The following is a 255,473-nucleotide window of genomic DNA, read 5'->3' on the forward strand; positions in this document are numbered from 1 at the left end:
TTTTGCTTAACGACAAATGAGACTTATAGTACCATTTCCTGACTAAAGAAGATTAAGTATTAATGCCCATCGAACAAAACAAGAGCTATTGATCCCAAATTGGACAAATGTATTTCTTTTATTAAGCCTAACTGAATTTTGCCAGTTCATAATGGTAAAGTCAGCACCATGAGAAGAGTAGTTAATGATAAGACTCTGGAGATCTTAATGATGCTTGGCTTGTCGTGAGCATTACCTGAAACACATTTAAGTACTTGGATAAATTAATCTTCATCGCTAAATTCCGTGCAAGCAAAATAAACCAAGAAAATTACTCCAATATGCACAGTTAGGGAATCCTAAATATAGACTGCAAGACTTGAATATTTCCCCTATGCTTAAATATACTCTGAATATTCCATCAAATCTGAATCTGCCATGTATTTCTCAACAGGTAAAATTCAGTACAGATTGTTGTTGTCTGCCATGAGAATATCCTGAGTTGAAATAAGGGTGAACAATATCAAGTGGCAAATGACTCTGAATTTTGGTTGAGTCAAGGTTCACAAACTCTTTCTCATAATTTATTTTAGAAGTGTACCCAGAACAAATCTGAGCTTCTTCAACTAAACCATGCAGCATTCCTGAATAAGCCTTCAGAATTCTTCCTTGGGACTATTTGTTTTGAAGCACACAAATGACAAAGCCCAAACCAGTAAGACATTAGTATGAGAATCAGGAGAGTAACAACAGTACAGAATCAGGAAGACTGGTTGCAAATGAGAAACAGGGAATGCATTCTGGATGTTAAATTTCAAATTTGAAGCTATTCATTAATTCATGAATAATTCATAATTCACACTTCATAACTATGATGAATAATAATTACACATAAAATGGAAAGTACAGGAAAAGAGATAACAATTGATATTGAAGATATAACAATTGATATTGAGTTGATGAGAGATGAGAAATATTCAACATCTCCTTCCTCACTGAGCAGCTAATCTCTAAATTAAAACTTTCTGATGGCATTCTCAAAAACAAAGCTCGTTCTCTACTTACACCTCAATGTTTTAATGAGGAGACATAGACTCCATACCTGCCTTCATGGACCAGTTGTGGTTAAAAGAAGGTGGCGTTTGTGTGTGAAATCAAAGCCAGAAGAGAAATCATTTACATTTACAGCAGAATAAAAGACATTATTCTGGTAGAAGCTGTATTGTCAGATGAAAGAAAGATGACAGGACAGTGTAGGAGAGAAAAACCTTGTGCAGCTGTATTTATAGAGAGACAGAGATGTGGAATGATATTGGGGTAAAGATACTTAGAAGATCTGTACAATGGGATTCTACAAAGAAATCTGCATGAGACTTCAATAACTGAAGAAAAAATTGTCATATTCCTTTATAGAGTAAGAGAACATAAGAGGGGATTTCTTAGACCCCTACCAGGGTAAAGCTAGACTGAAGCCCATGCCTAAGTAGCCTAACTTATTTTAAAAGTCTGCAGTAATGCAGGTTTTACCACCTCAGCCAATTCCAGTGCTTAGCCATACTTAACATAAACCTAACTAAAGACTTACTCTGTACTGAAATTTATACCAGCAGATTTGTATTTGTCTGTCATAAACACAGAGAACAGTTCAGAGTGATATTATGAGATTGTTTCTAAAGGAGACTTTATAGGAAGTCTAGCTGAGATGGAATAATTATGCTTGGAGAAAAAAAAATTACTGAGTTAGGAAAAGTATTCAAAAATAAAAACTGATAACTCCAGGGAATTAATTTAGTAATGAGGAATTCTGTCAGGCTCAGGCATATGTTTGCATGCTTTTTTGGGTTAAAGATGGGGTCTTCAGAGCTACCAGAATCTCTTTAATGTCTTCAGGTAGAGTTTTTAGCTTCAGAGAGCAGATTTGGGCATGAGGGCATTCCATACGAATGCTGAGCAATTGTTCCCAGTACTTTCTGCATGCATCACAAGCACCAGAAGGGAACACGACACAGAACTATAGCATTAAATATTTAAAGATGCTAATTTAAATGGCACTAGCTTCAGAGCAATATGCAAAGTGCCGAGAGAAACTGAATGGGAGAGAGAGGTGGAGATGAAGAAGGCAGAACCTAAGTGGTAATTTAATTTACCCCAGCAGGAATACATGTCCTCTCAGAAAAAAAGAGTAAGTAATGTCTTAGGTGTAACACCCCCAAAAGATTACATACAGAGTTAAAAGAGCAGCCAGTCTGGATGACTAAGGGCATGCAGGAGGTAATCTTGGGAAAGCAGCATATTTTGACAATGCTATCCCTCCTATCAATTGCAATTATGTTTGTGGCCCCTTTGTTTTTCCCTGTAACAATTCATTTAAAAATAAAGACATAGTTCTTGATTTGCATTTCTGAATGGCCTTATTTCTATCTGAAATTCCCTGGCAGTTTTGATTACATGCATTTAGCAGTTCACCCCTTGCATCCAACCGGTTTGCTTGCTCTTTCTTTTTTCTTCCTTTTTTCCCCTTAGCTTTTACTGCTCTACAAAACAAGCAAACAGATACAGTAAGTAATGTGAAGTGAGGTAAAGTTATACCAACGCTGACTTGAAGGACAAAAATCCTATTCCGTCATTTTTGTAATGTTGTGGAAATGTGTGTTTCAGTAATCAGAGACAGAGATGAGGTACTTAATGCATTCAGTGTCTGAATCTGTTACTGATCCACTTGTGACTGTGGAGCAGCTACTTATAGCCACCTGTGAAATAGGAGAATAATGTTCCTTAGCATATCTCGAGGCTTAATAAAAGTATGTCTAGCATTTTGATACCCTTGGATGAAGGATGCCACATTAAGGTGATGAATGACTGTTGAATATCATCACCGCTTGCAAGACTCAAGGCATCTCTCTATTCGCACCAGTCATATTCAGCAATGGGATTTTAATGTGTCCACTTCATTGTTAACTCCAAGGAGAAGTGTACTTGGCACTACCTCTGCCACTCTGTCGAAGACATTTAACAGAGTCCCTTCATCACTTGTGACAGCTGGACTGGCAAGGTTGTGACTCCTGTGGCCAACCCTGCTCACGCTACTAAATGAAGTACCACTGTGAACCTCTCAGACTTTCTCCCATTGCATCACAGAGAGCCCAGCTGTCAAATTTTGTCATTTATGGAGCTATCCAATTTTTTTGCTGGACAAGAGACACAGAAGGCAACTAAAGAGAAAAAGAATCACTTCCTTGGCTCTCCTCCCAATTTATATCCTGTTAGGTTGTACCTTGAGGTGAAGAAAGCAGCCATGTCTTTCCTTCCACTTGTACACTAGGCTGCATGACTCCTATTTAATTGAGTTTATCAAGGAATTCTTTATTCCTTCCCTTCCCTATGGGCTGGTTCCTATGTAAATATGTTTGGTTTTACATGGAACTGGCCTTAAGTGTAGTCCAAACTGCATTTTAATCCATGAGATATGCGCATGGCTTAGTGATGAAAACACTATACATATTCATTGCTACCAATACCAAAGATGTCTTCACAGTGGTTTGCTTATAACTAAGAGCATTCTTTTCAATAGCCATTTGTGTTGCACAGGTGCAAATTCTTAATATCTATATGCTCCATCTCAAGATTTTTCCAGAGTGATGTCAGCTTGTGGCCTTCCTTGAACATCAAAGGTTTTTAAATGGCTGCTCAGAGAGAAGTGTCAGTGAGGAGAAAGGTATTCAGGGAGCAGGGTTTGGGTGGCTTTGCAGGCCAGATTCTTAACTGAGGGTTTTACAGATATTTCCATGATTGTTTCATTGTTTAACTAATAATGACATCTTGCAAAACAATTCAGCAGTCATGTCCAAGTGGCACAAGCAGTTACTTTCTGTTTTACCATTCAATAAACAAAATGTTATTGATTTCTGTATTAGTAAGTAACTGAAAGCTAATAACAATCAAATATATACATGGGCATGAAGAGGCATTTTATTTAGACATGAGAAGTTTTTCTTTCATTTTTTCTAGTTAGATTTCAGTGTATCTGTGAATATGTCAAGATGACAGAATCTCATTTAAAAGCTGTGAAGACAGCTGACAGAAAGTGCATTAAAAATTAGATTTTTAATTCAAAGAATGAAAGCTTTAAATCACTACAGGCATGTCTGTAGGACAAGATTGATACCAGATGCTATTTAGTACATGTTATTAACAAACCATTCAAGCCTTGAAGGGACCTTGTCACTACATAACTTCTGTCTATGTAAATAAGATTGAAGCAAGGATTTATATTGCTGGCAATATTGAGCATCCAGTACATCAAAAAAAAAACCAACAAACCCAGGACACAAAGTACCACTCAAGTCAAAGAAAGTACTAGAGAATACTAAAATCTGTGACTTTCTCCTGACTTTGCTTACACACATAAATCACTCTGCAATGCCAGACAAAATCTATCTCACGAAAGCACAGGCTTGCAGAACAAGAGTAAACCTCCGATTGTGCCTTCATGCTGAGAAAACAAAGTATTGTGTTCACCAAATATTGTTGTCTTTTTACAGAGCTGCACACATGGATGCAGGTAAGTTAAATTTCAAGCTAAAACAAAATTATACACTGCAAGACCCTGCAAAAATCTGTTCTTCTCTCTTTTTCAATGGTCTTCCTGTCCATGTTAAGCTACTCAGTAATAAGCAGCAGCATTGTGGTCTCAAATACTAAGTGCTTTGGGGAATATTGTGATAGCAGGCTAAGCAGCTAGATTCTGGTCTTTCTTGAACTTCTGGTCCATAACCTCCACTGACATATTCATTCAATGTTAATTTCACACTCCTGCCTTCTCCTGTGGTCTCTCTAATCTATCAGAACCAATCCTCCCCTGCTTTCCACCTCGGCCATTACACACACACTTATATCACTTCAAAGGGGTTGCCTGTGTTACCAAAGGACAATCATGTTTTCTACCAACCCTACAAATATTTTTTTCAGATGCATACTTTTTAAGACTAATAAAACCAGATCAGTCTGACCTTCTGCCTCAGCACTCCATGATGAACTAAAAAAAAGAGGTTTTCAGAATCATCCAATGTGTACCTTAAGGCTTAGTGAAGGAGAACACACCATGTGTCTATATAGATTTCTGAATACATAGTTATGCAAAGCCTGGCTGGGTTTAAATTTGTTTTCTTGGCTTGATTGCTCTGACATAAAATTTTAAGCACTAAATAAATACCTATTTGCTATAAAACATTGAGGAATCCTGGTCATTGGAAGATTCAAAAGCAGAATTTGAATGGGTTGGAATTTGATCTTTAAGGCCCTCAGTGATTTTTATTATTATTATTTTTTACTTTGCCTGAGATTTTGCTTTCATATAGAATCATAGAATTAGTTGGGTTGGAAGGGACCTCCAAAGGTCATCTAGTCCAAACTCCCTGCAGTCAGCAGGAACAACCTCCATTGGATCAGGGTGCCCAGGGCTCTGTTGAGCCTCACTTTGAGTGTCTCCAGGGATGGGGCCCCAGACACCTCCCTGGGAAGCCTATTCCATTGTTCTACTACCCTCATGGTAAAGAACTTCCTTCTAACCTAAGTCTCCTCTTCTCTAGTTTCAAACCATTGCCCCTCATCCTGTCACTGCAAGCCTTTGGAAACAGTCCTTCTGCAGCCTTCTTGTACTGGCAGGCTGCTATTAGGTCTCCTTGGGGCCTTCTCTTTCCAGGTGGAACCACCCCAGCTCCCTCAGTCTGTCCTCGCAGCAGAGCTGCTCCAACCTCTGACCATTTTCGTGGCCACCTCTGGACCTGCCCCATCAGGGCTAGGTCCTTCTGGTTGCTCTACAGCCACAGTAATTACACTAAAATGCCTGAGCTGAAATCCTGCTTTTGCATTATAAAATGGCAGCTGGGCAGGTCATTCTCTCTATGAGAAAACTTTGGGAATTACCTGTCTAGAAAAACCCTGATGTTTATCTTCATTCATTACCAGGATACCTTTCTGAGGATGTTTGTTCCATAAGTAGCATTGCATCAGGAAAATTATGCGTTTTGGAGCTCATGACATGGATGGAAATCTTTGAAAATAGGATTTGTGACTCTAGCCTGTGCTGCCTTTTCACCTTGGCAATTGCCTGTAGTCAAGACGAGGCACACTGGAGTAATCTGGACTGAATGAGTGGGAGTCTGTTTGGGCAAGAACAGCAACTGAAAGAAAGAGATCATCTGCAGGATGTTTTCATCTCATGCTGGTGCGCAAAGGTCCAATCTTGACTTCTAATGGGAGTCTATAAATGGATGCTCATTGAGGTTTACTCCTCCAAGCTCCTTATGCTTTTAATGAGGTTATCTTCCCGATGTTAATTATTTCTGGAAATATTCAGCATTTATCCACCTCTCCACATGACAAATAAGGTTGTTGATCTTTCATTGAAATGCAAAACTGCTAGAAACTCTGCTAGCTCTCTCTTTTATGAATCCAGCCCAGAGACTTTAACTTAACCTCACCTATAATCTGGATTTGATGCAATTTCACAATGTCTCCCTTTTAAAAGTATTATTATTTTATTTTAGCCTCCTATTGAACTGTCAGCTTGGAATTACAATGATACTGGATGTGCACATCATTGAAGTATGAGGATTTATTCAGTGTTGTGTTAGAAAGGGGTGTCAAAACACAGGAAGATAACCTTCAGTTGTAGATGTGTGTATATACATACACACATCTACACACACACACATATATATATATATGCACACATATCTATCTTTATATCACAGTATCACAGTATCACCAAGGTTGGAAGACACCTCACAGATCATCAAGTCCAACCCTTTACCACAGAGCTCAAGGCCAGACCATGGCACCAAGTGCCACGTCCAATCCTGCCTTGAACAGCCCCAGGGACGGCTACTCCACCACCTCCCCGGGCAGCCCATTCCAGTGTCCAATGACTCTCTCAGTGAAGAACTTTCTCCTCACCTCCAGCCTAAATTTCCCCCGGCATAGTTTGAGGCTGTGTCCTCTCATTCTGGTGCTGGCCACCTGAGAGAAGAGAGCAACCTCCTCCTGACCACAACCACCCCTCAGGTAGTTGTAGACAGCAATAAGCTCACCCCTGAGCCTCCTCTTCTCCAGGCTAACCAATCCCAGCTCCCTCAGCCTCTCCTCGTAGGGCTGTGCTCAAGGCCTCTCCCCAGCCTCGTCGCCCTTCTCTGGACATGCTCAAGCATCTCAATGTCCCTCATAAATTGAGGGGACCAGAACTGGACACAGTACTCAAGGTGTAGTCTAACCAGTGCAGAGTACAAGGGCAGAATATATACAGATATACAGAATATATACATATATATACACATCTGTATCTATACATACACATACATAGATACACATATATATGATACACACACATATGATTTGTCTTTCTATGGTTGCTTTTTAGATGAATCACCTTCTCTATGTATGCCTACTTGCTGTAACATCTCCAAATGTGAATATTAGTGTGTCATCCCAGGCTTTACTGAAACCTACAGAAATGTCCTTGATTTGAATGACATAGAGCAGATTTAAATTCTGCAATAAATTTCAAATGACAAAATTGGCATTTCAAATTCTCCTGAATTACTGAGATGGCAAAGTGCAGCTGTATTTGATCCAGTCAGCCCATGGGCCATTTTATTAGAAACTTACTAACTGCATTGAGGGAGAGAGGATATTCCTGCTTTATTTTTTTCCCAAGCACTGGAAATAGTTTAGCCTTACTTTATGACAGAAAGAGAGTTTGGGGTTGACTTTTAGGACTGCCATAAAGGATGACCTTTTTGGGAGCACTGTTTTCCATAAAACCTTAACATCTGTGTTCATACAGAAGTGCTCACTCCACCCTGCTCTGGTTAGGAAATGGCTACATGGTTGTATGGCTGGTACAGAAAATGCTGAGAGTGCTCTCCAGCGTTTTCAAGTTGCTAGCAGGACCAAGGGGCTAAAACTGCAGCCAGGTGTGGTTAGATTGCAGATTCATTCCTGTCTCATTGACATTCCTTACATGGCTGGCTGGAGACAACACAACAGCCTTAACTCTTTCTGTTTGTTGCAAGAGGTGAGGCTTGTCCTGGGTGATTCACACACTGCTTTTTAATGGTGGAGCATAAGGTGACTTCTGTGCATCACAGGCTTAATAAAAACCTGACAATCTGTAGCACTTCCTGAACTTTTGATCAGTACACAGATGTCCTGCCTCGTGGAGTTACTGCTGCCACAAACAATGAATTTAAAGCATCAAGTTAAAGCTTATGAGCTTAAGTCATCTCACTTGACTCATGAAAGAATTAGAATCAGTGAAATGAAAATATATAAACCCAGATCTCCTCCCTTCAGTGCTGTTATTATGCAGAGATTTACAACCAAAGCCCAATCACGTTAAGGTTGGATGCACTTTCAGCTAACAAATATTTCATCCACTAAATTATGTATTTTACAATGCATTGAAAGATGGCTCTAATATGCTGGCAATATATATTTCACTGAAGAAGAATAAATTCCTTTTGGACAGAAGTAAATTCTAAGCAGCTGAAATGAAAGTTAGAACCTTGAATATTGTGGTCTTGTGCTTAGGGCTGACAGCCTCTTTGCTAAAATAGTGTGGTTATCATCATTTTCTGTAAACCAATCAGAATCTCATTGCTTCTGAAACTTTGAGAACAAAGTTGAATCTAAATTATGTTACATCAACTTGAAATTGGCACACAGCCTTTTCTATATGATAGGGGACAATTAAATCAGAGATAATGGAAGGAATAAACTAATCCAAGCACAAATCACTAGAGAAATTACTGAAGAAATGTAGCATACCAAAACAGGTGAGAATGAGCAAATAAATATTATAACTTCAATTAAAAAATAGAGTATTTAATGGACTGGAAAGGGATGTGGGAATTAATGTTGGCTGATACATTTCAAACCACTGAATTAAATCCATAATATCTGTTTGTGTTGCTGTGTTTTAATGTTTGTGGTTGCCTGGAAGTCATTTTTTAGGAAACAACAACATATATATCTGTATAGAGAGATAAATTTCTATATATGTATATCTTTGTATGTCAGTATGACTAAAAGAGAGCTCTTTACTGCCACCAGAATCTAATTAGATCCATTCTGTGCAGCCACACACATCAGAAGAACACTTATACTTCTAGAACAATAATATTGGTTAAAAATCCTGTTGATCATAGAATCATAGAATCTTAGAATCAAGCAGGTTGGAAGAGACCTCCAAGATCAGCTAGTCCAACCTAGCACCCAGCCCTATCCAGTCAGGTAGACCATGGCACTGAGTGCCTCATCCAGTCTTTTCTTGAGCACCTCCAGGGATGGTGACTCCACCACCTCCCTGGGCAGCCCATTCCAATGGCAAAGCAGTTACACTATGGACTTTGCACACAGGGATGAATAAGCAGCCTCAGAAAAATTCTCATGTTACTTCAGCAGACCACAGAATCACAGAATATTAGAGATTGGAAGGGACCTCCAGAGATCATCAAGTCCAACCCCTCTGTCAAGGCAGGATCCCCTAGGGTACTTGGCACAGGAGGTTTTGAAAGTCTCCAGAGAAGGAAACCCTACAACCTCCCTGGGCAGCCTGTTCTAGTGCTCTGTCACCTTCACTGTAATGAAGTTTCTCCTCATGTTGAGATGAAACCTTCTATGTTCCAATTTCTTACTACCATGGACCACCAAAAAGAGATTGGCCCCATCCACTTAACACCCACCCCTCAGATTTTGTCAATGCAGATGTTGCAGGTCAAAATGGAGGTGTTGGTCAGAGCTGCTAAAGAACCCAGCTGAATTTGTGAGCACTCTTTGTTAACATGAAGGGACTGTGCAGGACTGCTCAGTGTGCATTAGAGTGGACTGGCTTCCTGAGCTGCATTTTTTTTTCCTTGCAATTATTTCAACACCAAAATCTCTTTTCATCTAAACAAAAACATCTGCAGAAACATTTGACTAGCAAAGAGATTGGACTCTCTGTCAAACTGATGGAAAATGTTCACTGTTGAGTCAGACACTGGCACGCTGCCTCACAGGTGGAGAAGCAATGACAGTATTTATTTTGTATCATTTATTCAGATTGTTAAAATATTCCCTAGGAGCACATCCTCTGCTCTGGGTGCCTTTGCCACTGCTTAAAGTGAAAACACACAGCAATACAAAATAAATTGCTGTGGCTCCAGTTTTTAGAGTATCACTGAACAATGTTAATTTCCTCTCCTCCTGAGAATATAGTGCTGAGTCTAGTGGAGAAAAATAACAAACACTGTGAATTGTTGAATTCCATGGCGTGAACCCAGACTTCATATTTCAGCTGCATTGGGTAGCTTTCTAGTGAGCTGATATTTGATAGCCACAAGTACTGCTTTTGTTTAAAATAGCCAAATTTATCTTCTTTCTGAAGGTTACATAAACTGATGGGATAGCCATAAAACTATTTTTCAGTGCCTCTATACTTCCTGCACTACTGATAACCTGAAGCTTTCTTTTACTCATTCTCGAGTGTCTCCTAGACCAAACTGACTGTTCATGAATGTTCAGGATGCAAAACCATTCAGCACTCCTTTAACATGATGTAATTCACTCTATGGGTAATGAGGAATTTAGGTATTATTCAAATACCACTACCTCTTCATTAAGGCACCTGATACATATAGGGAGAACAAATCTACTAAACAAGAAACAAACTCATTCAAGAAGAGGTCATTTGGAGCCTCATTTGCTCTGGTTGTCTTCTTTAGTAAAAAAAGAAATAAAAAATCACCCTCTCTCATCAAGGAAGCATTTCGTGGCACACAAGTTTTTATAGAATCACAGAGGTTGGAAGGGACCTCAAAGATCATCCAGGCCAATCCTACTGCCAGAGTAGCATCACCTGGGGCAAGTCACACAAAAATGTATGCAGACAGGTTTTGAATGTCTCCAGAGAAAGAGATTCCACAACCTCTCTGTGCAGCCTGTTCCAGGGCTGTCACCCTCACTGTTTTTCCTTCTTATTATGTAGAACCTATGGTCTGCACCCATTGTCCCTTGTCCTGTTTCTGGACATCACTTAGAAGAGCCTGGCTCCCTAGTCTGATAAGCAAGTCAGGGAAACATAATTCACCTTCACATTTTACTAGTAAGTACCTTTCCCCCCTTCTTTTTATTGTTTTGCTAAGACTTGCTTTCTGAACACAATGAATGTACTCTTGTGCTGCTATTTTGAGTTGCAGTGGAATTTAAAGTTGTCTTGAAAAAAAAAAAGGCAGTTGAGTATTCCCTTCCAAAAGCTTGACCAAATTGCATTGCACATTCAATTTCTTCTACCTTCCAGAATAGCAAATAGGTTGTGATGTGTTCTAAGAGGAATAGGTTCAGCATTTCTATAAACTTCAATATCTCTCTGTAACCAACCACCAACTTGTTAATTAGAGAATGACTGAACCTTATGGACTGGAGCAGCATAGGAAAACTCAGCTACTTGTGTATGACCCAGCCTGGAATTAAAACTGCAGCATCAAGAAAAGGAGCTACAGGGAACGAGCATAGCTCATCATTGTTTGGTTTTTTTTTCCCCTTGGAAACACTAAGTTTTGGTTGGATTTTGGAGGAACAAGATTATTGAGTTCCATTTTTTTAATTCATTGCTGATAGCAAAGCTGCAGAATGTTTCTAGGGCCATCATGCGTGGGGGTCCTGACACCTCTGAGTGAACAGCATGACACTGGCATCCAGATGGAATTCCAGCTTATGTGACTGGAATACAACTGCTCAAGCAACCACCTGAAATTTCACCACCTGTCCATAAATGCTACCTAGTTAAAAAAAGAAAACACATTAAAAGAGTATTCTGCTCTAGATGAACCTACTTACCTTAGGCACTTATTTGACCCTTATTACTGTACTATCAAAGCACCTCACCATCTTACTGGCTTTATCCTGACAAAACCCTGTGAGGGTTTGCCATTATCTCTGCACTCACACTGACACTTTATGTTTCAAGGAAGTACAAAATCAAACTGATTCAAATGTAATACTTTCCCTTTGGCCTTGGAGGCCCAAGGCAGCTCTTTCTAAACATGGTTTCAATCATGTTTCACAGATTAAATGAATTATTCAGGTTTGTAAATCTACATTTTGCAGAAGATTTTGCTCAGCTTTTAGATCAAGTCATCACTTCTCTAAAGTGCCTCTTAATGGTACGGTTTTGATAGAGAAAGTATCCATCTTTTTAAATACAAGGTTTTACAAGAAGTGGTAAAACTTATGTTCTTTAGGAAAAAATAAATCAGATCTTTCATGTAGACCTTGGTAAACTTGACAAAATGCAGTATTCTAGGGCAGAAAAAAAGAGCATAGCAGAGGAGAGAACTGATTAAAAGTTTCATTTCCAGTAAATTTGTTTTCCAAATATACCATTGTTTATAGTTTTCCTTTTCTTCGTGCTAGATGAAAAGGGAAGAAAGTATGGAGAATTGATTGTAGTATCAGAGATTGAATGTTTGGATGCAGCAGCTCTTCCAAAAGGCACTAGAATGAGCAAAGGAGATGGGATTTCTTTTTTCATCAGAGTAAGCCACTTTCTGCCATATAAATATCAGGAGTGAACCAATAATCTAGGTGTAAAATGACAGACAAGTTGAGTAACACATCAGCTGGAGAAGCTTTAGATTTAAACTCTTCAATATTAACCATAGTTGCTGTATTGCCCTTTTCAGCTGAAGGCTGATGAGCGTTTCTGTCAGGGGAAGCGCTGACTTTGGTTGTCCCCGGCCTCCCCTCTGCTCCTACCCATTGATTCCTGGTCCCATGTTGTGCCCTCAGCTGAGCTAGGACAACTCTTTGCAGGCTAAATGGACAATTGGATGAGGGAGGTGACAAGGTCAATAACAGCAATAATATTTTTTATTATTACTATCCCTCATTTCACTTTATTACTTGCCCTCAAACTCCTTGTGTGTACTCAAAAAAAAGGGGGGGTTTAGTTAGCAAAGGGAGAAAAGACAACGAAATGGGTGGCTGGATTTGCTTGGAGAGGGCCCTCAGAGCAGCTGTAGCATAAGGAGGGACAAGCTTTGACCGTGTCAGCCTGTCCAGGCTCAAGGCTTGTGTCACATCTAATTGTACGCTGCAGCCTTTCTTGTGCTGAACGCTTCCAATGAGTGGCTCAGTCCCCAGGAATCAGGGGCTGGTGGTTTCAGGAGTCATTCTAAACAGCTACTTGCAAGTATCTTTCAGTGACAACTGAGCACCAAAACCTGTCAGCTCACAATTTTACTGTGGGAATCTTACATCTGCCTTCCAATACCTGAAGGGACCCTACAGGAAAGCTCAAGAAGGACTTTTCATAAGGGTGTCTAGCACTAGGACAAGGGGGAATGGTTTGAAGCTGAGGGAGAGCAGGGTTAGACTGGATCTAACCCTGTTCCTCAGTATAAGGTAGGTGAGACTCTGCAATAGGCTGCCCAGGGAGGTTGTGGATGCCTGCTCCCTGAGAGTGTTCAAGGCCAGGTCAGATGAGGCTTTGACCACACAAGTCTGATTGAGAGGCATCCCTGTGCACGGTAGGGAGATTGGAGTAGATGATATCTGCAGTCCCTTCCAACCAAAGCCATTCTATGACCCTGTGATCAAACAGAGACCAGTGGGCTCATTCTATACCTACAGAATGTGTAATGGAGAGCACACCAAGCAGGAACAGGGAAGCACTCCTATTATTTCTTGCTAGAAAGGAAGAATAAGAACTGCTTGTTAGCCTGTGTATCTGCTCTCACCACTCAGATTGTCACCTATTTGTCTGTGTTTTACCTACAAAATGCCCCCAGACACATTTTTTCTGTGAGCAGGTGTAGGTTGAATACAGTGGTAGGAAAAAACACTGTATCTGCAATCTCGAGTAACCTGTTTCATACTTGACATGTTTCTTCCAGCTGTTTACTTTCACTGTTGTTACCATTTTCTCTAAGAGGCAATTAAAATATTTGGTCCAAATTACAGTCACAAATGTCATTTCTTTCCAGGTAGTGACTTCACTGTTAGCCTGTCGGTCCTGATTGCTACTAAGCAAACCACTCTTTACATCTTTTGATTGCTGCCCGTGTACTCAATCACTGACCACAAGGAACTGGGCTACCACTGCTGCTTTCTGAGTGGAGACCTGGAAGTTCTCAAATGTAAGACCATCAAAAACTGGATGCAAATTGTCAAATGAACTCTACTGGACATCCCACAAACATATTAGGATTCAGGGACATTTTGATAAACATGAAGGAGTAATCTAAGCACTCCTGAGTCACAAAGGCATGGTAATTACAGTAGGCTAAACACTGCATTTGATTCACTCAATGACTCCAGTCTGTCATCTGACACTTTGTTAATTCTGTGTCTTCAAAAATCTAAACATCTCTACTCTGTTGGTGCTTTTTTAATTGAAACTCTCCTACTATAGTCTGATGGACATCACATTTAGGATTCTGTTCATTCTTGCACTGCAAGGCAATCACACAGTATATCTGAGTTGCTTCCTTTTCAATTTCTTCATCTTAGCTTTTAATTCTTTTCTCTAGCAGTAGTGATGAAGGCAATATTAAAAGCAATTAAAACCAAATGAATGGATAAAATAACAAGTATGATTAAAAAATAAATAGGCCAAAACCTGAAAATTGGAACTGTTTCCTCATTTTTAGAGAACTTTGCTACGCTGTTCCACCCGTGGCTGTAACACAAGGTTAGGAACAACTGCTTATTCAGAGGAGGTATTTTGCATCCAACTGCCTACAGTCAGTTAGTTGACTATGAAACTGCCCAATTTCTGTGTGTAATCAAAGTAACTGTGTACACATTTGGCATGTAATTACGTCTCTAAATTGATTAAAATCCAGCCCTGAAACGATTGCTAGCGAAGGCTTGGCTCCAATGATTAGTTCTTAAAACTTCTTTCACAAGCTTGAGCAAATAACACATTTGCCAAAAAATGCTGCCAACTGTGAAAGTTAATTATGATAAATGTAACACAGTTCTCTCATCACCAGTGTACAGAGAAAAGCTTTTTGCCTCTCCTAACTTTATTGTCCATCAAGACAAAGATGGCGCTTCAGGTTTTTTTCCCTTTAACAAGGACAGATATGCTCATGAGTGACAGTTAAATTTGTTGGAGGTATTAAATTGCTAATGCTAATGCATTTTACAATCTTCTGAACTGATTTAATATATTAGACTGTCACTCAAAATCCTAATAAACAATTCTGCACTCTCAGTTTAAAATCATCCTGTCAGATCTGGAGGTTTTCTCATTTGGCCTCCATTGTTAATGTGATGGTAGTTTACAAACAAAAGACTTTTCTTCTCTTGATGGGTTGCATGATATGAGACTTTAGTGGGTGTTTCTCTTGTTTCTCTTTTTTATTTATTATGACTCAGCTGTGCCAGAGCTTAATGGTGGGGATTTGTGCTTTTAAAGCACCTGTGCTTGTAGCTAAACTTCTCCCTCTCTTGCAAATAATCTTTCATTTATTCATATTTGAATAGATCTTTCTTCTCATTTTGGGGTATTGCAAAGTCAGCCTTGTGCAACTTAATACACTTTTGAAGAATGATTTCATTATGTTTATTCTAATATAGAGTAATTCCTCCATGGAGTGCTGTTTTTGCTTTAGAGACCCATCAGAAGCTCAACAAGTATTGAAGTTTCATGTTTGCAGATGCAAAAAAAACAGAGGCATTCATTCTGGCTGATAGACTTTGACAGGGAAGCCATTAAAAACAAAATGTTTTCCAGAATTTTATAGGGAAAAAAAGGAGAGAAATTAGGAAGTCATTTTTCTGATGTGCATTTGTGGGGGAAACAACCTGGATATTTTGATTTTGAGGCTCTCAAATATAAAAGTAGCACTAGCACCAAAGGGTTTAGATGATTGTTTGGATAAGTACCTGGATTTTGCTACTTTAGCTGTCTGAGTGTTAAATCAATATATCACATTGCTGCCAAAGAAAAACTCATCTAGAATTCTATCTTAAAGTGCTATTAATAAAACCTCCTTATGTTTTGTTTGGTTTCCCTTATCTGTGTGATGATGCTAGATTTCTTCTGTGAAGGGATGCATAAATTATTTGTAGTAGGGTCTCGAATCACTGCAACAGACTACATTTTTTTCTGACAGCTCCTTCCAGAATGTGCTGCTACTCATTTAAGAGAGCTTCGTCTCTGACTCACAGTTTTCATTACAGACTTTCTTAACTTATTTGTAGAGTTAAACAAGTATTTCTCAAAGCAGATATCTCTTTCTTCGCAGCTAGCTTTCAGGTTTAGTCTAGGCTGCCTTTTTTTTTGTAAGTGGAGCAGAGTCATTTTGTGACAACTTTTCCAACGTTCTGATTCTTCTAAATTAATGAATTGCCCAAGAGCATCCTTGTGAAGATTTTCCCAAAGGAATTAGAGCCCAAGTTTAACTAGTTTGTGTATAGTTTATGGTTGGGGCTTTTCAGAAATAAAAGAATTACATATTTTATAATTCCTGCCTTGTTAATTGCCCCAACTAATTCACTATCTGTCAATCATCTATCTATCTATCTTGGGGTTCTACACACAACGAACTGGAAACTTACATCCAATCTCTAAGAGATTCTGAGAGAATATCAGTGTGACACAGCTGGCCCTTTTCATAACAGTGTCATAGAATCATAGAATCAGTCAGGGTTGGAAGGGACCACAAGGATCATCTAGTTCCAGCCCCCCTGCCATGGGCAAGAACACCTCACACTAGATCAGGCTGTCTAGAGCCGCATCCAGCCTGGCCTTAAACATCTCCAGGGATGAGGCTTCCACCGCCTCCCTGGACAACTCATTCCAGAGTCTCACCACCCTTATGGTGAAGAACCTCTTCCTAACATCCAGTCTGAATATATCCATTTCTTGCTTTTTTCCATTCCCCCTAGTCCTATCACTACCTGACATCCTAAAAAAGTCCCTCTCCAGCTTTCTTGTAGGAACCCTTAAGATACTGAAAGGTCACAATAAGGTCACCTTGGAGCCTCCTCCTCTCCAAACTGAACAGCCCCAACTCCCTCAGTCTCTCCTCATAGGAGAGTTGTTCTGCCTGCAGGTCTATTCATATAAATAGTATATTGCATTTAAAAGTGCTTAATTAAACTGCTAATTAAGAAAAATAGTTATTCTCCCTGGCAACAGAGGAAGATAGTGGCTGGGTCAACATTTTTTGCTATATTTACTGTTTTCCAATTCAGAAAACCAGGGGTTTTGACTGAAGTAGAATCTTAGCAGTACTGAATTGTTGGGGTTTTATTTTAAATGCAACATATTTTAATCACAAAATCATTCTTTTGTTACCCTTATCTTATTTTCCTTGCATGTTGCTATTTAGTTAGTTTTTTAAATATGAAATTAATTTTGAAGCATGGAATAATTCTTTGCTGCCCCCATCTTATTTCCTTGCATTATCTAATTCATTTATTTCAAGGAATAAAACAAGCCTTTTCAAAATCATGTCACTGAAAAATGTAAAGCAGTACTAGGGGTATTTCAGATTTGCTGGGGTTTGTTTCCTTCTTCTGAAGTTTCATTTGTTTGGGGTCCACACTTAATCTATGTTTGGGGTCCACACCTAATATATATTTGTTTCTTCTGAAATGTCTTTTGTTTGGGGTCCACACCTAATAATATGTTTGGGGTCCACACTTAATATATGTTTTAAAGACACCATTGTGCTTTTTGTTTCCTAGTTTAACATTTCTAAACATGTCATGACAAATGTTGAGTTGTCACATCTGTTTGAATCAGTCACATCATTTCCTTCTATCACCTCATAAAGAAAAGCAGCATTTCTAATGATACTAGACAAGATGTTTTTGTCATTGTGGTTTTGGAGGGTAGTGAGCATTTTGGGAAGGGTGCTGCTTTATAGTTGTCTGACCTCTTTTAATTGTCTGAACTTCCTTTTTTTTCCTGACGACAGTATAGATTCTGCCAGTTGGCATGTGGCAAATCATATGGTCCTGGATGAAGAAATGTCTGGTTTGAAGAGCAGATCAGCTGCTGCCATTTGTTGACCACCTAAACATATACAGGACTCGTTTTTATATGACTGGCTAGCTACATTTCAGCCTGTTTGCTTCAGATGAGGATTTAAGGGCTTTGTTTCTTCTTGAAAAAGCATACTTAGATCCCTACCTTTCCAGGGGTCAGTAAGGTTCTCTTTGAAAGATTGACTTGGTTTTGTCAGGATTGATTTTTGCCTTTACCATCACAGACTCAGTTTCAGAGATCTGAGAAGCTACGAGTGAGTTTTAAGCACTGTCTGTCATCAGTGTGATTCGATTCAGTGTGCCTGGTGTGACCAAAGATCGATTCTTACTAGTAACCCGATCCATTGCGGGCTGATGATTCTTAAGTCTTGGTAGAAAGTGTGGGAGATCTCACATGCTTTAGAGATCAAGATAATCATATGTTAAAAGATGCAGTGCCATAACAGTACTTTAGAACTAAACTTAGGAACTCAATAGTGAGAATGTGTCTTTGATGCAATAGGCATTTGTCTAATGGATATTTTCAAAGAGCAGCTACAGAAAAGATAGCAGGAGGGCACACACAGATGAAAGAAACAGGAAAACACCAGCTGAGGCAGGACAGAAGAATTCTATCAAGATACCACCTTTCTAGTTCTTTATTGCTGGTCTCCATTGTCCTGGTTCCCCCTTTCTACATTTCAGCCTTACAAATAGACTGCATTTTTATTTTCCAAAGTGGATAGCAAGTATTTCTCCCGTTAGATTTGCAATTCTATGAACTCCACGCAGCATCACTAGTAATGAAAGATAATAATTATGAGCTGGTATAATTTTCATTACAGAGTTGATCTTGCATAAATTTCAAGCTGTAACAGCAGTGGTCTGCCATTAGTGCGGGACGTGGGAGGAGCTGCTGAAAATGAACTCCCCAAACAATAGGTTTGTTGGGACAGGAGCTGTAACAGCTTTCTTAGTTGCCACATTCCTTGAGGGAACCATTCTACAGCCGTGCTACATGCAGAACTCCCACAAAAGTCCTTGAGCAAGTGCATAATTGGGCCCTAGTGCACACTTGAGCATATTTGTTTTCATTACCATGTTTACTGACTGGGTTTTGGAGGTGTCAGTTACGCTACGCTCTGTGGCTCTGAAACCACAGTGCAACAGCAATGAGTTATATTTCTTTTTGAAACAATAATTTAGCAATTATATTTCCCCTTTTATGCATGTTTTAGGAAAGTACCTCTGCATGTTCCAGAGCAGTATGCAATGTCAGCACTTTCCTACGGCTTTCTGAACCTCTCTTACTTGCAAACCTTATCAAGTGGGCAATACTAGACTCTTCCTTGAAGCTAGATGAAGTTTAACAAAATACAAGGACAGGTGTAGAGTCTTGCTTCTGGGAAAGAACAACCTCATGTACCAGTATAGGTAGGGAGCTGATCTGTTGGAAAGCAGCTCTGAGGAAAAGGACCCGAGAGCTCTGGCGGACAACAGGATGACCATGAGTCAGCAATGTGCCCTTGTAGCCAAAAAGGCCAACAGCTTCCTGAGGTGTATGAGAAGGGCTGCATTTAGTAGGCTGAGAGAGGTTCTCCTTCCCCTTTACTCTGCCCTGGTGAGGCCACATCTGGATTTTTGTGTCCAGTCCTGGGCCCTTCAGTTCAAGAAGGACCTCAGGAAACTGCATGAAACAGTCCAGCACAGAGCCACAAAGATGATGAAGGGAATGGAACATGTCACTTATGAGGAAAAGTTGAGGGAGCTGGGGCTCCTTAGCTTGAAGATAAGACAGAGGGTTGACCTCATTCAGGTTTATAAAAATATGAAGGGTGAGTGTCAGGGGGATGGAGCCAGGCTCTGCCCAGAGATGTCCAGAGATAGGACAAGGGACAATGGGTGCAAGCCGGAGCAGAGGAGGTTCCACATGAATATAAGGAAAAGGTTTTTCATTATGATGGTGACAGAGCCCTGGAGCAGGCTGCCCACAGAAACTGTGGAGTCTCCTCCTCTGGAGATGTTCAAAACCCACCTGGATATGTTCCTGTGTGACCTGCCCAAGGTGATCCTGCTCTGGCAGGGGGATTGGACTGAATGATCATTTGAGGTCCCTTCCAACCCCTAACATTCTGTGATTCCATGAAAACAAGGAGCACTCCTTTTCACACAGAAGTCTTTTTGTACACAAAATCTGTTGCTAAATTTACTGGAATTTATGGTTGGTATTTCAGTAGGATTCTATGGTTTTAAACATGACAACGTTTCTCTTGTTTTCCCCCTTAAAGAAAGGGACTACTAAAAATTACTTATTGCCATAGTTTCTGTGCATTCTGTGTGCAGTCTTAAAATGCAGTCTTTGAAAATCTCACTGCTGGGTGTTAGAGGGAAGGGATTTATCCCCTATCTTTCTTTCACTGGAGAATAACTATTTTTTTTTCTTTTATTGAATCAGTGGTTAATGAGAAATATTTGCAGACGGCACACAGCAAATCAATATCTTTGTTTCTCCTGCTAATCTTCACTCTACAGATAATAAGCCTTTAGAGAAGCAGAGAATTTGGGACTATTAGAAGATAAGGATGAAGCACTGACAGCTCAGTCATTTCCTCGTGCAGGAGTATGTTAGGCCACTTCTTGCATGTGAAATACGATAGGGATATATCATCCCCATTTGATAAATAGAGAGGTTTTTAAAACCTGCATCTGAAATACTTGACATTCAGCACAGTTTTTGAAAATGATAAAATCATAATTGTAAAAAAGACCTGCAGTATTGCCAATCAGATGCTTGCTGTTCTGTGCACCCTGGCACATATATCTTACTGTCCCCCTGCAGAAGAGGGAACGGGTATAAAGAAAAGAGCAATTTTCCTGCCGTAAATTGGAAAGTCTGCCAACCAGCTAAGTGATCTACCATCAATCAGTGTTAAATTCTCCTTAGCTGCAGAAAATTCAAGAACTAACTATTACTGAGAGATTTCACACAGTGACTAATGGCATATGACAAACACATTTAAAATCTGCATAGACCAGCATCACTTTAAAATATAACATGAATAATAAACAATTCTAAAGATATCCTGGTGTGCAAAATAAGATATAATCTCCTCAGACACATATTGTACATAGGAGATTACCATTCTAGAAATGCATTCAATACCAATACAGAACAATGTCAAGTGTGCAATATGACTTTATTTGGAACAGCATCTCTCATACAACTGCAGTGTTGCAGGTATCCAAGCAAGGCTGCAGCGCAAGAAGGCTAAGTTATAGGAGAAAGCAAAGGTGACAGCTGAAAAACACTGGGCTGGATATACAATTGCTTTACACACATGAGGAGCCCCATTAAGTAATATTGAAGTCTTGAGGTGAGGAAGGTCTTCTCCTCCACCATGTCATTACTGAAGCCACAACTAATGCATCTGTTCCAGATGGCAAGCATTCAAATGAATGTGAGACAGCATTGTTGCTTGCATACTAAGCTGCCCATTTCTCAGTGCAAAAGCTCCACTCACGTGTGCTTAGCTGTCTATTAAAAACATATTCTTCAGTTGCCTGATATGGGAAAACATTTATAAGAAGGGAATATATTTGCTAATAAAAGCTGCCTGTACTTCTAGCTGGAGAACCACTGTTCATGTTCAACCATTTAGACCATTTCATTTAGATCTATTCATTTTCCAGGCCTCTATTTTTGATTAAGAATATAAAGTCTGTCATTTTGACAGTGGCCTTTCTGGTCACGAGAGTTTTTTTGCCTTCTTCTGCCTTTCTGACAAAAGTATTGTCACAGAAGTCAAGGTTTGGTTTTAAAGTTTGTTGGGAATAGAAACTGTCATTTGGGGCTTTGTCAGGCTAGGAAGGAGCTATAACAACTCAGGGCAAAGGTTTCTTTACTTTGAATGGCCTCATATTCTGAAAGAAATAGAAATTTGTAAGTCAAAGCACCCCAGGCAAAGCATGCTATGCTGAGACTATAAGCAGTTCTAATAATCACCAAAGTGAGATGGAAAACCCTGAATAAACATATTTGTGCCAAACAGCTTCAGGCTGAAGCACAGCTTTCCTCATTCCCAGCAGAAATAAGAGAACCAAGAGGGAAGTATAACCAAATAGTTGAAATGTGTTTAGGTACAATGTTTGTAAGTTACAGTTTGATCTCTCAAATATTAGTCTGACAGTATGTCTCCTCATCCATCTTGCTGCTTCCCAAAATTTGAACATTCACAGTCAGTGTGCTTAAAAATGTGAAACACTAGGACTGCTCACCTCTGAATTGTGACTTTCTGAACTACTCAGGGATCACTTTATCTAGTTTTGTCTTGTCTGAGCTCAGATACCTCACATATGAATGGGATAAAATGCTATATACATTAAAGACAGCACAGTGCAGACACAAGCTGGGGAGTCTGCTTCAATAAAACTCACAGGTAACACAATAGGCAGTCATACTTTGTGCTGAAGATGTTTCTACATCAACAGAATATACTGGTCCTTGACCTTCAATCTACAAGAGCAAACAGTCCCTATGCAGTACTCAGAAAGCCGAGACTAGGTCAGTCATAACAGAGAAGAACACTTAAACAGACATCCCATTAGAATCAGAGAATTAACCAGGTTGGAACAGACCTCCAAGATCAGCCAGGCCAACCTAGCACCCAGCCCTAGCCAGTCAACTAGACCATGGCACCAAATGCCTCATCCAGGCTTTTCTTGAACACCTCCAGGGACGGTGACTCCACCACCTTCCTGGGCAGCCCATTCCAATGCCAATCACTCTCTCTGGCAACAACTTCCTCCTGACATCCAGCCTATACTTCCCCCAGCACAACTTGAGACTGTGTCCCCTTGTTCTGTTGCTGGTTGTCTGGGAGAAGAGATCAACCTCCACCTGGCTAGAACCTCCCTTCAGGTAGCTGTAGACAACAATGAGGTCACCCCTGAGCCTGAATTATAGTAATGACTCAGTGATTTGACTCTACTACATGGCATCATTTGCGCTTAAGGAATTGTTACCAAGAAATCAGAAAGAGGACCAAACAAAAGAATTTGCAATCTGTCATGATTTGGTGCCATCCTAACTCTATGCAAGCACGTGCCCATTTGGGATGGAGAGAAGATATAAGGAAAGTAGTTTGAAAATGTTATGCAGTAGAAAAGGTTCTTTCATCCAAAGGAAGAGGAGGCAAAAAACAACAAAAAAAAAATTTAAGACAAAATTAAAGTAAAAATGAGAGTATATAGCAAGAGAAATGACTAGCAGAGGGACAGTTGCCACTTCTCCTTTGTGCTGTCTTGTGCTGTTGGCAAAAGCCTCTGATGTATTAGCATCATCTTATCTTCCATTGTTTTTACTAGGGTTTTTTTATGAGTAAGAAATTTATGGCTGTATGCAAATATTCTGTGAAGATAACAGCAAAAGAAAGTGCTATTTACACTGAAATTCATGTACTAACAAAAAAACATTAACAACAGCTATTAAAAACACTGGAGATTGTGCTGTTTCCATCTGTATTTTGCAATATACAGCAAATGATAGTCACTCAGAAATACATTAATGTTCAGTAAAAATATAGAAGAGGTTCTATTTCTTTTAAAGCACTTTGTTATCATAGTCCAAATTCCCACATCCTGTCTGCTAAATAATTACAAATCATTGAGGTTGTGAGAATTCACTCCCAGACCCAAGCAAAGTATTATTTCCCTAGAAGGAGTTCCAAAACGAACTCAGATGATACCCTTTGGATTTTCTGTTATTCCAGGTGGGGTAGAAGAAAAGAAGAATCTTTTAGATCAAGTCAGTCAGCAGATTCAGGTTTTCCTCTCTCATGCTGCTAGATGTATGAATGGGACCCAATGCCTGCCTACCACTTATTTTGTGGGACAGAGAAAGGTAGAGAAAGAAAAGGGTGGGGGGAGTGGGCATGAGGGTGGGAAGAGAGATACAGAGCTAGAGAGAGAAACTTAATATCTCATCCTCCCTTCCCCATAAACACAAGACAGAGATGTGTGGAGGAAGGTATAATATGTCTTTTTTCTCTGGCTCAAACAAATGCACTCACAAGCTAAACACATTTTTTAGAACCAGCACTCTACCCTCTAGAATTTCTAGCATTCATCATACTGCATAAAAATGTGTTGCTTGTTTTCAAGTCCTTAATTCTAAGGAAAATATCCTCCAGATCTAAAGAACAATCAAACTCATCTATAAATATGCGAGAATTGTGACAGGTATCTCTCCAACAGTTCATGTTCCTGCTTCATCTCTACCTATGGAGCAGCATCCGTGTGGATAATAGTGTCTTCGTATCCTCCCCAAGTGACCTTGCAGATCCCATTAACCTAAATGAGATTAGTCACTGGAGCTGTGCACAGTGGCTTTTAGCAGATGCAGCCACAGCAGCAGCACTTATCAATAAAAGAAGCTAGTTGAAGAGAGAGAGCCTAGATTTGGAAGTTTTGAAGATGATCATAAGGACATATGGTATCTGAATTTCTGAATATGCCAGAGACAGGCTGGCATAAGGACACATATCAAAACCCAGAAGAAGCCTCTCTGAAGAATGCACATTTTCATGTTCATTTTTATAATGCACTGCAAGTGTTTACACAGAAGCCTCTCATTCACCAAAGTGAAGTTTATTACTATCAATCACAGAAACAGCAAACAAAAACGCTGAGATTTTATGTACAGTGCTTCAGCCTGAGGGTTTTAACACTTCTGTAGGCAGCAGTAGTTATTCTACAGGCAAATGGTGTCATTGGGAATATGTTGATCATCTGGCTAAGTTGTAACATCCATAAAATATCAGCATCCCAGCTGAAAAACAGGCATACAACACAGTGGGGCAGGTTGTCCTTTGCACATATTGAAACATTTATGCCTAGGGACTAATTGCCACTGTGCAGAGCATCTTTTCTGTGGAACAGGAGAATCACCCGTGTATGAAGTCCCAAGCTTACTGTGAATGCAAAATCAAACTGCAAGTAAGAAGACATTTTATTTCCCTTGCAACTTGCCCAGGTCGAGCAAGTATGCTGGACACAGATGTATTTTGTGCAGTGCCAATGGACTTAAGAATAAAAGCTCTATTCCTATCACATTGAAATAAATTGCCAAGTGCAGTGGTTACCCAAACCTCATGTTGTCCATGAATACAGAAAGCAATGGAAGTACTTAAGACCTTAATTATGCTTTGAAATGTCTGTCTTGTTCTTTTGCACACAAGACTTTCTGAAAGCTATTGTCCTTCCTGGGAAACCTGAGATAGTTATGAAAGGTTGGGATTAATCTAGAATTTTGTTCTTGAAATAGCTTCTTCTCAAAAGATCCCAGGATGTGACATAATAACAGGTAGCACTGCGTTCATCTAGGGTGTAAAGCATCACTTGGAGTTGAAAATGCTGGGTTAAAGCCCCTCCTTAAACAGAACAGTAGGCACAAGTAGCTGTGATGACAGCTTATATCAGAATGCACTAATCACTGGGCTGCAGGGTAATATTCACTCCTTTTTTCTGTGCCTTACCAAGTATTTAATTATTCCATGTAAAGTGCAATAGCTTCAGCAGAGTGGAGAGTAAGAGGAAAATCAATCCTGTAAGTCCTTGATGGTAGGGTAGGTTCAAATGTTGTCAGGCAAAGGAGGAAAAGGAAATGAGAACTTCTAGAAGTGGATCATTTATCCAATCAGTTATATTAAGTGGAGGAGTATGTAATGTGCACTTCCCTTTCTAAAAACACCTATGGGATCACTTCAAAGCCAGGGAGATATTTTTTCTTTGTGAACCCCACATAGGTTTTGGGTTTCCTTTTAACTATGGAAAACTGTGTTTAGTAATATCTTTTAAGATTCATACAAGTTTGCAAATGCAAAAAAAAAATAAAAGTACCAGATGAGTGTCAGCCTCCAAATAATGTAAATCTAAAATAGAGTGGCTGGAGAGCAGCCAGGGAGAAAGAGACCTGGGGGTACTGGTAGAGAATATCCTGAAGATGAGCCAGCAGTGTGCCCAAGTGGCCAAGAGAGCCAATGGCATCCTGGCCTGTATCAGGAGCAGTGTGGGCAGTAGGACAAGGGAGGTTCTTCTGCCCCTGTGCTTAGCACTGCTCAGGCCACACCTTGAGTACTGTGTCCAGCTCTGGGTCCCTCAATTCAAGAGAGATGTTGAGGTGCTGGAAGGTTTCCAGAGAAAGGCAACAAAGCTGGTGAGGGGCCTGGAACACAAACCCTATGAGGAGAGGCTGAGGGAGCTGGGGGTGTGCAGCCTGCAGAAGAGGAGGCTCAGGGGTGACCTCATTGCTGTCTACAACTACCTGAACGGAGGCTGTAGCCAGGTGGGGTTGGTCTCTTTGCCCAGGCAACCAGCAATAGAACAAGGGGACACAGTCTCAAGCTGTGCCAAGGGAAGTACAGGCTGGATGTTAGGAGGAAGTTGTCAGAGAGAGTGATTGGCATTGGAATGGGCTGCCCAGGGAGGTGGTGGAGTCACCATCCCTAGAAGTGTTCAAGAAAAGCCTGGATGGGGCACTTGGTGCCATGGTCTGGTTGACTGGCTAGGGCTGGGTGCTAGGTTGGACTGGATGATCTTGGAGGTCTATTCCAACCCAGTTGATTCTATGATTGTATGATTCTATGATCTCTGAGGGCAATGCTTGGGCTGCCAAACGTTTAATAAACACCAACAAGTTTCTGGTTTGTGCTTTAGAACTATTCATGTCAGTATTTGACACTGCAGGTGATGACCTCTCTGCCAAGAGGAAGTTCAGTTTTGTGTTTACCACAAGCAAGCAAGGGCTGTTTGGGGATGTACCTCCCAAAATCAGCAACAGCATGTTCAATCCTTTCTTAATCAGCAAGTATTACCACACAGGTCTAACTAGACAAGAGGACAGACATCTCTCAGCTGCCAGCAGGAGAGCTAGCTGGGATGTCTGTTCTTTTGGTCCTGTCTCATGGCTCTGAAAGGTGCCTGCTGGCACTGCTGCGGAGGCATCTACCTCCCAATTTATCTGACAGGTGGTAAGCTATTAACATAAAGAAAAGTTGTGACCTGTCTAACTCAAGTGCTTTATCTCCAATCTGTCATGTCCTTGGCAGCCCTTTTGTTTATTAGTAAATGCATTATGCATTAGGAATATTTGTTAGGAAAATGTGCCTTTAAGTTTCATCATTTTAACTCACACTCCACTACTATGACTTAGTAGCACTTTTTCTTGAGGCTTTTCAGCTGTCTCAAGAACTAGATGGTGACCTGGCTAATATATATGTACAAGTTTGAAGCTAATTAGAATATTTTAATGAGAGAAAATAGATTATAGGCTGTGAAAAGAAAACAATGGTGATGTCTACTGCACTCATAGGTTTGCTGAGATGTGCAAAACCAAGGACACAAACATAGATAAGGCAGTCTGTGTTTCTTCCTGGCTTCTGCCATAGTAACAGCTTCTAGCTGGATCTGTGTAACCCAACTAATCACTCTGCTTCTAACCCCCCTTGCTGATCCTTCCAGTTCACCTTACATGTAAGACAGAATCTGGGATAAGAGTGAGGGGTCCACAAGTGCCACATCCACACATTTAGAATCATAGAATCCAACCAGGTTGGAAGAGACCTCCAAGCTCATCCAGTCCAACCTAGCACCCAGCCCTAGCCAATCAACTACACCGTTTCTTGAGTACCTCCAAGGATGATAACTCCACCACCTTCCTGGAGTCTTTTATGCAGGTGAAGCCTACACTGTGCCTTTTTCGCTCCTGTGTTGTCCATTTGTTGGCTCCCATTTTGCTAGCTAAGTGTGGATTTGCAAAGAAAATGTCAGAGACTAATGTCAAAAGTGCTCACTAATTGCTATTAAAATTCCCACGGCACACAAAACTTGCAGGACATGAGTCAAATTAACAGGCAAATTAAAGGCCAAATCTTTATTGAGGGGATTTTTTTTTCCCCTGCAGGCTTTTCTGTGTCTTTAGCTGAATTCTGGAGGACAGAATTTCCAGTTGCTGTGCAAACTGTCACACTGAGAAAGATCATCTGTTGCACTGCAGTCTTCTGCTCCACAAAATAGCTGCCTATTTTTCATGATTGCAGCTTTGTGTTAGCTGCACCAGTGAGATGTTTTTCTGGCACATTATTCAAGAAGACATTGCTGGACAGGTGCTTAAGGAATTTTGAGGTTAAATTCAGACTTAAAGGCGAAAGGAGTGGTAGAAACTTTCTTTTACCAGTTGCATAAAGAAACCAAAGTCTTGGCATTAGAGGGATGTTAGAAAAAGAAGGTTAAAAGGATGTAGAATAGAAATGTAATTTTCAAGTATTGTTCCTGCTCAGCTTAAGGACTGTAAATGCAAGTCAATTGTCAATTAACCCTGCCTGTTTAAACACAGAGATGGGCAAATGACTCTTTTCTTAACTTCTGCTTTTTTTCTAGCTCAATTTCAGAAGTTGATTTGCAATGTATGAACATAATAGGAACTACACTGGGGCAAACCAAAGGTCTTTCTAACCCGTTGTCCCATCCCTAAAAGCAGCTGACACAGAGCACATAGCAATACTTCCCCAGATAGTTTTCAGCCTCAAATTATTTCAGCTCTAAAGTGTCCTGAGACAGGGTTCCACTGCATCATTTTTTATTCCATGTTCATGAAAATCAGAGCATTAGCTCTCCTCTGAATACTGCAATCTCCCACCCAGTTAAAGTGACTAAGTCTCCAGGCAGGGAGAAAGCAAGAGCATAGCTTGAACCACACCTCTTTGGTTAGAACAGAGTCTGCTTGAGTTCTTGCAGCTTTAACAGTTCTCTGGCATGTGAGAAGAGCTACAGAAGGGTATTTATCCATGGGGGAGCCACTTCCACCTTTTCCCCAGCTCAGATTAGGATACATTGTAAGAAACTAACCCGTAATAGAATGACAGGAGAAAACGACAAGCAGTGGAAAAGATGGCAATATTCTCTCTGAGACTGAAGATTGTATAAAGTAAACAAAGAATTATTAAGCAACAGAAACATGTGAGGAAAATTGCCTCTGAAGTTACCGGATGGCAATAGCTGTAACTTACTTCTCCTCAGTCCTGCCAAGAAGTGAAGTGAATGCAACACAGTACAACAGCTTTTGTAGGAAAACACAAGAGCAGAGAATTCCTGCCATAATTGTTCCATGATTCAGCAATTCACCCAGCTAACTGCTCCCAGTCACACATAAACTCCAATCAATTCCAGAAGAGTCTCACATATGTGCCATATGTTAGGAAGAACGCAAAGCCCCAAGGATATCTTTGGAATGCTCCTAACGCCTATGCAGAATTCGAGTAGGAACAGAGTGAATACAGATTTGCAGTACCTGTTTTTAAGAGGAAGGGCATAGGGAATAGGTTTTTCCAGTTCACAATTAACTTGCAGCAAGCAAATATATAGCTACTCTTCCCCAGGATTACCATAAAGTCAGTGGAGCAGCTGCCTAATCCACGGGCAGACACAAAACAAGAAACTTTGAAAACAAGACAGATTAATGCTGCAGATTTGCATAACCAAATACCTGGGGGCTAGCTCTGCCACAGACACTCAGGGGCAACACTTTCTTCCTCAACACGTAATACTTCAGCAGTCATTCCTGATGTAACTTGTAGAACCTAAGGCCAAATTAAAATCTGAGTTACACTTTGTGAAATTAGGATTCACCACTTTCAGTTCCTTTGAATCACTCTTAATTTGCAGTGGCATAACAGGTGAGAATATTGCCCCTTGAGTTTTAATAGCTGCTTAGATTTAGACACTATAAGAGCTTTAGCTTAAGACAAGAGCTATTATTTCACTTGTTTTCATTCACATGTAAAGGCTGATATGTGTCTTTAGGCATTTATGTACAAGATAACACAGCTAAAAAGTATTTGGAATGCACATAAGACTGCAGGAAGGAACAGCAGATGATTTTAAATTCCTTTTTAATAATTAGAATTAAGTACACAACTATATTATGATCTACAGTGCATTATTTCCCTGGTTTTCTCTTCCCTCACTTTTGTACAGAAGCTTAAGGGGATAATTGTTCTTCTGGTGCATGTATTAAATGTTGCCAGCAGTTTGGTTTTGAGACTTTTCATTCCCTGCAGAGCCTTCAACACCAGATTTTTTTTTAAGCAATATAAAATAATTATGAATTCTCCCTCTGATTAAGTCATAGAATCATAGAATCAACCGGGTTGGAACAGACCTCCAAGATCAGCCAGTCCAACCTAGCACCCAGCCCTAGCCAATCAACTAGACCATGGCACTAAGTGCCTCATCCAGGCGTTTCTTCAACACCTCCAGGGATGGTGATTCCACCACCTCCCTGGGTAGCCCATTCCAATGCCAATCACTCTCTCTGTGAAGAACTTCCTCCTAACAGCCAGCCTAGACTTCCCCTGGCACAACTTGAGACTGTGTCCCCTTGTTGTTTTGCTGGTTGCCTGGGCAAGGAGACCAACCCCACCTGGCTACAGCCTCTCTTCAGGTAGTTGCAGACAGCAATGAGGTCACCCCTGAGCCTCCTCTTCTGCAGGCTGCACACCCCCAGCTCCCTCAGCCTCTCCTCATAGGGTTTGTGTTCCATTGCAGTCACACACATCTCTGATTCCATCCATTGATATCCATCTTGCTTTTCACATATTAAGGTCTGCATTTTGTTTACATTCATTTTCTGAGAAAGGGCAGGGAGTTGCTCTCAGACTACAGCATAGAACAGAAGATGAAGAAACCATAGCCATGGTTAGCTACTAGTTTCTGAGGAAGCCTTTATAACTGCAGCCCTCTGGCAGAAATTTACATCTTCATATAGTAAACACAAGACCTCCTAAAATCTAGTTTTGTTTTGTTGCTGGGTTTTGGTTTGGTTTAGCATTTTAATTCTCCTTTTCTCTTCTCTTTGGCAGTGGTTCTGAGACTCGCAGAGGATGTTTGAAAATCCCTGCTAACCCAGCCTTGTTCTTTTGGACTTGTCACTATTATGCCTATTTTCTTTCAGTTGCATCCCTGACTTCACTGACAAAGGGGAGTCCTCACTACTGCATTTGGAGTAAATAATATTTTTAAAGCTCTGCTGGAAATGTAACAAGCTTTTTGTTAATAACTAAACTCAGCTACCAAGTAGATACAAGGAAGGATGTTCTGACTTTAAAAAAATGCTAACCATGCAAGTCTCTCAGCAGGAATTTCAGCAAAGACACAGAGAGGAAAGTGAGAGGTGCTATTTAATGAGACCATTCTCACTGGCCTTTGCATTGCAAGGTAAGACATTGAACTCTTAGCTATTTAGAAGTGATTAACCTTTTTATGAATGATGCAGTTGGTCCAACCCTATCCTTCACGTGTTGCATACAGCTCTGAGGAGCAGAGAAGACTGGGCACTGACCTGTCATTAGCAGGATGTGGTCTAAAATAAAACCTCTTAAAATACTGTGCCTTCCCCTTTGGTTGTGTTTTCTTGTGCCAGAATTAGTGATGTGAAAAGACATGAGACAGGGTTTCCAACCATTGCAAGAGTGCTTTGTTTGTGAGAAACAGCAAGAGGTCAGAAAAGGGAGTTAACCTGCTAGGGCCAGCCCTCTGATCCATTTAAATAAAGCAGCTGATCCCTAATGCTGCTATGACCTGATGCTACCCAGTATCTGTCAAAACAAAAGAAAGGAAAACAACCCAAGGTGAAAATAATACTGGATACAGTCATACACTGTTATTCTTAGTTTTACCAAAACTCAACTTTTATATGATGCTCTAGACCTGAATGCCACTCATCAATTTGCATTTTTCCGTGGTTTTAGTTATCTACAAAAATAAACTCATGTAAACTGGAAAGAAAATGGAACATAGAAAAATAAAGAAAAGAAAAAGGGTTTGGGCTATCATGCAGAGCTGCAGATAGGCAAGCCACTGGCCAAAAACACAGTTTAATTCTGACATTGTCATCCTGCCAGAAAGAAAGAGAAGCAGGAGGGCATAGGATGGAGACAGAGATTACAGTAAACTGATATTTTCTTCATCAACAAAAATGGATTCATTGTTTAAGCAGAAAAACTACTTATTACAGTAGGACTGATAGAAAAGGGCTTCCAGAATTATGGGACTGCTTGACCCAAATTTCAAGTGCAGTATTGAAACTGTACTTGTAGAAAGGTAAAGCATTTATAAAACCATTAGGTGATATTTTGATACCATCATTTGTTACATCTAGCAACTGCTACCTTGTCACCCTCTTCACTTTCAATCATGGGTTGGGTACTTGTCAAGAATAGAAACATTATCTGTGTCTCTGAAAACAAAAGAAACTAAGAGAATATTTATACTTCTAAAGACTCCAAGAGACAAGGCAAATTATCTTTCACTGGCATTTATGGGCATCATTAAGCACAAGCATTTTGCTATCAATACTGAACAGGCCATCACTAAGAAGACAGTACCAGTCTGTCTTTCCACCTGTTAAAGAACATTGTCATAATTACCAGGCCACAAATGAATTCCCTTTATCTGTATGCTCAGAAAGTGGCCCAGGGGCAAGTTTTATGATAAATGCAGCCCATATTGTTCCACGAATACAGAGTAGTGTTCCAGTATGTGACAGGCTGAATGACTGTTAGTAGAGGCAGTGTGCAGAGTCTTGCATTCTTCAAAATGAAAGCTCTCCTTGACAATATATATCCATCCCATTGGCTTGCTTTCAAGAAGGAAAGAAAAGGATGAAAGAAAGCCATTACATGATTCCATACAAGCTTCTGACAGATATTCTGTTCCTTGGCCTAAGAGGGTAGCATGAGCTCTCAGAAGTCATGAGACTGATTGATAAGCCTGAGCAATCAAAACATGGAGCTGAGGTGACCAGAAAGAAGAATCTGCCAGATGTAGGAGTAAACTGTGATGTGAAATAAAAGGATACTTTAAATTAAAAGCCTTCAACCCTTTTCCAAAGTCAAATCCAATCCAACTGGAATCACAATTATAATTAAACAACCATATGGATACAAGTAGTAATATCTGAGTAGCATTCACCTGCATGAGTTTTAATCTGTTCACCTGAGTTTTTGTACACAAAGGAAAAGGAAAAAAAGGCTGCTGCTAGTGACATCTGCAGACATCATTCCAATACATCAGAAATATTAATTCAGGGGTATTTAAAAACAGCATCCAGTTTAATCACTTTATATCAGTTTGTATTATGTCTAGTTTCATTCCCTAAAGCTGAATGTGCTTCTTGTGTACTACTTAAAGTCACCAGAAACACATCATATTTAGCAATCTTAAAGTGTCCCAGAGCACATCTCTATCTGAATATGCTTCCTGATATTGATGAATGATTAATGGTAGGTCCCTAGCCACTTACTAGACTTTTAGAAGGAAAAAGAGGTGGTGTTATCACTATTTGTAAGATCAAGCTTTGTGTGGTAATCAAACTTTTCTTTAAGAAACAGTCATTCATAGATTCAGAGAATGGTTTAGGTTGGAAAGGACCTTGAAGATCATCTAGACAGGGACACCTCCCATTAGCCCAGGTTGCTCAAGGCCTCATCCAACCTAGCCTTGAACACCTCCAGAGAGGTGTTTTCCTCTACTAATGAATTAATGAGGCTATCTATGTAAATGTTTATATTATTACTGTGTTATGCTCCTCAGAAGTTTCCTGAAGGCATGGAAAAGAGTTACTGGTCACAAACATCATAAAATGGAAGGGGAGGGGAAGAGAATTTTGGCAAAGCTCAGTCTTAAGAGACTTCATGAGGTTATGCCCTGACAGTAAGTACCACTCAAGCCTCACATTAAGCAATATTGAGCTACGCAATTGACCACAATGTATTTTCAAACATTTATAGCCATCTGTATTTAGTTTGCATAAATATCTCAGAATCAACAGTTTTGTTTTGCTGTGAACTGAAATATATATTAAAAAAAACCAACACTTTTTCAGTTTTGGGTTTTGGTTTTGTTTTGGTTTGGTTTTTTTGCTAGATTCTGATACTTTCCATTCTCTACAAGTCCAAATACAGGCTGACATTGTTTGCAGCTGCGTGGTAAGTGATGCTTTTTGATGACAGTTTCAATGACAGGACCTTTTCAGGTATGTAACTTTTAAATTCTCTAGTAAAATACTGATTTTAAAATCGACCAACCCAGGGAAACCATTTGGAGCTGACAGGAAATTCCCAGAAATGTGGTGGATTAAGTCCACTCCTTGTAATACAAACCCAAACATGCTTACTGCATTCCAAATAATTCTACAAGAGATCTTGTTATTTTTAAGCCTGGAAGTATTTAATCAAATGTAGTTTAAATAATATTAGATGTTTGTGGTAAATAGTAGATGTAGGTGGTAGCAAATTCAGAAAGTATCTTCTCAAGACCCATTCTGCTGAGGCAGTGGTTTAAAGATGTCAGATTAAAATGGGGTTTGCTACAGTAGTTGAAAATCCTGTTTTCATTTAGATGTCAATTTGTGCCATTTTCCTCCTTTTGGTCTGGGCTAGAATTGTCATGTAAATACAATAAAATCTGTATCTCATCTTGTTATGATCAGGAAATGTGTGTGTGTGAGTCAAGAGAGACACAGAGAGAATGGTCTTGATCTCCTTAGGCTAAAGTACATACTGCGGCCCTAGCATTTATTAGGCCTTTATAATGTACTTTGCAGGATTTATTATCTCCACCTCCATCTACTTCTGCTTGAAGAGAACAGTCCTAAAATTGCCCTTAAAAGAAGACAATCATGATTCTTAAAATAGAGCATCCTTTCACAGCAAATCAAAAGTGGAGAACAATAGTGAGGGGGCTGTCTTTCCAACCTTACTCTGTGAAGTTTTCCTGCTGGAAGCTTTAAATGAAATAAAAATCAGCCTTTACAATGAGCCTTTGCAGATAATAGCATTGGACAAGGACTTTGTTGGGTTGCCTCCTTTTAACTTCTCTCTTACTAGGCTAAATGAAGAAATAGACTGATTGAGGGAGAACTAACTTTATCGAGGTTACAAGACAGAATCAGATCTAACAGTCATAGTGACATATAGCCTGAATTATTTTCTTAGCTCTCCATGTGGTCTCTTCTGGCTGATGTGAATGCATCTCTTTCTTGCACCCCTGTATAACTGAGATGGCTAGCAGGGAAAAGAAGCATGAGAGACTTTGTAAGTTATTTATTCTCCTCTCTTTTTTTTCTTCTCCTCAAAGGCTTAGCTGAAGATTCTCAAGTTCAGTAATGAAGTGGTGAACAAGAGGTCTGAGACTCTTTGAAGGAAGAAAACAATAAACTAATCAGATGCAGTTGTAGTGTTTACATCTCTAGAAATGTCAGACCTAACAAGAGCTCTCCTCTGGGAAGAGATGTGAGAAATATTATTCAAATTAATGTTGTTTTTCTTTTAGATCAGTAAGATTGTAATTCACAGGAAATGATGGATTCCTTTAGAGGCTCACCCTATCTCACTCTCACGCTTTCTGGTGCTGAAAGAATTAAAGAAACTAAGCTTCCACGTTTGGAAATAGTGGATTTGAAACAGTTTGCCCTAGAGCTTCTGAAAACTTACACATGTATTCTGTAAAACAGAAAATGCTCCTCTCAGTGACATGAGTCAGAAATACCTATGCTGACATCAGTGGGCCAGTATACTACTAACTAATCATGTACTATTTTCACATTGCTCTCTTAATTTGATTTCTCTTGAATGTATGAAGCAGGAGACTAGAATGTATGAAACAGGAGACTAGCAATACAGGCAAACCCCAAAAGATTGATTTTATCTCTTTGCTGTGCTTTCGCCATATGCAGCCGCGCACACAAACAAACGTTAGCCAGTTTTCTGAAGGACAGGTATACACAGGTCAGAACCTAACAGCATGTAAAGATTCTTAGGGCCTGGTTTTATCTTTGAAATTTGCCTTTCCATAGCCCAGTGGATTGGCCAAGTCATCCTGTCCTACGTGATCACCATTTGCCCTTTGTACTGACTCAGCTGCACAGTTATCGATCACCACTTAGTAGTACCATAGTATCATCAGGGTTGGAAGAGACCTCACAGATCATCAAGTCCAACCCTTTACCACAGAGCTCAAGGCTAGACCATGGCACCAAGTGCCACGTCCAACCTTGCCTTGAACTGCCCCAGGGACGGCGACTCCACCACCTCCCCGGGCAGCCCATTCCAGTGTCCAATGACCCTCTCAGTGAAGAACTTTCTCCTTGTATGGTCCAAAAAAGGGCAACAAGGCTGGTGAAGGGCCTGGAACACAAAACCTGTGAGGAGAGGCTGAGGGAGCTGAGGTTGTTTAGCCTGCAGAAGAGGAAGCTCAGGGGTGACCTCATTGCTGTCTACAACTACCTGAAGGGAGGTTGTAGCCAGGTGGGGGTTGGTCTTTTCTCCCAGACAATCAGCAATAGAACAAGGGGACACAGCCTCAAGTTGTGCTGGGGGAAGTCTAGGCTGGCTGTTAGGAGGAAGTTCTTCACAGAGAGAGTCACCATCGCTGTGGGTGTTCAAGAAAAGCCTGGATGAGGCACTTGGTGCCATGGTCTAGTTGACTGGATAGGGCTGGGTACTAGGTTAGACTGGCTGATCTTGGAGGTCTCTTCCAACCTGGTTGATTCTATGATATTCTATGATATCAGATGAAGTCCTCATGTTTACCTGTGCATAGTGTTACTGTTGGTGCATACAGAAACAGCACATTTAGAGCTCAGACACAGAAAGAACTTCCTAGCATGTCAGCTTTTTGCTCTCACAGGCAAGTACCATCTTCAAATTAGTTTGGAGATCTCCACTTGTAGACTACCTCTGACCTTGCCTCTTCTAACAGGAGCTTTCTTTTGAACTCCAGCTCAGATTTATTCGTGGCCAGTGTACAACATGCTAAAATATCTAGGAGTTAGGCAGCTCTTTTTATGCTGCTCATCCTTCCCACAGTCAGATGATGAACTTAGAGAGAATGTTATAGAACATCTTTTGCTTTAAATAAAATAAGCTAATGTCCTTAAGCATCAGGGGAGTGCAGGGGCCAGGACTGCCTCAGCATTTTCACCTCCCAAAGCTCATCAGAAAAATCATGTGCTCAACAGTTATTAAATCTGGTTTTTAACTAGGTTTAGCAAAAGATTCAAGAAATTGACACATCATTCCAAGTTAAGGCCTGCCTCTCTTTCCCTGAGCTGAGCAACTAACTAGATGACAAAGAACAAGAGGAAAGGCACAATGAGATCAGGGAAGGAGCAGATGTGCCATATGCCACATAGAGTAACTCACCGATCCTTTCTATAAGGCAGAGTTACCCAGCTCCAGCAGTAACATACTGGAGAGATTACAGACAAGCAGCCCAGCAGTTACACACTGTTATTCAGGAAAATTGATGTATTTTTAGGCAGAAACACATTTGGAATGGGTAACTGCCATTGAGCCTTGACTAGCATATTGAAAACTTACTAGGGTGCTCTTGAGAGTTTTGAGAGTTCTGCACAGTTAGGTTAAATGATGTCTAGAGTCCCAACAAGCTGGTTCCTAGTGATTGAAATGCTGCAAACTGTTCCCCCTAGAATTAGCTGCAGAAGCTCCAGAATTTCTAGTAATTTTCCTTTCAGGCTACAGATAAATTGAAAATCTGAAAAGTGTTTCCTTATCTCAAGATTCCTCCACTGAAATTTAAATGTCTTTGAATGGATGGGAAGCTCACTTCTGAGTGACATTCCTGGTGCCAAATTCAGAGACAGGTAAGCACAAGTTAACAGCAGAGAGTGGCATTCATACATCTAGGGGATGAGTACAAGGACAGAAGTCCTGGCTGTGTACAGGACCAAATAGAAATGTAATCATCAGTTGCAAAGGACATGGCTTTTATCCAATGTCTGTACCCCACCTAATTCCCAGATAAACACTCAAAGTGAATTAAATGCTTCATAAACTTCATAGTCTGTCTCAGAACAGGAAATTAATTTGGAAAGAAGCATGTCTTGGTGCCTGGTGGCAGATGTGGCAGAGGACTGTTTTGTTAGCACAGGAAATTTCTAGAGCTTTACTACTTTCCCTCTCTGCAGCTCATACCTTTTGGTTCACTATAATGACCAAATTTGCATCCAAACAGGTTTGAATATTCTTGAATTTTCCATTCCATCTTCAGAGTTACTGTAATCCACTGAGGGCTCATCTTGCACTATGACACATTTATTACCAGATGATAATTGAAAAATAGAAGAAATGGCTTGGAGAGTAAATGGAAGAGAGGCAGATAATTTCAGGATTCAATTTTCTCTGCATTTTTTACTGGTAGGCACAGCATAATACTGCAATAGAATCCAATCAGAAGTTCTCTTCTGTACTTGTCACATTTCAGTGAGCTAACAGCGGCATGTCAAAACAGCTACAAATCTGGAAGACTTGTTTTTGCTGAAATTAACAATAGGACAACCAAAACTATGAAGAAAAAATCACAAAGAAAATTAAAAAAAGAGAAAAAAAGGAAGTTGTTAACCAAGGAAAATATTTCAGTTATGCTTCTTGCCACCTTAATTTGCTTTTCTTCCTACGAAGCGCAATCTTCAATATCATATTATACACAATTAATTCAACTGCTATAATGAAATTAAATACATTTGTATCATTGGTATGTTGTCACAGAACAGCAGCATTAATATTGCCTATCATTTGGCAAATGGATACTAAAGCCCAAATCTAGTTAAGGAAACTCAATAGAACCTTTAGATGGTAACACTGAACTATGAAAGTAAGAGGTTGTTTGCCTGGACCAGAGAGAACTAAGTGGAGCAGGGTGCAAACAAATGGAAGACGAAAAATGGGTATGTAAGGGTTATGTTATAGCTCTCCAAAGAGAACTTGTAAGAAAATCCACTGGTTTGTTTCTATCACAGTGAATTTCACAACAAATTTCATTTTGCTACCTTTCTTCTAGGTTTTTTAATTACTTTCCCTTAACTTTTCATGCTAGACTAGCACAATCTGTGCTTAGAGTGAGATCTGCAGCTTTGTAGAAAGGAGACTTTAAGTCAGAATTTATCTGGGTGAGCCTGAGCTGCTTTGTGAGCTGAAGAACACTCTGAATAAGTCAGATATTATGTGAAGATTCTCTGTAAAACCCTTTGTAGCACACTGCTGCCCAAAATCATCACTGTGGGATAGGACCCTAAGCCTGTCCTCCTCATTCTCAGCTTTACTCTCAGCATATCCTCACCCTGCTCTAGCACCATGCCTGTCGTGTCTCTACTAGCTAAAACATGGCAAGAGATTAGGCTTTTAGGACTTTCCATACATCTGCTATCCTTACAAATCACAGCAAAGGCACTGAAAAATCCTATCTGTTTTCATTATAGATTTTATGTATTTCCCTATACATATCCTCTCCATACACAGAATCAAGATACAGGAGCTTTGATCATGGGATCCTGCAGCCTGGAAATGCAAAAACATTAGGATTTCATGAAAGAAAAATGTCATCATCTAAAAATCCAGCTTAGGATGCTTGCCAACCATGTCTTATCCCAGTATTCCCTAGGCTCATCTATTCTTCATTTTCCTTCCCTATAATTCTACCTATGATCTCTCTTGTAAACATTTATGAGCAGACATTTCAGAAGCCTCATATTTTCTTTAACAAACGGTTTAGATCATCTTTGTGAAGAGTGCTACATAACGATGCAACATCAGACATTAATATTTAACACTGAATGAAAAAACATCTCAACAAGGCTAATTTTTTCTCAGTTTGCTAGCTGTCTTCAGTTCATTTGTGAAATGAATTACAAGGAAACCACAGAGATAAAGTCTCCTCGCATTTTTATGAATAGGCAGCAAATTCATCTTTAGAAGGAATATCTGCATAAATGTCTCTTTTCTTCCTTCTGAAAGGGCACCTCTTCTCCCAAATTGCAACTCTGAAGTTCATTAGATGATCAGATGTTCTGGAAAGATGATTTCTAGGCAAGATCTCCCAAGCAAGAAGGAAAAAAAGAACTAGGGTAAGTATATTCCTGAGCAAAATTCAGCCAAATCATTAAACACAGACTTGGAATATTCCAAAACTGCTACTGCAAACAAACACCACGATCAAAGGCAGCATTTCCAACCTGGTTGATTCTATGATTCTGTGGCACAAGTACACCACAAGAAGCCATGAACAAATACATGACTCAACAACTGGCATGAAATGCAAGCCAAGAATGAAAAGCGATTTGGAGCTGAAATCCTGCATCGGGCTCTGGAAAGCTGTATATCACACAGCCTTTCTTAGCATGGTGCTGGAATTGCCTTACCTTGGATCCTCCTCTGGAGCCATAGGGATTATGCATAGTAAGGGATGATACTATCCATCAGGAATTCTAGATCTCATAGCCTGCCAAGCCAAAACAATACCTTGACTCATAGGCTTGGCTGCACTTCCGCATTGCTCCTGCTGAGCGGGCAGAAGCTCGTAAGTTTGTAAAGTGCTCAGACCTGTGTTTGCATTTGTTCTGTGCCCAGGAGGAGAGGCATGCTCACGCTTTGCATTCTCTTGCCATCGCATCCAGGGGTTTTTTCCACCGTGTCAGGACCTTTTCCAGGAAAGGTCTGAGATGTCTTGCAGAGATGCTGAGAATGCTTATGCTGATAGACATACATTTTCAGAATGTAGGCTTTCCAGAAATTACTTGTCACCTTGCCACCCTTAACCCAACCCTCTCAACTATTTCTGCTTTTTTTCTTTCTGATTATTTTTAAGGACAAATTTCCTTTTCATTTCCCTAGCTTCCAGCAGGATCACGAAACCACAATTTACAGTTTCTGCAAAGCCAAGACGCTTTCTTCTAGTCTCACTTAGCTGCTTTGGGATTTGCAACTTACTGCTTGCTGGTTTATTTTCTTACAAAAAGCAATGTATCCTTCAGATGATGGCCTACATAAAACATTTTTTTATAGACCTGGGGTCGGCATACAGCTTTTTAGGAGGTGTTAAAACTTGGGACTGGAAACTGAAATACTTAGAACATGTACTTGGTTTCTAAAAAAAGGAAAAGATCATCAGGCCTCATTTTGAAATGAAAATCAGCTCAAATCAAGATAGCAGAGTCTTGGAAGTTCAGACAGCTTTGTGGCAAAAAATAAATAAATAAAAGAAAGAAAGAATAAAAACTCTCATAACTTTCTTACTTTTGAAGAACTGAGCAAAGATCCTGCATAGAAGTTGACAAGATTTGTATGGATTAGAGAGTATCAAAGCCTGTATATATACTTTTAAACATTGCTTGTTCTTATCTGTACAATAGCATATCCCAGAAGTCTCAGCTAGAGCTCTTGCCACTGCAGAAACCCAGGGGAAAGTCCCTGTCCCTTTGAAGCTACAATATGACTGGACAGAACAAATAAATTTGAGATAGGTACATACAACATCAAAGGGACGAAACAGTATCTACAATATCACGCAGCATGGCAATGGGATAATCAAGAAGAAGACTGAATGCCAGCTGGGTCATTGGTGGACATGCCTATCCTCAGACTATCCAGCCTCACTACTTCATACACAGTTGTAATAAAGTAGGAGAGTGCAACTTCCATGGTCACCCCCTCCTCACAATACGACTGAAAAGGAAGGAGATACTCTTACCTTAGCATCACTTTATTGAGTTACAGTTTAAGAGGTCTGATATTATGTGCCAAATGACAGCAATAAGATGTAACAAATATATTTTGAGTCTAAGGTACAGGACTGTTCTATATGTCATATGCATTACTGCTGCACATAAGGATGTAAATAGTTGCTGACAGCAGGTAACACATGGCTGATACTTAGTAAAATCGTGTCAAGGTAAATTTGATTAAGTGAGGCTGACATGACTTGATTTATGGATTCCATTGACACACTATTTCTTTCCTGGCAGTGGAAATTTTCTTTCTTTCTTTCACAATCTGACTCCTATATTAAGCAGGCTCGATTACATTATCATTTATATGACGTTAGAGTCTAGAAGGTCCAGTTAGGTCCTCTCTGTGACATGCGAAGTAAAATACCTCTGCTGAGAAGTGTTTGTTGCTAAAATACTCAAGTGAGGCAAAGGGAGGTTAAATCAAATGGATTTTCATGTTCCACAGTCAAAGACAGACTGACATCTTCATGCATGATTTCTTCATCTGCTCAAATAGCTCTGGAAGACTTTTTCATCATGACTGACATGCAAGGTTCAATCTGTATCTAGTCTTCCTCTCTTTATTTTCCCACCATTTGTATCAGCACAGATTTATTTCTCTTACAGCCTCAAGATGTTTCCTCTATACAGCACAGCACAGCTAGGAACTAAAGCATGCCTTAGCCTAGGGTATGCTTTCTTATTAGCCAATAAACCTGCTCCCATATTCCATTCCATGTACAATTTTTAATGAGACCAAGCCAAGTTGCAGTGTATTTTGTGTTTCAAATTAAAATTACAGGAAATAAATAATTAACATTGAAGAAGATTATTGAACACAGATATAGAAGATTTTAATTTGAAAGGGCCTCTGGAGGTCTCTAATCTAACCTCAAAGCAGGGCCAACTATGTCATGATGTTCAGGTCATTGTACAGACAAGTTCTGAATACCTCCAAGAAAAAATTTACCTCTCTGCATCCTTGCTCTGACAGAATGAGCTTATGACAGAGATCATGGGTTTGATCCCTATCTGACTAGCCTCATGACAGTAACATTTTATCCTGTATAATTGGGGTAATCTGTACTGCAGCTTGTGTCTGCTGCTTGTTAATCAATGGAAGAAGACAGTGAAACTGAATTGGCAGCTTTCTAAGGACACTGTAGCACATAACATAACCTGGAAAACACTGAGAAATAGAACTAAAGAACATTGTGCAGCTTTCCAGCCACTCAGTCCCAAGTCTGTATTATTGCACAGGATTGTCTTGACCCATGTGCAAGGCTGGGCACTTGGCTTTGTTAAACATCATACCAATGACCTCAGCCCATTGATCCAGCCTGTCCAGATCCTTCTCTAGAGCCTGGTAAGATGATGCAGCCTTCAAGTAGGTTGGTTCATTTCAGGATGTTAAAACAAATGCCTGGCACCTTGAGGAAGAGTGCTCTGACTTGAATGGAAGTTGACAGTAGAGAACGAGCTAGAACTTTCAGATGCCCTTTCCCTCCAGACCACATACAAAAGAGTGACATGCCAAAAAGGAGTAATTATAGCATACTTTAGCAACTCCCTCTGCTTGCTTTCCAAATGTGCAGGAGGACTTTGGTAATAATCATCAGCAAGAACCAACAGGAAAAAGAATAACCTACGCCTTGTGTTCCCAGAACACCCTGTGAGTGAAACATGCAGAGCAAAGAGGAGCAGCAAATCTGTCCCATCAGATTTGTTGTAGATCTTCGACCTTTTAAAAATAATAGATTTGGCAGAAAAAGCAGAGCACTGCTGCAGTGTTAGCTATCAATATAATCTTAATAGAGATGACTAAAAAGGCAGCTGAGCCCATCCCTGCTACCTCAAAGAACCGTGCAACACACTAGCAACAAAAACCTAGTGTCTTTTTGGCGATAAATACTGGAAATAAGAGGTTTGGTGGCAGCTGTCAGATTACTTCTCTTGTAAAGTTACTCCTTTAAATTTACATCACCAAAATCAGGGGAAAAAAAAACAGTAATTAAAAGCTTTGTAAATTACTGTTTCCATTTCTAATGCACCAGCAATTTTAAAATGATATATCAATATGGAGCAACCAAGAAATTTGCTGTTCTCAAAACTCTGGAGATGAGATTTTATTCTATGATACATGTGTGTTTCCCAGCATGATTTTTCTTTTAATGATGCCTCATAGCAAAATAGTCCACTCTACTTACTGATCATGTTAAGCTGTTGCCATGGAAATATGAAGACCCTACTATACTCAGATGTTAACTCTTAAAGCACAGCTTTACACTTCTTTAATAAGTGTATTAAAGAAGCCAAGAGCAGAATTCTTGGCAAAGCAGAATTCAGTTACTCTTTCAGCTGTCTACCACAGTAGCTTCATAAGGAAGAGGATGATTAGAGTTTGTTTCACGGGGTTTGCAAAGACCAGAGCAGGCAGCTACATGAAAATATCACAGCCATACATCATTTCCCTATGAATGGAGAATTATGAGAAATTTGACAAACAGCTCCACAGACAATGTAAGTAGTACTTAATTAGCCAAGTTCATTAAGAAAGAGGGGAAATTAAGAGATCACTACATACTGCTACAGCTTTTCCTAGAACCAAAATCTTAGGGGCAGATGAAATGAAGATATTTGCTCCTTTCTCCTCCACTTCTATAGTTTCTTTTAGAAACAAAGATCAAAGTTCTTAAGAGACAGACGTGTTTAAAACACCTCTTGTACTTTGTTTTCCCTTTATTTAAAGAGGATTATGGGCATCAAGGCATTGATGCAAAAAGCAGTGAATTTGAAAAATGGCTATGGATCACCTGTAAATGGATGTCTTCAGGCTAGGGAAGTGAAAGACAAGCAGGCTGTGATTCTAGCCACATCATCTTCTGCCATACTGTTGGCTACAGGGGTTGGCATCTCTGGTCCAGCTGACAGCTGCATGTTTGATCTAAAGAAATGCCACGATTTCAGTGACCAAGACACATAGTCATTTCCTCTTTTGCTGTAGCTCTTGTTTATATCTAGGAAAGTATTCCTGAAGAAATAATTCTCATGCATGTAAAGGCAACTACAATAAGTTGTGAGGAAATTCATACCAGACATGCAGTTACAGTCATCTAGAGAACCAGCTGATTCTCAAGCACAGTCTTGACAGAGGTAGAGCAAGTGTATTCAGTTCTTGGTAAGAAATTCTGATCTGTGTAGGTAATATCATTATTATGAGCAATGCTTCAGTGGACAGATGTTTGCTTTCTAGGCACTGACAACCTAAGAAAAATGGCCTTGTTTTCCTGCTACTTCTAATCATTTTTAGCACATTTCTTTGCCTGTGGTTCTTTCTTGCCTTAAAAATGTAAACACATCCTCATATTATTTCATTTAAGCCTGCACTAAGCAAATACCCAGATAATTCTGAAAATAAGCATCAGCATTGTGATTTATAAGTGAATTACACAGTTCCTGTATGTAGCAGGTATTAAATCAACATGGTAGGTCTCCTGATGCTCAGATAATTTGTTTTAAAATCTTTATCTTCCTAAAGCTAAAGAATTTGATTTAGGTGGCTCTAAAAGTTTAAATGAAATACAGCCTAGGCAAGTAGTTTCTAATAACACACATCAACACTTTATATATGCTAAGAAGCCTTAATCTTACATCTCCTTTTTTTTTTCCCCTGTAATAAATGCATTGCATTTTACTTCATCAGCGACAGAAGGCAGGCTAGACCTCTTCCTTCCTGCAAAGAAGCTCTAGTACTTGTGACTTGGTGCTGACTGTCTTTAAAAACCAGCAGTACATAGTGGGGTTGACAAGTGCACTGTACCTTCACTATGATTGATGTCATCAATAGTCTAAACACAGCACTGGGGGCCAGGCATTCTCCTGTGGACTGTAAACCTGGATTTGCCACTAATTCTCTCTGAGGCCAGGGGCAAGTGCTGTGTATGTCTCTACAGCCCCCTGAGTAAGATAAGGGTCTATTACCTTGCTAAAGTATGGAGATGTTTTGATTACTAAATAATTGTCTCAATAAATGTCAAGTATCCTTATAATATATTGCTACTTAGTGCATATCAGTTGAAGGTGACAAGCTGTAAAGTCACTCCCTGAAGTCTAAATATGTCAGTGTTGGTGGCATGCAAAGCCAATTCAAAATCTGGTGACTGATTTTTATTATTATGTATTTTTATTAGATATTTATATTACCTGGTTTATTCCTTTACTACTACTACCTTTCAGATACATCCTCGCTCCCCTTTCCAAGAAAGAAGGAAGCTATTGCTTCCTTTAAAGCTGAGTGACAAACTCAGAAAGGCTGAATTAGCTGTGCAAAGCCATTATGAAGCCTGCCAAATCAAGGGCAGAGACTCAGATATTAAAAATTAAAAAATTAGCCCAATTTCTCAGCTAGTTGTTAAATGTCACTCCTCTCTGGTGCTGCCATCTCTTGAAATCCACCATGGATTTGATAAATAGAGGAAGGCTACCAGAGGACAGATGAGAGAAGGCAGTTTTAACAGCCATATTTACATACAACTGATATCTACTGGAGCTAAATATCAGAGCAATATTAAGAAATGAGAGATGCAGTTCAGTTTCTCAGCTGTTCTACCACACTATCAAAATGCACAGAAGTGGCTTTTAAGATGTGCCTCTGAATAAAAACTCTGGATTCTGCACTGTGAGTCTTTCTGATCACTTAAATCCAAATCACCCAACTGATCACTAAGTAGAACTTATATTTCTCTGAAAAACTCATCCCACATGATTAGATTTTAGCATTCAGCCCGAGGATGCCCAGCCCAGCTCTTCAGTGAATGACCGGGTGTTTGGCTGCATGTCTGCAATTATTACTTGACCCAGGAGAGCTCTTTCCCTTCCCTCTCCCTGGGACAAATGCCAAAAGTCAAGATGCAGCTGAGCAAAGACACACACTCTATCAGCTGCCACCTTTTTCAAAGGCACAGATGCAGCCAGTCATCACACAGATCAGCTACATCAGACACATGCAGCTCCAACCATGGGAGGTTAGCCATAGCTCTCCACCTGGACTGTGGAAGGGGCCAGAAGAAGCAGCAAGAGACAATGACCATGCAATTATAACAAGAAGATGCAATGACATTAAGAATACTCCTCAATGAAACCTGGATCATTTTTATTCAAATATTCTAGTAAAAGTGGAAGTTAATTGTGTAACAAAGAGCAAAATTCAGGACCTAAACTAAAAACTGTGGTTGTGTGGTGTCCTTAAAATATCATCAGAGCAAGAGGATGACAAAGGATACTCAAAGTATTTGATTGAATCTGGGAGAAGTCATGCAAAACCAAGGATTTCTCAGGCCCCTCTATAATCTTACAAGAAGGGTTATTCACAGCAGAGGGTCCCCTAACATTTTAGAAGTCATTGAAAATGCAGCTTATATGAACAAAAAGATAACATAAATCCTTTTAAATATATTTAATTAACAAAAAAAAAGAATCTACCCCAAAATCTCATTTTGAAAATAAACCCTGCAGCAACTTTAGCATACAAATCAATTACTCCATATATTCCTTAAGATTTAGTCTAGATGCCAAGTGAAAATCAATGTGATTATGTGACTTTATTACAGGACACCAGCTTTATGAAAGTGCATAATCAAACGTGTTCTGCTGAAGTTTTGATATTACCTGCACTTTCAGACCCAAAATAGACAAAACCAATATATTTGAATAGGATTCCATTATCAAAGAGGGAAAAAACCTCTTAAAAATCAATGCAAGTAAGTGAAATCAAAGACACAGAGTGTCACATAATCCTGGAATAATGAGGGGACCTCAGGTAAATGCAAATGAAAGTTCACTGCATCATTTTCTCCCTGCATGACTGAAACCTGAACAAACTCTAGATGGGAAAGTGTGAGGAGTACCAGAATGAATAAATGGTACACATCCAAATTGTACCTCCTCATGTACAGCTGTCACTCAACTGTGGTGTTTCTTTTAACTGAAGTGTGGAAAGTCTCTTTGGGTCAAATTATTTTTCAGCAGCAGAAAATACAGCTATCATGATATATCAAAGAATCACAGAATATTAGGGGTTGCAAGGGACCTCCAGAGATCACTGAGTCCAACTGCCCTGCCAAAGCAGGATGACTTAGGGAAGGTCACACAGCAACACATCCAGATGGGTTTTGAATCTCTCCAGAGAAGGAGACTCCACAACCTCTCTGGCCAGCCTGCTCCAATGCTCCACTGCCCTCACCATAAAGAAGTGTCTCCTGGTGTTGAGGTGGAACCTTCTGTGTTCCAGCTGGTACCTGTTGTTCCTTGCCCTGTCACTGGGCACCACCTAAAAGAGCCTGGCACCTTCATCTTGACACCCCTTCCCTTAGGTATTTATAGACATTGATAAGATCCCCTCTCAGCCTTCTCCTCTCCAGGCTTGTGCTAGTTTGAAGTTAGCTAGAATGCTTTGGTGAGAAGAACTAGATTACAGGCTGTGAAAGGGAAACAATGGTCATGTCTACTTCACTCATAGGCTTGCTGAGAGGTATAAGAGCAAGAATCCAAACAGAGATAAGGGAAGTCTGTCCAGTCTGTGGGCTGTATCTTTTTTTTCTCTCTCTAACCTAACCTGATTAACCCACTTGCTTCCTAACCCCCTGGCTGACCCTCCATTCTTCCTTGGGTACAAGGCAACGTCTGGGGCACAGTAGAGAGAGGGGTGGAAGGGTGGTTGGGAGCCCCTCCTGGGGACTCAGGTTTCTGGGAGGGCTGTTGTGTTTCTGTATTACCTTTTACCTTGTATATTTCTGTCTATAACTGTATATACTGTAAATATCTGCTTGTATATTCTGCTAAGCTGTAAATTATAAGCTTCATTCAATTTCCAGAGCTGGCTGAGTCTAGTCTGGGTGATTTCTAAAGTGGGGGGTGGGGGGGTGGGGGGGTGGGTAATGCCCAAACCATCACAAGACTAAACAGCCCCAGGGCTCTCAGTCTTTCTTCATGGGAGAGATGTTCAACTTCCAGAATCATCCTCATATCTCTCCGTTGAATTGTCTCCAGCAGATCCCTGTCTCTCTTGAACTGCAGAGCCCAAAACTGGATGCAGTACACATGGACAAGGATTTGCATAACCTTTGGATCTAGGAGTGTTTCCATAAAGAGAAAATGAAATCTAAAATAGGCACGTTTAGTATAAACACAGGTCTCCAGAGCTGGAAGCCTGAAGAGGTATTTAGAATATTTTATTTTAGGGAGAAGTGGTAGAATATTTTTCCAAATAATATGGAAACAGAAGATTTTGTGGAAAGGATATAATTAAGCATGTTAACAGTAAAATCAGGTGGCTAGGAAAGCAGAAGAGTGCATTTATCTGTAGGATTTCCCAACACAGGGAAATATATTCAGAATGTAATGAAAGTGAATGATGCAGACATGGCTTTATCCTCACCTGCACTTAGCAGCTGCCAGCATTTCAAACTGCTCTGCTCTTACTGGAGTCAAACTTCCCCTGTTCTTATACTGACTGAAGCTTATCTACAACAGGGCGACACAATGGGTGTACTTGAAAGATGCACATCCTCCTTTAACGTCTCTTAATTCTGTTGGATTTAAGTCAAACCCTTAGGGTATCTTAAACTCCTGGGGTGAGCAATTGTTTTTAACAGGCTCATCAAGGATAAAATACTCCCCTTTAGCATCAGTAGCCTGATATATGAACTGCACAAGAAGCTGATATTGTTGCAGTGTGTTTAAGCAAAGAGCTTGAGTTTCCAGACAGCTTTTAGGGAGAATTGACCATGGGCAGCTAGCTTCTGAATGTAGGCTGAATGTGCTCTGCACATTAACAGAACTTAGTGCAATCTGTAGGCTACCAACACCTCAGTCAAAAGCTAAGGGAAATTAGCTGAAGAAGTGTATGAGCAGCCTTGTTTTCAGCAGGAGACCCACTCCAAAGCCCTCTCCCATTAAACATCTTCCTGGATCAGAAGAGCAAAGAGGAGGTTAAGAACCAAGCCCCTGTTGCCTGACCTGTACTTTACCGAGATTCTGCTTTTAGAGTTTTCCATGCTGTGATTAGAGAGGCAGCCTGAGATGGCAATGCTTCTGCTTAAAAATCTAGGCATATTTTTGTCATGTCCACACTACATCCTGCAGGCAGGGCCACAAGGGATATAAGCTGCAGAAGCACTCATCATGTTGCAAAGAGGCAAGTACCAACGTGGATAACCCCAGGAAAGGCATCAGATACTGTCTGTCATCTGTACTTGGAAGCAGAGAAAGCAGCTTGAGTATGCAGCTTGGGCTCAGGACTTCTCAGCCAGTTTACATAGAGCTTTTAAAGTGCAGCAAAGTTCGCTCAGCCTCATGCCTTTAGAATCTGGGAAATGCAAACACAGGTGATGTACCTCTTTGACACTGACCACTGGGTGCCAGTTTAAGTGCACCTGAGGTAGATTTCCAGGAGCTGATACCATATTACTGCAGTATTACTGTGTAGCTGCTTCATAGAGAGTGAAAAACCCAGCTAGCTGTTTGCAAAGCACTTCAACGCACTAGATAAAAGAACTTCCATAATTACAAACCAGGAATACTTAAAGATATAAAACATGACAGATTTTACTGGCTGCTGTTTTAATTCAAGCACACAGCCTTTTCTCTGCAGCACACCAGCTAGAATTGTGTACTACTGGATCTGAGTGCAGTAGCTCAGCACAGGAAGGCATCAAAAATGTCTCAAGCAAGAGTAATTGTCTGTTTTGGATAGCAAACTAATAATTGCCTGCTCCACTCCCTCCTTTTAACTTAGACAAGAACTGTATCTGCAGAACTAACTGGAAATTCATGTATTTGCCTTTTTGCCCTGTTAATCTGATTGATGTAATGCATCCTTCTCTTTCCCTCTGTTAGTGAAAAATATTGCAAGCATACATCAAGACAAATGCACTCCCAGTCAATCAGAGCAGATTTCTGCACATAACCTTGCTGACAACACCCTGTTTGTAGTCTTTGCAAACTTGTAAGGTTGGAAATGTAGGCACAGGCAATTAAAATTTAATTATTCACTCAGCTATTAGGATGAAACTCAGTTTAGTGCAGAGGATCTGCACAAGAGTGCCTGTGCCATTTCAGCACCAGAGTGAGGCTTTACATGTAGAAGTGGATTTGACCAGACAAAACTAACATGTCCAGAGACTTTTGCACTATAGAAGCCACAACTGCTTTCTCCACATCTCTGATGGCTAAGAACTATGTCATACTAGTGGTCCAATGCACAGAACAGAGCATGGATGATCATAAGGTCTATGTCTGAAGTCCCCACGTAAGCCTAGTAGTCAAAAGCTCACACTGCTGATTAAAATAGCATGCTGCACATTCCTTCTTCCTGCCCTCAAATATATTTTACTCTCTTCTACAGACTCTTAAAAGCAACTTCCATAACCTTTTCCTCAAGCCCAAGCACCAGTCAGATTTGATTTTGCAGCACTAATGGGAATATCCTGATTTCAACAACAATAGTAAAAAGCCTTCGAGGTATTGACAAAGATAAACATGTTTCTTCTCCTGAGATTTCCACCAATCTCTAGCTGCTCCTTTGAGACCTCCTCTTTCCTTCTATTTGATTTTTAACAACTTATTCTGTTATAGCTCTCAGCTTCAGGATGGTGCTGCTGATGCAGATTTCCCAAGTGGTGATGCTGTCCAGAATGGCTAACAGATAATAAAACAGTGGATTAAGCACTATATGTATGACTTGAGCCCAATGGCCATTTTATTTCATGAGTCTTAAACTGCTGCATGTCTGTGAAAGGCAGTGGAATTATACTGGCATCAAACTGGTGCAATGGAGTGGAGAATTGGGTCCTTAGAGTTAAATTCAATATGGAAGAACTAAGTGAAGCTTCATTAAGAGATGGAGAGTGACTATGACAACTCTTAACACTCTTGCAAGACTATCTGAACATCAACATTCATTATTTCTCAGACTTTGTCATCTCCCCTCAGATACATTTGCCACGATATTCCCTAAAGCTATTGACCAAATGTTGCAGTATTAGATTCTATAGAAAGCCTGCAGTAAGAATAGAGGAAGTCTCTGTGTGATCAGCTAGATCAGCTGCTACAGCTTCTTGGATGGAGCAAGCAGATGGTTCTAACATGATGCACAGAGGTTTAATCTCAGTATTTCATGAATCTACACTTGTCCACACAAATCTGGTGGGTTTCACACTTCAGTGGCAAAGCACTTTTGTTAGCACAAAGCTGACTATGCATCAATAAAACATACAAGATGTGTTTTAATTAGAAATGATCAGCACTAACCCTCAGTAATCTTGAACTGTAGCTTCACAGAATGGAATGACTGCAGCGTAAGGGCAATGAGAAAGGCAGTAAAAATGATACTGTAGATTTCAAAGGGCATGTGGTGCAGGTAAAATCTTGGATCATTATAGCTGCAAAAATGTTTTGAAATGAAATATATTTCATGATTGACCTTTTCTTCTTTGAATTGGCTTTGTTTTGATTCTGTTTTGTGTAAGTATTTCACATGTCATTGGTCTTTTTCATGCAGTATTCTGTAGATTTTTGTTTCATTACGGAGTATTCATGTGTGGCTGTGTACAATAACAGTTATTTTGTGGCAAAGCCAGCATTGAAGAGCATAACTAGGAATTGGCCTAGTGCTGTCTCCAACAATTCCACAATAATTCTTGGAGATTGACAAAAGAGCAGTCATGTCATTTGCTGAAGTCTAAGGAAGATATAGCAGAAATAATTTCTGGTCTTGATGTTGTTTGGCCACATCAGAGTGACTTTCGAGTTAACGTGTTAGAAAGGAGGAATGTGATATGTTCTGCACTAAAATATGCACACACAGTATCTGTTCCTGGAGTGCCTGGTATCTGGTTAGCCTGTCCTTATCTTTGGGAAGTTGTGACAATTATTAAAAACCAAATCTGAGAAAATATCCCCTAAATCTTGTTCGCTGCCTTGGAGATTTGAATCATTCAACACAGTGACAGCCTGGGTTATGTGCTCCTGAAAATTAAAAGTCTCAGGTTCAGCACTCGAAAATAACAATCCTCAGCCTGAAGCAGGCACTTGAAAACATACCTGTTGGCCTCCTGGATTCATTAGGTCTCCAAGTCATGGATATGAAAATTACATTAAGGTTTCATACATAAGTCTTCAGAACATGCTAGGACACCTCCAGTTGTAAGCAATAAACTTGTACCATGTAATCTTAGTGGCACAGCAGGGTGCCTTGCATCCTCCTCCTGCTAATATTACTCCTTTCTTTTAAAAATAAATAGAAAACAAACATGAAAGTGTTGAATAAACATTAAAACAAAGATTAATTTTAGGATTCTCTGACTTTCTGTCAAAACCATATTCATATGTATTCAAATATCATCTGATAAATAACTTAACTGGAAATTAACAACAACCAAAAACAAAAGGAATGAGGAAAATAAAGATACCTGGAAAGATTTCAGCAAAGATCTAACTCCTGGAGTATTTCCAAGCAGCAGCCTTGATTTTGATTAATATTATAATACAGCCTGCTAAAACAGCACCTCATAAATATCCATGAAGAGGTTTATTAGAGATGGTTGTAAATACTTAAAATCTTGTCTTGCAACCCATCAGATTTCAGGGGAAAAAAGGCAGCTAAGAACATCAAAAGGTGAAAGTAAGAAGAATTCTTAGAAGATGTTTTTCTTACTTCTAAATATTGCAATATATTGGTCTGAAAAACATTATCACAGAGAGTGAAAACACTGTTGCAGAATGTGTAGGTTACTTCACTAGCACAACTAGCAGAGATTTTGAGAGAGAGCCTGCTGGGGTGAGGGGGGGAAATGAGATGGGGAAGAGATGAAAATTACTCTTTCTAGAACAAGGGAAGGGCATGGACCTGATGGAGAGGGTCTAGAGGAGGGCCACAAAAATAATCAGAGGGCTGGAGCACCTCTCTTACAAAAACAGGCTGAGGGAGTTGGGGTTGATCAGCCTGGAGAAGAAAAGGGTCTGGGAAGATCTTATAGCAGCCTTCCAGCAAAGGTTGAAAGGGGTCTACAAGAATTCTGGTGAGGGACTGTTAGCAGGAGCTTGTAGCACTGGGGCAGTGGTTTTAAACTAGAGAAGGGTGCATTTAAGATGGACATTAGGAAGAAGTTATTTACTGTGAGGGTAATGGAACATTGGAACAGGTTGCCAGGGGATGTGGTGGAGTCTACTTCTCTGAAGAGTTTCAAAATGCACCTGGATGCATTCCTGTGCACCCTGATCTTCAGGAACCTGCTCTAGCAGGGCAGTTGGACTAGATGAAACTAGATGATCCCCAGAGGTCCCTTTTAACTCCTACACTTCTGTAATTTATGTGTTCACAGACAAAGCCATTCTGGGTAGCACTTTTGATGGTTTTTTACATTTTCCTTCCCTTACAATGGGTTCTATTGCATGAAATCTGTAAGACAGAAAGCTGAAATCATGCATTCACCAAGTGTCAGTGAACAACAGGGAGTAAAGCAACATTATTAACTAGGGCACCAATGTGGCGCCACAGATCTGACTAAGCCACTGGCCTCTAATGGTAGAAGTTGCCACTGGGCCCATCTTCTCTGGGAAGGCTCACAGTGGGGACACTCATGATAGAGCTATCCTCCAGGAAACAAGCTATGTGCACAGACTGAAACCTCTGTCTTGATGGAATTGTTATAAATGGGAAATGGTACAAGCCATGACTGACCACAAGCTACCTATAGGTAAAGCCAAGCTGTAACTGCTATTCAAGGTCAGCTCCTGCTGGAGTTGCTCCCTGTGCACAGATTGAAGGCACAGTGCAGATTCAGTAGAGAGTGTCAGCCCAACAGTTTACTCTCAATTCCCACTCCCTTTGCTGTGATAAGAATTCCACATGCAACCAGCCCAGTGCTGCAAGTTCGCTCTTTTCCTGACTACATGTGGCAGATACAGGCCCCCAGACAGTGCATGGCTCGCCCTGCCTACAGCCCTGAGATATGGAAACATGATGTGACACGATGGGGTGTGTTCATCCTGCTGAAAAGGAACTGGGGCTGCATATGCCCCTGGGAAGGAGTGAAATAAAAGAATACTAAAGGAAAATAATAGCGTGCTTACTCTGCCTTCCTGCTCACTTTCTAGCTTAGCAAGTCCCTATGAAACCATTTGTCATACATTACCCAGCTCTCAGTGTTGCCAAGGTAGAGCTGTTGTCATGCAGCAAAGATTACACAAAGAAAGATACTTTCTCCTCACACAAAGTTTTGACTTGGAAACAATGTCAATTTTGATCATTGTGTTGCAGCTCAGAAGCCAGATGCTATCATTCTTCACTGTCAAGCACACTCTTTTTGCTGTGTATTGCACAACACACTTCCATCTCCCTTCCACTCTGGGAACCTGTAACACTTCGGAAGACATTTTTCTACTTGGTTGTCATTTGAAATACGTTAGTTTTTTAGCTTTAAAGGCAAAATGTTTGTAAGATGCTCGTCAGCAAAGTGAGAATTTTGGTGCCACTAGCAGGCAGGTCAGTCATAGAAAGCAAATGGCTAGATACAAACAACAGACAGCAGGAAGAACAAAGAAAGATGCAAAGGTAAATAATGGAAAAGGAAATAGCACTGCTATTAGCATTCTCATTGCTGGGTTAACACAGGAATCAGTGATGCACCTGGAAGTCACTTAATGCTCACTCAAGGCTTAGGCACAGGCTTTGTGTGAAAGCGCTAACGAGTCATACCAGAGTTGGTTGGAAGTTATTTTTGTACCTCAGCTTCCTGCACCCAGTACATCCAATTACAAGCTTCATCTTTGACTTCTAGGGCCCTTAGTCTTCAGGCCCATAGGTATATACCCAGCTTCTTGGAAAGCCAGATCTCCTCATGTCTAGTCTCAGGGTATCACCTTGGCAATGCCAATGCTCATAGGATGCATGGTTATCAACTGAATAAGCATTATTTACTTGCTTTCAGATTTCATGGGTGCAAATATATTAATGGACTACTTATGGTATGATTCCCCACATGAGAATAATAAATACCTCTGTAATTAACTAATTAATTAGGTGTCATAATTACACTGTTTTCTATAAAGGGCAGAGTAACCTTTTAAGTCTGTTCAAATGTTTTGCTTCCCACCTTGTTCTTTTTTTTTAATGCTACACTTTTTCACTCAGATAAAAATGTAAGTATTTGTCCAACTTGTCAAATTGCAAGCTGCTCCTTTTTCAGGTGAAGTTCTCCTTTATTACTAATAAAAATCCCTCAGGGAGATGAACAGTAGCAGAACACACTAGCTAAAGAGGAATTACGAACTACAAAAATACACTTGCTCAGTGTAGATGTGGAAGGAAATCTTATGCTGTTTTCCTGCTTCCATACAACCTGATACAGCTCTTCTCTTACCCTACATTTTCCCCCCAAGAGCAATCATTCATTTTCAGCAGTTCAACTATTTTGATTAAGGTATTTTTTTTTCCCTCCTCCTCACTGAATATTCCTCATACGAGCTGTTAACATTTATTCTCCCTTAAAAAGGGAAAACAGGGCAGAGGTAATTTTTTATCTGGTTATCTGACACACTTCTAACCAAATATTTAATATAGAAATACAACCTGAAGTGTCTTTTATTACCAAATAAAACCCCGAAAGAATAAATCCTATGCAATCACAGTAATCCTTATCTGAAGTGAAAAGACCAAAGCTAGGGAACTGATTCTGCAAACTCATCTTCATGGGCCAAATCCTACACGTGCTACCAAGCCCCAGAAAGTGCCATTTCACTGAAGTTACAAGGCTAAATCTTCAGTGTTACCAGGGAAGGCATAACCTGTATTTTGGCAATCTCAGAAGCTCTGCTATTCTGAGCATTTCTTTGCAGAATTATTTTGAAGCTATTGGGCTTGTAAATAGCCAGCATCTCTAAAACTCTGGCCACATATTCAGCTTTAAAACAAAAACATTGTTAACTGAATGCACATTGGTAACTGGAAGCACTAAAGCTTGACAGTTCTGTCCTGGGAAACAGAAGCCCATTACAGCTTGTCCTTAAGGGCCAGAAATTCAGAATTTAAGGCAGCAAGCTGGGAAATGGGTTCTAAAGCTACAAGTCCCCTTGGGGCAGTGTTCTGGTACCAGTTACTTCCTGCTAAACTCTGATTGCAAATTCCAGCCCTTTCATTCATACAGCTGCAATACAATTACACCAAAAAAGAGTCACATTTTCTGCAGTAGCCCCTATGAGTAAGAAACACATTGTTTTAAAGAGAGTGAACACTAAGATAATGGATACAACATAAAATAGGGATGAGCAGTCTTAAGATGCACATCACATAAGTACATTTCAGTCTTAGAAGCTACAGTTTAGATCTTGGTTCATGGCTCAACAGGCATTCATTCATGGCTCTACACCAGGAAACCCTGAATAATGTGGAGATGGTTCTCTTAGCTCTGTCTCTTAAAATAGGGACTGCAAAGGTAAGGAGGTCTTATTCCAATGGTACACAGCCAAATTTGCTTCCCAGCAGCAAACAGCATTCCTTCAGCACAGGTAGGAAGCCCAAATATTCTCACAAATCCTCATTTAGGTACACAAATCCTAAGAGCAAGTGGAAACCCTTGCCCTTGGCTGGACTTCCTGTAGAACTTGCAAAGCACAATGGATTTAGGAGCCAATTTTCATCACAGCAGTCTATTACTCAGTTGTTGTATTAAGAAGTAGCTAAATAAATCTTCCATAACCTAGTAATTCTATTAATGAGGCATATTTGTGGATGATGACTGTTTTATGAGGTGGAATTGCTAGAGTAGCTTTTAGCTAGATAAACCTTTGATAATCATGCCCACAGGAAGTCTAAGTATCCAGCACTTACACCACATCATTCTACTTTGCAGCAATCACAAAGTTTCTATGTTTTAATTTCTCCTAAACTAAAAAGCTGGGTTTTTAGATCCATTAAAGTGAAAATGTTTGCAAGTTGACATACTCGTTTAAAATAAAATCCCATACAAGAGATTATGTCAGAAATCTGTGCCAAGTATAGGAAGACTGTGAACCTGCAAGGTTTATTACATAGATGAGAAGTCCTAACATTGTGCAGGATCATTTTGATCTCTCTGTGCAGCAATATTGCCTGGCCTTCATAGCATACGACTCCATCTGTTCTGACACTTTTGCAGTACTTATAAAAACCAACATCCTTTCCCTTACTTTATCAAGGCAAACTATAACTGCTCACTGTGCCTTGGAGAACAGAGAAGGGCATGTAGGACAGTTTACTAGAAACAGGATTAAAACCCTTTAATCAGGTTTAAATTGATCCCAAGCTGCTTAGGCCTATTAGATCTATGATGAGAGTACCTTCGGTGGAGAATCAGTTAAGGAACATGGTTAAATTATCAGCACAGTTGCTGTATGTCCTGGGGATAAGGCAAGAACTTCTGTTTTACACATGGGCACTCATTATTTGTTTTAAGGAACTAAATCAGAACTGGCATAATAGTTGAAACAATGTCCTCTTTTTCAAAGAAACAACATTCAAGGGAAGAGTTTCATAAATGGCAGCTTGGTTCTCAGGATATGAGGGAAGATTTCAGCAATGCATCTTTACTGGAGGACAGCAACGTCTCAGAAACATATGGTATAGGAAGAGTTAAGGCATGCTTTTAGAGCATTGTAATCTAACAGACTGTTAAACAGTGAGAGAGAATTAAGTGACCTGAAAATGGCATAACTAATTGCAGAGCCTTGAAAAAAATAACGGCAACGTGGAGGTTCATGAAAAGTGTATGAACTGTATCACATATTCATGCCCTATTACTGTGAATTCTGAAGTGTCTTACTGTTCAAGATAATAGACCTTGATTCAATTCAGTCTGATGTAGGATGAATTTCATGTGCTAATTAGTAAAGCATTTCTTAGTGATTAAGAAAAAGTAGATAACATATGATTGAAAACCTAACTGTCAGAGATAAAACAACGATACAACTCAGGGTGGAAGGAACGCCAGTCAGAATGAATTCAGGTGTCTTAATTATGATAATTAATGATTGTATTCCCTATATAAATGAACTCAACCAACATGAAAAGCATATTGTAATTAGAGTGCTTTTGAACAGCAACATTTAAACAAATGCCATTGGTATTATTAATTACCTTTCTCATTTTCCATTTCACATTTGATTGCATTGGTTCACTAAGGAGCTAATATGGAAAGACTGAGCTACTGCAGTTCCTGCTGAAATGAGAACTTAGCACTGCACAGAAAGATGCAGAGCCTGCACCTTTATCACTGCACACAATCAATGCTTTTTCTCACATAGAATGAAAATCTCCTCTCCCATTAGCAAATTGCTGCATCGGGTCCTCCATCTCCAGTACGCTGTATTAATGGATTTCCTCCTGGTCAAAAGCCAAACTACAAGTGGGTGTGTGGCATTGGAGAGACCAGAAGAAACAACAGCTGAAAGAAAGTGCTTTTTGGGAACGAGCCCATTCAGGAAACAGATTTTGTTTCCTAAAAGAGATTAAATTTTTGGGGTTTTGTTTTGTTTTGTTTTGTTAGCTGTTTACTCACTCACATGGAAAGGCATGAGTTCATCAGTGGTTTGGTTTAGTTTTACTTGGCTGTTTCTTTTTTCTGAAGAAGAATACCCTTCCAGAGAAAGCATGATATTGTTTAGAATATGGAAGTCTTTTTAAAAACCAAACAATGTAATAACAAAAGAAAAATAATTAGTCATTTATGTTTCAGCTGTCCCCTGCTTACTTGTAGTCAGCGCCTTGAAAACAGCTACTTGTCTACAAGGTTCTTGTTGCTCCAAAATACATGGTGTATTTAGACAGTCTTATTTTACATTTATACTGATCTCATAATGCAAGTGACCCTGACAAATCTGCAGGTGATAACATATATGCACACATAAAAATTCTTTTCTAACATAAGTAAGAGATACATCAACATTATCTTGTCACCTGCATTTGCTGTGCTGCAAAAAATGCTTAGTGACAGGACTTCTCAAAGTAGTGTAAAGTCAGCATATTAAGGGTAATTTAGTCTGATAATAATATGGTGAGTACAGAACAGCTCCCCTGGAAGCCAATCCTGTACTGATTACAATTCTACATGGGAGATAAAACATAAGTTAGCAAAAGTTTCACAGCTGCAGACCAAAGTGACAAAATAGAAGAACAAAGGAATCAGTGATAATGGGTAAAATTCTGTCCCCAGTGAGGTCAAGAGCAAACTCCCACTGATTTTAATGATGCTTGATATTTCTAATTCATCACCTCTGAAGTGACAAATACACAAACATCAGTCAGTACAAGACAAGTGGCCTACTAAACCACACCTCCACAAATGTGTTTTTTCTGCTGTGTGTAGTCAGCCACCTGAGAAATTTGCCAGCAGGCTTTGAACATAGACTTTGAGTGGTTTGATTCTATTAAAGTGTAGCTTGCTCATTTCATATTTTTGAGCTTCTTTTAAAAAGTTCTCTGCAGTTATTCTTCCAGTCAGAATAACCATTTTAAGTAGGAAAATTAATTACCTAGAAAAAATGTGGATAAATACTATGGATTCCTTCTTATTCTCTCTAGTGCTCTTCATTATTCTCTTCTATATTCATCTGCATCACCATTAGTACCCACAGTACTGTCTCTAACTCACTCCCCACTATTTTTCTACCATAATGAATGAAAATTCAATTTCATTAAAAGCAAGGCTAGCATTTCTCTCAACTTCCACATGGCTTAACAGGTACAAGCAGAGTATGACTCTTTCCTGGAACTAATTATGCTGTGAGATTCAAGCAACTCCATGGACTCATTTGCCTCCTGGTCACAAGCCAAAACTACAAACTGGAGTAACACACCATCGTGTGTGATAGGATGGCCACTACACTGCATGCTCACCTGGTGTTAGAGGCATCTGAGACTGTGACTCCACATGACCATGTCGTTGTCACAAGTCAGATCCTCTTTTCCGTGTTTCTCCCTCCCACAAATCCTGCTTACTGGAGCAGATGAAAAGAATCAAACCAACCCAAACCACACCTGGGATAAAAGTAACTCGTTTCAGAAACATCAACTTTCTAGGTAGGATTTTTCACTTTCATTTCTGAGAAGAGTTATATAAAGATTTAAATGTAGACAACTGGGGCCAAACTAAACAGTTACAGACACATGGAGCAGGTTGTGAACTCTTAAGTCAGAACTTCCATCAGTGGTACAGAAACTTGGAGCCATGATCTGAGGCCACAACATTGCCCCAGCTGCTTTTTCTTCGGTGACCAGGTTTCCTCACCTCGGTTTTCTGGACCTAATGTGATCTCTTTTATATTTACCATAAACAACAGAACTTTTACATGAGAACACTACACAGCTCACAGCAAAGGGGCAGGAAAGAGATCATATTTCTCAACAATAAAGATTCGTTTTTACCTTTGTATCAGCAAAGTCATCTTTTTCCTTTCCTCTAAACAGGCTGCTTTGCCCTTTAATTTTGTTAGCACTCATTCTTTACAGCCTGTGTCCCATTTCTATTGAACAAAGCATTGTAAGTCTATCTCCAAAGACTACCAGTTAAATACCACCCAAGACTCAAAATGTAATCAACTTCTACCTTTTTTTTTCCCCCATAAATCCTAGAAAATAATTAAAGGGAATTGATGATGTACATTTCAGAAGTGCTTCAGTGCCTGCAAAGGCACAAACATCATTATTACTGTTCACACCAACTTCCAGGGTTCAAAATCAGTTGAAAAGAAAATCTTGTTTGATGCATTTGAAAAATAACTAATTAAAATAATTAGAGGAGTTCTTGCAGCTTATTAGATTTTGTGTTTTCTTTTCCAAAATCTGTAGATTTACAGATTTTGTGTTCTCTGTTTCCAAAGGTGAGGTGTTCTCTGCCTGCTTCCTCTACACTTGCCCAAGGTGAATAATTTTGAGAAGGGACCAGGTTCAAAAAGAGGAAAAAGGAGAGAGGAGAAAAAAAGAACCCCTGAGTTCTGGTCTGCAGTTCAGACTACCTTTGTATACCTCTTCTTTCCTGTTACTACAAACAGAGATCCTACCTTTGTATATCTTTTCTTTCCTGCTATTACAAACAGAGATCCTACCTTTGTATATCTCTTCTTTCCTGCTATTACAAACAGAGATAAATCACCTGAAGTTTTTTACCTGTAAAATAAACTACAAGGGGGTACTTGCATGAGTTAAACACCCAAATAGCAGCTTGTAGGTAGCTTCTGAAAGGTGGTGCTCCCCACTGAAGGCACTGTGTTGTGCAGTGCTTAGCTCTTGCCATGGTTATGTGCAATTTATAAAATACTAACTCCTCCAAAATGTTGACACTTGGAAGTGATCACTTTCATCTCCGTTTAAGCATCCATTTTACGTGATGCAACACTCCGTGCACTCTGCTCCAGGTGCACCTGGAACCCCACACTGTGTCTTTGTAACCCTGTGAGCAGCTTCCTGACCCAGAATGGCACATCCTTATTTCTGCCAACAGAAGGCTTTTAACTCAGCCGCTCTTGTCCACACTATTCAAAGCACAATCGAGAGCCTTAGTCTGCAGTCCCATCTGTTATTGTGGCAGCTGAAGTCTGGGCTCTTTCAGAGAGGGCCACAAAGGTGGCTTGTCACCGATAGGAGGGTGCCATGATAACAGACTGTTCTAGCACCCACATGGTCAGATACAAATTTGGGTCCATGCAGACAGTTGGGGTGGACACAAGTTCCTTCCTACGCTTCAGACACAACTAACTTTCAGTTCTGTTGAAGGTCATATTTCAACACAGTTTTTCGTCTGTGTGAGAAAGCTGCACAGTGAGGATGCATCCATAGACTTAGCAGTGAAGAGTAACATCCTCCCTTTGTACTTTGCAGCCGAGTACTCTCTGAGAAAAAGCTGATTGAAGGATTACTTCATCAGTTTCAATTACTTGCCTATAGAAAGGTTTTTTTACGCTACAGTGTTAAAAGACAATTTGTGTATTTAGCAAATGTATGCATTCATTAAAAGCCATTTCAGGCAAAGAGGAGAGCTGACTGAAATGAATTAACACACTGAGTATTCCCATTTTAAAAAGCCCATATTTGTGGCAAAATGAATTTAGATTTTTTTTTTTGTTGTTGCATAATTCACTCTATAAAGAGTCAAAGAGCATCTAAACAGGCATGTAACTTCAAATAGGAGCCTGGAAGGATTGTAGAATACAGGTTCCTAAGGAGATGTTCTTTGTTTTTAATACCTTATTTTCCAGCACCAATATAAAATTAGTTACAGGGCTAAATGTCACGTCATTTCTTGGATGGTATCTTCATTGGAACAAAGACCTTGCTTTAAAGTAATCATGGCAGTATGACTCGTACATGCTAGAAGATCTAAGCAGCCTTTCAGATGCTAGGTTAAAAGAAAAAATAAAACCAAAAACTCTACTCCTAAGTTACTGTGAATGTCTCAAAGATACAGCATTCAATTGCCCAGCAAATGTTATCAAGATGGTATTTAGTGTGTCAAAAGATGCACTCGGAAAGATAACTAAGATTTAACAAGCACTATCAATCAGCTCCTAACAGCTGAGAATCCAGCTGATATTACATAGTTATCAAGGAGATGCTAACAAAGATATGGATTTAATTTAGCTTGCAAGGCCTTTTCTTTTTCTTTCATTAATTTAACAGAAGTCTTTGTGTTCAAAAATGTTTTTTTTTGCCAGCAAACTTCAATGTGATCTGAGACTAGGTTATATTGTCTCTTTAGAAATCCCATCAGCAGCAATTTAATGACCACGACTTCTCTGATCCTCAGAGTCTCCCCTTCATCTTTAGACAGTGGGTTTATATATATATATATTAACATGGTGTTTTTACTTGCTACAGAAATGTTTTCAACTACTATGTTTTATAATTAAAAAAAGTGTTTATGTACCCCTATGCTCCCACTATAGCCCTGGATAATAGAACGTAGGAGTTGCAAACGGCCCATCCACTATTTCAATTGCACTGAATGGGAGAGCAGGGCTACACAGCACAGCAAGAGGGAAATTACTTTGGTGTTTATGTTTGCAATCCAAGGCCCTGATCCTGCAGCTGAGCAATTTTACACAAGTGAATAATCTGATTTAGTTCAAAGGGAGCACTCAGATATGTTAAACGTCTTACCTGACTACATGTTTATAAGCTGGAGGCCTACATTACAACTGTGCTGTCACTTTTGGTGTAGGCAGCTTTGCTGGATGAAAACATTGGTTTTTTTCATTTTCTCTTAATTGTTGCCAAAGGAACACTACTGCATTCCCTGATCTACTTTTATGAAATCCAAAAGAAGAGTTTGCATTGCTAGAATGCACACGAAGCTAAATTGAACGTGGTTGCTGGGTTTAAACTTCAGCAGAAGGAAACAGAACCTTGAAGCAAGTTAAAATAGTTGGGATACAGTGAAATATTTCTTGTTACTCAATGCATACATCCTGCTCACATTGACTTTGTTAGTATCTAAGGTACTATAGGAGTGGGAGGTGGTTTGTATTTCCTTCAGAAGTTACAGTTAAAAAGCAGGCTTCAGCAGCCAAATCTTTCCCTGTTACTTACTATATTTGTTATCTATTAACATAACAGATATGCTGTCACAGCACTGTGATTCCATGTGGAGAACTTGCATAGCAACAATACCATAAGCAGATATGATAACAGACAAAAATCGTTGCCCTAATCAGCAAATATTAAGGGAAAGCATAAGACCTGACTTCATTAAAATGATAAACATTTACTTTCTAGAGCTTACCTCTGAAATCTCAATACTAACATTTTTTTTCAGGCAGTTAAATACTTCAGTGCTTGTGCTGCATAAATACAGACACAAATCCATTGTCTTCTAATATTAATCAAACCCAGCAATATTGTCTTTGATATTTTAGCATGCTGCTGTTACATTACTTCAACAAGACTCAGTTTTTTATCTTCAGGCAGCATCACGCTAAGGTCCTCTGATATGCCCAAGACTAAAACATCATCATTTAAGTGTTATCCTTTTTAAAACACAACAGGGAGGATTTTATTCCCTTATGCTACAATTTACATTCTCTGTGCTGTAGAAACAACTTCACTTATTAACTGCAGTCTCTTAGACACAGTGAACCCATTTTAATGCCATCAACATCTTAACAAAAGAGAAGCAGCATTTGTGCTCTGGCCAGACATCACTGAGAACGCTGCTGGTCAAAAGGAACTGCATCAAGAAACCTTGTGTCTCCTTGTAGTTCTAGTGACAGCAAACCATGAGTAAGCCTCGTACATTAAATGGAGGTATCACTGTCTGAGAAGGGTTTAAGCAAAGAAAACACATATACTAAAAGAAGGAATAATTAAATTTGGCTAAGGATATTGAAAGGAACACAATAGGAAATAAAAGACTATTAAAAATCTTACTGCTTACTAAAATAAGAAATACCTTGCAAACATTTAGGTAGTTTCTTTTGTATTAATTCTAACTGATATATAAAACCCAGAGCTATTCTGGATGAAATGTATTGCTCCCAACAGTACAACAATAGCATTGGCTAGAGGGCTACTATTCTGTCCTCTTATCCCAGCCCATAATACTTTCACACATGGAGTATTTTTGGATAACTTACTGAAAGGAAACATATGAGCAGAGTAAGGGCCTGTATAGAGGACATTAATGATCTGGCCTTCAGTGTGGTAGAATCAGCTTCTTTTACAACCTATTGGTGCAAGCTACCCTTGTTCAAATAGAGAACTGTTGTATCTGTGGGAACTTGGGAGTGATCTGCTGTCATCAGTATGTCAGCTCTAATTACTATGTGAAGCTGTTGTTTGAGAACTGCTTCCTACCCCCACAATGTGGGTTAGTTTTCACCCAGGCTATGGGAAACATGGGATGGGAGAGTCCAACTGGCCAGGAGATCAGGATTGCTCTTTTCACTAACAGCCCTCCAGACAGATCAGCTCAAACAGACCGTGAAAGTGGACCCTGAGGTAGGTAGTTTTGAATTCTGCCAAGGGAAAGTATAATATGTTTTCTGCCAGATAATAGAGACATTCTGCATTTAAAATAAATATTCCTAAAAGCCAAAATTTCTTAAGATTCAAAGTTGAAGCATGCATGCTTGTAAAGAAGCAGTTGACTCAGACCGTTAGGCTTGCAACACAATCTGAATCTTAATCGAAAGACTAAGTGAAAAGTGAAAGGTCATAATCTTGCCCTCAGAGAGGCCACTTACTATGATTCTTTCCCTGGAACACAATTCATTCTTCACAAGTTTGGAAATTCTTTGCATCTGCTATTTTGTAGCAGTTTACATTAAGCCAGCATAGCACCTTCAAAATTGCTAGTGGTAAAATACACATAGGTGTAGCATATTAAAAACAACAAACCAAAAAGCACTATATTAATCATTTTGGCTTTGAGTAAGTAACACAGAAAGAAAGAGCTCCATATACTCCTTCCTTCCTAGAAAGGGCAAAATCTTCCTCGTTTCCATCCCTCCTCCTTTACTTCAGCATTTCCCAGGCATTACTGGCAAAGCAGAAGTTCAGTTCAGAGAGTTCTCCCCAGTCCTTAAAAAATTCAGATTGGGATCCAAATCCAAATATGACCTGAGCTGGCAGCCTACTATCAGTTTCATTTTGTTACCTGAGAGGTATCTTCAAAAGGAAGTCTGAAATGTATGAAAGTATTTTTGCACTTTTTCTCCCCTTTCATCCTCATAAAAAAGAATTTTCTACCTGTCAATAGGTTTCCTAATGGAGAATCACAGCTACGGCAGATTCCACTACGTATTATATGTGCACCCTATAACATTCTTTAGGGGACACAGTCTCAAGTTGTGCCGGGGAAAGTATAGGCTGGATGTTAGGAGAAAGTTCTTGCCAGAGAGAGTGATTGGCATTGGAATGGGCTGCCCAGGGAGGTGGTGGAGGCACTGTCCCTGGAGGTGTTCAAGAAAAGCCTGGATGAGGCACTTAGTGCCATGGTCTAGTTGACTGGCTAGGGCTGGGTGCTAGGTTGGACTGGATGATCTTCCAACCTGGTTGATTCTATGATTCTACGATTCTCTGATTCTTTCTCTGATTATACATCCAATCAATGGATTATAATAATGATCTTCTCAAAGCTACTAATCTTTCTTTTTTTTTCTTTAAAAGAAAGTTTTCTCCTTCTGTAGGCTTTTTTTTAAAGAAAAAAATATATATGAAACAAAAAAAATCATTTCTCCTAAGTTTTTAAATGCAGCTACTACATTTCCAATTAACAATCTGAGATGTTCAGCAGAGGCATCTGAAACATATAAAGAAAGAGGCCTCCATTCACATTCAGTTGTGCAGCTGCTTCACTTAGCTGACCTCTTCCTTCTAGATGATATGGAGGTCAGAGTTCTAATGTGAACACCTGAATTTTTGACTTATCAAATAGAATTTCAGTTTAAATATAAAGCCTTTTCCCATTACAATTTCAAACACTATGAAGAACTAAACAAATGAAAAGGATTGCCCCTCCCACATTGGATGAAGAAGAATCCTCAGCATCATCTTATCCTATGCTGCTACTGGGAAATCAAGGAAAATGGATGGGTACATACTAAAATTGTTTTTTAAAGGGATCATGAAACTTCAGGGACTAAATTAATGTGGTTGATTACTGATTCAGATCTAAACACAGTCAGACACAGTTTTGGATGCCTATCTGAAACAGAAGTAGTAGAGGTAGAGGATCTTCTCATTTTTGCTCATTCCATGTGTAAAGTATATGATTATTGGCGGTAGGAGGGACTGCACTTAATTTTGCATTTTCTTTGTTCCTGCATTTTTATCAGTAGCAGACAAACACACACTTCAACATCCCTGAAAATTCAAGGGCTGATTCACTATTCAATCTCAGAAGTATCTATGATTACAAATAAGTCATATTTGTTCTTAAACCGAGCCAGAGCTGAGCAGAGAATGCAATTATGCTTTATAGGAAAAGCACAGAAGTAAATTTCACCTGCACAGGGTGAATGAATAGAAACAGAATATGACTCCTTCTATATTCTACTAATTCAGTAGATACAGCTTCAGTTTAAAAAAGTAATATTATGATAAGTCACACTTAGGAAGATATAACCACTATACTTCATTACCATACTACAGGTAAGGAGCTGCTGTACTCCTTTTGCACACAGAGAGGATTAAAAGAACAGACACGGTAATAAAAAGCCCACACAAATGGGGGTTTTGTTGGCTGACGCTTTGTGAGTCTGGTTTGTCTCTAAGAACAGTCTGTATTGTGCATGTCAGAAGAATTTCAGTTTCTATCATAGCCCTTATAATCAGGTCTGATCTAGCTGAGAATTCCTCACCCATGACCTCTTCTGTCTGACAGAAAGGCTCATTGCTCTGAGGCTAACAGAAAACTCAAACTCACTCCCTAAAAGCCTCGGCTTCAGGCTTCTCCCTATTCTGGAGTTCATTAGTTCTTAGGAGTTTTTTGCCTCCAGGACCATCACTTCATATTATACTGAAGACAGAAAACCAGGAAGCTCATGCCCATTTCCTCCTGCCACAAAGAGAGTTAACCACTATAGTCTACCATGGCATAGCATACTGTCCCTGCCTATTCTTCCCTGCTTCCTTAGATTCTCTTGTAATGACTCCATATGCACTTTTCCTATTTACCATTCTTTGAGCACAATGCTGCAAAGGTACAACCTGTAACTGCTGTTCTGGCCATGCCCCAGTCCTTTATAACACTTGTTTTTAAATGGCTCCTCCATCACACATGGGGGAGGAAAGGAAGTGCTTAATAACACTCTAATTTCCATTATGATCTTTATTTTTACCAAATAGGGTCTATAGCTACATAGCATTTTAAAGGGCTTCAGACCTGAGCTATGGTGCTCTACTTTAGAATGGTAAGGGCAAAAGCTACAAGTTACAACTTGACTGTCATGGTAGAGCTAGCAGGTAACGTTATCAGATCATGTTGGGGAGTAGTGTCTGTCTTGCTTTTCCCCCTACATCTTAGCTTACTTGAGCCAGACGATGCCATCAAAGATTGAAATGTTAGGAGAAAAAAAAATCCTAATAACCTGGGAAATAGAAATGTTAAAAAGGATACAGACAAGTATGCAAATTCTTCCTCAAAACAGGGATAGCAAAGCCTTGCATCTGGGTCTTCTGTGTTTCCTAAGAGAATCCTTAACTCTGATCTGAGTGTTTTTAATTGTATTTCTAATTAACTCTTTAAATGCCCTGGCTTTTATCTTCAAGCAGAATAGGAACAGGCTTGAATTTTCAAATGCATTTTTTCCCTTGGAAAGCCTAGAGGTATAATGGTCTACTCATTGACCTTGTACCTTGTTTCTACATCTGGTTGAGACACTCACCACTGTAAGAGAATCCTGGAACCAGAGGTATCTGCCTTAACTATTGAAAATACTTTTCTCCTTTAAATTCAGGGAGATTCCTTGTTCCAAATCAAATTTAAACTTTCAACTTTTAATATGAGAACTGTGTCAAACAAGGAAGAATTTTTGGAAACTTGGTGATTGACAAAAGTTGTCTCTTTTTAGAAAGTTTATCTGTCTACTGGAGATGACATTTAGAGGGGGAAACTCCTTTGACAATGCTAGAGAATGGTTGAAAATAAAAATAATCAGAAGTAGGCAAAACCTGTGATTTTATTTATTCTGATCTATTGCTTTGTGTATGAAAACATTCCAATTTAAGGGGGGGAAAAAAATCCCAGAAGCCACTTCAACAAACCCAAGTTAAAAAATCACCTGCAGCTACATCAGATTAAGACTGTGCACATAATATATTTCCTGTTTAACAGCATGCCTTGCTTCCAGAATCGTTGGTATTCATATTTACAGTCCATGACTGAGGTTTTACCAGAGTCCAGTGGAACTTCAGTCTCTCGCTGTTTCCAACACTGCTCTCTGCTTGGATTACACATTTCCAAGCAGGTTCCAAATGAGATCTCATCTTCCTGCAGCTACATGAAATAAGAACTACTTCTTAAGTGGATGTCACATGCTCAACTCAAAGAGAGAATCCTCTTTGTCAAAAATAAACCACAGCAGAGGAAGACTGGCAGTAATTTATCAAAGGAGAAATGCAAAGAAAATTCAAAGGAGAGGCCTTTTGTCATAAAGAAACTGCTGCATGTGTGCTAAGAGAATGATCAAAACATCCCAACCTGGAATACAGACTCTGTTTTCAGTACATATTGGCACACTGGAAATAGCAGGATTGTATGCAAACTTAGTGGGCTGGCATCACAGGATAGAAATGCTGCTGAGATTCTTGCTTTCACTTGTGTTTACATGCCATGGCACAGCATAGCTGGCAGTGGTGCTAGTGCAAGCAGTGCAACACACAACCACTAGTGCAAAGGGTGCTTTTCCTGAAGTTCAGAATGTGCCTCCTGGGCCTTAGTAAGCTATGGACCGCGGTGCAATTACACTTGCTAAGCCTGCCCTGCTCACGTATCTCCTCTGATCTTTATATAAACAGTCCCCAGGTATCTGTTCACGTTGAGCAGTACTTTGAACCATGAATAAAATCACTCAAAAGTACTAGAGCAGCAAGGTAGAGCTCAACATTTACAGAAGTACAATCTTGACATAAACTGTTTGCACAAACTCACATTCCTTTGGGACAACAGTCGTGGCTTTTTTGCTGTTTTTTCTGACAAGCTGTTTTGAGTTAGAATAAAATTGGAATGCTAATTGCAATGGAAGAAAAAAAAGAAGTGAAGATGTTGCATTTGTTCAGAAGTTATTTTGTTACTAGTGAGCTAGCCACAGGAGGCATCAGTTTTGGGTGCTTATTTCAATTCATACTGGGACGCTGTGTGTAAGGTTTTGTGTTTGCTCCAAAATGGCTCTTGTCAAACAAACTTTGCAAGTTGAAGATGACCAGAAGTAGCTGTCATGTACTTTCTGTACTCAGACAAGCTCTTGAATTTTATCAGATGAATTAGTTACTGATTCTCCTTTTCCTCCCCGTCATTTGATGATGCTTCTACTTATCATTTGACAAACTTCCTTTAAGTGAAATTAATGCAACTGGAAGTGTTGTGAAGAGCCTTCCTTTAACCACTTGAAATAAACTTTTAGTAATATAATGAGTAAGTCTAGCTTGGAGGGAATGCTTTAAGGAGTAAGAAATCCCATCCACTTCCTTATATACAACATATCTGGGCCATTTGCTCACATAGAATAATAGAATCATAGAATCAACCAGGTTGGAAGAGACCTCCAAGATCATCTAGTCCAACCTATCACCCAGCCCTAACCAATCAACTAGACTATGGCACTAAGTGCCTCATCCAGGCTTTTCTTGAACACCTCCAGGGACAGTGCCCCCACCACCTCCCTGGGCAGCCCATTCCAATGACAATCACTCTCTCTGGGAAGAACTTCTTCCTAACATCCAGCCTATACCTACCCTGGCACAACTTGAGACTGTGTCCCCTTGTTCTATTGCTGGTTACCTGGGAGAAGAGGCCACCCCCCACCTGGCTACAATGCCCCTTCAGGTAGTTGTAGACAGTAATAAGATCACCCCTGATCCTGTTATGTATTGGCAGGGACTGGCTACATGCCTACATACATTTGCAGTAAAAATTTGGGTTGTAAACTAAGATATTTCTTGCTATAGATCTCACATATATTTTCCATATTCTGTCCAGCATCTACTTACACTTCCAAGCATTTCTATAATTTGAAAATCAGGACAGATAGTAGGCTGAAGATGAGCCAGCAGTGTGCCCAGGTGGCCAAGAAAGCCAGTGGCATCTTGGCCTGGATCAGGAACAGTGTGGCCAGTAGGATAAGGGAGATTATTCTTCCCCTGTACTCAACACTGCTCAGGCCACACCTTGAGTACTGTGTCCAGTTCTGGGCCCCTCAATCCAGAGAAGGGCGACAAGGCTGGTGAGGGGCCTGGAACACAGACCCTATGAGGAGAGGCTGAGGGAGCTGGGGTTGTTTAGCCTGGAGAAGAGGACTCTCAGGGCTGACCTCAGTGCTGTTTACAACTACCTGAAGGGAGGTTGTAGCCAGGTGGGGGTTGGTCTCTTCTCCCAGGCAACCAGCAATAGAACAAGGGGACACAGTCTCAAGTTGTGCTGGGGGAAGTATAGGCTGACTGTTAGGAGGAAGTTCTTCACAGAGAGAGTGATTGGCATTGGAATGGGCTGCCGAAGGAAGTGGTGGGGGCACTGTCCCTGGAGGTGTTGAAGAAAAGCCTGGATGAGGCACTTAGTGCCATGGTCTAGATGATTGGAGGGGGCTGGGGGATAGGTTGGACTGGCTGATCTTGGAGGTCTCTTCCAACCTGGTTGATTCTATGATTAAGCATCTTTGTAACAGATACATTTTCCCCATCAAACTGGGGAATGTGCATATGTCACGTAGAAAGCCTTGATTTGAGGTGGGACTAATGATCACCATCATCTCCTCAGGCCTTGAAATCTAGGAACTGGTGAGAGGTGTGACACAGGTTAATTTTTTGTCTGCTTTGGAATTTAAATCTCACTTACTCATTTCTAAAGCTCTCTTTGGTCTCTCACATTCAACATTTTATCCACCTTAAGCTATGAACAGATTTTCCTTAATGGAAAATTATTTAAAAAAATAAATTCAAAATTCAATCTTATTTCTACCTACTCAGTAAGTTATGACAGGCAGATAACTATCCTCAAAGCTCATGGCAAATGCCATGTTATTTCATCTCCAAGCTCAAACAAGTAAATTGCATGGAGGTATTACAAGCAGTCCCGCAACGCAGGAAAATATTAACAGATTTCATTAAACATAAAGAAGTAGCAGAGTGTTTGAGCCTTCTGAGTTCTGTGCCATTTTCAAAATGTCTTGCTCCATGTTAAAGTTATATAGGAATTTAGGTGCAGTCAAATGTATTTTAACCATATCAGTCAAATGACAATTTGATGAAATTACTACTTGGCACAAAGAAATGTTTTCTATTAATGACATGAAAATGGTTTGCTGAAGGAGTATATGAAGGGGCTGCCACTTGAACCATAGCAGAACTGAAAGTTTGAGAATCAAATTGCTAAGAATAACACTGCTCCATTTTCAACATACTAAAAGCTTTTTACTCAGTGGGAAACTATGTTATTAGAAAGGGCAGTCTAAAAATGTACTGCTAGGAGATTTGGGAGTAGTAGTCCTTGAAGTGAAGGTTTAGTATTGTAGATTTTACAATTTATCCATTTTTGGTGGTTGTGATGCATGAGTCACAGGGGTAATAAACTTCAAATAGGTTGAAGTAAAGTTAAGTACTTCCCAGTATCTACTATTAATTATCTGTGGAATAGAAGAAAAGAAATTGATGCAGAGACATAAGCTCATCTTGGAACAAAAGAGGAACACATTCTTATTGTGATGATTTCACAGAGGCTTTTATAGAGGAGGCTGAGCGATGGAGAAATATTTAATGCCTGTAGATCTTTAAAAATAGTTCATATTTTATCAGTTTTTAATTAAAATGAGGAATGTAATAAAAAATGAAGGATGACAGCCTAAGCATACTGTAAACAGAATTATTGAAAGCCTTGTGTTCTTCCCTGTGCAAAAGCTGTAGGTCAATCCTAGCCAGCAGGCTAACCCACTGGAGTTGTTTCAAGACTATTTCATGCTTTTTGTTCTTTTAACCATGGATTTCTTTTGAGAAGACTGCAGAGTGAGAGAAAATTTGTCACGTATATGATGGCTGTGTGATTTAGCAGGCAGCTGATATGCCATTGCTCAAGGGCATCTCTAAGCCTTTCTCTTGGCTATTCGAAGGCTAGCTGGCCAAGATTATCTGTGTTTATAGCTTGATATAGAAAGAAAGGGTATGAAACAAACTTCAGTCCCTTTTACTATGTGCATGGTACACACAACAGATTACAAACTTGAGGAACTAACTACTGATTTCAGGTGACTTTGATGGACGGAATCTAGACTGTATTCCATTTTATAGCCCTTTAATGCCTTCATGTGCAACATCCACATTTAGGTTAATAGAAAAACCCTAGAAAAAGCATTTAATTTTCATGAAAAATATATGGTGTTTCTTTACGGAAGCGTTGCCTGCGAGTATTTAAGGTCAGCTCAAAGTTTGGCTTTGCAACTTCTTATTCTTCAACTCATCAGCACATCTAAAACCTTCAGACCCATGTCCCTTTGATCATTTCATACTTGGCCACCCTCCAACACATTAACTTTCATCTAAAGCTTACAGCTTCTTGGCAGCAGTAACACTATTTACTTTAACCTTGCAAAGGCTTCAAGAACTGATGATAAACCAGTATGTGTTCATATCTTCTTTCCTTGGAAATGGAAAAAATCCATTTGTCTTTACTCAGTGTACAAAAGTCCTATATTAGGATCCTCATGTTGCTATCTTTTATTTCATATCAGAAATCAGTGCATTTGGTAAGCACACATACTGATGATGGCTGACATCATCAGTCTTTCCCTGCTTCTAAGAGAAGTGGTTTTGTAACTAGAAAATGTCTGTGATTAATAGCAATTATCAGACAGAAAGAATCAATTCATGATTTCAGGTTCCATGTGTGCACTATGTATTTCAAGCCAAGTAGTGTCCACACTTGTCATAAAATGAATAAGACAACCTATTTCAATTAATTTCTTTAACTACATCCTACCATGAATGCTAAATTGACTCATTAAAGTAAAAATGTCCAGTTATAAGAATTGCAAAAAATGTTGCTCATGCTTTGTTCCCCATCAACCCCCACCTGAAAGTCTGAAGCCTCAGGTGCGTAGCAAGAATTTAGCATGATCTATACTTTCATACAGGGCTGAGTCTCAAGTAGGTGCTCAGTCTACTTTGCACTTGTTACATTCTCTAGATCAGTCTTCCAGATTCCTAGCTAATTATCATAGAATTATAGAATCAACCAGGTTGGAAGAGATCTTCAAGCTCATCCAGTCCAACCTAGCACCCAGCCCTGGCCAGTCAACTAAGCCATGGCACTAAGTGCCCCATCCAGTCTTTTCTCAAACACCTCCAGGGACAGCAACTCCACCACCTCCCTGAGCAGTCCATTCCAATGCCAATCACTTTCTCTGTCAAAAACTTCCTCTAACATCCAGCCTAGACCTCCCCTGGCATGACTTGAGACTGTGTCCCCTTGTTCTGTTGCTGCTTGCCTGAGAGAAGAGACCAATCCCACCTAGCTACAACCTCCCATGAAGTAGTTGTAGACAATAATGCGGTCATCTCTGAGCCTCCTGTTCTGCAGGCTAAACAACCCCAGCTCCCTTAGGCTCTCCTCACAGGGCTGTTCTCCAGGCCTTCATCACCCTTCTCTGGGCACATTCCAGCACCTCAACATCTCTCTTCATTTAAGAAGCCCAGAACTGGACACTGTACTCTTTAGGTGTGGCCTGAGCAATGCTGAGTACAGGGGAAGAATAAGCTCCCTTGTCATATTGACCATACTGTTCCTGATCCAGGCCAGGATGCCATTTGCTCTCCTGGCCACCTGGGCACATTGCTGGTCCCTTTCTGCCTGGTTGCTCTCCAGCCACTATCCCCAGCCTGTAGCACTGCTTTGGGTTGTTGTGGCCAAAGTGTAGAACCCTGCACTTAGCCTTGATAAATCTCATCCCATTGGCCTCTGCCCACCCATCCAGCCTGGCCAGGTGCCTCCGCAGGGCTTTCTTACCCTCCAATAAATTGACACCTGCTCCTAGCTTGGTGTCATCTTTACAGATAATCTTGTCAAATGATAACTGTGTCAGAAAATAATCTTTAGAGGGGATAACTCTTACCACAGGAACATCTTGCCTCAAGATAATTACATTTCAAGACTCAGAGTAGGAGTTCCTCCAAAGAATATGGTACCTTTTCAAAAAAACAATATGTAGTCTGAAGTTTAAAAGACACAGTAATCCATCTGATGTTAGCCAACATGGCAGTGGAAATCAACAGAGCACACTTCTGTTCACGACTCTGCAAAATATCCTATCCAAATTTGTTTATGAAAAAGGATTCTACTGAAGAACACTTTTGATAGTACAGTGTATTAGAGAGAAATAATCTTTAGTGCTCCCATTATAGATTTTAATGCTTTGCATTAAAAGCTTCTCCTGCATCAGAATCCACAGGCATTACCTTGCATTAACAGTTTTTATTAGTCAATATTGCACAAGACTATAATAAATTGTAAGTCTCACGGCATTGTTCACAGGTAAGATGAGAGAATCCTCCGTTTTTAGGGCTGGATTAAGACTTGATGCATCACAAATCACTCAGAGTAAAAAATGCCCACAAACCCTACAGCCTTTTCAGTTGTTAGCAAACATCTAGAAATTTTCAGTGGCTTTGTCAGTCTGTCAAATTGTCACAGATAATGGAATAGTAGTAGTGAATTAGAATTTAGGAATTCTGATTGTAAGGTCTCATCCATTTTGATACCATCTGAAGTGTGGAGCCAATAACATCACACCTGGAACTTTTCTCTTTTCCAGACAAAGACATACTCATTTAGCATTCTCTCCTGTCTCTGGAAATGTCACTGGTCTTCTTACTACACATTCCATAAGCATGTATGCATTTAGTTATCAATCATTACTTCAAAAACACTGGAGACAGCTTTTTAGCCCCATACTTTGACAATGATTATGTTTCTGGAACAACAAAGTTAGAAATGGCAGTATTCATTTATAGCAAACCAAATACTACTCAAAAGCTACTTCCTCAGACTACACAGTGTAATTTTTGTAAGTATCCACTGAAATCAGTTAGGATTCTGGAGCCACTCAGATAATCCAACACATACTGGCTGAGATACTACCATTCTGGCTGTTTGGTCAGTAGTAACTCCTTCATACTGTGCAAAAATGTCAGATGTTAACCACTGATGCACCTTCACATCACCTGAGTCCAGCTTTGAATTTTTCTTCTGATTTTATAGTTTTATTTAGCAACACTTTATATCAACTGCACTCTTTTTACATTTCTTTTTCATGGCTGTTTAGAAAAACAGCCTTATCCTTCTTTGCTTTAACCAATTTCTGCTACTCCCTATTTCCTCTTATTTCAATTAGCCATCAGTATAGATGTCATGCTGGGCCTTTACTCATTGATGCTCTCCATTTTCTACCACAGCCTTCACCTATTCTATGACAGCTGCCTACTTTCAATTTATTTGGAGCTATTCTTTTTCCCTGTGACCTTAATGACCCTATTTGTGCTACTGCAAAAAAAGGAGAAAGATTGTCCAACACCCATGGATCATCTCAACTTGGTATTTTCAGGCAGTACACTGAAACCTCAGGTGGCAATACTGAGCCTTTGCAAATCACTACATGTGGCTTCTGTCTTTCCCCTGTCATATAGAAAGTACCATTTTCCTACATTATCAGTTTTCCTAACTGATGTAATTTATTATCTTGTAGTACTATGGGAAGATGAATTTGTCTGGGAGGATATATAGTGCTGTCTGAATCTTATACAGCTGTAGTCACAAACCTTAAAGGTACTAACGAATCCCTGAAAAACAGAAGGTTGAAATATCATTTGCACTTATTTGGGAAACCACTGCTTTCAAAGCAAGGTTAGCTTGGTTTAGTTATAAAAGAATCCCTAACAAGATTACCTTCTTGGTTTAGAAATAAATCTTGAAGAAGAAAATGTGGAATTCCCATCTTCAAGGGATATAAAAATAAGATTGGGATGCATGTGTTAGAAATGTTCCAATGTAGGCAGTGTCTGAAGAGGTGGTCTTGTTCCTCTTCCACTCCTAATCAAGCATCCTGCCTTCCCCTTGGAGTCACTCCTAGCAACTATTCAAGTGCAGGCTAATTCCTAAAGCTGTTTCTACTAGAAACAGAAGATGATATCAGAGGAGTCTTTATAGGCCAATAGCAAAGAATAATTTCATAGAATCAAAGAATGGTCTGAGTTGGAAGTAACTTCCAAAGGACATCTAGTCCAAACCCCTCTGCAATCAGCAGGGGAATCCTCAACTAGATCAGGTTGTCCAGAGCCCTGTTGAGCCTCACCTTGAATATCTCCAGAGATGAGGCCTCAGCAACTTATTCCAGTGCTCCACTACCCTCATGGTGCAGAACTTGTTTCTAACACCCAAACTAAACCTACTCTTCTCTAGTTTGAAGCCATTGCCCCCTGTTCTATCACTACACGCCTTTGTAAACAGTCTTTCTCCATCCTTCTTGTAGCTCCCCCCAGATAATGGTTCACACAAACCAAAACATGCTCTGAATTTCACTTCAGCCTTTTGAATGTTGTTCATCTGTGTATAGAGTTCAAAACACCTTTGGTGAGAAAATACGTTTTTAAAGGCAAGAAAAAAAACACCAGCAGCATTTTTGTGGGTGTTTTTATGTATGACCTGAGTACTTTCAAATTGTCTCTCTTCAGCATGAAAACAGAAGCTCAGTGTTTCTTCACTAGAAAATATCATGCTCATTGATTTCCTGTGGCTTTGCTGTCTTTTCCAAAGGATGCACAGCTCATTCAGCATGCTTTACCAGCTTTATGTATGTTAACCAATGTAAATGGAGGTTGGGAAATGTAAACCAGGAAAGAGTAGAAGTCTTTGTTTTGACAATTGCTAAATGTTGAACACTTGTAGAATAAAAGAGTTAAAAGGCAGAGGGCTTGGAAATGTTTAGCAAAACTTTTAAGATCCACGGGTCTGCTTTATAAAATCTTGAAGTGTTCATTATTTAAGTAGGTTTTACCAAATTTCTTTGCTCACATTTTTTCCACCAAAGCTTTTTGCAGAGCACGCATCTTAATTGTTTATTTACACAATATTAATATTCAGGCAGAAGGATCATGGAGGCGCAGTTAATTAAATATAAATTAATGTGGTGGAATATTTAATTATCTATTCTACACCTCACAACTAATGATTATGTAAATGCCTTGCATTTAATCATGTTCCCAGGAAATTAACTTAATGGCCTTCAACAAATGAACATTTTGTATGCGTTGCAGGACACTTTATCTAAATTTTAGCAGCGTGGTATTAGTTTCAGATAATAACACGATTACACAATTTGAAATGTAAATGTATACAATACTTTTGTTTTCTTTGGTTTCCTTAGCATTTTAAAGTGGAGTAGAAGGCTATTTAGAATCATAGAATCAACCAAATTGGAAGGGAACTTCAAGATCATCCAAGCCAACCTAGCACCCAGCCCCATCCAATCAATTAGATCATGGCACTAAGTGCCTCATCCAGGCTTTTCTTGAACACCCCCAGGGATGGTGACTCCACCATCTCCCCGTGCAGCCCATTTCAATGCAAATCACTCTCTCTGGCAGGAACTTCCTCCTAACATCCAGCCTATATTTTCCCCTGGCACAACTTGAGACTGTGTCCCCTTGTTCTATTGCTAGTTGCCTGAGAGAAGAGACCAACCCCCTCCTGGCTACAACCTCCCCTCAGGTAGTTGTAGACAGCAATGAGGTCACCCCTAAGCCTCCTCTTCTCCAGGCTAAACAACCCCAGCTCCCTCAGCCTCTCCTCACAGGGTTGCAATTTATACAATTGCAATTCTGAAGTTCTATGTTGTAGGTTTTGGCCATCATCTATTTTTCCAGTTTGTCTTTCAGCTCATTGTCAACGCTCTCTTTCACTCAAACACACAGAGACTTCTCCTGGAGAGAAGAACTGGCAACAAGAGGAATACAAAAGATAGAAGAAAATGCCTTACTGTAACACAGAACTCGTGCTAAAGTGCCCAAATTCAGGTCTACTACCAAATACCTAAAGCTATCCATAGCAATAAATTTTCATCTGTTGATTGGAAAAGCAGCCTGTACCCTTCTGTAAGGACGGCCTGTATATGCATGCCTCTGTTTGACAGCTAAAGCAGTATTTTTGTAGAAAATCTTCAATAAAAGAAACCAATTCAATAGTTACACACGGAAATTATAATAGTGCAAAAGAGCCTTTTCATCTTTCATTTTCTTTTTCACTTTTAGAGATGTTAGGCACCCCTGCTTTAGCCCTGGAACCCGGAATACTTTTGACTGGGTTATGTAAATGAATCTCTTTAACCATGACTAAGGTACATACCAGGTATAGATGTAATATGCCTGGAAACAGAAGGTTTATTGCTACTAATCAGTACAATTAATATGCACTCCAATTTAGGATTAAAGAGCCCTCTCAACAAAGACAGGGTTGTTTGGGGCTTATGCAGAATTAAAAAATGGGACTGATGCTTATTAGACAGTTGTCTGTAGGCCTAGGAGTGCCTGTGCAAACTGTCAAATACAGCTTGTTCCTTGCTTTTGCAGAATAATTATAGGCAGTTAAAAGCTGGGGTCCTATTCAAAGCCAGTGGAAGTCAGTGGGAAATGCTCTGAAATCCAAACAAAGCAGTAACAATCAGATGTCAGGTTACATTTTATAGCTTCAGAGCATTTTACATACTCTACAAAAGCAACACACCACCAAATGTGGTGGGGAAATGTGACCAAGTAGTGGTAAATGGAGTTTAGGAGAAAAATCAGACACTATTCAAATAAAAGTTTCATCCAAAAATAGAAAATGAAAGTTTTCAAAACTAATTATGTCATTTTGATATAATTTAAACTGTTTTATCTATGAAATGAGGAAGAGCAAGAAGGCTTAAGATAGAATCTCTGTTCAATTTACAAAGAATGAGAGAAAAAGTAATCCCTAGCTCTGACCAGGTACATCCATACAAGTCATAGATTTGCTCATACATAGTGATGTATTTGTTAATCATCACTGTAATTTCTCTCAGGATAAAGGGCATGGGAAAATGAAAAGAAAAATCTTTGAGCAATTTACCCATCCTGAACTCAATGAGAATAAATTTTAGTTTTAAGAGATTCAGCTTTAAAAGAAAAAAAAAATAATAATATATGATTCAATTTTAAAGAAGAAAATCTACCCAAAAGGCTGGGCTGCTCTGGATTTCTAACCTGGGATTTTTATGTAGAGTAAGACTTTGAGATTGCCTTCATGATTTGTCTGAGAACACTAATATGGAGAGGCCCTAACTGGATTTCACAATGGGGTATCAGATCAGGAGTAGCAGAATCAATGTCTGATACATGAAAGGGTAACTGCTCTTCTCACTTGACCCTGGTGGTAGTTGCCTTCACTATCATGTAAGAGACAAAGGACAGCCATTGTAATACCACCGAACACCACGAAATAAGTGAAATCCAGCAGTATTTGGAGTGAAATATACCACAGAGTTTCAGCTAGACAGCCAATTCATGTACTGAAGATGTGCTCATTGCCCTTCTAGAACCTGCTACTATATTTCACATGTTCATGTACATAACTTTCAAGTCTCTTGAGAATAAGAAAGTAAGCAAAGGATAAAAAGGAAAAGGCAAACCCAGCAATTATCTACAAGTATTATAGCTATGTAATATACATAAAACTAGATAAACTCTGCACAAAAGAAGTTTTTGGAACTCTATGACACATTTTACCCAAATTCTTGGATGCTCAAGATCTCTTTCCCATTATTAAACACAGTACATGTTAAGATGTTTTGTGCCTTAGATTCCTAAGAGATACGTATTAATTATGATTCACTCATCATAGCTGTCATCCAAAAACTAGTTGAATAATCACAGTGAAGTGCACCCATAAAAGTAAGTTGATCAAATTAAAATTAATTACTTGACACTGTGTTCTTTGTTTGGCATGATCATTTACAGTCCTTGTCTGCAGGGTTATATTCCTGTCTCTCAAATAGGGTTTTTTTTTGCCTCTGCAAAGGGAATGAGTGATGTTGTACTTGGTCCATAAAGTTCAGAATATGAGATGAGGTTTTTTGTATCTCTGTTAATCTTGCTGTTTACCACTAATTCATCAACCTTCTACTGTATAAAAATCTTATGGTTTATGTTTCTTTTCTTGTTTCTTGTTGCTTTAATTGATCATAGAATCATAGAATCAACCAGGTTGGAAGAGACCTCCAAGATCATCCAGGCCAACCTAGCACCCAGCCGTATCCAGTCAACTAAGTGCCTCATCGAGTCTCCTCTTGAACACCTCCAGGGATGGTGACTCCACCACCACCCTGGGAAGCCCATTCCAATGGCAAATCACTCTCTCTGTGAAGTTATTGTGATAATTATTAACATTTCCTTTCATCCTTTTTCAGGGGGAGAAATAGGTAAACCAGGGCTGTAATCCTCCAAGGAGACAGAAGAGTCTTGGAGGAACTTATCACTTCAGTAGATGATTGCACTCAATAATTACACAGAACACTCAATACTTTCTAGGATCAGTTGTCAGTTGAAATAAAGTGGATAATAGAGTGGAAATGGGGGGGGTGGGGGGGGTGTTGCATATTATTTCAAAAGGCCTAATTAAACTCTCATTTAAGAAGATTTTCTACCGAATTTAATGGAAGACAGGGAAAACTCTTAACATTTTACACCCTTAAGAATTATTCCTGTTCAATATGTGCCTATCTAAAACTACAAGAAACAGAGCCAAATGACAACTCCAAAAACTCCCCAGTAGTCTAACCACCATACAGCACCCAAATCCACCAGGGATTATATTAATAGCAGACCGTACTGAGTGAGGAGTTCAAATATGGGACCAAATGAGATGATTTGTAACTGAAAGCAGTGTGTTTTAATACACTTCTGCATACAACAGTAAGATTCTGTATCAGTATATTTTATATCAGAAACCTTTACCATGTGCAGAAACCAAAACCACAGTGAAAGGCTATTCCTCCATGCTCTATAAAACACTCGTTAAACTGTAACTGAAGCATAATTCATGACTTGAATCAGGCTTTATAAACTCTCTAAGTATTAGACTAATATATTCTTCAGAAGACGACCCACTTACGTTGAACATTCCACTTCTTTTTTCTTCATCTCTGCTGTCTTCCCCTTAAAACTCTTACTGATCTCCTTTCCCAGGCTTTCACCCTGCCCTTCTTTTTATAGTTATCCAGTGGGGAGAACTGAGAACTAACAAAGTAGAAGCAGCGATAAAGTTTGTTAGCAAGGTATGTAGAGAGGGAGTTCTCGGGGTAGAGTGCTGAGGAGGGACACTAAGGGAAGTTAATTAGGGTGCTGTAGCCCCTTGCCTGCTGCCAGGCTCCTTCTGAATCAAGATAACTGTTTGCATTAACACATTTAGGAGAAATTAATTTCTGCTATCTAAGAGGACACAGGAGAGTGATCCAGTTACCAACATATGTGGTTATCTTTGACATCTTAGACTAAATGATCTGGCTATTTTCAGCTAAGTCAGCTAAGGGCAGATTTCAGCAGCAGATCAGAACTCACACTGTGACATCCATACTGAGACACATTAACAACTCTAGCTTTAGGTCGAGTGCACTTTTCTTTCTTTGAATGACATAGGTGTATATTCTGCTGTCTCTCCTGCTTACCATTCTTACAGCCTGGGCTTTCTTTTTCTGGCACCAAGCATCTTTAGAAAACAGATTAAATAGTATTTAGCCTAGAATCACCAGCATCACTTCTTCAAATAGTTAGGCTTCACAGCCATAAAATAGCAACTACTCCTTGGATTATGGCAGCACATTCTTGAGCCCATGTAATCTTACCACATACATTGCAGAGCTCTAATTTTCACTGACTGCCAGGCACCTGTTTATATTTATGTAGTCTGTTGACATTTCAGATGTCCTGCAAAGACTTTCATATTGATTTGGACAGAACAGCTCACAATTTAAAAAACTAAGTTATGTGAAGTCTCCACTGTGATTTTCAGAAAGGAGGTGAACATAATTCTGTATTATCCATAGCTTTTTACATTTTTGTGAATAAGATGAAGGCCAGACTTCTCAAAATGTTCAGCTTTTGTGTGATTCCAGTCCTCTTGAAGACATTGGTAAATACCAAGAGATTTTAAAAGCAGCAGAATTAGGTCAGTGCTGAGCACCTTTGAAAATCTCTATTAAAGCAGTAGCTCAGCCCCTATTCAGTTAAAGAGCCTCAGTATCAGATTTCAAAGCTGAAGTCCTTTCTATCCTTTATGGCTTTTTTACTGTTTAGGAAAGAGTTTCATAAAAAAATGACTGCTGAAGTGGAAAAAAATCAGTGGAATATTTGTTTCGCTTTTTGTGCTAATAGGTTTTCCCCTTTACATTTCTTTATTAGTGGAGAAATAATTGTAATGCTTGAGCAGTCAGTGAATTCACTTTATTAACAGTTCAAACATAACGTGGAGCCAATACATTTAATGTTAGTTATTAACCTTCTGTAAATTCAAGTTGCATTTTGCTCACTTAATTAGGTAAACTACATTGTTTTTCTCTTACTGGTTCTTCTCTTTAATATGAGAGCAATAAAAGCACCATAGGGTGCTTTGTATTTAAAAAAATGCATTAGATTATATATTTTTCTATGAATTTTAAATTGTTTGTAATTTTTTTCACCTTCCCTGTTCTCACTCAAGATTTCTTCACTGTAAAATAGGTGATCCTTAATTCAACCTTTTAAAGAAGTGACAGCACCCAGTCTGTAACTAATTAATTATCAACATAATCTGTTCTAGTGACAGTTATTATTTAAGAAAGCTTTATAATGCAAATCATGGCATTACATTTCTATTCAAGTGATGTCTACATTTAAAATCTTACATAGGATATTGCCTTAGAATCTATTCATGAGGACTTTCTCTTTTTTCCCCCACCTTTTACTCTTTCCCTTTCAGTTCTCGTTCTCTTTTGAAATAGAACAAAACGTTGCTAATTTGGCTCAAGCCACTCTCCACTTCATGGCATTTTCCTCTGCTAGTCTCAGTGCAGCCTAACTAGATCAAGCTATTGAATGTAAAGCTAGAGGCATTTCACTATACATGAAATGAAGGAAGATCATGCTGGGACAGTCACCTTCAACATCATGCATTCAGTCTAAATTTACAGTAATAGACTCATACTTGGAGAATGCTTGCTGTGTTTGTTTGCAAACTAGTATGCAGTACTTACAAGTCTGTGGTTTTATTGACATATTCCTTTCCTTTCCTGTGGTTTTTAATTGAAACCCCCACTGCTCAGCCTAGCTCCTGGAAGTCAAAGAACAGAAGTTTTGCGTTTAGTTTAGCATTTAGACAAGATGAACACATACAGTAGAGTTCTGCTGGTTGATTATGAAATCCATAGTTCAGGCTTGTTGGCGTTTTTGTTTTGATTAAGTAAGACTGATGAGATGTGTGAGGAATTAGCACTATGAAATTATATGAATGATGAAGAAAATATCTTAATGTGAAGATCAGCGTGTGATTAAAACAGCCATTTTAATATCACTGGGTTAGTTAGAAAAAATATTTACTAGAATTTGCTTCCTGCTGCTGCACACACACTGCTGACTGCATTTCTGACCCAAGTATTCAATTCACAGACCATGAGCTGTGATGTATTAGTAAGCTTGGCCAGCCAAGGCTAGTTTTTCATTCTGGCCACTATCTGGATGAGCTAAGAGTGAGATAGGAGTAGTTCTGCATGTCATAAGGAAGTTATGACTTAGTTAAAAAGCATACAGTCTTCTTTATCAAGACTGAAATAAAAATACTTTAGGTATTAACAGAGGAACAAAATGCATATGCAGAACTAAGGTGAACTGATAAACAAAAGTCATGTGAAACTAAAATCAGGCTCACACATATCATCTGATTTATACCTTTGCTTTCTGATGGGAGTTAAAATGCATTGAAAGCATTGGTTAGAGGTACAGCTTTCATTTGAAGAAATCCACGAGGCAATGTAAGTATCACACAGCTATGACCAAAAATGGCAACTCATGTCTCCCAGTCAAGATTTAATGCCACCTGTGACTCCAAAGGCTTTCTAAGTATGGGGTGCATTTTTAAAGTAGTTCCACTGCAAAACCTGGATGTGATGGAGAAAGGCTGCCAGCTACAGTTACATATCTATTGCCAATGGCAAAATAAGCATACATTATTGTCATATTGCAGAAGCAGTTAATTCCTTCAGTTGTTATTGTACATACAGGCTGTGCCTTATTTGTGATTCTAACAAGGTCAACCTGGATAAATTCTTCATTGAATTACTTACTCCTCTGAATAATGAAACCATCTCCCTGGGCCTTATAGGGTGACAAAGACCACCTCTTGCCATCCAGATAATACATACTTTTGTAGACTATATGATCCTAGCCTACAACATATCTCACATCTCATTTCCTCCTGTGATAAAATGTAGAGACTCACTTGTATTCAAATCTGGATTGAATCAGCTTGCCTTGGATGCAGATGGGAAATAGATTCTCTCAAGTATTAACACCCTTCATCCAAGTAGCCAGCAGAGTCTTTGCAGCACAGAAGTTCTGCATGAAAAAAAAACAACAGCCACCAGCATTTGTCAGATAAATGCCTGTTAATGAATAACATAAAAGAGCCCATGTTCCTCAGTTGTAAATAAGAGAGAACACAGAAGTGTGAAAAGAACTCTGCTAAAGCAACAATGAAATATTAATAAACTTGTGTAGGAAGCTTTGCTAGGTGAGGAATTAGACAAACACATTCCTTGCTTTCTTTATCCTCTTACAGAACCATGCTTACATGATATGGTATTCACCTATGGAAGAAACACACACCCATGGTAAACAACCCACAGCTTTGGAGTCTTCTTCAGGCCACAGACCACTGCACAATTAAAGACTTTACAAGCATAGTAACACAACAGTGAAACACTTCCTATTTGATCAGTATCTAGACTAGAAATCACATACACTCCATACTGATAAACCTTAAGTTTCTTCCTTTCTTTTGTTCTCATAGTTTTAATCATAACTAAAGAACTGACATGACCAGAAATACATGATAACATTAAAATTATCAAAAGATCCTCCAAACACCTGGACTTCTTAACAAGTTTATTGGCAAATTACTATTTTTTTCCATATGAAGCACATGACCAAATAAGTATTTACTGCATATGTGCTGCACAGGCAGTCTGAATCCTTTTCTGAGCCACATCACTTACTGAGATAGATGAAAAGCAATTATTGACTATTTAGGTAAAAGTCATCCTCCTTAAGAAAACTGGTCATTAAAGCTTGAAGCATCCCTGTTCACTTGCTACTATTAAGTTAACTACTTCTTGACATCTAGAAGGAGATCCTAATGATAACCAGGATTTCTACATACCAAAACTGGAAGGTATGAAGTTACTACTTTGTTTGAAGCTCTTTCAAACTGAAATGGAAATCTACTGGTTTTACCAGTGGGACACCAGGATACTTAAGAATTTGCAAATATCCCTAATATCCCTGTTGATGTTGCTCATTGTGCGAGACATAAACCATAACAAAATGACACTGTAACACAGTGTGCTGCTCTTTTGAAGGAAAAGTGGGAAACAGTTGCCAGGAATCCATTGAATTTCCAGTTTGTGAAGGACTGCCAGCTGGCTGTCCATGAGAGAGTAAGACAAAAAAATGGCATTTCCTGAACAATCTGAAAGGAATTTGCACAGCTCCTGACTAAAAGTTTATATCACTAAAGGAAAGCTATCACAGTGGAACCACTAGCTACATAGGGGAAATAGCCAGGGAACCACATCTGTTAGGCAGCTCCATTGCTTCTCCTTCCTACCAGCTAGGCAGAGTATTCTTCTTGCTTTTCTACTTCTTTCTTCCCTCTTTTAATTTTCTCCACAGGTGATTTTCACTTTTGGAGTAAATGTATGGCATTAGCTGCAGCCCATTCCAATTAGTGCTTTTCACCTTGTCTCAATATCCTTTCTACAAGACTCTGAGGTGGAACAGCTGGCTCACACTGGGAGACAACCTTGGATTCAAGACATTGTAGAAAAAAGGAGGCCACGGTCAAGGCAGGGGGGAAAAAAGTCAGCTCTTTGTTGTCCTCCCACTCTGCTTCTGTACAGAGGGCAGGAACTTTTACTCACATGCTTGAAAATACATCACTGCCAAGGAAAGACACCAGCTTGCTTTGAGCTTCGTCTGGAGGTGAGGCTCTAACTTCTGAGCTGCAGGTTATACATTCCTAGTCCTAGGGAAATCTCACCTGTAAATTATTTCACCTTTAATTACACCACTGATACAGCATTTGGGGATGGTACTACTCTGAGGAAATGGACACAATACAAGCTAAGTGCTGGTCATAATCCAGACATGCTGCCTTTACAGGTGGCAGAAAACTATAGCAGGAAAGAATTTTACAAGCACAGGAAGATGATTTGCTGTAGAAAAGTAGGAAATGCAGCCCTGGATGAAGGTGTTTACATTTTAACAAAGTTTGAGCAAATAAATTTAATCCTTACTCTTGTGTTTTGGCATTAGCTCCAATTACTTTGAAAATAAGTAACAGCTCAATACTGATGATAAACTGCATGTAGGCTTGCATTTGTTCTCATTTGTTTGTAGTGATGGTTTGATCCTTCCCATTTTTTCATGATAATTGAAATGTTCTACCTGCCTGCTCTGTAATGCAGAGTTAGGGTTAGGTTGAGGGTTAGCATTAGGATTGAAGGTTAAGGTTATGGAGAGGATTCATTAGAGTTAGGTTCCACTAGGTTTAGACTTAGGGTTAGAGTTGAGGTTAGGGTTACATTAGGGTTAGGTTTGGGGTTAGAGTCCATTAGTTTTAGGGTTAGAGTTAGGGTTAGGGTTATCACAAGGTATTATTATGGATGAAACTGATTTTGGATGCCTTTCCACGAGAAGGAAATGTGTGGCACCACATTCCAGATATATTCAGTATTACACAGCTACAGTGATTTTTACTCATGATTCCTTGGATCACTGTCTCAAAATCTGTCTTCACAACAGAAAAACCTGTTTTATTTTTGCTTCATAGTGTTTATAAACAGCACAGATTGTTCCTAGCCCTTCCATGGCCACTACAATGTATTATAGCATCTGTTCAGATTGAGTTTCCAGCTCTAGGAAGATTCTGAGTGAAAGCACAGAGTATTTATTTATCCACTGCTATCTGGAAGTGTTTTCAGCTGTTGAGTCTGAAAAAATGCAGAGAGAACACAAAACATGAGAAGTCCATGTTCTGCTGTCCTTTACCATCAACTAGACTAAGCATATGGGAGGGCAGTGATGCTGTCAGAAAAATGGGTTATGTGAAGAAAAGAGGTGATATGAGTCTGAGAATCATCTGTTCCAGAGTTCATCCATAGCTATGCACTAGATCTCACCTTGGGGCTGGGGGGGAGGAAGTTCTCATTGTGGAGTGTCCTCTCACAGAGTCAATAAAAATACACATACATAAGGTATGAATGTGTCCTGGTTTGAGCTAGAACAGAACTTGTTCTGTTCAACCTTTCTACTTTTCAGCTGAGTCTCCTCTAAGTAACTTCACTTTCTGCAGTAAAGTATTTTCACAGAGACTACCTGCTTCTGGAAGTGACAGTGCTGGAAGGTTACAGCTATTACTAGGAAATGGTGTGCAGAAAGGCTCTTGCTTATACTTGCTCCTGAGGAGCCCAAGTTCACTGCTAAATCTTGTCTATCACATTGGGATGGGGGGTGGGTGAAGTACGGGATGGCACTTGCAGGGAAGAGCTTACAGTTCAGGTGATCCTATGCTAACCAACAAAGGATTCCATTCCGTATGCGTCATACTCAGCATAAAGCTGAGGGATCACAAGGGCCAAGCCTTTTCTTCAGTGGCTGGTGTCTGAGGAGGATGTGGTGGTGTGTTCCTGAATCCAGTTACACAATCCAGCTCTGGAATCTGGTTCCCATTTGTCACCAAGTCACAGTTGGCCCACCCTTAAACTTTCACAGCATGTGTTCAAGGAAGCCAATGTATGCCAATTTTAGAACAATATAAATCTGTTTTACAGCTGGAGGAATAGACTGAGATTGATAAATTAAACTGTAGCTCTTGCATACAATAGCTGTGAAAAAGAGACAGAGGCTATTATCCTCTCCAGAGATGTCCCTTTTATCTGAGCCATGCTTGTCATTCTTCTGTTCACCATCACTGTAAGAATCTTCACAGCAAAAGTAGTATTGGCAACTGATTTCTTATTTTTCTAATTTTTTTAATCTCTGATAGTCATAGTCAACTGCAAACATGCTCCTGGCATGTGAGAGTTAAATCACAAGTGTTCTTAATTTAAAAATTATTAGCATACTATATAATTAATTAGACTTTTACACTTCAGTGTGTTTTAGCTCCCCAAAGAAAATCGAGCATAGAGAATATAATTTGATTTAACTTTTTGTCAAGGTTTAATCTACCTGAAACATTGCTATATTTCATGGCAAGTATAAACTGCTTAGACCCTGTCAGACTTTCCTTAGTGGGAACAGATATTTATTTTAATGTTAAAATAAAGTAATTTTAAAAGAATGCTTTAACCCTTCCCAATTAAAATAAATGAAACAAACAATAAAACATAAAATATAGATATAATTTAATATTATATATTCAGGACATACTCAAGTTGTCAGTAGGTGAAAGCTTGTGACAGAAGCAGTAATTCTAGCAGAAATTATTAAACACTTAAAATACAACACGACAAAGAATAGGTGAGAAGAGTAAAGAAAATAGATATCTTGAAACTGCCTACGACCTGCTAAGGGTATTTAATAGTCTGGATTGTTCACTTAACACTGGGCATTCGAGCAGTCTGTGCAGCTGAAAAAAAGATGTTTTCTATTTAAAGCAATGGTAAGAAGAGCTAACAGCGAAAATCTCCTTCAGCCTTTGGCATTCCTATATTGATCTCTCTTCTAACCATAACCAGAGACTGCAATTTCAGATGATTCAAAAGTTCTTATCCTATTCCACTTCTAGATTTTTCATGCCACTAAAATGTTCCTTTGAATAGTGCTCAGCCCCACATACTCTCACTTTCAAATGCTATTATGTAGACAACACCACAGAGATGCACAGGAATATTTCCAAACTCAAAGCCATCTATGCATATTCATCTTATGCTGAGCCAAATCTCTTCAAGTTCTCTCCATCCTAGATGGAGAAGACAAAGCAGTTCAGAACATTTAAAAGCCATCTGGGGCTGTGAGAGTGAATGCTGAGGATGACCTGACAAGGCACACTCCTGCTCAGTGCAGAACTGGTTTGGGTGTCCTTGCAATGCTCTTTTACCATCAGGAACACTGAATATCCTAGTCTGGCCATCTGCAGAATGTTGTTAAGCCATTAACTGTTTGACACCCTATTTTGTACAATTGGGGCTTAACACTTGCTCTTCTCTAAAAGGTTTTACAGCAAAAAGCATCAGGTAAAAGAAAGCCTCATTGTGTAGTGTTCCATGAGTCACCACACCTAATAGGCTGTTCAGCTACATAAAACAGGATTAAAAATTTCCTATCATGTACACAGAATATCAGGAGAGATGTGATGAATCACTGGAATAGATTGATCAGAGAAACAGTAGATGCTTCATTCCTGTAAACACTCAAGGCTCCTAGACCTTAGGAGTCAGCAGCAGAGTAAGAAAGCTTGTTCTGAGGAAGGCACCTAAGCTGAGCTCAGAGCTCATATTCCAAGTTGTCCTTCAATTGTCAGGAAATACATTTTCTCTAATAAAATCAGCTCAGCCCCAGCATTGCTATTGCCCTATTCTTTGACAAGCCAGTCAAAAAGTTGTTAAAGAACAATCATGCACTTGAACAGAAAGCAAGATAGGACTTAATTTGGCCTATTTGCAGTGACATGCTGCTGCAAAGACTTTAGTAGTATTACAATGGTATTTCAGGTCATGATAGCCTCAAAATCATTTATTGTTAATAAAAGCATTATGAAAAGTTGCCACAGTGTGTGCTTAGTAGCTCTTTTATAAAGTTAACATCTTCAGTCTGTCAAAGTCACTTACAAAATACAATAATGTCTATATGGCTAACTTAATACTAAAAAAAAAGTACTCTTTTCAAATTAGGTGAAGCTAGTATAAAATCAGTGAGACAGTGTATCTGCTTTGTCTTTATTGTAGTCAATAGTTTAAGGGTTTAGCCCAATTTGAAAATAAAATGAGTTTTCACTTGGCATATCAAGCAGCATACAGAACATGAGCAGTACTTATTAAGGAATTATTAAACATACAATGTGTATGTTTAGCTTGGTAAGCCTGATGTCAGATGACATTTGCTCAAATCAGGATGCCATTGCATCCAGAATACCAGGCCTGAAGCCAATTCATGGGAAGGAAATGAAGAAAAATTTTGCACACACACGTATTTACTTTGCACTGGGTATCATTTCTTCACTAGCTTAAACACACTTCAGAGGAGCTACTCTAAAGATCATAGGAATTCTGAAAGTGTGGCTTCCATATGCATCAGCAATCTGACAGGGATTTTTTAAATCATGGGAGTTTGGTACCAGACTTCTGTGAACCAGCTGAGTTTTGTCCTCTCCACATTTTTCTCCACTGATGTGTGAGGTTCCATATTCAGAAGCAACAAGGAAACAGAAATGGAAGTCTCTTGAATACAAGATTCCAAGAGATGCCTTATCCATAGACAGAGAAATGACAACCTGACTTTTCTTCAGAGGTCTCTAGATCTCAAGACTTGGGGAGCTGTTTGTGTTGGCAGAATACAAAAAAGAACATGGCAGGAAAATCTAGCCCAGGGTATCACGATGCTATTGAAAGCAATGGTGCAGTGCTGGCAGTGAATCACTGGAGAAGGTAATGATTCTGTGAGACATACTGCCATGGCAGATCTGGTGAGGCAACTCTGCAAGTTACATTCAATCAAAGAAGTTGATACTTAAAAGCATTGCTCCACAGGAAACTACAAATTTCATTCTGGCTATTGCTGCTTGCTCTTGAATGAAGTTGAATTTTAAGTACTAACAGAAATGTCTAAACCATGTGATGCTAAGTTGTACTGGGTCCTACTCTAGACATGAGATGTCCTTCCTTGGAAGGAAGGAAGAAGGATGTCCTTCCTTAGAAAGACATCTCATGAAATGATATCTTGAATATCACTTACAATTGTAAAGTTTACTCCAGAGAGAAAGAAAAACAGCTCCTTTGTGTGTTTGAAAAAATAATCTCTAGCTTATGAAAGGCTGACTCACTAATGCACATCCTGTAAGATATCTTATCAGGAAACAGTTTGAAGATCAGCAGCTTAATTGCAGATCTATTGAAGAATCTCAATAATTAGGTGTGGAAAAGGCTTAGTATACCACCCAAGTCTGCTAATGCAGGAATTTCTCTGGAGCATATTTATTCTTCATCTGCTTCTCAGGTCCATTTTAAAATGTGCATAGATGGGTTCTGCTAATGTAGCAGCTTCCCTGCAGCACATTTATTCCTTATTTGTTTCTCAGGTCCATCTTAAAATGGATACAGATGATTAATGCCTTAGCTTTGATGGTGCAGAAACATGCATTGCAGGGGACCCTCTTTCCCTCTCTTGAAATATGTTTTCAGGTTTAGGTTATTTTGCTACAGAGGTTGTATTTATTCACCCTCAATGTACTTCCTTTCACTTTGCACCACTACTCAGAGAATAAAGCCTTTACATACTACTGTTAGTAACGTCTCTCCTTTAATTCTTTAGCAACCTTCAGGTGTTTGTAGATGATTACAACATCTTTCTCATTGAACCAATTGTGTATTAATTAATAAGAATAGATTACAATATTTATTCAAAACTCTTCAGAGTGCAAGCAAGCAGAGATGTACAAAAGAAAAAGAGTAGAGGAGCTGATATGCACTAAGGTATCATTCAAAACAAATAAGATTGGCTGAACACTGCCTAAATGTCTCTTTTATTGATTATTTCAGAAACATTAGTATGTTCAATGATTTGATAATGGCAAATTATATCAAAGATGGCCTAATAAAGATATAAGTGCTAAACCAGCATGGAATAGGAAAGCAGTTTGTGAGCTAATTTTCATAGTTTGGGTTACTTCTTTTCTTTCACTTGCAAGGTTGTTCTACCAAAATGATTTTCCATGAGGCTAGTGACAGTCTCATTTTTCACTATCAAGTAAGTCTGCATTATCAATTACATTGTCTCTTATTATAAAGCTGTCTGTTCCAACACTCCACTGTGATTTTGTTAGGGGGAAATAGCAGCATGGAATACTTTCAGCAATGAAATAATAACATTTCTATAAATAAGCTTTCCCAATGCAGTATGTCAAAGGCAAATAATTTTGAATAATAATAGCTGATATACCAGACAGCAGAGGGGACAGATAAAATACAGATATAATCGTTCAGTCTTCAGCTCTTCTCCAGACACATGGGCTCCAGCACCCAGAAAAAAGATGCAGTCTGGGATGTAGATGACTCCTGTGGAGCACAGGACATCTGATTTCTGGCAGTCTCCAAATAGCAAAATAAACCTTGAGGTTGCTCCAGTTTACATCAATGTTTAGCCACTGTCAGACCTTGACTTATCCCAAGGTTGAGATGTGATATCAGTCTGAGAGACTAAATATGACATGTTTATAAAATGAATATAATGTTTCTGACCTTCACTGTTCTTAATTTAAATGTGTATATAAATCACATCTACAATACTGCCTGAACCATACCAAATCACTTCCCCATGCTATGACTCTCATGTTTATACAAAAGAAATGAAATTAACTCTTTAAAAAGAAGAGGAACCATTGTCCCTCACACATCCATCTGTGTTTGGAAGTTGACTCCCTTCTACAAATGCTGATTTTTCAGCTCACTCTGAGGATTATAGTTTCCATCTGCAATTGTCTGGCAGTAGTTTTAGCTGGCAAACAGCCAGAATTATAATGTGAATCACAGCTGATTCAGAGGGCCAAGAGTAGGAGTTCATAAAGGAAAATTCATAGCTGTTAAAGAGTTGTTCATAAATATGTCTGGTCTTTCACCTCAGAGAAAATTGTGGTTTTCTTTTTTAAAGTATTAGCCCCAAATGTCAATTCAAACAGTCTCCTTTTTTAAAACAAAGTACATTGCAAGCATCATTAGACCTGCTGCCTTCCCTAGGTATATTGGCTCAGCCAGCCAGTAGAGTCTGGCTCATGCAAGATAGTGAGAATAGCAGGCACCTATGAAATTCTTTCTATGAAATTCCTTAGTGCCATAACAAATCACTTCAGATTTTGTTCTTTGACTGAAACACGTGGCTTCATTTTTTATATTATTGACATATTCTGAAGAAACAACCATTTTTGGGACTAATTTTATTTCTCCAGACATATGAACCAGTCCCAAGATTGTCTAAAAACACTTTCAAAGAAAAGCCATGTTAGAGAATTGGAAGATTTAACAGATTTATCAGCATGCTCTTTTCAGAAAGACTCTCATTTCTCTAAGCATTATTGCATTGTGCTAAGGGACTATGTTTACTGTCCTGTGGCCAGGTTTGAAATAAATTAGAGAGGTACTCCTTTAAAATTACTGATAGCATCAACAAAGGAATGTGAATTTTGTAAGGCACTGAATGCTTTCATAAGGGTCAGGCTGCTAGCCCTGACCCTTAAATAAGGCTCTCACACCTTTTGGTGCTCCTGATTATGTATCCTATACACCATATGAGATGACATTAATGAGGCCCATGCAAACATCATAAATGGACAGAGGAAACATGACTTATATCAGACCTATATAAAATGCATTGCTAAATATACAGTGCAGGACTTATAAAGCATGAAAACAGAGGCGTGTTATATTAATGCTTCTGAAAGGATGATAGGGGTCAAAATAAGCTCTTGCCAAAAGTCTGTAACTGATACATTTATCATTATAAATGTTGTGTTAACTTGACAGTTCCAATGGTGAGGTAATAAAGTTACATTTTAACTTAAAATGCAAACAGCAAGAATGCAAGGCAACAATTTGTATTTCTTTGCTAAAACATTGTATTTAAATTAGCTCAGTATTGGCTGTCAACACAAATAAAACAGCACAAGTTTGATAGGACGACTCTCTTATAGGTGATGGATCCAGCTTGAGCAAGCTGGTTGCATTATTATATCAACTGTGCATTTCGTGACACAACTTGGTGAAAACCACTTGAGAAATAAAACCAGAGGCTTTTTACTAACCCTGGTAAATACTTAAAGCTAGCATGAAATGTACCTTACTTCATCCTGAGATCCAGTCCAAACCTACTCTCCCTCAGCTTCAAACCATTCCCCCTTGTAGAATCATAGAAGAATCATAGAATCAAACCAGGCTGGAAGAGACCTCCGAGATCATCCAGCCCAACCTAGCACCCAGCCCTATCCAGTCATCTAGACCATGGCACTAAATGCCTCATCCATAGAATCATAGAATAAACCAGGTTGGAAGAGACCTCCAAGATCATCCAGTCCAACCTAGCACTCAGCCCTAGCCAGTCAACTAGACCATGGCACTAAGTGCCTCACCCAGGCTTTTCTTGAACACCTCCAGGGACAGTGACTCCACCACCTCCCTGGGCAGCCCATTCCAATGCCAATCACTCTCTCTGTCAAGAACTTCCTCCTAACATCCAGCCTATGCTTCCCTCAGCACAACTTGAGACTGTGTCCCCTTGTTCTATTGCTGGTTGTCTGGGAGAAGAGACCTGTTGCTAGGTTGCTAGACACCTTTATGAAAAGTCCCTTATGAAAAGTCCCTCTCCAGCCTTCCTGTAGGATCTGTTCAGGTGTTGGAATGCAGCTCTAAGTGACCCCCACCCGGGTTTGTTTGAGGACATTTTAAAAAAGGTCTGTTCTAACCACTGATCTTTCCTACCCCAAACTCACTGGAGTTTTTCTAGTAGTGTTACTCTAAGAAGAATCCTCAGCCAAACCAAGTTTTATATGACAAACAATTCCATTGACTGTAAGGAGCTTCTCCTCAGAAAGATGGAGGACTTATGTCCTCAAAAAGTCTTCACTTATTTTAGAGGAAATGTTACTGCCTAGAAAAATGCCCAATTTTAAAAAGAAGAAGAAGAAAGGAAAACCACAAATATTCCCCTGTGTGTGATCCTCAAAAGTAGAATAAAATCTATTTCTGGAGTTCTCAGGAATGCTTTTTGATACAGAGACTTTAACAAAATTAGCATTCCTCCTTTTGGAGATGAGAATATGCCTGCTGAACAGCAGTTTGTCTTCTACATTACTGATGCCAGTCTTGCCAGTTCCTCAATTAGCACCAAGCTTGGAACTCAGTTCTATTCTTCTTCATCCAGTTTCTGATTTTGTGAACTATAACAGCCCAATCTCCAGTGTCATTGACACAGGAACTGGGAAAAGATTTTTTTTTTCTATTTAAATTTTGAGTTTGACCATTCAAATAGATATATTTTAAGTCCTACCTTGCATTCAATACCTTTCCATTTTTATATTTAAAACATGACTATATGTAAGAAAGATTTTCATATTCTCACTGTTCTGGGATAATTCCACTGGAATTCTATGCAGTGTAACTGCCTTTCTTTCTCTTTTTTCACTCTTGCAATACTAGATTCTCTGTACCTCAGCACACAAAAGGACTTAGTACAAAATATTTTCTGTTTAAGTTAGTGGTCACCACTGATTTTAATCAGACAATTACACTATGGTAAGAGTTGGAAGTGTCCTTTGGAGATCACCTAGTCCAAACCCCTGCTAAAGCAGGTTCACCTAGATCAACTTGCTCAAGAATGTGTTCAATCAGGTTTTCAAAGTTTCCAAGGAAGGAGACTCCACAAACTCCCCAGGCAGCCTGCTCCAGTGCTCCATCACCCTCACAGAAGTTTCTACTTATGTTTAGGTGGAACTTCCTATGTTCTAGATTGTGCATGTTGTCCCATGTCCTATCACTGGTCACCACTGAAACAAGCCCATCCCTATTCTCTTGACTCCTGCCCTTTAGATACTTATAAGTATTAGCAGGATCCCCTCTCAGTCTTTGTTTTTCAATTCATCTAAGAGCTAACTTCCTCTCTTTACAGTGACAGGTTGACACCAATACTGAAAATTCAATGCTTTCCTGTTTGGACTGCCACTATCATTAGCCACCAGAGCTGCTGGATAGTGTTTTCTTTATTCAAATGGTAGAATCCTCAATTTCAACTTTACTTAGGTCTCAGAAGTGTTAGACCCCTTATATCTGTGAAGTATCAGAGAAGTGAATTGCTAAAATAGAAAAAATGTAGGAGCCTTTGAAGAAAGGAGGGGGAAAAAAGAGACAGAGAGATTCACGTACAACTTACATTTTCTTTATATTAAATAACACTTATATATTCATTTTCCCAGAGCTTTACTGTGCTTTGATTAGTCCCTGAAGCTTCAAAAAGATATGAAGAGTATTGGTCCCAGAACACAAAGTTATACCAAACATCATCATCATCATAAAAAAATCCATAGCAGACTGGGGACTGTTAGAATTATCAGAGACAACTTTAAATTATTAATTCTATAATAAACCATTAATAATGAATGCAGGAAGTATTACAAAAGCTTTCACAGCATGATAACGTCCAAATTTTACTTACCAGATGTGTTTTATTGATTTCCAGAATTGATAACTCAACTGTTCTATGGGAGGTATGCTGGGGAACCCATGCATACATAAATAAATAATTGCATGTGGAATCAACAATGCTGCTGAGGACAGCTCTGTGCACCACAGTCATTTTAATTCCTCTTTCGAGCCATGTAGACTTCAGGAGGAGTCATGAAGAAATAGAGAGGTTTTATTTCGTTTGTGGTTTGTGTAGACACTGGGTTCTATTTCAGGCATCCACCTCAGGAGGAATACCTTACATAGATATTTCAAGTGGCTCAATTTACCTTTCAGTAGTTTTATTAACTATTAAGGCTACTGTACTCATCTAAATCCATTAAGGGATTTATCTAAGCAACCTAATTTTCAAGCTACCAGTTTGCTTATAGATCTTGTTAGACTCAAAGTTAGCTTAGTTGAACAAGATTTCTACAGCTGTAATGCTGCAAGTAGAAATATGGTCCAGCTTTTACTACAGTTAACCTAAAACACATCTTGTGCCACTGTAACAAGCTAGTCACACATAGCTCAACCCTGTAAGCTCTTTTGGTCTGAAGACACAGCAACTATATCAATTGAGGGTATTTGATAGTTCCTTAGGCAGAGGACATCACATCTCCTCTGATATTTTGTACAAACAGCTTAGATAATGAAAAGAAAGATAAGACCTACCAGCAGAGGAAAACACATTTTCCTTTTACTTTTTCCTCCTCACATTCCCAAATAACAGTAAAATGCAGTTCCTCAGCCTAAGATGCCTGAAACTATTCAAAATGCTGTGTGTCATATAGTGAGGGCTCCCAAAGAATGATCACAACAGAACTATGGTTGCATCAGTACTCAATAATGCTGTTTTGTCATAAAGAAGACTAAAATTAGAACCAAACGAGAAGAGTAAGCAAGTAGAGACAAACATTAAGATTTTTTTAGCTCAGAATTCATTTGATATCTCTGTGACTATTGAATTCTCTCCCTAGACAAGAAACTGTTATACAATTCCTTCTTGAAGTTGAATCATAATTGTTACATGTGGCGCATGAGAAAAGCTGGTGCTTGAGAGCCAAGCAGCTAGCAGCCATACTCACCATATATACAAGTACATTTTAGAAAGAAAGTCGGGTGTCCCTCAAACAGTGAGTGATGTGTAGACCTCCCCTGGCAGCAGCAATTGGAATGCTCCTTCATAACTAAGCGATCTGCTCACAATGCTCTTTTGTTTCTCCCTCTCAAGTGCCAAATTCTGTGTTTGTATTTTTCTTCACTGACGGCAAGAAGATTGTTTAGAGCTGAAGAGTGCTGGAAAGAGCAGCAATATGTGCCATGATGATCACTATTATTATTCTAAAGTTCTACAGGAGCCTTCTGTACTTAGTTCATTAAATCATGCAGGAATAAAGAGCTACAGATACTCATCCTGTTCAGAAGAGGGGAGAGGTAGGCAGGTAGAGAAGTGAAGCAGAAATACAGGGGCATTGGAATAAACTGCTTCAAAGAGATTCAGGTTCATGCCTCAAGTTCACACTCATACTTCTTGAGCACTGGGAGGCTGAATGTTTTTGACGGAAAACTGAAAGGTGTTTCCTCTGAATTTCCTTTTTATAGACTGCCAGGGAACCATGAGCCATCTTCTTTCAAATTATAAGTCTTTAGGCGCGAATAAAAAGAGCCACAATGAGATTCCTAGACCTTTCCCAGCACCAGTCCACCCTGAACAAAATGAAGAAAGTGGGAAAAAGAAATATTTATTATCTAAAATGCATATTTCATATTTTCTTTCTCTTTGTGTTAGGTGATGAGCCACTTGATAATCAACTGCCAAGAGCCTGGAGGACATTATTTGTCTCATGAAAAATCTATTAGTTAATTAGTTAATTTTACTGAATGATCTTAAGGGTCTTTTCCAACCTAAATGAATCCATGACTATGCTGAAGTCGATATAAACCTCCCTTTTTCTGTTGACAGTAATTCAATAACCCTATAACAAGGGTATCCAAATATATCTGATCTATATTGTTAAGTGTATCTTAAGTAAGACACTCAAGCATATCATAAGATAAGATCTTAAATAAGCTACAAGATGGCTTACTTTGCCTAGTTATTAGTTCATTAGCAGAGTGGAGTATTAGCCATGGGTTGTGAAGGAAGTAATACATTAGTTTTTCCCCTTTTTCACAGGGATTTGCTCTTTCAGAGACTCTGGAGAGTAAAAGCATAGATATTCCCCTCTGTCACACTCATATGTAAAGAAGGTAAGGGAAGATAATCAATAGCCCTCCTCAAACACATGAGATACAAGGACCAGTGATGGAAGGAATTCAGCTGCAGTAACCCAAAAGGGGGTGTAGGGGTGGAGATGTCTACAAACTAGCTACAGAACATATGTGTCAGTATCAGTAATATTTACAGTTGAAGCTTCATGAACAGCAAGAAAGGGCACAGATACACACATTCCTACAGATTGTGTTGAAGTGGCTTAAAGAGATGCTTTCAGTGTAGGCTAACATGTTCTAATTTGTATTGAAAGAGACTGGAAGTGTCAACAAGGTCATTTACCACATTGAGCAATTGAGAAGGGAAGCTCTACTTTATAGAAGGATTTTTACAGTCACAGTCATAAATTCTTGATCTTTTCCTATGCAGTTTGCAAGAAGTTGTCTTTGTCCGGAGTGCACAGTACTAACATCTATCATCATCATCATCACATTTCTGGAGCTTTTACCAATGTCAATGATTCCCTGCTTCTATCAGCATCTTCAAAACAAGCTAAACGACAGGCTTGCAAAGAACTGCATGCTCGTGGATTTATCTGAGGTTTAACAGAAAGGGGGGGAAACACTTTGCCAAAGGGACACAGGCTTAATGCAGATTCTTCATGCCTCTCTACTGCATGACAGTTGAGACTGTAAGTTCTGAAGCGGTCTCCAAAGCTACGCACTTTTCACTAAGGACAAGTAGCTTAGGTAGCCCCTTCTCACTGATCCTGGAGGCCTCTGATGCCACTGGATTGGTAATAATTAATTCTTTCTCACAGGACCAAAGCCATTGCAAACCTTGCAAATTTCTTGCAAATTCTTTGAAGCTGAGGAGGCACTGCTGAAGTGACCTTCCTGTGCTGGCTGAAATTATCTAGGGACTGTTTTATTCAAGCTAATGCAGACAGCTTTGGGAGACAACTGTAGAAATGCATCTGCCTTGGCTTTCTAGGCAAAGCCAGAAATGGAGAGAAGTGGACTAAGCTCAACTGCAGACACTTTCATTTCTATTTAGATGCATGTCAGGTCCTGTCATGTGCTTGTTGTGTAGAAACAGAAAGCACACACAAAGGACCAGAACAGGATGAAAACCAGACAAATAGCCTATCTTTTTCTATCTGCCTTTTATTGGTCAGCACTGTTTCAGTCCTTTGAGGAAGGACATTGTCCTTTTTGATAACCTGTTTTCTTTAAAGTAAATAACAGAGTTTGAAGAACCACTTTTAAGGCAGAGGAAAACAGCTACTGCTGAGGGTAGAAAAATCTAGATAGTAAACTCACTAAACTGTTACTGAACAATCTTCACACCTAGTCATAGAATCACAGGATGGGAGCGGTTGGAATGGACCTCTGGAGATGATCTATTCCAGGCCCAATACTAACATGGCTATGCCTAGATCAGGTTGCACAGGATGATGTCAAGCAGGTTTTGAACATCTACAGAGAAAAAGAATCTGCAACCTCAGCATCTTCATGGCCTTTTGTTGGACTCTTTTCAGTAGTTCCCTGTCCCTCTTGAACTGTGGAGCCTAGAAATGGGCTTAATACTCCAGATACTGTCTCACCAGGGCAGACTAAAGGGGAAAAAGTCCCTCAAGCTGCTGGCCACACTCTTCTTAAGGCACCCCTGAACATCATTGACCTTCTTGGCCATGAGGGTATATTGCTGGCTGAAATTCCAACAAGCCATCCCAATGTTTGGTCACGATTAAGAAGCCTTATGGCTTTGACAGTTGAAATTTGATTATTATTTTTGTTGTGGCTGACAAAACAAGAGAAAAAGAATTACTGACAGATAAATGTATACAGATTGATGTTTGGCTATGTATTTTTTTCCATTATCACCTCAGTTGCAAAAGGCTAGGGTGGAATGAGCTTTAAAAAATATCCTTCAGTTGCAGATTGTTCGCTTGTATTTTACCATAAATATCTTAACAATTACATCAAGAGACATTATTCTTCCATTCTGTGTGTGAATGATGCTATCTATAAAAGCAATAAAATCAGTGACAGCAGTAAAGTGTAGTTAGAGTATTTTTTGGTGACAGAATTGATTTTGAGTAGGCACGTTAAACTCCTTCATAACAAACAGATTCCAAAGTTGCACAATTAATGTTTTTACAAGATTAAATTTGTCAATACAGATTTCTCTGCACTTAGAGAACTTCTTGAAGATCATAACAAGACATTTTGGAGTCAATGACTATCAGGCTAAAGTGAGGGGAATATGGTTGCTTTTTTCATGGTTGGAGAGAGAAGAAGGAGGCAAAGATTTTAGGCTGCCCATCATCAGTCAGCATTAATCTCCCATCATGGCCATGAATCTCTCTCAACCAAGGATGGCGAGCAACAGTAGAGATGGATGAGTCAAGACCTGTACTTATAAGTTTAGTCTCCTACTTTGCAACTTCATTTGATGTACAAGGCCATGTATGGATCATCACTTACTTTACATTGTGGCATGCAACTAATGGCTGTGTTTCAGTGCCTTTTTTGACAGTGTAACGTCATTCTAAAGCTGTGTTAAAGTCTGCTTCTGAGGGAACACAGGCAGTTTGTGTAGCATAGGCTATCATCGCCTTTTCAAACGAGTCCACAAGAGGAGGTCTTCAATTACACTGCATCTATAATTGCAGCAGGTTGTCAAAAAAGATTTGCTTCTACTTAAGAGCATAAACAAGTAACTGATAGTAAAAAATACTTCTGCATTTCCAGTCTTTATTTAAAATAAACACAATGAAAATATACTGAAATATGCCTACTGATACACTTCAAAACTAAAAAAAAACCCCAAACCAAACCAACAAAACACAGAAAGCCCCAAAAACAAGAAGAAAAACCCAATTAAACAAAAAAAGAACACCACAATATAGGACTGCAATGATTTAAAAAGATTTTTTTTTCTTTCCCTGAAAAATAATGATTTAATGAGAAGAAACAAATGGTTTGGCTGAAGGTCAAAACCAGCTGACTAAATTCTTTAAACATCCAAAGTTTTTTCAAGAACTACTATCAAATGATCGAGTTACCTTGTATTTTCTACAGCAGACACAACAGCACTTTCAGCACTTAATTAGAGAAGAAAATACAAACTATTTTCTCTTAACTTCTTCAACACTAACCTGTTATTTTATTTCCTGCATAGGATAGTTGTGTCAGAGATTCCCCCAGTGCCATTTCCCCAAATACACCTATTCTATTCTGTTTCGTACAGATTTTCAAACTGTGTCAATTCTTGTTGTATGCATCATCCAGTAGCACATTTAGCAATGTGAATAATGTGTTGATGTGTTATTTACTGTTATGTTCCTTCTCTAGGGAGAGAGGAGTGTGCAGGTCTATTTATTTTTATGATAGTTTCTTTGTTTTGCTTTCTTTGGTACATTTTTTAAGGAAATACTTTGGTATTTCCAGCTTAGAGAAGGCAAGGTCAGCAAAACATTCCCAGTACACCTAGAGCTTCAGGTGGAGAATTGTGATGATGTTCTGTTTCTGAGGGCAGTTATTTTACACTGTCTCCTGCATAGGTAAGATTCAGCCCTGTAGATATTGTCATGGCAAAGGTGGATGACATTTCCTACCACAGAGTGCTAGTTTGAGCCTAGCTAGAATATTTTGGTGAGAAGAATTCGATTATAGGCTGTGAAAAGGAAACAATGGTGATGTCTACTTCACTCATAAGCTTGCTGAGATGTATAAGAACAAGAACATAAATATAGATAACAAAGTCACTCTCTGGGCTTTATGGGCTGCACTTCTCTCTCTAACCTAACGTGTCATCTGTATGACTAACCAATCCATCTGCTTCGTAACCCCCCTGGCAGACCCTCCATTCTTTCTTGGGCGTAAGGCAAGGTCTTGGGTAAGGTAGAGAGAGGGGTGGGAGGAAGGTGGAAGGGTGGTTGAGAGCCCATCCTGGGGACTCAGGTTTCTGGGAGGGATGTTGTGTTTCTCTATTACTTTTTACCTTGTATATTTCTGTATACAACTATATATACTGTAAATATCTGCTTGTATATTGTGCTAAGTTGTAAATATAAAGCTTCATTCAATTTCCAGAGCTGCTGAATCTAGTCTGGGTGATTTTCCAAAGTGTGAGGGGGTGGGTAACACCCAAACCATCACACACATACTTTATCTTTTAAAATCTGGGATGAACATCATAGCACAAAAAAAAAAAATACTGGGATACAGAACTTGATTGAACCTTGTGAGTGTGTGGGCAACCAGAACAGAGAAAAGGGAGAGATTTAAAGTGCTGAAGGTAGGTATTTCAGCTTATTTTTAATTAGTTGATAATTTCCTAAGAAGAGTAATATTCACACCCTATTATGTCTCACTGAATAACCTAGGCAAGCAATGATAAATGCATAGGTTTCCAAGTCATGCTATCATTCTTCTGGTATATAGATGTTATGAAGGGTAAATTAATTAATGTGATATTATATTTTTACAAAATTAATATTATTTATTAATTTTGATATTCAGAACACTCACCACCTCTAACCACTCATTTTAATAATAATAATAATAATAATTGGTTCTTTGCATGGTCATGGAAACATTTTACAGATAATAACTAGATCTATTAACAACCAGCAAAATATATAAGCATTAATTGAACTGGAAGAGAAGATTCCTGTAGTCAAATGCTGCTTTTGGTCAACATACCTCTTGCTCATTAGATGGACTCAAGGAGCCCTCTTCCACTTTTTGCAGAAGGCAATGGAAAATTACAAAGAGGCTTCTAAGTATTTACCCACAAGATTATTATTACCTCTCTCGTCGGGCCAGCCACAGTCCCAGACTGTACCCAAATGCTTTCAGGGAATTCTGTCTTGTCAGCTGCTGAGACTTGATTCTTCCCAGGCTTCTGGGGAAGTGCATCCATCTAAATTCTTGCATGTTATTTCTGAGCATAAAAGCTGTACTTTTACCATTAACATGGGAGAGAAACCCAAAGCAAGGACCTAGTCACAAAGCAGCTGACATCAATAGGATTCTTGCCCTCAATTTTAGCATAAATTCAGGACTGATTATTATATATTGACTCCACTACCTCATAAGTTATCATTAATAAAGCTGGAAATTTTTCAATCACTGGTAGAGCAGCCCATAACCAATTCCAGACTCTGCCACTGCCCATGGTTGTAACCAATAGGCTGAACCAGGAAAACTTACCAGAACTGCTGAGAGTTAGCAGTGGGGAAAAAAAAAAAAAAAAAAAAGTTAAGACAAACTTCAACTTTTTGAAAGTGGCACAAAATTTGTCCACTGTTGTAAAATCAACAACTCTCTAAACTTTTGCCAATGAATAGCATTTACAACCTGAATAACCAGCACAGCTAAAAGTAATAATCATCCCACTGAGAACAGTTGCTGCAGAAAAGACAGGAAACCAGTCAAGACCAAAAGGTCATTTCAAACTGAAATGGCTGGACATGCTACCCAACACATCCTGTGCTGCAGTTTAACTAGTAAAGGATGGTGTTTGAAGGCATTTTTCTGGGTCAGACAAATGATTTAGGAATGGAAGCTAGGTAACATCTACTTAAAAAAGTGAGTCATTATACTATAGCTCAATAGCCATTATGAGAGATGCTGATCCTGACATTCTTTACAAAGAGAGACATCTACAATGCATCCTTCTGATAAGTGCATTATTCCTCTACTACAACTGCTATGTTCAGAAGAGCAAAACTTCCACTGTATTTATCTTATGTAAGTTCATTTCTTCTGCTTGCAAAAATATAAGGGGAAAGTGCATATTCCTCAGTTACATTTATTTATAAAACGTGTTTCATTTTCTCTTAATAGTTCATGGTCTCATCTACTAAAATAATATAACATATATTTAGAGTTTTAGCAACAGCTCCAGTTTGTAAGGAGCTTGGTGTCTATAAAACCTCAAAAAATAATATCCATCCACACAGTAAATCACACTTGTTCAGACAAAAGCTCCATTCACTGTTTGTGAATAAACAGAGACAACTGCACATGTGGCAAACTGTTAACATGACAAAATACAAACACAGTGACAGAGGTATTTAAAACTTACTTGTTTGTTGTGGTGCTGTTTTTATTTTTTATAACTGATAGACAATATGCTGGTGATAGAGAACAGGAAAATGATTACAGCACACATCAAGCTGGATAGAAAAGCATAAGAGAGGCAGAGTATTTAATGATCATTATAGGGGTATAGAAGATGAAAACACACTTCAAGGCAGTTTGCATAGGTAGGAATGGATTAGATTAAGAGTTTGCAGAAAGATTTTGACACATGCTGAATTAGCCCTGAGAAACAGAAATAACATTCTTCTAACCCTAATCCTAATGACCCTAACTTCCTAACTCTAACAAAATGTATTCAATCTGTGTTATGACTTCAGAACAGTATTTGGTATTCTGCTCATTATAGCTTGTTTAGTAATGACACAGCCCCTCTTCATGTTAGGTTTTAGACAGCTATTGGTCTTTGTCCATATTCAGCAGCCTAAGAAAATACTTGGTATTTATTACAGTGAAGCTCTTTTTCTCCTCAGCCAGGACCTTCATAATCCACACTGTATTGTTTCAGTTACCTTTTCAGCACTAGTACTACCAGTGCTCACTGAAATGTTTCCCACAAACTTTTCATGGAGGCTAGCACAGCTTGAGCATAAAAAAGTCATAAACAGAAGTCACATCTGGCAAAATAGAGCAAAGCCTGCAGTGTGAAAGTGGCCAGTCCCACCTCACAGCATCAAACCTAATACTGCTTTTCAGCACAACTGAATCACACTGTTCAAAATCACTCACACTGTTAAAGATGATACCAGAATCTAAACTACTCCATATCTGAGAATCTTTCCCCTGCTTTTACTTGCTGGGAATTTAGGGAATTCTAAATGCACTTAAGCATCAAATCACAGGAAAGCAATATTTCCAACAGAAGGGCACCAAGCTGGTGTGATATATATGTGTGCCAAGGTGCTGACTTCTTGAACCATAGAGTTCCAAAGCTAAAGAATTAGTATTTCAGGATGAGCTCAATACTTCAGCAGAAGCTGGAGTTCAAATTCACTTCAGCTGTTAACTATTTCAGTGAAGGAAATACATGCTGAAGTAACTGGGAAGCACATATATAATTAAAGCAGACCACTCAAAGGAAAAGTGGGTAGTTAGACAGCATGGCTTCTGTAGCAGATGACCATTTAAGGGAACACAGAGATGCCTTGGAAGTTTGAGAAGTTTGTGAGATTTAGGCCTGTAAGTCAGAAGGAGAATACCAAAGGCGGAAAGTTGGAATAAGTTGTTTGGTCTAAAGAGAAGCAGAAGGCAAACTAGGGTAAAACAGTGTCTGAAACAAGACATGATAAACTCTACCATTAGCATTCTTTGTTTCATAAGCTGAAGTGCTGTCCCATATGCCATACAAGGAATTAAACTCTAACAACCCTCAGCTCTGTGTTTTTGCACTCTTCCTAACCAAAGTCAAGAAGGAGTACTTCAGTTAGTCAATAACACATTATAGCAAATGCTAATGTGTGAAGGGCATTCAGGCTAACCCATCCAATGTGGGTGAAAAGGTAAAAGCATGTGGAAGCAAAGAAAGCAAGCTCCTGAGAGATTAAGCATAGGCTTGCTAAATACATGCCAGAGGAGGGAAAAAGATGTGACCTTTTCATAATGTACTTGGGCTAAATGCAGTGCAGGAGGGAAAGGGTAAGGCACTTAGTAGAACACTTGTGAGGTCAGATAGCATTGCTGCAAAAGCTAGAGTGAGTTACTGTAATCAGGTCTCTGGATAGCACATCTTCCCTTGACTCAAATCTTTGCAGATGTCTCAAAGAAATCTTGATGGAAAGGAATGGGCTAATAGAGGTTAGTCGTGTTCTTCCATACAACATGCTCAGACACTTGAGGGGAGTGTTAGGAGAACAGGCATACATTCTTATAGAAAACAAATGCAGTTATATGCCTGTGCATCTATCTGCTTCTCTTCTGTGTGCTTCCCTTATCCAAATGTCCTCCTTGCCACATCACAGAATTGTAGTGATTGGAAGGCACCTCTAGAGATAACCTAGTCCAATCCTCTGTTAACACAGGTACACCTAAATAAGGTTGCACAGAAACATGTCTAAATGGCTTCTGAAATTCTCCAGAGGACAAGATTCTACAGCCTCTCTGGCAGCCTGTTCCAGCACTCCAGCATCCTCACAGTTTAAAAGTTTCTCTACAATTTCAAGTGAAATTTCCTGTGTTCTACTTTGTACCCATTTGTTCCTTGTTCTATCACTGACCACAACTGAAAAGAACCCAGCCCTACCATTATGACCTCCATCCTTTAGATATTTATATCCATTTATAAGATCCCTTCTCAGTCTTTTCTTTTCCAGGCTAAAGAGCCTCTCCTCATAAGAGAGATGCTTGAGTCCCCTCAGCATCTTTGTGGCCTCTGCTGGCCTCTCTCCAGTAGTTCCCTGCTCCTCTTGAACTGGAGAGCCCAGAACTGGACACAGTACTTTAGATGTGGTCTCACTGAGGAGAATAGAGAGGGAGGAGAATCTCAACCTGTTGTTGACATCCTTTTTAATGCATCACAGAATATCATTTGCCTTCTCGGCCACGAGGGCACATTGCTGGCTCGTGTTGAAATTATTGTCCACCAGCATTTCCATTTGTTGGTCTTAATCATTAGGCTAAACACAAGAGCAGTCTTGCCTGGGATTTTGCACTAGTGAAATACTTTAATGCTGAGTATCTGGAACTAGCTGGAAGCTGCTCAGCAAAACTAGCTAGTCTGCACGAGGATAACTGAATTGCAATTAAAGTACTTTTCAAACCACCATAGTTAAGTTGCAAATTATTATGGTGGCTGGTTTGCACCACCAAAATTTTGATTTAAACTAATCTCAAAGCATCAGCTTTCAGAATTCTAGAGAGCTAAGAAACTGAGCATTGACTCAGATAGTTGTTGTAGTACACCATGAACTTTAATATTTTGTATGACTTTCAATGCAAAATTGTTTTAAATGTGTTTGGTTCTTCTTCCTCTTGTTGGGAAGACTTTTGGATGGTCTAAATGTGCAGTTACTGTGATTCTAGATAGCTGTGTGACAAGTTATCATACGTTGTCATTTCAACATTTACTACCCAGCTGGCACACAAAGAGTAATTGTAGTCACAAATTAGTCACACAATCACATGCTTAAAATCTGGTTCTGACTCTCCAAGTGTGCTGCCTTGTTTCTAAGGAAACAACACCATCAAATAAAACACAGTTAAAATATTCACTTAAACTTACAGGTAGGATCTGACCACTTTGTAGAACACTAGTAGTGGAAAGAGGCCTTAAAACTGAGTAGTTGACAGTTTCTCTCATCACAAGAGCAAGAGAGAAAAACTGCAGATTGGTATCTGACCTGTTACAATTAGGAGTTTGCTGCCATGTCTCACGGTACTGGTATTATTCACATGAAACACTAAGGACCTGATTCTTCACTCAGGAGGAGGGTATTGAGTAAGTTTGTGGACAACTCCAAGTTTGGAGCATGTCTTGATCTGTTAGAGGGCAGAAGGGCTCTGCAGAGGGACCCAGACAGGCTGGAGGAGACGGGCACATTCCAACCCCATAAGTTTTAACAAGTCCAAGTGCCAGGTTCTGCACTTTGACCACAACAACCCCATGCAGCACTATAAGCTGGGGACAGAGTGGCTGGAGAGCAGCCAAGAAGAAAGGGACCTGAAGGTACTGCTCGACAGGTGACTGAACATAAGCCAGCAGTGTGGGCCAAGAAAGCCAATGGCATCCTGGCTTGTATCAGGAATAGTGTGGCCAGCAGGACCAGGGAAGTCATTCTGCTCCTGTACTCAGTACTGGTCAGGCCACACCTTGGGTACTGTGTCCAGTTCTGGGCCCCTCAGTTTAATAAAGATGTTGAGGTGCTTGAACACGTCCAGAGAAGGGCACCAAGGCTGGTGAGGGGGCTGGAGCACAGCTCTACAAGATGCAGCTGAGGAAGTTGAGGCTGTTCATCCTGGAGAAGAAGAGGCTCAGGGGGGACCTCAGTGCTGTCTACAACTACCTGAAAGGAGGTTGTAGCCAGGCAGGGGTTGGTCTCTTCTGTCAGGCACCCAGTGACAGAGCAAGAGGTCCCAGTCTCAAACTGCACCAGGGCATGCTTAGACTGAATGTTAGGAAGAAGTTCTTCATGGAAAGAGTGATTGGCCATAGGAATGGGCTGCCCAGGGAGGTGGTGGAGTCCCCATCCCTGGAGGTATTTAAAAGGAGGCTGGGCAAGGCATTTAGTGCCATGGTTTAGTTAATTAGAAGGGTTAGGTGATAGATTGGATGCCAAGATCTTAGAAGTCTTTTCCCAACCTGATTAATTCTGTGATTCTGTGAAATTGCTGTGGTTTAAAATCAGTGCAATTTTGTGCAAGAGAATTGAATTGAGCTCTTAGAGCATCACCCAGCACCATAGAGTGATGAATTATATAACATTAACAAATCTTATAACTCCTCAGTAAATGAGAATTTAATGACAAAGCCTCAATAGGCTCAGCAACTCAGGTAAGTGCCACAAAGTCAGCTTGTTTATCCACAGATTATCTGAATTATTCAGGCCTCCTGGGTTTTCAAAACTGAGCTGGAAGTCTTGTGCAGATAGACTTTGTGAATTGTGTGTACAGTAACAAAAAAAATATACTCCCAAAGAAACTTCTCATGATAAAATATCCCTGGTAACAACAACAACAACTGTTTTTCACTACATGAAGTGATCTTGCCAATCAACTAAGACTACGGTGAAAATGCTCCTGAAATACCTTCTTGTAGTCCAGGAGGCAATCATTGGTCTTTCCTCACAAGTGAGAAACACATTCTTACAATTAGGAAAAAAGATATTGAAGAGGATATCTATTTTTCACAATACAGATTTAAATGAAACCTTCTTGGCATGGAAAGGACTAGCACTGGAAGCACAAAGCTATCAAAGAGCTGACACCCTCTCCACAGGCATTCTTACAGCCTGAAATGGAGCCCCCTGATGCTATTGACAGCCTATTTTTTTCCATTTAACCTTACTGGTCTTTGAACTTGGTTCTAATTAGGACACCAGGTAGTTGATACCTAAATATTCTACTGTATCCTGCTTACAGCAGAATGAGTTATGACAGCTAAGGCATTTGGATGACTAAAATGAAAAGTTTCAACTCCAAGATTTCCAGAATATAAAGACAATTGTGGTCAATGAAGGACATTACTTGTAGTCTTTCACCTGTTCTAGCCTTTCCTCCTTTAAATTCTGTTTAACAGTGAGTCTGAAAAAAAGATTTCAAAGGCTAGGGTAAAGAAAATGTAGAGTTGATGCATAAATGGAAATTATCAGTTGTTCAATTTGCTTTACCTAAAATCAGTAATCTAACTTCCCTTGGAACATTTCCTGCAAAGATGCTAACTCAGATTCTTAACAAGGACTCTAGAAGTGATGATGAAGTGGACTGCAAACAGGGAATAAAACTTCCAAATTAACACCTTGCAAGAGAAGAGAAGAGAATTTGAGGTGATGGAATTCTAAGTGATTTGGATAAAAGCTTACCTGAATAGCTGAAGCCTGATAATAACATATACTGATAATAGACTTTCCACTATAGATTAATCATCAAAAATAATTTGCTAGTTAAAGAAAAAAATGTTATTGTTGATTAAGAATCATAAATATTTTAAGTCTCCTGCTTTCAGTCATAAATCACTCAGCTCTGAGTTAGGTTTTGGTTCACATGACCTGTAATAGTCACTTATTTGATTTGAGGGGTTCTTGGATTTTAGCATCTATTGTGCTTCACTTTAAAATAAAAAATAAGGACAATAATGGAGGCTGAATGCAGAAAACAGTGAAAGGAGTAAATAACTGTCACTCTTTTTTCAAGGAGGTAAATCTTAGTGGTAATAAACAATTCTAGAAAGCTCTTACTTATGTTCAGCAAACTAAATTTAAATTTTACATATTGCTTAGAGCGGTAAATTTATTTAACTTTGAAATACTTATGAGAAAAGGAAACTAGGAATTGAATTCTTAATGTTGTATGGATGTTCCATCATTGACCTCCATGTATACAGAAGCAAGCTTGAGTAACTGATGGATCATCCTGCATTTCAATTTTCAATAAAATCATAAAAGTAGGTCACTAAAGTACAAGGTCACAAGAATTTTTAGACATATTAAAGAGAAGAATGATTGTTTTCATAAAAGAGGAGTTTCTCAAGCAATAAGACTTGAAACAAAAAAAAATTAATACTAATCAATGTGTTGTATCCAAAGAGGTCCAATAATGAATTTCAGTTACATTTATACTACAACATTTCTTGTTTATTGGTCAGCATGAACTACACCTTATGAACCTACTGATTCAGTAGAAATAATCAAGTGTCTTCAATAAAAGATGAATGGGATTTTCCAAGGCTTTATGAAACCACATAGATGCAACACAAAAACTTATTTTCTGACAGTAGATTCACATTATTGCTGACTTTAAAATACCTTCCTGTAGTACAAAGGCCAATTACAGAAGAATTAACATGCTTTCCATTACTTAAAAACTCCGGAGTGAGGAATTTATCACAAATACTTTTCCACTTTAAAAGAGTTTGGGAATGGTATTTATATGCAAAATCATTGAATGGTACTTGTATGCAAAATCCTTCCAATTCTACTGCACTATGTTTACCACATCTGCAAGTGTTGCTAAAACAAATATATTTAGATTTACTCTGTTTAAAAACAAACAAACAAACAACAAAAAAAATTATATCAGGCATTAGTCTGATACTTGATACACTGATTCATAGGAAATTTATTTGTAGATTTATTTTGTTGCTGTCTACAACTACCTGAAGGGAGGTTGTAGCCAGGTGAGGGTTGGTCTCTTCTCCCAGGCAACCAGCAACAGAACAAGGGGACACAGTCTCAAGTTGTGCTGGGGGAAGTGTAGGTGGGGTGTTAGGAGGAAGTTCTTCAGAGAGAGGGTGATTTGCCATTGGAATGAGCTGCCCAGGGAGGTAATGGAGTCACCGTCCCTGGAGGTGTTCAAGAAAAGACTGGATGAGGCATTTAGTGCCATGGTCTAGTTCACTGGCTAGAGCTGGGTGCTAGGTTGGACTGGATGATCTTAGAGGTCTTTTCCAACCTGGCTAATGCTATGAATACTATGAATAAAAATTCATAGTTATTTAGCAGGGGGGGGGGGGTGGGGGTGGGTTTGTTTTGTTTTGATTGGTTGTTGTTGATTTGTTGTTGCTGATTTGGTTTGGGGTTTGTTTGTTTATTAATTAAAATGACAAATTCCTAATCTTGCTCAAATACATAGGAACATTTCTGTTGGTGGTAATAGCATAGAACAGATCCTGTCAGTGCTGTCACCAATACTGAGAATTTGCTCCTAACTGCAGTAGCAGGTGGGTCAGCTACTTGTCAGAAACGTGCAAGCAACTGATTACTATTGACTCACTTACCCACTGATGCTCCACACAGTATGAACAGCATGCTATTGGCAAAACCTTCATGTGAATGGCAACTCATGTAGCTGGGTAGTAGGGAGCAGTCTGAACATGGTAATATATATTACTGAAGAGTCAATAGAGCTTCCAAGAATATCCTAACAGGTAAGTCACAGAACTAATGAGCTGTGCTATTAAGCTTAGACATTTCTGAAAACATGATTTAGCAAATGCTTTTTATTTTTACTTCACTCCTTTAGGGACATCCCCCAACACTGGAATGTTGATATGAAGAATTTATATTGTAATGAATCATCTCCTAAAAATATTTATATGCTAGCTCAGGTTTCAAAAAAAATATTGTAAGTTGTAAAACACATCCGACATGATGTCTTTTTGCTAATGGGATCAACAGAATACATTAAGTGCATCACAAAACTGTAATGGAAAAAGCATGTGATTATTTGTAGTCCACACTAATATTTTCAATAATGCATGGGAGATATATTATATAACATTCATTATTCATACACTTTTCTCCTACATGCACCTGAAAATGAAACGGTTCACTTTGCCTTAGGAATTTTTTGATATGAAGTGTTACTCTGTCATTAACTTTCATGCTAATTGTTAAGACAGTCAATTGCATGGCAATTTCTCCTGGTGGATAATTAATTTTCTTTAGCCATGTCTTTTTTTTCTTTCTCTTTTTTCTGTATACTTGAACAGAAAATAGAGATTTCTAGTACTCCTACCATGCACTGTTTCTCTGCAGATTAATTTTTCAGATGAAGTCTGCAGAAGTAACCTGTTAGACATGCCTCTGTCAATAGTTTCATGACTGAAGGAAGTCTGACATTCAATGAATGGTGGCACATACATCTGATGACATAGCCAGCTTTGGTATAATATTACCTCTGCTGCTTAAGCCTAGTATGCATTGTGAAATGGCAAGAAGGAGGGAAAGTTCAGGTGTAAAATGCACACTTACATTACTAGCATTACATACTTATCTTCATGATTAGAACTGAAACTGAGAGTCATCATTAACTCAAGTTCTGCACTCTTACAAATATTATTTGGTTTGCTTTGAATGATTGTTTAGAAACGTGGCATTGAATTATTCCTACTTCTGCATCAAATAGCATTATCATAGAAATAAAACTCTAGTCCATTTTTTATTCATTAATAGATGAGGTTAAGTACATTTTAAGTTCCTGGACAATTTGGGGAAAAAATGCCACCCTGACCAGCAGCTACTTTTAAGTAGAGTCTGAATCATGCAAATAATTATAAGCTGCTTTTAAAGAAAACCAAATTACTTTGTTTGCTTTTAATTGTAGAAAATCTGTTGTTTTTACAGCCTTAACAATGATCCTTGACAGTTCTCACTGTCCCAAGTAAGATCCACACAGGATTTTATACTTATATAGCCTTTACATGTGATACAGTGTGCAGGATTTGGCTACAGAAGAGCTAGTGGAGCTTTCACATGGCTACTCATACAGCAAAAAGAATACATTGTGAAAAGGCAATCAGGTCAGTAATGTTGTCAGGATATTTTGACACATCTTTTGATGAATCACATAATCTAAAACGGTCATCTTTTTGAAGCAACATTTGTCAGACATTCTTTATTGTACTATTACAACTAAAAGCTTTCAGTTTTCTCTTCCACAAAAGTAAAGACACATGTTACGGAGGGTTACCAGAAAAGAGGCTTTTAAAAACACACACATCTGTTCAACCACCTCCCTACCCAGCCTCCAACACTCAAATCAGGGAACAGTTCATACTAAAACAAAGAAAACACCTAAAGATATGTAACAGGTTTTCCAATGAACCATTTAGTTAGCATCCATAGCATTGTAATCCCAACCACTGCAAGGATTTGTTCTTGAAAGACAGGATAGTTGTCACAGCTCTCATATACTTTAATTTAAAAGAGCAACTGCAACAAAATGCACTGCTTGAGCACTGTCAAGGTATAGTAAATGGGAGTGAATCAGAAGAGACTGGTGTCAGATGTACGAGTCTGATGTGGGAACAGAGCTTTTAAAGGCTGCAGACCTGCCTTCCTGTTGTCCTTGTAGTCGTTGTGTGCAGTTGTCTATCAAAATCAGAGCTGGAAAACAGTGAGTTACACTGTAGGGACACAAATGGCTACATAGACTATGAAGCAGAAGAGAAACTGTTGCAAGCAACAACATGGAGCAGAAAACAGAGTTACTAGAGGTTTCTCATACTGCATTTTGTGGGTTAGACTTCCTGCACAGTTCTTCAGAAAAGATATTTTCATTAAATCTTATGGCATCACCTCAGCTTTTCTCATCTTTTTATAACCATTAGCCTTATCAAAGCATAAAATTCTTTCCACCACCCACTTCTCATTCAGTGTGGAGCAACACAGAACAAAGAAATGTCAGGTACCAAGTGCTGATGAGAAAAGGTCTACAAAAGGACTACCTTAACAGAAAATCACATGCATACCTATATATAACTTCTTAATTATATAGCTAACATGAGTTCTGATAGCAGCTTTAGAAAACATTGGAACAAATCTATGCTGTGCCCTAAGAATATCACCTATTCCACTCTTGGATTTGCCTACATCTCACATTTGCAACAGGCCAGCTCTGTCTTCTACGATGACTTGTTGAGCATTTGCGCTAGGTTAGAACTGTGTCACCCGCTGGTTTAGATCTTGCTTTTTGGAAAACACAAGAAAGTTTCGTCAGAACAAATCTACTAACTGTTAGTCCTCACCCAGAATTTTCAGGCTGCTGTGTATCAAAAATACTCTGCTCAGAATAAACTGCCATCTCTTATAACCTGGTTGATTCTATGATTCTATGTTTTACAATAAAACAGACAAAGATCTTGCTGGCCTTAAGCTTCCAAAACCACATGCATGCCCTCATTTGAATCAAGCCTGCATAAGAAATTAAAAACCACTTTGTGTGTGTGTGTGTGTGTGTGTGTGTGTGTGTGCAAAGCAGGTGAAACTCTCCAAGACAAGTAACATTCCAATAGAATGAAAGATAAGTGTAAAAAAATTTTTTTTTACTAGAAAGTTTCCTATCCTGTGAAGTTATTGATCAGTTTTCATCACCCCTATGAAAATGACAAGTTTGTTTAAGCTAAAAAAAAAAAAAATCTTCTTAATAAGCTGAATTACTTTCTTACTTAGGTGACAGTCCTTGTATGTGACCTTGTAGCCTTACCAAGCGAGACAAGACAATCTGCTTTATATGAGTGGCTTTTTCTTTCTGCTAACTCCCCTCTGTTTCCACATGCATACTTTATATATATATATAAACACAAGAAAATAATTTCCATTTTTAAATTATCATACTGGCTTTTCACAGAACCCATTTTCCACATGTTAAAGTTTCTAAATCAGAACCACAGCTCTCTACATCTCAGAAAATAAGTTACTTTCTTCTTTCTCTCAGGTAAGACTCTGATTCCTTTTTTCCTTCCGTCACACATTATTTAACCATTTTGCTGGCTCTATGCTGGTTTCTTCAGTAATTCAACATCATTACTCTAGCTCCTTCCAGTGGTAAATCATAATGTTCAACAAGGAAAGAATAGAGCTTTAAATATGCCTTTAATCATTTTGCTCTAGAGAAGCCAAATGATTGCCTTTTAAAGCAAGTCTTTCTGCTCGTCCTAGTTGTGTCAAAGGTAAAGGGTGAATGAAGTTCAAAGGTATAGCTCAGCTTCATTCACAATCCCACCACATGGTGGTTAAATAGCTAATGCTGCCATTTCATTTCTATAGCAATATAATCTGTAATTTTTTCCCCCTCTCTCTACTATAGCACTGTGAGAGTAAAAGCATGAACAGAATAACAGGAGATCTGTGTTTCAGGCTAATTACAGTTTGCCTAACTCAAAAGAGGGGAAGTAACTTGAGATAAATACACGGCCTATGATTCTGAGAATTATGTGCTTTTTTAGTTACCAAATAAAGGAATAGATAAACAATCAACATTTAAGCATGAAAAAAACCCCCACCAAACCACACTTGATGATTACTTCATTTTAGATTCATATATATTTGAGAAACTCTGATGAACAGAAAGACAAAATCCAAACTAATCTGTGACAATCCAGAATTAAAACAAAAAAGTCCCAATCCAACACAAGAATAAACACTAAAAATAAGCTTCAAGCTTATCAAGGTACCTCTGAGAAAACATTATAAGAGAAATTTGAAGTATTGTTGATTACATTTGTGAAAAACATTAAAGTAAAATAAACTTTTAAGGAGGATAAATCAGGACCTGAAGAAACAATTCATTACAGAACTGCAAGCACATTAACAATATTCAGCAGTTCTGCAATCACAGCCATAAACTGTCAGCAGAGAATATATGTGATCATTTATTTGATTATAAAGTACCTGAGAGTGTTCAGCAGGTCAGATTTTTCAGCTGGCTGAGTTTTCTAATAGCTCTTCTCAATCAAGGGATTGTGCTGCACAGTGGAACACTAAGCACAAATACGAGGATGATGGAGGTCACTGACCCATCTATTTAAATGAAAAAGGACTGTCCACAGCACCTCTACAGATGCTACTTCCTACAGGTTTCCGTTCAGTATCTTTACTTTTGCTGCTAGCATATAAATGTAGACCCCTGTCATTAGATGCAATGGCACAGCAAACTGGAGTCAAAAACAGTCTGCACTGGTTAGACCACACCTTGAGTACTGTGTTCAGTTCTGGGCCCCCCAGTTTAGGAGGGACATTGAGATGCTTGAGCTTGTCCAGAGAAGGGCGACAAGGCTGATGAGAGGCCTTGAGCACAGCCCTATGAGGAGAGGCTGAGGGAGCCGGGATTGTTTAGCCTGGAGAAGAGGAGGCTCAGGGGTGACCTTATTGCTGTCTACAACTACCTGAGGGGTGGTTGTGGACAGGGGGACGTTGCTCTCTTCTCTCAGGTGGCCAGCGCCAGAACAAGAGGACACAGCCTCAAGCTACACCAGTGGAGATTTAGGCTCGAGGTGAGGAGAAAGTTCTTCACTGAGAGAGTCATTGGACACTGGAATGGGCTGCCCGGGGAGGTGGTGGAGTCGCCGTCCCTGGAGCTGTTCAAGGCAGGATTGGACGTGGAACTTGGTGCCATGGTCTAGCCTTGAGCTCTGTGGTAAAGGGTTGGACTTGATGATCTATGAGGTCTCTTCCAACCTTGGTGATACTGTGATACATAGGGAATCTTTGGGCTGAAGAGGAATTTGACCTCTGTATGATTTAGACTCCAATTCTTTATAAGATTATGCCTAAATGCTGCTACAATTAATCACTATGAGCAAGTAAGTCAAGGGATCTGGTGAAAGAACTTTTACTTCATGTCTTACAAATCACTTGAATCTGTTTCTTAGTGATCAAACCCTACTTAGCCCTTCTGTATTAGCTATGCTTAAATTAAAAAGCTGTCTGTATGTTTTGCTTCACAGGTCACATTTATCATTCATCAGGAAAATTAGTCAGTTGACTCATCAAAATGAACCACGCCACCCAAAGAACTGTAAGTCTCTTCTACTAGAGGGCCTTAGGGGCAGATTCAAGGAAAAGATGTAGACTTTTAAAAGGCATTCAAACACCTCAACTCCTTCTGAGCTCAAAATCAGGATCTTGAAATTTTTTTCAGCTGATTCTAGAGAAGAACGGACTCCAAAATTCCTGTTTCTTTAATTTAAACTTGAAGTTAGACCAAGTTTGACCAGGACTGAGTAAGACATAGAATCATAGAATGGTTTAGGTTGGAAGGGACCTTGAAGATCATCCAGTTCCAACCCCTTGCCATAGGCAGGGACACCTCCCACTAAAACAGGTCACCCAAGGCCTCATCCAACCTGGCCTTGACCAACTCCAGGGAGACAGCATCACACAAATCAGGAGCAGGAAGATCATGAGCATCTAAAGTATATTTTTTGTGGTGTGTTATAGTATGGAGTCTACTCAAACCTACAAATGGCCATCTCTGAGGACAGGAAGCTACTTCTGATACACTTTTCCTGCTTGCCCCCTCAGAGATGAGTAATTCGGCTGAAAATAATTCAGCATGTGGTGAGGGAAAAAACAGGGCCCCAGACACTTCAAAAAGGAGCCCGGCTGCTCGTTTAAGCATAGTAACTGCTAGAGTAGTCGCAAACCCCTCACAGGTGTGACTCCCTCAGCCCTCCGCTTACCTTTCCCCCCGCCGGATCTCCGCTTCCCGCTGCTCGCAGCTGCCCGTGAGGGGGCGGCCGCGAGGAGCCACCGCGCGCGAGCGGGCGCAGCGCGAGCGCTCCTGCGCCCCTGTGAGGCGGCGCCATGCCGGGAGAGGGCCGGAGGAGAAAGCCTTGGCCCGGCGGGTTTCTGCCTTTCCTTCTCCAGGGAGCACTGGGCTTTTCCTTCCCAATAGGAAGAGATTGTTGAGTAAGGTGAGATTTGTGGTTGTGGCAGCTGCCTGAATTGTTTAAATGCTTGTTTGTTGTAAAATGCCTGTGTTCTCGTGGTTTGCTGAGGAGGACAGCGCAGCTGGTGGAAGGGAATGCAGCTGTAGCTTGACTGGTCCTGCAATGGGTAATGGGTGCCTCTTTGCAGGCCGTTACCAAGCAGGACACTTCGTGCTGCTTTTGGGATCAAGGAGCAGCCTCAGAGGCAAGTTTTGGAGGGAGGTTGGTGCTGCCTGTGCCTTCAGAGCACTGTGCCCTGCTCAGAGCATTGCTCTGAAGTATGGCTGCAGGAACAGACCTCTGCACAGGCATGCAGGCAGAGGTTGCTTTTCAGAGCTCTTTATTTAATGGTTCAGTTAGGAGCTCTGAAAGTTTTTTTTTGTGTCTTGGTTGTTTCCCTGAGTTTATTTCTCAGGTTTTAACTGGATTTAACTGCAGATGATGGAAGTCTGGTACACCCGTTTGAGGAAAGGCACAGCTTTGGTTGCCTCAGGGTAGAGTTTGGCGTTAGGGGTTAATGTTGGCACTAGCACTAGGGTTAGGATTGGTTTAGGGTTAGAGTGCCCATAGGGTTAGGTTAGGTTTGGAGGTTAGGATTAGTGTTAAGATTATGAGTTAGGTTTAGGTTTTAGGGTCAGGTTTAGGGGTTACACTTAGGAGTTTGGGTTAGTGCTTAGGGTTTAAGTGAGCTACACATATCTTGGGAAAGTACTGTGGTAATACCAAGGCTCCTTTGAAAAGCTGCTTTTGAATTCATGTTTTACGGTTACCAAAGGTTGATCTTGTGTGTTCTCTTCTAGAAATAGCTTAGTCTGAAAGTGAAATAATTTCTCCTTTCCTTATCTACTGTCTGCCCCAGCCAGGCTATATTGGGACTTTGAGGAATACTCTGTTCATTTGACTGCTAAAGCTGACATAGCAGACCAAATCTTCCCTTTTAGTGCTCTTATTCTTTATCATCAAAGCAAATATTAAAGCATGTATTGTATTCTGCATTTGTGTCATAACACAGCAAGTGTAAAGACAGTGACATTCTTCCCCTGGCTTAAAGTCAGTGTAATCCTTATATTAAAAAAAAAAAAAAAAAAAAAAAAAGGATGTATTCCAAGATCAGTCTTCTAGACTTGTTTTAACCTGCTGGTACGTTCTTTAAAACTCTTCTTTTTCACAGAAATCCACAGCAAGTGTGTCTTGCAGTGCAAATTAAGAAAAACAGGCATTGCTCAAAATGGATTTTTTTTTTTTTTTTAATTTCCAGCTCCTATGTTATGTTCTTGTTAAGGAAACAGGAGGAGAAAAATGGATGGATGTTTTTTTCCCCCTGTAAATTTCACTCTAATAACATAGCTCAAAGAATCAACAACAGTGTGGCTGGTAGTGGTAAGCTTGAATATTCAGCTCAGGCAGTGACCCAGGAGCCAGAGCGAGTGATGCTCAAAAGAGCTCTGAGACCAGCTTAGTCTATGGTGATTTCTGTTTTTTGTTGTGTTTGACATTTTTGAGACTGAAGTTTGATACAGTCTAGAAGTTTACAGCACAGGGATGGAGAAAGGAAATCTTATGACAGTATAAAGAAAGATTTTTTTTGAAGGAAATGAGTGAGGAATTGAAACAGCCAGGTTTGGAAGCTTTTTGTTAGGTAGTTGCAATAAATTATTCTTTTGTGATACAGTCAAATGAAATATGTACACAGAATCCTTAGAACTTCAAAATATAAACAAATAATTATACTTTAACTTAGTATGAAAAAGCTGTCAGGATAGCTTTTGATGTGTACAATTGCACAATGCAACTACCAGATACTACTGAAGTTTCATATACATTTTTACCTTATTTTACTAATTTGAAGTTTTGACATCTCTGTCACTTGATGACAAATGGAAGTATTAAAAATAGGCTATGGCTTTCTTGTAGCTTTTTGTTTTATTATTCTGAAAAGGAACTGTACTATCTTTGTGAATAACCTTTCTAGTATTCCCAGTGTTCAGAGGTAACAAAAAGAGTGTCATTCTAATAATTACATGCTGTTTGCTACAATTATAGCCCTCAAAATACAATTCAGTCTGTGGGAAGATCATATGTCCATGTGAAACTCCCATGACTTAATGTTTTTTACATTGGTATAAAGATCAATTTGCATGTCTTAGATTATGAAGTCAAGCTAATGTGCATGTCCCATAAACATTTAAAAAGGAATAGTAAGTCTGTGTTTATCAAGTGTACATTTGCTCAGCAGTACTGAAATTGTGGAACTCGTTGCCTCAAGTTGCAGAGGCAGAGAGTATAAATTAGAGTTATGCAATTTCACATTGGAAAAGACCATAGGGAATTAGAGCCTCTGAGTAAGTCTTTTTATGGATGCCGCCAACTGCTGATATTTGGAGTATATAAGGATATCTGGCCATGATTACGTTGTGTTTGTCCTCTTCTTGAAATTCACTGTGGACCTTTTTGGATACTACCAAGATTTAATAGTTGTGAAAGGAAAATTTTCAGCCTTGTGGAAGAAGACAGGGATAAAGAAACTGGATACAACTTGCCTAGGGAAGAAGAGGAAGATCTGATGAAAGGAAAATGGATGAAGTTAAAATAAACTAAAATTTTAAATGAAAAAATAAATGAAAGTGCATTAGACATAATGGGGAGGGACTGTTTGCGAGGTCTTGTAATGACAGGACAAGGGATAAAGGGTTTAAACTTGAAGAGGAGAGATTTAAAGTAGATGTTAGGAAGAAGTTCTTTACAGTGAGGGTGGTGAAACATTGGAACAGGTTGCCCAGGGAGGTTGTGGATGCTCCCTCCCTGGAAGTGCTCAAGGCCAGGTTGGATGAGGCCTTGAGCAACCTGTTCTAGTGGGAGGTGTCCCTGCCTATGGCAGGGGCTTGGAACTGGATGCTCCTTGAAGTCCCTTCCAACCTAAACTATTGTATGATTGTATACAGTATTGGACTTGGTCACAACATTTTCTTGAAGTAGTGTTAGGAGCTTGTCACCTGATAGAAAATAAGAGGCTATAACTTAGTATGCAACTCAGTTGTGTTTTCAAGCATCTATTTGAAATCAAAGGAGATGTTGTGTATTTTTTGCAGTAGTATTTGTATTTATACCATCTGCTTGGAAGTATTACTCATGAGTATGTGGTAGATAACAGTGTTTATGCATACTTACATTGTATATCCCAAAACACCAAGGTACATCTGGAATAATGGAAAAAAATGTTTATTGTTTAAAGTGCAAAGAAGGAGTTCCTAACATATTTAGTCTTTTATTTGTTCTTGTGTAATAATGTGTTCTAAAGTAAAATCAGAATGCCATCAGCCAAAATAGTTATTACAAAGAATATAGGCACAGTTCTGAGCAGTGAGGGGATTGAATATACCCATCAACAGCTCACTGGAGGCTGACTGCAGAGTCTATAATTACCTGAGGCTGAAATTCTGAATCTATCATTCTTTATCATTTGCTACCACACAGAAGAGGTGACTTGTACATTACTTGTTTAAATAACTGAGTCACTGTTACTACAGTAGTTCTGTATATCTCTGGGTCAGTCTAACAAATTGAATGTGGCAGTGTATTGCAGTGTATAACTGCATCCCAATCCCATGTCACTGCTCGTGTTTTCTGTTCTAAGGTGCTTTGCAGGTTGACAGAGTTTGCATTATTTTTTAAGAAAGAAAAATTAAGCACAGAAATCTGTGTTTGAAAATGCAGAGCTGGAAACAGAATTTTAGAGCTCTGATTTAAAGTCAGGCCTTGTGAAGACTTGAAGGTACTTTGATCCAAAGCAACGCCCAAGACAAAGCTGGAATTAAAAAGGTTTTCCATTGGTTTCATAAGTTAGAGTTTAAATATATTTAATTTTTAATAAATCTTTTTCTCCTGTGTGGGTTTGGTTTTTGTTTTGTTTTTTCTTTTATCTGTTCAGACTTTTCTGGAAAATAGAAAAAAATGCAAAGAAATCTGCAAGTTTTTTTACCTCATATTGTGTTTTTAACAAAAATAAGGAGTGACCCAATTTCTGCCTTTCTGGATTAATAACTACCTTCTTTTGTGTACATTTGAAGTATTATCTCTGACACCTCATGAAATACTAGACATGAAGCAAAAGATAGGTATGGAATGATTGAGATCAGATGCTTCCACTTCTTGCCACTCACTGTTGATGCTGATGTTAATGTTTTTTGGAAGCAACAAAAGAGGAAATACTTATGCTGGCATGAGAAGTAAGAAAAGCACAATATTCTTTGCAAACCTAAGAATCAGTTCTTAAGGAGCAGATTTTTGCCAGTCTCGCACTAATTAATTTTGTTAAGATATTAAAAACACTTATTCCTCTGCATGGTATCACAAAACTGCTTGATTTCCTTTTACTAATTTTTAATGTCACTTTAAGAAAATAGGTTAGCTGTGGGATGCCTATTGTGAAGTGCATAAGTGATCTTCTTTAGTCAGGCAAATCTATTTTTGTGTTGAAACTGCTAGTAAGTAACTTAAACTGTACCATAAAAATATTATAAACTATTTTTACATGTTTATTTAGTCTGCTTTTCAGATTCTTAGTTTATCATGCAGAGGGGCCTGTTTTCTGCAGCTCGTTAAGACCTTTACACATCCCCTAAACCCTCTCATATTCAATGTAATCATCTCAGTAGAATGTGAGCACTTTTCATGTCAGTGTTTGGCCTCTGAGGTGCAAAAAAATGTACTAATTTACTTTAATTTTACAGAGTACATAAGACCCTTTAAAATGAAATGGGTCAATAAACTAGATTGGTGCAAACCATAAGGAGCCCTGATAAAATATATGAATCTCAGCTATGGAGAAGAGCAGAAAAAAATGCAGTTCCATGAATATTTGAAAGTAACATCCAGATTGCAGTACTAATGCATCACTTTCAGCCATCATAATGGTGCAGCATGCACAGCTTAATTCTGAATCCAGCAAACATGTGACCAGCCTGAAGCTGAAGCAGTGTACTGGCAGAGACAATCATATAGGGTGCTTGTGTAAGCAGGCTAATGTATTATGTATCCAAGATGGGATACCATAGTATTTGGGAACCAAAATGTAAGAGTTATTCTTAATTTCATCATGATATATACACCTTATAATAACAGTACCTGCTGTCAGACTCATTCATTTTTAGAAAAAAATCAAGTAAAACATGCAAAAGTGTGAATCAACTTAGTTTCTTGCCTAAAAAAGTTGATGGTCTAAAACAGGACTAGGCTTAAAATCACAGGATGGAGTGGTTTCCTCAAACCACTCAACAGAGAGTAGCACAGGTAGAACCCAGGTTCCTTGGCCTTCACTTGACTTAACAGACTTTTAAGCAGTCCTTTGCTAGCAAGCCCAAGCAAGACTGATGAAAGAGAATGCTAATGAGAAAGCACATTTCATAGTTATTTATTTAAAGGAGGTAAAAAAAACACCCCAAAACCAGAGGATTGTACACTTATATCTATCTCTCAGCAGCTGATTTCAAGTTCCACTGAGGCTAAAGAAATGATAAAGTCATTTCAAACAGCTGCTTTTCAAACAACTAAAATAATTTCCTGACCAGAGCTGAATTTTAAAGCTCTTAAAACATCAACTTCCATCTGAAAATGAGAGTAGGAGCAGCCAAGAAATTAAATGATTTACAACCAGACCATTTTTATTAGCACTATGCCTCCCCACTGGCAATGCAACTTGCTAGCCTGGAGCAATTCACTTTTGTTCTATAATGGGTTCCTTCTATGGCCTTCACTCAGAACAGCCAAGAGCAACAGAAGGAGCTTGTGCCTGACCTTTACTCCTAATAGGAAAGAGATAAAGCTATAGCAGTGGTTTCTTGCAGCGGTTTTACAATATACTGCAACAGCTCATTACATATGGCAGGCTGACCTATATATTGAATAGGTCAGCATTTCAGGCAACCTGTCTTCAGCCTTCCGAAATGTCCCATCAGCCTCTCTTTGTTTGTCATCTCTGGTTCTGCTTTGTTTTGTATGTTGTTGCTGTATGTTTTGCTGCAGACATACTGTGATATTCTCTTGTGTATGACTTTCTGTGTCTTTTAGGTCTTCTGTGCAGTGTTGTCACCCCAAATTCTTTTATGGTATCACTTTCACCAATTAGGGAAGATATTCTTCCCTGCTTTTGGAGATGCAAGGCCACTCCTATGAAAATACTGACACTGTCATAGCTGCAGTTCTGTTCTAGAGGGAAAGGTCAGGACTCATGGATGAAATAAAGATCATACATTCACCTGGCTGGTTCATTTGTGGCACTAGGCACAAGGAGATGAAGCAGGGAAGAGGAGGGAGGTGTCATTCTTCAGTATCAGATTGAAACCATTTTTTGTTTTTTCAATGTTACACTATGACTTGGTGATACTCTTACTTCATCAAGCAGAAATGTGGTGAAATGACACACTTGTTTCCACTGAAGTCCAATACTTGCTGGACAAGCACGACAAAAGAAAGACAGAGCTGGGAATTTTACAATAGAGACAGAAAGTAGAATATGAGATATATCACATCAGGGTGAGGGATATATTACATCAGTGTGACTGAAACTTTTGAGATATCAGTTATTGAAGTTACATTTGCACACATGCTGGCAGAGAACTATCATGATACACTGCTTTCTTTTTAAACAGGCCTAGTAGAAAATTGTCTCCAGCCAGCAAATATAAGTTAAGCACAGATGGGAACTTGGCCTGCAGCCATTTTATTGACCTGAAAGGAAGGTGCTTTTCAGAGCTAGAACTGTTTAAATAGTAACACTGTAAACACCAAGTAACCTTCTTTCTCTCCACCCTCCCCTTCTCCCTCCCACCCTTAAACATCAAGGCAGTCATATGTCCAAAGCTGTTAATGTTAAGGTAAGAGGCAAAGCAGGAAAGTCATGAGCTTTAAGAGTGTGTTGCATTCACATTTATAGCATTTCCCATCTTTGTTTTCCTGATCAAATATAAAAATATAAACACAGAGCTGACCAAAGTCAGATCCTTAGCAAATCTGTCATGTATGCATTTCACTCAAAGTGAAAATAGATGTACATCAAAGTGTAAATAGATGTACAGCTACTTGGCATAGCTTTTCTATGCTTCTCCATGATGGAGATGAGCAGAAAAGCAGCAACTAAGATGATCAACGGAAGCTAAAAGAAATGAATGAGTCTAGCAGGACAGATGGCTCCAAGGCACAGTCTTCTCCACCCCAATTTCTCATTCAGCTGCCTTCATTTTATGTCACTTTTGACCAGGATCTCTAGATATCTCTCATTCAGGCTGTCACTTACTCTTCTTCAAGACAGATCACTCACAGATGTTTCAAGTTCATCTATACTTTACACAGATTTTCATTGCAGAAAATATACCTGCAATACAGAATCCTGATGCTGAGCTGACACCAAATGTGTTAACATTTTACATTTTTACATTGTTAATACTGTATTTCTTGCTTCTGTTTTGGTTTTCCTTTTGGCTAAATGTTGTATGACATTTTTAGGCTTTCACAATTTGAGAGAGTTGCTCAAGGGTTGCTTAGTGATTTCCCACAAATGGGAATACCAGTCAATTCTCCAAAAACATTTCCAAGATATACTAAAGTATTCTTATTTAACTCACTCAGGCTTTGGGAACCTATGCAGCTTTATATCCAGTCCTGAATGCATAGCATTGAACATAGCAGATAGGGGCTATTTGCATACTGGTAAGGCCTTTGTGCTGCCTAAACAATGACGTTTCTGTAGAGATGACAAATCTATTTTATCTATCCAGGAAGATAAGACAAAAGGACTAAAATATAAGATCTTAGGACTAGAAATGCAACAACTCACTTGACTCTGAGTGTGAACAGGGAGATAAAATGTTGCTTAACTGTTCCTACAGTAGGATAATGGGTGATAAATAAAGTGACAGTGCTTACATTTAGTACATCCCTCATCCGTATATATAATGTAACATATATGAAATGCAGGATGATTCAGTAGAGTGTATTTTTCATCTACTCTCTGGTAACCCAGCTAAGAACACTCTGCAGAAGATGTACAGATGCACAAGAAAGAGGTAACAGTTACACCTGAAGCACCGTAAACTGCATATAGTCAGGCTACAGCATCTTTTTTTTCTTTACAGAGCCATTTAAAATTGAAGTACTAACAGTGCTTGGCTTTTACAAATTTTTATGTAGCTATAAATCTATTTCTAATAACTACAGGGAGGATGATGAGCAAGGTGGCTGATTCATATAAATAAAGAAGATAGCTTGGCCCAATGATTCAATGCTAGACTGTATGCATGAAAACAAAGAGCTATTTGGCTTTAGGAGATTGTAAGGCAGGGGCCTGCAGACCCATCTGTTGAAAGGTCATAACAAGATGAGATTACTGGTGGCTGGAAAGAGGAAGGAGTTAAGCTAGGGCAGACTTTAGGGGGAGTTAAAGAAGGCAGTCTTGATTATTCATACAGATTTGGGGGATTGATATACTGAATATAGATTTGGTAGTCTGAATCTCATCAGCCCTGTAAATTACATGTGAAAAACCTGTGATTGTTTGAATGCATCCATTTTTCACTGCCCGCTGCAGGATGCCTCTGGGAACTGAGTAGTCTCTGAAAGCAAGAGCCATCAAAGAGATCTGGGGAGATCTCAGTTTAGATGCTCAGAAACCTGGTTGCTCTGTAGAAGTCTTTAGCATTCTTTTGCAAACTTACTTTTTGTATGATATATTTCTAAGTAATTTTAAAGCTTTTACATGACCTGTCCTTAAATAAAAGCATGGTCTTATGGCCACTACAATATTACAATGCAATTAGACTCTGTAGTCTGTAAATAAACTCTGATTTTAAATGCACTATTACTGGTAAGATATTTACTCAGCAGATGTTGTTAAGGTATCTGCTGCTTTTCCATTTTGTCATCTAACCTTACTCTGACAGTTTGTAGATATACAGGTGTAAATTCTCCCTAAGTTATTTACAGTGCTAACAGCAAAAATATAAATTGAAGGTAATGCAAGAGGATGTATCTGAAATAATCAGGCATTTTCTAAAAATATTGCCTTTTTCTTCTCATTTAAACAGATCCTTCCTGTTTTCACCTCCTCCAATCACCAGCCAAAATTGTGCTTGACTCTATGGGTTTATTTGGCTCAGGAGTAGTAATCAAGTGTTTCAGTTATACTTAGTGAATAGGGTAAATAGTCCCTGTAGTTGTTCATTAAAACCTCCATGATGTATGCATCAATTACAAAACAGCTTGAACAAAACAGAGGTAAATTAACTTTCTGAAACTCACTGTCATAGCCAAAAGGAGTGTAAAGCATTAAAAGTGATTTCATGGCTTAAAGTTCATCCAAAGTACTCTTAGCTTTAAGTCCAATTTTCAGCTGTCAAGAGGAATATTTACAATAGTAATTTCAGATCATTATCTTAACATTTCAATGCAAATAGCCACAATTTAATTCATTATTACTCACATTACATCTTTATTTTGCTACCAACTGGTGGCTGACATTTCCCAAGCTACTAGGAAGAAATGCTAATTAGACTGGGGTGCACTCTTACCCTTTCTTAATTTCATCATGTTTGTTCTTCAGTGACATGAAACATTTCTCTCCTTTTGGTCAAGCATTGCCTTTTATCCTTTGCATCTCCTCAGTGGTCCAGTTGGAAAATCGAAATAGACATAGGGCAAGCAAAATAATTGCCTGCTCTTGGTGAAGTATCTAAGAATATTTGTGCTAGTATGACAAAAATGACCCTTTTTTTCTCAGCCCACCCACCCAACTTAATTTAGAAAATCTGAAGTGATCTCTGGAGTAGAATACTATGTGCATTAATATGCAAATGAACTGCCAAGAAAGTTCAGATTTGCATTTAGACTGGACAAAAGGGAAGGAAATGACTTTCTCATGCTGTTCTCCTGCATCACCACAATTTCACAAATTACTAATCCCAGAAATGATGCCAGAAGGGACTTTCTCACTACAATTCATTCATGCTCAGATGAGTTTGATTCATCTCAATGTGCCTGGCATTTTACAGTAAACCTGCAGATTTAAAGTGCAAGGAGAACCTCAGTGGCTTTGCTAAAAATCAGATACGTTTGAAATAAACACAATTAGTAAACATCAAACAAAATATGCCCTCCTGCTAGGGGCTAGAAGAGTAATAAGCAGGGAGGAAGGTAATCTGGCAAAAGTTTCTCTAAGAATTAGCAATTATGCTACTGAGAACATCTTATGTCCATTAAGATAATATAATTCCAGCCGGCATATGTACCACAAATAAAAGATTTAGCCACTGAATGCCAAAATAATTGAGGGGAAAGGAAAACAAGGAACATTTAAGGCAGAACAGTAATCTTACTTGCAGATGGATGGAGTTTAATCCTTCTCCTACTGATTTGCACTCTGCAGGTTAGACGGTTTACAAAACAAGGATTCATTGCCAGGGTAAAAATTCAGGTCTTCTTAAATACATTCCCTTTCCTTCACTTTCATTTTAAATACTTCCAAATGAAGTAATATTTTTTCAATGGATGTTTTCCTGAAGATTTTCTGTATGTGTAATACCTGCTTTAATCAGAGGTACATTGATTATTATTTATTTATTTATTTTTACCAAGCAAATCAGTGTCTGTATCTGAAGCCAGACCAACTTTCAGCAGCATAGGTGCCCCAAAAGGCAGATTCTTTTCAAAACTAGGTATAATGCTGAAAAAGTACCTGCCCTAGGGCATCAACAAATAGGAATTTCAAGATCAGTTTTATGTTTGCTTCTTAATCTTTCTAGGGGATTTTTTTTTCTCCTTCCAGCGATTGTGGCAAAGAAAATACTGTATGTCATCACATTTCTGTTTGCCAACATTTATTTGCCCTTTGGTTTAAATGTGTACAGTGGGAGGGTAATAGGGCAGTGCTTTTTACTGCTGGGGATACATTTTGCTGTGTCTGGTTTTTGGATGGCTAGAAATGAAGTATTAGCATTTGTTCATTGGAGGAGCACAACAAAGTTTTTCTGTGTCAAAGATTTTCTTCTCCCACCTCATCCTGCCATTCTCCTATGAACTTTCCCATGCGGTTGTCTTCTGAGCCATCCAAGGGACGTTTTATTACAAGAGTAATCTGTCTATTGTAAAACATCCTCCCTGTCTCCACCTAAGGAGAAGAGAGACAATTACAGCCTTCATATGTTTTTTTTAACATAATGAGCATTACAGCTGGTTAAACTTTTACTGCTATGCTTTCTTGTGCACACAAGTCCCCGTTGCAGCTTCCTGCTTATATCCAGCACAAAATATGGACTTAGTTTTAGGACTGCTCAAGTCCTATTGTTGTCTGATGCCTAAACTGAAGAATTTTCATAAATATTTTCTAAAATGCACATAGACCAAGCAATCTGGTTAAATACTTCAATGAAATGAGGCTAGAGCAGCACCCCAGGGTGAGAAGGTGAGTGTTGGGATTTGATGGCTGTGGCACTGTGCAGCAAAACCCAGTCTGACACATGTACTCACACTGAATTAGACGGCAGAAAAAGCCATGTGTGAGAACCAATCATCCAAGTCAGGCTCTCAGTCCTTCCTCAAATCAGCAGCATTAACTTAGTATTCCAGGTTTAACTTAACAAATATTCAGAGGTAGCAGACCAAGAACACCCTGAATCTGAATTGCCATCTACTTATCCCTTGTTGTTAAGCTAAAGCCATACTTAACACAGTGCCAAATTTTCACTACTGTAATTTTTTACTTTCTTTTTCCCTAGACATACAGTGCAAAGGAAGAAGAGTCCAGCTGCCCTATCTACTTTGGGATTTGTTTCTGTGAGTTTTACAGTACCATGTGATTTTTTCCCATGCTAATATTTCATCTCTTAGTATCGTTCTGCTTTCCCTTGTATTTGATTTGTGATCCTCTGTAGATTGCTTACTGTGACTCACTGTCTTTGTGTACAATTCTTAATGTTGTCAAGTATCCTTTTTCCTTATTCTTAGAGCAAGCAATGCTTTTATTCAGAATTTTGTCTGTTATGTTATTTTTGTTGGTTTTCTTTTTGCTTTCTGATGAAATGTGAAGCTGGTTTAGTGTTTACAGTGCTGAGCACAGAAGACAGCTGAACCACAAGACATCCACTGGTTTCTTTGTAGTTGTTTATTCTGCTTAAAAACTTTTCAGGGTCATTGAGGTGATGCTGAAGAAGCTGTTGTAGGTACACATTTTCAACAATCCAAGTAGAGCAAGTGACATAGAAAATCTGACCTGAGCACTTTCACGGATGTATCTTGTTAGCATCCCACCAGTATTAACCTGTTTAATGAACCTCATTGATGACCCTTTTCTGTTCTCATTTGGAATGGGCTTTGGCAGCTTCTGGGTTATAAGCTTGTTCACACTTAATTAAGGGCAATTAAGTAAAAGTGCAAATGTTAAGCATGTTAATCAAAGTACATTTATAAAAGTATGCTCTTCAGCAATGGCAGAGACATTTGTGGGATTGGGTCTTAAAATGTTGCAACAGTCTGCACCTGCCAGACTTGTGACTTGTGAGACAGAATCACAGAACTAACCATGTTGGAAAAAGACCTCTAAGATCATCGAGTCCAACCTATCACCTAACCCTTCTAATTAACTAAACCATGGCACTAAGTGTCTCGTTGAGCCTCCTCTTAAACACCTCCAGGGATGGTGGCTCTACCACTGCCTCCCTGGCCAGCCCATTCCAATGGCCAGTCACTCTTTCCATGAAGAACTTCTTTCTAACATTCAGCCTAAACCTGTCCTGGCACAGTTTGAGACTGGGTCCTCTCGTTCTGTCACTGGGTGCCTGGCAGAAGAGACCAACCCCTGCCTGGATACGACCTCCTTTCAGGTAGTTGTAGACAGCAATGAGTTCTCTTCTGAGCCTCCTCCAATATGAACAGCCCCAGCTCCCTCATCCACTGCTTGTAGGTCTGTGCTCCAGCCCCCTCACCAGCCTTGGTGCCCTTCTCTGGACACATTCAAGCACTTCAACATCTTTCTTTAATTAAGGGCTCAGAACTGGACACAGTACTCAAGGTGTGGCCTAACCAGTGCTGAGTACAGGGACAGAATGACTTCCCTGGTACTGCTGGCCACACTATTCCTGATACAGGCCAGGATGCCATTTGCTTTCTTGGCCACCTGGGCACACTGCTGGTTCATGTCACCTGTTGACCAGTACCCCCAGGTCCCTCTCTGCCTGGCTGCTCTCCATCCACTCTGTCCCTGGCCTGTAGCACTGCATGGGAACAATTCACTGTAACAGTATGGGCAAAAAGTTTTAAAATTTACACAGTTTCCAAACTTTTTGTCCTTCACTTCCTTTGCTGTGTAGATTCGGTCATTCCTTGCACTGTCTTCCCAACCACAATTAACATTCACACCAACCCTCTCTTTTTTTTCTTCCCTACCAACCCAGCGGGGTCCACCCATTCCTTTTAGAAAGACTATGTTGATACTAAAAATAAAATTCACATCTGCTTGAGGCTTTAAGTCTAGGTGAAATAGATCAATGACAGGAAGGCAAGGTCTCTGAATAAGCATGGTACCATCCTGTGCAGTAATTAAAGACAATGAACAAAATACACCTCTCTCACAGCCTTAATGTGAGCAACCACCTCAGAAAACTCTTTGGCACTCTCTGATTGGAATGCAAAGCATAAATCTTTATGCTTTAAATCTTTGTTCATAAATCATAAACCTTACCCATATATCTGGCAGCTGTCTGTGTCAAGGTTAGTTCTGTGGCTTTGGTTGCCTTTCCCTTTCCTAACTGACTCTGAACCTTTAAAGAAAAGAGTAATTCATGTTTTCATTTGTTGTTATCCATGCCTGTCACCTCTTTTTGTAATTCCTCTCCCACAGTGTTATTGTGTGTCTTCTTCTGCTCTTTTGGTGTTCCCTTACGCAAAGCACATGCCCCACTGCAACAGCCCCTACACAGAATGCTCTTTCTGGGAGACACCATCTGATGTGGTCCTCAGGACTGTCAGCCATATTTACAGTGTAGATTTGTTCTTCAATTCTGGTGCAGCTAGGAAACTGCAGTAGTCCTTTCATCTCAGAAAGCCTCTCTCATGGATGGAGTAATGCACTGCAATTGTAAGAGGGAAGTAGCACTGTGTTGTTTGGTATAAATAAATGGATTAACAAAGTTTGATAGCAAATGCAACAGTGGTTAATAAGATTTAATGGCAACGTGTACTTGATTATATATTGAGGACAAGATTGGAAGGGAAGACCCTCCTATTGAGTCATGAGTTTCAGAGAGGGCCTCCTTGCTTTCTGAGCTCCTTCTCCTAGTCCCAGGTTTGGTCAGCCATTTATATCTAAAGGATTATATATCTTTTGTAGCACTTAGCTAGGATATCAAAGTTTGGCATGCTGGCAGTCACCAAAAATCTGTTGCAGCAAGGACTCTTCTCCAGGAGTAACCTTGAGAGGCCTCCCTACTTCAGGCATGTGTGCAGCCTGCTGTAGTGCAGGAGAGCTCAACAGTCCCTGGGCTGCCCACTATGTATGGAGTAAGATCATTGACTTAGTCATATTTACATACCAGCTAGAGAAGGTTTTCTCTTCCAGATTCAGCTTGAGTTGGACATTGGCCAGCACTGTGGTTAGGTGGGCACACTGCTCACCATAGCCCTTGGCTATTGTAGTGCTAGTCTCCCCCAAAGGCAGTTTGAGTTGTGTGCAGCCTTCACAACTAGATGCATCTATTACAACTACCAAGGGGGTCATCATCTGGTTGAAGTTATGGTAATGTTGGAGAGGAGCACAGCACCATAGCCACCACTGTCAGAATTAAGAGATCTAGTAAACAATCAGTGATAGTGTTAAATGCATTGTCATGCTCTGATAGAAGGCTTCTGTGAAACTGTAAAAGTGAAGAAAGAGAAAGAGCATCAAGTGTGATCACATTTCTGAAACCACTCATTGTTAGTAAAAGGGGAGAAAGGAAATGAAAGTGAGAAAAATGTTGTATTCTTTTTCAAGTCTTCATGCAGAGAGCCTGAATTTTAAAAGCCCCAACCTTTTTAGATAAAAAAATGTTGGGTTTTTTTCTTTTGCAAGCCCTGCCCTTCTACAGCAATGCCCAATACATATACAGAAACTGTCCTATCTGCAAGGCCACATGAATACTAGGGCAAACTCCATCGAGTCATCAGGAGTTCATAGAATCATGGAAAGGTTTGGATTGGAAGGAACCTTAGAGATCAAGTTACTTCCAGTTGGTTTCTTTTCATCTGCTATGGGCATTTTAGACTTCTTTTTCTCTCTAATATTCTGCATATTTTAAACTAAAAATAATTTGTATCCTGTAATACTCTTCTGTGATAACTTTGCTTCTGAAAGCTCTTCTTTAAAAATTAGAAGGATGTTCTTATGCTGCAATTTGAGTACCCTTTTCTTAATCCACTTTGCAAATAGATGAAATGGTTTTCTTTCTGAAGAAAAAAATCAAAGGTTTCGACCCACAATTAACCACAGCCAAAAATGGTGACAGTGTCACTAAGCTCAGTTCTCTGTGACAGACTTGGCTCCATTGCTACCATGCCACAGCATGACCTAGAGTGATTTTGAAGAACTTAACCAATCTTGCTGCTAAGTCTCTTAGTAACATGCCAGCCTGCAGCAAGTAAGGAGCTGTTGTGTGGGCTGTTATACTGGTTTAACTTCACTGGTTTTAACAAGCTCTTTGGAGAGGCCTGTAGCGAACATTAGGAGAGGATAACTTCCTTAGCACTGCTGTTGTACTCTGTGAACTGTGTTAAGTCAAACCCTTAATATTCTTAGCAAATTAGTTAGGAATTCCTAGTGTATGTTATGCTCATGTCACAACTTGTGCTCACTAATTTCCTTGTCTAGCCAAGCTCTTAAGATTTAGACTATCTCTGTATGCTTTCTCAAAAAGCTTTATTTAAGCTTTTTGGTTTGCTGCATAATCAGTCTGATTTTTAAGCTTACGACTTTCCTTTTGGCCTAAGCTTTTCTTAGGCTTTCAGTTTGAAGAAAACAATCCTGATGAGCAGCAGATTAGCATTAAACAGCTTTCCTAAAAGAATGGCTGTTAAATCATCACAATTTTGTTGTGATTAGTTCCTGCAAATAGTGAATGTCTCTGGGCTAAGCAATTCTCTTTCCCAGTATGAGAAGTCATTGGCATCCTCTTTTTGATTATGTCAGCCTGAATTATCTTAGTCTGTCCTTAGGTGATGCTGTGATTTTTTTCTTCCAAGTGCACAAAACCATGTGCACAGTGAAGTGACAAAGTCTCCTCTATCAGTTCTGAGTGGAGGAGAGTCACATCCAGGCTTATAAAATGTCCCTCTGTGTTTTGATCTCTTGGGTAAGGCTGGGACTTTCCAAGTTTTCTGGTACTGTAGCTACTGGAACAACTTCTGTTGCCTTCCAGGTAAGGATACTGGATCTGTTCTGGCATCTCTCCAGTGTTGGTACCATATTAAAGGAACAGTTGTTTCATGTGGAAAAAGTTGTGGAGGATTGCTTTTGTATACCTACCTACTCTGCCAGTACTCTTACAGACTTACTTTGGCATTTACTTGTATTGACAAATGGAAAAGGTTGCTCTTTAACCAAATACTTCTGAGTCTCTGCATCTATATTCTGTTTGTGGTTTGGTTTTGTTTTTTTTCCCTTTAATTCTGTCTAAACTATCATAATTACTTCTTTGTATAGGGAAAAGGTACAGTGTCCCAGAACTCATCAGTTTTGGATTGTCTCCAGTGCCTGCCCTACTGTAATTGTGTTGTTAGAGAGGTTTTGTTTGTTGTTTCCTTGGGGTTATTTTGAGAGATTTGGGGTTGTGTGGTTGAGTTTGATTTTTTGTGTTTGTTTTTAATTTTCTGAGGCTACAGGTTATCTGAAAAACCAGCTTTACTTGATTGGTTTCAGGAAGTCTGACTTTCAACCAGCTATTGTAACAGTGTCTGTACTCATGCTCTAGTCATGGTACATTATTTTTTTTCTCAATGGACTTATTTTGACTGTGATGGTGAAATGTGATTCCGTGACCTTTAGTTATGTAAGAAAAATCATCTGCTCTAAGAGAGCTGCTGAAGAAACTGGTGAAGTTCTCCATAGCCTTTATGGGCTGCTTTAACAGGCACAGCAGGGAATTAGAGGGCCTCTAGACATCAGTGAGGCAAGAAATGTATTTATTACTGCTTAGGAGAGAAGATATACTCCAAAACTTTGAATTCTAAGATAACTTTCTGTGAAGAGAGTACTCCTTTGCAGAACATCAGAGTGCCCCTCTGCAAGCACTGATTACTCAGTTTTCCTTAAAACCTACTGGAACGGAGAAACATTCAGCACAGAAAGTAACAGAAGTCGTTTCATTTCTCTATTAGAAAAAGGACCCGTTGGCAACTACACTGTAAAGTATCCTTGCAATAGTCATTTTAATATTAATAAAGGTAGCATACAAGTGCACTTTTTATCTCAATACTGCCAATTAGAGAATGATACTCCTACACAGTCTTCCTGCACTCTGCTTTTTTGCAGTGCTTTCACCTATGCCGTCTGTGATGTTTGTAATTCTTGATGACCTTTTCAGCAGTTTGTTGTTCTCATTCTTCTGTCCATGTGAGAGAGATGGAATTCTCCAAGGAAAGCTACTTGAACATATGGCAAGATGCAATATTACAGCATGTAAACCGGCATTCATTACTGCCTCTCTGTACTGTTGACTTTTATTCTTTTTTCCTAGGGATTTTTTGGCAAAAGGCTTTATTAGTAATAGCAGTTCAAACTAGGGGAAGGAGCCTCACTGCGTGAAAACTGGATTAAAGTGTTCAACTGAGGTGCTGGGCTAGGCTGTGGATGAAGTCTTTAGACATGCAATAAGTTGATTGTGGGCAAAAGTTAATTTTTAACAAAATAAAGTAGACACAGTGAAGATCTTAACCTCCCTATGGAACTCTTTTCTTACCAAGAAACATATTTGAATACTGTGGCAAAAGCATTTGTCGGTCAGTGATTTGCTACTTAGGACTGTTAGGACCAAACTGAATGGAAAAAGAAGAGTCATGAGGTGAGAAGGCTGTTAGAGAGTAAGAGTGTAAATGTCAGGCAGTTTCTCACAAGGAACGAGTGTTACAGTGTAGGCAGGAAAAGCTATGCATATTGCAAATGTAGTAAAAATGTTGTCTTGATGAAATGTGCCACAGGTGTAGTGAAGTGGCTGGAAGCTAGACCCAGCATGGGTTAAATGATGAGAATATTTTTGCAGCTTGTATTTCCTGATGACCTTTTCAACAGCTGCCTGCTTTCATTCTTCTGGCCATATGAGAGAGAGTTAGAATTCTCCCAGGGAGGCTACTTGAATGCCTGCCATATCCATCCATTTGTGTAAATTAAAAGGGTATTGTGTGGACATCATAAAAATCAGAGAAGAGATGGAGGCTACCGAAGTAAGATGGGAAACAAGTGATGTGCTATCAAGTAGTTTTGTTAGAGTGAAAAAGAAGTGCTGGATAATTTATAGATCTGTGGATGACAAAATGGCAAAAGTTCCTAACACTTTACATATGTTGGGAGAATGATGAATTCACAGTGTTCTGATTGGTGGGAAGAATAGTGCTAAATCTCCAAGGTAATGGAAAAACAAAGCAAACTAATGGTTTGGTTTGTTTTTTTTTTTTTGCTTTCATGGAAAGAAAGTAATCTGAAATTTGAATCAAGATGTGAAACTGAAGGAAATGTTGGTGAATTGTAAACAGAAATGTGGAATAAGATGTGAGAGGATTAACCAGAAGCAATGAACTAGCAGCATAGGCAGTTGTTAGGTGAAGGCAGCCTTTAGAGAGAAAAGTGCGTAAGATGGGATGAGGAAGAGACTTAAAAAGGCTGCTGAAAATAGCTAGAGAGGATGTTGCTATTTACAGCTTACAGCTCCTGCAAGGTCAAGAGACATCCACAGATGCTGTTTAGTGAGTTTTAGTCAAGAAAGTATGTATTAGCAGGGATATTTATGTTAACACATCAAGAGTAATTGACGCTTTCGAATTTGGAGCCCATATTTGAGTTATTGAAAGTCAGTGCAACAGGAAAACAACCTCATTGTTTTTTGCATCGCTTTCTCCATTTATTTTGTGTATTTTACCACTCAAAGAAATTTCCAGGCTGACAGTTAAAGATGCAGCTTTGCTGTTTAACCCACACAAGTGGTTCTACAAGTCAGTGGTGATAAAATAGAATACAGCACACTCCTGAGTCATAGAAGCTGTGGGTTACACTGTGAAGCATCTACTAATCAGTGACACTGTATTTGGTGGTGTTGCAGATGTCCTTAGTAAGATTGCCAACAGCTTTGATACTGTACTGTTTGCTTATACCAACAACAGAGAAGCTCCACTGGCAGAGGTGTGGGAAGAGGCTCAGCTGAGTGCTGCAGTGACAAATAATTCACTGCTCATAAAAATACTTGGGTCTCTGCCTAAGTTTACTGCTCAGGAAGCCATCTTCAAGGTTTAATCTTTCAAAGGAAGTCCATTTTCCTTACTACATTCAAAAATAGCACATTTTTTAATCAAGTACTGTGAACAGCATATCAAATGAAGCGGTTGACCCTCAGATCAATGCAGCAGATAATCTAATCCATTTATTATGTTTGAGAGAATAAGTGCTTCTATCAACTTTGATAAAGAACAAAACCACTAATCTCTGAAAAGATCTTCAGCACTTTTCAAATCTTTCATTCCTGTTGGTTCATCAGAGCTGCTGGCACTTCTGTAATACCAAATTCCAAATATTGCAGTGAGTGGGGAGTGTGTGCCTGAGGAAAGCACGCACAAAACCAATTCTTTTATTCTTTGTTTACTTACTCTGTGGAGTTGTCTTAGAGCACCAACTACAATCTGCAAAAACAAGATTGCTTCCCCCTGGACCAAACTTGCATAAATATTTCAGTGGATAGATACATTTTTTTTTAAGTGTTGTGGTAAATAGAAAAGAGGAAAAAGGCAAATCTAAGACAGATTGATTTGTGAACCAATAAATATTACATCATCTTTACACGAGGACATTAGATTATCAAAGTTATGAGAAACACTTCCTAGCTATGCAAAACAACAACTTTCAGGGCCCTAAACAACTTGTAACTTGATTATTGATTTTATTAGGTGGTTGCCTTTTGATAGCCAGCTATCTGGCATTGGCTGTTTGATACTTTATATAGAATCATAGAATTAACCAGGTTGGAAGAGCCCTCCAAGATCATCCAGTCCAACTTATCACCCAGCCCTAGCCAGTCAACTAGACCATGGCACTAAGTGCCTCATCCAGTCTTTTCTTGAACACCTCCAGGGACAGCAACTCTACCACTTCCCTGGGCAGCCCATTCCAATGGCAAATAATTCTCTCTGTGAAGAACTTCCTCCTAACATCCAGCCTAGATCTCCTCCAGCACAATTTCAGACTGTGTCTCCTCGTTCTGTTGCTGGGTGCCTGGGAGAAGAGACCAACCCCCACCTGGCTACAGCATCCCTTGAGGTAGTTGTAGACAGCAATATCTTGATTTTCTATTATATCCTCTTTATCTCTGTCATAATCATCCCTAAGTTGGGGTTGTCAGGAACTGGCATGGGATGCCCTGGCAGATGGTTGAATCGCCATCTCTGGACGTGTCTAAAAGCCATGTGGATATGGTGCTTGGGGACATGGTGTAGTGACAGACTTGGTGGAGTGGGCAAATTGGCTGGACTTGATGATCTCTGAGGTCCTTTCTAGCCAGGATGATTCTATGATAAGTAATTATTTAACTTAGAGAGATTCTGCACTAAGCATTGTAATGTCCTGTGATTTCTTTGCCCATCTGAGCTGTCATATGGTGCTCTTTCCAAAGCCACATTTGTAAAGCACAGCTTTGGAACTGTTTAATTTTCTGGGGAAGAGTTTATTATTAAACACTAGACTGTCATCAAAACAATTCAATATGCATGACCTACATCTATTTGTGGTTAAATAGTAAGGTCTGGAGGTTAATAAAAAGAACTGCAGCAAGCTGCTCACAAGATAATTCAAGAAACTTAGAAAGGATCACAGAACTGCAGCCACTTTCCCATTAGGATTAAGATAGAAAGGAAATTTAAAAGGGAAGGGATACTTGTGTATTACTCCATCCTTAGCAGTATTGAGAGAGATTCCATTGTTTCAAAGGTTAGACAGGAGAAAGAGGAACTCTGTGCAGTTGCTAAAAAGCTATTTTCCTCCCCCTAACTTTAGCAGAATGGCTTTTTTCTTACCACTTTGTTTTTTTTTCTAACAGTCCCTAGTGTTGTAAGTGTGAATTGCTGGAATGGGAAGGAGAAGAGACCTAAATCAGCTTCCAGTTCAGCATTTAAGCAAGCGCAGTCACTTCTCAAGTGCTGCTGAGTGTCACAGCAAGACAGGGAAGGGAAGTGGCACTAAACGACTCCTGAAAAGTCAGTAGGCTTATTAAGTCTTACTTAAAAAGTTGATTGGGGAGCTAATTTAGAGCTCCCCTGTTCTGCCTTTTAAGTATGATGAAAACCCTTAAAAGACTCTCGCTGGTGCTGACAGATTCAGAGTGGCATTGAGTGTAGATGTGAAGTGGGAATAGGGAAACACGAAGTTAGAAGAGTTGGTTCATGCCTGTGCATTTTTCCTAAAGGAAAACTGGAGATGAAGGATATTTTGCTATCTGCTGCTGTCATTAATTTCCTTACTGTACAGTGGGCCAGGGTCCTGATGTTAGAAGCCTCTTTTCATCCATTTTGTCAGTGTATAGAAGCCTTATGTGGATTTAACTGTTACACATGCACATTCTGTTTTCCTAAGCATGCATTGTGGGGTAAATAACAAACTCTGAGCGCACATGATTTTTGTTGGTGATAATGTTATTCCCTTATTGTTCATGTGGCTACTGCGATATCCTGTGAAGACCCAAACAAGCAATGAAAAGATGGTGTTGGAAGCTGTGCTTCATGCTCTAAATTGCTCCTAAGCTGAGCCTTTAAAGCAGAATGCCATTTCATAGCAAACTGCCTGCCCTTTTTAATGGAAATGTCAGTCCTTTAGAAAGTTCTTGTTTAGAGGAACCATGTGATAGACAATACTCCTAATGAAGATCTTCTTCCTTTGTCTCTGCACTTGCCCTCTCTTTTATTTCATTGAATAGAGATACCAGCCAGGACTCTTCAATTATGGAAAAAGCTTTTAATTTTAACAACTGTTTTGTAGACATCCTTGCTAATGCATTTTGTCCGCCTTTGTTTTCCAGCCTCCCATTCCTATTGTCATTTAAAATGACAGCAGACAGAGCGTTTTCATTAGGATGAGACAGTACAGTTCAGGCTATGTTTGGAAGAAAGAACAAAAGCTCAACTGTTTAATTTAAAGCTCACTCAGGTGCATATTCAACAAGATATTACTGTCTTATAGCCAATTGTGTGCCAATTGTGTCTTATGTGCCAATTGGAAATATTTTGAGAGAATGTGAATTTTTAACGTATGTCACCATTAATAGAACCCCCAAAGCATCTAAAAGTATTTCATCATCCGTGAAGCATCTACTTTTGCTTTTGTCCTCTCCCAGTTAAGAGTTAAAATACATTACTAGTTAAAACTTCAGGAAAAGAAGATTTAAGATTAAATCAAAGTGTGTTTCAGCCGCCAAGTGGAGCAAACTGAACAGTGCATGTACAGATAGTTGTGTTACCCTTTGACTTCTGAAACACACAGGTACTGTGCATCCTATTGTTTTTTCCCATCAGTATGCCAACGGGAGTGTTGATATGGAAGCTGACTCTGCTATATTTCATTTATGCTAATATTTCATTTATGCTAAACATTCACTTTTGGGCCTTGGAACGATGGCAGGGATTTTACCCACACACTGTCACAGAGTTTCCTCTGTTTGTGAGTTCAGATTTCTAAGATCAATTGTATCTAATCTGGAGATTTGTAATATTCTTGTAGTTTCTTCCTCCCATGTACCACACTTCTTGCATCAGAAAGTTCTGGGATCTCTTTCAGGATACTGAAAGAATTGTCTTGGCTGCTGCCATAAATGGATAAGATAATCAGTCTTTGGACTCTCCCACTGCAAGTTTAAATGCATACCTTCCATCTATCAAAGAATGTAAAGTGTTTGTACACATGCCTGTGTTTAGCCAGTAACATCTCTGGTTACTGCTAAAACAGGGAAAACATAGTAGGGTATTTCCAAGTCTGATTGAAATCACTATTCTCTGTTATTAAACAATGTGTTAGCTGTCCAAAAGCTTACTTAGATATTATTCCTATCTCTGTCTTGCTGAGATGAAAAAAAAAAACACCATTAAATTGTCTGTCCATGAGATTCAGTGCTATGTAACACTGCATATACTTCCATGGGCAAATACATATAGAAATGTTTAACTAAATGTTTTAAACTGAAGATAAGGCATAAATCAAGTGTGGCACTATGCCTGAATATCTTAGTCTTTCATTCAAAAATGCAAACTATTTTAACTATGTATAGATAGTAAATGAGGTATTTAATCTCTGGGGTGCCAGTAGGGGAAATAGTAGATGGACCCCTCATCTCAAAACACAGATCCTTCACAAATAAGCATACTATTAACATTGCCACTGTGTTACCAGAGTCTTTCAGCGTTCCAAATTGCATGTTGAATGCACTTTCTGCATGTCATTCCTGTTCTAATCTTATTATTATAATCAGGAAGTGGAATTGACTTAATTGCTCCAGTTAGACCTTACTCTAAATGTGCAATATTACTGAACCTGCCGTAAAAGAGAGGCAAACAAATTTTATTATTAATGATAGGCTGAAATAGATAAAAGAAGCATTATTCTTGCTGTATTTCTAGTTAAATGCTCAGAAAACTATGCTAGATATGCAAGACAATCCTCTAACGTTGAAAGAGTGGCTTCCAGCTGAGGCCAGTTTAGCATACACTTAACACCTGCTGGCTTACCCAGGGGGAGGCTCCCTTTTGGCTTCTCAGGCAGAGTTGCTGCCAGGGCACCACGTGAATCCCATTTTGAGTGTCAGATGCAGTAGTGCGTAGGACAAACACACAGCATGACACCCTGCCAGATGAGGACTCTACTAATTGGTCAGTCTCCCCTAGTTTCTGACCACCCGTTGACAGACACAATAACAACATCCCAAAAGGAGGAGTGGTTGTGCCAGGATGAAACAAACTCTGATGGCTTACCCCAGTGATTTTCTGGCATTGTGTTTCATGTTTGTGCAAAATAATAATGATTTGTGGGCCTGAGCCTATAAAGAGCTGTTTGAGCACTCTGTGTTGCTGATAATTCTATCCTGAATCCAGGTTCTGGCGTCCATCTGAAATAAGTTAGTCCTTCTGTGTTGCTTCCTTTCCAAAAGCAGCATTGTGTTTTGTTATCTGGCATAATTTAAGAACACTTACTGTGTTACAAATGCCTGGCAGACCATGGCAATATATGATAGAAGTGTGTTAGATGAAATGTACAGGATGTTTCTTCCCACAAAACTTCAGAATGGTATTTTCTCCAATGCCTGGCTCGTCTCAGTGTCCCTCAACTCAAGTTTGGTCACTGTGCAAACAAACAAAAACCCAGCATCAGAAAACAACAGAATGGAAAGGTGAGGATCAACTAGACAGAGGCGGAAATGAGTGCAAGAGCACTTACGTGAGAGATCAAGCATGGCAGGATGGTGATGCCAATCAAGAAAACACAGATGTGTAGGGTTAAAGGGACCTAGATATGAGGGAACTTAGAGGAGGGCAGGAAGAGAACTGGAGACTCAAAGTCAAAGAGAGTAAAGAGTAACTGGAGAATTTAACTCTAGATTATCCTAAAATAACAGTAAGGGTGGATTAGTCAGCAAAAATATTTCTCCCCTGTGAACTTTTTCATCTAAGTGATGTCTGTGGTTCCTGGCCTGTACCTGTGTGACAGAGTAAGGTTTGGAGACAGCCTGAGCCCAGGCCTGCAATTGGAGTGGCTCAGCAAAAGAGCGCCAAGGAAGAGTGTAGATTGCATAAAGAATTCCCCTCTGAGACTGTTTTCGTCCTTTTACATCCTGATATCCTACTGTTGCCTTCTACGCTGGAATGCAGCTGTGGGAATTATCTGACAACATCAGATCATCTAAAGCTAAAAATAAGTGAGATAAATAAAGGAATTGAAAATGCCCACGTGAAACCAAAACCATTTGCAAGTAAAATACTTTATTATATTTCCTGGTCTGTACAGTGGTGGGCACTGACACTTTACTGCAGAGATAGAAACTGGGAAATCCAAGCAGATTCTGTTCTCTGGTCACCTGAGTATACAAAATACATATTCAGTTGCATGTATATAGGAACCAAGAAGCTTGCAAACAGTGGATTTTTCTTACTCATTTGAACTTGAGGGCAGACAGCAGTGAGAAATGACAGCAGAGCAATCATCTTTCTGGAGGGGCAATTTTCAAAGCGAGTAAACAAGGTGGCAGCAAATCTTGTATTAAACCTTTTTCAGCCTTTGTTGCAGATCCCTAGAGCATTAGCAAAATATTGGCCTGGTTACCACAAGATAGGATGAGAATCCTTTAATATATATAATGAGAATGAAGCAGCAAAGGCAAGAAATGTTTAATATTCAGGGTATTCACCAAAAGCTGTTTTATCACTGAACATCTGTTGCACAAGTAAAGTGACTGTGTGCGAGCACTTAGCATGAGGGTACAGTTGCTTGTTTCTGAGGTGGATTGGAATCATATGGGTAACTGACTCTCAGCTCAGTGCTGAGCTGTTTTGAATGTCCTCTGGTGGGTAGCCAAAGGAAATTTTCTTGTTGAAATGACAGGAATTCTTTGACATAACACGTTCTGTTAGAGCATATGTTGAAATGTCTATATCATTTCAATGATGAGCTTCCTTTCTGGCACCAATCAATGTATGTTCATGGTAATCACAAGCAATATCTTTTCAACAGCTATCTACAATAAGTGATCCTAATCCACTTTGCAATCATTTTCAAAGCCTCTTCATTTCCACTGAAAGGATTGTTTTGTTTAGAAGAATTCTAACTAATGTGCAAAATTGCCCTTAGTTAAATCCATTGTAGGAGTTGAAAAGGAATACAAGTATAAACCTTCACAGCTGGAGTACAGATAGCTACTGTGGATGTGGCTTACACTCCTCATTTTTCACATGCAGCATATGCTTGGAGAGTGATGAACAGATGCAGCTTGTTTAATGGGGCAAATCACATGCATTTTATCTTCATGAGTCCACATTTGGAGAGTTCACTCCCTCTTTACCTGTGCTTAATATGACTCCAGATACACACAAATAAGCTGTGGCAGAATATTGACATAGCTTAGTTTAAGCTAGAAAAACCCAGCTACATGGCCTTCCTGTTTCCTTCATTAAAGTAGGCAATATGTGGTGTACAGGTGGCAGCAAAAATGTAGCCTTTAGTGTTTTGACTGGGCTCAGACTGCTGATGCAGAGGGAGAGCTTGGCATCTGAAAGTGCTCCCTGTGGTTATCAAATAGGGCTGAAGGCCATGGCTTTACCTGCTGATCTGGTCCCATGCCAAACCCTGTCTGGCACCAGTGGAAGTACTTTTCCATGCTTCTTCCTCTGTTGGCTCTCTGGCTTCATTGCTGGGGGAAGATAAAGGCAATCCTGTCACACTACTTGCAGAATTTTACCAGTCTAGAGATGGAACAAGCAGCTGTGCTGGACATGACTTCTGCTGTTTTCAGCATCCCGCATGTGAAATACTCTCCATACATGCTGACAGGTGCCCACTGTCACTGAAGTGCTGGCCTCATTTTTGTTTTGTTCTTTTTGAGTGCTGGAAAACAAGCAGATATCTTTGTTTAATGTTGCTGTTCTTCCTGCAGTCTAGACACCATGTAGTGTTTCTGTTGGTGGAAACCCAGAGTATCAGCCCTTTCCTAGCCCTGTTTGGGATGTAGAGCAGCCATGCAAGTCCATATTTTAAGTTTAAATGCTAACTGGGATTAACATCAAAAATTATTTATATGAGACACTGTAGGGCACGGTCACTGTCCCCTTCCTGTGGGGTCAGGGTCTGATTTTACTGGTGCTTCCCTAGGTTCTTTTTAATTGTGGCTGAGAACTGAAGCTGATCACAGCTGCCTCCTCCTAAATCATCATCTATACTTTCATACAGGGAGTAATGGATATGGATACATACTGAAAGCCACAGGTGAGTGATGCTGAGTCCTAGGGAATTTTAGAAATACAGATAATCAGAGTAATTTGTAGCAAATTATTGGTCATCTTAGTCACCTTTTTCAGAAGCATTTTGTTTCTAGGTTTGGGGGGATTTTTTTGGTCTTGATTAGGAGCTGGTAACAGTAGAATACTTGAATGCAAAAATATTTTCTTGGCAGAAGCCCAAACATACATCTCTAAAAAGTTATATTTTCTCTCTCTCATTTTGTCTTCTTTGCCTCCCCTGTTATTGATGCACATAATAAAACACTAGAAAAAAAGACAAATCCACCCAAAAGGTCAAAATCAATGATCCTTTTACAGATGGCACCTTTGGGAATCCTGGGTACTTTACCATCAGCTTGTGTTTGAGACTGTTACTTGAATACTTGTTTTTTGATGACAAAAATCAATGACTTCTTTAAAGAAGACACCCTTGGGGCTAGAGGGATGCAGACTTTGAAATGTTTACTAGTCTGTGCCTGTCTCTGAAAGACTAATAAACATATTTATAAGTTTATGAGCTTCTATTTAATTTTATGGGTTGGAAATGGTGTATGGTTTTGACAAGAATATTTAAGCTAATGTACCCATATGAGACACATTCCATATCACTTTGCAAATTTGCATAGAAGTTCTGATCCAAAACTGATTGAAATCAACAGATATATTTACATTGGATTTAAATTTATCCCTGTGAAGAAGCCACTGAAGTTATTGGAGTCATTTTGTTAATGAATTTGATCCATTGGCCAAATACTAAATCAATTCTCAAAACAGAGATAGAAAACCCACTTGCATGAAGATTAGGAATCTACTTCTCCCAGTAAAGATGATGTCCTTTAAGCACATATTTGTATGTAAGAATATTGTTACTCTGAGCTGCAGAAGGCATTTGCTTCTTCAAAAAAGCAGGCAATTTTTAAGCCTTATTTCTTTGCTGCTAATTTGTCATTATGTTTATTTATGGCACCATAATGTACTTTGACAGTAGGACAGATATTCCTTGGTTTCCCTAAATGAATGGGGTTATAACAGGCTCTTGTAATTTAACAGGACGCTTGATTTGGGACATCCTATAAGTGGTGATGTTGAGGTTTTGATGCTGGAGTCTGGACCATCAGTTTTCTCACCAGCTGCACAGATACAGGCTTTGCCAGGATTGCCTCTTCTTCTTTTTTGATTCTAAGACAGAGATTTAGAGTTTTCAGTCTTGTGTTTTGCAAGATGGTTTCCAGGGAATCAACCACAGAAATTATTTTTGAAGTAGACTGGCAATGTAGAGTAGCCTTGCAGTAATTAGAAAAACTAATTTGTTTTCATTTTCCTTTGACTCTAGATGTAGTAAGTACATACAGTGATATAAAATTTCAACCCTAGCCAAACAAGGGCATTGAAATGATAGTAGAGATAATGTCATTTATGAATTAAAACACAGGGACATTCATGACATTAAAGGCTTGCTGTGTTAGATATTCCTTTCCCTCATTTACTGGTCTTGATACAAGTTTACTGATTTCAGCTTCATAAGTCAGTATTATTCTGGGATGTGGAATGTCTCCCCATGTGGCCAGGGGGAGGTTGCTCTCTTCTCTCAGGTGGCCAGCGCCAGAACGAGAGGACACAGCCTCAGGCTGCGCCAGGGGAAGTTTAGGCTCGAGGTGAGGAGAAAGTTCTTCACTGAGAGAGTCATTGGACACTGGAATGGGCTGCCTGGGGAGGTGGTGGAGTCGCCGTCCCTGGGGCTGTTCAAGGCAGGATTGGACGTGGCACTTGGTGCCGTGGTCTAGCCTTGAGCTCTGTGGTAAAGGGTTGGACTTGATGATCTATGAGGTCTCTTCCAACCTTGGTGATACTGTGATACTGTGACTGCAGGGAGAACTGCTGGGTAATCACTTCCATGTCACAGAGACAGATCAAAACTTGAAATGCCTCTGGCAAAACTGAACCTCAGTAGAGATGACTGGTGCATGGGATCTTATTGACTCTGTGCAAAGCTGTGCAACGTAAAGCAGCCTAGACCCAAAGCTCCAGACTCCTCTTAGCAGAGTGGTCTGTGCGTTCCTGAATCACAACTGTAGGTGTGGCCATTTCTTTTGCATTGTCTATTTATCTTGTGCAGGCTAGGTTCCCCAATCTCATTTTGCTTCATTTTCCCAAATATTCACTGAAAATGGTAAAAGTTTATTCTCTCAGACTTTGGCTATTTAGTGGGTATCTTTTTTCATTCTTACACTTCCACTGGCTGGAGATCACATGTATAATTTTGGCAAAGCAGACCATGGAAGTGGTTAAAAAAGCCCTTTTCAGTGGAGCTGAACGGCTTCATCTGTTTGCAGGATGGCACAAGCCAAAAGGCTGCCTGTGATAGCTGTAGTAACTCTTGCCCAAGTATCTGGCATTGGTCACAGTCAGTAATTTGACTCAGTGTTGGAGCTGAAATTTCAGAAGGTTTTATTAATTACCTCTACAGCTTCAAGCAGTTGAAAACAAGGCTGGGGCAAATATACTTTTGTACTTCTAATACATGCCCCACAGCCTTTGGGTGATGGGGGTGAAGGGCAGTAACTGCTGATATCAAGTTACTGTTTAATGCAAAGAAACAAGTAAGAACCTGTCTTTAAACTCTTGCCTAAGTTGAAGGCCATTCCTGTAGTTTTATTTTCACACTTATATTAAGATGTGAAAGTCTTAGACTTTGCTGAAAGTCTTTATTTTAAGGCTTCTAGAACTGAGGCAGCATTGTGTCGTTCTTTGGTTTGGTTTAATTTACTATAATGAAGAAAAAAATATACTGACACTACTTGAACAGTTGGCAAATCTGATGCTGTTTCACTTTAAGATGAACAATTGGTTGAACTTGTTTAATGTTGGCAAGAGAGTCATGAATTCCAATAAGACCATGAATACATTTATTATTAATTTTCTCTTCATTCATTTTTAATTTTCTGTCAGACAGAATCAAAGGCTGAATTGGTGACTTCAGTGTTTTCTACCTTGCTCTATTGGCTTCAGAAGTCCTTTAATAAGGCAATTATTTATTCTGGACATCACTGGGAAATCAAAGGTGAAGAAATCAGGGATATCTAAACCCTGTAGTGAATTAATTCAAACAGCACTAACATTGTTGGATAGCATTCGTGCCTCTGGTTCTTTAATGTTGCCTAGTTTGGTACTTGTTTCATTTTAAAATTAGCTGGAATGTGTAGAATGGAGAGTGAAGGGAAACCACAAAAGGATTTAGCTTATAGAAGCAAGAATTACTGGAATCAGCAGGGGTTCTGGCCTCTGCGCTGAGAGCAGACTGGTTTATTGTACTGAGAGAAGGCAAGTAGAGGATCTTTGAGGAGGATTTAATGTGTGCCCACAAGGCTTTCATTAGGACATTGTGTTATTGTAATGGCTATGTATGCCTGAAAACTAGGAGTAGATCTGACTTCACTACAATTCTCTTCTCTATGGCATGGTACATCACCAAAGTCAGTGAAAAAGCTTGCATACATTTTACTACCTTAGGTTTTCAAATAGAAAATGAAATGTTTATCTAACTGTAGTACGTAGTTGATATTTCTGTCTCTGCTTTTCCAGTGACCAGATGGTAGGGAAATCAAGGCATTAGTAAAGAGATGTACGTGTGTATGGCTGAGGAGGAGAAATTACCCATGCAGAGGCAGCCACAAGGTAGAAAGGCTGAATTTCTTTTCATTCAACAGACTTCAAATTAGTCCATACAGACTTCTAAGTCTAGTGCATGTGTGAAACACTTCTGCAGCTCCATGTATTTTGTATTCTGTACAGTATTGATAGGATCCCACTACAAGAAGGAGGTAGTGGTTATTCCTTTTTCAGGAAGTCTATAAAACTGTTATTCACACTGCTTTGCTATGAAGATGTTACTGCAGTCTCTTGCGTATTCTTCAGAATTTAGCCTTCTGTGAAGTTGATGAACAAGAACTGAAAAGGAGACAACATCTCAAACCTGACATTTAAAGCTTCGAAACTTTAATGTGCTGAGCACATAGTCTAAAGAAAGCAGTTATGGAATTTCTTTGTCTTGTATCCTGAATTCTTCCAACAGACCTCTGTGGCATTAAGCTGCCTTATTCATAGAATCATAGAATCAACCAGGTTGGAAGAGACCTCCAAGATCATCCAGTCCAACCTATCACCCAGCCCTATCTGGTCAACTAGACCATGGCACCAAGTGCCTCATCCAGTCTTTTCTTGAACACCTCCAGGGATGGTGACTCCACCTCCCTGGGCAGCCCATTCCAATGGCAAATCACTCTCTCTGTGAAGAACTTCCTCCTAACACCCAGCCTATACTTCCCCCAGCACAACTTGAGACTGTGTCCCCCTATTCTATTGCTGGTTGTCTGGGAGAAGAGACCAACCCCACCTGGCTACAACATAGTTTAAATGTGATTTAATATCACATACAAAGCAGGTAACACTTTTCTCTAGTGCCTTGTGTTGAGCAAAGCAACAAGAGGCTATTTGAAAACATTTAGTCGTGTGCTGCTTAAAAACCCCATAAATCTCTATTCCCCTCTGACTAATCATCCTGCTGATCAGAATGCTAGCTTAAGAAAAAGGACTATTGTACAATTCGCCATAAAGTTTTATGAGCCAATTATTACAGATATAATTGTCCAAGGTTATAGAGGTCTATAGATGTCTTATTTTCCATAGGCCAGTGCCCTTTTATGCACTTCTTTTATAGTTAATGCAATGCCTCATTTAATAATTTTAAAATAATTTATTGCAGTTAAATTGCTTTTTTAGAAGGCGTAATCTTATCATTCTCATTTTTATAAGAAACTCATTTTAATTTGTTTGCTGTGCCATTCTCACATGAATTTGGGAATTTAATGGAGTGAAAATTGAAGGCTGATGGCATCAATGAAATTATTAATTTGGTAACTGAAAGATTTATTTGGTTGATTTAGATGGAATTTTCAATACTCAATTGCCTTTGGACTCTATTAAAGAATGAAGCCTCACCAAATAACAGCTCTCACTCAGGTTCCCCAGCATGAATTGAAAAGTACATCTTCATTATTGCTATTGATGTTAATGTGTAAATCACTTGCTGTCAATAATCCTGAAGGACAGATAAAGACTTATTTTTACCTTAAAAAAGGTAAGTTCCAAATCCTAAAAATGTTATCTTAGTGAAGGATTATCACCTGCACATAGCAGACTTAGCCATGCAGAATATTTTCACAGGGTGGGTGCTTTTTATCTTTACCAAATGCCATTAAAATATCTTAGTAGAAGGAAAATGTCTTTTGGTCATGCACATAAGTTTGTCTGTTGGTTTGTTTTGTTTTTTTTTTTTTTAAATGAAGATGGCAATATAAATATAGCAAGAGACTATCAGTGGACATAGATATGACCAGACAAAAGAAATACTTGTTTCCTAGCCTTCACCTTTAAGTTTTTGATTAACTCCTCCATTAAAAAGTCAGTATTTCTCAGATTGGGGCTTTTTAAGGAATTATTTTTTAGCATCTTTTGTCACTATAAACATTTATGTATTGACGTGTTGTTTTCTAAAGAGAGGGAAACACCAATATGACAACACACCTCAGTGAAACTGTCATCATTGGGTTTTGTTGTTGGAAACTGTCCCAGCTGACACAGCTGTAATCTAGAGGAGTTTATTTCTCAGCAGTTCTACAGATGATAACAGAATCATAGAATCAGTCAGGGTTGGAAGGAACTACAAGGATCATCTAGTTCCAACCCCCCTCCCATGCCCAGGGACAATTTACCCTAGATCAGGCTGCCCAGAGCCTTATGCAGCCTGGCCTTAAACACCTCCAGGGATGGAGCCTCAACCACCTACCTTGGCAACCCATTCCAGGGTCTCACCACTCTCATGGTGAAGAACTTCCTCCACACGTTCAGTCTGAATCTCCCCACCTCCAGCTTTGCTCCATTCCCCCTAGTCCTATCACTACCTCATATCCTAAAAAGTCTGCAGGAGAAAGAACTGCAAATGAAGCATTAACTGCCTTAAAGCTGGTATCAGATGTTAAAGAGACTCTTAGTGATTTTAGAAGTCAAAGAGCAATTTATTCTCACACATGCTAAAAATGCAGAGTATGAAACTAATTGTACAACAAAAGACAGTCAAATATTAATACCAAGAACTAGCCTGGATTGATTATTGCCAATTCCTAGACCTATTACAACTGGAAGTTGGGTATTAGATTATTCTTAGCAGTGTAAGAATGGAAACTTATTTGCTCTCAAGTTGTTGGTTTTTTAGTGAAAAATTAGAAAGTTTGGGGAAGAAAGTCAGTTCTGTAGGGAAGTTAAATACCCAAAATGCCAGAAGTTAATTGCTTGAGACTTTCACTTTTGATCCTCACAGTGTATGTACTTTTACTCAGGTAATATCAATCATATATGTCAGTTATGTGATTTTCTATATTCAGATTTGGGTTTTAGATGAGATTATGAGAGATTTAATAATTTAAAATAGACTTGAAAATAGTTAAATAACTCTTGAAAAAGGACATAAATATTTAAAGGCAAACACAATGAATCAAGGTCTCTGCATTGACTTCAGATTTGGCAATGTTCAAGTGTAGCAAACAGTAAGCAATGCAGTGCATGGGGTACCCACAGAGTCATTCTGGAGCCTTCAATCTCAGTGCCTATTTACTTCCAACTCAGTCACTAGCAAAAAATGGTTATCCTGTGATTCTGTGTCTCTCTCTCCAGTGCTCTTATTTCCCCAATCCTCTTTTCATTCAATGGAGGATCTTTACTATGCACTCAGGATTTGTCTTCATACTGTTCTGTAAGTTGTCTTAAGCAAGTTATATCTATACTCAGAAATTGCATTGGCAATTTATGCCTAGATTGGTCCACGTATCATTGATATCAATATGCATGTTCCAATCAATATGAATAGACTTATTTGAGCCTTATAGACAGACAATATAAGCTGTATGGATGTGATCAGGACACCGTGCGATAATGTATCTATTAAAAGAAATCTCCCTCTTTCCACGACAGTGGTAATGCCAGCTAGGATGGCTGAAGTAAAAGTGTTTCCCTCAGCCTAAAGCAGAACTAAACTTCCAGCATTTGCTGTTGGGTCCCAGCTCAGAGAGTAGCTTTATGTGAAAGCTTCATGTCATGTTGCAGCTCTCACTGAATTTAGTGGTTATTACTTAATCCCTGTTGCAGAGACCTCTACCTTTCTGTGCTATATGTGATTTGTACAACTGGATGCAGGTGATATTGCCTGGTCAGGTGACAGTTGGAGCAGAGCTAGCATGAAGACTGAAACTTGTTTTTATTCTAGCAGACAATATCTCCCAGATCAAAGAGGACATCATTTCCAGAGTAAGGAGAAGAAGTCACACTGTCTGCAGCATGACTGACCCTTGTCTAAAAGCCTCTAGATTCTTGTAGTTCTGTCAGTAATACACAGGTGACTTGATGAGTGAAGTCAAAGACACACAAACTTTTTTTAAAATACAGATTTTTAAAAAATAAGTCTTAATCATGTGATAGCTGTAAAAGGAATTCATATAACATTTTCCTCCCTGAATATCATGTGGTTTTGATGGATTCTCTAACTCTAGAAAGATTATTAAAGCTGTTCCACTTCCTTTTTCTTTATTCTCACCCTTAGTAATTTAAATCAATTTACAAATCCTTTTACAAAACAGTTGAAAAGCTGCCTCCATTCTGTCATCAACAAAACATCACTTGTAATTATTTTTACCACTTTATACTACATAGAAGAAAGAAAAAAATGCCTAGAACTTTATCCCAGACCAAAATTCATGCTCAATTCATTTAATTATCAGAACCAGAAAGTGATTCTTGCTTCTCAAAGAGCTCTGATGTAGGCATAATTAGTTATTTAACCTCAAAGAAATGATTAGCTAACATGAGAGGACAGGAAAAGAAGTTAAAATGCCACAGCAGTATATTAGTCCCTTTTTCCTAACAAAACTATTATTGCATGGAAAGTAGTGCTGTGTCATACTGACTTTCCAAGGATTTTAACATAATAAACTACTACTGAGGTACAAAAAGAAGTAGGAAAGCTCCTCGGTTCCATCAGCTGTCTGAAGAGCAGTAGATTCATTCAGACACTTTGCAGTTCTGAGATGATCTTCTCTGCAGGAGACAACCACACAAAACAACAAAAATATCCAAGTGATGTAAAGTTCATTTTCTAATCCTATGTATGATTAACGATTCTAGCAGAAACAGCTTTAAAGCTGAAGTATCTCTGATCATACCTGAGACTGGTTATTTTCACTGTAATGAAAATTCTAACAGATTTTACTGTTGACTCTTGACAAGTTAAAACTGATGCTTGTCTCAAATATCAGGTTTTGAAGGGATTCAAAATGGTCTTAAGGTCTTTAACCTACTCCTCTCATTGCTGGGAGATCTCAAGATACAGACATAAGGTTTACCTGAGGAACCATTAAGACAGAGTGAGCTTCTGTGTCAAGTTTCAGGCAAGCAGGATGTTTTCCAGTCATAGTCAAAACAAATTAATAATGAAAGTGCTGACAAAACCTCAGCTGCAAGTATCATGAACTTGCCTGTCGTAAAACCTCCAGGATTAAGTAGAGGTGTGTGGATAATAAAATCTCCAAAGAAACAAATTGTCTGTGAATGTATAATAATGGCTTTCTCAAGGATTTTAAACCACGTGCATATTTCTTGTTTATATTTCACTCAAGCAGCCAAAGGGCCATGGGCAGGATATTGTCAGTGTTTAAAACTACAAAATCTTTAAAACAACAGCCTGAGGCTTTTTGTGTAGTAGGCACTCCTTTTATTATTCAGTGGATATCGCTTCCACATGATGCAAACAATGTCAAAAATCAAGGGGAACAAATATTGACTAGAGAGGAACAACAGTCTTAACAGAACTGCCATTCTCAGGGCTTGGTGCAAGCTCACCCAGACTTGCGGGAGTTGACTCACTTGGAGAAGTACTCTTAAGACAAATCAGGTGTTGTCTTTGCCTCATTCCCTATACTGAATATTTTAAAGTGGAAAACATTTGATAAGGGTTGGTTTTATCAAATGTAAAAGCATCAGCATTTGTCATCAGCCTTGCAAAACATAACCACTGTGGAGTGCAGCTGTTTACCCGTGCAAAACCCTACATTCACAAATGCAAATCGACTGAGTGGGACATTCACATGAGCAGCGCAAGTGTGAAGTGAAGCCTGCAAGTGTGAAATAGATTCTTCAAGAGCTGCAGGCCTTTGCGTGTGCAATTAAAGGAAGACTGATAATTTATGCCACAATACAGCAACCTTGATTTCATTATGTGTACTGTACAGCCAGGTTCACATATGATGCCATTTGCCTACCAGAGAGCAGATTTTTCATGTGCTTAGTACTGAAGAAATGTGACTGCCTAGTGAGCTTTATGGAAGCACTCAGATATTTCTTAATACCTAACACTCCATCTAGCTGTAGGTACCTAAATGCCTTGGCAGCTTTGACTCTAGGTCAGTTCATGTATAAAGGTACTTCTGTAACTAACCTTACCTTAAGGCATTCATTTTTTTTTTAAGTTCTGACTGTCAGGTGTGACATTTTCATTAGCTAGTTGACAAAGAGGCTATGCTTATAACAGAAGTGTGGTCAAATGTTGCTTCTACTTGAGAAGGGCATGTATTTCACAAATGACCATGTGTTTGTGGCCTTTTTATTGCTGCTGATTGTTCTTTAGGGCATGCTTGTGAAATGGTGGAGTGTTAGCTTCATGCTTATTTTGATCTTCTGTACCACAAGAGAGGGGAAGGGTAAAGAGTGAAGGCAAGAACAGGCTATAAACTAGCAGAAAAGCCATCTCTGATGGAACAACAGGTTCCTCAAGAGGATGTGCTGCCCTTTAGAGTGTAATGAGAAATGTTAATGTTAGTATTTCAACAATTACAAACTAAAGATTGAAACATAGGGATTGTATTTCAGCAATTGTCAAAGAACAGTAAGGCAGCAGAATTTCCTTATGGTGTAACTGGTGGTTTTGTGTGATTGACCACAGAGAATGCAGTGGTCAGTACAATATTTTTGTGCTGTTACAGAACTGTTGGTGAGGTTTGCCAGTATAAACCAACACTACTACCAAGGTGCAGATGCATGTTGATTGGTGTTGGAAAGGAAGCTCTTTTTTACCAGTGGGTACAAAGATATATGGATGAGATCTGGTTGTACCATTACTGATACTGTCACTATATAAATTATAATATCTTAAGAACAGTGTGATAACAAATTATAATATCTTAAGAACAGTGTGATAACAAAATCTGAGGACATTGATTGAGATTTTCAGACCTTGCAAACATTTTGATGTGACAGTTGAAAGAAGGGTTCATTTATTGCAGCACAGAAAGTGGCCATGATAAATGCCCATCTTGCTAGTTTGAAAAACTGCCTTCAACAAAATAGGTGTGTGGGAAAGAAGATTCCTAAGATGTTGTGTGTTCCTAACACAGGTTTATCATAAGTTAAGACTAATGCTAAGTATTTGGTAGCTTTGATTCAACTATTTAGCACTATTTTGTTCCCTCTATACACCCTTTCCCAATTTCTCTCTTTAATACAACCACTGCTACTATATCTGATACTTTTGAAGAGATTGTCTTTCTGGGGATAGTGTTCCAGAGCCTTTAAATCATCATTTCAATCAGTGAAACTTACATGCCCTCTATATCAAGTAATCTTCAGGAGTGAACCCTAGGAAGCAGCACGTGAATGCAAACACTAATAACAGTTATTGCAGCTCTTCATCTTCCATGCTATTTCAGTTTTGTGTTATTGGAAAAGAAGGAGAACCTTCATGTCATTACAGTTCTCCACTGAGGATCCTTGCCGTTTCTGTGAGCTTGGATTTGGATACTGACATTCACCAAGATAGGGCATTGAAATTGCATGGATCCAGCATGGCAATTCCCCTGATCCAAAAATTCGGGATACTACAAATATAATTTGGGGGGTTTCATATCCATTTTGCACATGGCTGAACAGATTGAGTGGCTAATGCTGGGGCAATCTTCTATAGCATTTCTGGTCTAACATAAGTGTGAGCAAAAGCCTCCTGTAACTCAATACAGTCAGATAAAATGTGTGTTGGCTATGTCCTTGAAAAGACAAGCCTTGTGTTCCCTTAAAACCTGAACAATGGATTTAATAACACCCCTTAAAGATTTTTCTTATTGCTATAATTTCAAGCACCAAGACATTTAAGAGATAACAATATTTTGTTTCTTTCTCTTGTTACATTTCTTATCTTGACTCAGAAAGTGATTTTTAGTTCAACCGAGGCCAAAGACAAAGCAAAATAGATGCACTGAAACATATGAATACCAGGAATGTGATTTCTTTGGCAATGATAATCCTGTCACAGCTGTCAAAATTTACTCCCTTATCCATATGACATTTTAACAGGATGGAAATGCCATGTTAGAATAAGCAGCTATAAAGGACTCGGTCCAAAATTACTAACAACAGCAGGCTCTCCCAGGCAATATATTGTTTACAAATTTCAAACCAATTGCTTTACCAATATTACATTTGATTTTGATGCTCCAAAGCTTAGCCATAACATTTTCTCTTTTATTATAGCAAAGTTAAAATAGGCAGTTAAAAATGTTAATTTAATTTCCAGAGGGAACCAGAGGAAAAGATAAATGTAAAATTATTGCACACACACACACACAAAATAAAACCCAAACCCAAAGATACTACAGGAAAAGTAATTCTTCAGGCTTCAAGAGTGGGTTTGAGTTTTGTCAGTTTGTTGTTGAGAGAGAAATCAGAAACATAACAGTGGTGTGATACTAACCTTAAATGGTAAACACCCAGTGGCAGTTAAGAAGTTGTGCTGGTTTGAGGCTAATTGGAATATTTTACTGAGAGAAATTAAATCATTAGCTGTGAAAAGAAAGAAAAAAACACAACAGTAACCTATATCACTCATACTTCTGCTGAGAAGCACAACTAGTCAAAATGCAGATAAGACACTTGTCAGTTCTCAGTTCTGCTCCTTCTCTCTGGCAGTCTGTCTGTGGTTGCATCTGCCTTAACTCTAATCTGACCTAAGCCTTTATTGCCCCTAACTTTCTTCTTGTCTTTTTGACATCTCACCTCAGATCTCTCCAGATTTATCACATGAGATATACAGGGATTGATCTGGTTATTTCTGAAGGGAGGAAAAGAGGGAGAAGTAGAGAGGAGGTTTAGGTTGGTAGCCTCCTGGCAGTCAGATTGTTTTGGGGAAGGATTTTGTGTTTCTGTAGTACTTTTAACTTGTATTTAACTGTAAATATTTATGTATATTGTGTGTATATATGCTTGTAAATTATGCTAAGCTGTAGATATAGCTTCATTCCCTAACTTCCAGCCACCTGAGTCTAGTTTGGATAAGTTCACTGTGGGGGTAGGGGAAGGGGGAGTGCAGGTAACTCCCAAACCATCACAGAAGCATAGGTAAGGACAGAAAGAGGCACTTCTTCAGACTCTTTATCACTTTGTAAAAAAAATGTTCCTTCCTGAAGTTTCTAGATATGCTAATTTAATAACCTAGATTGCTTAGAACTTCCTTGGTGATTCCATTCCCTGACAGGTCTGTAAACTTAATGTGTATAATGTGTCCTATACAAAGGTGAGGACAAGATCCAGGTATAGATGTCCTCTATCATCTAGTTTATACTTGAATGGAGTTGTAAATATAAAGCAACCAAGCAGTTTTCTGAAAGGTATAAAGAGGAAACCAATTATTGTCTCTTCACCATCTTTCTTTCTTGGCTACCCTTGAAACTGTATGCTGTTTGTTGTGTTCCCCAGGAAGGTCTTTGTTCATTGTTTTATGCAGAGCATTTTTAATGCATGGATTAAGTACAGAACAAAGTTATAATATTATCATCAGAGATGTTTCTTCAGGATATGAATGAGCATACTGTCTTGGAGGTAAACCAAAAGTCCTGTTCATGGACTTGTCACCTCCAGCATACTGTAGTAGAAAGGTTTCACTGGGGTCATCGCCAAGCTACCAGAAGGACTTTATATTTAGATATCTTTATCATTTCATCACATTAAACTCTATTCACCTTAAAAAGACACCTCTCTACACAGGTCTCCAAACAAAACAAATGTGAAACTGTAGGACAAAACGTAGTTAAAAGAAAAGAATGCAATAGAAGACCTATTGAAACTAAATATCAATTTTTAATGTTTTAAATTCGTTTTTCTAACTGTGACTCAGTTAAACTGAGCGATGTCTCAGGTGAACTCTTTGTCCTAACAAGTTTTAGTGCCAATTTCAATGTGGCAAAAAAATGTTTCCAGCAAATAGTAATTCAGAAAGTCCTCTTGACAGAGACAGAATCTAACTGTATATATCCCAGTGTTGCTGTTCTCTCCAGGGGTGACAAGTACTGGGTGACAAAACACTGGAATGGGCTTCCCAGAGAGATTGTGGAGTCTTCTTCTCTGGAGACATTCAAAATCCACCTGGATGCATTCCTGTGTGACCTCTCCCTAGTCCTACCCCCTAATGTTCTGTGATTCTGTGAAGCATCCAAGACTTAAGAGATTTGCAACTCTTTTTTTGTCCCACATGATCTTTACAGAGAGAGTGATTTGCCACTGGAACAGGCTGCCCAGGGAGGTGGTAGAGTGTTCCTGGAGGTGTTCAAGAAAAGACTGGGTGAGGCACTTAGTGCCATGGTCTAGTTGATTGGATAGGGCTGGGTGCTAGGTTGGACTGGATGATCTTGGAGGTCTCTTCCAACCTGGTTGGTTCTATGATCTCTGAAGCTATGGTATAAGTAAGGCATGAGAATGATACAATTGAATAAATTGCTGTTCAGGTGCCCAATCCATCATGGTAATCCTGCAGGGCTTCGATAAGAATGAATGTGGGTTTTTTCCTGTCCTTTAAGCCATGATCTGTGTTACAGTTAATTAGTTCTGAAGAGTTTTCTGTCTATTATATTTCTTGTCACAGATGCAGGAAGGGTGCTGTACAAAACTAATCTGACATTAATCAATATATTCCAGTGCACACTTACAAAAATCCAACTCTGAGTCTTTAAACACCTTTCTAATTTTACTTGCCCAGTGCTGCTTGTATTAGAGCATTCAGTCTTTCTTTAAAAGTGTCTGCCTGATGCTGTGTTTTTCAGCATTGCTCTAAAAAATAGTGCTAGTTCATGATGATAACATTACTTAATCTTTATATTTAATATAAAGCAGCAATGCTGTAATATTTGAAAAAATGGTTTGAAATTGAAAATGATGAAATGAGATAAATTATTCTTAAACTATTAAAAATCAACTTCCTTTTAAATAATATATACAAAGCATAGACTTTTCACTTAATGAAGTGAGCATTATTGTATTGTTAGAATAGCTCCAGAATTTCATCTCTTCTTGTTCTGTAACAAGAAATAGAAGTTCATGGACTCACAGCTTCACAGATTGCATCAGATCGGAAAACAACCTCAAAGGTCATCTTGTCCAGCCCCCTTGCAGTCAGCAGGGACACCTTCAACTAGATCAGGCTGCCCAAGGCCACGTCAAGTCTGATCCTGAATGTCTTCAGGGGGCTCACCCACATTCCTGGGCAACCTGTTCCAGTATTTTACTACTCTTGTAAAGAACTTCCTCCTGATGTCCAAATTAAATCTCTCCTGCTCCAGTTTCAAACCATTGCCCTCACCCTATCACTACAAGCCCTTCTAAACAGCCCTTCCCCAGCCTTCCTGTAGGTTCCCTTCAGATACTGAAATGTAGCTCTAAGGTCTCCCCAGAGCCTTCTCCTCTCCACCGTTAAACAGCCCCAGTTATCCCAGCCTGTCTTCATAGGAGAGGTGTTCCAGCTCTCTGATCATCCTTCTGTCTTGACAAAAAGTATCTCACCTATATCACTCACCTATAGCTTTGAGAAAAGAGAAAATTTCCAGCAGAAATTGGAGGGAGCCAGTGAGAGAGACATCTGAATGCAGTGAATTCAGAATATGGGAACCAAACCAAAAGTGGAGTGTATGGCATGTAGGAAAATGCTCCCTAACTCTTCCTTCTTCCAGTGGTGGGAAAATCCATTTGTAACAGATTCAGAAGTCTTTCATTTAACATGTCATTGTATATTTAGCTACCCTGAACAACATTTTGGCAGTCTGTGCATCATCAAAATTACTTTGAACTCCAGGAGGATTTCATCCTGGGTTAATACTATGTGAACTAGGCCCTTGATTGTGGGGCAGATGTAATCACAAAGAAGCACAAGACAGGGACTCTTAATCTGTATATGGAACTCTCACTCACTTAGTGATCTCTCTGTCAATGTGACTGATTGTAAAGCTGGAAGCCTCCTGACTGTCTTCAAAGAATCAGCACATAAGTTAATAATGTTTATGATTTTGTATAAAATAACACATTGGGTTTTTTTAGTTATGATGGTGTAGCATCAGGAAAAAGAAGCAAACGAACTGTACTCTGCTCAGTGGGTATGCATGCATTCAGGCACTCTGGTGTCATCAGAACAGTAATGATTTCTATGGCATATGTCTAAAGAACAAGTGAAGCTCAGTGGTGCCTTCCAGGATAGCCGCAGGATACTCTGCACCTCTTCTGCTATAACGCCCTGCCAAACATTATTGGAAGAGATGGGTGGCCTGCCATTTAGGAGACTATTTCGTTTGTACTTTCACAGACATAATGTGGCTGTAAGCTTAGCTTTTTAGCATACACTTTAGAGATAAAGGAGATGCAAGGAGGGATGGAAGAAAGACACAGAGGGGGAAAAAAAATCTCCTTGGGGTTCTTAGGTGTCATTATAAAGGGACTAATTGCCTCTGGGCATATTCAGAAGGTCCAGAGTTGCTAAAGAGTCTATAAAATTTCCCCAAAGAATTGTGATTATCCTCAGCAAATACAGAGCTCAAATGGCTGCCAAGCCATCCATGATGACAGCAGTCACTAAGGATAGAGACCAGAATCCCAAATTACTCAATTTTGCTGCATACTGTTCTGAATACTTTTGAAATGTTATTTGTAACAGGTATTTAACAAAGTTAATTGTGAGCATTGAAAACCAGAAGCACTGAGATGCAGCAAAAGGGATCTAACATATTATGGTTAGCAGTGAAGTCACACAGAATCACTGAATTTTAGGGCATGGAAAGGACCTCCAGAGACCATTGAGTTCAACCCCTTTGCCAGAGCAGGATCTACTAGAGTGGGTCACAGAGGAACTCATCCAGGCAGGTTTTGGATGTCTCCAGAGAAGGAGGCTCCACAACCTCTCTGGGCAGTAGCTTTTCAGAAGACTTAAATTTTTTTAGTAAAAGGACTGGTGTTAAAACTGTGCTGATTTAGTGTTTCATAGATCTGTCTGTACCTGTTGGGTTTTGTTGTTTTTTCTTTCTCACAATGCCAAGCTGTTCCATTTTTGTCAGTCACTATTGCCTACCACCCTGGAGTCTGGTGAGACACAAGTCTCTGCACAGAACTGAAGCACATCTGTGCCTAAATTATCAGTGAAGCTTGGTCCCTCAGCAGAGTGTTCTGTAAAGGGTCAGGCTTCTGGAAGTTGAGCAGTGATGGAACATGTGGCAGCTACCCACAAACCTATTAGAAGTGGTGCTGAACTTGTCTGATATTCCTGTGATTTATGGCTCTCTGTCATGCTAGAAGATAAAACTTTCAATCAAAAAGCCTCTAAGTCACCATTAAAATAATGTAAAGAACTAGTTAGCAGTGGATGAGTACTCATTTTAAATAACTTGCTATTGATTTTGCAAAAATGGATGCCATCAGCATAATTGGCAGTAAGTCAGCACTGTTCTAAATGCAGCATATACTCCTGATGTAAACAAGCCCACAATGAAGAGGGTAAAAATCAGTATTAATTTGCAGTGGGAGGAATCATAGCTGCAACCAAGTTTCAGGGAGATCATGGATGATTTTTGGAGACATCATACTGATTGATGTAATTGCCTTGAAGATAAACTTCATGTTTCTTAAGACTGATTACTGCAAGTGTTATTATTCATCTAAAATTCCTCAGAAAAGGGCAAAAACTCTTTCGTATTGAACTTGCTAACTCCAGAGCCTTGAAGATGGTTAAACACATTTTCAGTACACACAGTTCACAAACTGAATATTTGAGTGCTTTAAATATTGATCCAATTGTTTTTCAGTGAGGTCTTGTAATGACAGGATGAGGAGCAATGGCTTTAAACTGGAAGAGAGGAGATTCAAACTAGATGTTAGGAAAGGGTTCTTTACAGCAAGGGTGGTGAGACACTGGCACAGGTTGCCCAGGGAGGTTGCAGATGCTCTCTCCCTGGAGGTATTCAAGGCCAGGTTCGATGAGGTCTTGAGTGACCTGTTCTAGTGGGGAGGTGCCTCTGCCTGTAGCAGGGGGTTGGAACTGGATGATCCTTGAGGTCCCTTCCAACCTAAACCGTTCTGTGATTTTATGTACAGGATGAAAAATCAGTTAATTTGCTTATAATTTCAAAAATTGCTAAGGAGATGGAAGCTTAAGAGAAGTTTGTACATAATACATCATAAAATTGCAAAAGAAATTGCACTGAACAGTGCCTTTTCCTAGTAGAAAGTGTTCTCTAGAATGACATAAATCCACATGTGAATCTTAGAAAATAATCTTGTGGCACTGCAGTGTGATTCTAAATCTTTCCTCGTGGCTAATAATTTGTAATCTAGAATTCTCCAACAAATTCTCATATTGCTATGAGTGGAAACAATGCACATTGCATTGGAGAACTGCCTTTCTGTACTGTTATATTTAGTAGCATGAAATCTATACACTGGTTTACAAGTTGGACACAATAATAAGAAGCCCTTCTGACTAGAAAGAGCTGCAGATGTAAAATTCTTTTCTACACACTGATTATCCACAATGATAGACACTCAGAGAATAAGATCATACTTAGCTAAGGTTTATGAGTCCATTTTCCTATGTAAATGAGAAAGCCTTTCCATCTGAAGGCAAGGGGTTGTTGGTGTGGACTCTCATACTGGTTTTCCTATTTGTTATGGTAGGCACTCATTCTTTCAGCTAATGCTTTCAATGCATTCACTTACAAATGCAGGTCAGATTTTCAAAACATCAAAGCCATAATGACACTATCTTTTTGAAGTCTTTTATCAAACTCCTGAAGTTGACCTATTTAATTGTGCAGCCTAAGATGATTGACTAGAAGAACAAGTCAATGCTTTTAGGGCTTTTACTGGTGTACTGTAACAGTTTACATAAGGTCAGATCCTCAGCAGGTGTATTGCTCAGTTAGATTAGACACAGTTGTCATGGTTGCAGTAGTTTCTCAAGAAAAGACAAACATATTAATTGCATATGATTTTCCTTCCTGCTTTATTTTGTTCTAGTTATATGCAAAAGCAACAGTCTAGTTCAGAAGTGATATTTATGCCCATGATGGGTACTTAGAAAGCTGGTATTAGAAGGTGATGGTCTCTGGCATAAAAGTGCTATTGTCCATTATTCTGTAAAATGAAAGTTTCATATGATTTTGCTTTGATGCAGTTTATTTACTCATATGCAGCAGTTTATTGGATGATCAAAGCATGAACAGGATTTGTATCTGAAACCCATTCACCACCCCAAAGGGCTATAGTCACGCTCAAGTCTTATGGTCTACAGTTTGTCATTTCAAATCAAACTTAACTTGAATGTCTGCCAGAGCTTTGATCTCAGTCAAATTGTGCTTCTTTGAAATCCTTTGGGGATATTTCACATAGATGAAGCATATCAGCATTCACAGCATTAGAGCAGATTTTATCAGAATTAATAAACTTAGTGCTGAATTCTGTGAATGGAAGTGAGTGCAGGAGAATCACCTACTTGAGCAGCTGACACATAAAATTGATATCAGTCTGTCTTTACAGTTGAGAACAGAAATGAATGTCTGACAGATTGGGTGCATTGGCAACATACATCATTACTCAACTGATTTTTTTTTAATTCAATTAGTATAATGCTCAAGGAAAGTGCAGGGATTTGTAGCTTTTATTTAACATTTCAGATTTTAACTAAGTTCAGCACAGAAGGAAGGATAATCACAGCCATCCAATGGCTACTGAAGCTATGTGAAATGAATTGCTGCTGGTCCTACAATTCCCACTGCCCAAAAAAACTCATTAAAAGAATTTGGACAGATATTCACAGGTTCATAACAGTGGAGCTGTTCAGCAGTCCAAAGATACAAAAGTGTTTTGCTGATTTGTCAGATGTAATTGTCTGTAGTGAATTTTTGTGCCTTTTTCAGAAGATATTAAACAGTTCAGCTAACTCAGAAAAGATAAAACCTAGGTGAGAATGAGGGCTGCTTTAGAGGGACATAACAAACTGGATAATAAAAAAATAAGCTTTGACAATTCCTTAAACTTTTGGTTATTGTGAATAGCAGGAAAGAATTAAAAACTTTCCCCATAACAAAGTATGAAATAGCTTGGAGTTGTGGTCTGACTTTGTAATTCCAAACATAGGGCTTCAACCTTAGCACTACATTTCTTGATCTATAACTTCACAAGTCTAAATAATCTGCTAAGCTTCTGGAGACCACTTGTGCAAATGAAGTTCAACACACATACAGTTAACATAGGTATTGACCATTTTTCTTGCTTTTGTTCTGCCTGTGTGTATATGTTTGCTTCTAATTTTAACTAGAATATATTCAGCATGGTATCGCAGTATTTTATTTCACAGCACATTTTTCTGACATTGGTATTTTAAGGTCTGAATGTGAATTGAAGGATACAGTATGTTGCCTCTATGAATTGGTTCAAGTAGTGTTTGCCAAAGGCATGTTCTCTTATAAGCAAAGGGAAATCACAGGAAAACAGTTATTTGACTTCTAGGAACAGAAGCTGACCCAACTAGGAACAGTGCAGGACCCAAATGAGGTTTATATTGATCTGGAAGAACATGAAATGAAACACAGGGACAAAAAATGAAGTGAGGAAGGTGGCTGTCCTGAACTTTGTAGACCATGATTAAATTGTTACTGAGCACTGGAACAGGTTGCCCAGAGAGGTTGTGGAATCCTTGGAGGTACTCATAATGCAAGCAGACACGCTCCTGAGCAACTTGGTTTAGTTGTTGCTGCTATGAGCAGTAAGAGTTGGACTAAGTTGCTGCTTGATGTCTCTTCCAACCTCTTCTCTTCTATGATTTTATAGATTGCAGTAAATGCAATTGAACTAAAATTTCCAGCATTAGTGTTCTTGGCACTTTAAAGTGATCAGTTACAGTTTTTGTCACTCAGCCTTAGAAGGCTCCATGTTGCACATAACCCTTCAGCATGTGTCCATTGTTTATACAAACATCTTTCCTACAGCTTAGATTTTTCACAATGAAGATCAGTTTTAACAGGTGGTATATTCAGAGACAGATATCAGCAGCTCCCACTGTTGCATCCTGGAGATGATAAACACTATGTCCTACTAGAGAGTACCCTGTGGGCAAGCTAGAACTCTTGCAGCAACAGATAAAATGCATTTGGTTGTATCTATTTATGAGTATATTCAGATAACACATGTTAAAAAGTATGTGCAGTCTGACTTCCTGTCCCACACCCCAGCTCTGAGTAGTATTTCTCAACAGGGAAATAGTGAAGGCCAAATTCCACTACATATCTGTTGTGACACTCTGCAAGTGAGTATTATGCCATATTCCTCATGATCCACAAATGTGACAGGACCTCCAGCCTATATCTGACCTAGCAGTCTGTGGTCTGAGGTCAGACTATCTCAGACTATAAACTGCCTTTCTGTATGAGTTGATTTGTCTTGACAGTCATGCTCTTTAGTCAAAAAGAGCACTTGACAGATAGAAATACTCTCCATAAAGTGGGCTGTGTCCTTTTTGCTGCATGTCTCCTGGGGCTGCGTGTCTCCTGGGGCATTAGCCAGAGTGGAGTCTGTAACAGTAAGGAAGATATTTACTTTGCAATACTTTATTTTAGTCTTCTCTTCTTCCCAGTGATCTTACTGTAACAATCTAAACAGTGAGGGGTGTAACTGAGAGAAGATCAAAGGTCTGAGTACCTGTGTTTTTGTCTAGTTAGTGAGGTACATAACTAACAAGGCAAGGACAGCAACACCCAAGAGAAAAGGGAAGCACTGCAGCTAAAACAGAATCAGTAACAAGTTCACAGGCAGTCTGACTGATTCGGTTCTTTGTCATTTAAAGAAAAAACAGAAATGGCAAAAGTCAAGACTCCTCTGAGGTCTTTAGTGAGCCAGTGGGGAGAAGTGCTGCAATATTTTAGGGGGCAGAAATGTCATAGAATGGTTTGGGTTGGAAGGGTCCTTGAAGATCATCTAGTTCCAACCCCCTGCTGTGGGCAGAGACACTTGCCACTAGATCAGGTCACTCAAGGCCATGTCCAACTCGGTCCTGAGCACTTGCAGGGTTAGAGCCTTCACAATCCTGTGTCCTTGCACAATTTAGAAGCAGATGCACTCAGTGGTCTTACTAGAGTTTCTTGCCTTTTTGTAATTTCAGTCAGAACATCAAGGCATTTATCTCTTATCTTATTCATCTGTGTGCAAGCAACTTCCGTCAAGAGGAACTGTGAGTAATTCTGAGGGCACAGGACAAAATGCAGCCCTTGATTCTGCCATTTTTGGCTTAGCCATAGCTTGATGCTCTGTTTTTCCACTACAAAAATTCCAAAGCTGCAGCATTCTGGCCTCATGCTTTGTCTCTCCAAGGAATCTCAGTTTGACTGGTGGCTTGATGTTTCTGAGTTCTGTTTGAAGCAGACAGAGTTATGAGAGGTTTGTTAAGAAAGCACACTTTTTCATCAGGACCCAGAGAACCCAAAGAACAGACTGAATTTCTTAACTTACTCTTTCTTCCAGATCCAGTGAGTGAACAGGATTTAATTTCTTGCAAGTATATTGATTCCTAAATCTTAAATATTGCAGTTGAGAAGCTTTTTTTGCAGTTTTCTATGTTGACAGCTAGCTTCTGAGGACCTCCAGCTTGTGCAATGGAAAAAGTTTCATATTCATATTGTGTTGCATGACTGTGGCTTGTGATAGCTCATGTCCAGTTGGATCCATCATACAGTGCCTTATCACTCAAGGTACAGCAGCTTGAGACCTGTCAGCTCAGTTGTATACTAGATGCTCTGTCCAGTCCAGTTTCAGCAGGGCATCTCAGTGGTGGCTTTCTTTGGAGAAGCAGAATTTAGACATAGTTTGGTTGCTTGGTAAATAATTTAATTCAAGATACCATTAATAATAGCTAATGTAATTGTGTTTTCCATTCAATGTCTGTTAGAGATAAAAGCTTAAAGCAAGGTATAGAGAATGTTTTCATTTTGAAAGGGAGTGAATTAAGCAGGTTATCAGCAGTCCTTTTCCCTTTCTTTCTCCCTATCTTTACGTTTTTCAAGTGCACAGATGGGCAGCGTAGGAAGTCAGAGATAGTGTTTTAGTATTCTGCGTGGTTTATTCTATTTGGGAATTTTTGTGAAGAGTTTTTGTTTACTTCTTCCCAACCACAGGAGTCTGAGCTGAATAGACAGTTCATTAAATTACTCTGAGAGAGGAAAGTTTTGTGTTCAGTTCCCAGATGGCTGCAACTGTCCCGTGTGACAAGCATTCAGGATGGGTTTTTTGTTGTTGTTGTTGTTGTTGCTATGTTTGTATTCTTTTGGCTTTTTTATAAGCCAGCTCAGTAGCCACTCATCAATGATGGGTTTTTCTTGCAATAGCCAAATAAAGCACAGATGTGTTCTAATCCTATTTGTACTGATAGGAACTGGAAAGTTTAATCAACATGCAGATCACAAGGGAAATCACTACCAAATCCTGAAAGGTAACCTAGACTTCAGTCTAAAATTCCAAGCACAGGATCTCTTCACTTCAGTCTCACTTTTCAGTAAATAGGAGGGGAGGAAATCCCAGAAGGACACCAATTTTTTTCTTGGAAGATTTATAAAAAGTAAACCCTATTCCAAATAATTTTACTTAAGCAAATATAAGAATCTGGAGGGGTTGCTAAGTCATCATCTCTTAGTGGATCACTTTGCATATCTCTAAATCTCTACAACAAATTGTTGAGCGAGAGCTTTCCTAAATTATTTGCATGAAATCCTATAGAAGCCATTACAGTTTTTCATCCTGTCCCTAGCAGAACGAATTCAAAGTATTGTTATACATAAAAACAATGATGAATTTTTTATCTTCTTCACCCATTTCAGTCTGATTCTAATTTTGGCTTCCTGAGTGAGAGAATGTGACTGGTGGCTCCAGACAGTGATGATACATTTATTTTAAGTCACAAGAGCCAAGGAACCATAGGTCCAAAACCCCAGTGGGATGTTCTTTCATCCTAACTACATGTGCAGTGTCTCTCTTCAGCTACCAGTGACCTTGGATCTCCCATTGGGGCCTTTCTAGCTGACAGCAGCAAGCCACATAGTTTATAAAAAACTGTAAGCAAAGGTGGGGAAAAAAAGAGAGAGAGGGTGGAGGGTGAAAAGAAATCTGTTTCCTTGATCAAAACTCAAGGACCTTAAAATGTCTGCAAACCATGCCACAGTTGAAAAGGTTTGCTAAAGAATGCAATTGTTTTTGTATTGAGACACGAGCAACATACTAGTGAAACTTTTGGATAAGACAAAAGCAAATTAGTGCCCATGACATGAGCACTTCGATTGAGCACAGTGCTTCATGAGTCAGATAACAGCTCTGCCACATTTTAGCCTTGGCAATTTAAAAGCCAAAAGTTTTGATTTAACCAAGATTTTAAATCTAAGGGGAAATTAGAGTAAGGACAAAAAATGGTTCAAATTCACTTTAAGTACTGTGAGCTGTGTGCTGATTTTTCTGGTTTATATAAAGCTAGCAAAAATTCAATCAAAAACTTTTCCCCTCATAAAAAAAAAATAAAAAAGAAGGAGAAAAAAAAGGCAGATTGTTTCCTAGCAGAGCATAAAAGAAGGATTGCTGTGTTTTCTATTAGAGCCACCAAAACAGTTTGCACAGAGGACAGTAAATTTTGTTCATGCTGTGCAGACATTTTGAACCAGATGACAAGTCCAACAGCTTGGATTCTCTGGAAGGTGAGATTTCAGTGGCTCCAAATGAAAATGAAAAAGCAAGATTGAGGGACACCAAAATGAAAGCCACTTGGATGAGTGACAAACACAAATCAATCAACTTTATTATGCCCTGCTTCTCCTGTAGCGTTCTGGGGCCAGGAAGGCAAAGTCCATGTCAGGTATATCCAAAAATGTCAACAAATCTATTGCCTTCAGCTCTTCTGTGTGTTACCACCCAACACAAATATTGCCAACAAAGGAATGGCATGTCTGCATCATTGGTGGCATATTCTGGGAAAGCAAAGGCATTACCCTGGCACATTTTACTTAATTTTGACCTGATTGGGCCATATGGTGTCTTTTTAATTTTGTATTTAAATGCAACACTTGTTGTCTGTGCTGCCATCATCCAGACTCCTTTGTGAAATACATGGTTGGTGAAGAGGAGATTGGAAATAGAAAGAAAGTGGAGGTGACTAGCAGTGGTATCAGTTGTGCAGTGAATGAAATGCCTTGGCAGTTATATGGGATGAACAACTGGAATAAGATAGCTTGGGTGAAAGGAAAGCAGAAAATGGTAGAATTTTTGCTAGGGAAGAGATGGAGATAAGTAGAGTGGAGAAAGGTGGAGTAGAAGAAGGCTGGATTAGTGGAACATCAGAAAAGACTAAAGACAGAAAAGCAGGAGGATGCATTTTGCCAGTGGCTGGCAGTGCAGTGGCAATGCAGAATGTAAACTGGCACAGGAAAAAGAAGGAACAGAGACTACAGCCAGGCATCACCTTGAAGGTTAGACCACCTATGGATACTTTGGAGTTTAGCAAAACTTTTGATTTAGAGGAAAGAATCATTATAGAGGCTCTTCAAAGCCAACTAAATATTTGAAAAGCCATGCATAGTTTTATTTGTAAAGAGAGATGTTATAGCTACAAGTGGAGAACATTATGGTAGCATCTGATACATAAACATCAGCTAGTCTCTACCATATGAGTATTCTGTTCCATCAGAAACGTGGACAGAAAAGGAGTCATGGCTCAAGGGATCATGCAAGGGGCAGGTTCCTCACCTATCTTCATGAATCTTTGCTCAGTGAATAAATTACTGAGTGCTCAACGAGCTCTTTCTCCTTCAACTTTCAACACCTTTTTCATTACAGAGCCACATAAAACCAGAGAGATTAGTACTCCTACTGCTTCAATAAGTGGGAGAGACTCCAGATTGTACTTCATTTGTTTCATAAGCTTTTCACTGATCTATGCAAATGTTTTTGAATTTTTCTTATATGGAGTATAAATTAGTTGTGATTCTGGATCAGATTGTTTCTCACATTTTTGTTGGAGCAAGGAATAATTCTTTAGAGGGACACATGTTTTTTTCTCACTGTCTTTTTTCTTTCACCCTTTGCACATCTCCTTAGTGTTTCATTTCAGCCACTAGTACAAAGGAGCCATAACTCCTCTGAGTTTCAGCCAGGTGAATTTCACTGCATAGTACAGGACTGTCAATGCATAGTTGCAACACAGTCTAGCATTCCGTAAAATCAAGCAGTCTGTTGCCTGCTAGAAATGAAAAAGACAGAGCTTTTGTTTTCTTCATTCTCTGGTTTTCCCCACTTTGTATTAAGTGATAATACAAATCACATTTTGTACTTATTTTAGGAATGCATGCTTGTTCTTCTATGATGCAAAATCAATCTCTGAATTTAAACTGTCCCTGGAATATTTTGGGCTTTTTTCTTCTCCTTAGCATATAGACTCAGACAGTGCTATGGTGGGCAAATAATCTTTTTGTTATGTGATGAATCTGCAGGCCCTTCACAACAAAAGATCTCCTAAAGCAGCAGGACCAATCCTTTAAGTAGAGAAACAGTATATCAATAAAGGTCAGTGTGACAGTGTGATTTATTGAAATACTCTGCTACTCCTAGCAGTTAGTATTTCATATAATACGATACACGGCAGGTATTTTTATTCATATTTGAGTTTCCCACTGCAACCTTGTTCTACCTGTTTTATTATTTATTGTTGCCTTTTAGAGATGAAAGAAACCAATTTATTCAGCTTTCATAACTATTCCTAACAGGTACAAAGAGGTTAAAGACTAACAGGAAAAATCAATTGGTTAATAAAATAGTTAATTGACTAAACGTTTCTTCCAAGAGGCCATGATTGCAGACTGTGCAGAACCAAAGGAGATTGGTTTAATTATAATGAGATCTCACTGCATAAAAGCCTTCTAAGCAGATAAGATTTTTGAACTTGAGTGTGCCTGTTCCTATTTTTTATAGTTTGCACATGCAGGAAATGCAGGGACCATAATTAAATCCTTTCACAATTTTTAATATCTACTTTTTCCTTTTATGGTCACGGCCGATGGCAAATTTACAATGAAAGCATATCTAAGCATCGAAAGGTCAGTCAACATGGGCCTTAGAGAGCTGGAAAGATTCTTAGATAAGTCTATAAAGCACTGATGAACAAATAACCTCCCACTTCTGCCTCCTTCTGCTGGACTCTCTGGCAGGGATTTTTAATTGGTTTTCTCTACAGCTACCTGATGGGAGGTTGGGGTGAGGAGAGGGCAGCCTCTTCTCCTTGATGACAAGCAACAGGACTAGAGGAAATGGTTGCAAGCTGCACCAGGGGAAGTTCAGGCTGGACAGTAGGAAATTCTTCATTGAAAGAGTTCTCAAATGCTGGAATGGTTTGCCCAGGGCAGTAGTGAAGTCACCACCTCTGGGGCTGTTCAAGTAGCTCTGGATGGGGTTTAGTGTTGACCTGTCAGTGATGGGTCGAGGGTTGGACTGGATGATCTTGGAGATCTGTGATTCTGTGATTCTATGGTGCTGTTTGGGTCGAGGGTTGGACTGGATGACCTTGGAAGTCTGTGATTCTGTGATACTATGGTGCTGTTTGGGTCGAGGGTTGGACTGGATGATCTTGGAGATCTGTGATTCTGTGATTCTATGGTGCTGTTTGGGTCGAGGGTTGGACTGGATGACCTTGGAAGTCTGTGATTCTGTGATACTATGGTGCTGTTTGGGTCGAGGGTTGGACTGGATGATCTTGGAGGTCTGTGATTCTGTGATTCTATGGTGCTGTTTGGGTCGAGGGTTGGACTGGATGACCTTGGAAGTCTGTGATTCTGTGATACTATGGTGCTGTTTGGGTCGAGGGTTGGACTGGATGATCTTGGAGGTCTGTGATTCTGTGATACTACGGTGCTGTTTGGGTCGAGGGTTGGACTGTATGACCTTGGAGGTCTGTGATTCTGTGATTCTATGGTGCTGTTTGGGTCGAGGGTTGGACTGGATGATCTTGGAAGTCTGTGATTCTGTGATTCTATGGTGCTGTTTGGGTCGAGGGTTGGACTGGATGACCTTGGAGGTCTGTGATTCTGTGATTCTATGGTGCTGTTACACATGAAATTCACTTTTTTTAAATGACACAGGGAAGTGAAGAACGATTCTGTGCCTCTATTTGATGAGCAGTTTCCAATTATTGACATTATTCTCTCTTTATCAATATCCTTTTTGCCATCCCCAAAACAGTGTCAGTTATCCAGCTCAGCTGCACATAATGGCATTTCACAGATCCCCACCTCCCTGCTGTGCTTACAAAGGCATCTCTAGTTCATGGAGTCTGTCAGCAAGCTGCACATTTAACTGAAATATATTTTAAAAGCCCAAACTCTTGTGATTTCAAGAATGTAAGTTCTGCTGATGTCATTTAGTGTTTCATTTGCCTAAGTCCCAACAAGTACAGCATGTTGATAAAGGACACGGAGTGAATGGCAAGGCACTTTCATTGACCTTCAGTGTTGCTTCATATTGACATTCAGGCAGGAGAGATATTCAAACAGTTAAGGTCAAAAGAAAGGGGACTTTGATTAACAGCAAAGTAATGCATCGCAATCCAAATTATGTAGGAGTCTGTTCAGGCTACAATTTGTCTTGTTTGCTTTTAATTTTAGATTCAATGTCAATGCAAGATTTTAACTCTCTGGTTACAGTTCTTTATCCACATGATTCTCTAATGTAATTGTGATATAACCCTCAATTGTATGAAGAGCCAAGTTGAAAAACGTCAGTGTGTTATTCCAATATTGCCTTGACTGGTAGGTCAGGATGGTATAGTGGACTGGGAACAACTTTTCCGAGGACAAAGTAGATACCTGTTTCTGCTGTAGGATGCACCTTTTGTATTAAAAGGTACAGTAAAAACTAGTGTTGAAGCATCACCAAAGCTCTTTGGTCAAAACACTGCATTTGTTCATTAGAAGTGTATTTGTGTTCATATGTCAGGCCTCGCATTGGAATAGCTGAAGGCTGAACATTTCCTTTTGCTGTGGGAGTGGTAGAGGAGCAGAGGAGGCAGCTAGGGAAGCAGCTTCTAAATGCATGATAACAGGATTTGTGAGAGCTTGAATGTCCAACCATTCAGCTCTGCAATGTCCACCATTGTAGTTCCTAATGCTTTTGTGGGTTGTGGTTCTGTAACAATGACAAGAAATCGATACTAATTTTCATTCTACTGGTCTAAAAAGGCAGAGCGAAAAATAGCTGATAAAAGATTTTCTAAAAGGAACTGTTCACATCTTCGTTATGAAAATGGAAATTGTGACAGGCTCTGTTGGACATGGTGCTTTGTTGCAGTTAAGCTACCCTGGCCCAAAGCTGAAAACAGTGCTAGCTTGAGATGTTAAACGCTAAAACCTTTCTCTTTTCCCAGTGGCCTCCTTGTCCACAAAATACATACACTGACATTCCAGCACAGTTGCTAAGCGGGCTGCTTCTCCCACATTCAGTTTTGATCCCAAACAAACAGCTTGAGATTTCACGTTGGATAATTGGGTTTTACCTGCATTTTAAACAAAAATCCTTGTCCTTTTATAAACTGCTTGAGTTAGAGGACGTGCAGAGCTTTTGCTGAAAGAAATGCATTAATCCTTTTAAGTTTGATAAAAGGTTTTTCTATACTATGCTGCATAGTTTCCTGCTGAGGGATCACATTTGTGTAGAATCTCTATTTGTGGGGAAAGAAAGACACAGACTCCTTCTAATGGCTTGAAGGGAAGATTGATAAGGGAAAATAATACACCTCTGGATTTAGAATTGAACAAAATTCAGGGGAGGTTTATTACATTAATTGGACTTAATGGATATGTTCTGTCTATTTTCTTTGTCCTCCCCCAGTGTGCTCTCAGGAACTGCAGGTGATCACCCTTTTTTTGAGGCCGACCCTGTAGCAAGACCAAAATTCATCTCTCTTCAAGGATATGGAAGGCCCTGCCATACTCTTGTTTTCTTTGTTGTACTGCTGCATCCAGGAGGTGAGTCCTGTGTCTGACAACGACAGTATAAGTTATTTCAGTAATCCACTGCCAAGCAAGCAAAACAAATGCCCATTTTCTCTTGTTTCAAACTCCAGCTGGCTTGGATTTATTTTGACACCTCTGATATTTTGTTATTATGACCAGAGTAGTGCTGGTCATTGCTGGGCAACATGACATTCAATACTTTTGACTTGCTGTATCCCACATATCAATTGTGACTCGTGTCAAGCCATTTAGACTACTACTGTTTATTGATCAGCTATTACTAGGGTTTATTTCTCTGTCTTCTTTTTTATTTAGAACATTTCACTTTTACCAACCCACTGGAGTAAATTATTTTGCCTTTCTGTTTGGACAAGGTATTATGTGTAGAACAGCTAAGCTACAGTAAAGCATGGTACAGATCTTCCAGGAAATGTTCTCCCTGGAAGCTTTTGTACTATGTGTTGAGCTTGTGTCTTAGTCCCAACTCAGTCCAATTAAGCCTAGTTCCAAATAATCAATGTAAGCAAAACTTTTGTGGGTGAGTTCACATTTTATGATATAAATTTATCTAGCATAAATATCAAAGTCTTCATTGTTGCACAACCAGGAAATGAGATCCTGCTTCCACTGTTGCTTTCCTTCTGTGCTGTAGAACATTAGGCAGTGCATAAAAATGTTTAGGAAAAAGTCAGACAGACAAATTGTTGAGAAACAATCCTGCCACAAGGTCCACTCCATCAAACAAAAGCAGACATCTGCTTTACCTTGTAAGGAGACTGTTCTCCATCCTCCTTTTAGCAAATGGGAGTCTTGACAGAGAGATTCCTGTGCATCTAATTAATCATATTGGTCCTGGGCTGACGTTGCTGTGTGCAAGGTCATAAACCAAGCACTATCCAATTTTGTTATTTTTTTCTGCTGCTTATAGCTAGTACAATTAGCCAGGGGCTCTCTCTGAAGGTTTGGGTTTAAAACACATCATCTCTTCTGGGTGTATCCCTGTGCCATCTGCATTATAAAATCTTAGCGCACACACAGAGATGTGAAGTCACATCACATAGAATTACCACTTATAATTCTGCATGGCCAAAGTGAGACCAGACTTAAACAAATCCTCAGGATTGAAGCTTACTTAAGAACTGAAGTCAGTGGTTTAGTACCTTATGAGTCTATAGTTTTTCACAGTAGCAAACCTATAAGGATAAAAATGCATGATGGCATTCTTTTAGGACATCAGTGGATGCATTAATGACTGAAAATATGCTTGCAAGAAAGTCAGCAAAAGGCAGTTCACATGCAAGAGGACTAAAGTCTGTTGACCCAGAAAACTAGAGCATGTGTAAATTGTCGTTCCTATTGACATTAGTCCTCTTGTGTTGTGTCTTGGGTAGGACACAATGGCCACAAAGTTTTTCTTTACAAAGATACTAAATTTGGTTTATTAGAGACAACTATGACATAATTTGCACATTCTCTCTAGCGGGTTAAATGGCTCCATAGAATTATTTCTACTGAAGGGAAAGCTTCACTAGAAAAACAGATTAATAGCAAGACACAATTTCTTACATATTGATTAGGGGGATGGCTGGCACATTAATGAACCAAAAAAAAAAAAAAAAGAGAATCAAAACTGCTCCATTTGGGGAGCAGTTTCCAGAACACTCCAGAAACTTCAGCTGCCTCCTCCATGTATAAGTGCAAGTTGGGGGCTGACTTGCTGGAAAGCAGCTCTGTGAAAAAAAAGACCAGGCAGTCCTGGTGGACAGCACAAAGACCATAAGCCAGCAATGTGTCCTTGTGGTTAAGAAAGTCAGTAGTATCCTAGGATGCATCAAGAAGAGTTTGGTCAGCAGGTCAAGGGAGGTTCTCATCCCCCTATGCTCTGCCCTGGTGAGGCCTCATCTGGAGTACTGTATCCAGTTCTGGGCTCCTCAATTCAATAGAGAGGTTAAGATACTGGAACGTGTCCAGAGAAGGATGAAGAAGCTGGTGCGGGGCCTGGAACACAAACCCTATGAGGGGAGGCTGAGGGAGCTGGGGTTCTTTAACCCGGAGAAGAGAAGCTCAGGGGTGACCTCATTGCTGCAACTACCTGAAGGGAGATTGTAGCCAGGTGGGGGTTGGTCTCTTCTCCCTGGCAACCAGCAACAGAATGAGGGGACACAGTCTCAAGTTGTGCTGGGGGAGGTATAGGCTGGATGTTAGGAGGAAGTTCTTCACAAAGAGACTGATTTGCCATTGGAATGGGCTGCCCAGGGAGGTGGTGGAGTCACTGTCCCTGGATGAGGCACTTAGTGCCATGATCTAGTTGTTTGGATAGGGCTGGACGATAGGTTGGACTGGATGATCTTGGAGGTCTCTTCCAACCTGGTTGATTCTATGATTCTGAGACTGGGGGGGAATCTTACCAATGTTTATGAATGCTTAAAGAGCAGGTGTCAGGAGGATGAGGCCAGTCTTTTCTCAGTGGTGGCCAGCAACAGGACAAGAGGTAGTGGGTACAAACTTGAACATGGGAAGTTCTATCTAAACACAAGGAGGAACTTCTTTATTTTTTGGGTGGTAGAGCACTGGAACAGACTGCCCAGAGAGATGGTGGAGTCTCTGTCTCTGGAGTCATTCAGAGCCCACTTGGACACCATCCTGTGCAACCTGCTGTATGTGCTCCTGCTCTGGCAGGGAGGTTGGACTAGGTGATCTCCAGAGGTCTCTTCCAACCGCTATCACTCTGTGACTGTGTTTTGGAATCTCTTCCTTCTTTTGAAGTCTGTGGTAGTACAGAAAAATTTGATTTGTATTTTGAAATGTAGGTGTTAATAAATTCATGAGAGCCACTTCCTGTTGGGAAATAGGGAGAAGCAGTACGTAAAAAACTAAGAGTTTGAGGGAGACGAGAGAAACATTAATGTCAAGAATTTAAAGTTTTAAAGACCTTGCAACTGGATCTTGCAAAGTCTGCATTTCAGATGTCTTTAGATATCCTCTGATGATCTGGGAGTATATAGAAGATGTCATTTCATTTATAAGGTGAAACTGTGTGGAAATATTTCTGAGGTATCTCATCATACATTAAAAACAAATGAAGCAGGAATATTCATAGAGACTATTTTATAAACACCAGCAGCACCTGAGAACTCCACAAGATCAACCTAACACAGGCATGGCCTTTTGCCTTTATGAAAAATGTCCTTTCCCCACAGATATTAATCATTCAGACTTACATTTCTGGAGTATTAAATTCAGGCTGCCTTAACATCACAAATAAATTTAATCCTTGAAGGTGATGCTAACAGATGGTTGGCCTTATCGTTTAGATCCCAGTGTTCTAGCTGGGGTTAGTTTGAACATTTTACCTGGTTTTTTAATGTCTTCAGTTGAAAGTGTGACTTTGGCACAATAGAATTTAAAAAAATGCATGGAAAAGTCCATTTTGTCAAAATGTGATCCATGAGGGAACCTGAATGAATTTCAAAGGCAGTAAGCTAGCTTGATATTTAAAGAGGGTTTTAATTATTAAAACCTTGAGGGATATACATTTTGCACCATTCATCGAACTGTGAGCGCCATTTATTTAATAGGCACACATTTTACTGGGCAACTTATGCCACCAGAAAAGGATTTCAAACCTCAGCCAAGTGGAAAATATATCCCAAGGTATCTGCATTGCCTAGTAAAAGTAGGAGATTTAAACAGTCAAGATACAAGCTGACTGTGAAAGCACCTACCACTAATATAAAGCTACACAGTGCTAAAATGATGCTGACAACCCTCACAAACCTTTAAATAGCCATTTCCAAGCTGGCAGATCTAAATTGCAAGAAAACAAAGCAATCACTCAAGGAATTCTTTGCAAATTAAACCAGTTCCTTGCTGATGCTTGGTGTTCTGGAGTTTCATGAACAATACAGTCTCAGAAGCCATTTTCCTTTTTCCCTTAGTATCAAGTGTTTTTTCTCTAAAGATATTTACTTTGTTGGCAGTGAAAAACAAGTGGTGGAAGATAATTATGAGCACAAACAAGAATCATACATTTGAAAGCTGATTTAAGAAACACATCATATACTTGTGTTTATCTTATTTTTTCTATCAAATAAGAAGTTACTTGTTCCTGTATCATGTCTGGCCCACTGTAGCTGAGTGAATGACACCTTCGCTAGATTTGTATTTGTGCAAAAGCTAGTTCAAGGCTAGGAACCCATGTGAGATATTGTGTATGCTTATAAAGGACCCAATGTTTGTGCTGCCTCCCCAAGAAAGGTGATACACAGAAAGCCTCTTCAGAATGGAAATAGGAAAGTCCTATGAATGAAAATACCTTGGCAGATGCTAGTTCAAACTGGCATTTGTGGCAATTATAAAAATGAACCCAAACTGGTACTTGTCTGTAAGAATTCATTATATGAATTAGGAGTTTGGGAAATGGCACAACGCAGCATGAAATTAGATTGCAGAGGGAGTGAAAAATACAAGTCTGAAAAACCCAAGAGCTCTTCAGATATTCATCTGGCAAAGAGGCTGAGCCCTGGCTCAGGGCATCATGGCAACTGCCTATGCCTGAAACTAGAGGCCATCTCCATATGATATATCAGCGCTTCTTGGGCCTCAGTAGTGACATTTCCTTGGCGAAGCCATTGGTTATAAGATGAAGACTGAGCACTATTGGTGATAGTCTTAGTGCTGGCAAGTTACTCCTACACCCACACGACTATAGACCTGCTGATGTCTTCCTACAGGTCAGGATTTCACTCCTGATACAAAGGAGTAAAAATGTGTTGGAGTATTTGAACATCAGGAAAAAGTTTGTCATGGATAGAGTGGTCAGGCACTGGAATGAGCTGCCCAGGGATATGGTGGAGCCACCCACCCTGGAAGTGTTTAAGAGTCATTTGGATGTGGTGCTTAGGGATATGGTTTAAGGTGAATCTTGTAGAGTAGGATTATAGGTTGGACTTGGTGATCCTGAGGGCCTTTTCCAACCTGGATGTTTCTGTCATTATGTGGTAGCTTTCTCTGAGCTGCCTTTTGAGAACATCAATACAATGTTTGTACTAAGAAAAGAGAAAATACTCTGGGAGGCTGCATTATTAAACACTGTGTGTGGTTGGGCATCTACCCAGTACAACTGTGTCAGCTGGTAACAGTAATGTCATGATGACTCTGCTTTACTTCTGCCCTTTTGCAACCCTCGTTGTACTCAAAAGATTTTTTGGTGAGAAAGCTCACCTTGCCAGGAAGATGAAAAACACAGAAGAGGAAATAGGAAAGGCATTTTATGGCATGGTCTTCATTCTTAATTTTTGAAGGGATTTCTCCCACAATTTCTCTTGGTTTGAGCTAGAAATGTTTTAATTCTGCCCTTGAGATGTGGTACAAGTACTAATAATAGCAGATATTCATCTCTGCAAACATTTGACTGAAATGAGGGACTGACAATTCATTAAAACTAATTTCCAAAGTCACATCCAAATCTCCTCCTTCATTCAGCAAAATATGTAGTGGTTTAAGACAAGTACTGATACATAACACCTTTTAGCATTATTGCTCTTTTCACTATGGGGGCACCAGAATGAAACAAATGGACTTGTAAAGATGTGCATTACAAAGTGTACATTAGTGTCAGTGGGGGTAGCCTAAAAAGAAATGCTTATTGGTTGGCAAATCACAGTTCTGTCAAAGATTAAGAGTTGAGGGACAGTTTATTAAATTAGTAATACCAGCTAGTTGCGTCAGCTGTTCTCTCTTGGTTAACTTAAGTGATACAACAAGATTTAGTAATGGGGCTCAAGGCAACATTTTCTGTTCATCTTGAGTTTAGTGTATTTGTGCTGCAGATGTTGCAGTAGGTATCCAGCTTGTTTATCTTTGAGCTAGGATCTCTGCATCTGACCTGAGGGGCAACACAGAGCTCAGGACAGGAAAACTGTTCTAAGTATGTACCTAAAGTCTCACTCGGGTTTCACAATGCACACCAGATTCTCTGCTGCTGCTGCTGCTGCTTAACTGTGATTGACCCCCAGACTCTAGAGTTTAAACTGATCGTTTCAGGTATGTATAATTACGATACAGTACATTTCACTCTGAATTATGATGCAGGAATGACTGTAAAACATTAGAGAAACTGTATGCTTGGAAGACTTCTTCAGTGGAGATCATGTGCTGGAATGAAATTTGTTTTATTGCTGCCAGTAGTTAAAAATCTGTCAGCAGTTTGGAAGGGACAGAAATATGCTTCTGGGAGAATATAGTTCTTCAGATGATGCCAAAAGAATCATATTAAAGCTTTCTGATAAAGACACTTGCAGAAACCTGGGCAGATGATAGGAACAGTGTTGATAAACTGGCATGAGAATTGTTTTTCTTGTACTGTGACATATTGCATTTTTATATATATGGGGATGCAATTTGACATGATCTATTTGGCCATCTTCGTTAACAACCTAGTGTGCCAATGGAAAAATGAAGCACTGAAAATGTGTAATGAAAGACAAAACAGGAGGTATCTTCTGATAAGCATATTATAGCTCATCCATCTTGGGCAAACCTCAGTTTATGAACTTTTCTCCGGCAAGCAGGAGCATAAGTGCCCTGACTAATAATAACAGAAGATGTACTGTGTACAGTTCTGGAGCCCCCAGCACAAGAAGGACATTGAACTGTTGGAGCGAGTCCATAGGAGGCCACAAAGATGGTCAGAGGGCTGGAGCAACTCTTTTATGAGGACAGGCTACAAGCCTGGAGAAGAGAAGGCTTCAAGGAGACCTTATAGTAGCGTTCCGGTATCTGAAGGGGGCCTGCAGAAAGGCTGGGGAGGGACTATTTGCAAGGTCTTGTGATGACAGGATGAGGGGTAATGGGTTTCAACTGGAAGAGGGGAGATTTAAACTAGATCTTAGGAAAGGGTTCTTTACAGTGAGGGTGGTGAGACACTGGCACAGGTTGCCCAGGGAGGTTGTGGATGCTCCCTCTCTGGAGGTGTTCAAGGCCAGGTTGGATGAGGCCTTGACTGACCTGTTCTAGTGGGAGGTGTCCCTGCCTATGGCAGGGCTTTTGGAACCAGATGATCTTTGAGGTTCCTTCCAACCTAAACCATTCTCTGATTGTCTGAGCCCAATTGCTTCCTCCACGGCAGACACGTAATTAAAAATTATTTGAACCATGATGCATTCATTTTCAAAACTCCTCTTTGAAAAGCCACATCCTTAACCTGAATATTGTCATCTTCAGCCACTAATCTCCATTTAAAAATCTTGAAGCTACTGAACAGCATGAGACTATCAATATATTACTAGATATGTATTTCTATTGACACTTTACAGACCCCTTTTAGCAAGTGGGTTTAAGCTGAATGTATATTGTCAAGGTTGTTGCCTCTTCTGGCTACTTAGAGGTGTGTAATTGCTATCTTCAAATCAGAGCAAAAGAACAGTCTCCTTAGTCTCTTGTCCTTCTAAAAGGATACATATAACCTACATACTTTTTTTTTAAGTGGATGTTCTTGCTGGAGATATAATTAACATGTCACTGAACTGTCCTTGGTGTGTCCCTTGAACTTACTGTGCACTGCATGAGATAAACTTGGAGTGTCACCTGAATGATTGTGAAGCTGTATTGTGTGACATTTTAAATTGAGAAGGCTGGATATGCGTGGCTGATTTTTTCCCCCCCCTTTGGAAGAAGAAACAAAAATCAATGTACAAGCAGCAAATATTTTCCCTCATAGTGAGGACACCTCTGGCCTTAATTTGGGCAGCTGGCCAGACAGCAGCTACTAGCTGAGATTTATAGCTGCACTTTAATTTCCTTGAGAGGCATGCACACAGATTTTCCTGTATGAGCACAGATTCTCTTCCTATGGGGAACTATGGTTTAGTTAATTGAGCATGGCATTTGGAGGCAGGAGAGCTGGTCTTAGTTCTGATTCTAAGACTAACTGTCACTTTGGGAAGGGCACTTTTGCTTTGAGTGTCTGAACTAGAGGCAGTAATATCACAGAACTGTGGAATTGTAGAATGATAGGGGTTGGGAGGGACCTCTGGAGATCTAGTCTAACCTCCCTGACAAAGCAGGGACAGGCCACAGAGGAACACGTCCGGGTGGGTTTTAAAGTCTCCAGAGAAGGAGACTCCACAATATCAATGTGCTTTACTTATAAATGAGCAATTAAAAACTATTAGCATCAAATAACTGTGGCCAGTAATTTCAGTGTAGATGTAGCACTCTGTGGATACAGTTAATTATTACCCCAGTGTCAGACTCTGCCTCATCTCCTTTTTGTTTTGATTGGCTTTGTCATTTTCTAGCTGTATTTGGAGGTTCTGTCTCAGCTTCTATTAAATTCAATTTTCAAGTAGATCTGTACAGTAAACCTTCTAACACTTTGAAAACCTTCTGGCTGTGATTTGGACAGCAAGGCAGATGCATTTTCTGCTAGGGTAGACCATAATAGAGGATCAGGGCCATACTCTGAGCTGCACAGGCAGTGCCCTGGAAAGCGATGATACCTCTAACAATGAGACAGTGGTGGTGCAAGAGAGGCTTTGTAGGGTTTTATTGGCTGTTAACTGCACAGATTAATGTGTTCAAAAACTGGCAGTCTTTTTTATGGCTAGATGCAGAAAAAAAACCCCCACATGATTAGAACAGGAATAAATGTATTCGGTGGGAATTTTACTTAGAAGAAAGATTTTAATTAGTTAAATTTTTGATGCCAGAATAAAGGACAAAGTGTAAACTGAAGATAGGAGGAAAATTCCATCTCCCTGTGGCTTATGTTTTTAAGAATATTCTGTGTGTTTAAATCCTATTTTGTTTTCCTCTATCTTATGAACAAGATTCTGCCATAGGTCAAAGCCATGAATAGTGCTTACAGCTTGAGAAACAAGAAAATCAAAGCCATAATCATTTATTAGACTCTTTTAGTGGCATTTCTCACTTGCCTATTTGGTCTACTTGCATGCACTATTGTTGTGAGCTTAGTCTTTGTTTGGGGAAGGACTCATGTGCTTCCTCAGGATTTCTTCATGCCTTTCTAGTACTCTGAATTCCTTTACAGTGGAAAAAAAATCCTGTTGACCACACTATGTAGGCTGTGTCTTTTAAAGAAACTGTGATTTTAACAGGTACTGAATATGTTCACTTTATCCCTTACTTTGCTGTAAACCAGGAGCATCTCAAAATGCCATCTTTGCAAAGCTATTCCAAATGACAATATTTGGCTTAAACTGACTGTGTTTCACCACTTGTTGTGTATCAGTCACCTTCTGGATACTGCTATAAGAATCCAATAAAAAGCAGTTTTGCAAGATGATTCTCAGAATCTCTGTTAGTGTTTGCCTAGAGACAATAAAAATTGGCTGATTTGATTCTCCTGCCTTGATGTTACTCCAAAACATGGGTTTTACTAATGAGTACATTCTCTTTACTAATGAGGGGTGGTTAAATGTTTTCCTCAAAGTATTTGTAACAAGTTTCATTTTCTGATACCAATTTATGTCTGAAAGCTGCCTACCTTCATAAGATGAATTATTTTCCATGGGTAAAGAAGACTAACTAGTCATCCAGATTCACTTTTCAAAGTAGTATTTTCAACTGAATTATGAAATACTGCTTTTATTTAATTGGGAGTAATAAAAGTAAACAATTATCATTGAAACTCAATACTAATGAAACCTTTTAAGCATAATGGAACTGACTTTATGTCATATGGTTTACATGAGAGGAGATCTGGGTTATCAGTTATTTTGCTAAGATAGATACTGTGCTTTAAGAGCTATGACAAATGTGGGACATAACCAATAATACTGGAATAATAATAGGGATATTTCAGGGAAGAAAAAAAATGGGTTTATGAGAATCTCAGGGGGTAATGTGAGAAATATTAATAACAAGTCTTAATAGAAACCTTGACTCTCATTCACTTGGTTGTTGCTGTATTTACAAAGTTTAAAGTTTTGTGGTGAACTCTGATAAACTCCTATTAACTCAATGAGGTTTTCACCCATGGTTTATTGGGCAAAATGAGAGAAAAAAGCGAACAAGACTGATGTAGGAGAGCTGTCACATAAGTTGCCTATTTTTTTCCTACAGTCTTATCACTGAAGTCACAAAGAAGTGATCCAATATCAACATTAAGACAGCAAAGGCTAATTCCCTTAGTCGTGCAATGTTCTTTGCAGAGGTTTAGCATATCCTTCCATGACCCAAGTCTTCCCTGATCTGTGCACTGCAAAACATTTCTATATGTAATGCTTTGTGCTGATGTAACATCTCCTGCCATCCAGTATTTTCATTAGACTTGTCATGTTTTTCTAAGCTCATATGCCTCATTGAAAATTAAGTGAAACTGGAATAAATGGCTTTGTCAACTCCACAATCCTTAAGTAAGTTGAATGCTCACTACCACCATTGGTATTCAATATCAGTGGATATTTTACCTTGAATAATCGCTGATGGACATTGATTTTGTCTTTGCTCTTCACAGCACAGCAAAATTAATGTGAAAGTCAGAGTTAAATGAGTCTCAGTGGTGTCCTGCACTCTGCAGAGAGTACATTTCAGATACTGGAGAACTGGCAACCAGCTCAAACCTACAGTATCTTGTAATGCAGCATTAATGGATATGGATAGTCCTCATAGGGGGGATTCAGGTTACCTTGGTATCAACTTTAGAGGTTAGACTCCTGTAGCAGACAACGAGGTTAATGTATGGTACTTTATGAACTTTATGTTTTTTAGATTATTTAAATTCAGCTTTAAACTTTCTTTTATCTTCCTTTCTGAGAATTATCCAGAGTCAGTTGCAAAGTGTTAAGAGTGGGAATTCAAGTTAATACAAAGTTAAGGGACAGAAAACTATTATGTGCTAGCTAGTCTGGTTTTCTAATAGTAGCAGAGAGGTTGGCAGAGTAGTACTTGCTCCTCTATTTTTAACTCCAGAATATGTTTCTAGGCTTCATTTAGGTCATGGTCACATCATAGAGCACAGAAGCCATGGGGGCTGTGAGGTTGAGGTTAGGCATGTGGATATGGCAGCCCAATGAATTGTGAGAAACAAACATGTGCCTGAGGAAAGCATCTGGCTAACAGCTTTGAAGTGCAAGTGGTAGTACACTTATGCACTCTATGGGACAAACTTCTACTTTGTTTTATCTGCTGTAGCAGTGGATGGATTGGTGTTCGATCAGCTGCAGGAGGTTTCCTGAGAACAGATCAATTTGCTTTAGGGGAACTAGAGAGCAGCATCCTTGTAGTACCATTTATAGCCATTTTGTAAAGAACACATGTTGTCAGGTGCTGATTAATATTTAGGGATAGGTATACAGGGGTGCATGTCTGTAAAGCAGCCATTCTGTCTCATTTCTACACAGATACTCATGGGAGTGGCGGAAAGACTAGGCAGGCTGGTCAGGACTGATTCTCAGTATTGCCAGACAGAGCAGGTCCAAAGTTAGAAATCAGCTCCCCAAAGATAGTAAGACTGAAACAAGAAAGACAGAATGTTTTTAGATTTTCAGACTCCTCTCTACTTTGTCAGCACATCAAAATAGGTGACAATTTCAACCCAAACTGATTTTTAGGGTGTACAAAAGTGTATAGAAAAATGCATTCTAGAGACAGACAAGCTTTCTGAGTTCACAGTTCACACAGCAAAACCTGCACTGGGAAGAGGAGTTACTTGGACCTAGGAAGAAAAAATTAGAAATTGAAAAAAAGAAAAAAACAACTGGGGAAAAAAGGTTACAGAGTTTGGTACTGCAGCTCTTGCAGCAGGCAGTCTCTGATACTTCCCTCCTGGCTTTGTGGTGCTCAGGGATTTTCTTTGCTACTGTCAAAGGATCAGTCCTTATACAAAAGCAGTGGCTCAGGATGGAGCAAGAATTCTTGCAAGGACTTTTATCCAGCACAGGAGGCAGCCTTAGTTCTGAGAGGGAAACCTCTTTTGCAGGAAAAAAATTCAATTCAGTGAAAGAATCTGGAGATGTTTTCAGGTTCAGACACATTTTTGTAGCTTTGATTAAAAAGTTTATTGAAATCCTGGTCCTAAGAGATTAGTGCATTTCAGTGTGAGATCACCAAGACATGCCACTGCAGAAAACATCCTGCCTGCAGGAAGCACAGTGAGCAGTAACAAAAATGCACGGGGTATGAACTCCACTTTCAAACTTCAGTTGTTGTTCTGAACAGCCTCCTACTTTGGCAGAAACTAATATGAGGTGACAGGATATTTCTGTCACTGATTTCTGCCTGCTGCCTGCACCAAGGAGGCAGAACTCAGCAGAGCACCATACTCAGCTTTCAAAGTTCTGCTGAATCTCTCTCTTTTTTTACCTTTCTTTTTTTTTTCCCCCATCTAGTTTTCAGACTTCTCTACAAGTAAATGATTGGAAAGTTAGTGGTATGTGCAAAGAACATTTTTTCAATTAGCAATGCCCATTAGCTGAATGAGTATGAAGGGCTGATATTTTTCCCCCTGAATTAGCAGGTACACATATGGAATTTGGGCTATAAATCATTACTTAATAATTCACTAGAAAATAAATATGACATAAAAGATAATTAGAGATTTGTACCACTTGCCTTCACCTTAATTATGAATGAAGGATATTTGGCATTGTCTACAAGAGTGTTAAATTTTGTTATATTGAGATGGGTCTGGAAAAGGAAGATATAGCAAAGTCATTTTATGAAAGAATATAGCTTCTGGCAGAGTGGGTTTTGTACATCATTGCAGGAGAGATATCCAACAGTTATGATCTTAAAATCTAAATGCAGTGTGCTGGAACAGGAATGGTGAACAGGTTTGTTTTGCTATTTCTGTAATGACCTGTTGCCTGGCTCACAGAAACACATATGCCAGCCAATTTCATTGGAACAAAATTAATATTATGTCTCTGTGCTGTAATAATAGTTAACCTTGGCAGAGCAGAAGCAGTTGGATATACTTCCCTGTTCTAGGATTTGCTGGAGATACCTGGATGTGGTCTATATTAAGCATTTCAATTCCCAATGTATTGAATATGCTGTTGCAACATAAACAACTGCACTTTGGAATGTAGCTCTTTTCCTTGCCTAAGCTTTGCTAACTTTAAAAAATGGGACAGAGTTTCAGCCCTAATCTGTTCTTGTTGCTACTATTCATCAGCCAGCTAAGAATTTCCCTTGTAGAGTCAAGGCTGTATGAAAAGGCATTGCCTGTGTGCTACAGTTTTCCTGTTGCTGATCATTTCCTCTCCCACCTTAGGAGATGTGCAGCACACATATTAATAAGCCAAACAAGCATATTGTACCTTCAACAGGCACTGGTGATGGAATCGCTTCACTGATGACTTATTGCCTGAAGAAATTAGAGCAGCCTTCAAACTGCTTTCTGTTGCAAAACTCAAAGCAACCCTACTGACTCCAAGGATCAGAGATTAGAATGGAATATAGGTGTCAAGAAGCTACCTGGGGTACAGCAAGACCTCTAGGTGTGGTTGTCCAGTTTATGTAACCTAATGTGAATGTGCCCTTTCAGTCCAGAATTCAACACTAAATCTTATCCAGGATGAACAGATTCATCTGCATTTGTCTCTATATTTCTTGTAAATAGCAGCTGTGAGGTGCAGGGAAACAATGTTCTTTCTGCTGTAGGTCTGTGTTCAGTAATGCTTTGCCTGCTTTCCTTGGGTTTATGAGACCTAGCACTCAGGGGGCTGTTCCTTTAGTTCTGCATATGTATGGCCATGCTTTCCCAATTGCACAGCTCCTGACAAACATAACTTCTGAAAAGTACCAATCTTTCCAATTAATGCCTGCTTCAGTAAAGGGAGAGAACTTTGAAGTGAGCTGGTGAATGAGGAGACCTTGGCAGATGGGAAGATCTGGAATGTTATACTAGCTTTCTCTCTTGCTGCATCAGAAATAGCCAGCTGAACTCTGATTTATCTGCAGTTTTCCTAAGAACTTTGGATAAGACCCAAACAGACTGAATTAGAGTGTATCAGCCTGGAACAAAGACAAGCCAGGCCATCATCTGAAAAGATTAAGAAGAGCTTTTCTGCTGGCTAAAGATGAAGAATTTTCTTCTGATGATTTTGACACTACAAAGGCAGTGTGATGCCCAGCATGAACCGGTACCAATTACTGCTTTACCTGCAACATCCAGAATGGATGAGTGGTGATACCATGCAGAGGGTCTTTAAAATACATTATTTGTGCAGGCTTTGATTTATTTAGTTGGGGTTTTTTCTGATATTTTTCATTTTACTTATTTATTACTTAGACTCTATGTCTAGTCTGCATTGAGATGGCACAGTCAGAGCTGGATGTGAAAAAAAAGCCAACACAAAACATGAGTGGTTGTCAGAGACATGTTGGCAGTTGCTTTCAGAGTATCCCTTGATGGCTCTACGGAGATGTCAAGTAAGAGTAGTGGCAGGATTGAGCCATGGCAGTTCTGCTTGTCAGGGCAGATAGTGTGCTTAGGAGTGATAGAAATGATAGACACTCTGCTTCTGACACTGCCAGATATTTTAACAGAGTCAGTGAGCAAGCCCTGGGTTTTGCCATTAATTGCAGGAATAGCTTCCTACATTTGTGAATACATCTCCAACCCAAAACACACATAAACATTTTATTCCTGTGGGATAGTAAGTTAGAAGCTCTATTTTCATTCTAAGAGGTGGAAGCTCTTCAAAAGAATGGAGAGACAATTGTCTGCTAAGGCAGATGGTAATCGTAGTGACAAGTAACAAACTCCCCAGCTCCAACTCAGTTTTCTTTGCAGCTGCAAACATAATATTAATGTATTTGTTCAGTCTGTGAACTTGCAAGTATATATTAGAACAGTTGGGAAGTAGGAGTAACGGAAACTCATCTCCTGACAGGCTCCCAATACATATTGAGAGTAATAGGTCTCGATTATGCAAGGTGCTTAAGCATTCATACTGATTGTAAGCATGCTAGTAGTCCCACTGACTTCAACTGGTGATTACCATTAAGCATTTGCTTAAGTATCTTGCAAAATTAAGGTTTCAAGAGAGTTCTGTTGAGCTAAAAAAGCTCAATTATGATCTGAAGTTTTAATGTTCGTTCCCAAACTAAACTAGATTTATAATAATTTTGAAGTTTTTTTCCCTCTCGTTGCAATTGAAATGTCAAAGTGATACAAATACACCTTTTGGGGAGGGATTTAGGCATCTACAGTCTTTTTGAAGTATAGATTGAATGTATGAGCTTTCTTCTTCCCTTTGCTAGCTCTGGCTCCCACAATTTATCACTGGTTCATGTCAATTGCTAAGAACTTGCTCCTCTGGTTTCTTCGTCACTTGGTTTTCAGTGAGGCACAGAAAGACATCAGGTCTTTGTCCTTTTCCCTTTGAGGTCAAATGAATATTATGCTTCCAGTGACTTCATTTTAACATCTTTGTAGTTCTGATACTTGGCACTGATCTTCACTAAAGGCTGAAACACCCTGGCCATTTGGACACGGGCAGTCAGCATGTATTTACTGCATTTGTGTGAGTGCATCTACACCTGTCAGTAAATAGATCCACAAGTTAGTGTAAAGGCATACATAGGTTTGAGAACCTGAAAAACAGACCAGCTAAACCAAACACTTAGCATCTGTGGTCTTAACTCTTGTGACTTTTTGTAGTAATGACTTAAGGGGAAATCAGAACTCCTGAAAGTCACCCATATATGATTTCTTCTGCTTTAATTTGTCTCATGGAAAGATTTACCAGGATGTTCTAAGAGAGTCAGCAGCTTTCAAGAAGTCACATCCTGATTTCTGTGAAGCACATGATTGCCAAGCAATCAATTTGCGTGCATCTTGGCTGTATGTACATATGCTACTCATGTATCCACTCTGAGACAGCTTTTTTCGTGGCTTCAGCTAGGAAGGATGACTCCAAACAGCATTAGTTTGTCCAGCTATGTCCTCATATCTATGATCCATGGTGTTTCTGCCAGGCATTAGAGCAGATCATTTGCCATGTGGATTTGTTACTCTGTCCTTGATCCAATCCTCTTTCATTTTGCAGGTGGTCCTGCAGTTTGCATACACGGCTTCTGAACAAAATACAGGGTGAAAGGAAAGGAAAAGTAGACAGTAGAGCACAGGCAAGGACTTGAGACAAGATTATACTGGAGACAGTAAGGTTTATTAGGAGCTCACCTGTCTAAAGTGTTATTTCATAGAGTAAAGATTATGTCTATTAAAAGTTTTCATTCTCACCACTGTCAATTTTGCCTACAGGGTGAAATGGGGGATTTAAGTGCATCCTGCTAGCAAGGCACTGTGCAATGGGGGTCCAATTCCTGTATGAAATAGTCAGGGTGCAATGGAGTAGGCTCCCCAGAGAGGTTGGGAGCCTTCTCCTCTGGAGACATTCAAAACCCGCCAGGGTAGCTGGACTCAAAGATCTCTGGAGCTCCTTTCCAATGTTTACCATTCTGAGATTGTGTGGTACTCCATGTCACAGCTTTACTGTAAGTCATACCTATTTAGCATACTTTTTCCAAAGCAGGCAATTTACCCTGCAAACCCAGCATACATTACTTTTTATGTACTCTCTGCTCCCCCACACTTCGCACACAGTAGAACTCTCTGTGCATTTAGTTAGTTGCAAGGAGAGCTGTGACAGTTTAGAAGCTAGACAGCATAGGGCTGGTTCTGCAGTTCCTCTTTGTCTTAGTGGATGAGCACTTATTTTCTCTTTTAAGGGCTGTACTCACATTTCAGTTGTGTGTGCTATTGATGAGGGGTGTGCTTTGGATATCAGGGTCAGAATCTGCTTCAGATGCAACAAGGAATGCTCCAGGAGTATTTCAGTGTATAGATTTTCCCTGGCAAGAGGGAATGTACTCGCTGGGAGGGTAAGAGGCATTCATATGTGCCACCTGTGCCTCACAGTAATGGGCCAGATTGCAATTCCCTCACTGGTACTGATGAGCAATTATTTGTGTGAGTAGTTCTGCTGTCTAAGGGTCCTGATTGTACCAGCATAACATCTCTAAGTCTGGCAGACATCACCTGTGAACTTCCTCTGTGACTTCACAGATCATGTCCTTTCTGCATTAACACCCTATTCCAGGCTTCTCAGTACTCCTACTTATCTTGTACAGAGATGATCCTGGGCTGACATCATCAAATACATTTTTCAGGGTGCCTGTCTCTCTAGGAAAGTTTAATAGTAATCTCAGCTACAGGCACCCCAGCCTTACAACTTCTCCTTTCTTGTATTTATCCTATTTATCTCCTCTCATGGTGGTCGTATCTCATTTTCACTTGTGCTACCAGTTTGGTTCTCAGCATATCAGTGTATCAAATAACAGAGGTAGAAAAAGAATCCCTAAAATCAAGCTGCTGTTCTCTCAGGAGCTGTGTGTGCTATTGTTCAGCATTGTCTGTAAATCATTTCCTGATTTCCTTTCTTTTATTTTGCTTTGCTACTTTTTACTTTCTTTTTTTCCCCCTCCCTCTCTCTGCTGCTTCTTCCCTTTTTGTTTTGTGTCCTTTGATATTTCACATCATATGATCTTCACCATTTCTGACATAAAATAATAAAGTGGGACATTAGTCAGCATGGCAGACAGCCTTCAATTTCTCTTCGGTAAGCCAATTCCCTGTGTTCCTGACAGTGCCCTGCAAAAGCAGCTGCAGTCTATGTTCTTAACAGGCAGAGCATATGCTCATACATGTAATGAGCAGCCTTCCTTTTATTTTTTCCTCTAGCATTGTACTGTATTTTTTCAACAAGTGGTAGAAGAAGGATGGGAGAACTCATTCTATAAGATTTGAAGTGCTGAAACACAAAAGAAGGAGCTATAAGATTTGCCATCAGTAAGAAAGGGCTGCCAAAAAGGACTAGGACAGAAAATGATCTCCAGAATGATTTTTCCATCTCTGCTTTGCAAAAAAAAAAAAAAAAAAAATGCACAGTTACTGCTTAGTCCTAGCTTATGATCTCTTGCCAGTACCAGCTGATTTTCTGAAATGGAGGATAAGAGATGCTGACATCTGTGCCCTGTACGGAAACTGCCAAACTGCAGCACGATCTTGTCAGGCTGCCATGTGGCTTTAGGCCAAACAAGATATTGATGACACGTATAATGAGATACTAAAAGAAATAGCATGTATCAGAGATTCTAAAGAGAACTGGCAGAGCAGAGGGATGGCCTTATGTTCCTAAATACAGGATAGTGGAGTACTAGAAGGGTAGATCTTTCTAATAACTGAGCTTCTGCACCTGAAAGGGAAAAAGCGTGACATGTAGTCCTCAGGTGAAAAGAAGAATGAGTTGTACCACAACGATCATAGAACCATTTAGGTTGGAAAAGACCTTTAAGGTCATTAAATCCGACCATTAACCTAGCACTGCCAAGGCCACCACTAAATCATCTCCTTCACTATCACATATTCACAGCTTTGGAATACCTCCAGGGATGGTGACTCCGCCACTTTCCTGGGCAGACTGTTCCAATGATAGGCACCCGTTTTGATGAGGAAATTTTGCCTAATATCTCACCAAAACTTCCCCTGGTGCAACTTGAGGTCAGTTCCTCTTGTCCTATTGCTTATTACATGGAGAAGAGAGCATTTCGCCACCTCACTACAACCTTCTTTCAAGTAGTCGTAGAGAGCAAAAAGGTCTGTCCTTAGCCTCCCTCTTGTGACTAAAGAAGTCCAGTTTCCTCCACTGCTCCTCATCAGACCTGTTCTCCACACCCTTCACCAGCTTCATTGCCCTTCTTTGCATGTGATCTAGCACCTCAATATTCTTGTAGTGAGGGACCCAAAGCCAAACACCGTATTCGAGGTGCAGTCCCAGCAGTGTTGAGTACCTGCTGCAGTGACACCTGACTGCTTGGAGTGCAGGGAAAACTAGCAGTGGAAAAGGAAATGTGTGGAGAGAAGCAAAGGGAAAGTACAGAGCAATGACAAACCAGCAGAAGCATAGACTCAGACTCAGTGATTAGAGGAAAGAAATCACTGTGCTGCAATAGATTTAGCATCTAACTTAAACCGTTAAAGGAACAGAGTGAGTAGGGCCAATTAGGAAGAATTAAAACCTTGCACATGCTAGCATGTCCTGGAAGATGTTATTCTTTATCTAAGTAAGATAAAGAATGCATTGAACTCCTGAGAAAGTGCTTGGGAAGTACAAAGACACTGGAAGTGTGATGTTGTTCTTTAAAGCAAATCTTACAGTCAATCTATATGAGGTCAACAGCATTTGCAATTAGCCTAATTTGGAATCCTGTCCTGAGACTGAAAGTAAACAAGGGTCTTTTTAGCTGCTGCTGCCCTTCCCTTATAAGTAGTCAGAGCCTCTCTGTCTCACTCTGAAATGCCTTTTGATGGCATATGTCAGTACCTCAGGATTCTGAGACAACATGCTTAATTTAATACCTTTGCTCTTTGGATCTTTACTGTTAGGACATTCCAGCAATATGCTTCCCTGGAGTGTTTTAATTCCTTACTGTCTCCTTAAAGTCTGAATTTCTGCCTAGTTCCAGAAATTTATCTCTGAAACTTTAGCATCTCCTGAGAGATCTACAAGAATTGTACATGTGCTACCAGTGTTGTAACCCCCGTGGTATAAGAGACTGAATTGGCTGTACTACAGCTCCTTCTAGCAGAGAGAAAAAAGCCACAAAACCCCCTGGATATATTGTCCTTGGCAGTGACCCAGCAGCCTTGGCAATGCTCCTCGATCCAATGTGAAATGCTCATGAAGGGAGCACTCATCCATTGTTGCTAGGTTTGTCTGAACTGGAAAGAGGCATGTAAATGCCATGGGTTTCTTTCTGTGTTCTGTAGTCCATCAGAACATACCTGACAGGTATGCCAGAAAATCCCCAAATAATACAGTCTCATTTCTCCTGTAATACTTGTTTTAATCATTCCATGCTTCAAAAAATAATCTGTACTGCAACTGATAGGAGGAAATAAGTTTAGGAACCACAGCTTTTCTATTCTGTACAGAACCCAGCCATGGGCAGATCTAGAATTTTACTCCCAAATAGTAATCCACAGATGATGTGAGCTCCTTTCTTTATTGTGCTGCATTGCTGGCTTTGGTTTAAGTCAGTTGCTAGCTTTTATTCATGAATAAACATGCCCATCACAAGTTCCTAGTCTTGTCCCTAGTCCTCTCACTTGGACTAGGTGTCCTTGGTAAGCTTTGACTCAGATGCTGGAAAGATGCCACATCCATAATGATGTAAGCAAATACTTCCCTTCCTGTGTCAAATGGTTATTTCTTGAAAAACGATGAAAACCTGATGTCATCCTCAATAAATGGAGCAATTTGCATCAATAGGTGTATTACCTCTATGCTTATACTCTGCTGCAGCTTTTTCTGTGCAAATGAAAGCAAGGACCCTGAGGTAGAGCCTAGTGCACAAGAGCAATACAGTCTTCTGAGGCAGATCTTCCTTTTGGATTTGTGATGTGGTTCAGGAGGTTGCTTTTGACGTGGCAATTCAGAGTTGATGGCAGGCATGCAACTTAAAAACCAACAGAGAATTACTAGAGGGCTCATGGCTTCTGTTGTGTGTAGAAACAAAGGTAACGGACCAGAGCCAGCTTGTCCAGCAACAGTGATCCCCATCCCTTCTTTATAACCTGCTCTTTGTTTTACATTCCCTATTTACCTTTGTCCAAGATAGTTGTGAATTTTCCTCCTCACAGACACAAACACCCCCACACTTTTTAATCTGGAAATGAGCAGAAATAATTTACATACCTTATGAATTATACATATTACCTCTTTTATTCCTTTTGTACCTTATGCATTTGAAATTCTCAACGTCTAAGAGAGGTTATGGAAGGTACAGAAAGCTGTTTGTGTGCCTTCACAATCGGCTCATGTTTATACAAAAACCCTCATGTCCTGCCAATGCATTCCTTGATAGGGATCTCCGAGTTCAGTTGGAAGTGGTGCTTTTACTGCAGCTTAGTGTGATTAAGCAGTTACTGCATCCAGCTGCACACTACTGCTCTCTCTATTCTTCCAGAGGTTGTATTCCCTTTGGCACTCGTGGCAGAAGTGCATGTGTGGCTGCTCACTTGCCCAGTTTTGTTAAAATTATCTAGGCTAATTAACCATGCCTAAGAGCAGGAGGCTTAGCCTGATTTGTGCCTACACAAGTGGGTTAGGGAAACTATTTGTGTATTTAAATCATCCAGCATAAAGAGTGTTATTTTCTAAAAGAGAGAGTGAGGAACAAAGACAGCAGGTAAAGATGATTAGCAGCAGGAGATGCTGAGGAGGGTAAGATCTGTGAAACACACATCTGGGCATTGCCTGCATGGCCACAGCAGTTCAGTTTTCTTTGGCCGAATTCTTTTGTATAAAGCCATGAAAAGAAGCCTTAAAGGAGCTTCCTGATAAGTCTAACATGACCTCTGAGCAAAACCTAGGCTCGTGGAATCAGAAAACCATGCACTGGAAGAGATCTGCGTTCCAGCTTCGTGCCTGGTGCAGGTCAGGACAGCTGCAGGTTTTTCTGGGCAAGCCAGAAAGCCTCCACAGATGATAATTCATTTCTCCAGATAACTTTTCCAGTGCCACAATATCCTTAAAGTGAAAAAATTTATCCTCATTCCAGCTGGAGCCTCCCAGGCTGCAATTTGTGGCTACTGCCCTTTGTTTTACCACTGAGGGTTTAGTCCCTTGTCTTTGTAATTTTCTTTGAAATAGTTGTAGGGTGCTACTAGGTTGCTCTTCAGCCTCCTCTTTACTAGACTAAACAAGCCCAGTAACTTGAGTCTCTCCTTACATAGGTCATATGTCAGAGGTAATTTTGGTAATTCTGAGTGTGTTTCTCCCCAGTTTCTTAACATCCTTCTTGAACTGAGCAGCCCTCAAAATCCATCCTTCCACAACAAGGCTCACTGTTCCAGGTCTGATCTTACCTGTTCCAAGTGGAAAGGTAAAAGGCTTCCGTTGTCCTGCTGGCCATGCTTCTGCTTACACAGTTTGTCTTCTCCATAACGAGAGCACATTACTGGTTTGCATGCAGTCAGGCACTGTGTCCTTGATCCTTGTAGCAGGGCTACTTCTCAGAATTTAACTAAGCAGGTGCAAAATCAGATGATTCTCCTGGTGCAGAATTTTGCATTTCTTGAACTCCTTAAGGTTTCTCTTGGCTGTGTCCTCAGTTTTCTTAAGGTCACTCTAAATTGGAAGTCTGATGTTTCACACGCCACTCAACTCCTTCAATTTAGCATCATCTACAACTGATTATTATCTTTTGAGCCCAGCAGTCCAGCCAGTTTCCAATCAGTCTGAAGCTGATTAGGCAAGTTAATATCAAAATGCATGAAAATAGGAAAAATATTAAATACATTGGTGGCTATTACAGAATCTGGCTGCATCAGCTGATGTTCTGTTTCCAGCAAATTCCAGCTTTTTAACTCTACCTTCCTTCCATCTAAGCTACTATAATTAGTATTGCTAATGTTACTTATGCTTAAACAATACAAGTGAATTAATTTAATTTCCCTTCTTTCCCCTTGGTCCTAAACTTACACATTCTAACTTTGCTTTACTGTTTGGGATTTCTCCTTTCCATGAAAATCTCCCCTTACTCAGGAAAGTGGCTTTTCATTTTGTCACAATGATCTGGCTGAGAATTAAGAACTTCCCAGATGGAAAGTTCTCCTTGGGGGAATAACTTTTGTCTAGATTGACAGCTCTATATTAAAGAGAGTAGAGAGAAAGTTTCAATTGGACTAGATTTCAAGCATTTCATCAGCTTCTATGTTGGGATCCAGTTCTGGGAGCAGAGACACCCAAGTCTGGTTTTATGAGATTCAGTGTGTGTCCAACTGAAGTAAAACAGCTCATGGTAACAAACCCTTTATCTACAGCATAGTATGCCTGGCCTTTAGAATAATTGCTTTCATTCCTGCTGCCTTCTGCTAACAAACTGCTAACAAACTAGAAAGGTTTTGAGGATGAGTAACAGAAGCTGTAAAATGATTAACAGCTAAGATTATGAGTGCTAAATATGGATTGCTTGGTCTAAGAATGACTAAGGGGATAGACTCATTATCTTCTAGTATTACATAGCTGTATACTTCAGAAAAAAAAAGAGAAAAGCAATTGTTTAGCACTGTCACAAGGTACACAACTAGGATTAATGAGGTGAGATTTAACAAAGGAAAACATAAGCTCAATATCTTCCAAATAAGAGATTAGTTACAAGAATAGTTTGTCAGGGAATTAAAGTAGTGGAGTCTTACCTCTAGCATCAGAAGATGAGGTTAGAGGCCACAAAATGGATTACTTTTACCAAACCTGAAACTTTTCTCTAAATTCAAGAGTCATGTATACAACCTTTCTCTTAGAATGTGAGGGTTATGCATTAAAGTTTCTTTTTAAAATGGGACTCCTTTGGTTCAGAGGCTATGATAATGAAGAACTTAATCACAGAATGTCAGGGGCTGGAAACTACCTCAAAAGATCATCCAGTCCAACACCTGTGCCAGAGCAGGGACACCTAAGAGACTTTTTTGTCACTAAAGCCTGTAAAGTATATATGAGATGCAGATATGATAAATACATTAATTTCATCCCCAGTCTTAGTAAAGTGCCATTGAAATAATGTATTTCAAATGAGGATGCATTTGGCCTATTGGGTGTGTAAGGTATCTATAAAATCAATCAGAAAAAAAAATGAAGACAAGACAAGAGAATACAATCAGTTTGCCTGTGCTACAATGTTACATGTTCAATTATTTCGCAGTATCTCAGTGTTGTGTGACTGATATTTCTAGAATGTAAGTGGCATCAAATAAGCCATAAATCTCTAAAAAACAGGTTTGGAAGGAGCAAGCTTTGTTCCTTAGGAGAGAGAAAAGTGAATTGCAGTACTCAAGTGACAGCATGAAGGAGAGTTTTGGCATCTGCATGCGAGAGCACACATTTTAATCTGGTCACATCCCTGAAGTGGTAATAAGAAAGCTTGATGAGGTGTCAAATGTCAGCCTCAAAGCTCCATTCCTCATCGAGCAGTACATCTAGGTGTTTGACCAAGCAGACAAGTGCCACCAGTTAAGATGGCAATGTGAGAAGCATTTCTGAGGAGGTGGTGAGAGCTTAGCAGAAGGACATCAGACTTAGCAAAATTAAATCTATGAAAGTTAAAGGATATCCCTAATTGAAGCTCCTGTAGCCATTTGCTTTCTTAAGAAACGCTGGCATGGACAACTACACTACTTACTTTTCTCCTACCAATGACTGTTCAGAGCAAAATGCTTCAAACTGGGACAAAGCAACAGGTATACCTAAAGGTCCCTAAGCAGAGTGCTGAGGCCACTGCAGGACATACAGCAAGGAACAGTGTAATGGTGCTGTAATCGATGTGAAATTCACTCTACTTCCCCAAGCTGCTGTTGTCCCTGTGCAGTGATGACTGTGCCTTATGTGTCAACTTTAGAAGAAACATTTATTCTGAAGCACTGTCCAAAGCCTTTGTGTGAATGAGGAGTATGTTCTTTAGAATGATGTAAGTAAAATCTCTGTTATGCCATGGAAAGTGCTGGAGTAAGGTTGAAAGTACAATTGAAAGGAAAGCAGAGCTACAACTTTCCAGTGTTTGATTTCACAGCCTCAGCTTTCCTTAAATATATTTTGTTTATGTGCTATATGAGCATAAATATTTATTGTAATGCACTGATGGTATATAAATCAGTGATGCAGTTTTACAACAGTGATAAGAAGTTACTCTTGTGGATGTTGAGTGTTTATGCACACATGCATCACTTTTGATGTGCAAACACAAAGTAGCCCTGATTTTAAGAGGGGTAATGAAAAAAACATAACTTAGCTAGTTGAGACTACAGAGAGGAACAGTATGAAATGATTTACCAGGATGCTGGAAAGTAACCTGGTGCTTGCAAAAATATTCAGCTTATATTTAATCCATTTGAGCCGTTGGGATTTCAGTTTTATCATAAATGTTACCTTACCAGTGGGTCAGTTCTTATTAATAGTCCATCAAAATGCTAAGCTGATGAGAAAAAAAAAGGCTCCATCTTGAACAGAAATCTCACTTCTTAAGTGGATGGCTTCCTGTCTTGGAGAGGGAAATTAGAAAGGTAGATATCCATTCCTTCAAGCTGACTTCAAGTGGAATGGCTGAAACAAAAGGAGATGTAGATGTAAATATGATGGATAAATGTGACTGGAGCATACATTGGAATGGGCTGCCCAGGGAGGTGGCAGAGTCACCATCCCTGGAGGTGTTAAAAAAAAACCCAGATGAGGCACTTAGTGCCATGGTCTGGTTGACTGGATAGGGCTGGGTGCTAGGTTGGACTGGATGAGCTTGGAGTTCTTTTCCAACCAGGCTGATTCTATGATTCTATGCTAAAAGAAGGTGAGCTCTTGTACTGCTTACATAAGGCGATTTCCCTAACTTATGGTAGTTTGCTTCTTCTTCATAGAACTATAGACTTCATAGACTGTGAGTAGGCTAGTCAAAATAACAGTGGGCACAAGTACTATCCCAGAATTAATATCCAGAAGTTTAATTCATTGTCTGAGCGTTGATTAGGGACTCCACTTTTAGATGCAAACATATAAATAGGCCCCACCATTTCTTCATTATGAAGTTTTTCCTTTGTGATTTCCAAATGGACTTGATGTCCTGTGAAAACTTCAGTAAAAGGGATCCTCACACAGTTGGAGTTGCAGTCTGATCTGTCAGAATCCAGACCTGCTGCCCAGCAAATGGCACGTGTCAAAGTGGAATTGGCTGGAAGAAATATTTTGTACAACCAAAGTAAAACAATAAGCTGCTTATGGCCAGAGCAGATGAGCAATTCACCTGAGTAAGCACAAAATCTCATTAGATGGACATAGCTATGAATAGAGAGAGCAGAGACCATGTCCCCTGAGCTCAGAGGGCTAAAATGCCAGTTTGGATGTCAGCTTGCTCTTGCTTTGTAGTAAGATACTGGACTTCAGGTGGAGTAGGAGGCTGTGAATGACTGTAAAAGTAGTGTAGTTAGTCTAACGCTGACTCCTGGCCAGGCTAGTATTTCCTTCTGAGAAGGAGGGAAAGCACTGCACCATGCCCCAGGAAAGCAGAGGAGTCTGATTTTCCTGCAGGATAAACTGTATTTCTCTCACCCTTAGTTGATTTGCAGATTCTCTTCTCTGAATTTGACCCTGAAAGGCATAGCTGACTGAATTCCTGTTCATAAGAAACTTCAGGGGGAAACAAAGCAAAACAGAACAGAACAAACCAAACCACTTTTGTTTTTCATTTGCTTGAGACGTACTTTGTAGATGTTACTTTGATATCCGATGGTTAATTTGTATCCACACTGCTTTAGCGTTTTGCAGTATGCCACAGGCCAGCTAGAAACTGGAATTAGCTGCATTTCAAAAGTTATATTCATGGGTACCTTAGGAAATAACTTTGGGACTTTCTGAAAGAAAGGAGGGGGAGAAAAGTATATAAAGTGAGAATCAATATATGAAACATCAAAATGAATCCTATTTTTACAGCTAAGCCCTAAACCCTCACAAATAAAGGCTCATAACTGAACCAATGATGCTTCCTTTGCTATTGCAACAGGTGATGGAATAGCAAAATGGGATGTGAAATTTATCATGAAGTATAAAAAAGGAAATAGGAAGAATATCATCTGCAGAAATATCTTTAAAAATTTAGCAGACTGCTAAATGGTTTGGGCTTTTGTTCAGTCACACCCACAGCCCCACACCCTTCCTAATAGGTATCTCAGCAAAGAAAAGGAAAATTTTCATCACTGCTTTGCTTGAAAGCACAAATGGAAGATCACTGTAAGTAAAAGCCAGCCTGGCTTTTGGTTTTAGGTGCAATGAATAGAATAAACAGCAAATTAAAATACGGATATATTTTTTTTTCCAGTGTGGGAGCTGAAGCTGTAGAACAGACTTTGGATGAGGTAAAAAGCTTGAGCTGTCAAAGATTTCTGGCTTCCCAGAATTCCTCTCCCATTTCCCAAGGTTAAACGCATTGCCTCAAGGCAGCTGCTTAGAATGATAAAAGGGGCACTACAGGACAGCAGTGCTCTTTGTAATGTTAATAAACCTTGATTTTGATATCAGATGCAACCCTGGGAAAACCTGCCAGTTTTAGACTTAAAAATCTAACACTATTTATCAGAAGTTCGTGTAAAGAAGTATTAGTTTGGGAATGGTGATGGGCTAGTTTGAGTGACATATGAAAGCAACAAATACACTCTCTTCTCTGCCTTGTCAAATCTTGCTGTTGTTTACAGAGAACAAAAGGAATTGCCCGAGTGCTAATTAAACTGAATGCCGTATTAAAAAGCGCTGTGAAGCTTCTGTTGTAAATTCAGCTTTGGGGGTTAACTGTCACTGAGCCAGAACTCCCCTGAAAATGAATGGGGTGCGGTTTCCCTGAGCCAGCCCATGAGCTCTGACTGCAGCCAAATCAAGGAGTCTATCTGGTGCTCAGCTCACTGATAAACCTCTGACAAGAAGAGTATGGAAATCCTTTGCTGCTATAAAGGCAAAGCCGTGGCACCGTTGATTAAATAGCTTGGACTTTTATCCAGAAAGAGTGTGAACTTTACTGTTTCTCTTCCTTAAGTTACACTTAGAACCAACAAAAGTCTAAACTGTAGTAGTCAGTAAGTCAGACTGTCATCGTTATCTAGATATTTCTGCATCAACAATAAATATGTAAGTTGAAACTTCAGGGGAGTGACTTAGAATAAAGTAAAATGAGACATATTTATGATCAAGGCAGCTGTAAATGAACAATGCACTTTGGTCGTGTGGAGTTTGGTAAAATGGAGCTCCGGCTTATCCACACAAAGAAGCTCTGCCTCTTTGAATCCATGACAAAACTCCCACTGACTTGAAAGAGGTTAGGATTTCACCCACTAAGTTGTGCTGAAATCTGAACAAAAGCAAAAAAGACTCTCACAGTTTATGGGATGTGAAACTGTGTATTCTCCTCCTTCAAATTCACCAGCAAGATCTGTTCCCATAATGGGTACTGAAGAAGAGTGCCCAAAAAATGCAAAAATACTATATTAAAGAAATCTGAAACTGTTAGTAGTGCACACTGTTAGCTGAAGTAATCATACTGTCTTACAGCTACCATCCTGATAACTCTTGTCTTCTAAAAGATTGTTCCCAGTTTCCATCTGGGATATCTGGGACACTACTACACTTAGCAAGTAATAAAAGCTGGTGAAGTTCAGTGACTAGCTGGAGCCCAGCCAGAGTGAATGCCTGCTAGGAGTGCAGTGCAGGTTGGCTGTATGTGCAGTTAGACAAACAGTACAGAGCACAGGGCCCTTATATGTTAAAACAGATGTCACATAATGTGTATTTTTAAACGGGCTTAGGAAATTCTTGCTATAAAAAGATTTCTTCACTCTGACATTTAAATAGAATAGGTCACAACAGAAAGAGAGTCAGGGCAAGCACTTCTATTTATGTTCTGTAAGCCTGCTATGAGGACAGGCTACAAGAGCTGGGGCTCTTCAGCCTGGAGAAGAGAAGGCTTCAAGGAGACCTTATAGTAGCCTTCCAGTATCTGAAGGGGGCCTACAGGAAGGCTGGGGAAGAACTATTTACAAGGTCTTGTAATGACAGGATGAGGAGTAATGGGTTTCAACTGGCAGAGGGAAGATTCAAACTAGATCTTAGGAAAGGGTTCTTTACAGTGAGGGTGATGAGACACTGGCACAGGTTGCCCAGGGAGGTTGTGGATGCTCCCTCTCTGGAAGTGTACAAGGCCAGGTTGGATGAGGCCTTGACTGACCTGTTCTAGTGGGAGGTGTCCCTGCCTATGGCAGGGGGTTGGAACTGGATGAGCTTTGGGTCCCTTCCAGCCTAAACCATTCTATGATTCTATGATCCATTCTATGATTCATTCTATGATTCACACATGCTGTCTCATTTATCTTCCCAAACCACTGAATTACTTTTCTCCACTTTTGCCATGAAACTTCCAGTGGAAAGAAACAATGGGTAAGGTCCAGATGTACTAAAAGTATTCTTGAAACATATTATTAGAAAAATATTTCAAATCTAATCTGATTTTTTTTTTAGTTCTAGCATCAGTAGCAAAAATTCAATAAGCAAGAGAACGCCATTACCCAATGATATAAGGTTAGATTTATAAACCAGGTTATCTTCCTTTTAAGCACACAAGTGAGTGTGGTTTGATTTAATTAATAGTTTCATTGGGTACATGTAGCAGTCCATTAAGACAGTGTGCATTTGCTCCAGGTTATCTATTAAGAATGTGTCCAAGATCTATTTTATCATAATTAATAGCATGCCATCTTAAATAAATAATAGACAGGTTAGGATTTTACAGCTGTTTATTAGTACAAATGGCAAAGGAGAATTACTTGACCTGGGAGAGTGCAGCCTGTCTTTCATGGTATGTTTTGGATTGTGTTTTAGCTAATCCATCAGGTAGAATTTCCTGTTCCCAGAACTTGACCTGATGCTTGCAATTGTAGAAACACATGGATATTGATTTGGAATCCTCCTTTTACTCCAGAAAATTCTGACTACTCATTGAGTAATACATCTATTACCACTTGGGCTTTTTTGTTTGTTTGTTTTCTTCAAAATCCATTTTTTCACCAAAACATATCTTCAGCTGCCTTTGGGGAGCTTCCTCCCAAATCACCTGCTGTTACCCTCCCCTCTGCAGTTACCATCCCCATCGCCAGTGCAGGAGTTAGCATCTGGTGACAGCTGTGTGAACCTGTGCAACTTCAAAGAGCAACATTAGACACAAAAGCTCCTCCTTTATTCTGCAAAAGCTGGAACTTTGCTCTAAATGAAGCTTACCCTCTCGAGCTATTTTCTCCTGTTGAATCAGCAGGGCGCTCTGGTTAAAGCTGCTGTGCTGTTTATACTTTACACAGAGCAGCACTTTCAAACATGATCAGTACAGTGGTTCCTCTCCTTGCCAATATCCACAGGTGAACTATGCTTTAGCAACTTCTTTAATGTCTTAAAAACACCAAAGCCTTTTTTCTCAGCACCTAGCGCTTTTTTCTGAGTACTTCATTTCTCTGTTACTGCAGAATGCTTTCATGAATATATACATACACATTCTGGCATACATTCTTATCTGAGGATTTTTCTTATCTTTTTGGAGTTTTAAGCATTTATCACTGAAAAAGAGCATTTCTTCCAGGCCATCTGAGAATAGTGGCCATCTAGAGTTGAAAGAGAACTAAACATAACATCACCACCCCTCACCCCCTTTACCTGACTACAACAATCCAATGTAATGTAATAGAGTTGTCTCTCTACAGAAAGGAAAAGGAGTAAGAGTGAGATGCTAGTGACACCATGAGTGCTTGTGATAGTATTTAAAGAGAAAATAGATGTCATTCAGATACTGCCACTGCAGGAGAACCTGCAGACCTCGGGACACAATGAATACCAAATTCTAGATTATCAAGAACAGTCCCATTTTCCTACAAAAGCATGTGAGAAATCTCCACTTGTGCAAACAGGGCTACATTTCACACGTGCCATTAATATTTATGATCTTATTCTCTTCATTTGCTTCACTGTTGCTGTGTCTGCAACTCTGTCCAGCATGGAGCTCATTCTCACCCTGTTCTTGCAGGACTTGTAGTTTATTGCAGGAAGAATTCAGGTCAACATGCAGAAATAGGAACGATCAAGTCTGAGCTTAGGCCTCTGGGTAATGTCCTATTTCTCCAAGCAAAATCTCTTTTCTTATGAATTAATGGTTTGTCTGGTCACCATCGATCTTCCTTCAGCTGATCTTTTCTTCATTGATCTTTTCTCAGCAAGAGAAATGCCAGTCAGCTAATACACTGATCTCAGAGCTGAGTATAAATAGAGTCAATGTCTCATACTCTCTCATAGAGGGTACTTAGTAGTCTGTTCCTTCAGCACTTGTTCATCTGTCTTTTTCATGTAGAATAGTCCTTGGGCAGTATCACTGATTTCAGAAATATTATATTAAAGTATCTGAAGCTTAGTTGAAATCTCACATGGTTCTGGTATTTGAAAACCAAAAAAGAAAGGAATGACTGCCTGGTGTTATCTCAAGTATCCACACAGGATGTGGGGGAAAACCCCACATTGTTTCAAGTGGAAGGTAAGAAACCTGTTGAGCTGAGATGTCTCACTGATACACATTTCACCTTCAACTAAACCAAATTGAATTTGCTTTATTGCCTTTACTTTCTAAGTCAATAGTAAATTAGAAGGCATTTAAGAACAAAAACAACCCATTTCCACATGATGTATTGTTCTGTTCATTAGAATAAAGTTCTGTAGTAGATGATCTCTAGTAGTGACCTAGTATGGAGAGCTACCAGCAATCAGTCTGTACAACTGAACTCTATTTGACCATCAGAGGAAGAAAAAGGGTATAAAGCACCATTACAACAGATCTCAATTTTTTTTTCTTCTATTCCAATCTTAGTACTTTAGTGCAGAGATAGCTCCATCAATCATTTAAAACCACTGACCATACCTTGCACCAGCTATCAGCTGCAGTTCATACTGAGCTTTCTGTGTGTTCCAAATGGCTTTACATTTTATGTGGAAAGCTGGGTTGAAAATTTATAGTTACTTTCCTTCTGACACCTGGATTTCCCACCTGGAAAATAAACTCCTTTAACTACTTTAAATGTTCATGAATTTCTTGCTGTCTTGATCTCAAAGGGCTAGATCGTGACTGCTGCTGCCTGCCCATGCCATGAAGTAATAATCCTATTCCACTGTGTGTGAGTCTATCTGATTCATAGGCTCCAGACACAAAGCAATAAGCAGACACTGTATCCCCATTTAAACCCAGATTCTCAAAACCAGTTAGGAATCTAACAACTCAATTTCAAAGGGAATTTGATGCCCAAATGGATCTGAGAGTCTGAGCTCTACTCCCTGCCCCAAGGCAGATAAGTGGGGACAAGACAAGAGTGCAGGTGAGTTTGTTAACATCTGTTCTAGCCAGCAGAGTGCTGTGATTTGTGGTTAGTATAGGCTAGGACAAAACAATTTGTTTCCTAGTATTCCACAGTGAAACCATTTGTTTTCTAGTATTCTTCATAAACTCTTTCATTAGGTTATTTACTTTCAAGCTCAGAATATAGCAGGTTTTGCCTTTCAGTATCTGCCTGTCTACAGCATTGTTAATGCTACTGGAGATGTCCTAAACCTCTCTTACACAGCAATTTATAGCTGTATTGCTGTCTTGAAAAATACTCTGTTTGGAGGCACCAGTGTTTTCAGAGAGAGCTGTCTTTGTCACCAAGCCTGGCTCAAAATTCCACCTACAATACAAGAAAATCCTCACAGACATACATCTCCATGTCAGGGATGTGCAAATATTAAATGAGTCAGTCAGAACTGATGAGTTATGGAAAAGGTTTCCTCCTTAATAATAAGCTGCTCAGATCTCTGAAGTGATATTTTTTCCCTTGCCATATCTGCTCAGGTTTCAATCATTGTTCTCTGCACATCCAGAGGAAGACAAACTGTAGCAATGAGAGTGGTGAAATGCTGGAGCATGTTGCCCAGAGAGTCTGTGGATGCCTCATTCCTGTAAACAGTCAAAGTCAGGCTGAACAAGGCTGTGAGCAACCCAGCCTCATTGAAAATGGCCCTGATCATTGCAGGGTGGTTGGACTAGATGATCTTTAAAGATCCTTCCCATTCTGTGATGTGGAGGAACTTCGTTCCCAAATGGCACAACCTTTTCCACCGATCAGGGCCAGCATCTTCCGTTTTCTGTATATGGGAACTCCTTTCATACTTGCAGGTGTACTGTGTAACATTGAGGGAAGGGTTGAAAGATGCTATCAGATATTCAATTATATTCTCCCACCAAAAAAAATCAAGAGCTCATTTTTATTGTAGAACTTCAAACTTAGAAGGTGTCCTAATCATCTTCCTTGAAGAGCCATGAATCTGCTGCAGACATTATGGAGAACAACGTGAAATAATGCCTGAGCTATTGGGTGATCTTGTGTCATGTGCTTTGGGGATTTAAAATCTTGATTCCAGAAGTACCTCTTCCAAATTTCAAGTATTATTTGTATTGGTTTTAGTTAGAAAGCCACCTCATTATGTTTATCTTGAAGACAACCTGAATCTAGTGCACTGGGCCAGTGTCTCTAATGCAGTTTACCTACAGCTTCCTACTGCAGAAGTTAAAAATAAACCCCAGCTTATTCCACTTACTGCAGTGTCAGTTCAACATGTCATGGGGCTTATTAGCACACTGAGAATGTTCCTCATGCCTTAATACTAGGGCATGACTCTGATGTAAAAATGAAATGGAAGTATTTAAATTGACTTGGATACTTATTAAAGAGAAGGTTTCATTTAATTCCCTTTTCTGTTTTTCTCTCCTTTGTAGAAGCAGCCATCTGGGCTTGATAGGAGGTAGGGCAATGACAAGTCTATTCTGTGAAAAACACTATAATTTTTAAAGCACTATTACCAAATGAGACTCAATAGACAGAGTGTGTAAGTGAAAATTGATTTGCCTTGTAGAAAAAAAAAATACATTCTAGCTGTATGCCATAGGGATCCTATGATGCTAATTGGAAACCTCAGATTTGTAGACACTTGCCAGTTGAACAGGTGACAATAACTGGTGATAACCAAGGACTAATTATCTCAACTGGGAATTAACCATCAGGTGTTCTGAGCCAAATAAAAGGGGAAGGGAAGCTTGGAATAGTAATGTTTCCTATTTATGTTGGAAGAATTAGCAGGATTTTATGTGGGATTAAAAAAATTAGATGGAACAAATACTCTCTGGGCTGGTACTGTGACTGTTGTAGTTCTAGTTCTTAGAGAATTTCAGAGCTAGGACTGGGGGATATGGAAGGAAATAATAATAATGCAGAGCTGTGTAATTTGCTTGCTAAAGAAAACCCTCTATGTTCTTTTCTGAATTCCGCTAAACTGAAAAAAAGAGGTAGGTTATCAGTCTGTAGAATTAAAACTGTGTGCTTGAAGTTATTGTTATCTATTATTGTAGTTAGAAATGTGGGCTGTGATATAAGTCTGTGCCTAGAAATGATTAAACTCTTACAGGTTTCCAGAAAAACCAAAGACAGTGAGGCACCAGAACTATGCAATACAAAATGCATAGCAGACAGAGTTTTATGTGTAGGTACCACTGGCTTCAAAAATTGCTAGTTGGGTGCAATGTACATCAAGTGCATTGCAATACACATAAAGGGCAGACTGTAAAATCTGCCTTGCCTCTAACTTCCATTACCTTAATCCTTATTGGAAAACTTAAGTTCTAATGAGTAGGGTTGAAACAAAATAGGGCCCAGGAGGGTAACAGGAAAATGCTAAAACAGCAAAAGAGCTATAGCAAACCTTTCTCCTTTGAACCATCTACAGAGTTTTTTCTGTTCTTACATTTTCTTTTCCTGGCATGCCAAGTGACAGCACCTTAAAAATAATATCAAATTCCAAAAGCAGTCTGAACCTTAAATTGGAAATGTCTTTGACATTGGAAACAAACATACAAGACAATTGTTAGCATTCTGCATTGTACAGATAAAGACTTAGGGTAGTAGCAAATTCTTCTGAGAGACATGCCTGATAAGATTATAAATTAGGTTCTACAGAGAAAGTGCACTTAAAGAGAGATTTAATTGTTTGCCAATAAAAATCTCATGCTGCATAGAGATTTCAGAGCTCATTTTAGCAGTTGTTACCATTCAGATGCTTTGTTTTAACACTTGAGGGGTTTGTTTGTTTATTTGTTTCGGTTTAATGAATTCATTGTTCTAACTCAGAAGTTCACTGTTCTTCTGACTTTGGTGTCTGGTTTAAGATTTTACTTCCCTTTGCAAAGTCTGTCTTGCCATACAATAGATGGATAATGTATTATGTAAGTACAAATTCCTTTTGATAGCTCTAGGAAAATGTTTTTGAATGCTTAGGACAAAACATTTCCTAAGTTCTCCTACTCTGAATTAAGAGGTGGCAATGCATACAGCCTGCTCCAGAAGTGTGAACCTGTAAGTCTAGGCAACACAGGTGCCACTTTCTTGGAGAGTAACATCCGAGGGTCTTATCTGAATCCCATTAACATAATGAAAAAAACCACTGACAGGTCTTTGGATCAAGCCCATTATGAATACCAATTCTCCAGGGTTCATATAATACAGACTGCTAGCAATTCAGCTGGTAAATATAATTTCCATATACATTTGCTAATCAGCATCGGTAATCTGTTGAAATCTGCATGTCTGTAAACTTGCAGTGAATGACAAGGTGGATTTCTGCTAAGAGGTTAGCCAGTGTCCCTTCACGTCATCACTTCAGCCTTACACTTTCTACATATTTAACCTTCTGTTTCTAACAAACATCATCCTTTGCATCAAGAGGCTTTAGGACAGCTGTATTTTTTTTGCTGACACACTTGTGCTGTGCTTTATTTATGCATCATCAAAGTATAGTACTGCCCAAAAGGTGAATGACCTCTCTTTCCCCTTTAACTCATTTCCTGAGTAGACCAATATCATCTAACTTCAAACACTGACAAATGTAAATTGAGGTCTGTGAAATTAGAAAAGTGCTGAACTAGAGTACACAGAAAAGTGTGACATCCTCCTGTTGTGAATAACAATCTAATATAATACCTCCCATAATGAGAAACTTGGATGTTGGATACGGTTTACCTATTTGTGATGTACATAGTAAAACCTTTCTAATGCTCTTAATGCACAGAGAAATTGCACACCCCGAACTCTATTAATGCTACTTTTGTGTATCCCAGAGCAGTGACAATAGACTCTTTGCAAGGTTAAACTGAGGGTCAGGAGACTCTCTTGAACTTTCTTGCAGTACTTGCTCAGAGTATAGCTGCTTAGGTGGTGGCCACGTACTGGCTGAGATACTGAATTCCTGACTAGATATTGAGAACTGAAAAAACAAAAGCAGAAGCTCCTTAAACATCTCTCATAGCCTTCCACATAAATTATTAAAGGATGTGGCTTACAGAATCTTAAAAGACAGCAATATTTTTCCGAGTGTGTAGATTCATAGGAAATAATGAGAGGGCAGCTGTGCCTTATATCCATTTCAGAGAATTCCTGATAAGTTTTCAGATAGCTTTTTCCGTTGGTTGTTTACTTATGCGCGTCTTGGTCTATGAGAAAGTAGCTTTTTATTTGGCTTTTTGAATATATCATTATATAGTTTTCAAGTATGCTCTGTGATGTTTGCAATTATCTCAAGCTGAGTGGAAAAGAAAAATGGATGTTAAAAATGTCACTAATCTTTTTCTAGTCACATTTTTTTCTGCTCCGCTTTTGACTGAAAATGGGCTGACTGTCAGTTGGAATCTGGCAGAGATTATTAAGATGTGGGGAATTTTCAATTTGTTTGGTTTATTGATAGTTGAGGGTGGAAAAGGAAGTATAAAATAAATTAATTTGGTCTTATTTCATATACTCTTGCACACTTTTTGTGCACAGCTAATTAGCTCTATGTTCAGACAAGCTAAACTTGCTGATAAAACGCTCCCATGTTCGCTATGAGGAAGGCAGTTGTCCCTAATGCCTAACAGTAAATCAACACCCAATGCGTAGTCCTGATTCTGGGAGTAGAATCATAGGTTTAGGTTGGAAGGGACCTCAAAACTCATCCAGTTCCAGCCCCCTGCCATAGGCAGGGACACCTCCCACTAGAACAGGTCAGTCAAGGCCTCATCCAACCTGGCCTTGAACACCTCCAGGAAGGGAGCACCCACAACCTCCCTGGGCAACTTGTGCCAGTGTCTCACCACCCTCACTTTGAAGAATTCTTTCCTAACGTCTAGTTTGAATCTTCCCTCTGCCAGTGGAAACCCATTAGCCCTCCCCAGCCTTCCTGTAGGCCCTCTTCAGATACTGGAAGGCTACTATAAGGTCTCCTTGAAGCCTTCTCTTCTCCAGGCTGAAGAGCCCCACCTCTTGTGTCCTGTCCTCATAGCAGAGCTGCTGCATCCCTCTGATCATCTTTGTGGCCCTCCTCTGGACTTGCTCTAACAGTTCAATGTCCTTCTTGTGTTGGGGGCTCTAGAACTGCACACAGTACTCCAGGTGGGTTCTAATGAGAACAGAGTAAAGGGGATAATTAAGTGTATCTACAATTTCACATGCAGGAGAAGCCCTGCTGACTCTAAGTCTTGAAAGTAAAGTTATTTTGGGGAGCAGTCTTGCAGTGCTTTCATGTAGAAGATGGAACTGCTCATGTGCAGCCTGTTTACAGGACCATGGGCTGAGCTGCAACTGTCATTCACTGGTCTTTTATAGATAGACCTTTTCTTCCCCATGCACAGGTGGCTTCCATTTGGCATTTTGTAGTATTCCACCAGAGGTTTATGCTAGCCAGAGTAGCAGATGACTTGACACAATAGTATCATCTTTTGATTCCTTGGATTTGGGTATTCAACAGGAAACAACAATAAATTCATGGAGCTTTACTGCCTCTGCCAAATGTGACACCTTTCAGAGTATAACATGCTGAAAAGCTTGCACATTCTGTGCCAACTGCATGATTTAGCTGCTATAAAATCCCTCTGAATCAAAACCACTTTGAAATAAAGAAGAACCAGCCTGAGAATTTCATTGCACTGTTGGATATCCACTCAAAGATCAATCACCTGTCCTCATTCTGTATTCCTGCTGTATTTTTCAGCTTAATCTTTTCTGCAGCTTACCTGTTTCATTAAGGCTGGAATTTTAAAAGACTAGCAATTGCATGCAGAGGCAGAGAGTCAAGAGTGAGAAGTATCAAACCTGGACAGCACAGTTCTGTACAAATTGTACTGTGCCATTAGAAAAGGCAAACCCTTTCTTCCTTTTATTGTTTCTGTGGGATTCTGTACTCAGATATGCTCAGTTTAAGCATTCCAGGGTTTAACATCCTAATGTTCATGGATTCCTGCCCTACTCTGAGACTAGCTCCCTGCAGAAAACCAGGGCTGACTGCAAGAGAACAAGTTAGCCCAACCTGATTCCTTGCAAGTTTCCCGTCCAGGTAAAGTTTTACAGAGTACTCCATACATTTCAAACAGTCCTGCAATCTTAGCCAAAAATATGACTTGTTCAGAAATTAAATGCAAATTAAAAAAATCAGGTACCTTTTATAGAAGATCCTTTTGAAGTTACATCTCATCTCCTACATTTTAAACAAAAAAACAAATTCAAAAATTGTTTAACAGACAAATCAAAGTATTAAACACTGCCTCTGGGGCTGGCATGTGAACCAGTTGATGGTGTATCAGCAAAGGACATTTTGTGTGTGGGAATGGTGATCCTCCATCACACGCTGCACTGAAAGGTTGCTTAGCACAGAGGGATGCCTAATATTTGCATCATGAGAAAGGTTGATAATTATTATATTAATTTGTTGGTTCACTCTGTGAAACATGTATAAAAAATCCACTCTAGAACAGACTATCAAAATGATAAATTATCACTGCAACATCTAATCAAAAATTCAGTAAGTTAATTAATGCTCCTTTTGTCCTAATAGCTTATATAATGAGAGGGAAGTTTGCTAAATTAAGCATAGTGAAAAAATGTTGTCACCAACAAGTTTGATATAGGTTGAGTTCATGTGTTCAAAAGTTGCTAGAAGATTTAATACCATGGGAACGTGCCTGTGTGAACTGTAAATGTGCATGAGCATATGTGTGCATTAAATTCTCCTGGTACACTTGTGAGGTCCTATGGCTGTGATTTTGGCTGCTAGCAGTAGTTACCTTCATTATTTGTCATCACCTGTTTAGAATATTTGATTACAAATTTACATAAGAAAGGCAACATCCTATAATGAGAGTATAAATCAAGTTGGAATAGTGCCTTGAGTGGAATGAAAGTGAGTACCCCTTGTATTCAACCTCAGCATGCTAATAGTGCTGCATATTTATTTCTAGGCCATGTAATTAAAAGCAATTTGAAGAACTAATGTTCCAGCAAGTAGAATAATGACTGAAGAGCAAAGTATGGATAAAAATATCTTCTTCCTTTTCATGATGAAGTGTTTATCTTGACTTTCCCCTTCTTCTAGCATTTATTTTGTGATCCTCTGATTCTGAGTCTGTTATGACTACTTCTGAGGAGCTAATCACTGGCCTCTTTATTAAAATGTTCTGCTCTTGTGGCCACAGCAGAGAAAACATAGGTGATGCAGCTTGATGACAACAGATGGCAATGCAGTAGTACTTACTAAAGTAAGTCTGTAAGTCAGGGATCATAGAAGAAATTTAGTGGTGGCAAGTGTCCCAAGAGGGAACTTGTTTTTTTCCACTCATACAGATGCAACGATGAACACTGCTAAGAAGACACTGAACTGTGACAAAGGCAGGCTCATTGCTTGATCTTTTTATGCGTCTCCATCAACTTAGTAAGAATTTACTTCAGACTGAAGTGAGGGGAGAAGGTGATAGGAAGCACAGTCTGAGTGTGAGCCTTTGCTCCTGTGCCGCAGGGCTTCAGTTGAGAGACTGCAGTCATAGTCATTTCACTGCAAAATGTTCTGATCCAGACCCCAGTAATGTCATGCATTTGTGGAGCTGCTGAGAGAAAGAGAGAAAAAAAAAAGCTAATTGCTGAATTATTTCAGTTGGTTTAGAAATTACTTTTGTCTGCTTCCTAGAGAATCTACAAAGATTCATTGCGATGCAACTCATCACAAGATGTCTGGAGGGTTCTGTGTTTATTAATTTAACTTAGGTCATCACTACACTTCAGCCTTAGGGCTAACACAGACCATGGAAGTTGGTTTAGATACTGAGCTTCTGTAAATCTAAGTGCCAAAGAAGCATTAATTTCAGAAAGATGAGTAAGTGTGCAGCTATGTTTAAATAACAATTCATTGACTAATTGAAACATCCTATGGTCAAAATTTAGGCTGCATGTATAATTTCATTTATGAGCTCATTTTGCTCACACTGGTGTCGTGTTGATTACAAGAAAACACTTGTATAAAGAGAATGCTGGAATTCTTCATTTAATCAAATTCATCACAAATTCTGACTGCCTGTGGGTTTCCTCAGGGAGAACATCCTGAGGCCTCTCAGACTCAGGTGAGCAGCAAATCCAGCCAGTTTCCATGAGGGCTAGGCTCGTGGTGTCAGACATGCTGGTTCTGTTCTGTGGTGAGGAAGACTCTGAGAAGTGAAGTGGAAGTGGGAGGGGAGTGAAGTCTCCTCTTGACTAGCCAAGTGTCTCAGAGTGGGGACCAAGCCTGGTATGGCCTCCTCTGCTCACCTAGAAGGGCTGGAAATGTTTTGCAGGACACAGTACAACGATTCTCCAGGCACAGAGGGAGTGCTGGGGTGGTCTCAAGTGGCAATGAGGTGTTGGGAGAAGACGGTGTGAAGTCTCTTCACCCACAGGGAATATGGTGCAGGTCAACCCCACCCTCAGGCTGGTTCTGAGAGCCGTTTTGGCCCCAGCAGTCTAATGGTTAGGGGAGCAGTAATAAGGAATTTTCTGTCAGATGTGGCTTGGTGTCTCCAGTATTTGCACATGCTGTGATCGTATGGAATCAGTTAGTTGAAGCTTGGTTATCAGTCTTGGCCGTGTTGTATGCCTGGTTTTATTACTGCAACTAATCTTTGCTGTTATATTGTGAGTAGGGCTCAGTCCAGATGCAGCAGTGCTGTTTGTTTCTGGTATGGCTGAGGATTTTATCTGAGGCAGTCGATCTCTATTTTTTGATTGGATTTTTTTATTACTTTTTTGTGCACAGCACTTCTTTATTCTATGATTTTATATCTCTCTTTAGAGATTTTTTTTTTTCCTTCCTCATTTTCCCCCTCTAATCAAAAGAAATAGGTACATTTTGTTCTGTCTCTTAATGGCTGTTTTTAGTCTAAGTATTTATGGCCTTTACAGGAGCAGAGTTAATACTATATGATGTCAATATTCTTCCAACATAGTTATGCAGCCGTCTTACATTTATGACCTTTTCCCCCTATAATTAGTTCCAGCTGAAATTAGATTCAGTGAGAGCCTCGCTCCAATTACAGCCAAATCTGAATAAAACTGATTCCACCACGGTTGTCGGGAGGAAAAGGAGGGGAAAAAAAAGAAGCAAAAACCCTTTCCAGTTTCACTGTAGATAACTAAGTCTCGCATCTCTGCAGTACGTCTGCACTTAATAAAAGTGAAAAGGGTTTAAGGGCCAGCCCTGTAGAGAGCAGAGAATTCTCATCTCTGCCAACAACTTTGAGCAGAGTCCCCTCAGTTTTTCACACCACCTCTTACCTGTTGTCTGTCCTGTCCTCCCTGGGGCAAGAACAGCCTCAACACACATTACTCTCAGTGTCTCCCAGTGCTGAGGTGGGAAGCAGCAGGTGCAGTGCAGTGGCTGTATGTTTGGCAAAGGTCTTTGCTCAGCCAGGCATAGTAACGTGGGACTGGATTCACAGGCACCATATCTGCAACACCTGTGTGTTGCAGTGTATCCCCAGTGGTCTGTGTTTCTGATGAAGATGGGTTTGGATGCAAATGACAAGCTGAGGATATGTCAGCTATGAGTGCATCCTCTCTTTCTTTGGGGAGAAACTGAAGATGAAGATAAAAGCCACAGCATCCCATGGCCAAAGTCATTCTGACTCCTAATAGCGTGGGTGAGTCTGGCTATTGACTCTTCAATGACGATTTGCCAGTGTGACCAGCACAGGTATAATACAAATAGTAGAGATAAGTCTTGAGATCCCCACATAAGCTTCCCATGTGCTGACTGCCACAAAGAATTACAGGAGGAATGCTAGGAGTTGCTTTGAATTCAAAGCAGTATTTTGTATTGGCTAAATGCATCAAAAATTACATGGAAACCTTTTAGCCATTATCTGAGATATTTAGCTGGGATTAAATGTTTGTTTACCTCAGATGAGTTTGCAGCCAGGTTTATACTTTTATCACCTCCAGATTGGATTACTATAATCCTTTATTTGCACATTATCTTCAGCTCCTTTTTTTTTTTCTCTTTGGCAGCTGGGTCAGTACAGAAAACCAAAAATTGATTTCTGGCACCCAGAGGAGCAAATTGCCTCTTATCTACACTGAAATCATTGTCATATTGGGATCTGATTCCAATCCAAATTTATCTTCCAATTAGATTTTGGATCAATAATAGCCTTATAATGGAATGACACTGTTAAGATTCCTACCAGCTGCTGTGACCTGTAGAAGCCAATGAAAGAGTTTCATCACAGTGTATAATCTCAGCAAAATTAATGCACATCCAGTTCCATTAACTTGCTGTTACCTTTTCCATCAGGGCAATAATGTGCATGGGGTCAGCACTGCCCTTAGCCATGTTCACCCAGCCAATTGTGCAGTTCAGTTGTGGCTCCCTGGCCCTACCCAGAAAGCTTTTTAAGGTTTTGGCAAGGGATAAATGTTGTGTTTCTAACCCTGAGCCTTCAATTCCAATCAAGTGCCTTCTGAGACACAGTGAAATGGCCTTGCAACATCAAGTGAAATGAATCCAGAGATCAATTAAAGTTTTATATTAAAAACTGACAATTTAAGGAGTAGGAATAAACATTTAGTGAAGGGAAATGAGATTCAGTATACTCCAAAGCCCCCTCCAAGAAGCAGGAGTTGTATCTAAGGTGCAATTTTCCTCTAAGCTTTTCCAGGCTCTTAGTATTTCAGAAATGATTTATCTGGAAATATGTGTGAGTTATTTTGAGGCTGTTATGATTATATCATTTGATGAGATTTTTTTTTCCCCTTCTCTTTTCTGCACTGAGGACTTTAAAGCGAGAGAGACAGTCTGGAGATAGCTTGTGATTTGTTTAATTAACTGGCTTTCTTTTTATGGATCGCTGCTTGCAGGGCTGCTCTTTCATTTGGTGATTGTTTTTGTTATTAATGGTTTCAGACAGAGCTCTTCACGTATCAAGTGCAAGTTTCTGCAAAGCCAATGAAGGAATCGCACAGAAGGGTTTTTTTCCCCCCCTCTTCTTTCCTGCCGCTCATGTTTATTTTCTGTGGTGCTACTCTCGATGGTCTGCTGCAGTTGTTAGCACTTTTCATTAAAAAAAACCTTCAGGAGCTCAAAGCTTTTCATGTCAAATTTGCAAAGCGATGTTTGTTTTGCAGAGGTGTCAAGAAACATTTTAGGGGTTTAAAATCTGTGCTAACATATTATGTTAATAAAAATTAATGACATTCTTAGCCCTAAATAAGAGGGAGGGGCAGCCCACAAGATTAAATTTTGTTATCTTCTGTGTCAGTGTTGACTGAGGAAGAATTAACTCTGAGGCTCTCCTCCTGCTAGACCAGGGTGGTAGGAGGGTCTCTTGTTTGGTCTGTAGGAGGGGAGGGTAGAAAGAGAGAAGGAGATAGGAAGGGACTGGTTGACTGGATGGGGCTGGGGGATAGGTTGGACTGGATGATCTTGGAGGTCTCTTCCAACCTGGTTGATTCTATGAGTCTATGTGACTTGGAGAGGTCAAAAGGTGTCTTGCTTTTGAGCAGACAGAAAGCAATTTTACCCTTCCCAGAGGAGTAAAATAAAACCACTCCACGCTGGACTGGAAGTTTAAATGGAAATGCTATTAAAAATATGTTTGCAGAAATACAAAATGCACAAATTCATATTCAGCCTCCACCTGGTCCTCTGGCCGGAGCTTACCACAGTCTCATTAGGCCAAAACCTGCCCCCCAGTGCAGGCCAAACACCAGGCCTCAGTGCCCCGCCCGGGCCCCTGCTTCCCCTTTCACACCTGGCCTCGGTGCCCCTCCCGGGCCCCCTGCTGCCCCCCTTCACACCTGGCCTCAGTGCCCCGCCCGGGCCCTGCTGCCCCTTCACACCAGCCCTCAGTGCCCCGCCTGGGCCCCCTGCTGCCCCCTTCACACCTGGCCTCAGTGCCCCGCCTGGGCCCCCTGCTTCCCCCCATCACACCAGGCCTCAGTGCCCCGCCTGGGCCCCCTGCTTCCCCCCATCACACCAGGCCTCAGTGCCCCGCCTGGGCCCCCTGCTGCCCCCTTCACACCTGGCCTCAGTGCCCCGCCTGGGCCCCCTGCTTCCCCCCATCACACCAGGCCTCAGTGCCCCGCCTGGGCCCCCTGCTTCCCCCCATCACACCAGGCCTCAGTGCCCCGCCTGGGCCCCCTGCTGCCCCCCTTCACACCAGCCCTCAGTGCCCCGCCTGGGCCCCCTGCTGCCCCCCTTCACACCTGGCCTCAGTGCCCCGCCTGGGCCCCCTGCTGCCCCCCTTCACACCGGCCCTCGGTGCCCTCAGTGCCCCGCCCGGCCCCCTGCTTCCCCCCTTCACACCGGGCCTCAGTGCCCTCAGTGCCCCGCCCGGGCCCCTGCTGCCCCCTTCACACCTGGCCTCGGTGCCCTGCCCGGGCCTCCCTTCTCCCCCCTTCACACTGGGCCTCGGTGCCCTGCCCGGGCCCCTGCTTCCCCCCTTCACACCAGGCCTCGGTGCCCCCCCAGACCCCCTGCTTCCCCCCTTCACACCTGGCCTCGGTGCCCCGCCCGGGCCTCCCTCTCCCCCCTTCACACCGGGCCTCAATTGCACAGAAGAATTCGCTTTAGGCAGGCCTGGCAGAGGACTCCTCCTGCAGGAGGTAAGGGTCTGCACTGGAAAACGGTGCTAGTTTGAGGCAAAGTGGACTATTTTAGTGGGAATTAGATTATAGGCTGTGAGAAGGAAACAAGGGTGATGTCTACTTCACTCACAGGCTGGCTGAGATGTATAAAAGCAAGAACATAGACACAGCTAAGACAGTGCATCTCTGTCACAGCTGCTGCCTGTGCTTTTCTTCCTGGACTGCTTTTGTGTAACTCATTCTTCTGCTTTTCTCATTCCTCTTGCTGATACTCTTGCACTTAAGGCAAACTCTGGGATAAGGTGGAGGGGTGGAGAGGAGGTGGAAGGGTGGGAGCCCCTCCTGGGCACTTTGGCTTCTGAGAGAGGTGTTGTGTTTCTGTGTTACCTTTAATTTGTATATTTCTGTGTATAGCTGTATATATTGTAAATACCTGCTTTTATATTGTGTTAAGTTGTAAATATAAACCTTTCTTCCTTAATTTGCAGCCAGCTGAGTCTAGTCTGGGTGATTTCATAACGGTGGGGAGTGGGTAACACCCAAACTGTCACAAAAACAGAGGGAGAGAGAAAAGGGAAGACCAGACAGTAATGTCTGTCTATATAGGGGTACAAGATGATGTATTCTCTGCTGCTTCTGGAGGTCTGAAGTATATGTATGGTTTTTAAACCCATAAGGAAAGGTCGAGGAACTTCAACAGTGTTGGTTCTGATTAACAGCTGGAGTGGATGTAAATTAAACAAAATAGATGTTAAGTGCCTCCCTTCAACCATTATTTTATTTTAGTAGATACAGCTGAAAAGTTATTCAGGTGAGCCCTTCTTGCTACAGCCAACCTGTGAAAGGCTAAGTGATTTCCCAACAAGTCACTCATTCTATTGTCTTATTTTCAAGTGCAGAATGAGCCCATCATTAGCCAGCTGCTTCAATCTGACTGAAATCCATGCTGCTATTGAAAGAGGCAGTCCCACCATCTCCTTTCTCTGCCTGCTCGTTCCCAGGGCTTTTCTTCTGCTGGAAGTAGAATTAATGCAGTCACATAATGATTTCAGCCAAAGTTATATTTTCTTTTCAGAAAGGTCAGATCCTTAACGTGGCTTAGTCCATGTCTACACAAGCACTTACATGGCAGGACTAAGAAGAAGAAACAGGACGGCAAACGAGGCAGGACTGTGTTTTTTTTTTGGTAAGTAAACTTCTTTAAGAACAAAGAAAAGGTTTGAGACAAAGTTAAAAGGAGTAGTGTTGACCACAGTATGTATGAGGACAGAAAGTATTGGTGTTAGCAGTAGCTGGTGTAAGAGGAAAGGGTGGTTTTGGAGTCTTACAGTTTGTCAGAATCACAGTAGGAGTGTCTTGCATGTGCCTTTCTTGGGAAGCAAGGGACTATTCTCTTATGTATCTACCTCTCGCTCAGCCTAATAGGAGTTTGTTTCAATAACGCTTCAGGGTCTGTGTGCAGTGCTTGCTGAGTCATATTTCCTTCTAGCATTATGCCTTTGAGTATTTTACCCATTGAATTTATCTCTTTTGCTGCTAAATATCTTTATCTTGTTAACTCAGTATGTATGTGTTGCAGTTTTCAGGCTAAGGGAGGGAAAGTAAACACAAAAATCAAAGCATAGGAACCATTGCAGGAAAACAGGAACGGTCAGCTTTTCTTATCTTCTGAAGGCAATGAGGTGAACATTTTCTCACAAGAAACTCTGTAGTACGCAAAGTTGGTTTTAAACTGATGTCAAATCACATGGCTCTCACAAGAGGTGGAATCTCTCACCTCTTCTCATGGGGCTGAATCATGCTCTTGTGTCTCCAGATTCTAGCTTTAAACATTTCTTTATTGCATGAGTGTTGAAAAGCTGAATCTGCTTATGGTTTCTGCTAGAATGCATTATAAAATCTTTTGTAAATGCCTCACTGTTCCTTACAGTTAGGGTCCCAGGGTCCCATTAAAATAACCAGAATACCCCAATAACTGTTGTACAGACACTCAAACCATCTGTTCCGTGATGCATTGTAGAGCTTGCACTGGGGAGTTCTGTAATAAAGGTAACTTGGATATAGAGGCAATCACAGACAATAAAGGTAATATCATTTTAGAGGCCTATAGAAGCCTCACATTCATTGCTGCTCCTGGTAAGAAGGATTAAATTGCTGAAATAATAATCAAGAGAACAAGAATAAGCTGTGACTAAAAAAAGCAGAGAAGCATAGAATTATTCATTTGGAAAACACCTCAAGTCCAACCATTGAAATAAAATGTGTCTTAAGAAAGACTACTACTGTGCTAACTCAAGGTGGGAAAGCATCAGTGTGCCAGCCTTGTCAAACCTACATTATTTCCTAATTCTAAAGCGTTTTAATAGTTTCCTTTACTGGTAAATAAATGAAAAAATGGAAATGTTAAAGATGATTTCTTGCTGCTATTCACTCATTTGCAAAGAAGACATAAGCTGTTCTATCAGTAGCTAAAATATGGCATGCTTTGAAACACTGAGAAAACCAAGGTCTTCAAAATGTTTTCCAACTAGGAAAATTCCTCTTTGTCTTACATAGATGTGGTCAGGTTGGCAAAATGCATCCTTACAAATTTGGACTATGGTATTTTTATGTACTAGTGTCAGAGGTATGGAGATATCAGTGTTTTTCACATCAGAGTCTTAAAGGTTCAAGTATTACATTGAAAGACAGAGGGGGAAAGTAAGCTTAACAAGGCTCTAAGGATACAGAATTCAAAATTGGTTACTGAATGGCTGCTGATGGGATATACTTGCTAATGCCAGTAAGTGACAGTGCGCTGTGTATTTCAGATGGACACTCTGGCTGTATAAATATATCTGCAGAGGACTCCTAAGGGGGAAAAAAACCCTATCAATTCTGAGTAGAATTCATTCTTCCTCTGTTCTGCAAGTGACCCATTCATTTTCCTTAGTTATCTCTTCTTGAGAAAAATGTCCCTAAGCCACTCTGTCGAAGACTCAACTCAAATATATCTACATGTTGGAACAATTTCTAATATGTTGGTCTCTACTAATTCTTTCCAAAATGTGATTGATCTTACCTGCTAAATAATTGGAGGAGGCAAACCTTCATGCTAAAGCACAAAGGCATTATGAAATTCCACTAAACTGGTTACTCTCTTGGTATATGAAGATCTATCCTGTGTCGAAAGAAACACATTTTGTACTGGATTGGTATCTAAAAATTAGCAAATGAGAGATCACTTTTAAAAATATAGCCAGTTTCAGTCACACCAGAAAGTGAATAATAAAAGACTGATCACTTTAAAAGCATCCCAGGTACTCATTCATGAACAAGCTGTAGGCAGACATACATTGTAATAAACCTTTCAATAAAAGGTTTGTAATAATGAACATGTCTGTAACAACTGAAACCTATCTACTGCTCATTCACCAGTAAAAAGAGATGAGTGTGTCAAACATTCTTTAGTAAGGTAGCTCAGTCTACCTGGAATAAAAAGTGCTGGGATACTTCAGGTTCTGTGAGGATTTTTGTCCTATTTCCACACTAAACTTTTTAATTTTGTAAAAGAAACCTCAAGCTTTAGTTCAGATTTTAGAGTTTTTTCCCCTCAGAGCTAGGAGTAATAGTCAAACTCTTTTCAGTAAAGATGGCCTTCAGACCTACATTTAGTGTGCGTGCTGAAGCTATGCTAGATGTCAGAGCAGAAGGAGATCTTAGCATCCATACTGGTAATTGTCAATACTACTATTCCTTGTGTAAAGAGCTCTGCAAGTTTAGAATTTTCACTGCAGTAACAGGTGGAAAAGAAGTGTCACATTCTGTCACTGGTCTACTAGTTTGACAACACAACACATCCCAGTCTTGCTATTTGCACTTTCAATCCCTTCTTCGTTTGCTTTCAGACAGGGTGGTTTCTTCACATCCCATTGGCAGGATGACAAAAACAGCTTTAGACTTTTGAGACTTGCCTTCTAGCAAATCCCCAAATTAAATACTTCCCATACTGTTCGTGCCATCAAAGACCAAGCCAGAAGACAAGTTTTAGGCTCATTAGTTTCACTTGCAAAGTGGTTTGTGAATGTTTCTCAGAATTTCACTCAGGATGATTTGTACATTTGGAAAGAAATCTTTTGGAGGCATGGCTTCAACCTAGACAAGAGGAAACTGCCAAATAAGAACCTTTCACTTCATCAATGTACATTTGACAATGTATAGCATTGATAAATAGTCAAGCTAGAGTCTTGCATGAGAGATATAAAGGGTTAACTTCATGAAGTTTGGCAGCTGTCCTTCTACCTTGGATGCTTTATGTGGAAATCAGACTGCTTTTATGCCAGGACTCCATTCAGCAGCTAGAGTTGCTGAGGGCCTGGTTGGCTGATTTTTACATGTGTCTCCCCAGTGACTATGCCCACAAATTAGGTGAACGATTCTGCACCTTTTTGAGCATTAGCTATCTCTTCCATGAGTCATTTTTGTCCTTTAGACTGGAAGCCAGTTCTTCTGAAACCCTAATTCTTACACTGACAGTGACGTGACATGAGTCACACCTGTTGGAAAATCATTCTGGGCCAGATCTCCAGAGTGACTTTGGTGTTTTGTTGGCTCCTGGAATACAGTGCACAACTCTGACAAGTACAGAGCAAGGCAGTCTGGAATGGGCTTTGGCAGATGCAGTGCACTGAATAGGTATTTTGCTTAATGTGGCAAAAAAAGGCTAGAATGAGAGAAATGAAACCATCAGATGTTTGTTAAGCTTAGATATATCCTAAGGTTGTTACCTGTGATGTAAATCTACATCTCAAGATATCTATCTACTTTAGATATGTACCTTTTACAAGGTAGACAACACGAGTCCAGCTGTTAAACACTTAACCCTAATTTTTATTCACTTCTGGAGATGAATCTTGATGCTTTACCTTATTTTATCTGTCAGAAACTAGAAGCACAAATTCTGTGCAGTGCTAGTGAAAAATGTTTGCATATAGTTCTAAATCTGCCTGACTCTTAGGACATTTAAAAAAATCTGAGTTAATAGCAAGATTTTTTCAGCTCAACCACAAGATTTATTTACAATATATGTCAAAAAAACACAGAACTTGTTCTTGAGTCATTCCCACAAACCTGCATTAAATGGCCCTTTTTAATATTGGCACTGAGACTAAAACCCAGTGCTCCCTCCTTTCTCCTACCCAGCTTTGCCCTTTAAGGTGTGAAGGATGAGTATTAGTCTCAGTGGAGTCTAAACTAGAGACATTTTTCTAGCTTTGTTAGGCAGTTTGCTCACATTAATTAGGAAAAATGCTTGAACCATTTCTAATAAATGAAGTCTCTAACTGTAGAAGAAGCATTCCCATTATTTGGAGCACTGCTTCATATCAGTGCTTTTTCAAGCCTGCATGCTCTGTGCTTAGCATACACCTGCAGAATGAGTGTATAAAGTATGAAGTGGTATCAGTTCTAAATCAAAAGGAGATTAATACTTTAAAAATATAATATACCAATGATGCAGTGCTTATTCTTTTCCCTTGGGTAGCTGAAATCCTCCAGTAGGTATTAGAAGATAATGCTCATTTTTGGTGTTCCACATGAAAGTTCCCTTATAGACGAAAGAAGTGATGGCATTTTATTGCCTTTCTGTACTGGAGTCCTGCTTTCCTCCAACAAATCCAACTATTATGTGTGAAAGTGAAAAATCATCACTGCAAAACAACAGCTGTGTACTTGAAGATAATCTTTCTTTCACTGAAGCACTTGAAAAAAATGTGTATTTAATCCTAAAGATGCATATTGGAAAGGTTGAGATTTATATGCTAGCATCATGTGCAGTTATCTCCTCTGTGATGGCTGTAGTTTAAGGAAGAAAAATACACATACTTGAAGGAACTGACTCCAAATTCTGCCAGACATTTGACATCTGTATACTGCTAAATGATCACTTATGCAAATTCTAATTATCATTATCAATTAATTTTCTATGCATTAATGCAACCAAGAATTCTTGTGTCTCCAAAGTGATATTTACTCTAGTAGACAACATTGTGGAGAAAATACTCTTGATAAATGTCTCACAGATGGAATAACTTTGCAAAACAGAATGGTTGAAGGAAGCTTCCTTTCTCTTTTATGCAAATTGTACATAAGGATGTTTTTCTGCTGTCTTCTCACCTCCACTGACATTGCAATTTCCCTTATTTCGTTGTGCTTGATGGAGAAGAGTTCTTGTATCTCAAGGTTTTTTGGCTTTCCCAATGATTCAGTGTATTTTCATGTTAGGAGGGACTTCTGAAATGGCATCCAAAACTTTCCTGTTGGAAAGGTCATTTAAGATAACTTCTGTCTATATTTCACAGGATGTCAGGGGTTGGAAAGGGACCCAAAGAGATTGAGTCCAACCCCCTGCCAGAGCAGGACCATATAATCCAGCTCAGGTCACAGAGGAACTCATCCAGACAGGCCTTGAAAGTCTCCAGAGAGGAAGACTTGTTGTGGTTAGACCTGAATAGGCCAAAATAGACTTATGTATGTCCTGGCTTGCCCAGACATGTTCTTCTGCTCTCCCTCCTTCTGTTGTGGGGAGAAGCAATCACGAGAAAGAGGGCAAAGAACCTGGAGCCATTGAATCTATGGACTCTGGCTTGCCCAGACTTATTTTGCATCTTGTGGTAAACAAGGTACACACGTTTGGCTTGTGCCTGCTTGTGCAAGGCATATGTTTTTCCCATATTTGCGTAACGCAAGCCTCTTCACCAATTGCCTTCTGCCATAAGCAGAAAGGAGCATCTTGAGTCCATCTAGTGGACAAGCAGCATAATTAACTGCAACTAGTGTGTTGACTGCAGGAACCATCTCTTCCAGTTCAATTACTACTTATGTATTTGTGCTAGTTATTTCTCTGTATTATGTTTCCATGACCATGCAAAGAACCCATTATTATTAAAGTTAGTGGTTGGGTGGGGCAAGACTTCTGAATATCAACATTAATAATATTAATTTTGGAAAAAAATATCTTGCATTAATTACCCCCTCCATAAAAAGACTCCGCTGCCTACCTGGGGAGCCTGGTCCAGTGCTCTGTGACACTTACAGCAAAGAGGTTCCCCCTTGTGCTGAGCTGGAACCTCTTGTGCTGCAGCTTCCATCCATTGCTTCTTGTCCTATCCCAGGGAGCAAGTGAGAAGAGCCTGACCCCCAGCCCTCAGATATTTCTAAACATTTTTTAAATTCCCTCTTAGTCTTCTCCAGACTAAGCAGCCCCAGGTCCCTCAGACTCTCCTCATCAGGCAGTGTTCCAGTCCCCTAATCATCCTCATAGCCTTCAGCTGGACCCTCTCCAGCAGATCCCTTTCCCTTTTAAACTGGGGAGCCCAAAACTGAATGCAGTACTCGAGATGAGGTCTCACCAGGACAGAGGTGAGGGAGAGGAGAACTTCCCTTGATCTGATGGATACACTCCTCTTAATGCACCCCATTGCAATGCCTTCTTGGCCACTTGGTGATACTGTGATACTGTGATACATTGCTGTGCCCTAGCTAACTTGTTACCCACCAGCGCTCCTAGGTCCCTCTCCACAGGGCTGCTCTCCAGCAGATCACCTCCCAGCCTGTACTGGTGCAGTTTATTATTCCTTCCTAGGTGCAGGACACTGTATTTGCTGCAGAACTGCTTTTCTACTGTATCACACAAAGACACAGATTCATGAAGAGTAGGCTACAAAGAGCATATACAGACTCAGAATGAGATCACCTCATGTGCTGGTAACAGTTTTTTCCCAGGGTAGAATGCCAACTCTTTCATAGTCAAATACCTTATTTCTCTAAGAGTATACGTGGGAATTGTTGGGTTTTTTCTTTTTTTATTATATATTAGAACTTAGGTCTGTGTTTGAAGTGAGATTATAAGGTCCAGCAGATGATTAAAATTACTTCAAGTCTAACCTTGCTTGACATCCTATTTATTGAAATCAAGAATTTCTTTGAACCTTGCTGGAATATTGCTGAGAAGGCTTGATTGAGGATGTTGTGAAACCATACATAAGAGCAAATACACTGATCATTAAGAGGCATTTCATCATGTATTCTTTTTCCAGACAGAATTTGTATGGTCATTCCCTCCCAATGAATTGGATGTTATCTAAGCTGATGGAAAGAAATCATTTCCAAAATGTTACTTATGGTGTCTGAGTGCTCATGTAGCAGGAGATTATGCATGGCACAGGTGGCAAGGATTGCTACTACTCAAAATCATAGAGTAGTAATAAAAATAATTATAAAAATAAACTCCTTGTATAAGGAAAACCCTAAAATGTGAGAGTGACAAGGCTCATAAGGACCATGAGCATTTTATATGCTTCTCATCTCCAGCTGAATGTCGTTAAAGTATTAAAAGAACACCATAAATAATTACTTCTATCAGTGAAAATGTGAGGGCTTTGACTGAAAGTCAGTGTGTAGACTATCAGCTAACAGAGTCTTTAGTGAACTGAGACATTGCTGTAAGATTTTAAGCACTAAGGTACATGAGATGAGGTTTGGGCAGTGGACCTTGTAGTGAAAGCATATTTGAGCACATTCCTTGGGGATTGTCCATTGTATGGTATTGGACTGTGCTATTGTTTCTAGAGTTAGGCATCTACAGAGTGGTTTGCAGCCTATGGTCTGGCAGGGTGCTGGAGGTCTGCAGACTAATTTGGAGGAATTAATGAAAGCCAAGTAGGAAATGTGAGCCTGATCTCTATAATCGTAAACTTTTCCACATTCAAAATGTCTTGAGGTGCCAAAGCCTAGGCACCACTTAAAACAGTTTTCCTGGGTCAGTTGTGTCTGTAGCAGGGTTTCTTTATGGCCATGAGTTTTATACCTCAATAAAGACTTCCCCAAAGGAGAATATTTGTTGAAACAACTTTTTGAGGTCTTTTGAGACCTGGAAAAATATGGTCTCATTCACTGTTCTCAGTGAAGGGAACAGAAACCAGTCTGAAGCAACAGAAGCTGTTTCAGTGTTTCCTAGCATGCAACCACTGGTGATCTGTGGGAATACAAGTAGTAAGCTGAACCAGGTTATGCTGTTAGCATTTTCAGTTTTAGACTTGGTGAGAGGATAAGAGAGTCCAGTGGAAACTTTGAGAGGTTTACAGTGACTCAGAATGTGTGGGAATTACTCATTCACTTAGTGGAAACCAGCATTGATTGACTGACTAATGATATTCTATTTAGTGTGCCCTGCTAATTAGCTTGTTCACTTCTTACAAGTTAATTAGTAAGCTGTAGCCAGTATTGACAGTGTTGGTGGATTGGATTGTATGTACTTTTTCTCATGCAGGACATCTGTATTTGTCACGTACACTAAAGATGGATAAAACGTGAGGGAGCTGCACAGACCAACTAAAGCAGGTCTTTAGTTGGCAGTTGCCAGCTTAGCACCATGAAATTACCTGGAGATAATTAATTACACTAATGGAAGATCTTGGGAAGCAGATTATGGAGAAGTGAGAGGCTGAGTCTAAGGAGTGTCTCAGGCACATTTACTTACCCACACACATGGGTCGCAGTCCTGCTGAGCTGCAGCATTTCTTGAGATATGACCCAGAGAGGTTACACATGTCCAAAAGCAGTGTTTCTAAGAGTTCACCTATGTTTATGATAGGTACAATTTGAAGCTACAGGCAGGTGTTAAGAGAAAGTAAGGGTTGTCATCCTTCCCCTAAGAGCTCATTTTGTTCAGTAGCTTTGTTGTATCATTGTAGAGTAGATCCATAGGAAGTGAGATACTTTTCAGCATTTGATGTGAATAAACAGATTACACAGTTTAATCATTTTAGTTCCTGACAATTCATATTTCAGAGCTGAAAGTTGAGAGATCAGGAAATTTGCAAAACAGAGCAACAAAGCACGGTCAAAATACTAAGGTTATGTTTATTGTCAAGTAGCTACTCCCTAGTATGAGGGTAACTTCATTTCAGTAACATCAGGGTGAAGGGGGAGGCTTATTTTTCCTTCTTGCAAGCTTTTTATTGGAGCTATGGCATTTTTTTCTTACTACTTCCCCTTCATTATTTCAGTGAATGCAACAACTTCCCACAAATTCAGGCCTCAGAACACAAACAGGTACACCAGTCATCCTCATTACTGCAGCATCCTATCCGTGACTGAAAGGCACAGTGCCTTACATGTTGGTCAATCAAACTCTATAGCAAAACTCCCAAAGAGCAGAAAATCCTATAAGGTATAAGTCTTCTGTCCCTCTTAGGACTGTATTTTAAGTCTCCTTTTTTTGCTAATACTAGAGTGTACTTGTGAAATGGCAGTATTTTAGGGGGGGTGCACTCCCTCTGCACGATCTGTAGACACAACAAAATGTCACTAAGGAGGCATCTTATGGCAAGGAGATCACACAAGTTTGGAATACACCAGGTGTCCTGTTTCTCTAACATCTTTTTAGCTGTGGTAGCTGAAGTGCATTCAGCAGCAAGGAGATCTCCTGTCATAGCAGCACTTCCTTTGGGATTTGTTTTGGCAGTAGCAACTGAAAGAACAGCTCAGTAGGATTTACCTTCTAAATAGTATCTTGACTTAACTTGAGGACACAGCAACCTGAACAACTGAGCTGGTCAGAACTGTCAGCCACCTGGATCATACCTTGTCTCTTTCTCAGTGGAATTCTCAGTATTTCTGTGACTGATGCAATATTTAATCAGTCATATATCAGAAGAAATATTCCCTGTACATATATTTTAAAAGATATATGATTTTATTTGCCTTCATCTTTTGATGGAATCCAAAGGCGACCCAGCAAAGACAACGAACATGTCAGTGTATTTTTGAACATCATCTTTATTCTCATGTTTTCTTTAGGTTTTGAGCTTTATTCAAGCTCAAAATCTTCAGTTGCTCTTCCTACAAATCACCGCACTATAAATGAGACTATTAAGATGAGATATTAGCTTTCATAACTCCTCATTTGCCTATGTGTGATTATGAGCACACTGTCTTTGCAGAAAATCCTACTAAAGAATTTTAAATATATAATTTGTTCCTACAAGTGAGGTATGTTTCTCTCCTATTTTGGTTTCAATTTTCCACTGGGGGGGAGGGGGACAAAACAAATCCCCAAACCATAGTATATCACTAAATGTGATGATTTTGAGTACTTCACGTATGTTTATATTCCTGGAACACTAATGTTCCAAAAACTTTCCAGTCAACACTTTAATCCATAATGCATGACTTCCACTATTGTCTCTTGTTTAAGTGTTACCATAGCCCTGCATATGATATAATATGTGAATGTTTGAAAGAAGCTGATGCCAGGCTGCCCTCTAGACACAGAAAATAGTTCTGTAAATGTGAATGGAGTGCTAGGACAGAAACAGCTGCAAGAGGGAATAGGTGGTGTTCATTTACCTCATCACTTCTTGCCAGATAATGAACCCTGCTTGAAATGAATCTGCAACTTCCACATCGCTGCTCTGGGAGCTTTTAAATCTCCCTGTCCATGCTGTAGCACCAACATCAAATGTTTCCATCACGGTGTTGCTTTTTGCTTTGAAGCTTGCAGAGGACCGACTAGTGATTTATTCACTTCCAACAAACCCATCCATAGAAGAATTCATATAGATGCCTAAAGCAACCACATGAGGTCTACTCTTGTTACTCTTTAAGATAAGATGCTAACTTCTTATAAGCATCTGTCAGAATGTAAATTATGAACATGCAATAATATTATGGATATAGCATTGCATAGAATGTCAATAATTATAGTATCTAGGGAATATATGACCCTTCATTAGAACTGAAAGGCTTTTAAGAGATTCCATACAACTATAATTTAACTTCTTTGTAGTGGTTTCTTTCCAGATAGTTGCTGTAGTCAGACCTCTTGCTATATATAGAAATGACCTATCCTTTGTAGGGAAGAAAGGATGATCTATATAGTACCATGGCAAGCTTTTTTCTGGGGTGAAATACTTGAATCCTTACTCTCTTTGTTTGTGACCTTTCCTCAGCCATCTACTCTTTGGTATCTTAGTAATCTTCGAAATAATGAAAATAGTACTTTATGCCTCAGGATCTTTTCTGAGTCCTGGGGTACTTTATTGGGAGGATAAAGCAGCTCTTAAAATTATTTTTCAGTTTGCATTTCCCCCCTGAGATTGCATCAGTGTTTTGGAGCAAAAATGTCACTTCCCCTAGCACCCACTATCTACAGAGGGATTTCTGCAGCTGTTGTATGAAGGAGTAGCTACCATCCTATATCCTGTAACACTTTCTGTTGCTTTTGAGAGGTAAGAACAAGACCTAGTTGCCAAGTCACAAAGAAGATTGTCTAGCAAGAGCAGCTGGCTGCTTGGCAGATGCATCATTGTAGCAGCTTTGAAGCTGCCCATGGGTCTGTCACATGCTTTAGCTACCAAGAGACTGCCTTGGCTTCTTTGTCCTTTATAGATGCCATTTTCTATTAAACAGTCTTTGGTTCTTTAGAACTTTTTATGTTGTGCATAAGCTCTTAGTTTGTCAACAGGGATTCAAAAGTTTCATTTTCATTTGGAAAGAACTTTGATTTAAAAGGGGAAAAAAAAGCCACAAGTGGCAGAAATGTGGATGCAAGACTACATACATAAAGCAAAATATTCAGAGAATAGAAGTTCAATGTGTTTCCTGTATAGTTTTCATCCTTCCAATAGCTGTGGCCAAAAAAAAATAATTTATAAGCCTTTATCAAATATGCTGTGGTGCAAAAGTTTCAGAACTACATTTATTTTCTTAATGGTTTTTATGCATTTTAATTTCTATTTCAGACTTTCTTTGGTCAGTTCCTACTTCTAAATACAAAATCAGCATAAACAATATCAAATGTTTTTTGGTTTTGTTTGGTTTTTTTTCTATTCTCAGAGTGAAGGCCTATAGAAGGGGGTTAACTGGAGCTCAGCAATGTATTGCCTGTTGAGGACACAGGCACTTCCATCAGGTACCTTCCTTGTAATTTGTGTAAAGAGCTAATGCCCAGTTGTCTGTGTAGGTTCCACTGGCTTAACTTCAAGGTATTTGCTGCTGTAACAGTGGGCAGTGTTGATGAAACAGAGGAATATTGCTCCCATCAGAATTTGACACCTGTTGTTTAACTTTGATTTATCCTGCTTGTCCATATATTAGACCAACAGCTTATTTTCAGACTGATTTGGGCCTTTTCAGTAAATTCCTAGCATTGCCATCTGAATGTTCCAGAAACTGAGATTAAGGTCTGTATAATGGAGCTGAATTTCAGAAATGGGTAAAGGTTTCAACATGGGCTTTTGCTGAATGCCATTTGTGGAACTGAGGTAGGAACTGGGAAATTGTGTGGTCAGATGGCATTTCTTTTCTAGGAACAGCACTAATAACAGTAAGAGAAGAGAGGAGTTTGTGCCTAGGGACACTGCTGAGAGCAAATGCATTAAATATTGCCTCTGAATCAGGCCCAAGTCGAGTTCACCCACCTTTGCTGGTGTCTCACTGCTTCTCCCTCTGCCAACATACCCATCCAAACGTGTATGTTCTTTTAGAACATACAGGAACTGTGTTGGGTGAAACAGTGGTGTAGGAGGAGCAGCTTCCTTGGCAAAGGTTCCAGGTGTAAAAGAGAGGCAGTGTGTAGTTTTTCTGTGGCCATCAAGTGCTATGTTAAGGATGGGCTTTTCTGTAATAGAAATGACAGTTTCTGTGTGTCTTTTTTCATGGGTATGGGCAGTAACAAGCCTCATATCACCTGAGGCCAAGAGACAGCAGAAGGGAAATTCTGGTAGAAGGAAAAAAATCTCTTCTAATTCTTTTCTCACAGACAAAAATGCATGATGATTAAAAACAGCGCCTGTGTCAGGCCCAGTTAACAGAACTTCATCTTTCATTCCCTAGAAAAAGCTAAAAGCAGGCATGGACATTTTTAACTGAAATTCCCACCCTGTGTATGGCCTGGGTTTTGTGAGACTTTGGTGTTTGCATTCAACTTTCTTCTCTCTTATGAAATGGCTCTTAACAACTGAATTTGGAAGATGGGAATCCCTTCTTTTTTTTTTTTTCTCATTTCTATTCTTCTCTGTTTCCTTGGAGATGTTCCAAGAAAAAGGAATATTAAACCATTCCAGTGTAATGAATCAGGTGGAGCTCCTTTCTCAGACCTGAGTCCCATGGAGGGGCTTGCAGAGGTTTCTGTGGCACTGACAGCTGGAAATTAACATGTTTCAGAAGTGCTTAACAGTTCACATGCTTAATGTTAGTGAGAAGATCCTGCATTATGGGATGGGAAGAACAGAAAGAAAATCTTTTGCAGGTGAATGAGTGGCATACAATGTGTTTTCACTTCAGCCCATTTTCACTACTCTTTTCATCTTGAAACTTGATCTCTGCTAATCCTAAAATATGCCCAAAGTGATTATTTGAAATTATACACAATAAAGCCTTTTAACTGCTGTTTAATCTCTCTCTCTGTACAGCTACTTTGCCCCTTCAGAATTCATCTTAAATCATACATTTTAGGTAGTATCAAAAGGAATTAGTCAAACCAGCACTGAAGTCATGATCAGCAGGCAATGATACATGTTATGTTTTAGCTTACATTACATCTTCCTTTGTAAGCGCATGACAAAGGGTATTGGCTTAATTACTTGTGATGTTACCAAGTAGAGGTGAATAGTTCTCAGTTTAAATTTGTTAACGAGAGGTAAACATGCTTACTGTAAAACACTTGATTGTGTTTCTCTTTGGGACTGACATTTATGAATTGCCTTCAAGGGAGTCTGGTTTAGGTTTATCCTGTATAGGTAACAGTATAACCTTATATATGAACTGTAAGTACAAGCACTACTGCAGCTACTACTTGTGATTTTGTGCCAAGGTTATTTAAAAAATATGGAAAACTGCATGAGCTGCTCTTAGAGGGATGGCTCAGTTGCTATCTTGCTTTCCTTTTGGCATCTGAAAGTGATTTTGAAATATTACAACTTGTAGGAATCACAAGTGCTGCTGTTTTGTATTTGTGCTGCAAATTTTGCCTTTGCTTTCACACCTATCTGAGTTTGAGGCTGCACCAATGTCAGGAAAATATAGGAGGATATGAGGTTTGCATCTTTGTCCTATACTTAATTGTTCAATAAATATGGATCCACATTTCCAGGTTATACTTAGTCACCAGAAAGTAAGCGGTCAGCATCCCCTCACTAATGAAGGATTCTGTGGCTATTCAGATAAGGTGGTAAAGAGCCCCAGTGGAAGAAAATAGACCACATACACAAAGCAGTGAAGATGTTCTCTGAGTCACATAGCATTAAACCTTTTCAGAAATCAGGGTGTCTGTTATAATTATGTATTGACTCTCAAGAGATTCTACCACAGAAGAATTCTGAAATGTTGGCCAGTCATAAATATTTGCTAAGCCTTCAGCTGAAGTCTTTCTTGCAAAAGTATGACTTTTGTTGTAGGGGAACACTGGAATGTTTTGTGAAGTACTCAGTTTGTAGTGAACCTACCTTGCAAAGAGGTGAGTACAATTTTGAGACCTTTCTCTCTAAATGGGTAAGGCAGGCTCTTTTCTGCTTGTGACTCTTCCTATTTAAGAGTTCTTTGCTTCAGCAGCAAGAAGAAAATACGAAGCAGCTTTGCTCTGCTAATGTACATTTCTTTTCTCACTGCCTCTTTTTCTTCCTCATATCTCCTGTTAATGTTTTTAATATAGTGGGATAATGACTACAAGTCCTGCTTTACCGTAGATGGACAGAACCCAGATGTATTACAGTGTTGAAAACAGACACTCTAGTAACTACTGCTACTAGCTGCCCTGAGCAGACCTTCTTAGTGTACCTATACAGTTCTTTGACAGGAGACAGGCTAGAAATTGCTGGAATATCACCAAAAGTGAAGTATTGAAGGGTTTCTGAATGAAAAGAAAAAGAAAAATTGGCAAAGTTGCCTCTTTAATTCAGATAGTCTGGGATTTGTATTTTATCTGCCCAGTAATGTGGATCTTAGTGTCAGTGTAAACTTGATTTAGACAGTGGATTATGCGATTTTAATTAGGTGAGGTGGTTGTAAACTGCTGGTTTCTTTCCTCCAATGAAAAGCAGCACTTAAAACCGTTAACACGGAGCACTTCTGAGTCCGTTGTACCAGAGAAAGTTTTCCAGGCATAGCACAGAGTGTTTAGTATCACTTTAGAATTCTATAAATCTTTGATCAGCTTTTATTTAATCTTTGTCTAAATTGGAAGCTAGCAATGGCCCCTTAAGATTTTGTGTGGAATTGAATGAAATTTAATAAGACGCCTGACAGTTATTTGATTGCGATTTGTAGCACTTTCATTTTACAGGCTTAAGCAATACTGACCTCAAAAGGACTGTCATTCAGACTAGGTGGAGGGTGGGGAAATAAAATGTTTTATTCTTCTTTTGTTCCAGTCTTTTTTTTTACTTGATAAGCCCTTTAATAAAAGTCGAAATGAAGTCCTTGCCAGTTCTTAGTCCAATTCTGTATTCAGAGATAGTGGACTCATTTCTGGAACATTTTAGAGTAGGAAATGCAAAACAAGACAACATCTAAATGGTTTTTACACTGACAGACTGTATAAATTTGGAGTAAGAAAGAGCTAGGAGATGAGATGGCCTGGGTTGTTTCTCAGGGGACCACCTGGTGAATTTTGAAGGCCCCAGAACAGACTGTGGGTTACCCTGAGCTACAGGAGGGTCCTCTTACCCATTCAAGCAGAAACTGTGTTTTGAAACAATGCATCCAATTATTTCAGCTTGATGCACAACACAAATAGCTGAGAGAATAAACCTGATCTCCTGAAAAATTTTCCATTTATGTCTATTGGAGCTGCCTTTCTCACATGCTCCTGTAGATGCCATCTCGATTATTAAAGCACAGTTGCATTAGTGACAAGCTGCTTCCCTCAATTAGTTTTGATACAAGGTAGTTTTATGGTTTTAAGTATGCTTATCTCTGACTCCTGATGAATTTTGCTGTGTCCTTGTTTACTACTGAACCCACCTTTTCTTTTTACATTTGTATAAAGTACTGTTCAGTGTTTCAATTTTAATCACAATTATGCATTAGTGTTTATTACCTGTATTGCACCGATATCTAAATGTCAAGGCTCCATGGTACTGCACACAATAAAATAGATTAAGGATCTTTTCAAATCATTCACAAATACTGCTGGAATGTCACTGTGCTTACAAGAGTTTGTTTTAAAAAACAATGAACAGCTTATGTTATGGTTGCAAGTGAAGTAATGAAAGAGGAAGAAGGATGGAAAATGAGTAGAAATAGAGATTTAATTGTAATCAGTGACTGAGTACTTGAGGTGGCACTGGCTTGAAATAGATGAACTTTCCTGAGTATTCCAAGTATTGTAACTGTTGTGATGAGGCAAAACTACTGTAAGAAAGTAAAAACTGCCATCTAGCCTAAACTGTAGCTACTTCAGTACTTAGTCTCTGACAGTAGCTGCTGTGAAGGTAGGAGAGGCAGATAACCTGCCCTGCAGAATTTTCATCCTAGTCTCTATTAGTAGTTAACTTACGTTTACGAGGTGTAATGTCCTTTATAAAACACGTGCTCAGGAGCTGGTTCTGGCATACTGCACGCACACAAGAAAGTATTTGGACAGAATATTTACATCTGTTTGCCTTCACTTATCTCTATGTTATGTTGGCTTTTTGAGAGGATGTGAGACAGAATAATTCAGTATTCAAGGCTGGAATTCCTTTTGTTATGGATGCAATTCTGGCAATAAGCTCCCTGTGTGTTTCTGTTGCTGTTAACTTTAATAACATGAACAGTTCTACTCAGCTCAGTTTGACCTCTGCTATAGTTAGGATGGTACCCAAGTGCCATCATTAGATGGTTTTTGTGTACACTTGGAATAGTCACTTAGAATAAGAGTTTCAGTGCTACTTAGCTGACTGGAAGACTGGTTTTAAAAGTGATCCAGACACTTCTAGGTGGTTTTGAAAGCTTTTAAGTGCCAGTAAATTAAGATAAGTAAAAAGGAGAATTTCTGTAGTGACAACTGATTTCTTTCCATTGTTCTGCTCTACATATGCCTCTGTCCCTTTGGAAATCTGGAGTTTGAGAACTCGTAATAGGAAAGTAACATGACAGCAAATAGGTACAGGAGTCTGAAGCACTCAGCTGGTGGATGGGATAAGCTCTAAACAATTCCTGATAATAGATCATCTTATTTGTTCTTAAATTTCTAGTGCCAGAGATGTCCATGCAGCCGACTTTAGTAGTCAACAAGGCCTTTTGTGAGGGTGGTGTCATCCTTTCCTTTCTGTATTGCAATTTGAGCCCGTTGTTTAAGAGAATAACTGTCTCTTTTTCCCCATGAAATGTTTCTTCATATGTCTGAAGACAATTGTCATGTGGCTGTCATCCAGTGTCCTTTTCCTTTAGACTTAACCCTTCTTTCAGCCTTTCTTCACAGGTTATATTTTCAAGATCTCTGATGACCAAGAAAATTTTGACAATGTTATCTTAGTTTGCCTTTGAAAGCAGTGTTTAAGTACCCTCATGTTTGTCTTTTATCGTCTTCAGTGTAATGGTATTAAAGTATAAATTGTGCTACCAGTGGTGCTAAAATGATTGCTAAATATCTAGCTAGACGAATTGGAAAACTGTTCCAAGTTTATAAGTAGGTGGCAATACCTTTAAACTGATTATGCCAAGTTTTGCATACTTTTGGATGAGATTGAAAACAACTTACAAACTAAAAGAATGTGTAAGTCTTACCTCCACGAAACAGTGAAGTTTTACCGAGGCAAAATTGTTGACACTGTCTAACCAGTGTAGGATTTTATAGCTACAGTGACTGCAGTACTGCTGCACATCCTAGATTATGTCATTACTGAATAGATATGCAGGATGAGCATAGAAGTAACAGAGAAATAAAAGGGAAAAGAGAGATTTACTAAAGCTCATGACAGCCAACTTGCGTGTTCTCAATGGGAACTGCTGTGAGCATATTGCTTTTGTGAACCTGGCCAGAAAAGGCTGACAGTAGCACAGTGTTACAACCTTGAAAGCCTGTCTGATTATGGCATTGGTTCTTTGTGGGATCAGAGGAGATGCTGTCATTTTTAAGTAGTGTTTTAGCAACAGAGGTTGTGCTGGATTAGAAGCTGGAATTCTGTGGCTGGCTTTCCACTATCATAGTTCTGTTTTACCAGCAAATGACCCAGATGTTCTGCAGGCTGTCAAGCAAACCTGGACATTGCTTTCTTTAAGTGGAATGATACTGATGGAGAAGATACTTAGAAGTAAAGTTTCTAATGCAAGGATTTCAGAAGGTCTGTTTAAATAATCTGCTGTTTGAAAGGATTTCTGTGCCTGATTTCCCTTGCAACACTTTGCAAGTGTACCTGACCTGTCAAAAACTTGTATCACTTTTTTTTGATGCTTGCTGCACGTGCTTGTTTTTAAGGCTTCTTTGTGGGCTGCAGTTCTCTGCAAAAGGGAGCTGCCACCCTGTGATTCCCCAGACTACTTCTGTGCATTTGAATATCAAGCTCATCTGCAAGCTTCCAGGTGGCTTGTATTTTGGGCAGCAGTCCCAAATGTTTGTAAATTACCACTTTTTTTGAATGTCTGGCATGAAAACCAACCATTTGCTTTCTGTTTTAGTGAGGAGGCAATCTAAGACTAAAATTTAGCAACATGTGGAGTATGCGCTCTTCTACTTCACAAGAACATTCACCTAGTAGTAACTCAAGGGAAGAATGTTCTTTGGTGCCTTGTCTTGCAAGGACAGACTCTCTTCTTCGGGAGTCTGTTTTTGACAAAGTTTGGTTCTACCTAGCAGATTTAGAACTGGTATCACTGTATTTTGAATTAAATTAATTCAGAAGACTTAGTGTTGTGAAAAGTGAGCTCAGTTCTTTTCAGGGGTGTTCTTCAATCGAGAGACTCTGCATTAAATCTGCAAGTATGCACATCTGATCGCTGGTGATAGTAACAGGAATTGCACCTGCATTCATAGGAAAGGACAGAAATCTTTCTGCCTTCAGGTTAGCTATTTCTTAGCCGTACGGACACTTTGAGGGCAGTATTACTTTAAGAACAGAGCCCATTTAATTTGCTTGGACTTTGAAATCTTCTGGTAGAGAATAATTGCCTGACACACAGCTCCTAGGAGGTGAATTTAAATGAAAGACGTTTTCCAAGCCGCAAAGCAAAATTACTAAATGCCTGATTAGAAGATCTGTGTCTCAGTACTGCTTCATTATAAGAACTCTTAAAAATTTCAGAGCAACACTTGCCTTTCACAGTCCACAGCCTGGCGCCTATTAAGAGAGAGAACAGACTTTATCTTCTTACCTGATACAGAATGGGATATAGATCAATAATTAACTATGTTTGTAGCTGTACCAAGACGCTACTGTGCAGGAAGGCAGCATTTGTGGCATGGCCCTGGGAAAGCACTGCATCAACCTTCGCTGGCACAGGTGACTGAGGGAGCCAGCTTCTCCTTCCAGTTCTGCAGGAGTATATCCTAGCTGAGGAGGTTTTTTCTCTCCCCTAAAAGTATAAGAGACTATGACATTTCAAATAAAGGAGAAGATAAACAACTAAACAAATTGTAAAAGAGGAAGTGATTTCTGTGCAGAAAAACGGCTCTTACTATCAGGACCATCACTTGAGAGACATATGGAGGATTTCTCTTACTTAGTCTTGCTTACTGCATTTTTATAACACTTTACCAAGCAACTGAATTTTATTGCCTCTTTATATGGTTGTTCTTAAGATAAGCCTCAAAATGCTTCAGACATACAAGGCCAAGAAAAAAAAATCTAAGGCCTGACTCATCATCACCCTTCTGTCTATTTAAAAGTTTGGAATAATTGAGGATGCCCCAAATTTGAGATTATAAGTGATTAGACTTGATTTCTATTTCACAGGTTAACCATTTAGAAGTTAGGTTGGTTTTCTGTTAAGATAGAATTTTCAAGGCTGAATAGTTGCACTCAACTAATGGAATTGCAAATGGAAAGTTACTTAATGATCACTTACAAACATAATATTTTAGCAATTAAATAGCCATGAGTTTGCTCACTGTAGTTGTGTTAATTTGTAGTGAAGAAAAATCAGTTTATAACAGCATGTGAAATTCATGTACTTAATTTCTAATAATCTCCAAAGAATCTTAGACGCTTTTCTGTGTATATTTTCACTGAAAAAGTGCTTAATTAACATGAACTGTATGAGGCTGCTATGCCTGAATCCATTTCCTAGTTTTCTTCTGATCCTTTTTGGTAGGGCAAAGGGAGCTGTGTTATCAGAATGCAGGAGGATGGTTTTTTTTATAGTGTTGCACAGTTTTTTGTAATGTGACATTATACAGCAGCCTCATTATATTCCACTCTACAGTGTTGCTCTGCCATCGGCTTGATCGCTTCATGGAACATGGGGTGAGTTTAATTCCTCTTTCTAAAGGAGATGCATCTTGCTTCACTGATTATTTTCTGGACTTTAAAAGATGCAACTTTACAAAATACTATACAGCTTCTACTCAAGTGTAATAGAAAATGGCTCAACAAAAGACTGCAGTGGAGACTCTTAAGAAGCAAGCAATGGTGTTGTGGGATAAAGAACACCTCTCATTTCTTTACCTTCTTTTCCATTTCATTATTTCATTACTAACTCCTGAAATCTTTGATATTTATCAGTACAGTGCTGTTCATACTGTGCTGTCTTTACTTGCTTCTGTATTTCTCCATCCATCATGACTGTATCCTGTAGCAAAGTTACCCTAATTGGGCTTGTGAGTCGGTGTAGAGGTAAAGGACACAGCTTTTCCCTGCTAAAAGGGGTATTACTAGTTACAATCCAAACCAGATACTGTGCTCTTCACTCCTGCTTGCTTGTAGTGGCAGTTATTTATTCAGAATCCTGAAGGTACCATATGCCCAGCCCACAGACTGGTGGAATCCTCCTGCTGGAAGGGGCCAGCTGAAAGACACAACATTGTATAACCTTGTCTGGACCTAACCAAGCTGAAGCTAAGATTCAGTGACATTGATATAAGTGATGCAAGAAGAAAAGTTGGACCAAAGTTGTTAACATGTCCAAACCACCAAAGTTCCTAGAAAGCATATTTGTGGTTAGAATATGCACTACCAAACTTTTTTTGGATATTTTGAATTTTCTTGAGTCACATAAATTTCTCTCTGTGCTTGAAGAAGGATAGAGCTGTTTGCTTGCTTATTCTAATGGCCTGGAAGAAGCTTACTACACAAGTTGCAAGCGAGGGAACTGCAAGGTCTGTGGCTTTCATTGCCTTAGTCTACTCACAAGAACATAATCGAGCCACTTAACATACTCATGGGATAAACAGCTGTCATCATCCCAAAGGCAGTTTCTAGTGCTAGAGAAATGAACACTGAAATGAGATATAAAGTAATTAATTTAATAGCATTCTAATTCCTAAATTTCCTCAGAGAATGACAACATTTATCAAAAGTACTTTAGTGGTTTTGCTCTTCTGCATTTTTCAAATATCTTCCTGGCAAAGTGCATAACCAGGTCTCAGTCTTGAAAAGAACAAAATCACTTATTCCAAGCCTGGCAGTGCTGCAGGTATTTTTATTGTTCTTCTATCTTTGGTGGGAAAGGATTTGGAAAAGAGTGTTAGTGTATTAAGAAGTAGGAACTTAGGGGCTTCCAGACCACTCTCAGGAATTCTTCAATGAATAGGTCTATTAAATCAGTGAGACAACTCATGAAATAAGGCTCAATTTAACAGATGTCAGAGTTTACCCATTCAGGAAATCTAGATTTCTATAATAGTATAATATTCTGTGAAAATGTTTCACTTAAACTCTTTCTTGCATCCTGAAGTTTATCAGCAGCTTCTGAGATGTTACAGAAGTGACATCGTTCTGCATAATCATCTCATGCTGAAGCGTTCCCATAATTCCTATAATAATTTAAAATGAGATGTGTCATGTAGACAGCATTTCTTCCCAGACTGTAGGTGCAAGGAGGCCTATTTCCTGTGGCTTTTTATATATGCTTATAGAATATAACTTATTTGTGAGTTGTGATGCTCATCCTTCCCTTCCTGTGTGTCACAGCTGTGAAGCATCACAGATGGAAACGTTAGTAAGCAATGTGTGAACAATATGGCACAGGCCTGAAAAGCCAGATAGGCTTTGTAAGAGGCATTTAAAGCTTGAAGTGGACATGCACCTCCAGGCTTGAGCAGCTGTAATTAGTAGCTCTCATGAGCAATGCTGTCTTTGGATTGTTAAGGCAACTGTCCTTAGTACAGTAAAAATATGAAAATAGCTCCTTATTCTTTCAGGTGTCAGCATGTACAAGCCCTTTTTTAGTCCTGCTCAGCAGAACACGTTTGAACTGTTCCCCTGAATTTAGCACAAGTATTCATGAGAAGAAAGCTCTTTTGTAGGGTTATCTCTTGCATATATCCTGTTGTTTACAGATCTGTTACGTACGGCTTTAAACCTCTTTAGATGTGTTTTCAGATCATCTGGTTTACACTCCTGCTGTTCCTGAGTAATCAGTGGAACTCCCCCAGTTACCAAGACTGAGAGTTCATCCCTTGCTTTTGGAACTTCTAAGGACAGAATTCAAGAGTTTTGAAAACCACGGGGTGTTGAAATAAGTTTGGGGTCTTTCAGAGTGATGACAGAAGTGTTTGTATTTAATTTGTATTAAAGTAATCCAAATAACAAAAGTCCAGCTTTTACCAAAAACCTTATCAGAGCATCAGTGACTCAGTGCTGTTATGGGCAGTTACTGAGCAGACTGAAAATACTTAAGGCTGCCTAATGGCTGGGAACCATTCAGTTAGTATCTGATAGGCCTGGTTTAACTCAGCAAAATGACACCATTTTAAAATGGTATTTAATTTTTTTAAAGAGGCCAATTATCCCAGAAAATGTGATTTCAAAGGGAAAACTCTAATTTTTAATCTATGCTCAGCTTGACGTCTTTCAGTGAGTTCCATTAGTGACTGTACTCTCAGAAAACATGTCTCAAGATGAGATACTAAACTTGAAGGATCATTGTTCTATGAAATACAGCAATACAGTGTACATTGATATATATCTCAAGAATAATAGATCATGTCATCTGCTGCTTCTCTGTTCTGAACTTGAGGAAAGAAATTGAGTCCATGCTGCTGCAGATCAGTTACTGAACACTTAGAGGAGGCTTGGTAATTAAATTAATATCTCAGATGCTATTTTGTTCAATATATTTCTACTCTTATTCTTTAATCTTTCAGTCTGCCATTAAGTATTTAAGGCTATTTTAAATCTCTACTTCGAAAATCTAAGCCGATTTCTTCTATGAATGATGTTAAGCACTCAGAGAGAGCACAGCAAGCTATGGTGAGAATGGGACATATCATTTCTCAGTATATCAAAGGGACTCTTGGATGCTCTTTTTCCACTTAGCACCTCTGCATTATACACTTCAACTGTAAAATGCCTCTAAGTAACACCTCTGACAGAGGGATGCAGAGAGATAGTTAATAAACACTGCAACGATGACCTGATTACTCACAGAACTTGATGAACCACTAAGCATCTTCTTTGGGTTTGAAGAGCTCAGTGTTGCTTCAGTCCTATGTTCATAACCAATACCTACGCTTAGATATTGGCACAAAGTTTGGCTTGTGAGTGCAGCTACACTAACAGGTGTGTTTTAACAGAAAAGAATATGCATGGTAACTTTGCAGCACATTATAGCAACCTCCATATTTATTGAGAGATTGACTGCTCTTCCAAAAACTTACTTTTCAGCAGGCACACTGTGGCCCTCCAGGGTTGGAAGAGACCTCACAGATCATCAAGTCCAACCCTTTACCACAGTGCTCAAGGCTAGACCATGGCACCAAGTGCCACGTCCAATCCTGCCTTGAACAGCTCCAGGGATGGCGACTCCACCACCTCCCTGGGCAGCCCATTCCAGTGTCCAATGACTCTCTCAGTGAAGAACTTTCTCCTCACCTCCAGCCTAAATTTCCCCTGGTGCAGCCTGAGGCTGTGTCCTCTCGTTCTGGTGCTGGCCACCTGAGAGAAGAGAGCAACCTCCTCCTGGCCACAACCACCCTTCAGGTAGTTGTAGACAGCAATAAGGTCACCCCTGAGCCTCCTCTTCTGCAGGCTGAACAATCCCAGCTCCCTCAGCCTCTCCTTGTTTAATCTGAAAGTTCAGCTGACGTTAAAGTTTCTGTACTTCACAAAGAGCTTTAAATCTTGATGGGTTCTGGTATAATAACCATGAAATTCCTACTTCCCTGTCTTGGATATTCTTAACCATACAAGATTTTTCTAGAAACCTGAATGTAAGTCCAGGTTGAGCAGTTGTCACATTAGCACATATCCAGCGCATGTGGCAAAGCAGATTTACATTAAATCTTCGTGCAACTAGTAAGTGTTTTGCAGGCTGATGTCTGATTCAATTTAGTTCCATAGCATCAAGTCATTCTGATTTGCTTTAAAGAGTATTATAATAAAAATGAGTCATTTTGAGGGTATAGAAATCTCACTTTCCTTCTGAATTGCCTGAGAAGGTCTTTGCTGGAAGTTAACTGACAATTACAGATTCTTAGGATTTCTATAGTTCTTGAATGTATTTGTTATATACCATTAGTCACCAGGTGAAGCCCGTCAGTAATGGCAATACCCTTCAGCAATAGCTGGGGAGAATTTAACACTGATTGATGGCAGGTCACCTGGAATTGGTTGGCAGAATTTCCAATTTTCTGTTGGGAAATTGCTTATTTCTCGAAGTCTATTCCCATTTTTACAAGCGGACAGCAAGCTGAGATTATACATTATTATGTGTCTAACTATAAAATTGTGATGGATGGTGTCAGACATTTAAAGAGAGTTAAACATTTCATTTAGGGCTGATTTTAAGAAAAAGGCTAAGTAACTTTCAAAGATAAACAGCAATTTATCTTTGGCTTTTATTTCTTAATCTAGATTCAGAACAACTGTGTTGCATCTTAACTAGTTTTAAATAGAGAATCACTTGCTTTGTTGCCATTCTTTTAAGTATTCAAAGGGTTATGATACCTTTCTTGTAAACATTTTTTCAGTTCCTGAGGTTTATCCAGGGACTGACTGACTGAGCAGATTAATGTTTTACTTTTACTTGTGGGACCCCGGTTAAAATTCTGGCAAAACTGCATTGACAGAAAATCAAAGGCCGTTCAGCAAAGCCTTCCCACAGTTCTTTTAAATCTTGAGGGAGAAGAGCCAATAACAGCCATTCGTTTCCTGTTTCCAAAGGGATGTGTGTTAAAAGCAAGCCCAGACTTTTTATTCCATTAGCGTACAATATGTATTCTCTTTTTGAAGCCTGCCTGAATTGTTTTGGAACAAAGAACCTATGCCTTGCCATAATCTAATGGAAAATAATGACCCTAGGAATTTAAGCCGATGCTGTAACTCAAACAGGAAGATATAATATGTATTTATGATGTTCTCAAAATAGAAGCAAAAGAAAATGGCCTTGGCTTGGAGACTTAAAGCCAAATTTTAAGCAGACTGGCATCACTAAAACGAGGCTGCTTGTGTGAAGATCTGAGCTTGCTCTTAGCTGACAAGCTCACTATTCAGTGCAGAGCAAGAGCCAGATGCCTCTAAATGGGCTCAAGACTTGGCAGCTGTTCAGAGTAAGCCACTGGGATAAGCTGAAGGTAGCAGTGGAGTTACACATCTCACCATCTTATTTACCGTTGCTTGATAAGAATCATACTTCATGTATGTCCTTCCTGACTTAAAGATGCCCAGGGAGGTGGTGGAGTTGCCATCCCTGGAGGTGTTTTAAAAAAGAGTGGATGTGGCACTTGAGGCTATGGTCTAGTGATTAAAGATGCTGGGATGAAGGTTGGACTGGATGATCCTGGTGGTCCTTTCCAACCATAGCGATTCATAGTGATGATGTGCTGAGGAATTCAGTTTAGTCAGTGACTTGTCAGTGTGAAACTAAAGATTGGACTTGATGATCTTGAAGGTCTTTTCCAATCTAAGAAATTCTGTGACTTCTTTCCTACACTGGCAGAGCCAGGTAGCATAGGAACAAGCTTAGATTTGTCACAAAGGTTTTCTGGAAGGTTATAAAGAATTACAGCCACTCTAACAAACTCTCACTTCTTGCCGAGTATATTGATTGAATTTTGTGGACCACCTCTCTTTTGACTGTATTTCTTTTGGTTTATGGCTTGCATATTCTGAATCTGCCAAAGGCTTCCAGATGATGATGGCAGTTTGCATCTGAAAGCTAATCAGGAGTGGGCATAGCTGTGTGCAGAGTTGCTTTAGCCATACAAACACTGAGGTCTCCCTGAGCTAAGGTAACCTGGCTCTCTCCAAGATGAATACAAGAAATATCCTAGAAGTCATTTAAGGGATTTAGATAACTAGGAGCAGAATGGCTTCTAAAAAGAAGTTACATTTCCTTCCAGGTATTAATATCTTCCCTGAATCTGGCCTTCCTGTCTGACAGCTCCTCACACCAAAGTTACAGACTTAGTCTTATTCAGCAGTTCAGTGAGAAAGGTGTCCAAAGAGGAAGCAATGAGTATTCAAGGCAAATTAGGCCTCTCCTTTATGAAATTCAATGCTGTTGAAATTTGGCCCTACAAGAAATGAAAGATAAAGTGACTTTTTTAGAGGCTAGTTCAAGTGCAGGAGAAAATCCCTGTAGAAGATGGGAAATGGCAATATTATTTCAGAGGCTTTTATATTCCAAAACTTAATTAGATCTACTCACCTAGAACTGCTGGAAATATGTTTGCTGCTTTTAGATCTTTCTCCTTTATTGAACTGCTATTACGAACAACCTATTAAATATCACACAATGTCAGTTTCAGAAGTGTATCCTACTAGGAGCAGCCAAATGCATTATTTACTGTTTCTCTCAAATGGTATTTATTATACTTATGGTATATACAAATAGTGCAATGGTCTTTTTTTATTGAACTAAAAATGCTTTTGGGATCTGCCTTTATTTTTCTATTTACGCTGTTATTTTGTTATGCTGAAAATTATCAGATCCATAATTGTTTTGTATGCCTAAAGCAAAATCTAAACCAACTCCCTATTTACTGGTTTTTAATCTGCTGAGAGTAAAAACGTAACTCTGTCTCTGTGATACTTGGAGTCATACAAGCATTGCTTTATTTTCTCAGACCTAAAAGCCAATACTTGCATAACTATTTGATCATTTTTATCAGAAGCATTGGTGCACATCAGTGAGAACTTTCCACCACCTTGAAAATGACTTTTAGAATATTTCATTAGCAGACTGTCTTTCAGAACTCAAGTTGACATTCATGTTTCTTCACACCAGTCTTTCATCCACAAAACTCTTTGTTCTGCTGAACAGTTTCGAGACAATATGGGCAATCAAAAAAGCAAAGGCTTATGACCTATCTGCATCTTCCATTCCAACATTTGATCAGTCTTATTCAAATCTCATCTTTTAATACTCCTTTGAGAACTTTCTGAGAATTTTATTTCCTTTCTTTCATTATGATTATATTATTTCAAAAACTTCAAACTTAATGAAACGGGAGCTCTCTATAGTGAGAGGCAGACGCCATTGGTGGCTACACATTTATCCATTTTCATCTCTTTCAATAGCCTACGTGAAAAGAATTTGAAATCTAGAGTAGCAGGAAATGCCTTTTATATGTGTGTTTCACAGCCTGAGAGATTTATGGCTACCTTTGCAGTTGTGCATTTTCCTCTTAAAAGTAAAGCAGAGTAACAAGCTGCTTATCAGTTGTAGGCAAGCAGAAAGCTTCTATGAAATCAAACACAATGTATGTATTTAGAAAGACAAATTCTTCATTACTGATCAGTATCCCTACCTCAGATAGCATGACATTTCTTCAGACTTTGTCACTTGCTGCTCTGCCAGCTGCCTGCATATTCATCTGTGTCTGAGCATTTGTGCTTTCCAAGTGCATTACTGAATGCATAGAGTCTTTCTGCCTGCACAAATAAGGCTTCGCTCACACAATTGCATCACAAAAAAATCTGGAGAAGCAAATTATGTGGCTGATTTAGGAAGGTAACCCAAGGCTGAAAAACAAACCAACCCAAACACATTAAGTTAAGGCTGCTTTGGGGCTCTTGGCGTCTTTCTTTGTGTGCCAGTCATCTTGGTTCTGCAGCCTATGGCAATAACAATTAAGCATCCTTTTTTCCACATGACTGCTCTAAAAAATGAAGTCATTACAGTGTTGATATTAAATTTTGCATAATAAGGTTACTTCTCTAGAGTTTATTACTGTTTTGGCTCCTGCTCCAAAACGCAGTGCTTCATCTGTGTGTATTATACATAACTGGGTCGGATTCTCAGCTCATGAAACTTCATGCCTCAGCAGGCAGTGAACTGATGAACTTTCCCATCACGCAAATGCACACAAGCTTCATCAGCAGCTATGTTTTCTTAGATTTTATCCTACAATGGAGGAAAAATGTATTTGCAGTGTCTGACAGAAGTTTTAAGTGCCACAGAAGTTCAGCTGCTGCTGAGTGGAATCTTCTGTCAGTAGTTGCATTTCACTACCAGGTAAAATCTTTTCTGTTAGCAGGCCGATAAAATCTGCTTTGGCAGTATCTGTGCTTCTCTGCAGGTAAAATGTTCTCCATCAGCAGCTATGCTTTCCACTCAGATACAATTTACTGTATCAGAAGTTGGTCCTCTGTGGAAAAACTTGTGAAATAGCTTCTCAAAGCTCTCACTCCTGTTGACACAAACTATTAAAAACATTCCTAAAAAGCTATACATTGAATTTTAAAAAATACTGTAAAATGAAACATTTAAGCTTCTGCCTTTAACATTCTTGAGGTCAAACTTCAGAAGTCAGGAAAAGAAAAAATCCAAACCAAACACTTAAACCACATTTTGTATTTTTCTCTCTTTTTTTTTCTCCACTCACATTTTTATCTCTGCTGCAACTGCATCTACCACAGGTAGTGCTGATGTACTTAATTGTGATCTCTGTGCGCTCATGAAGAGTTGTCTTTAGGAGACTTCTGTCCATAATGATGTTGGTTGTTGGTTTTGGGTTTGTTTTGTTTTTTATTGCATTATTTATCGAGGACTCTCTGTGTGTTCCCCGCCAGGGTTGCTCCCAGAATGTAACACTTCCCGTTGTTGTTCACTGATTACTGATCACATCTTGACTTCTATCTATCACAGACAGTGAATAAGGGAATACATCATTGTTATTTTTACTTAGTAAATTAGATAGTCAATTTTAACAAACGTTTAAGGGACGTAATGGGCTTAAATGTAGATGAACAAGCCCCTAAAACTCTGGTAGCTAATGGACTGACAAGTACTTGCACTGTGTCTCCAGTATATTAAATAGGTTAAATAAATTAAATTAATTACCACATCACTGACTCCTGTGCTACTTGTGAAATAATAAATGCCATTTAAAGCAATGTGTACACATCAATATGCAATCTGAATAGGCGTTGTCATTTGTGATCTACAGGGCATTGCCAGGACAGTCAGCTTTGTTGTGCTATGAAGCAGTAAGAATACTTTTCCAAACGCACTCTGTAATTCAGACTGCTATGAGCAATGCAAACGTAGGAACCTAACAATCTCTTCACTTCGTTTAACTTTCGAGGTACCCATCTGTTAGTAGTGGAGTCTGTCAAACTGGAATCGTTGATAACCTGCTGTTAATTGGCTTTCTTTTTGCTTCTTTGTTAGATATCGGGAAGGGACTGGCTCCTGAAAAGCCTTTTCCGTTTTAGCAGTTGCTCGGTAGAAGTGCTCTCGTTTCCCCTACAGGCAGAAAGACGCTGTTGGTGACAATCACTGTACGGTTAACAATAGCAACTGTAGTCTTCAGCTCTTCAGAATTAAGCGTGCTGTGTAATGTATGAAGCATACTGTGTAATGTATAATACTGACTGTTCTAACTCCTCTAATTAATTTAACCTCCCATGGCTAGGGGCCGTGGGTTAGTGCCCTCTTTCCAGTCTACCAGCTCCTTAATAAACAAACAACACAAAAAGAATCCCCGAACCAAAAAGAAAGAGAATACATTTCCTCTGACTTCCTGAAGTAGTTTCTCATTGTTAGAGTCCTAAAGGGCATTCGGAAGAAAATATCTTTGGAAGCCAACCCCCACTGTAAAAGATTGTTTTTCTCCCAAATCTTTTATACAGATATGTTTCCTTTTCTTCATGTCCTGAAGAGAAGTTAAGGAGAACCTTTCTTTTTTCAGCAAATAAAAAATATCATAAACGTTCTCTTTTACTGGTTCTTCTAAGAAACTCCTGATAGGATTGACACTTCCATGCTTTTGAACTCTAAATAGTGTTCTGTTTGCTTTGTTTTACCCCCATACAACTACTGTTTCTTTGCCACTATTTCTTGCATTAACTTTTTTTTTTTTCTATCTGTAAACAACATTTAGTGGTACTTTAGCTTGGGAACTTGGAGATTTAGTGTCCTGTTATTTCACTGGTGCAGAAATCTGACCATGCAATTACATACCATCATCAATATATTTTTTTCTTCTGTCAGTAGTAAACACAGCCTTGATTACTTCATATTCAGTGCTAGAAAATTAAGTTAGACCTTGCCATTATCCTGCTCAAAATTCAAGCAGGAGAAGGATACTGTAGGTAAAGCTGTCATAGGAGAAAGTGTAAACAGCCATAGCAAAGGGAAGCAGTCTTCTTGAAGTACTAAGCACAATGCCAGTCTAGCCTCTCTAAACTACTTAAAGATTTCTTCATGCTAAAAAAAATATAAGCTTCCCAAACCCCCACCTGCTTTGTAGTAGTAAGGAAGGGGAAATGAAAGGCACAGAGAAGAGAAGACTTTTTTAATAGGGTTGCTTACTTTATGACTCTAACTTGTGGAAGTTGAACATTTCAGGTTTGCAGACAAAAATGAGCTGGCAAAGTTTTCCCCTCTGTCCAAAGGGTAAGTTGTTTCAATTAGAACATTCAAAAGTGAACATGGAGTAGCAATAATTAAGAGGAGCTAAAATCTGCTTCCAAAAATGATGCCTTTTTACAAAATTAGTGATTTCATAATGCAAAATAGCTGATTACTTTGAACAAACTGGCAATATAATATATTGATAAAGACATTAGGGAATTACAATGGAATGCTATAAAACTAAATGAGTCTGTTGTCCCAAGTGTATTATCACTTAACTGGCTTATTAAATACCACTATTTTAACAATTAATAGAAACCTGCCTTGCTCTAGGCTATTTTGATAACTGTTAATTAAGTATCTACAAATTCCTTATAAAGTCCATGTGCTACGAAGAATGAGATTAGGCATTTCTTGCTTATGTAATTTTGAGCTAATTACAAGACTATTAGATTTATCTTCTAAATGCTCAGCAAGTTCCCTTTTAACAATAATCTTATATTTAATTAAAAAGCAGTATCTGGCTTGATAAATTTTAATTAAATGCTTGCTGGAGACACTAAATTAGAAAGCGTTAATAGCACTTTACCGGTGAATAAAGGACTGTACAGATATTTTCACAATTCACAATAGTTACCCAGAGAGCAAATAAACAGGCAGTGATTTTCAAAGGCCTTGACTTCCATGGGCTCTTTAGAAAGTTCTTGAAATGGAGAGGGCTACTGGCTGCTGTTCTACATCTTAATCAAAACTGAGTCGTCAAAGGCGTGTATGGAAAAGACCGTTCCCTTCTATAAGGGTGTGTAAAAGAAGAGCTGCCACAACTGAAGTTGGTGAACAGGCAGAAAACTTTCTTTGTTTAGCCAATAAGAACAGGGGAAAACCTCAGTGAAATTTGCATGCCTCAGAGAATTTTATCAGCGCTGGTATCATATGTGGTTAGAGGTAAAAAAATATTTAGGGGTCTGGAGCTGAGAGGTTCCAAAGTGTCTTACTGTCAGTTAGATTATTTACCCTGAAGGCATTAGAAGTGTTTAAAAATAATGACAGTGTTGTATTTGCATGTGATTTTATTTCTCTTATGGCCCCATAGAGTGGTGTCTGTATTAAGGCATTTTTTCCTACCTCTTTACCAGCCTGAAGTTTAAAATGTATATTAAATATGGAGTTTTTAAAGAACATTACTGCTTTGAACACTCTGCTGTAAAAATGACAGTAAAAACAGAACTGTCAAGAGAAATTAAGTTTTGCCTTTTGATTTCAAAAGAACCAGGAGTGCTAGGGACACTATTAGGTTTTATGATAATGAGTTTTAATGTTTAAACACTGCTCGTGAAGATTCTTTGTCCATTATGCATTCATGACAAGTTCTTTGTGCTTACTCAGTGTCATGGAAAGTCACAGTATTTTTTAATATGAAGAGAAAGACTTAACTTGGAAAACAGAGACATATGGTCTTTGAATCATGGAAGCTTAGTATCTGGGAAGTGTAAAGGAATAGAAAATTGGGGCTGAAAAGGACTCAGGGAGTCATCTTATTTCACTTTCTTTGTTATTCTTAATAAATGGTTGCCCATCCTGTTTTATATACCTCCAAAGGTGGAAGTACAGTTCTCTGGCAATTTATTTCATGGTTGTTTCGCTCTCCTTGCTGAACAAAAGCTGTTCAAAGGTCTAGTCTGAACATTGTGATGCAGCTTGAGCCCACTACTTGTCTCATCTTTCACATAGGTACTTCCTCACACTTGGTTTTACATATAAAGGCTGTTGCTATATTCTGCTTCACCTTTCTCCTCTTCAGGCTTAAGACCCCAGTTCATTCAATTTTCCTGAAAAGCCAAGTCCTCTGTATTCCTAATTGTTCTTCTTGCACTGTTTTAGTTCTCACCATACTGCCATCAGTGCCTGAGACTGCGCTCCAGCTGCACTGCTAAAAGAATCAGAGACTACTACTTCCATCTTGCAAGCTCCACTAGTCCTCCTGTGGTATGCTTCTCGTAATAGCATGTTATTTTTGACTCATGCTCAGATTATGAT

The 255,473-nt window shown here is 39.4% G+C and overlaps 2 long non-coding RNA genes across 2 annotated transcripts; both read left to right on the plus strand.

Moving 5' to 3' along the window:
• The first annotated feature begins 120,074 nt into the window (after positions 1–120,074).
• LOC135184191 (uncharacterized) lies at positions 120,075–222,696 on the plus strand. Its single transcript, XR_010305895.1, has 4 exons — positions 120,075–120,260; positions 132,038–132,095; positions 176,814–176,950; positions 222,595–222,696. It is a non-coding gene; the product is annotated as an uncharacterized LOC135184191 (long non-coding RNA).
• A 14,251-nt stretch (positions 222,697–236,947) lies between these two features.
• LOC135184192 (uncharacterized) lies at positions 236,948–243,562 on the plus strand. Its single transcript, XR_010305896.1, has 3 exons — positions 236,948–237,015; positions 242,901–242,941; positions 243,444–243,562. It is a non-coding gene; the product is annotated as an uncharacterized LOC135184192 (long non-coding RNA).
• The last annotated feature ends 11,911 nt before the right edge of the window (positions 243,563–255,473 follow it).

This window comes from Pogoniulus pusillus, chromosome 20, assembly GCF_015220805.1.
Source record: "Pogoniulus pusillus isolate bPogPus1 chromosome 20, bPogPus1.pri, whole genome shotgun sequence".
Lineage (NCBI taxonomy): Eukaryota > Metazoa > Chordata > Aves > Piciformes > Lybiidae > Pogoniulus > Pogoniulus pusillus.